The sequence below is a fragment of the Vidua chalybeata genome, chromosome 2 (genome assembly GCF_026979565.1).
Source record: "Vidua chalybeata isolate OUT-0048 chromosome 2, bVidCha1 merged haplotype, whole genome shotgun sequence".
NCBI classification, from domain to species: Eukaryota; Metazoa; Chordata; class Aves; order Passeriformes; family Viduidae; genus Vidua; species Vidua chalybeata.
The window spans coordinates 5,108,178-5,392,031 of NC_071531.1; the positions used below are offsets into that span (position 1 = coordinate 5,108,178).

General features: G+C 45.8%; 7 protein-coding genes across 25 annotated transcripts; 3 read left to right on the forward strand and 4 right to left on the reverse strand.

Annotated features, from left to right (window-relative positions):
• Positions 1–11,808: 11,808 nt before the first annotated feature.
• Positions 11,809–31,908, reverse strand: WDR4 (WD repeat domain 4). The gene is made up of 11 exons (XM_053935851.1): positions 31,787–31,908; positions 30,080–30,142; positions 29,177–29,323; positions 26,727–26,883; positions 26,078–26,190; positions 23,988–24,048; positions 22,856–22,954; positions 17,770–17,834; positions 16,928–17,111; positions 15,960–16,029; positions 11,809–12,956 (listed from the first exon to the last, which is right to left on the reverse strand). Exons 1-11 carry the CDS (start codon positions 31,906–31,908, stop codon positions 12,775–12,777), a joined length of 1,263 nt encoding a protein of 420 aa, XP_053791826.1. The 3' UTR covers positions 11,809–12,774.
• A 48-nt stretch (positions 31,909–31,956) lies between these two features.
• NDUFV3 (NADH:ubiquinone oxidoreductase subunit V3) lies at positions 31,957–40,961 on the forward strand. 4 transcript variants are annotated; one of them, XM_053935210.1, is made up of 5 exons: positions 32,171–32,245; positions 34,636–34,765; positions 35,684–35,830; positions 36,087–37,046; positions 40,674–40,961. In XM_053935210.1, the coding sequence occupies exons 4-5, from the start codon at positions 36,125–36,127 to the stop codon at positions 40,829–40,831; spliced, it is 1,080 nt and encodes a 359-aa protein (XP_053791185.1). In that variant the 5' UTR covers positions 32,171–32,245; positions 34,636–34,765; positions 35,684–35,830; positions 36,087–36,124; the 3' UTR covers positions 40,832–40,961. The 4 variants fall into 4 exon arrangements, with proteins under 4 accessions (XP_053791183.1, XP_053791185.1, XP_053791184.1 ...); XM_053935208.1 differs by lacking the exons at positions 34,636–34,765; positions 35,684–35,830 and adding an exon at positions 31,957–32,074 and having other exon boundaries at positions 32,173–32,245; XM_053935209.1 differs by lacking the exon at positions 35,684–35,830.
• Positions 40,962–57,938: 16,977 nt separating this feature from the next.
• On the forward strand, positions 57,939–98,121 carry PKNOX1 (PBX/knotted 1 homeobox 1). Of its 9 annotated transcripts, none has more exons than XR_008429243.1 (14): positions 57,971–58,023; positions 68,385–68,464; positions 73,315–73,416; positions 75,474–75,601; positions 76,737–76,908; positions 84,469–84,639; positions 85,973–86,072; positions 86,934–87,031; positions 89,093–89,221; positions 90,242–90,318; positions 91,855–92,027; positions 93,005–93,096; positions 94,870–94,991; positions 96,022–98,121. XR_008429243.1 is itself a non-coding variant. In XM_053934858.1 (13 exons), the coding sequence occupies exons 3-13, from the start codon at positions 73,366–73,368 to the stop codon at positions 94,912–94,914; spliced, it is 1,236 nt and encodes a 411-aa protein (XP_053790833.1). In that variant the 5' UTR covers positions 57,971–58,023; positions 68,385–68,464; positions 73,315–73,365; the 3' UTR covers positions 94,915–98,121. The 9 variants fall into 9 exon arrangements, 6 of the variants coding, with proteins under 6 accessions (XP_053790832.1, XP_053790833.1, XP_053790830.1 ...); XR_008429244.1 differs by having other exon boundaries at positions 94,870–94,982; XR_008429242.1 differs by having other exon boundaries at positions 94,870–94,982; positions 96,027–98,121.
• An 11,497-nt stretch (positions 98,122–109,618) lies between these two features.
• Positions 109,619–139,026, reverse strand: LOC128783596 (cystathionine beta-synthase-like). 2 transcript variants are annotated; one of them, XM_053934466.1, is made up of 18 exons: positions 138,285–139,026; positions 137,528–137,682; positions 131,278–131,448; positions 129,189–129,331; positions 126,574–126,680; positions 124,587–124,721; positions 123,459–123,538; positions 122,157–122,288; positions 121,150–121,219; positions 119,554–119,645; positions 118,180–118,305; positions 117,143–117,227; positions 115,480–115,585; positions 114,892–114,963; positions 113,579–113,713; positions 112,924–113,032; positions 112,491–112,575; positions 109,619–110,646 (listed from the first exon to the last, which is right to left on the reverse strand). In XM_053934466.1, exons 3-18 carry the CDS (start codon positions 131,287–131,289, stop codon positions 110,549–110,551), a joined length of 1,587 nt encoding a protein of 528 aa, XP_053790441.1. In that variant the 5' UTR covers positions 131,290–131,448; positions 137,528–137,682; positions 138,285–139,026; the 3' UTR covers positions 109,619–110,548. The 2 variants fall into 2 exon arrangements, with proteins under 2 accessions (XP_053790441.1, XP_053790442.1); XM_053934467.1 differs by lacking the exon at positions 114,892–114,963.
• Positions 139,027–141,388: 2,362 nt separating this feature from the next.
• On the reverse strand, positions 141,389–164,733 carry LOC128783595 (cystathionine beta-synthase-like protein). Its single transcript, XM_053934465.1, has 17 exons — positions 164,620–164,733; positions 158,914–159,044; positions 157,722–157,933; positions 157,386–157,492; positions 156,477–156,611; positions 153,448–153,527; positions 152,863–152,997; positions 152,276–152,345; positions 150,615–150,706; positions 149,653–149,778; positions 148,844–148,928; positions 148,543–148,648; positions 147,739–147,813; positions 146,886–147,020; positions 145,866–145,974; positions 143,262–143,346; positions 141,389–141,949 (listed from the first exon to the last, which is right to left on the reverse strand). The coding sequence occupies exons 2-17, from the start codon at positions 158,953–158,955 to the stop codon at positions 141,840–141,842; spliced, it is 1,704 nt and encodes a 567-aa protein (XP_053790440.1). The 5' UTR covers positions 158,956–159,044; positions 164,620–164,733; the 3' UTR covers positions 141,389–141,839.
• A 7,577-nt stretch (positions 164,734–172,310) lies between these two features.
• Positions 172,311–188,839, reverse strand: U2AF1 (U2 small nuclear RNA auxiliary factor 1). Of its 7 annotated transcripts, none has more exons than XM_053934066.1 (9): positions 188,709–188,779; positions 187,366–187,891; positions 186,231–186,318; positions 182,519–182,585; positions 179,185–179,234; positions 178,510–178,608; positions 177,215–177,348; positions 176,830–176,922; positions 172,311–175,144 (listed from the first exon to the last, which is right to left on the reverse strand). In XM_053934066.1, exons 2-9 carry the CDS (start codon positions 187,533–187,535, stop codon positions 175,006–175,008), a joined length of 840 nt encoding a protein of 279 aa, XP_053790041.1. In that variant the 5' UTR covers positions 187,536–187,891; positions 188,709–188,779; the 3' UTR covers positions 172,311–175,005. The 7 variants fall into 7 exon arrangements, with proteins under 7 accessions (XP_053790041.1, XP_053790042.1, XP_053790044.1 ...); XM_053934067.1 differs by lacking the exon at positions 182,519–182,585 and adding an exon at positions 183,385–183,451; XM_053934069.1 differs by lacking the exons at positions 182,519–182,585; positions 187,366–187,891 and adding an exon at positions 183,385–183,451 and having other exon boundaries at positions 188,709–188,839.
• Positions 188,840–211,632: 22,793 nt separating this feature from the next.
• CRYAA (crystallin alpha A) lies at positions 211,633–214,153 on the forward strand. Its single transcript, XM_053935435.1, has 3 exons — positions 211,633–211,830; positions 212,774–212,896; positions 213,944–214,153. Exons 1-3 carry the CDS (start codon positions 211,642–211,644, stop codon positions 214,151–214,153), a joined length of 522 nt encoding a protein of 173 aa, XP_053791410.1. The 5' UTR covers positions 211,633–211,641.
• The last annotated feature ends 69,701 nt before the right edge of the window (positions 214,154–283,854 follow it).

Here is a 283,854-nt window from a genome sequence, read left to right on the forward strand (position 1 = left end):
AACTCATGGTTGTGGTTGGGATCCCTGCTGCCCTTGGGCCCTGTGGAGAGTGGTGGGCAGCAAAGACATGGATGAGGCACAGGGAGCTGTGCAGGCAGCAGGTTAAGCACCCACCAAACCCTGCTCACAGTGGGAATTTGGTGTTTCCCCAGTGGCAGCTGCCCTCCCACCACTCCCCAGTGCTGCCTGGGGCAACTGGAACCACCGGTGCCTCCAGGACTGGCTGCAGGGAGGTGATTTCTTATGGTGGGGAAGAGCTGAAGAAATTTGTTCCTAAAGTTTATGGAGTCACAAGTCTAAAAAAAAATATGTTCCTAAATGTTCTGGGGTCACAGGTCTAAAACACTGTGTCCTCCTGACAGTTCACCGGGGCGGCGTGTGCGTCATAAAGGACGATTTCATTTCTTCATTTCTTTTCTTCTTCATTTTTCTCCCCCTCACCCAGAACTTTGATCCTCCTCCTCCTCCTCCTCTTGCCTGCTGTGTGTGTTGCCAAGGGCAGCTCTCCAGGGGCAGTGACTCTTCCCAGCTCCTTTGCCTGCAGAGGACACATCACCCATTTTAGGGCTCTTGAGCCAAGGCTGCGTCATCCAGAGCCAGGGAGATCCTGGCTTGTAATGGACAAAAAGCACAGGAATCTGCCCTTTATTTACAGTCTTTAATTTTATCCTCCCAGCTGTGTCATTTCTCCACCCTGCACGGTGATTTACTCCTTGACCTGTGCTTCAGGCTGCCTTTTCCACCCGTGCAGGAAGCATCAGGTGGTGCCTGATGGCTGCACCTTCATAAAACACTGAGCTGGGACAGATCATCCAGATTCATCCACTGGCAACTGCATGCAAAAGGCAGGAAAAAAAGGCATTTCTAAGCCTACATTTTTATTTATGTATTTATCTAACTGTTTCTACTGAGGAGAAAATTGTGAGCACTCAGCAGCTCCCACAGCCTTGAACTGCACTGAATTGTAGACATTCACATGGCTTCACGTAGGTGTTCTACAGATCCAGGCATCCTTTGCATGAAAATACCTAAAATTAAATTGAAAAGGTTACAGGCTGATTAGTATTAAAAGCGTGTACCAATTAGTATGGTACAGCTCTTTCTTTCAAACATGAACTATGCAGGCTAACTCAGTGTGTTTAATACTTTCAATGCTGAGATTAAGTCCATTATTTCCAGTGCAACAACCTTGTAACACCTCTGTATTTATCTCCAGGACGAAGGTCTTTTCTCATCCCAGTCGTTAACATTTAACTGGGGAGACAATAATCACTCTGAAAGACACATTGTACATGGAGAGGGGTTCGATGTCGTGACTTGCAGGAGGAACTCAGAGTTTGCAGAGTGAGAATGGTGTTTGCAGACTGTAAAAGTGAATAACAACCCCTGGGACATTCTTTCGAAAAATAACTGAGTCCTTTGCTTTGCTTCATGGATGGATTTATTACTCCACACTGTGGGGTCAAAATCAAAGCCTATTTGCCAGATCAGGTTTTTAAATTTTATTTTTCAGCCCTGTCTTCTTCAGAGCTCAGCAAAAAGTTCATTTCACCACCCTGAGTCATATCAGAATGTGCCCTCTGAATGTCCATTTACCCAGGGCAGTCTTCCTGAAGCTGCAGGCTGGTGCCTCCAAGGAACTGCCCGGGAAATGAGTTTCTCTGTAAACACACCAGGGCAGATGGAAGTGCCTGGGTGAGCTCTGGGTATGTGGCACATGCTGCCCTTGCTGCCCTGTCCCAGCTGCTGCCATTCCTCTACTGCCTGGGACACAGCCATGGATGCTCTGTGCTGTGGGGCTCCCCCTTCCTTCCTTCCTTGCCCAGAGGAGGAATCACTGCAGGCATTAAGGAGCATCTGCAGCCAAATCCTTTTGCCATTTCCCTCGGTGCACAGCAGGAGTATTTTGATCTGCAGGACAGGGAGCTCATGCTCCAATCTGCACTCCCAGCAAGGCCAGTCCCTTTACAGAGTGACAGGACAAGGGGAAGTGGCTTCAAACCAGAAGAGAGTAGGGTTAGATTAGATATTAGTAATAAATTCTTCCCTGGGAGGGTGGGCAGGCCCTGGCACAGGGTGCCCAGAGCAGCTGTGGCTGCCCCTGGATCCCTGGCAGTGCCCAAGGCCAGGTTGGACACTGGGGCTTGGAGCAACCTGGGGTACTAGAAGGTGTCCTGTCATGGCAGGGGAGTGGAACAAGATGATCTTGAAGGTCCTCTCCAAGCCAAACCATTCTTGGATTCTGTTTTAGGCTCAGGAAGGGCACTGGGGTCCCTCCTGCTGCAGGGGTTCCGTGCAAGGTGCAGCCCCCAGGGCAGCAGAGGCAGGAGCTGAGCCAGAGGGACACAGGACACTGACACCTCTCACCTGGACCTGTTGCAAAGAATAAAACTGAGGGCTGGGCTGGCTTTAGCCAGGAGCAAAGTGCCAGGCACTGCTGCCAAGCACCAGAATAAGGTCACATGGACACCAGTTAAATGTCTCCATGCTGCTGGTGTGCCTCTCAAGTTGCAATACCACCTTTAGCAAAGTAGGTTTGGCAGTTCCATGTGCACACAAATTTGCAGACCAGGCTCATTAGGCAAAATTCCAGTGAGAGATTCATGGATGCAAGAGGCCTAACAGGTGGATTCCTGCCACGTGATGGCTGCAGTGTCTACATCAGGCATGATTTTACCTTCTTCTGCCCAAATACAGGTTCATCAGCTGGCATCAGCTCCAGCCATGTCCCACACTGCCCAAAGCTGAAATCTTTTATCTTCTCCACTATCTCATTTTTTCAGCATTATAGTATTAGCTACTCCAGTCCATTAAGAGCCTCTTTTTAGCCCATCTAAATGTATTCTCATGTAAGGAAAAGCAGCACAGTAACAAGGACATGTATAAGAGCCTGACATTTCTTTTCATGCTGGTACATACTGTTCACAATGTCCCAGAAGAGCATTAATGTCTGTCTTTACACAGGTGAAGGGGACTAATCATTTGAAAGGACTCCCCATCTTTGAGGGCTGTTTCATTATCCCTTCACAAAACACATTGAAATCCTTCACATGACACCCACATCAGTCTCCCCACTCCCAGCTGCACAACCACTGTTCTAAAGAATTGCCAAGGGAGGATCAAAGAAGAAAATTACACGAAATTTTTAGATTGTTTTTTTTTATCCTCAGGGAGTTAGCAGGGTGGAGAGGATAATAGCCACTTTTCTCAGTGATTACGTGGTGCTGGCAGTAAATTTTGCAACTATTAAAAGCTACTGATCACTTCCAACACCTCTGCCAGGAATATGAATCCATAAGAAATGTACATCAGCCACCCAGCCCTGAGTGGTCCCACAGGCAGAGCCGCCAGAAAGACAAACAAGCTCCTAAAACCACAACAGCTGAATGGAGCCGCAGCTACCCTCTCAACACTGAGTTTACCATGAAGTTTTTCCAGTATTTCCTTCCTCCATATCAAGCTGAGATTTACCACTTGGCAATTTTACAATGATCATAGATGTTAGTGAGGGTCTCTGGTGTGAATCATCCCAAGTGGGTTTGGCTCAAGCTGCAACTTTGACCTCAAATCTGAGGCTTAACCTCTCAAATCTAAACACTGCTTCTTCAGGCTAGCTCTAACACTTCCACAGTGCTTATCCACATGGTCCATAAAACTGCCACATTGCACTGGGAGCTTCTCAGTTTAAAATTCATCCATCTTTCTCCAGGGACAGCCACATCCCAGCAGGAGACAGATATCTGCCAGGATAAGATGGGAATGGGTGTCTCCTTTTCCTAGGAGAAGTTAGAGCAGATGCCATTTATTGTAAATGCAGGCAAACCTGGTGGGAAGAAATGCTGATGTCTGACTCCAGAAGGCTGAATTATTTCTTTATTATAACTATATTATAATACATTAATATACTATTTAAAGGAGATACTAAAGCTACAAACCTACTTGCTCTAACTACCTTACCTAACTCACAACTCCTGACCCTGTTCGGGAGAGTCCAGCCACAGGTGGATTGGATTGACCATCAGGCTCAAACAATCCTCACCAGAATCCAATCAAGCAATCACCCCAGGTAAACAATTCTCCAAACACATTCCACATGGGGAAAATCAGGAGCAGAAATAGAAATTTTCTCTTTCTTCCTCTGTGCTCCTCTATGAAAATCCTGAAAGAAAGAAGAACGTCCCAGCGACAGCCATTCATTTCCTTTCCACTTCTAATCCTGCATGTTACTTTCTCTGGAAGAAGGCCTCATACCATGGTAGCCCCAAACTGCTGGGCAGTCTGGAGGTGTGAAGTGAAGCACAGTTTCTGCCTCAAGGAGCTGACCACATAACCCAAAACGGGACATGAATGAATTCCAGGGATGCACTGCATGCCCTAGGGCAGGTCAGCAGATGATGGCAGTGCTGGTGCTGAACGTTCTGCAGGGACAGCAAACTCCTCCTCCCACCTCAATCCTTTTGCAGGCCCTGCTCTGAACCTCTGTGTGATCATCTGAGAGAGAAGTCAGGAAAGTCAACAGCATGCAGAACCCAATCAGTAAAACTCTAATTACATTCCTCCAGAAAGAAGTTGCCAGTGCAAAGCCCTTTGCACTTTTTTTTTTTTTTGGCTGAAGTTTCTTGCTTGGCTTGTGGCAGGGGCAGTGATGGCCACAGCTTGTTTCTCCTGTTGTAGCTCAGGAATGATTTGCTGATTGCACAACTCCTGCCCATGGCAGGGTGTGCAAGGACTGATACAGCTCCTCCACAGACAGAATCCTGCTTGGAAACTCTACAGAGGGGATGTGCTCACTTGCCAGAGGAGTTTGGCTGAAACCTTGGCTCCAGGAAGACTTTCCCTTCCTGCCCTAGATCCCTGTGTTCCCCTGAGCATTCAGCTCCTCTGATGAATTTAAACCAGCATAATTTAGATATGATTTCCTCATGAATTAGTCATTTTATTGTAAGTGGATGAGCTGAGTTGGGAACACCGTGCTCAGCCCAGCTGAGTGCAAAGAACCCATTGAACTCACGGGCACAAAGCAAAGAACACTGGGGCAAGACCAGGCAGCCTCTGCCATCCCAGGAAAGGCTTTTCCTTTACACGGGGTGTACTTTACTCACCACACCGTGATTTCTCTGCAAATCAGTGCCCAGTGCTGCCTGGGGAGCAGGGCAGAATGTCACCACAGGTCACTCTCACTTTACCCCCTCCCGGGTGGGTAAGGGCTGGGTAAAGCAGTGCCTACCACAGGGGTGGTGCAGCCCTGTCTGCTCCAGGAGGAGCTGGCTTTCCTCTGTCAAGGGTAAACATGAGCAGCTGGTGCTCAGTGGGGCTAAATTCCCTTTGTTTGGAGGCCTAGAAGGACTGACTCAGGCAGAGCAGACAGGGCTGGGTGTGTGTGATGTGCTGCAGGTGGGCAGGAGCTTTCCCTGTCCGGCACGGAGCCCACCCGCAGTGAGGAGGGTGTGGGCAGTGGCTGGGCAGGTTCTGGCAGCCGAGTGCTGCAAACCAGGTGTTCCCCAGCTCTGGAGCAAAGCCTGAGGGCAGCTTGGCTTCTCTGGCATCTGCTTCTGCAAATGTCCTCCATGGCTTAGAGCTGGCCAGGTGGGATCAGCTCCCAGCCTCAGTGACACCACCTGTCCCCCCGCCTCCTGCCCAGGGGCAGGAAAACATCACCGAATCACAGAACAGTTTGAGTTGGAAAGGATCTTAAAACTCATTTTAAAAATCCCTGCCATGGACAGGGGCACTTTCCACTATCCCAGGTTGCTCAGAGCCCCATCCAACCTGGCTTTGAACACTTCCAGGGATAGGGCAACCACAGCTGCTCTGGGCAACCTGTGGCAGGGCCTCTCCACCTCACAGTGCCTCACAGGAAAGAATTTCTTCCTAAAACCTAATCTAACCCCTCCCTCTTTCACTTTAAACCCACTATCCATTGCCCAATCACTATATTCCCGTTTAAAAAGTCCTGTAAAAATATGGCTACAGTGAGCTAGGGACACAGCCACACTCCCTCCAGCATGTCCTCGGGCACAGCCAGCTCCCCAGCCTGCCAGCTCCCCCATCTCTTTGTCCTTGCCAGGCTCCCTCCACAGACCTGCTGTTCCCAAGGAAAGCTGGTCAGCAGTGGGAAGGGAGCTCTCTCACTGCCAGCCCGCTCCCCAGGGCAGCAGAAAGGACTGAATGTCCAAGTGGTGAAATACCTTCTCATCCCTGATGTCTCCCAGTCAGGAATAAAGGCAGGCACTCTTGCAGAGCTCTTTGCTTACCAGGTAGTGCCATTTCCTGACCCTTTCTTTATCTCTTGCCACTTTGATGTGATCTGTATTAAAAAAAGAATCCCAGTTGGTTTGGGTTGGAAGGGACCTTAAAGATCATCTCTTCCCCACCCCCTGCCAAAAGCAGGGACACCTTCCATTCCCAGGTAGCTCCAAGCCCTATCCAGACTGGTTTTGGACACTTCCAGGGTTGAGGCATCCATAAATTGTCTGGGCAACCTGTTCCAGTGCCTCAGCACCCTCACAGGGAGGAGTTTCCTCCCTCTATCTGCTCATGCACACAGGGCTCGTGGACCTGCCTGTGCCTGCAGAACAAAGAGGTGGCATCTCCCAGGGAGTGATGAAGGATGAGTGTGGGAAAGAGGAGGCAGCTGTAGCTCCTGGAGAGCCCTGTCAGGACAGCAGCTTCCCCTTCCTCATCACTGAACCTTTTGGTGCAGCCATGCCAGTGACACCTGGAAGCAGGGAGAGCCTGGCACTTGTCACTTGTGTCAGTGTGACACAAGGTGTCAGAAGCCAGGCTGAGGCACAGAGCACAGGTGGGACAGTGAGGGGAGCTGGGCAGAGAGGACACGTCAAAGCACAGGGCAGAGCTGGGTGTAGGGCTCTGATGGCTCCTCTCCACACCTAGCCAGTGAAGAGAGAGCTCTTGCCATGCCTTGTCTCCCCAAAAAGGGGTGCAGCACAAACCCCAGCCACAGAGAGCATCCCTCAACCTCTGTGGGACAATCCAGATGTCAGGGCAGGGTGGCACAGGGCAGGCAAGGAGTGAGACAGGACATGAGAGGCCACAGGGCAAGAAGTGTCCTGGGAACCTCCTAAGAGTCCCAGAAGCTGTGATTATTTCACACATGGATTTATTTCCCTTCTGCTACCTCCACAACGCTGCTGGGTTTCCCAGCAAGCACAACAAACAGCTGACAGGGTGAAAAGAACCTCTTGCTTTTTGATTTAATCAACTTGTTTCCAGTGCCTCCCTGAATATACCCACTGCTTATTTACAGGAAATGAAAATGCAGCAGCAGCTTTTCTGTGCCTGACACATCCAAACAGAGCTGCTACACCTGAGTGCTCTGAGTGTTCAGGGCTCTGCAGCTGCAAAGGTGAAACAGGAGCATTTCCCTTTTTTTATTTTTTTCTTTTTATTGTAGATCGCGCCTGTGCTGAAACAAAACAAGGAGTGGCTGAAACTTCCTCCTGGCTGCACCATGGAGAGGAGAGAAGGGACAGGGCTTGATTTCATATGATTACTTCTGAGCAAAAATTTGAAATCTTATTTAGGTGGCTTTGCACTGAGCAGAGGGATCACTGGGGTCTTTTGTTCTAATTTGCCATGAGGGTTTTGTTTGGTCACTTTGGGGTTTGGAGAGCTTTTTTGGCTTTTAATGAAGGCGGTGGCAAGAGAGGGAAAAGGCTTAAAATTCAATTTTATGATGAAATGACCAAAGTCCCTGGGCCTCTGTATTAAAACAAGCAGGTAAAAGCTGCTCTTCTCCCTAAAGCAACTCTCAGAGATTCCAGGGAAGCTGAGGAGTACCAGTTGATTTATATTGCTCTTACTAGAAGTTGCATGACACAGAACAGTTCTGCCTTGTTTACAAAACAGAATTTCCCAGTAAAGTATTCCAGAAATGCAGTACATGCAAATCTTAGAGACAGTGACTAAATACTACTATCATTATTTCCTTGAAGATAAGAAGCTTTCACTTTCAAGTTGTTGGTTTATTTGCTGAATACTGTTGGCTTTAGAGGAAATGATGAGTTATTACTTCAGGTAAAACTAAATGCACATAGATAATAATATGAATTCTTCCACAGGCCAGGAAACAGGGAAAAAAAAGAGTAATATTGCTTTTAATTTGATATAGCTGCTGTGTCACATTCTGCCCTTCTTGAGCTTTGAAACATTGGAAAGCAAAGGAAGCACTGCTATGTGAAATATTGCAGTGATAAAGGGGAAATGTCAATGGAGACAGCCAAGACATCCAGCATGCAAAAAACTAACCAGAATTTATATGGAATGCTGCCATCTTGACATCATGCTGATGAGAAAATACAGTAACACAGCTCTTATTTAAAAGCACAAAACGCTGGTGGGTTGCAGCACAGCTGGAAAGGCAGTGAATCAAGCTGCAAGCCTGAAAACCTGCACAGATGGAATGCCAAAAATGGAATGCTTTACTTGTGTTTTCATGTTGAATATTGTGTTTCATAACTGCCCCCCCTCCTGCAGTCACTTCAGAAAGGATTAACAGCACAGCTACTTGTTTATACTGTGTATTCTTTAACACAAGGCGTGGAAAACTCCAAAGTGCCAACCTGTGCTGCTCCCTGGACATTTCACAGGACTGAGGTTGTCTCTTCCTCCCACGGAGGCTGAGGAAGTGAGGGCCACGTGCAGTATGCAGTGTAATTCCTTTCCCAAGAACAAATGAAGCTTAAGCCAAAGGGTGATAACAGCAACATACAGCACATGGTGAGGATCTCCCTATTTTGTGTTAGAAAGAAGTTTGGGCCCATGAATAGTTGGGAGTTTTTTGTTTGGTGGGGGGTTCCTTACATATATATATATATATATATATACACACACATATATACACATATACCCATATGTATTTATAGGTTTTTATCCATATACCCATATAGATATATATTTATCCATATACATGTACATTTATCCACATATATTTTATAAATATATATGTATAATATTTATATTATATATGTATATATTGTGTGTATATTGTATATAATGATATATTATATATAAACATATATATATATATATATATATGCACATGTGTATTTATATATATATATATATATATATATATATATAAAAGTAGTCTGACAGTCCAAAATCAGAATTTCCATGCCAGATAAGATTATTAAATTCTCATTTTCCCTATGGGCAACATGCAGAAATACTATGTCCTGCCTGCAGGTGTAAATCTGATAAATCTCAGACAGGTGAGTAACTGTACAAAGCTTTCCATGGAGATCTCGAGCCTTGCTGTTGACAGAACCATGGCTGAGTTAAATTTGCTTCTACCTGTATTTGCTTGATGCTGATTCTCTGGAGTTACTGCCTCCACCCAGCTATAAAGAGTTGTTTGAATTCAAAGTTGAATTAAGCAACCAACAGCACCCAACTCCCATTTGCAATGCACTGACTCTAATAAATTTTCCAAAAGCTGTTCAAAGTCAGGGCTGTAAGTGCTGGTTAGGAGATGAGGGGCAGCCACTCCTCTGGATGTTCAGGTCATGCCCATGGGCGCATCTGCCTGTGCAAACACATCCATTACCTCTATTAATAGAAAAGGAGAGGGGGAAAATAGAATATTGAAAGAAGTATTGTGTGCAGCAGTGGGGGATAACCCGTGCAAATACATTCAAAATCAACATTTAATTCTCTTTCCAGCCTCTACATCCACAGCTATTGACAAATCACATTGTGCTTTCCCTCACCACACTCCAAGTCACCCTTGTGGTCTGCTTTCACACCACATCACCTGGACTGATGGCAGCAGGGACAACCTGTAAGAGTTAAACCCACAGGGTGTTTCCTCCTCAGATCAAAGCACTCCACACAGAATAGTTCAGCAAAGAAAGCTGAGGCAGATTTTGGAGTGCACTGAAATTGGCAGCAACTTTTTATTAGCCTGGAGATAAAGCAACTGTATTGTATTGGGGTTTTTCTTTTTAAAGGAACAGCTTTGCTTACAGATATTTCTGTTTATAGAACAAGCTTGTTTTCAAAGTTTTCTTAAAAATGTAAGGACTGTTCCAAAGCATAGTTCTGGGCTGCATTTGATTAGGGTCCCTTCCTGCTATGACAGATACAAGGTCACTGTTCAACTTCATGCTGCTGAAGGGGGTTTTGGTGAAATCCCAGCAAGAGGAGTAGGAAGGTTATGGTTTGGTTTGAAATACTGAGGAAAAGAAACACCTTTTCCCCTACCTGCATTTTTAAAAGCTCCTTGGATTGCCAGCGCTCTGGAGAGAGGCTGGGGAGTTGCACAATTGCCACAAAAAGCTCCAGTGCAGCGTGGGGTGAACTTATGTGGCCTAGAAATATTCTTGGAATGGTTTGAGGGTTTCCAGTCCTGCTATAAAACTACACCCTCACTGACCCAACTCCCTTTTGCCAGGCACACAGACAGGCCTTGGTTCAAGTTCAGAAAATAAACACAAGTGACATCAGGTTTAACCACTGGAAATAGATAGTTCAAATACCAGGGAGAGGAGTGTTGTCTTCCTCTCTGCAGCAGTGGTATCCACTCCCTTTTAATGATTTGTGTTTTCCAGTTAGACAAGGCAGATGGAAAACATCTAAAAGAAGGATTTAGACCTTCCAGCAAAGCCTCCTTTCTCTGATCACTTTGCACAGAGCCCTTTAAAGCAATGCACAGGCACATGTGGTCTCACAACTGAAGCTCAGGAGCTGCTGTGTGCAGAAAAGGAAACATGAAATGGAATAGGAAAGGAGAACTTGCAGGAAGAAGAACAAAAAGGCCCGAGCCATCTGCCAGATATCACATCTTATGTCACTCCCACACACCGCAATCTGTCATGAGTTCAAGTGTTGGAAGAAAACTTGGGTTTCTTCCAGGAGAGCAGCAGGGTGAGGATCACAGGAGTGCCTGCAGCCAGTGGAGATCACTGTCAAGGTCTATCCTGTGCTGAGGAAAAATATCCCTCAGGAACTGGATTTGCCATGGCAGCCTCTGATCCTTTAGAAGTTTAATATTGACGTACAGGATCTGCAACCAACCACTGGAGGCAGTTAGACCTGTGTCCTCCTCAGATTTCCCTCCAGTGAGAAAATGGGTTGGAAGTGACCCAGTACAGGCTCCTGCTGCAGATTCAAATTGGTTCAAAAATGTTGAAGTTTGCATGGTGTCTGCAAGCTTCATCTTGGGATCATTTCTTTTTCACAGCTAGCAAAAGATCTAGTCAGAACTTTTTCCTCCTGTCCTGTCTGGTTCACAGGCAGTGTGAACACAATCCTGTTTCTGGTGGTATTTCACAGAATCTGCACACTAGCAAACTCCACTCTTAAATAAAAGCTACACTCTTGAGGCTCAGCTTCCTTAAGTGCTTCCCCAACTGCTTTCCCTGGAGCCTCTCTTCAATTAAATGAAGACAAGAACTACCAAGTTTTAAAAGCCAAGCCACCACTCCTACCCAATATCAAAGCACTTCAGATGGCAGCTTCTCACCCTTTCCTGAGACCCAAAAAAAATCGTCATCACCAGTGCTGGCTGTTCCAGGTACAGCCCAGCAGGTTTTCTCCCCACACCTTCCTTCAGAAGACTGAAATTACAGGATTTTCATCCCAGCTTCATCCCACCATGGCATTTAGGTGAACTACCAAGAAATTTGCCTACCTGTTGCTGAGCTCTATTACTGACATTTCAGCATCTTCCATGGGAGAAAGGGAGAAGCTGTCAGCAAACCAAGCAGCTGGGCCCCACATCTGCATTTGAATGCAAAAATTCTACGTGTCCAGACACTCCAGAGAGAGCCACACACAGTGCACAGGTTAATTCTGAGTACTTTTAATGGACTGTACAGATTTCCACAGCTGGTTTTGTGAAGGACATTATATTCCACATGAACATGATACCATCTGGCAGATGAACACATCTTCTGCCCCCTGATGAAGCAAGTGGCTCCATAAGGCTCTTACTGATAACTTCTCAAGAAGATGTATCTCTTGGATAATGAAAATGGAAAAGTTCTTGATGAAAAAAGCAGGATGCACTCCAAATTTTGCTCCCAGGCCTCTGGAATGATTTTCACACACACCAGTAGGATCATATTGCAATGGAAGGAGCTTCCAATAAGACACCACTGACTGACACGTTTTACTTTTACTTTGCAGCATACAAAATTAACTTTTGCACTTCTTCCTACAGAGATATTCCACAAGTAGGAAGTAATGGATTAGAAGCTAGGCAAAATCCCAACCATATGAACCAAAGTTAAAGGATAAAAACAGAGAAGGCAAAGTCTCAGCTAAAACCTCTCATACCCAGCAAGAATTTTTTCTACACTCCCTTTCCCACACCCAGGTACACTAAGTTAGTTACATTAACTAACAGACTTTAAAAAAAAACCTTAAAAAAACCCCAAAAACAACCCAAACCAAAAGTAATAAAAACAAAGTTGCATCCACTTTAATCAGCGTGTCTCCACTTGAAAAAGAAAGCCTGAACACAGTAGGCAAAAAGAACATCCTGTTTCAAGGAAAAGACCATCTCCAATATTCATACAATGTGCATCAGAGATTCACAGGATTGAGCCACTAACACTGTATTCTGCTAGAAAGTTTAGGTATGTTGTAAATGCATTACTTGCTGCAAACAGGATATTGTCATATCAGCCTGCCTGAAAACCTGAATAAAATTTTAAACCAGTCCTTTTGCATAATTCACTTTTTATATAAAAACAGTCCACAGTTGGATCATTTCCTTTCCTCAAGGCAAAGGTCACAAGCTCACAGCAGTCATAGTGATGGCTCTTCAGTCTTCATCTTTTTTTTAGCCTGTCCACTGGAAGCATGCTGCAGATCCTGCCTCTTCTTCTTCTGCTGCTGTAACCTTCCCTCCTTCCTCTGCAGGTACTCGTCCATGTTATCAAAGGAGGCCTTGTACAGGTGGCTGTAGTAGCTCTCTGCACCAACAAAACCTGTAGTTGGGCAAAGCAAGAACACAGGTGTTAATTCCCTCAGCGGTCTCATCAATGGCTTCCTGGACTTTAATTTTAGATAGTGTCATTCCAATTCATTTACTGTGCTCCTCTCCACTGTATCAGCCTTCCAATACCTCAAGGGGCTTCAGGAGAGCTGGAGAAGGATTTTCACAAAGGCATGTAGTGACAGGACAAGGGGGAATGGCCTTAAGCTGAAGGTGGGCAGATTTAGACTAAATATTGGGAAGAAATTCTTGACTGTGAGGGTGGTGAGGCCCTGGCACAGGTTGCCCAGACAAGTTATGGACGTCTCAACCCTGGAAGTCTCCAAGGCCAGGCTGGACAGGGCTTGGAGCAACCTGGAATAGTGGAAGGTGTCCCTGCCCATGGCAGGGAGATGGAATGAGATCATCTCTAATGTCCCTTCCAACCCAAACCACTCTGTGATTAAATATCAACATTTACACTGTGTAAGCCTGATTTGTGTTGGCAAGCACCTGTTCAGCATTCACCAGCCAGGCACAGCCTCCACTTCCAAGCTAAAAAATTCATACAGAGTCAAGCAGCTCACAGTGAAGCAAAGAGAGGCCACAGCTCTCCTCACACTGGACACTTGCAAACTTCAGGGCTTCTGTTTTTCAACTGCTGAAGTTGTTCCCTGAGGCCCAAGCACTACAAAGGGAGTTGCCACCTAACTGTGCTTAGCTGGATTTTCTCCTAGAGTATGAACTTAAAAGAAGGACAAAGGAGCAGACTTCAAACAGTCGTGTTCTATAGCACATAAATTCCCAAGCATTTGTTCCAATGGCTTTGTTACACCTTCTGTGAATTCAGGGTAATACTCCTCACTGCATCCCCAAGACTGTAGGTTTAGATGAGTTTAGCAGGGAACTAACTGCTATCCAAAAATCCCTCATCAGATTGTTTGTGTAGAAAACACAGAATGAGACCAGCTGGCTCAGTCTGTATTTCTAAAAACTTGTTGGAATGGCACTTGACAAAACCAGTTATCTCCAGTTCTCATATTTTCCCACTTACCAAAATTATCTTTAAAGGACAAATGAAGAGAAATCCAGTTCCTGCTAAGGTTTGCTCCTGAAGCTAAGTGTGCTACTCCACAGAAACCCATATACAGTATCCCCCTGTTTCTGGGCAGACAAACAAAGCAAGTTTCCCTTGTGGTACTCAGCAAAGCTCACGCTTTCACTTTCAGGGGTGTTGCACTTGTACAGGCTTCATTGGCCTTTGGCCCTGGGAAAAACTGCATGCTGCCAGTTTGAATAGCCATGCTGCTCTCCACTTGATCAGTCTGCATTAAATCCTTTTCTGGGATCAGTTATAGCACAATGCCAAACTGTTTAGTGCGTACAAGGGGGAATGGCTTCAAACTGAGAGTGGGTTTAGATTCAGTATTAGGAAGAAATTCTCCCCTGTGAGGGTGGTGAGGCACTTTGAACAGTTTGCCCAGAGAGGCTATGGATGCCCCATCCCTGGAAGTGTTGAAGGCCAGGATGGATGAGACTCTGACCAACATGGACTTGTGGAAGGTGTCCCTGCCCACAGCATTCAACTGGGTTGTCTTTAAGGTTGCTTTCAACCCAAACCATCCTAGGATTCTGTGATACTTCCAGATTGACTTTGCATCTTAAATCCTACAGAAACCTCAGACAGGTGAGAAAAGTTTATAAAAGGACAACATGCAGGGACTGGGACTGAATTTCAACAATAACCATCACTTGTTTCAGAAGATATAACTACCTTTAAAGCACTAATTATGCACTGAAATAAGCACTCATCAAGTGAGCCTCCCCTTAGTAATTAACAATAATGAACCCTCTCATGTGAGCCCTGCTCCTTTCCCAGCTGCAGATGAGATGGTGACTGCCATTTCACACTTGTTTGTTCCATGGGCTAATTATGCCCAAAACCTCTTCCCCTGCCTGCTCTCTCTACTTCTCTGTGCTCATTTCCACTCAGACCTCATGCTCCTAATTATCTGCCTGGCTGTAACTATCAAGTCTGCAACATCTCCATGCAAACATCTCCCTTCCAATGGAACACCTGACTTACAAAGACTGCATCACCTTATTTACAATTTAATGACCAACTTAATGACAGCTACATGCTAAACCATCCAGTACCAGATATTAAGGAGACTTTACACCAGACTGAACATTTCTGCAGCTCTTCCATCTTTACATATGGCCACCATGAACAGACCATAAGACTGGTGGGAACTGTACCATGTTTTTTAAGGAAAATTCCAGTCTCCCAGCAAAGTATTCTATGAATGAAGATTCAATACATAATTGAGATTTTAGCACATGCCACAGCCCTTCTCTACCCTGCAGCCACAACCACTGCTATAGTTTGAGCTGGGTGGTTTTTTACAGTACAAAAAATCCTGGAAACATAGGGTGCTTCTGAATGAGGAAACCAGGCATTATTTTTCTGACAGAGACTGGGAGTGGGGCAGGAAGCAAGAAGAAAATGAGCCAGCCAGACACTAAGCAATGTCATATATTGTCCCATCCAGGGTCACACCTTCCAGTCACAGCATGCTCCACATCCTGCCCTGCCAAGGTGACCCAACAGCCCATCTTTACAGCAGAGCTGCTCCATCCTGTCTCCACTGCACCTGTGATAAAGTCTCACACCCAGGCAGGAGACAAGACAAAACACCAGTGTTTGATACCACAGCAGTAAGACAGACTCCAGCAGTTCTGCCAGAGGCTGTTTGGATGCATCCCTGTGATAAGGTGTCTATGGAAAAGGTATAAGGCTGCAATTCAGCTCTAAATACCTACATGGTTCTGTGGTAACAGAGCCCTCAACACACTTCATTATCTGCACTGACTTCCACACCAGACAGAGTGATGGAACTGAGAAAAGACTGACTTCAAGAGCCAGCTGAACTGACCTGAACTCCAATCTTGTTCTAAATCTTATGCTTCAGCTGTAAAAACTGTGTTCCCTAAACCTTTAGGCCAAGTTTCTTACCTTCAAACACTGTCCAGTTGTCTTGAATGTATTTTGACATCTTCTGTAATCCCTTGTCATCAGTTACAGCCTGGGAAAAGAAGGAAGGAAGGCTGCATGCTATTTTGGGATTAAGAGACAATTTCATGTTCCATAGCATGCTGAAAAATGCAACAGCTCTCAGAAGTGTGTAGTGAAACAGAGCAAGTGTAAAACCTCCATGATCTCTTCCAGGCTCCTTTTTTCTAGGACTGGTATTGAAACCAGGCCTGAGATCTCAAGTTCTCCTAGGAAAGCTTTGCCACTTGAACAAAGAAATTGATTCCCACTTACTAATCTGTGAGGAAAATAAATATCCCAGGGAACACATTAGGGTCAAAGAACACACTCAAAAGTTTCATTAAAACCTCTTCACAACCAGATCATAATTAGCTGGGGACTTACAAGGATAACAAATGAGTTTCCAGTTTTTTAATAGGCAATCAAAGAGAACTTGATAGCACATACCCCAAATCTGATTCCCTGTTTTCATTGAAAATAAAAGTAATTCCCTTACTGCTCCCAGGATGCCTTGTCCTGCAAAGGATCCCTCAGAGGCAGGCACAAGGAAAGCTGTGTGGGAAGAATTCCTGAGCAAATCCAAAGGGATTTTGTTGGTTTGTGGTTTTATTTTTTTTTTTTTAATCATCAAGTGTAGCCCACAGAAATCTCAGGCAATGGGTTTAAAGTAGTGAGGGCTGATGAGCACTCTGATCCTGCTGTGCCACATGGCAGCTTTAACTGAGAGCACACATTGGTGTTCACAACAAGCTCTTGACACCTTTGCATCGTACACAGGTGAGAAAAAAAATGAGATGTGTATCTATGGCTTTTACTCCATCTCAAGACAGAGAGAAAGGTGCCTTTTTAGCTTTTATGGAACAGCAAACTCCACTTCTGTTGTGGCCTCAAGATATCATCACCAAACATTTTCAGCACTAAAAAAGTACCTTCCACTGTTCATCACATGCTCTGTACAAAAGAAGAGGAGCTTCCTTGTCTTCCTGCAAAATCCACAGGTCTCCCATTTCCTCAAATGCAATGTCCCAGCCTTTGTGTTTCAGAGAGATTTGCTGTTTGTAAACCAGCTGCTGGGCAGTGGCATCGAGCTGAAAGATGTAGACTGTGGGAATACTTTTGAGAGGAAAAACTTAATTACCATTATTACCAAATCCACCTACAGGCATCACTTGTACAGCAAACTACAGACGCCCACTCCCAAACAGAGCCAAAGCCAAGTGGTTAGAATGAGCACTTCAAATGCTGTTTGCTTACATGATCTGAGTCAGAAGCTGTAAATACCCAAATTGTCAAACAGCTTTTCAAGTGTTATGTGAAAGAAAAAGCAGCCAGTGCTGCCTCCTCTTTAAAGGAAAGGGTAGTAAAGGGAATTTCATAAGGATTACTAAGGACTTTTATGAGGAGTGCTGCATTGTGACACACTGGCCTATAGGGCTGCACTTGAAGGTAAATATGCAGCTGAGCACCAGCCAAAATAAAACATCCCCTAGCTCTTGTACATCCCATCCTCATATTTCCTCCACTGAGGAAAGGCATCACAAACTCTACAAAAATTAACTAAGCCAGGTAACTCTTGCACTCCCCTCTGCACTTAGAGCAAGTCCAGGACACAAAGGCTCCCTGGGAGGCCACAGGCATTCCTGGACACCTGGAGATCCACAGTACCAAGAACTCCAGGCTCAGAGAGAAAGCCAGGACAGCCAACAGGAAAAGCTGCTCATGCCTTTGCAGTAGTTGTGATGATTTTAGGCATTATTCCATCTATTCTTACCTGTCACACAGAATGGCAACATAACCACCTTGGCAGCAGTAGGTTATTCTTGACACCGTGTATTTCTATTAGGAATAGAAAAAAAAAAAACATCCTTGTAAGTTGAGGCCATTTATGGGCAGAAAATTCACATTCCATTTCACTATGAGCCTTTAAAATGTAGCAGCACATATCTTAATTTACAGCAAGTTAAGCAACTTAATTACCTTCTAACTGCAGTCAAGGTTATTTTTGTACCAGTGTTTGCTGTTTTATGAAGTTTTCCACAATTCTCCCTTCCACACTGTCCAGAGATCAAATGTAAAGGTTTGAGTGAACCTACTCTTAGCAGACAAACCAACAGATGAAGGAAAATACACCACCTTCAAACATTCTCTCCTGCAATGCTAATGACAAAAACATTGACATTAAGCCTGCTCAGGCAGAGTATCACTCCAGCAGCCCAGACATTACAAACACGAGCTATTAGCTGCTGTTCTGTTTGTTAAAAAACTAACATAGTGATGCATAGCTAATATCCCTTATATCCCTCCTGTGCTGCCCCTGTTCTAACCTGAGTCTGGTGAAGCCATCCTGTTCCACAGAAAATGTGCTCTGAACAACAAGAAAGGCCTGCCTGAGGCCATTTTCCTCATTTAAAAAAAAAAAAAAAACTAGCAAAAAAACAACACAACAACAAAAAAATCCCACATCACACTCCTAATTTAGAAGTTATACAGTTTTATCTAGGAGAGAAGCAGCACCTTTGCTGCACAAACCATTCTACTTGAAATACAAAACAACTGATTTGAGGCTCCTGGAGTGGGAAGAACTTGGGAGGAGTAGAAAAACTGCAAAATGATGTCCTGGGGTGCTTTTTCAAAACTATTATATAATGTGAACAGCAAAACTGCAACAGCAAAAGGCTGGTTCTCAAGTGTATTTTATAAGCAGTGACAACACCAACACTGCTGATGACTAAAACCTTCCATGTAGAGAAGCAGAGAGTTATTTCCTTTAGGGCAGGGAAAATACATCTTTTTGACACTCTGCTGGCAAAATTCTGATGTACCCTCAAATATTCATTTTTTTAACCTCCACCTCTTTCCCTAACACATCACTGGTGACTGGACAGAACCTCTGGTTCACTAAGTTAGGGTAAATTTGGGAGTTACCTCAGGATTTTACCCTTGCAGCTACCAGCTGATGTATAGGCATTGTCAGGGTGCTTGTTTCACAGTTTTGCAATCCATGTAGGAAAGCAAAACAAGCTGTACAGCTTCCAAAAATTCAAGTCAGCAAGTTTAACACCAGAAGCTAACTATTTTGTCAACAGCACATGATGCAACCACTAAGAGATAAACCAACTGTGGGAAAGAAAATTAATTCATGGTGTAACAGAGCTGAAAACATTTTTTTTTCTCCAGCACATAAGAAAAATTGTGTGATACGGTTTCATAGGGGGAAGCAAGAACAGCATGCACATACTTTTCACTCATCCCAACCACCTGTTTGGGCAGAAGAGGAGCACTTAATAAAAGATATTATCAAAAGGACTGATATGGTTCAGAGCTCCTGGGAACAGATGGAACTGATCTCCTGCTACGCTGAAGAAATATGAAGTTATTAGTCCATATTTAGCACTGGGACCCAGGACCCCTGTTTCACCAAAGATGGTTCCAAGTACCAGGTAGGATGAGTGGGCTGAACCAGAAAGGCTCTGTGTAGCTAATGTGGCTAAATGCTGTTTCTGCAGGATGGAGCCACTTACAACACAGCTTTAGAGTAGAACTGACAGCTCCTATTTACTGTAAGCCATGAGTGGGTTCCTCAGACACTTAAAAGAACAAGCTAAAATAGATATATATACATATAAAAGCTGAAAGCCGTGCTATTTATTTCTAATAACAAAGCTCTGCCTCTCTGCCTGTTGCTTGACAAACATGCAGGGAAGTGCCCACCTACACAGCCAAGTGCTTTGTTTGAGAGACAAAGGCCTCTGTGAACTTCAATTAGGCAGCAGCTCTCTCCCAACCCCACTGGAGGAGGAGGCTGTTTTGATTTAAACCAGGTTTTATTCACAGCTGGAAAGAGACAAGAAAATGCATCTTCTTTCCAAGTTCTTTCCATGTGTGGGTAAGTTAAAAAATCAGCAAAATGAATGCAAGACCCACAGCAGTATCATGGTCAAGGACAGGGCTATGAAATCAGTTAAGGAAGGGCTACAAGAACATTCTGTGACAAACAGATGTTCACTTGATGCTCTCTGAACTCAAGACAGTATTTATATGACACTGTTATCAGCCTGCCAACACCTTAAAATTAACTTTTGATGTCATCTGTGAAAAGAGGTGACCCTATAAAAAATTAATGTACTGGTGCATTGGGGTAGAGTTGTGCAATTCATGTTCTGGACTTTAAACAAGCTTCTGCTGTCAAGAGGATCAGATGAGGTGAAAGCTGTGAAGCAGAAAAATATTTATATAGCACTATGGAATTAAGAGAATTACTCCCATTCTAGTGGGAAAATGAACTGAGGATCTGTAAGCCATCAGCTGAAACCAATGCTACACTGCTCAAAACACTCCTACATTCCCCAAACAGACACATATTCATCATCTGCCAAGCAAAATAAGCCCACATTTCTGTGCTCACATGACCCACCATTACTGATGATTCCATCCTCATTGAGCTTCAAGCTGTGTTTAAAGCTCCAGTGCATTCACACTGGCTGTCAATGGTAAAAATGAAATGTAACAATACAAAAAAAGAAAAAAAAAGAAAAAGCACTTCTATCCCCATCTGATCCCTGGCTGCAGAGTCCTTTGTAGACACTGTGCTTGTTACAAGCTGCAAAGTGCTGGCTCAAGAGATTGTGTCCTTAAATTCAGACCATGAACGTCACTCTACATTGTGGAGATGATCTGTGACATACCTGGATGCACAGCATGACTAAACACTGTCACCAGATGTCACCTCTGGCATTTCTAGCACTATGATGCCAGCAGAACACAAGTCTTTTCACCGCAGAACACCTGTGAGAGTGAGCAGTGTCCAGGATTTCACAGGACAAGTCACAGGCCACCATGTGGCTTCCAACAGCACCACCACACGTGGCAGTGGATGGAAAAACTGCAAGGCACTGCAGGAATAAGGTTTATTACTTAATTACTGTGTTCTATTTATTAACCCAGTTTATAGGCTTTCCCCTTCTGTCTTTGATTACTCACACTGGTGCAAAGAAGCTAAATGGAAACTCCTCAAGCAAAGGGCACCTCCAATTTCTCCTGAGGCTACATCAGCATGAAGAATATCTCATGGAAGGGATTTTATTAGGGGGCAAGGCAAGTATTACTAACCTACATTTAAAAATATTCTAAGAGAGTTGGAATGGTTTTTTAGATCAGTTCCTACCTGCAGCAACACGTTTCTTGACGTTTGTTTACCCAATGCTACATTCAAAGTTTACTATATAGTTCAATATTATTTTTTGATTAACTTGTTTGGAATCAGTGGAATTAGGGTTCAGTGTCAGATCTAGCACTGCTAATTTACTCACAAGCCATCTTAATAATGCCAAGCCAGTCTATGCAACAAATAGTATTTTTAAAATTAATCAAAGAATTCTCCACTTCAGTTAGTTGCTTACTGGTCCTCAGTGATTCCATAAATCTAGAAGGCAAACTGTTTTAAAATAAACCCATTATTCCCTCTAAAACAAATGCTCAAATCCTGCTGCATCCAGAGTATCAGTGGCTACCAGTTAGATGGGCTTGTCACCCAGTCTGTACCTTTTTCACTTTTCAAAAACCCCAAGAACAGCTTTCTCAAAGATTTCAAGCACTGGCATCCAGCTGAAATGAGGCAGAGACCCTGTGAATGTGTGTGAGAGGTGTGTGGCTCAGGTGTGTTTTCAAGAAGACTCCCAAGTCCAAGGAGCAGGTTAAATTGTCCATATGGGTATCACCCTGAATTTCTGCTAACAGGAACCCAAGAGCCCAACCCTTGGCCAAACCCAAGATTTCCATTATGTAAATGGGACAGCTGTGATGAAAGTGGCTCCCCAGCTGCTGGGAGGTGAAGCACAACACACTTCCACCACCAAAACCACAACACAAAGGAGGGAAGGCAGAATTTGCAATTCAATTTCTGCCTGGATATGGATTCTGCAGTGGATTTGCCTCAAGAGCCCTGCATGGCTTCCCAGTCACCTGACAACTGGGAGGCAGCTGAGGTCTGCAGGGAAAGAAGTGCTTTTAGAGATTCACATGAAAAGTCACACACAGCAGGATGGGTGGTGAGGTGAACTCAAATAACCCAGCAGATGAGTAGGTGGTTTAATTCCATGCATGCAGCAGGGACAAGGACAATGCTATTTCACTGCTAATTGGTCTTATGCCACATTAAATGACAGGAAAAAAACAAAACTACATTTCAAGCATTACCAGAATAACTGCTCACATCAAGTGAGCATCTCAAATCCCAGCAGCACCCCAAACTTGTGTGTGTAAGACTGCTGATGTACAGGCTGGAAGCTCAGGAGAGCTCCTGGGGTGCTCAGTTTTTGTGTAGGACTCACACATTTAAATTTTGGACACTGTCCAGCTGCAAGAGAACCTAAAATAACAAGCCCAGCATTTTGACTCCACAAGGCACTACTGCAGGTCACTGGTTAAAAATATTACAAAGCTTCTTTTTGCTCAGGAAAATTGCAACTTTAACACTTGGAATTCTATGCATTTCAAAAAAATGGGTGAATGTTTAGATCTTCACAGTATCACAGGATGTTTTCTGCCTAGGAGACTACAACACCTGTGGTTTTGGAAAAAAATTCAAGTGAAGGTTTTGTTCACTGTGCAGAACATAAATTTGGGAAGAATTAGAAGCAGCTTCTTTTGGTCACTGCTTGGCACATTTTAGAAATTCACAAAAAACACAGGAATGGATCTCAGGGACCGTCTTCCCAAAATCTCAGACTACTGTAACATTTTTTGTAAGTTCTAAACCCAGTGACAGAAGGGAAGCACTTCTAACAAAACGCAACCAACACGTTTGGCAGTGCCAAGGATCAGGAGCACAGCAAAAGCACTGGCACACATGGACATACCTGGTCTGGTTTGGTTGCCTGAGGCCCACAGATGGTACTCAGCTGACAGCAGTGCACTTCTTCTCCACTTTTATACTCCCAAAGTCTCAGAGTGGAGTCCTGGACAGATGGAAGTGGACACAAGTCTATTACTATCAGCACTCAGGCAAAGAGAGGCCACTCCTGGCCTTCAGCTAAACCCTGTTTCACTGAATAGCTCCTCACAGGAGCTGCTAAATAGTCACTTAGTTAAGACCTCAAATTGCAAATAAAGCATTTTAATTAACATAATTTCCCCTTGCATTCTAAATTATTCAATCATGCTAATTTTAATTTTCCTTTTGAAGTGGAAATTGGGTAGCTGGAGGAGGGCATTTCAAGCCTGTCTCAGACAGCACAGTCATGGATGTGCTCAGCATTTTAATGACAATTCTTCCAGGCTGCCCTTCTCTGCCCCAACCAAATTCTCATTTGATTTAGCAACCTCCTGAAGAGAGACTAAACACCTCTCTGGAAAAACAAAGCCAAGAGCATTTACTGAGAGTGAAATACAGCCATGTGCAGCACTAGCATTAGAGCTGCTTCAATAATTAAGAGGGACAAGAGCCTTAGGGAAGTCAGAACAGCAGCTGAAATGAAATGCCAGGAGTTACTGTGATCTTTACATCTTCAGAGGAAACATTATTTGTTTCCTGTGCAGTTTTGGTAGTCTGGGGAACAAAGAATATTGTCTCCCTTCTTTTAGGCCAGCTCCGTCTCTGTAGAGATGTGGCATGGCAGCAGGATGCCATCAGTTCAGGAACAGGGCTGGGGAGGGAAGGGAGGGAACATTCATTTCTACAGTTCTCATCCAAGAAGACAATGTCTGTGCTCCAAAGCAAGAGTTAATGGTAATTTAACCATCCCAAAGATGCCTTTAGCACAGTAAAAGGTTCTTATGTGATCCAGAATGGCTGAACACAAACAGAACCAGGAAAAAGGGGACAGGAGGAGGAAGGAGGCCATGCTGCAAACCATGAGAGATTACTCCAAGTATCCCAAGGAATTTGGCCAAAACACAAGTAAAAATAATAATAATAATAAACCCAAACATACATACAAACAAACAAACCCAATGCTTCCAACACTTTTTGGAAGAAATTGCAATACATACCCCAGAAGCTGACAACAGCAGGTCAGGACAGTTGGGTATTACAAGTATTTTGCTTACAAACCTAAAGGAAAAGCAATCAAAAATTGAACTCTCTTGCTTGACACCCCAGTCTTTAAACACACACAGCAAGAGAAAACAGCAGTTTTGAAGAGAACCTTACAATAAACAAACAGATTTTCCACATCAAGATAATTAGGAGGAAGAAGTAAATGTCACCAGTACTTAGTAAATATGCACTACACAAACTACTGACTTTCTGCTTAATAAAGAACTATGTTTCCCCATTTGCACTCAGGGAATTCTACTGAGCTCCTCCTAGCTGAGAACACTGTCATTTAGATCAAAAAATGCCAATGGAGACAGATTTACTCAGGCAGTACATTCCCCTTTCTCAGTTCATGATGCACATTAAAAACATGAATCAAGAGATCCTTTAAAACACAACCAAGAAGGCTCAGCCTCCAGAGTGCCACATCTCTCCAGACACAGTTGGGAGATCACTTAAAAGCAATCTTTAGAGAATTTTAATGTGGCAGTGCCTACATTCAGCCAGAAGTTCTGTTTTCCAGAAGTTGGTGATCCTGTTTTGTCTTTGGTGAGCAGTGATGACCTGAACTTCTGGGGATCATTATTATCTCAGAGCTCACCAACCTCAAAAACAGTGACCTGAGCAGAACATGACCTGAATGGGACAGTCTTGCCTTTGAAAACAGGCATAGCTTTAAAGCCATAGAGTGAAAAAATAAAAGGAAGAGATTTGGTCACTGTAATACAAACTTCCAGGACAAAGCAGGCACAACAGATCCAGCAAGAATCACCATGAGCCCCACTGAGAGAAGAAAATACAGGACTGTGAAACGAGACAATTATTGCTTTATGTAACCCTTTTTTATTAATTTCTAATTAAATTATTGAAATTTTGAATCCATTTCAATCAATTTACACTGCTTTTTATTCTGCAACCACTAATGAACACCTTGGACACTTCCAGGCGTAGGGCATCCACAACCTCCCTGGGCAACCTGTGCCAGTGCCTCACCACCTTTACAGTAAACAATTTTTTCCTTGTATCTAATCTAAACCTACTCTCTGTAAGTTCAAAGCCATTCCCCCTTGTCCTGTCACTCCAAGCTCTTACAGCTCTCTCCATCTTCCTTGCAGGCTCCCTTACTTGAACATATTTCATACTGCAGTCTCCAGCAGGCTGCAGTCTGGTGTCCAGGCAGGCATGCTCTATCCACCCTGGTGACACAGCCAAGTTTTTTTGTTTTGCCACAGAACCTAGCAAGTCTGAGTTCTGCACTGAGATGACACTAATTTAATTAGCAGATGTTCAAACCTCAAAAGACAGTTCCTAAGACTTCCCTTCCTAAGACTAAGATAGGCTCCATCCTGAGCTAACCATTTTTGCAGCCTCTTTTAAGCAGCATGTAGAGGGAGATGATTCTGCTCCTCTGCTCTGCTGAGGCCCCAGAGGATGTTGTGTCCAGCTCTGGTGTCCTGGCTACAAGAAGGACATGGACCTGTTGGAGCAGGTCAGAGAAGGCCACAAAAACAAGCAGAGGGCAGGAGCACCTCTGCTGTGAGGAAAGGCTGAGAGAACTGGGGGTTGTTCAGCCTGGAGAAGAGAAGGCTCTGGGTCTGCAGCCTCCCAGTTCCTAAAGGGGTCTTATAAAAGAGATGGGGACAGACTTTTTTAGAAGGGCCTGCTGCAATAGGAGGAGGGATAAGGCTTTAAACTCACTGAGACTCAGACTAGATATAAGGAAGAACATTTTCTCAATGAGGTTGGTGAAACACAGATTGTCCAGAGAGGTGGTAGAGCCCAATCCCTGGAAACATTTGAGGCCAGCTGGGACAGGGCTCTGAGCAACCTGATCTTGCTGAACATGTCGCTGCTCATGGCAGGGGGTTGGACTGGATTACTTTAAATATCTCTTTCCACCCCAGGCCATTCCATGATCCTACCACAGACCAAGCTGTTGCTTAATGTGATTTGAGGAGAAAATTTCACCCACAGAGAGTGGATGAAGGTGCTGTGCAGGGAATGGCTGCACACACACAGGGGCTCTGGCACACAAGGCACTCACTCTCTGTGTCCCATGCAGTAGGACACAATACTGTAGGGAGCCTTTGTCAAGCTGACTCTGATCTTCTCATCTCTGTCTGCAGTTAGGATATACTGGTCGTCAGCACTCAGAGCCTGTTGGCAAAGGGAGAGCTTTAGTGTCCAACAGTTGAAATTCTCCTTAACTAAGAAAAAAAAAAATCTCCTCACCCCAAAAGGCACGTACAAACACAAAGCCACTTTTTTCCACCAACAATGGAAGCGTAAATCTTTGTGACAGTAACGTTCTCACTCACTAAGACAAGCAACACTGACTTCCAGGTCCAGTGAAAGCCACTGAGCCCCAACAGCACAGCTGCAAGACCCCTTCCATCTTAAAAAGAAACTTATCACACCAAAGAGCTCAGCTGACATGGCAGAGTGGATGAACTCCCATAGACACTCCGTCACCAAGACTTCTGTGACTGTAACATAAAGATTTTTTCAACACTCATAAGCTTTTTTCCTTACCAAACTCTGCCAACACAAACTCAGTAGGAAGAAATCTGGACCACATTTCATTTACATAATTAAAAAAAAAAATAAAAAGCAAACCACAGATCTGGGATGAGAGCAACAATGAGAGACTCAAGCACAAGCAGGAATGCAGGTTTGTAAATACACACACTTACCACATCCAATAGCAGAGAGACATGACCCAACTCAAGTTTTCCATCTGCTTGAGGTTCTGTTATTGAGTAAGAATAGACATCACCAGACTTATCTGCAACAAAAATCTTATCTTCTGCAGCTGTGATAACCAGGGATGTGCATCTCCTGTTCACAAACCTGAAAGACAAATGGCACAGCTTGAACAGCTCTGGATGGCAGCTTCAGCAAGTCTGAAGTTAACAAGACCAAGAGGCTGGGCAAAAAGTTCTCAGATGCAACATTACTGAAATGGCAGCAATGAGAGGAACACTATGGGGCTGAAATAGCACTTTTGAGTCTAGTAAATGAGTGACTTATGTAATAGCAAACACCTGGGGTGGGGAGAGGACCAGGAGACCATTAAAAGCTGCATGACTGCATTTTGCTTTGGTATTTTCTCAACTGAGCACCTCACCCAGGCAGCATGCCAGGATTCTAATGAAGGCTGGTAGACTTCCTTGCACTCTACATCATAAAAACGTGAGTTAAACACGTAGAAAAGACAAGGAAGGATTTGTCCTATTAGGAGTCCTTTGCAGCAACACTTTTAAAAACTGTGTAGGAACTACTCCAGTTGCCACTCTGTACTGCAAAGGGTAGCCCTTGATGGAGAGCCTTGGAACTCTTTTCTGCTCATATCCCAAGTCACAGAGCCACAGACTCCATGTTCCTTGTCCAGACAAAGCTCTGAACTTGAACTCTGACTTTCCCTCATCATCTGCCATCATCTCATAGCTCCAGCTGCCAGTGTAGCAGGTAACAGCTTTCTTACATCTACTCAGATAAACGTAAGGACCACAGATGCCAGAAAGCACATCCTGTGGGTTAGCACAGGACTGTGGGCACCAAGGATCATAGGAAATGGATATTTATTTTCACCTACTCTGAAATTCAGTGGCCATGTGGAGGCAAGAGGACAATACACTATGCTTCAGGTAGGAAGAGAGAAATTCCCATGACTTTTTAGTGGCTGTTTGAAGGAACACCACAACAACAGGATCACAGGCAACATAGTTCCAAAAAAGGTTACTTTGCCAACCAGAAAGTCCTGCTCCAAGTTCACTGTGATCTTGAGCACAAAGATTCAAAAGTTCCCCTTTGTCTGACACAAGCTGACTACAAAGGCCAGCACTGTGTGACACCTTTACACAGCTTGCCACAAAACACAAACACAAGTCACATAGCTCAAACTTTGGCATTGTTATCCATGCAGAAAGCCTTTTGTCTGTATTCCCAGTTTCCCAGTATGAGGTAATGACATTCCCAAAAAAATCCAGCTGTGGTCCTAGTTAAATTTTCAGCAGAAACTAAAACACCAAACAATTATCCAGTGGTATGTTACAGGCAAGGCACACAAGGCAGGACAGCAGGGAAGGCAGGACACAGAATGAACAGAATTGGGCATTTCTGCTTTTATCACAGAACATCCTGAGTTGGAAGGGACCCGCAAGGATCATTGAGTCCAACTCCTGGCCTAGCACAGGACACCCCAACAATCCCACCATGTGCTTGAGAGCATTGTCCAAACCCTTCCTGAGCTGTGTAAGCCTTGGGGCTGTGACCACTTCTCTGGGGAGCTGTTCCAGTGCTCAACCACTCTGGGTGAAAAACCTTTTCCTAATATCCAACCTAAACCTGCCCTGGCACAGCTTCATGCCATGACAGCTTCCTCACTACAGCAGTGTTTAACCCCAAGGGTCCATCCTGTATTCAACACACAGCTACAGAGACTTGATTTTTTTTTTTTTTTTTTTTTTTGCAACCAGGGTCTCACATTTGTCAGAGACCAACAGAAACAGAGATGTCACATGCTCGGGCACTTTCTCAGGAAGCCCTTCATAATCTGGTTTTTCTACAGAGAATTGTCACAAGCAGCAGCAGAAAACTTGGAACTGGAGGACCTCTGGTGGACAGCTACAGGCTGTTTCCTCAAGAGGAATGTACTGAAGAAAAGCAGCTGCAGCATCTCTAAAGATGGGCTTTTTGAAGTGATCATAACTTTTTTGAAAGTTCACAAACTTCCCAAAACTCCTCAAAATCAGAAGGAACAGAGAATGCACTCACTGAACTGCTCAGCATCAGTCTTACAGGCCCAACCCCAGTGCACCAACAGTGGACAGAGTTTTAGTTCTTAAAGATAAAAAAACACTGGGTTTGGAATAAGGAAAGAGAGTATCCTTCCTTGGACAGTGATATTAAACATCTGCACTCCCATTCTCGGTGAGGGGAAGACCACACATCAATCCTTGACAAATACTCTGAATTCCCAAAAACACTGAATTTGTTTGAGCAAGAGAATTAAAAAAAAAAAAAAAAAAAAAAAAAGGAAGCTAAGTATTAACAAATATCAACATCCCAAATACTCCCATTTTAGAACTCAAAATCCATCAGCCATAACTCCACACCAGCATGCACCATCCTGCTTCCTTACCTGACACTAACACATTCCCAGGAAGGCTTCGTACGGAACAGAATCAGGCGTTTGTTGTCATCTGTCAAGGCAAAATAACCTCCTGATGGGGAGAAGGCAAAAGCCAGGATGTCATCACTTCCTTTATCTGTCCCTTTTCCATCCTGCCTAATAGAGAGAAGGGGACCAACAGTTCACAGCCTGATAGCTACTAAATTCCCTCAGGGAGCTGTTCCCAAACCACCAGGAGCGTGAGGAACAAAGTAAAACTTTAAACACTTTTATTTCTGCTTAAAATGTTGAGCCAACACAGACACTGATGCAAAGAAATAAGCCAAGACAAAGGAAATTGACAGATCTGAGCCTGTTTAGAAAACAAAAGTTTGTGCTGGCACATCTTGAAATAAATTATAAGGTATAAATATATATACAAGGTATAAATATATACATAAATTATAAATTATTTCTCTATGAGGAAACCAGTAAAATGGTTCCTGTTTGGCTACAAGTAAAACAATGTCCAGTGGTTGAATCTAAGCTAAGAAAAATACTTTTTATTGTGTGTGTGCTTTGAATTCTCATGACTTACAGAACAGATCTGGAGAACTTTGTGGATTTTTTGAGTCTTAGATGTCTAACAAAAAATGCAGGACTTTTCCACAAATGTCTTGACTGACAAGAGACAGAATTATTGATTTTGATACTGCTGGGTTTTTTTAGAAAAAAAAGAGAAAAAAGGTGCACAAAAGTGGAATGAAACTCTGGATGAAACAGAAACAAAAAACAGATCCATATATATCCACCAGGGTTAGCAAAACCAACCCTTCACCTGCTCAAGGAGTCATCCTGTGGCTTCCTTTTACTGCCTTCACAGCCACACAAGCTCAGAGATGCACCCTCCAGGAAAAGAGCAGATTTTCTCACCCTTTCTCTCCTAAGGGCTGCTTCTCCGCACTGCTGCAATCGTACACAAAGAGACTCTCATCACTACAAGGGAAAAACAAACCTAAAATTACTGGCACTGAACAACCAGGAGCTTAACTATGGAGAATAGCAACTGTTTTGTGAGATTCTCTTGTTTCAGTTATTGGGCACAACTGCCCCCCCATCTCGAGAACCACCTCTGCCCAAGTGGGCTCCCAGAGTGCTACAGATGTGGCAGAAGCTTAAAATTTTGGAGTGTATGCACACATCAAAAAGGAAATCCTCCCCTGCTGGTGAAGTAACCCTGTATTTTGCATAAGTTTTATTTCTGTCAGACTCAGCAGGTCTGTCAGTAGCATTTACCCAGTCACAGAATCACAGGACTGGGGAGATTGGACGGGACCACTGTGGGTCATCTGGTCAAGGAGGGTCACCCCAGAGCACAGGATTGTGTCCAGACAGTTCTGGAATATCTCTAGAGAGGGAGACTCAACATCCTCTCTGCACAATCAGATCCAGTGCTCGGTCACTGCACAATTAAAATGTTCTTCCTCATGCTCACGTGGGACTTCCAGGGCATCAGTTCTGCCCCTTGCCTCTTGTCCAGTGCTGGGCACCAGGGAGCAGAGCCTGGCCCATGCTCTGACACCTCCCTTGAACACCACACAGAACCTCAGAATCACTCGGGTTGGAGAGGACCTCTGCAAATCACCCAGTGCAACCCCCTGCCCAGGCAAGGTCACCTGCACAGTGACACAGGAACATGCCCAGGTGGCTCTGGAATGTCTCCAGAGAGGGACACTCCACACCCTCCCTGGGCAGCTGTTCCAGAGCTCTGCCACCTCCATGGAAAGAAATTCATCCTTGTGTTGAGGTGGAACTTCTTGTGGTTTATTTTATGGCCATTGCTCCTCATCCTGTCACTGGGCAACAGGAGATGGAAAGAGTCTGGCACCATCCTTTTGGCACCCACCTTGGAGATATTTGTATGCACCTTCCTTATGGACATAAAATAGACCATTATTACATATATGTATATATGTGTGTGTATATATATATAAAAAATAATACTCTACACATTCTAGGCATTTATAGTTTTATGCATAATATGAGACATATACATGTAATACATGTGCTATATACATGTTACATATATACACTACATATACATATGTTTTCCATAAGTTATGTACACATATACACTGTTATATATAAAACATATGTATATATAACATATGTGTATATATATAACATATATATATATGTGTGCCTACATAAATATGTAGTGTGTATACATATACTATATACACTCTACATATACATATACATATACATACATATATATATATATAGAGTGTGTTTATACATAGTGTGTGTGTGTATGTATAAATATATAGTGTGTATATATCGGTATATATTCTCTATGCTATATATAATCCAAATGGGGGAGCACAACCGTGACAGAAAAACCGCCAAGGCTAGAAAGTTTCAAAGTGGGATTTCTGTATCAGAAAACGCTGACAGGGAGCTCGGAAAGGCACCAACCTCAGCAGGGCCGGCGGCTCCCGCACTGCCCCAGCACCTCCCCTCACCCCACACGGGCCCCTGCGAGCCCCCTCAGGGGGGCACCGGGCGGCCTCCGCCGCTCCGGCCCGCCAGGCCCCCCCGCGCCCCGCGGTGTCCCGGCCCCGCACGCCCCGCACTGACCCGCTGTGCCCGGGCCGCGCCGCCAGCAGCCGCCCCCCGCCGCTCGCCACCGCCACGGCCCCGCGCAGCGCCAGCGCCGGCCGGGCCCCGGGGCTGCGCCCGCCGCCATCGCCGCCCGCCATGCGCCCGCGCCGCCACGTGCGCGATGGCGTCACCGCGCCCCGCGCTGACGTCACCCCGCGCCGGCCCCGCCCACCGTGAGGCCGCGGGGGCGCCGTGAGGGCTCCGGGCAAGATGGCGGCGGCGGCCGCGGCGCTGAGGGGCGGCGGGAGGGCGGTGACGCGCGAGGTAAAGGGGCTCCTCCGGGAGATTTCCTGCACCCGCACCCCCTCAGCTGTCGGGGTTTCCTCCCGCTCTGTTAACTCTTTTTGTGTTGTGCCGTGCAGGTGTTGCAGCTGGAGGCGCGGGGGCTTTGCACGAAGCCGGTGGGCACCGGGACGGCGCCGCCGCCGCTAAAGAGTAAGAATGCGGTTTGGTTGTGAGAGGTATCGGGGTGTCAATAAAAGGAATGGGAGAGGAGAGATGGGGAAGTGTCACGCCTCGGAAGAGGCGCTGCATAAGCTGGGGAAAACAAGGACTGAAAGGTCATCGCCATGTCAACGAGGGTTTCTGATAAAATCGTGTAGTAATAAAAGTAAAAGTAAAGGTCTGGTTGTGTGGAATATATTTATAGGTCATTTATATACACGTATATATGTATATAGTTTTATATTTATGAGCTTGTCACGTCTTTCCTGTGTACTTTGACGGTACAGGCTGGATAGTGCAGTGTTAGACTGTTCAACGTGTACGAGGGCCAATGGATTCAAACTGAAAGAAATTAGGGTTAGATCAGATATCAGGACAAAAATGTTTACTGCGAGGGTGGTGAAGCCCTGCCACAGGTTGCCCAGAGCTGTGGATGTCCCATCCCTGTGTTATAGGTAAAAATTGACCCAGCCAATTAAAAAAAAAAAATATTATAAAGATCAAATTCTATCTGAGCCAGCCACAAAGCAAAGGACAGAGCCCAGCCCGGGATCGGCGCTGGGTGAGACACAGGTTCAAGCACTCTAGCAGAGTCTCTCCTGTGCTCCACACCACCCGTCCTGCCCGAGCAGTTTTTATACAGTTTTTATTTTGCTTGAGGCCGGGATTTCGGTGATCAGCCTTTTCTTTCCATTCAAAGTCCCACATATTCATAAAGTCCCTTTTCTGTGCGCCGGGTTGAACAATCCGAGGTCCGGGAAGCGATGTACGTGGATGATGGAGTTACGGGAAGCCGGCACTGAGATGCATCCCCCGGAGATTCCAGCGATTCCACTCCCGGGTACTTGCTGGGACGATCATCGCTTGTTCCTAGATTATCTCAAGAAACGGCCCCTCTCCGAGCGAGCCACTTGCATTCACTTGTAAATGAAGCCTTGTCTACAATGGTTTCCACATAAGAGACAGCCTCCCCCTTTGCCCTGGCTCGCTTGCTTTGTGTCTATATTTAATCATATAAAACTTCTATCCATATATCACTCTATAGGCGCGAATTATGCCTATTGCACATAACACCTGGAAATGTTTTTAATGACGTGCAAAATCTAGCTTTTAACTTCAGACGTTTACCCTTGTCCTTTGAAATGTTTGTGTTATCAGGATTAAAAAATAGAAGGACTTAGAGAAGGACTTCCAAAATCCCACATAGCAGCTCCAGGCAGCAGTGTAAGAAGCTGCCATGGCCCTGTGTGTTAAATTCGGTTATAATGCTTCTTGCCCCATAGATCTGCAAACCTTGGTTTGGATGCTGCCCTGCAGCCCGCATTGAGGAGTATTTGAACCCCTTTTATCCCTGACCAAAGTCAATGTAAATTTCAGAGGCTGATGTCTTGTTTGTGTAAATGGAGGCTCAGTGGTTCAGTGAGGTTTCCTGTCCCAAATTAGAGATCCAGGTGCTGAAACAGGAAAGCTCCATGGAACCATATGAAGAAGCCATCAGACTTGTTGACTGCTGTTGAAAAGATCACTGAAAGAGCAGTTGAAGGCAGACTTCTGCCACCTTCTTAAGTGCCAAAGCAAATAAAAGCCTGGCTGTTCCATTGAGAAAGCCTTCACTGCATAGATTGATTGAACAGCAAGTTGCTTTTTATTATGATTTTTTTTTTTTGCATTAAGTGTGTTTGAGATGCACTTCAGTATCAGTTTCTGGGTTCACTGTCCTGCAGCTCTGATTTGTGTCAGGAGCCCTCTTAGGCCAGCTACTTCCCCTGCAAACACTCCAGGTTAATTCAGATCTGTAGGGTGCAGCTGCCTTTGCCAGATTTTGGCTGGAACAGGATGTGAAGTTTTCCTTGTTTTGATAAAATGGTCGTGTTTACATACAGAGCCAATGATGGGAAATAGACCTGTAATTTCTGCCTGTCACCTCTCTGAGTGTGATCAGCCTTTAAATACATGCTGGGAATTGTGCTGATGTTCCAAGCATCAGGAAGAACACATCTGGGAATGGTGTTTCTGTGACTGATTTGGAGGTGTAGTTCTTTTGGCAAAGTGATGCACGTACGGATTAGCTGGTGCAAAGTTTGAAATACTCTAATTAAAGTGGAGCAGTTGTATTGGATGTTTCAGCTTTTAATCATAAAATCTATCTTTTCCACTTATCCAAACTTAACTGTTTAAAGTATTATTCCAGTAACTAATGGTCATGTTGAATTTTCCCTGCCTTCTTGGTTTCTTAGGATGTTTTAACATTAATACTTCTTCAGGTTTTGCTCAGCTTTCCCTTGTCTATGCTCCCTTTGGCCATTCTTGTGTTAGTTTAACCTCTTCTGTGCCTCTCTGAAGAACTCTTCCATCCTGAGTGACGCTTCCTCACGTGTTAGTTTCTCCAGGCTGCTGTTTGGCTGGGTCAGTCTGTGCAGGGAGTCAGACCTCTTCCAAAGGTGGCTGCCCATCCTCCTGCCTCCCCCTGACATTCCTTCCCATCCTGCACCTTCCATCTGGCAGAGAGAAGTATGTGCTTGAAATTATTCAAAATACTACCTGTAAAATGGATACCTTTTTTTCATTGTATTTTGTTGTGATAAAAACTCTGTGTTTCTTTCTTAAATACTTTGCTTTTATTTTCGTGTGCTTGTCTCTTGTGTGATGTTTTCATTTAGACATTGCTAAAGACTTGCTTCTGTTCAGAAGTAATGGTAATAACTCCTTAAATCATTCAGGGTTTTACCATAAAATACCAGTGAGGGGAAAGGTCCATTTAGTTTATGGGCATATAAAGTAGATCTGGATTTCCAAACTCTGCAGAAAAATCTGCATAATGGAAACCTGTTGAATTCTGCTGCTGGTTGGAAGTGGTGCAACTCGTAATGGAGTTGGCTTTGCTATAGCCAATTTCAGCCATGGTGAATCTTCTTAGTGTGCTCCCAGTCCTCCTTGACATCCTGTTTTCTATAACCACAACAGTATTTGCTGTTGCTCAGCCTCCTGAGGATGATAATAAGCATCCAAGGGATATTATGTATTCCCTGAAATGACCTGAAAATTGCTACCTTCTCCTTCAACTGTTGGTTCCTTGTCTGGAGAGTTTAGCTTAATGCAGGTGTCCACGAGGGAGAAGAAACTGAGAAACAAACGTGAAGCATCAGGAGATCTTCTAAGACCTCTTTAACAAAGAGGTCTCAAACCAGCAATAGGAAATGAAGCCTGGAGGAGATGAGGTCTTGGGGAAATAGTGTTGAGCTCTGGAGGCACACCTCAGCTGGCAGCTCACGTGGGCAGTGAACAAGTAATACTTGGATGGCCTCAAGTATCTCTTACTCTGCTGCTTTTCCTTTTGGGAGTCATCCCTCCCTTCTGCTTCCAGGATAACTCTTGCAAGCAGCTGTGGCTGTGTCTCTTTACTGTGTCTCTGCTTCTGCTTGTTCACAGACCAGCGTTGTCTCTGCAGCAGCGCTTGAAGAGCTTGGCTGACAAGCCATCCTGATGCTCACCTGAGACAGGGAAGTGTCTGCAGAGCTTTCCAGTGCTGCAGAGTTGAAGCACAGGGAAAACCAGCTCTTGGAAGGGTCTGGCAAAGTGAGGAACATAAGGGTTTATCTCTTGAGATTCGGCATCGCAGCAGCAAAAACTGTTACGTGCTAGTAGAACTCCAGCTCCTTTAACTTAAAAAGTCTAAAAAACTTTCTGCTTTGCAATGCCTGTATTTAGCATTGTAATTACTTTCAGTTTATTTTTGTACCAGATTACCTTTTAAAGTTAAAACTGTGTGACTAAGATTAGTAATAGTGATGTCAGATACAATGATGATAATCCTCTTTATGCCGTTTCCTAGATGTAGCGGCACCACAGGGAAGCACCAAGCTGCTTGCCATGAAGGCACCAGTTGAATTTCGTAAAATGTTGTCTTCTAGCTCTCTCCTGCTGTCTGCAGACAAAGGTGAGAGCATTTCTAGTACCACCCTCAAGGAAGCTGCAAAACCTGCTGAAGACACGAGGATGCCCACGTCAAGAAAAACTGAGGTTGCATTTCCTCAGCGAGGAGGAGTTGCTTCCTCCCATGAGGAGGAAAACCTCACCACACCTGCAACAGGAGGAGGCCTGAGGAAAGAGTTAGCTGAGGAACAGACTTCATCTTCATCCAGCTCAGAGTCAGATTCTAGCTCAGATTCAGAGGATGAAAATGCTGATGATTCACAAGTTGCCATTAAAACTAAAGTTGAGTTTCCCAGACGAGGTGCCATCTTTTCTGAGAACATAGCAGTAAAGGCATCAATGCTGGCAAAAGAGAAATTGTCCCAGAAATCCCTCAAAGACTACGGAATTAAGAAGCTGCCACGCAAACCAGAAATTAACGTGTCTCCTGTAAAGCAGGTCAAATTGTCTAAAACATCAGTTAGCCAGGAAACATCAAAATCCAAAGCAAGAGACCCCAAAGTAAAATCCCCTCCAAAAGAACAGAAGTTGGTCTTAGAACCACATGTGGTGAAAAGCCTGGACCTGACCGATGTCGCTCGTAAATTTGATCATGTGGAGGAAAAGTCCTTTGGAACCCAGGTAGCAGCTATTCAGCTGAAAGCCTCAGCAATGACTCAGGAAGACAAAAAGCAGGATCTGCTATCCAGAGGAGAGAAGGAAAAGATGAAGGAGGCACAAGAGTTGGAAGCAAAAGAAGTAACTGCTCCTAAAGTGGAAGAGACTTCTGGAAGCAAAACGTTGGTGATGGGCACCACAGCAAAGGAGGAGACCACGCAGGAAGCAGGAGTCCAGGCTGGAGAAAGCAGCACAATTGAGGGTACAGCTTTAAATTGTTTGAACTGTATTGATTCATCTGGGCTAGGGTTTGACATTTTTAAAGGGTTTCCACATCTTCTCTGATCTTTGTACTGAAGCTGGCAGAGTGGCAGTGACTTTCTGGAAGATAAATTGTTCATTGCTAATTGTTATAAGCTGTCAGTAATACTCAGTCTCCAGCTATGCTGTGAAAGGAAGTGGTTTCATTTCTCTGTATTTACAGTTTCATAAAACAGTTACTTATAAAATGGAAACAAGATTGTTTCCACTGTGAGCAAAATCATGGGTTTTATATGACAACACTTGTTTTCATCTCTTTTCTTGGAAGGATTTGGTAGCTGCCATTCTCATGAGTCAAATTTGGTGCCATCTCATTGTTGCTTAAACCCTGCCGTCTTTCTGGTTTTGTTTTGGGGTTTTTTGGGGTTTTGTTTTGATGGGGGTTTTTTTCAAGTTGTCAATGTTTCAGATTTCAGAAGACTTCGAGAAATCATAGTGTAATGCCAGAAAAAGGCATTGTTGATTCTGAGACTGGAAGGTTGCAACTCATGTGGAAGTAGTGAGTCAGTTTTGTAGAGAGCTGGGGAGGAGACAGTGGTGTGTTTCCAGGAAAGACCACTGTGCATCACCTAATCATCTCCTCAGCTGTGCTTCCCTATCTGACCTACCTTTCTTAGTTACTGCCATCCTGTTAATTGATGGTCCTGCTGATCTCATTTTGTGTATCTCAGTAGCAGATGTCTCTCTGTCTTGATCTGTCGAGATTCTGCTTTTCATCTTAGGCAGTATAAATCTGCCATTCTTGAGACCCCTCTTCTCATTGCTGCTATGAATTAAAGAATTTGCCTGCTTGCAAGTAAAAGCAGCATTAATTGTAAGGTTGCAGGAAAGGCCCTGGGGCCCGAGGGAACAGCAAATTGAATGTGAGCCAGCAACTTGCCCTTGCTGCAAAGGCCACCAAGGGTGACCTGGGAGGAGCAGGCTGAGGGAGCTGCAGCTCCTTCCCTGGTGAGGTGCACTGGGGGTGCAGTGTTCAGTTTGGGGCTCCCCAGTGCAAGGGAGATGTGGGGCTGCTGCACAGAGAGCACCAAAGTGCCACTGAAATGATGGAGGGACTGGAGTATCTCTCCTGTGAAGAAAGGCTGAGAGAGCTGGGACTGTCCAGCCCAGAAAAGAGAGGGTTTAGACAGAACAGCATCAATGTGTGGAAATAACAGGAGGCTTTTCTGTGGTGCACAGTGATGGGACAAGAAGCAGTGGGTACAAACTGAAACACAGGGTTTTGCCTGAACATCAGTAAATACTTTTTTTACTGTGAGTGATAGAGCACTGCACAAGTTGCACAGAGAGGTGGTGGGGTCTCCATCCTTGGAGACACTCAAAAGCTGTCTGGATGGGGCCCTGGGCCTCCTGCTGTAGCTGACCCTGCCTGAGCATTTGGGGTTGCACCAGCTGACCTACAGAGGTGTCTTCCAACCTCAGCCATTCTGTGACTCTGAAGGGCCTGACCAGGTTAAGGGACACAATAATTGCATTTGTATGTCAGCTTCCAGGAGATGGTGCTGAGTAAAAGGCCTGCCTTCTCTTTGAGGGGTCAGTTGGCTCATAATTTCGTCTGTTTCCTTACCTTCTTCCTTGATGACAGCTCAGATGACTGCAGGTGGCATTCTGTGCTGGACTCGATCTTGGAGGTCTTTTCCAACCTAAATAATTCTGCAGTTTAAAAACCAAAATGCAGAACTGTTTGCAAATGATAATTTGATTTGCAGTCAACAGCATAAGCTTTCTTTTAAAAATAACAAAAATTTGGTAAGAGCTCTTTGTTTTTATCTACAGATGATGCTTTTCTCACCATTCATCCACAGTGGAGTTCTAGATGCTCAAACATTATTTTTTTCTGTTGTCTCCAGATGTATCTTGTTCTCTCTTCCTTCTTTTAGAACAGCCACTGCTTTTCCTTGTTCAACATTCACAGCTGACTGTACCACCTGTAATTCCTACTTCTGTCCTGCCCCTGTGCCCTTAAGTCTGCAAACTCTGTGGCAGCCACACAAAAGATGTGAAAAGAATTTTTCTCAATGCAAACCTGGATGTTCAGGTGATGTCATCCCTTTGTAGAGCAGTCAGCAAAAACTGCTGCCTTGAACTGCTGAGTGAGGAGCAAAGTTGTAGCTGGGAACTCAGAAATAGGCCTGTGATTCATTTCAGAAGAGCATCCCAAGAAGTGCTTGCTTTTTAAGAAATAAAGCAGAGATGAAGGATGAAGTGTGGGGAGGATGAACTCGGGAATCAATTTTTCCTTTGAGAAGCCAAGTGCAGTGTATTTGGGCAGGAAGAACAAGGCTCCATCTGCTTCCCTTCCTGCACATCTGTCTCTGAATTTGGAATAACTGGCTCTTGCAGGTTGAGCAACTCTTGCCTCCCCTTGCCTGTTCTTGGGGCTCTTTGCAGCAAAGAGCATCATCTGCCTTTTCTCTCTGGATCTCATCTCCTGTGAGCTGTGTCAGGAGAACTGAGCAGTAGGCACAGGGATATTTCCTGTCATGTTTTGCTGAAGCCATGACTTAATACCTTGAGTTTTACAAGCAAGCCTTGCTAAATGCTGCGGATATTTCTCTTAATCTGATAGCTTCACGCTGCAGTAATTATGTCATAATTAAAGGGAAGTCCTGGTGTTCAGTTCCTTGTGTTTTTATTGTAGATGGACCTGTTAAAATAAGGGCTTAATACAGTCTAACCTGAACCACCACATACAAATTTCTATGACAAAGCTTTTCACTACACTTTGTGTCTTCTTCTGTCGTTAAAACTCTGGGTATACAAGAATAAATTAATATTAGGAGTAAAGTTTTATTTCTTGCAATTTGCTTGGTTGTAAAATCAGCCTGTAACAGGAACCTTTTATGTAAATGATACTGCCTAGATTTGCATAATATTCTAAAAGCATAAGAATTAATGTTGGCTTTAACAGGAAGTAAGGAGTTCTAAATAACTTTATTGGGTTATTCTTTTTTGAAGGAGAGCTAATACAAAGGTTAGAAGATTATATTTACAAGAAAAGAAATTTACATCAAAGGCTCTTGATAGATTACTGTTTGGTATAACCACATTTGAAATTAAATGGTGGAGATCTTGCTAATTCCATTGTTTCTCCCCATGGCAAAAATTCAATCTGTAGAGTAGTTCTGAGAGCTGTATCTCGTGGTCTGACTGGATGATACATCATTTGTGCTGCTCCTTTGCCCCTCCTGCTTTGCTAAGAATGTCACCTACTGTTCTGGCTGGAATGAAAACCAAGGCAATATGAGAAAGCCAGGAAATGCAGACATATGCCTTCCAGAGATAAATGGAATGTTCTGCCCTGTCCACCCCCAGCATTAGGTGGTGGTTTGGGTTTAAAACCTGTGCTGTACGAGATGCCTTGTGCTGATCCTTGTTCCCCACTGCATGTGCTGTCAGACAAGGCACCAGCTGGACTTCTCCTTTTGTTAAAGTTGCTGACTTTTTCTTCTTTCAAATGTTGAGTGGATGAGGGATCTGACAATTTATGAAGGCTCACTCAGTGCTTAAAAACATTGTCCTGTGGTGTGGCATCCTCATAGTCACCAGCTGCTGTTTGTTTTCACAGAGACAGCTCAGCCTGCTCCAGAGGAGTTTGATAATTCCACCTACAAGAACCTGCAGCACCACGAGTATCACACTTTCACCTTTCACGATTATATCGCTGTCCTCGCAAAGTACAGGCAGCCTCAGCCATCCTCTGGAAGGCCATCACCAAGGCACTGAGAGAGCCACACTTACAACAAACACCCAAGCAGGATGGTGAAATGTTCTCTTTAGCACTGTTGCTTCATCTGTGTAATTGAAATCAGATAATAAACAATAAAGGCATAATAACTTGGGCTTTTGAACAGTTCTTCCTGGCTGTTGGAGTCCCTCACTTCTTGACTTTTATGAGTGAACTGCAAATGAATCATCACTGAATAAAAATATCTTTTCTACCTCTCCATATATATTATTTGGTGATAATGTAAAAAAGTCCTGACTTTTCGGTGTCTCCAAACTTTAGATACTGACCATTCTTACAGGACTATGTCAAAGAATCCCGTGGTATCCAACTCCTGTGGAGTTGAATTTGGTGGTGGTGTCACTGCACTGCAGTGGGCTGTGCTCCTTGCACACAAATGTGTTCCCAGCTCTGAAGAGGTAATGTTTACTCTGGATTTGGGAGTTAAAATCATTGGCTGGGAGCAGCACAAGAAGTGTTTGTCTCCTGTGGCAATAGTGAATGTTTTGTGTTACTGGAGGAATGCAAGTTTATGTAATGTGATTGAAACATCTCAAAACCTCTGCTCTTGTAAAGGGAGAACAGAATACACAACTTTATTTAGTCATCTGTTGGGACTGCCAAAATTCAGGTTCTGCAGTAATTGAAATAATTTTAAATGTAAGAGAATCTCAGTGGGCAGCTCCTAATAGACTTTTACTGTGTTGATTAAACTTTGAGGAAAAAACCTATTTCTATGGATAGAAACACCTGAACGAATATTTTCAAATGTGATGAAAATACCATAAGGGTGAAAACAGCTCCTGGTACTAATTGTTGGGAGTATGTTTAATTTCCCACTTCTTTTTTTTCCCCCCACTAAAAGATAAAATTGCTGTCCAGCCACAGTCTTGCTCTGCAGAAAATGTGAGCCATGAGGCACTTCTCAATACACGTTATCAGCAGTTACAGTTGGTCTCAGTAAATTTTGTATTTCCATCCTATTAGTAACAGTCTTCTGCCTTCTGGGAAAATCGCCTTGATGGCCGCCAGCTGTTGTGGGTTTAGTTCCATTTTGGCTTCTTGTTCATTTTGGGCTTTTTTGGAGTTAATTGGCCTTTAAGCAGTTCTTGCAATAACTCCAGCATTTTCCATCACCTGTCTGTATTCTTTCAAGCAACAGACCAGGCAAGATCAAAGGGAAAACAGAGTCAGCTTTAGGAGTCTATCTGGATATTGGATGTGAATCCCTGGGTGCAATTAGCAGAGCAGATATTTTATACTGTAACTTGGCAAAAATGTGGTAAGAAGGATCAAGAGGCCTACATCAATTTGCTGTGTAGAATTTTAAGTCAGAAACCCCTGGCAAGCAATTTTATTGTGCTGTAAAAAATAAAGAGCATGTTAGTGACTCCAACTGAAATTTAGAAATCTGTTAATGTATAAATCCACGTGCTGAGGAATAAAGAGCAGAAAGTCACTTGGAGACACCAATGGTCCCATGTACTCTGTACTTGTAAAAGGGAGAGAAATTTGCTGCTAACATTAAAAACATGAAAGAATCAGGGTCTTCCTTTGTGAAGGGCCCACAGGAGGCCCCAGTAATGCTGCTGTGATTTGTTATTACCTGAGACTCCACGTGGTAACCTGAGCCCCAGAGCTCAGAGCTGCACTGGTGCTGAACTGTGCTCTGAGCTGCTCTGGGATTGCAGAAGGAGGCTGCAAATTGTCAGACTCTACACAGTAAAAGTGAAATGTGTATTTACTCAGCCTGCCCACAGTAGCTGTCACTGTTGGCTGTTGGGAGTCAGACTTGCTCACCTCATGCCCTTTTTTATTTCTCAGGAGGGTTGGTGTTCTAAACAGGGACTGGATCAGCCCAGGAGGAGTGGGTTGAGGTACAAATGGATCTTGCTTTCAGTCAACTCCCACCCTCTGCTCAGCTACATTTCTAACTAAGGCGATTCTAATCTGGTTTTGGGATGGGCATTTTGCTACCCTTGTTTCATGATCACAGCAAAAATTAATGGTGGGTGCCTTTTCTATCCATGTAACCCTGCCTTGGTGTCTTCTGGTGATCTTTCTGCACCTCTAAAATGAAGCTGAAAGTCAAAAAACCTCATAACTCTTGTGGTGCATGTCTTAGGTTTGCCCTGCTCAGTGAACCACTCTGCCCTGGGAAGGCAGATTATGCAAGGAAGGCACCAAGAATTTTTTCCCATTGTTGTGTTTTCTGGATTTCAATGAAAAAGGCTTCAAGTTTTTGTCCTTGGGTATTATCAGATGTTGCTGTGCTTGAGTCATATGCTAGCATTTAAATTTCAAGCAGGATGTGACACAATATGCTCAAATTCTGTAACATTAGTAACTTTGTCTTGCTGTGCTAGGCACTTGTCAGATAAGTCAGGGATCTTGTTTGGAAGAATGTATAATCCAGGATGCTAACATAATTCCTGGAAAACCTCAAATGTGAAAGAAATTAAGTCTCAGTCACTGTGAAAACCAGCTGTTCAAGCCCAGCACAGACTTCAGAAGTGTGAGAGTACAAGAAAATCTGGAAATTGGAATTGACTTTCCTCTCATTGAAAAGACGAAGCAACCATTTTCCTTGTCAAAGGGGATGACTTTTAAACTTTTTTTCTTTTTTAAGCGCAGCAAACTGCTAACTAAATTACTTTTCATCATTTTCTCACACTCTGGATCTTTCAAAGTAACTGGGAAGCCAGCAGGTTCTGGACAGCCATTGGAAACCCACTAATCTAAGGTCCAGCAGTGGTACTACAAACACAGCCTGTGGTATTACAGCTTTAGGTATTACAAGTTCAAGAGGTTTTTGCTCCTTCTGGGGCATCCTGTGTCTTCCAGTCATGATGAGAACTGAAAGCTCTAAGGATCTCTTAAAGTATTCTTTCAGATTGGGAAATGAGTTTTTTCACTGGGTGCACTGACAGATCTTCCACAGTACATCCCCAGTGTTCGACAACCAGAACACATCCACTGAGCCCTAAAAACCTGCCCCAGGTCTTTTCTCTCACCACAAGAGATGCCACTGCTTGTCTGTTCCAAACAGTTTGAATTCCTGGTGGGTCCAGTCAGTGGCTGATGTGCAGTGAGTGAGCAGAAAACACACTCCCAGTATCCTGTGTAGCGTCATAACATCAGGATTGTGCAAACTGAGCTTGGAAATCCTGAGATGATCGGTTCTCTGCTCTGCAGCAGCTGCAATTAGATCAGCTTCTCCTGGACCTTGTCCAGCTGAGTTCTGAATACACTCAAGGATGGAGATCCTGCAGGCTCTCTGGCATTTGGACACTCCTGGGATTTAAAAGACAAACAAAAAGCCTTTACCTGTTGTCTAATTGGAATTTTTTTTTTTGTCTCCTGATGCTGATCCTTACTCCACATTTCTGACAAGCCTGGCTTTGTCTTTTCTGCACCCTCCAAGGAGGTGATTAAAGGCAGGAATCCCCCTTATTGTCCCTTCAGACCAGGTTACTTCTGTAACACCTGAGTGATTGACTCCATAACCAGAGATCCTCTCAGCTCTGAGTAACATCAATTAAACTCTTAGGATTTTAAATAAAATATCCCACCAAGTTTCCAGATCATCCTTCTCCTCTCATGTGGCTCTTTTTAATGGAATTGTAAATACTTTTTTCTATGATTCCACAGTTTCAGTGCTTAGATATTAGCCTCAGTGTTCAGTTCTGGATCACTCCTAATACAATCTACAAATATTTTTGAGCTCCTTTTTTTTTTTTTTTTTTTTTTTTTTTTTTTGCCTACACACATTCAACTACACTTGGAAATTCATACCCACCTCTGGAAGTCTTGGATATGTGGCAGTTTTGCGGTAGAATGTATCAATGCATAGTTAGAGACATAAGTTTAAGTACATGTATTTATAATGAAATATCCCAAAAACTTTGGCTCAGTGTGTGGAGTCAGTTTCAAAATTTGTTTTGGTCTCTCCTGGCCCCTTTACAAACTTTTACTGCGAAATAGATTGACAGGAACATGTTTCTGTAAATCCCTTGCATCACAGAATACAGCCTATATGCATTTTAACTTCTACCACTCACAGAGCCCAGGCCACATGTCTTTGTTAAAATCAACACCTAAAATTCTCAGTAGGCTTGTTTTTGTTACTCCAGTCTGAAATGTGGTTCAAATGGCAGTACCCTTTCCCAAACAGACACTTCCTAAAGCAGTAATGTAAAAAATGAGCTAATGTAGATTATTTATGCTTGCTGTTTGGTTATCGTTGGTTATTTTGCTTTGTTTTCTGTTTCTGTCTCATGTCTGTCCATGATAATGAGGTGCTCTTGCTATTCCACTTGGCCATGGGGGTACAACTGGTTTCTAAAATGTGTGACAGCATCTCTCTGGCAGGGGAGAGGGAACGTGCAAGCCATGACACACCTTGTGCTACACAAATGTTCATGTTGTGCCTCAAAGAAGGGAGCAAGAGTTACTCTTCCCTGGAGACTTGGAAGTGGACTGGAGAGCACCAACCCTCCACGCTTCCACTGCTCATTTCCAGGTGCTCCTTTTCCAAAAGGCATCTTCCATGCTTTTTTAATTTAGCTTAAAATCATGCCAGACAAGGCCATTCTGAACTGCATGGATGTTTCCCAAACTCTCCTAGGGTATTCCTAAAAGTGAGCTGTATCCTATAGTTTGAGGACTGGGAGAAATGTGAGGGGAGCTGGAAAGAAACTCAAAATACAGAAGGAAAATGCAGGAACTGAGAGCAAGGAATGGTCCTTATGACTCAGGTGTTGGACTGGATCATTTGTGAGACCGCTGGCTGCCTGGCAAGTTGCATAATTCCTTAGGTTCTCAGCCTTATTTTATAGATGAGGAGTTAGTGGTCCCAGCTTTCTCTTTGTATATCACATCTATTTAGTGAGCAACCCAGAATAAAAACGAGTAAAACATGGGAAACATTTTTTCCTTACAACTTCTGTCTTGGGGGCGCACATCGTTTAAGAGCTCTGAGCTAGCTGAGGTTCTCCCAGGAGATGCAGTGCTTATTAACAGCGTGACAAAAATACACTTCAGATAGGCTGGGCAGAAATGCCAGAGATTTTGAAACTGCATTCAGGCAATGGCAAGGCCGTTGAGATACAAAAAAAGCTTTACAACTGTTCCAAATACTTACTAGTGGAAGACTGTTAACAGACAGGAAAAAATGGGGAGGTGTCCAAAACCAGCAATCCACCCTGGTGAGAAATCCAGCTGCTGGGAAGTGGAATGGTGCTGGAATTCATACCAGGTTGTTGTCTCTGGACACCAGTCAATGGACTCCATCTTTTATATCACCCTCCCATTAGCCATAAGAAATCGGTGTTTTTCAACTCCTTCTCTCTTGGCAGCTGGATGTGGAGAAGGAGCTTTTTCTCTCAAGTCCTTGCTGAAGAACCATTTCAAAGCTGTTGAATTTTGGAGTTCAGGGAAAGAACTTACTCTGCCCCACTTCTCCCTCTTGAAGGTCACCATTGGACTGAGAAAAATCGACCAGTCTACCCTTCCTGCAGCCACTCAGCTCCTGCTGTTTGTGTTTTACTGCTGGGCCCAGAGCTGCTTATCTTCAGTCTTCCTCCCCTCTGAATAACTTCAGTATTTATCTCTAGAATCAATGGCTGCTTTCTTCTGCACAGTCTTGGAAAACCAGCATCTTTAAAGATCTCCAAAAGGACACCCCATTCCTCCCCCCTCTGCTTCCATCGCTGCAAATTTGAGATGACTATAAAAAAAGAGAACCAAAGAAAGAACTAATTGGGGGTTCTTTTCCTTGGTGTTGGCTGCACTTTTACGATTGTGTTTTTTGAGATTTTCCACGTAGCCTCAAGGAATGGGGAAGCTGTTTATTTGGATGTTAGGATTCCAGGTAACAGCTACAAGATTCCAGCTGCTGCTCGGGCCTGAGGCTCCGCCATCCTCACCGATTTATGTGCGCTGATGTTTAGAGATTTGGCAGCACTTCAAGCGAGCGGGTGAAAACAACGTGTTTATTCTAAGCTTTGCTCTTGCCCTTTGACTTGACAGCGGCTGTGCAAGTGGCCTGGCTGCTCCAGCCCCGCTCCTCCGGAGCATGGGAAAAGCAGGAGCAGCAGCAGGGAGACAGCTGGCTGGCTGCTGACTTAGAAAGGCATCATTGCGTCACCTCACGCTGGGTAAGTTATCTTTGCCATCAGAAGGGCCAGGATTTTCCCTTTTTTTTTTCCTTTTTTAAAAATTTTGTGGGAGGTAGGTGTTCCGCAAATTGATGGCAGGGATTTGGTCACATTGAGTAAAGTGTCCCATCCATCAGAGGCAAAGTGGGTTTTCATCCTCGAAATGTAATGCTTTTCTAACCCTTAAAAAAAAAGAACTTTTCTGGACTCCCTTTGAATCCACTTTAAATGAATGGTTTGTAAACTTATTAGGATTTTAGGATATTAGGACCTTTCTCATATTTAATGTGCGGATTGTCTGAATGGAAACATTAAAGCCAACACAAGCAATAAAGATGGATTGCCAGTAAAATAAACAGTTTGGCCTCTGACTGCACAGAGGAAGCAGATCAAGTCAAGAAAACATTTCCTAAAAGTCACTTTTCTAACTGTAAGGCAATTCTAATGGCTGATTCTTACTTAAACCTACACTGTTCTCCAGTTTATTAATCCACACATTTAACTTGGTGTGAAAGTGGAAGTTAATTGACATTCTGCTTCCAAAGCAATCCTGGTGTTATGATAGGCACCAAACTGCCACGTGAAATACAGATTAAAAGTGAATGGGAAGCAGTAGGGGTGCATTTCTGAGAATCCAAAGAGTTTGCAAATGATACAAATGAACAAACATGAAATCACATAGACATGCATATGGATTGCTAGGAAAATTCTGGTTCTGGATGAACCTCATGGAGAATTTATGGTAACTTTTGTCATGCCAGACTTTTGCCTTGTCTCTTTAAAACTCTTATGGTGAAACTCAGGGAGAGGTAAGTCTTGCCCAGTTTGCTTTTAGTGCTGTAAAGTGTACACATGTAGAGGACTCAGTGGTAGGGAATCACATATGGGGCTCCATTCCTGAGGTCACCCTGCCGGTGAGTGTATTTTACACCTCTTTGTGTGGAGCAGGCTCAGCAGGTTGCACGAGGAATGTGGTGTCCTGGAGGGCTGACTTCATAATTTGTGGCTGTGGATATATTTCCTTCATGAAACCACATTTATGTTTCTTTATTGTCATCATAATTTTAAAGGATTTTAACTACTTGCAACTCCAGCTTCTTTTTCCATAAGCCTTGCTCCTCTGTCTTTGCTATTCTGATTTTTTAGATTTCAAATGGCTTGGCTGCGGTGTTGAGGATCAGGTTGCTGGCTGGAGACATCTGGATGGGTCTGAGATCTGTGCATATCATAATCAGATCTCTTCACTACACATTTTGAGTCCATGTTCTCATTCTTCCTCTGCATTTCTCATTGTTTTGTATCCTCTCCATTTGTATGCGGTCTCATGCAATTACATAAAAATGGTTTCCTTATGCATGGTATGAGTTTTTATAGCTTTGCATTCACTTTCTTTCTTTCTTTCCATCATTTCATGGTTAAATAGGTAGAAAAGTTAGGTAATATGTGCACAGGGACTGCTCCACCAGACTGGAGCTCTGAGTATCTCTGTTACCAAGTGCTGCAGCCAAAGAAGTTTACAGCATGCAGAGGGAAAAGGTTATTGTTAGTGTAACTGAATAAGTATTAGGGTTAATATATAATGTATAGGTCTATGTAATGGATAGTTTTTATTCATCATAAAATGTTCAAATGACTTGCAGATGTCTGACTGCTGCAGCTGTTGCAGACCTTGTAATGGCATTAGGCTCTGACTCAGAGAGCAGCTCCTTTGCCAAGAGATTCTGGCAGTGGCTGCAGCTGTGATATTCCCATTGAAAAAAAGGACTGTCAGCAGTGGAGGTGATGATACAAAACGGAACGGGAGGATGAGAAAGGGGCAAGGCTGGCTCTAGGTATGACAGCAAAATGGAGGTTCTGAAAGCTTCCATTTTTCCATGTTTAACTGCCTTGGTAGCATCCTACCACTGCACTGACCAGGGAAGCAGCTGGAATTTATAGTCACCACAGATTCTGGCTACATGCAGCTTGTGTTACACTAACTGGGGGAAAAAAACCACAAAACACCAAACCATTGATAATGTAAAACTTTGTTCCCAAGTTTTCAAAAAGAAAGAATGTCCCTAAAAGCAGACAGGATTGAATCTCACTGTGCAAAGGCAGTCTGTTGCACAAAGTGTGCAGCACGGGAGCTCAGCTGCTTGCTGCCTGTGGAGACTGTGGAGTCAGGCAATGTCTTCCTTGGCAGCCAAAGGAATGCCAGCATCCTGAAAAAGCATTGAGGAAAAAAAAAAATCTGCTAAGTGTCTCATGATTGTTTCCCTGTGTCTGTAAAGAAAATAATGAAGACTGATATGCAAAGTAGGCACACGTTTTATATGTGGGATGTTGTACTGAGACAAACACGCTGGGTTTGAAACAGCTTTCTGATTCCTGTGTGACTGGAAAAGCAAAAGCATGACCATTTTTAGAAGAGAATTGGAGAAGGCAGTGCAAAACAAAAGCACAATTTTGACTGGGTTTGGTGATAATTGTCAGAAAGTAGAACTGAGGGAAGCAAACCCTGGAGGCAGCTGAATTATAAATCCCTGAAATGGGAAGGGCGCAGAACAAGAGTCACCTCTCAATGAAGGGTGGATTTCATTGCTGCCTTTTCTGTTAATTTAAACTACTTATGGAGAGCAGGGTTTAGTCATGAAATGGCCTGCAGTGCTGGCCCTGCTCTATGAACCTGCAAAGCCAGAAGCAGTATTGTTTCTGGCACCTTTTGAAGAGTCTCTGCTGATTCCAGTGTAGTCTCTCTGCCCATGATCAATGCTGTATTTATGACAGTAAAACTATCAAAATATGCTTTTTTTGTGGGTGACCTAATTGTGGCTTTACAATACCTGAAGGGACCCTACAAGAGAGCTAGAGAGGGATTTTTTACAAGGGTGTGGAGTGACCCGACAAGGGGGAATGGCTTCACACTGACAGAGAGTATGTTTAGACTGGATATTAGGAAGAAAATCTCCCCTGTGAGGGTGATGAGGCCCTGGCACAGGTTGCCCAGAGAAGCTGTGGATGCCCCATCTCTGGAAGTGTTCAAGACCAGATTCAGTGGAGCTCTGAGCAACCTGGTCTAATGGAGGCTATCCCTGTCCATGGCAGGGGAGTGAAACAAGAGGACCTTTGAGGTCCCTTCCAACCCACACCATTCTGGGATTCTTTGTTTCTTCGAAAATATACAGATTATTAGAAAAGAGATGCAGTCTACATGAACTTCACTTACTAGAGAGATTTAAAAAAGAAAAATCTTACTGCTGTGACTTATTTCTTACATGAGTAAAAGGGAATGAGTTGCTATCAGCTCTCTTCTCCAGGGCTGCATTGGCTATTGCGTGGAGCTGTGAGCTGGCACCCTAAGAATCCCACCATGTCCCTGAGAGCATTGTCCAAAGGCTTCTTGAGCTCTGTCAGGCTTGGGGCTGTGACCACTGCCCAGAGGAGCTCTTTCCAGTGCCCAGCCACTCTCTGGGTGAAAAGCTTTTTTCCTGATATCCAACCTAAACGTCCCCCTACAGAGCATTGTTCCATTGTTTTCTGTGCTGGTCAATGAGTAAATATGATGTGTGATGAGGAGGAATCCCAGTGCTGGGTGGGCACAGCCCCTGTCCCAGGAGGCCCTACAGCCTCCTACAGGCTGTGGTCTGTGGGGTTTCATGTACTCCTTCTATTGAAGGAGGCTTAAGTCTCTCTGCACCTGCTCTGGGAAATAAACAGGATGCTGCAAACTGAAAAGGGCTGAAAAGTCACTGCCCAGTTTGGTGGTCCATGGAGGAGGTGGGTCTGTAGCTGCAGGCATTGCAGAGCTTTGGGAGAATGCCATGCACAGAGCATCTCTGTGCTGCCCATCCCCAGCCCAGGGCTGAATGGGCCAGCCTTCCTCAGAGGAAGAAGCAGAGCTTAGCAGGGATGCAAGCCTGGATCCCAGATGCAGCACTGCCTTGCTGGCAGAGCATTCATTCTCAAGCCAATTTGCCTCCCAGCCCACCAGCTAACCTGGGCACAGCGTGAGGCTGGTATTTCTTCTGCTGCTTCCAGATCCAAAGCTATTTCATGCACAGCCAGTGCGGGGATCTCTGTACCTTACTGCTCTGCAAGGTGTTGACACAGCCTTTCTTTCCTAGAATGTTTTCTTATCAGTAAATCTTAGAAAAAACTGTCTAGAAAGTCCCTTGTATCTCCTCTTTCTTGTGAGGAAAGGCTGACTTGGGTAATCTGACTCCAGGAGAGACTTACTGGCAGGCAAAAGGACATTATTGCATTGCAATCTGTTAAATAATAGGAATAAAGGAATTAATGGAGGCGAAGTCTGCCAGTGGCCATTGAATATGATGGTCTGATTGCAACTTTTGATTCAGAAAGGTGCAGCTGTACCGGGGGAGGTTCAGGTCGGACATCAGGAAGAATTTCTTCTAGGAAAGGGCTGCCAAGCAGTGCAAGGGGCTGCCCAGGGAGGTGTTGGAGTCCCCATCCCTGGGGGTGTTCAAGAAACATCTGGATGCGGCACTCAGTGCTTTGCTCTGGCTGACAAGAGGGAGATCCATAAAGGTGGAACCTGATGATCGTGGAGGTCTTTTTCAACCTAAATGCATGTGTTGTCCCTGGACCCAGATGACAGCAGCCCCTTGTGTTGAGGAAGAGCCTGAAAGCATTGCTGGGAATGCTGCCCCAAACATAACCCACCAGCTGATCCAGAGCCTGGTCCAGAGGCCTGGCTGCTCCTGGCTTCAGCCAGATGTGGCGGTAGGAATGTGTGTCACCTCTGGGATGTCAGTGTGGATGTGGGCCTGGAGGAGATGGTGCAAGTGCTGCACTGTGGACCATCAGAGATGGGCTTGGTTACCTTCACCCCAGGGGTGGGGGTGCGTGGTAGTTTCCACAAATCCCACCTTGGCAGAGACGAGAAGGGGAATGTTTGTGGAAGGCTTCTGCCCTTGGCATTTCCTATTTGCTTTTAGCTTGCAGACGTCTGTGTGGGGCTCAGCTTTGCTTCTGCTTTGTGCTGGGAGCTCAGGTGCCTGGCTAGACAGTTGCATTAGGCAGCAAAGCACCTAATCCTCACTGAAGGCCACCTAATCCTCTCAGCTTAATGGCCTTCTGCTCCTTCAGATAGTCCCTTCTTTATTCCTTCCCTATTTGCTCAGCAATCGGATTCTTTCCTCTTCCATCTCCAAAAGAGCCGGCTCTGCTGGCTGGCCATTCTCATTCCTGGTTACCAACACCTCTCAGTCCTTCAGAGCTCCAAAATGCAGAGACCCATAAAAGCAGCTGGAAGTAAATGAGTAATGGAGAGGGAAGTCACGTCTCTACGGACTGAAGAAAGTGTTCTGTAGAGCAGTGTTTGAGAACCTTTCATTAGTGCTTCCTGGTAATTTTTTCTGCATTTCACTTTGCTGAATCCAAATCCTGCTCAAGCCGGTGGGAATTGTTCCACCAACTTCTGCGAGAGTTGGATCTAACCCCTGGTCTGAAAAGTAAAACTAGTCTCACTGGTTTTCTTTTATTTCAGTTGGTTTCACTTTCTGCTTCTCAGCTCCCAGAATAACATGAATGCATTCATAGTCCTCCATGGTGACATTCATACAAAATATTCTCTTTTTATGTTTTTTGTAAAATAAAATGCGTATCAGCAATTCCACCTCTGTCCTTCTGACTCTGTTTTTCAACCCTGCTTTTCTGGCCCCTTCTTCCCTCCTGACCTTCTACACAGAGGTAAATAAAGTTTTTTTTTTTTTACATATAGCACATTTTGGAAGAAACTTTGAACAGTAAAATACCCTCAAAGCTTTCAGCATTGTTAAAAACAGACAGTTTGCCCTCAGAAAATAACCTGTTTGTAGTATCTCAAGTGGAAAAAAAGATATGCTGGGTTGTGAAAGACTTTTGTTCCATCACCATGAAACTCCTTGCACAGTTCCCAGGGCAAGACATGACACACAGAGAGGTGACAGTGGATTTCTACATCGCAGCTCAATCTTCAGCTTTTAAGTGGAAGCTGTGCTTTTATTCCTAAAATAGCCGTTTGTTCCAATTAACATCTTTCTGGTAGCAGAAAGGGAGCAATGAGTAGAGTATGGTGCTACAGAACACAGAGAAGGGAACATTATCTTACAGAGCTCTGGGGGGTTGTCCTCCAGATCGCCCAAAATTCTTTCCAAGTAACGTGTTAAAATATTGGTAATGCAGTGACTCAACCATATAAACAGATGGAGTGAGTAGTGTGCAGCCAGTGATTCAGCTAATGTACAGCTCTGGAAAATTCAAATTTGATTTAATATGAGGAGAAATATTGAATAAGACATTTCTAATTTTTCCTTTTGTTTAAGGAGGCTGTAAGTAGGTTGGTTTTGCAACTGAACAGAGTAGAAAAACATAAGCCCATAACAGCTGATTCAAAGGATGGCATCCTTGGTCCCTGCACAGAAACTCCTTGCAGTAGTGCTGCACTGCAGTGCCAGCTCTTGGTCTGAGCCCAAGTCCTGCTGTGGGACACGAGCTCCTAATTTCTCCAGAGGGAGTGTTCCCAGCCGAGTTACGCACATCTCCATGATCTAGTTCAAGCAATAGCATTTATTTAGACTGAGTTAACTCATTAATTTCGGCTTTAAGATCTTAAAAGCTGTATCCACTATAAAGTAAATCACACGTTTTTTCCAGGCTCCTCCTATACCACGTAAAGTTGTGGCTGCAGATGTGAATGTGCTGTGCCTGCAAACAGGGCACACCAAGGCTGCTCTTGGGAACGCTCTCCAAACAGCCAGAGGACATCTAAGCTGTTGACATGTCTTACTACATCCTTTTTATTCCCTTGGAATGACGAAAGGAGAAACTGGTTTTCTGCAGAGGCCTCCCATTGCCACAAGATCAACACTTAAAAACTCACCTGATTTTTATGGAAATCTGGGGGAAACCCTGTTCTCTTTAGATTATTCCAGTCTTATCACTGCAATTACAGGCTTTATTCCACAAGTTATGCGTACAGATTACTGACACCTGCATGGAAGCCCATCTCTTCACCTCTATGTAAATGTTGCCTTTGAAAGCTTAATTATGAAAGAGTTACCACGTACACAGTCGAGAGGCACGAGAAGTGATCTGAACAGGTTAAATGCAGGTGGATGTTATGTTTTGCACACAGTTGTAATAGTCATAATGTGGTAATTGCTGATGGATGTCAGAGTAAGCTTAATTCCTCTAGCAGTTGTATGTAGGATAGAGTTTTGCCCCTCCAATGCACTTACACAATCCTACTGTGCTTAAATAGATACTGAAAGTGTATTTAAGACAAGAGATTTGGGGAAGTGCTTGTCTCATTTGATGAGGCAGGATCTCAACAGCTCAATGTGTGCAATTATTTGTGCCAGCTGTGAGGAGTGCTCTTATATACTAGGGACTGTTCTGAGTAGTCAGGTAAGGTCCTGACCCCACAAACCTATCTGGGCATGCTTTAAATGATGAGCTGTACTTAATAATTTTATTTAATATGTACAATGTGAGAAAGGTAACAGAAGTTAGACAATATGAGTGTTCTGTTATTTGAATATTGTCAAACCCCATTTCTATGCATTTGTAATTTGGTATTACAAAGTATATTCACCATTTCATTCACCCTGGCATGTGGCTTTTGCTTTTTTAGAAAGAAAAGCAGCCCTCTTGCCACTGCATTGAAGCGAGTGCTCCCATACCAATGGGAACTCTGAGCACAAAACCTCATCAGCTGTGCAATAATCCCTGTAAGATTTGTAGTATGGAGAGTTTCCTCAGGAGTGCTGTCTTCCATCCTATGGATTGGATCCTTGTTCTTTTGCAGAACTAAGGGACAACACTTTGTTTGGAAAATCAGAAACAGAAAGAAAAGGCACCTGTCCTTTCTCTTTCTGTTTCTTTTTGTTGAGATTTTTTGTTGTTTGCCTTTGGACCACTCATCTCAGTTACTTCTTCATTCTTTTTCCCCTGCTGCTCCTGTTTTCCAAGTTGCCAGCTTCTCTCAAGGGTCCTGTAATTTTTAGAGCTTTTCTTAAATCTTCATCTCCTGGAGCCATTTCAGGTGTGATATTTTAAAAATTAAGCTTAACCTTTAAAAATTAAGCCTGCAGAAGCTGTATCAGAGATGACTGAAGACAAATTGAAAAGCAGGGACCTCTTGACAGTGAGATCAGAGCTTTCAATGAGCTAGAAGTCACAAGTTTGATTAGGAATGATTTTTAGGTTACTTTCTTGTGGGAATGCAGTTTATATGGTCATGTCATGTAGGCAGAGGTATATCTGAGGGTGTATCCATGTTTTTAATAATGTTTGGATCTGGCTTACTCCAGACAGGATTAAAGCTGACAGAATAATTTAGTTCCTGTGGCTTTCATGAAAATAAGTTGTGGAGCAGGGAGGATGTATCATGTTCTCCCCAGATCATGGAAAATCTGCAGCGGGAACTTTTGGGCAACAGCATGCACTGACTAAAGAGAAATCTTAAATAAATCACGAGTTTGGAAGAGATTTCCAAGTTAAAACTTGCACATTACACTCTAAGGTTAACAAACCATGAGGCACAGATGTGGAGCAAACCAGGCTTTCTTCATTCTGATAACAAGCTTTAAGTTTGAGGGAGTTAAAACATCCACTGAAATCACAAAAAGAGTAAGAGGCTGAGGAGAGTAATGGATGGAGTAACTTTAACTACAAAGGCGACCAAAATATGGGATTACTGGGGTGAGGGGGTAACAGCAGATGAGGAATTTCTACACCTGTTGTGCATGAGGGGGGAGCTCAGGAATAGAAAGTGGCAGACAGGAAGGGAAGGAAAAGCAAAGGGAAGAAGGAGGAGAAAAGAAAATTCAAGTTGGGAAAGGCATCAAGAAAGGCTTTGAAGATCACTGGGAGGAGAGATTAAACAGAAACTAAATTAGTTTTAATTTAATCTGTTCGTTCTCAGAAGAAATCAGTGAACTCCCATCCAAAGAAGTGCAGGCGAGGCAGAAGGAGAACAAAGGGGTTGCAGGGAGAATCAAATTTGAAGAAGAGGCAGGTCTGGACATGGGGAGCAGTTAATTTTAAGCACTGTTTAGTGAATGTGTCACTAATGAATGTGTCAGGGATAATGAGAGCTGAAACTTGTGGTAGAAGCAGCCATCCTGGCCACAGGAACTGTATGAGAGGTGTTGTTACACAGCACAGGAGCGGAAACAGAGAAAGAGGCAAACTAAGAGTTGGTTGTTTGGGGTTTTTTTTTTTTTCCTAATCTTGTTTAAATAAATTATTCCCATTAACACTGAGCCATGATTTACCCATCTGAGAGTTCTGGATTAGCACAGCTCAGTTCTACCTTCTCTGCTTGGGGCAGAAGTTCCCTCTCTGCTCACAAGCCCAATGTCCACGTGGTTCTGACTGTGCAGGGGGAAATGGCTGGAAAAGGAACTCCTGAGAAGGCTCCGGGCGGTCTGGCGAGGGGATGGAGCAACTGTTTTGTCAGTGGACAAATGGTGGCAGTGTGGACAGGGTGACAAGATTCCTGAAGCAACTGTGTTGGCTGAGCAGGGTCTTGACACAGCAGTGACGCGCAGAGGACTGAGGGCACACCTGGCATGCAGGAACATTTAAGTAGCTGCTTCTATTGCCAAACTATTAGCCAGATCTTTAAAAAGTGGCCTGGCCCGGGAAAGTGTTATGTAAAACAAAAAAACCAAACCAAACCAAACCAAAAACAACAACAACAACAACAAAAAAATAGCTGACTTGCTACTGTTAAACCAGGGAGAGACATGGAACATGAAAAAATGCAGGGTATTCCCAGTTTACCGCGTATAGGACAATCAAGTAGATTCCCAGTGGTGGCTTCGCAGAGGGACCTGAACTGCTTTGGGTTTAAACTGAGCTTCCTAAATTGAGATTTGCTTTTTATGTGTCGCTTTCTTCCTCCTCTGGCAAACCTCTGCTCTCAAAGCCAGCGAGGTGATGTGGGGATGATCTTTCAGAAGTCTTGAGAATGAGAACAAGGTGAAAACGACAGATCCATCACCTGTGACATGCACGACTCAAAGGCATTCCAGCCCTTTTGCACAGCAGAGTCTCTTTTTAAATATCCCAACAGGAAAACGGCCATAGGGCACCCGCCTGAAGCCACATTCCTGACACTTTCCTATCCCTTACATAGGAATGGTTTGGGAAAAGGGGGAATATTTAACAGCGGTAACTCTTGGGGGAAGAAGCTGTGACAGCACTGGTTCCCCCCAAGCGGAGTTTCAGTACAAAAAAAACCCCACGTGTGGTCAGTATGTTTATTTCAGGCCACGGCAGTACCCGAGCAGCGCCTGATCCGCGGGCAGGATCCTGAGGGGCGGCGCAGGTCCGCCCTCACTCCGATCCCGCAGTTCGGGGGTTTCGGGAGAACAGGGGGGCGCAGCTTTGGGGCTGCGAGGGTCACAAGGATCAGCCGGGCAGTTTCACCCCACGCAGGCCGGAGGAGAAGTTCCTTGGACAGCCTGTGAGGAGCCTCCAGCGCGGCTCCCGCACTCGGGGCTCCCCGGGGCGACCCCCGCCCGCCCTGCGCGGCTCCCGGGGACACCTCACAGGGCGCGGGGGCTCGCAGCTCCCACAGCCGAGGCAAGGGACTCTCCCGAGCCCGGGGAGCAGCGCCCTGAGGCGACCCAAGGGCGAGCATCAAGCGCTGCCCGAGGGAACGCGGCACGGACCCGCCACAGCGGCCGCAGCCTCTCCCCTCGTGGCGGAGCCACTTGGTACCTCCCTCTTCCCCCCACCCCCAGCAATGGTTTCATCCCCCCGCCTCACACACAGCGAGGGGCGTGGCCTCACCCTCACTGCTTCCCCCGCCCTCCTCATCCATATTCATGAGAGAGAGACGGGCGGCCCCAATGCGGAGGGGCGGTGCACCCAAGCCCCGCCCCAGGGCGATGAATATTGATGAGGCGCGCCGTGGCGTCGGGGGCGGCGCGGGCGGCGATTGGCCGGGCGCGGCGGCGCGCGGTGACGCGCGCGGCGGCGGTGCGGGTCCCGATTGCTGCAGCCGCTTGTCAGTGTGACGAAGATTGGCACCCGAGGTAAGCGCTGTCACTCAAACCCCGCTCCAGCCCCGCCGTCCATCACGGCGCGCCCGCCGCCCGGGCACGGCCGCACCGGGGAAGCGGCAGAGCGGCTGGGGAAGGGGCGAGCGGGGCGGCGGCGGCGGCGAGCGGAGAAAGGGGCACCCGCGCTCCGCCGCCGCTCGCACGGACCGGGGGGTTTAAGGGGCGGTGGCGGGCGCGGGGAGGAGAAGGAGGGGAAAAGCGGGGAGGGGTGTGGGGAGTGGGGGGGGGGGAGCGAAGCGAGGAAGGTTCTGGAACGGCCGCCGTGCGCCCGTTGTGTCCCGGCGGGGGCGCGCGCGGGGAGGGGACGCGGGAGCGCGCGCGGGTCCGCGCGGAGGAGGAGGAGGAGGAAGAGGAGGAGGAAGGAGATGGGGGCGATGGGATGGGGGGGGGAAGGAAGGAGGGAGGGAGAGGAGGCGACGCGATGCTTAAAGGGGCAGCGCCGTGCTGGCCGCTCCTCGGAGGCGGCGGGGGGGGAAACGGGGGGCGCTCCGGGGTTCCGGGGCCGCACCGCGGGCGCGCACGGCCGCGGCAGCTGCGCCCCGCTCTCCTCCTCTCCCTCCTGGGCTCCCTCTGCCCCTCCACACCTGCCCTGCCCCGGGGGCGCAGCAGGAAGGGGAGGCGGAGATGTGCCCCGCTCTGGGGGATGCTCCTCCCGCGTTCATAGAAAGCGGAGCCCGGCCGGGCCGGCGTGCGCAGAGCCGGCCTGGGTTTCTCCCTCGTTTCTGGCTCCTTTTCGGTGTGACCCCCGTGGTCTCCCGGCTGGGTTGTGAGCAGACACCTTCCCGACAGCCAGGCCGAGGGTTGCCGGGTGTTTACGCGGCCGCAATTAGGAGCTGAGACTTGACACTGCCCAGAGGCCCTGCTGGGGATGTGTAAACAATAATAAATCAAGCGCTGGTTTTATCCCCAACTATTGCCTCAGTGAGCCACATGTCCCGGGTCTCATGGAGCACTCCGTGGCTTTCCTTCGCTCCCACCACGCCGGAGTTGGTCAATTAACAATATCACAGTATAAGTAGTTAACACGTTCGTGTGATAATTCTCTGTATAGCTTATTGCTATTTAAAAAAAAATCAATTTATTAAATATTTTCTTTAGTTTTAAATGGTGATATGTAGTGTAATTTTAGAGACGGGTCACAGTATTCGCTTATTTTTTTTATCTGCTGCTGCTGCTGCTGAAGTTTTTAGTCCCTTTTTGTAGTTTTGTCTGAGTAAATGACTGATGTGGTTTAGGGAGGGAGAATCCCAGAATGGTTTGAGTTGGAAAGGACCTAAAAGTTCATCTTGTTCCAGCCCCCTGCCATCGGCAGGGACACCTTCCACTATCCCAGGTTTCTCCAAGCCCCAGTGTCCAACCTGGCTTTGGACACTTCTAGGGATGGGGCAGTAAATAATTTATTCCTAATGCAAGACACTATATCTGCTATAAAACCCTTAAAAGTGAATGAGTTGCTGGTTTGTTGGATTTTTTTTTCCACTTGAGTGCTGCCCAGGCAAGATTTTTTTTTTTTTTTGTCCTTGCCCCTCTTTGGAATAGGTTGTGTGCATTCCATTAAACTGATCCCAGGAATAGGGAACATGGGCATTATGTTCTAGATGTTGGAAAACACTTGGACCAAAATCCTGTGGAGAAGAGCTAGAGGCTGTAGGTCACTCTCAAAGTACGCTAAATATCTCATTTAATTTTTTTTTAACTTAAAGAACCCTTTCTTAGTTTTTTACAAAAAAAATGCACATTTAGTTAGTTCCTAATTTTATTCTCGAGCATTCTCTTGCACAAAATTTCACTAGTGTAGATTGTTTGATGAGGAGAATTGTAACAGCTGTGGCTTAGGGGATCCACACACCCTGCTGTTCTCCGTACTGTGCACGCACTCACAGGTTGTTCCCTGTCCTCTGTGGGATATAATCTGTTTATGGGCTGCCTGTGCTGTGGGGTTCCATCCCTTTAGCTGTATTTGTATGTGGGGTAGAAGTGAGATGGCTTCTGCAGCTGGATGGAGCCCTGGTCAGTCCCTGTTAGCTGCACGTGTGAATTTTATGGATTACACTGAACCAGGAAACAAGATGTTGTGATCGTATCAGAAATCCATCTTTATGTGTATTTCCAGACTCTGTCATTGCTACAGTATCAAGCAACAGCGAGTGCATTTTCTGTCAAGTAAAATTGCAGATTTATCCTTTTCTGAGTCTGTGTGTAATCACATATAGAATCATTACATTCAACTTTTCAAACATTTCAGACGGAAAAAAAATCCCCCAAACATTTCACATAATCTATTCAAAATAATTTGAATTATTTTTCTCGTGAATGTTCTATCTTCAGTTTATTTTATGAACTATGCAGTATATTTTTTTTTGACTGTCACCACTTGATACATTTTCTTGTCATCTCATAATTAAAGTATCCACAGGAAAACTTCAGTGTAGGTTTTACTGTGTTTTCTTTATATAATCTCCAGTTCAGAGGTGAAAGGCAGAGCTCAGTGTGCTGCAGTCACAGGGCAAAAAGGGAAAGTCACAGGGTAAAGTAGGGGTTGGTGTGCTGCACTGAGATCTTGGAGGTTTTTATTTCAGATCATTTCTCATTGATCTCCCCAGTGGATTTTGGCCATGCTTTTTTTTTTTTTTTAATCCATGCTTATGTGTTTTGCTGGGCTGAAATTTTTTCTTGTTACCATTTCCCATGTGCTGATAGAAAACTCAAGAATTCTTCACATTTTGAGTACATTGTTGTTGTTAGGGTTAGTGGGGATTTTGTTTTCTATTTGGAAATTTCACTTTGGCATGTAAAAAGTCAAGCTGGTATTAAGTACTTACAGCTTTGATTTGTACTCTTAATACAATTTGTAATATTTGGGTTAAATAAAAATAACGTTTTAAAGCTAAGTCCTTGCAGTCTTCCATGATGGGACTGAAAGGGGTTTAGAATGAATGAAATATAAATTTAATTTATTTTAAATGCTTTAGTCTTATAAAATGGTTAATCTTCTGGAAGCTGTAATTTCTTCTTCAGAATTTTGCTTTCCAACTGTATTTTTCTGTGCTGTAAATGCAGTGCTCTCATAAAGCCCTAATAATTCTGATTGCTACCACAGCAAGTTTGGGAATGTTCAGGAGCAATTCGGTTTCCTGGAAAAGAGTAACTCTTTGGTGAAATTAAAGCCTGTATTAGTGGCTGAGGGTGAATGATCACAGAGCCACCACTGTGGCACTGGAACTGCCTGTTCTAATGGCCATGTTAATGTCCTGAGTGGAGCAGTCCAAATTGTATTTCAGAATATTATGTCGTGGTCTGGCAGCCAAATGTTGCCTCTGCAAAACTGGCACATATGTGAAAGCTTACAGTAAAGCAGATTAATATTTTTATTTTGGTCTAAGTAAGACCAAATGCAATTTTTTTGTGTGTGAAATTAAAAATGTTGCAAATGTTACTTCTCTTGCAGCAGCTGGTTACTTCACTTCTCACTTGGTTCAAAGAGTCTGTAGGTTTAAAAATGAGAAGTCTCAGAGGGGTTTATTTTGCCACAGCTCAGTGCTGTACAAAATGTAAAACAACTTACTGCTCTTCTAAGCAAGAGGATTCCAAGAGCAAGGAGAAAAAGCTGCTGATGGAGTTCTTTCATTTGCTTACTTGATGCCAGATGTTGCCCAAATCTTTTACCCAGACTATTTTAGATCTCCCCTGGGTAACTGATCAGTGAAATATTCACACTTGTAGCAGGTTCTTCACTTTGTTCACTGAGGTGGTTTCATGCCAGAACTGTGGAACACGGGATTCATCAGGTAGATCAGAGGTGGGGTGGAAAATAAAATAATGGCACCACGGATCTGGAAATGCCAATTTTGTTACTATGGAGCTGTGGCACATTTTTATGAAGTTGCTGAGGGGCAGTAACTTGGCTCCCTTGCCAGCAAAGAGGGGATCCCATGTCATGTATGGCACTGGGAGGCAAACATTGGTGCTGGAAAGGGAAATAAAACTCAGATCTTGTTCTGGCATGGTTGGTTCTCATCCTTCACAGGAACACATTGTTTGGGGTTTGATGTGGCAGCTGCTCCAGGCTGTGGTGTTCTCATTTTTTAGTACCTAGGTGTACAAAAGAGGTATTTGCTGTTAAACCTGAGGGCTGTTTGAGTACACAGAGAGTCAAAAGGTGGTTTTTGAAAATGGGAGCTGAGTGTGATGATCACAGACTGTCCCTCTCCCTGCTGTGCCCAGGGATCTGCAGCTCTCTTCTGCAGCTGATGGGAAATTCAGGCAAAAAGTAGAATATGGCAGCTTACTTCTGGTGTACTGAAAGAGTGATCCATTTCTTTTAAACCTCCAAATTCCAATTTTTATTTTATTGGTGAGGTTTTGGAATTGCCTGTGTTTTTTCTTGAGGGCAGAAGAAGCTAGGAAGTGTGGCTATACTTCACATCCTGCTTGGCTTTTTTATGAGTTACACAGCAAACAAAGCAAAGGGAAAAGGATATTATCATACTTGCTGAAAAATAAAGTCCAAGCCTTTTATTTTCCAAGGAAACAGAGGCAATTAGATAACAGAAAATGGATCTTTACATGTTTTTGACCTGCCTAGAGAACAGGGGAATTAAAATGTGTGTGCCTTGTTGTGTGGTTTTGTAACTAAAGAACTTCTGGGTCAGTCTGTGATCACTTAATTTATGTTTTCTAGCCCATTTTTATGTGGTCTAGACCATGATAGTAGCAATACTAGAAGGAAGATTACCTGTTTATCTTTTATTATTATGGTTATTTGGAGGTGTTGATTTCAGTAGCTTAATTCTTAGTCGTACTGAAATTTGCCACGATGAATATGTTTGAGCAGGGTTATTCTGCCAACTTAAAAATGACTCAGCATCTTAAGAATGATTCTAAGAGACAGTAAATGGGTAAGTTTAGTCCTAAATAGTCTTTCTTTACCCCAGAACACTTAGGCAGGAGTCATGACTCCTGGAAGGATGGAGACTTGTGTTTGGGAGAGGTGGGAAGCAAGAGTGGAGCAGGAAAGGGAAGAGCTTTTATTTCATCCTCATTTTAAAAAGAAAATAACAATTCATTTTAAGACCTAAACTTAGCAAACAAAGTTAGTTTTTCAGGTTTGACCAAATGTTGGAGTCAGAACAGGGAAGATTCTGGAAAAGTTAGTGATGGATTGGAATTGGATTTCACAGAGGGTTGGAAGGCCAGGATTTTGTGTCACTTTCAGGTTTTTTGGCTAGTCCAAGTTAATGCTTGATTCATTAATGGGGTTGTTATTCCAGAAATCATAAAATATATAAAAATGAAATAATTGATAAGGGAACATCTTGATCTTGATGAATTGTTTAAACGCCAAAAATGTGTAGAGGGCATTTTCTTACCCATTCAACATCCAAAGCACATTTAAAATGCATTTATTATTTAAATAAAACTCCTAGTCACCCTTCAACTGTACTTCAATAGCATCAGGAATTCACCCTTTCATAGAATAATTGGAAACTTTTATGGTTTTATAATAAAAATGTTGGAAAACATAACATATGCTTACACAAACTGCTCACATTGTAAAGTATTCAATAGCAATAAAGGCAGAGAGACTGGTGGTTGTTTTGCATCTTCCTTATGAAACCACAAAATATAAACACAAAACAAGATTCATTTCAGTCATAGTTTATTGGTTGCTGATGCAAATCATGATTAAAATAGGATTTCCTGTTGCTTTGGTTTAATTTGCCTGGAAGGAGATGGTTCTATGAGTGTCTCCAAAAGTAAGAAATTTGGGATGTGCTTGTGTGGATATTCTAAAAGCTTCAGTGGCAGAGGGATGGATTTGTGTCCAGGACATAAGCAACCCCCTTTATCCATGTGGGCAATGCCAGAAAAATGGTGAGGGTGGTGGAGTTCTCACCTTTTTTTTTTTTTTTTTTTTTTTCTGTTTGTTGAGTTGTTTATGTCTTTTTTTTTTTTTATTGAAATTTGGTTTGAAAGGTTAACTAAATATCAGTAAGCAGGAGTTGTACAGGATCAGTTCCAGCTGTGGAAGTGCTGATACACATCCTCTGGGATGTAAGGAGGGTTTGGAGTCTTTCCAATGCCACCCTCTTGCCACGAGAGCAGCAGGGCAGATGTGACACCATCTTCCTGATTTTTGAGTCCAACAAGTTATGAAATCACGTTGGGTAAAAAATGAGGGCAAAAAAATCCTTCTCTGTCCTGTAACAATAAATGTGTGTGAGGATTCATGGTGTGTGTGTGAGGATTCTTGTTCTGGACCCATAAAGTCCTTCTGTTTGTAGTGTTAAGAATACAGAAAAAAAAGGAATCTTCATTTATTATGTGAGTGTTGGTGGTGGATGAGGGAGTGATGGGAAATACTTTTGCTCCCTCATACCCTAATCCCTGAAGAGTCTTGGAACAATTAAAGAGGGAGGTTTCCTCTCCCCCAAGTTTCGTTTTTCTCTTGCCAAAATTGCTGTTTAGTCCTCTAAATTCCTTACTATTACTTTATGGTGCTAATAAAGCCAGGTCAAATTACAGTGTGAATTGGGTAGGAGAAATGAGATGCTGCAGGAAGTTCCTTGAATTTGAGGATCTTTCCATAGTCAGAAGAATGAGGATTCTATTTCACAGACTGTAGGAGAGCAACCTGAGGATTTCCTTCCAGAATTCCAAGAGCTACCTGGGGGCTGGATACCTGGCATACATGATCTTATGATTTTCTGACTTTAGAAACATTCATTTCTGAACGAAGGATTGGATAGAATTCCTCCTCTTTCTCATCTTTGTTAAGAAGGACTGTGGTAAATTGGTGATGACATGGAATCAGGAATGTGACCCATGATTTTGCACCATTCCCTAGAAATATGCTGGTGTACACACCAAGGATGTGTGCAGAAGCAGGAGCTGGAGTTCTTCACAAGACCAAGATTTCCCTCAGTTTATTTCTGTTGTTGTGCCTGGAGGAATTGCTATGATCTATGCATCCTTAATATTCATTTATCAGTTAACAGCATATGCAATTTTAGCTTACAAAGCGGCACATTTATATATATATTTTTTTTTTTTTAATTTGGTACTTGCAAATAGGAGAATTTATAGAATTAAATGTACTAAAAGCAGAGTTTAAACAAAGATTGAGTTGCTAAAGGAGCACAAATCTGGTAATGAGATGGTTTGTTGTTGGTCATGCTGTGTGACAGTGTGTGGTGGTGCTTGGGAGGTGGCCTGTGGTATGAATACTTTGTATGGATTGTTAAGATCTGAGATGGAGGGATATGAAAAGAGGATGCTAGGAAAGATTAATGGGACAGCAAAGCAGTAGATACACTGTTGGAGAGGCCTTGCTGAATAAAGTCACTATTACATAGCATCTATGTTCAAAATCCTACATGTAAAGAAAGGTTGATGGTAGCTTGGAGTGTAGCCTGTAATTCTGCAGAAATTCAGCTTTAGTTGTGGATTTTAATTTAATTTTAATTTTCCATTTCTTAAAAGTATAATTGGCATTCATTTTTTAATGTAATCTCATATTCATCAAGATTAACATATAAATAACTCTATTGCACCACCAAACAATAAAGGGAACAAAGTGACACAAAATAAATCTCATTTTACTGCAGCCCAAAATTGGTTTTGTGGCTTTTTAGGGCTTGACTCCCAGGGCAATTGACAGCATAGCTATTGTAAAGTAACAGAGTGACTGTATCTGTGTGATGGAACTCCCTGAGGCTGGTATTATGTTCCTGAACAGGAACATTGTCTTTCTTAAAAGTATAATATTCTAAATAATGACTGTACTTTTTAAGTACATGAGACAGAGGAAATGGAAGCCACCTTGGTGCTGAATGAGGAGAACATCCTCATTGAGCACAGTTTTAATAAACTTGTCTGTATCAACTTCATATTGATTTGTTTGTCTTAATTTCTGTGAATGACTCTGCGTGGGCAGGTCAGGACTGCAGCAAAGGTGGAATGGATCCTGGATGTTGGCATGTGCTCTACTTACTGCTTCATTATTTGAATCAATTATTACCATCATTATTTGAATCTATAAAAATACATGGATCTTTATGTCTGCTTGTATTTCTTCATGTGAATGTACTCACAGGTCTTTGCTTCCTGCTATCTGAAATGCAGAATGAGAGGATGACTCAAACGAGGGCTCTTCAGAGCTTGAATGAACAAGTTTCTGTTTTACTTTGTAGTTAAAGCCTCAGTGCTGATTCACTTTCTGAGAGACAAAGCAAGTTGCCCTTTGTTTTGGTTTCATAGTTAGGTATTTTTATTATGATGGCATTACTTTAAAGCTTGTCTGCCAGAGGAATTAAAGAAAAACAAAAACTGGCAATAGCAAGTCCAGGTTAAGACTCCACAGTACCTTGGTGTTGTCTCCACCCTGTAACAGGTGTATCTGCTCCCTCTTCTTGCCCCCACTGAAATGTGCAAGAAGACATCATCATCTGCAAGCTCAGATCTCTCTTGTCTGATATGTTTTAGGGTTTAGCAGTATTAAATGTTGTCCAGTGTCTCTTTGAAGAGGGCAATATCACTGCAACATCCTCTGGCTTCTTCTCAGCCACATCCTTCCCTCTGCAGCATCTTTCACTCAGGCCTGCATTTCTTTAGCACCTCTTTGTTCCTGCCCTCGATATCTCATAAAGTGCCTAGGAAATTGCTGTTTCCAGAGTTTCAGCTGAAGGCTTTGCAGGCAAGAGCTACTTCTCCATACACTGAATATTGGACCAACCAGATCTGGCAGCAGTGGCCCCACCAGTTCCTAGCTGCAGTTATTTCTGAGTGCAGGAGCAGGATTTTCAGGTTTGCAGTAGTCCTCCTTATGTCTGAGACAAGGAATGGATAATTCATCTATTTATCTATCCTGATTTATCTGTCAGTGGCCTCTGTTCTGAAGATGCCGTGAATAGTGAGAAGTCTTTTATTTGAAAGTAGCCCAGTAAATTGAAGTGAGAATGAGTACCAAAATTCATGGCATGTGAAGAAGGGAGTAAGAGGGTTACACTGTCCTCAGAATTGAATTAAGAAGCTGTAAAAATGAGAGAAGCCCATTTTCTGAAGACATAGATCTTTGACAGTTTAAGGAAAGGTGGTAAGAACTTTTAACGTGTCATCTGCTCCTTGAACCTTCAGGACCAGGTGTATCACTTTGGGCTGAAAGTCCTTCTTGCTCAGTGTTCAGTCTCTAGCCAGTGGCCGAAATTTAAGCTGCCTTAAAACTTCTCAGATACCTTCCCTGCTCTGTTTAGAACCAGGTTTCATGAACCAGAGAAGGCATCTAGATTGAGTGGCCCTTCACATTTTGTTTTTCTGTGAACTTGTCTGAAAACCATCACGTCTTGGAAAACAGCAGCACGTGCATAAATTTTAATTAAAGACCAATTCAAAGATCAATTTCGTGTTGCTTTCAAAAATGTTGGAGTTACTTTCTCCCTAGTTCTTACTGTGAACTTTATCTGTGTGGGAAACAGAGATAATCAGATTCAAGATCTCAGCTGTGTTTTAGCCATCATTTAATTTCTGGTGGCCTCTGTGCAACCTTAGTGTCTAGAATGTCTCCTGAGATGGTTTTTAATGCTTTTCAGCAGTTATGTTTTCTAAGTATATTTTCACAATCTTTGCTACTTTGCTTTCACAATCCTTACTACTTTTTAAAAGTAGCTTCACTGTATCAAATGGGTGCTATTAAAGTAATTTTAAGTGGTAATTTTTTGAAAGCTTTTTAAAATGGCCAAATAATACTGCAGGAAAACCTGTCTTCACAGAACACAGGATCCTAACCATGGCCCATTTCTAGCATCTGCTTTGATTTTATCATGGATTGTATTCAAATTATTATGGAAGGAGATTTAAATAGGAGGGAAAAAAATCTCTCACCTTTCTTGATTTCATGCTTAATTTTCACAACAGTGGTGAGTTACTCCTATTTGCATTTCATGGTTTTATTTTTGAGATGTGTCTTTCCTAGTCTTGGCAGACAGACACCGAGCCAAGGCGTAAAATAAGAAGGTTGAACAGTGAGGGAGTTATTATCCAAATGGAGCCTTCTGTTGGAGGTGTCAGCAGAGACAAAGGTGAATGTAGAGAATGAATGGAATAAGATGACAGAAAGATCAAATAATGGGATAAGAAGTTCAAGCGTGGGATAATGGGTGTGATTAGAGATTATTAACAGTGCAAAGATTTGCAAAACGTGCAAAAAATTCCTGTCTGTTCATTAACACTTGATGAGGGAACCACATAGTAAAACAATTAAAAAAAAACATATTGAGTCTTAGAATGTGTGTTCTAAGGTGTTATTTTCTTCTGTCTATTTCTCTGTTGGTTTTTAGGTTTCTGTCTTCCACCTTGTACATAAGTGGGATCTCTGTGCTGGAACAAGATCATGTCTTCAACTCATTGAAGGAAAGGGGTGAGCAGCTTTCTCATGGCCAATATTTTATCTTCTTCAGAAAAAAGCGTGCCCTGGAAATAAATATCCTGTATTGCGTTGAAAAGGAAGCCAGTTCTAGTTGCTTTTCATGTGTCAAAGAGAGTTGACTTTTGTTTCTTTTTAACTTGCTGTGTGAATGTAAGGATCTAATGTTACAGAGCAAGTGCCAAGACTAAACTTAAATAAGAATGAACAAAGAGCCATGCCGAATCTGCCAGTCATGCATTTCTCTCTGAAGGACTTCAAAGAAACATGTATGAGGGAAAATTAGAAGGAATGATTACTTGTTAACAAGTTTGTTGGGTAGTTCCTTCACAACCCTAAGAGGGTTGGTGGTTAGGTCGTAGCCTGAAGCATAACTATTTATATCTCTTACAAACATCTGTTGTAGCTTGTATATGTTAAAAATGATACCACTGATCTCCAGCAGCTCACTTGTACCTCTGTTAACGTTACTGGGTGGTCCCTGTGCCCTTAATTATGGAGGAGTAAGTGGAACAAGCGAGCGGAGTGATGAATGTTAAGTGATCACTTTGTGTGTATGTTTCAGCTCACGTTTAATCTCTTCTCTTACATACTCAACTTGCACAAACTCTCCACATTTCTAATTATGATTATCCCTCTTCATTTAGCTTCCTTTCTGCCTTACATTTTCACTTCATATCTCCTTTTTTTTTTTTTCCCTTTGCTTTGTAGACCAAGATCTTTCATGAATTCCCTTTCACCACAGGTATCAGTGGAGTTTCTGATTGCAGGTCATGCATCAGCTTCCAGTTACATGACCTTAAGTTTTTCCTTGGGTTTTCTACACACTTTGCTTTCAAAATAAATAGAATGAGTTAGTTCTGTTCTGTGTGAAGCAGACCAGCGGGTTATTTTTGTTATTTGTAAGAGTTATAGGTAAAAATTGACCGAGCCAAATTTAAAAAAAAAAAAAAAAAATTATAAAGATCAAATTCTATCTGAGCCAGCCACAAAGCAAAGGACAGAGCCCAGCCCGGGATCGGCGCTGGGTGAGACACAGGTTCAAGCACTCTAGCAGAGTCTCTCCTGTGCTCCACACCACCCGTCCTGCCCGAGCAGTTTTTATACAATTTTTATTTTGCTTGAGGCCGGGATTTCGGTGATCAGCCTTTTTTTTCCATTCAAAGTCCCACATATTCATAAAGTCCCTTTTCTGTGCGCCGGGTTGAACAATCCGAGGTCCGGGAAGCGATGTACGTGGATGATGGAGTTACGGGAAGCCGGCACTGAGATGCATCCCCCGGAGATTCCAGCGATTCCACTCCCGGGTACTTGCTGGGACGATCATCGCTTGTTCCTAGATTATCTCAAGAAACGGCCCCTCTCCGAGCGAGCCACTTGCATTCACTTGTAAATGAAGCCTTGTCTACAATGGTTTCCACATAAGAGACAGCCTCCCCCTTTGCCCTGGCTCGCTTGCTTTGTGTCTATATTTAATCATATAAAACTCCTATCCATATATCACTCTATAGGCGCGAATTATGCCTATTGCACATAACATATATATATTTGAATATAACACAAACACACAGTTTTCCCTCTACTCTCGATTTCTGTCACAGAGAATAACTGGCATTTTGAAAGCTAAGATGCCCAGAAGTCATATATTCTAGGGTTCACCTCAGATACCCAAATACTCTGTGTCCTGAGGTAGAGTGTGCTGGTTGGAGATGGTCTGTGAGCTGAGAATGGACACAAACGAGCCAGAAATGACCACACGAGTAGGTCAGCCAAGAGCAGGGGTTGTTCGAGTGCACTGCGACTGCTTCAGACCAAGTCAGCTGCTTTCCATCACAGCCACCTTCGGCAGGGAGAGGCCTGAACCAGCGTGGCTGACTCGGTGTAAAAAGGATCAGAAACCATCCACGTGTTGTGTGAGCTCGGTGGAGGAGCTGTGGCAGTAATTAGCCGTGGCAATGATAAACATCTGGGAGCGATAGCAGCCCCATCGCTGTCTGCAGCCCGAGCATCTGCTGGGGCTGTGCCTGCTAACGAGCCCCGGGTGCTGCATCCCAAATGAGGGCATAAAACCCGAATCTGTAAATACCTTCTCAGTTACTTTTCTTAAAGTTTAACACAGTTTGTTTCTTGCCTCTACTGAGTAATGAGCAAATGTTTCTTTTCAGTGAAGAGAAGTAATTCCTCAGTTAATTGCCTCAATTTAAGTGTGTGATTAGCTCAATTTGTTCTTCTTGATTTGCAGTGGTTGTCTTCACTAAATCTCATCAGTTCCTATCTTGCCTAATAGCTTAATCTTTTTCTACTGTAATTATAAGTCAGAGGGGAAGCTCTTGTGGGAAATAAAGGATATACTCATGTAGATTTCCTTCCAGTCATCCCCCTGGGAGAAAATATGGCCAAAGTCCTTCTAGGTGCAATAATCTATGGATCTAGCTCAAAGCTGTGCACCTCCTTTCTTCTTTTGTGTGGCACAAGGGCCTTCCAGATGTGGAACGTCTCTTCATTATGGAAATCTGGAAGGAGGAGTTAGTCCAGCTTGCCTTGTTCTCCAAAAATTCTTGCCATGTCCTACTGTCTTTACCAATTTACATGTATTATCACTGTGGCCTCCCTCTCCAGGTTTTTCTTCGTGCCACAAGTATGATCTTACGTCCCTGTGAACTCTTAAGACTTTCTTCCTCTTCTACAACTGTTTTACTTTAATTTTCTCATTTTTGCCTAAGAATTTCATCTTTCTCCCACAGTTAAACAATTTCTTTAGCAGTGTTTTCTGTGGGACTTAGATTTAAAATAATCATTAAATTGTGTTTGCTCTGTTGATCGTTTCAACTGTTCTGCTTTTATTTTGAGGGTAGTCTGGTCCATGCTTTGGATGTCACAGTCATAAATTAAATGTATGCCTTTTGAGAAGGAAGAAAAGCAGCATTTTCTATGTGCCTGTTCACTCCATCAATACAGACAAGCACTTGTGTCAGCTGCCACTTATGGGAGAAAATAAATGGTTAAACATCAAACAAATGCTTACAGGGCTGATGCTTCAGAATGTGTTCCCTTAAAGTATTTTGAGAGGTATCTCACTTATTGTGGCAAATGCTGATTTAACTTTTAACACTAAATTATTTGTAACTGTAAAAAAAAATGTAACATCTGAAGTACTTTTATCAGTGAGTGCACTTCGGTTGTTCCCTTTATTTTTAATTTTAATGTTTTTGGAGTTTCAAAGAAAGAATACTGATGTTCAGTTAAAACAGATATTACCTGGTTTGTAGAGGAAGCCATGCTTACATCATCTTAGTGAACTTCTCTGGTCTTTGAAGCTGTTTTAAAAAAGATTTTAAAAATTGCACTCATACTTAGGAATTACACTGAGTGAATTTGATGCAAAGTAAGGCTTGAGGTTTCTCCTGAGGAGTTTGGTTTGTCTCTGTGCCTGAAACTGTTGTCAAAGAAGGGAACATTGAAATTTGTCCTGTGTTTGCAAAATGAAACACTCACTTGAGACTGTTATAATCTGTAGGGGAAAATATCCAGAAATGTAAAAATTTCTCTTAAAATTGTCATATGCACTAGTAGTATGCAATAAGGGAAAGACTTAAAAATAGTTGAAGAATTTGTAGTGATTGAACACATTGCAAAAAAAAAAAAAATATTCTGTTTCAGATCTTAAAGTGGTGAAAATTAAAACTTAGTTCTTCAGTACTGGCATAAGTGAAAAAGAGCAGAAAGTTTGGAATTATTACCTGGATGTAATGTTTTTCAACACATGAGCTCTGACTTCTTTTTTAATATGGATTTTTTTAATAGTAGCTAAACATTAGAACTTCTATGTGTCAAGGAAAATTGTCTTCTGTGTTAATAGTTACTGGTAATAGCTTAATGAGTTACATGATTTCAGTTGTAATGGCTGCAGATCTGACAAGAAAATGAAATGTGAAGTAATAATTTGTTGGGTACACTCTATCTGGTGGTGGTGCTTTGCTAATTTATTTTTTTTTAATTATGGTATGTCTTAATTTAAAAATATTTAACTCATCTGGGCACCAAACTCCAGCTAATGCCTAGAGATAATAACATGATGCATTTACTTGTGTTTAAATCCTATTGTAATTAATATTTCCCAAAGTATCAAATGTCTCTGAAATCAAGACTTCTGAATTCCTAGGTCCCTTTGAAACTTTATAATCACGTGGGCCCAATTGTTTAAAAATTGTTAGATATTGTTCCCTTCTTTGTTGAACCTTAAATGACTTGGATGGCAAATTCCTGATGTCAGAAGTGATTTGAGGCTTGGTCTCTGAAAGTAGTTTCAGCCCTACTTTAGAATCTGGGATTCACACCCAAAAGTGAACAGGGAATTCCTTAACAGTTTGCATTTGGTTCATCATTTTTTTAACTATTATTATTTCAGTTACAGTGATGCTCAGTGGGTTGGGAGCCTTTTCAAAACACAGAAACACAAACCTGCCTGTTTCTAGATTTCATTAGAAATCTAGGTAGTATTAGTTCTATTAGCATTAGAATTCTAATGTAGTATTACCTTAGAATGTCAGTTAACTAGTGCAGAAATGAATGTTCACTTGAGCTTGTGAGTATTAAAAAACCTCAGCCTCTTACTAAAAAATTTACTTTAAAATATAAAGAGACAATGAACTTTTTGCTTATAAAACCTGTTATATTTCCAAACTGAATTTATTTGTTGTTTGAATTTGGATGTGTCCGATGTTATCAATAAACTCTCTGAGAGATGTGCATAAATCTGAATTTCTACCTTTATTTTTTCTTCACCCTTTAGAACTGGATTCTAAGTGGGCACTTTTTTAACTAACTATTTTTTTTCTTTAAAGAATATTTGTTCATGCTTATGATGATTTGACACACTTAATGTCTTAATAACCATGATGGCAACACAGACATTAAGTATAGACAACTATCAAGATGGACAACAGGTAGGTGTGTTTTCATTTCTCTAGGAACTAAATACACTTAGGAAGAGAGGAAAAAAAAAAATAGTGACTTTGTCCTTAGTGCCTTCTTTGGCATTGTTTAAGCTGGAATAATGAAACATAGTCATGTATATCTGGTCATCTGGTTTCTTTTTTGGACGACATGCTGTGTAGTTTTACACTTTAAATTGCTAAATTAAAATGCTGTTAACTGGAGGCAAGTGGTGAGGTGGCCTCTCTGTGTCAGCCCTAAGCAATAACTACAAGTACTTCTGTCAGCAGATGGCAACAATGGGGAGCAGTCAGAAAAAAACCAGCAACTTTCCACATCTCCTATAAAATGCTCATCTGAATGCAGTCAGATTTTTGATTTTTAGTTTTATTGTTTGTTTCTTTTATTGCAGTTGTAATTTCTTTCTCTCCTCTCACCTACTTTACATATTTGACTTTATTCCTCCAGCAAATACAAACCATCCTGTGGCAGCGAAAGTAAAATATGGTTTTTTCTAAAGAACAGATTGGTAGAGAGCTTTCTCTTCCTATTTGTTGTGTATTTCAAGTTCTTAGTGTCCAAGGTAGACAGGTAATTTGGGTGCCTGCTGTTTTTCTAGTTTGGAAATGGCCCACAGAAAAAAAACTTGAATTTTTAAGTGAGCTGTTTCCTCCTCCTAGGGCAATAGAACCCTAACTGAACACACTCCCTCCCTTCAAACTCTGCAGATGTATGGCCAACATTTATAATCACTTGTCTGAGTCATCCCCTTCTAATTTGCTCCTCCTTCCTGTCATTAGCCAAGAAATTAGTCCATTAATTACTTTTTTTTAAAGCATTCTGGCTTAAAAATCATCTCTGCTTGCTGATGGAGCTCTCTGCATGGCAGGCTGCTCTGTTGGGTGGGAGATGCTGAATTTTCTCAGTTTCTGATTTTTCTAGGAGATGGCTTGGCCCCAATAGGTAATAAAGCACAAACCTTTTGCTTATCCCAGACTGTTAAGAACAGTATAATTTTTTCTGCTGCTGTTATGTGGAAATAAATTAAATTCTGTTAAAATCAGGTTCTCTAATAGTTTCTGGAGGCCTTCATCTCTGCAGCTGTCAGTTCTAGCTGCCTGGAGATCCCTAGAACAGTGTCTGTCCTCTACCTGAGACAAAAGAGAATTAAGAGAAAAGATGGCAGTGGTTTCATGTCTTGGTGCAGATGTTCAAATGGGAGAAAACCAAAGAGTTTGGGCTGAGGGGTGGAAACTGTGACTTCGATAGTTCAGGTACCTGGAAGACCTTGTAGTCCAAAAGATATTTAGCTGGAGGTGATGGAAAAAACACTTGGAACACCTTCAAAGCACCCCAAAGTGTACCCAGCCTCCTAAAGCAATTTAGGAGGTGCTCAGGTGAAGCTGTGGCTCTGTGCTGCTTTTCCATGGTATAAATGTGGGTTAAATGGATGTGTAGAAGGAGTTACTGCTGTTCTCCTGTAGTTTGACAGCCCTACAATACTTGGTTCTTGCCATGTGTAAAAAGGAGTGCTAAAGATCATGGGAGGTTATGCTCCTATAATTGAAGGACTGGAGTCACACTGAATATTTCAGATCTTTTTAAGCAAATGTGCATTTTATGGACAGAAAAATCTATAAGATCCTTTTCTTCAGTATTCTTATACAATGCACAGTAAAAAATAAAAAAGAAATTTTAAGAGCATAAACTTTTCTTTACATTGATTTCATCCTAAAGGATTTTTATGCAGACATTCCCATGAACTTTTTGGAGCAATGTACTCTAGGCTATTCCAAAAACAGCCACTTCAGAGACAAAATGCTTCAACAATTTACTAATATCTCTCATTCCCATTTTAAAGCCAAATGCTAAAACTTGGAAATGACCTTTATCCATCAAAAAGTGTCAGGGATTAAAAGAGGGGTTTTGTTGCTGCTACAACTTCTTGTGTCACTGCCAAGTCACACCAACCTTCTGGCAATCTAGGAGCCCTTTGCACTGCTCTTTCCTTAGAACAGCATCCTTATTTTACGTCAGGGCTACAGATTTACTCTTTTTTTTCCTACAGATGCAAGTGGTAACAGAGTTAAAAACTGAACAAGATCCCAGCTGCTCTGAAACTGATGCCGAAGGGGTGAGTCCTGCCCCCGTAGAATCTCAGACTCCAATGGATGCAGACAAGCAGGCCATTTACAGGTAGTGATGGACTCCTGTTCTGTCTTTTGAAGGGTGAAGGATAGGCTAGAGGATTTGGGGGTTTTTAATAAATAAATAATAAGTAGCTTAAAATCAGGTGGTCTCTTTGTTGTCTCCATAGTTTGTAGGGGAAGAATGAGACCAAATAGGCTTCGCTGTCAGTCATCAGCCAAGGAAAAACCTCCTGAGCTTGTGAGATTTTTCAATTTCAGCAGTTTTAAAGGGTGGTTGCCAAATTTAGAAAGCTGCTTTAGCCTTTAAACTGTGGTCACTATTTGTCATATTGTAGTTTTTATCTTTAATACAAGTTTTTACTTTTATTGTAATTAGGTCAATCTTTACTCCTTTTTCTTTAGGGATAACAATCTATTCCTCAGTAATTAGCTCAAAATGGATTAAATATTGATGTATGAGCACACTAATTTGAGATTTTTCAGTGAAAAGTGCTGTGCTAAGCAGTATGCTCAGTTTTCATGGGGTTAAGTGTTCTTTCACCTTAACTACTTTATAAAGACAGAATTATTACTGGTTTTCAGGTTAAAAAAAAAAAAACAACCACCAAAACAGGAAAAAGCCAAACAAAACAGCAAAAAAACCTCAACCTGAGGCAGAAAGATGTATCCATTCATTTACAGACTTGTGCTAACAAAATCTTCTCCTTAGAGCATGATTTCACAGGAGACCTCTGAGCACAGCCTGAATATTCTTCTCAATTTTTTAAAGTTATTTCATGATATATAAGTATGGCCCACATTGAAGAATAAATTATTTTATCAGGCTTCATTTAAATCTGCATTCATCCTCTTTGTAAATCCTAAATCTCATTCTAGTGCACTGTATGAATCTGTCTCAGTGACACTCAATTACAGTGAATTAAAACGTCAGAGCTTTTTTACTTGTGATTGTTCTCTTTAATTAAATATATACATATTTTACTGCTGTATTTGCCTCCAGAGTGGGGTAAATCAAAATGAAAATAAGCTTTTATCTTATTTTGCTCTAGCCAATGCTGTTATATGCAGTCTCTTCCAGAACTTGCCATACTCACATGAGTGACTGTCAGCTTTTCTGAGCTAGATGTCTTAATTTTCACATAAGTGAAAATACTCATGTATTTAAACTTTTGTTTTTCTAGGCACCCTCTATTTCCCTTGTTAGCACTATTATTTGAAAAATGTGAAGAATCTACACAAGGCTCAGAAGGCACAACTTCTGCCAGTTTTGATGTAGATATTGAAAACTTCGTAAGGAAGCAGGAGAAAGAAGGAAAACCTTTTTTCTGTGAAGATCCAGAAACTGATAATTTGGTAAGTATTAGCTGTTTCTTTCATTTCTGAAATAACCATGACATGTGCAGCTTCTTCCTAATTTCTGATCTCAACTGGTCCTTGTAGTTTCTCCTCACATTTTTCTGCCTGTGAGAGATTCTTCTTTATGCTAATGGTTAAAAATATTTTTACAGATTTCTTCTGACCCCCTTTTCCCTTTTATCTGTAAATTTACACTGGGCTCTTCACAGTTGTTTCCTATTCTCAGCTGGCATGAGTGTATTGGAGACAAACAGAAACAAATACTTTCCATAACAAATTGACTCTGCAAATTAATTTTAGAGTGTTTGGTGTTTAACATATTTATCAAAAGCACGTAATTGATGTAAATTTTTTCCAATTTTATTTAAATCATGCTTCACCTAGTTAATGTGAGGGAAGAGCTGTTATAGAATGATCTTAGAAAGTCTTTAGCATATATAATTTTTTCTTTCATGTCATTAGCTCCTTTAGGCTTTCTTAAGGTCATTCCTGTGATGAAGCTGTGATTTCCCTATTTTGAATATACCTGCCTTCAATATTTTACTCAAAAATTATAGTTAGTTCTGTTCTGCATGAAGCTGGTCTGCTGACTTGTTAAGCCTCAGGTTATTTTCTTCATTTGTAACTCTCTGAATCCAACACAAAATCACTGTTTTTCCTTATCTCTCTAATCAAATTTCTTTTCAGAAGAACATCTGAAGTCTAATAGCTGGAATGTAGTAGCTGTGGCTCAGTGGATGATGAAAGAGTAGTGCTTGTGCTTTATCTTGACTTTTGGGACCTCTTACAATGTTCTCATAGACAAACTGACAGGACAAGGATGAGATAAATGAGCAGCGAGGTGTACTGAAAAATGGGTGAACCCCTGGGCTCAAGGGATTCTGGTCAGCAGCATGAAGTCCAGTTGAGGGCTACCCAAAAGTGCTGTTCTCCAGGGACTGATTGTGAAACAGAACTGTTTTAACATCCCCGTTGGTGATGGGCTGGTGGGGCAGGCTGAGCCCTCAGCAGGTTTGCAGGTGTTGCAAAATTGGGAGGAGGGGCTGATGCACACATGGCTCTGCCACCATTCAGAGATACTTCATTGCTTTTGGAGAAGCAGAAAAATGGGAACCTCATGGAATTCAGCAAAGGGAAATGCCAAGTCCTAATAGGGGAAAAAGACAGACTGACTCATCAGGACAAGAGGAATTGGGCATGAACTTAGCAAGGAATGGGTGTGAAACACAGGAGGTTCCATTAAACCTTTTTACTGTGAGGGTGATTGAATACTGCAGGCTGCCCAGAGAGTTGTGGAGTCTCCATCCTTGGAGACAGTCAAACTCAGCTGGACATGACCCTGAGGAATTTGCCCTACCTGACTGACCTTGCTTTGAGCAGGAGGGTTGGATTAAACCGTCTCCAGAGGTCCCTTCCAACCTCAGCTATTCTGTGGCTTCTGTGAGCCTCCAAAGATTGGTTTCCCAAAGATCCTGCTTGCCTTGGCCTGTTCCCTGTGCTTTTAAACACTCTCTCAGATCCAGCTTGCTTTGGTTGTAGCTGGGTCTAGTGTATTCAAATAGTTCTTCCTGTCACTGACCTGTTTGTGGTTTCAGTTTGTGGTTCTAGTGACAAAGTCTCTTGGTTTATGTGGTGTTCCCTTTTGCTGATGGGCTGCACAAATCTGGCTGGTTTTGCTTGAGGTGGGTGAGAAATTAGTTGTTTATGTCCTGGATTCCATGGCTGCTGAGGTCACTAGTGGCTTAAACTGGAACCACATTGCAAAATCAAAGATCCTTGGCATTGGACTCCTGTCCTGTGGTCATACTGTTAGCTGTGACTTTCTGTTACTGGATACCAAATGAAACCTGAGTGCAGCTTGTCCTCTGCCTGTCCTGGAGGCTGGGAGCTCTGAACAGCTGACGTTCTGACAGGCTCTTCATTTGGTGTGGGGCAGTGAGCACAAGCTTCTCTTAAGTTGTGAACTGCATGGCTTTCAGTCTCTTTTCAGCTTGAAATATTGGTGCTTGCCACAGGGAAGGCTGTAGATAGGCATTTTTTTCTGCCTCCTGTCACTTAAATATATTTTTATAGAGATTAAAAAGTCTCTGTTTAGTAGCAAGAAACACTATGGTGCATCTTTGTTCCATCTTCTACTCATGCTGTCCTTCCCTTTTTAACTCCAATGTTAATTCAACCATTCATGTGAAAGGAGAAGCTGTTAAGACTGATAATTAGACTGGGCTGGAAGGGTGGAGCAGAGTCAAATAAGTTGTAAATGTTTGCTCAGTAGGATCAAGTCGGGGCCAGAGCTAAATGGAGATGAACTGAGCATCACAACACTAAAGAGCCAAATTCAAATCCTATCTGAGAGTCACAGGCCTGTTACAGTAAGGAAATTGGTCAGCTGTTTCATTTTCTTCCTTTTCCCTCTTTGAGATGTGGCATGTAGAACTCAGCCAGACTGCAGTTTCTGTGACAGAGCTTCAACTGACAGCTCCAAAGCAGCAGAATATAATTCCATGCTCTATGCTGCCTGTGGGCTAATTAAGTAGATAACAGAAATTACGAAGGGTCACAGATAGTGATTGTAGGGTCACTTACAGTCCTGGCATTGTTCCACATTGTGCACTCACTTGAAGCGCCTTGAATACTCCACAAGAGGAGTTTGGAGTTCATCCAGAGGACCACAGAATGTTAATCTGGGTGGCACAGGCATTAGATCAGTCTGACCAGAAAGGAAGTTCATTAAGAGCAGTGGATGCTTGTTCCAATTTGAGTAGCTCTTACTAAGCTATGGTCTAGATTATCTTGTTACTTTGGTATTATAATTCCCATTCTGAATTAATTGGTGGCTTCCTGCTTTAGTATTAAAAAGGATTTCGGCATTGGAAAATGTGGGTAGTATCCACTTGAAACTTAATTTTAAGGATACCCATAAATTGCTAAATTGCCTGTAAACCAGCTTTCAAACCTTGTTACTATCTAGATGGAGGGATTCTGGTCTAGGGATTCTGTTCTTCCCAGTTAAGCTCACCAATAACATCAGTTGGTGATCTTGAATCAGCAGGGCAAAGGATCATAGTCAATCCAGGAGAATTGTTACCAGACCTTTTTAACTTCTGCAGGGTCTTCCCCAGGTCTGGGTGCAATCCTGGGCCATGTGCTCTGGGATGAACCTGTGATTCATCCTGCAGATCTCCTGTTTTCAAATCCTGTGGGAAGGAAGTGGAAGCTGAAGGTTGTGCTCATGTTCTTACTAGTCTGAAAATGTGCTTTTCTAGAGCTTTGACTTCCTCTATATCTTCTTGGAATGTTACTTGCATCCCCTTAGTCCTCTTACCAAGCATCAGTGTCAGAAGATGTGTGTTTTGTGTGTTTGCTGTCAATAACCAGATATTGGTGGTCTGTGTTGCTGCTTTTTGGAAGTGTGCTCAGTTTATCCACATAATTTGGAGTATCATCTGTTGGAGCTCCACTCACTTTTCCCCTTACCCTTTGCTATCCTTGCCCCATTTTTACAGATAAAACAGATCCTGGAATGAACCAAGGCACCAACTGCTCTTTGTTCTCCCTTAGTCTCCTTTTGTGCATAGGGCATCCACAGACTCCTCCATGTCTAAGAAGTTGATCAGCATGGGTGCTTGCAGAGAGTTTTTTAAGACCTTTCACAGATTATTTTATGTTTGAAGACATTCATCGCTTAACACTTTTTTGTTGCTCACTGCTAACCCAGACACTGCAGAAATACCACGTTGCCTCAGGGTGGTTCCTGCCTCTCATGTTGCTTCTGTTCAGAGTAAACTCTTCCCACACATGGGTGGATTTTTTAATTTCTCCACATTCAGAGGACCATAGGATGGTTTGGGCTGGACTACAAGCTCAGGAGGTTTGTAGTCCAACTTCCTGCACATAGTAGGGTCAGCTGTGAAGTCAGAGCAGGTTACTTATGGCTTTGTCAAGTCTAGACACAATACAAAACAAGGGGTGTTAAATATACTCTCCCTTTTGTATTTGAACAGGACACTGCCTTTTTTGAAGACCCCCCGAGTTTTTTGTTTCATTTGGGGTAAGGATTTTTGGTTCAGTACCCTCTTCTCAATTCTCTTGAATTCTTAGTTGTGTCTGGAATCTGAGTTGTCATGGTGAAGCCAGCTGGTGTCATTTGAATATTGACTGACCAAGCCTTTCTGAAAAGTATTTTTGCTGTTTTAATGTGCAGAACTGTTCCATAAACCTCTAGTTACACCTTTTCTAGCTATGTCTCATAGCTGAGGACTCAAAATAGATTAGTGAGGTTATCAAAACAAAACAAATGAAAACAAAATAGCTTTTCTCCCTGAGTTTGTGTTCTTCCACTGAAAATCTAAATTGCTGCAGGAGGATTTGGGTCAGGGAGGTAGGTAAGCTGAGAATGTATATATTTTATTTGGGTTTTTTGCAAATGAAGACTCATTTGAGTGAGATTATATGTCAGTATATGGCGATTCTTTCATGTATGTTGCCCACATGTGCAGTTGATGTGCTCTGAAATCCATAAAAAACTGTGGCTCTGTGTTTTACATCAGCACAGCTGAGCTGGGGATCACGACTGAGGCAGTTTGTGCTGTGTCTGTGCCTTTGCACCACGGGCTTGAGGCACAACCTAGAACATATTTAGGCTAAAGATAGCCTAAATTTCTTCAATTTGGAGACATATTTATATATGAATAGGCTCCTGATAGCAAGAACTGAAGTTTTTCAATAACTTTTCTTTCTCTAATAGTTTACCATTATCTTTCTTTACAGCAATTTCAACAATAGTGGAATGTGTTCCTGCTCATGGCAGGGGTTGGAACAGGATGATCTTTAGGGTCCCTTCCAACCCAAACCATTCTAGGATTGTGTGAATATACACAAATCTCATTGTTACTTTATCTTCATGCATTTCTCTGAAGTGATACTCCAGTTTTATTGCTACAGCTGAAAAGACTGAATCAGTTACAAAATGTCATTTTTCTGTGGCATATTCTGTGCAGTAGAACTGAATTAAATATTACTGCTGCTGTGACCTGTCTGAAAACACTTCTTTGTATTACCTTTGTCCGACTTGAGTTATTTTATCAGGAGTTCTTGATTTTTGTAGCTTTAAGGGAAAAGTGAACTTCTGCTGACAATAAGTTTGGTCCACCTGTACTGCAAGAGAACAGCACCCATATGGCCACAATTAATGTAGCTGTAAATGAATTAATAAGTCCTGGTGACAGGCATGGCATATTTACAAAGTTTTGTTTTCCTCCTAACCACAGCAGCACAGCTTCTTGTAGGAGTAGTGTCATGGAGAGGGGCCCTGCAGAAACCTGGGTAGTGTTACTGAGTCTGGGTTTGTGGTTAACTTTGACTTTAATTCAATTTTCACCTCAAGCATCAACCATCAATTTTAAACTAAGTATAAGCTGAAGAAAGGACTTTCATTTTTCCTCCAAGCACATGCTGATAAATAAACAGTACAAATTTGGATAATGTTTAAAAAAACCCAACTCTCTTGACTGAGCAAAAATAAACTAATCTCTATTATGGTCAAATATTATGTGTCCAAAAGCATATTTTGTTACCTCAGTTTTAGCTGAATGTTTAAAACACTCACTAATATGATGTGCAATTTGTTGATTAGTCACACATAAAGAATTTTCTATTTTAAGCTTTTTTGTCTCTGAAACAGAGAGAGAATTTCTTGAAAAACAGATGACCTTTGTTTTGTGTTAAAATGTAGTTATATTTGCATGCTTTAACTTTATTGTGTTTAAAGGTGCTTAAGCACAGTTTAAACAGCAACCTGGGCTGGGTGAGAAAATCACTGGTTTGTGTCTCAGTGCTGGGTCACTGCACTCGGTGTTTCAAAGGCCTTCAGTGTCATAGGTCAAAAGAGTTACCAGATATTAATTTGGGTCAACTCCCTCAAATCTACAGCTCAGGTGTTTCTGCAGCTGTTTTTTGTAAGATGTAATTTTTTTTTCTTTTTATCCCTGAGAAGAAATAATTTTTTTAATAATTTAATTTCTTAATTTTTTTTTTTCATCTTGTTTATTTTAACACACAGTTGTCTACACCAAGTGAGTGTCCTAGAACCTTTTGTTGAAAAAACAGGGAAAATATCTGTCTCAATGAAAGCTAAAATGTCATGATGGAGAGGAGAGGGCACTCAAAAGTTTTCCTGCCTTGATCTCCTTTGGGTGACTTGAGCAAAGGCATCTTCAGCTCCCAGTTGGCTTCTTGAGTTGGAAGTAATAGATAGATTAGTTTGGAGGGTCTAATTTCTGTTCACTGGATTCAGTGCTCTGCCCAGGTAAATAACCCCTCATACAGAACAGATTTTTCCAAATAATTGTAAAGTCAAGCTCTGCACTATGCTTCAAAATTGCAGCTGTTCAGTTTCATGAAACTGAAGGATATTTGTCTCAGAGATCCAGCACAGCACAGAAACGTTGGGGGGTGGCATGTTGTATAAAAAATAATTACTTTGCTGGTGTGTTGTGTACATATTTGAATGTCCTGGATTTCCTGCTGCTGTTAGACCATCTGGATTTGGTTTTAGATTCTGATCTTCTGCCATGACCCTTACAATCACCTAAGCTATTTTTATGCAGTATGTAATACCGTTGGTTATCCAGGCTTACAGTGTTTTTCTCACAGTGAGCATGACAAGTATTCTCCTCACATACGCATCTCCTGTACTTGGATTTTAGCTTATATGTGGATTTTTTAGGAATTTCGGTTTAGTGCTTTGTATTTAACATTTTGCATTTCAGATTCAGTCTCCTCACCTGATAGCTCTTAGAAGATTTTACCTGAGAGCTGTATGTCAATTCATCTTTGACATACAATCAATTGTATGTCAATTCATCTTTGACATACAACCACAGAGGAACTTAAAAGCTGTAGCACTGAAGAACTGTTTAATTACTTTAAGCTTTGTGGAACAGTGTGACTAAATTTGGGACCTCTTTATTCTAATTTTATTGAAAAATAAAAGCTTTCATCCTCTCTAGCAATCTGTGGAACAAACTGATGCTTAATCACAGGAGTGTCTTCTTTCTCACTGTATCTCAAACCCTTCTGGTTTCCTTGTGTCAGGGTGTAGTGGAGCTGAACGTGGTGTTTCTGATTTATAGAGCTCCAGAGAAGTGTTGCTGGCCAAGCCTGTCCCAGCCCTGCTTTCCAGATCATTTCTGTGGATGGGATTGCTTTCCATCACTTCCAGTCTTGTGTGGTCTGTGACCCAGAGTTGTACAGGGGGGTTAAAGACCACATGGACATCCAGGCTCATCCTGTGCCCTGTGACACCTGAGCTGCTCTGTCTTCCTGAAGTGTCACACGTGACAAAGATCACTTTGTTGTCCTGTTCTGTTTCCCCTGTGTGGCAGTTTCCTTGTGTTCCTTTCACATTCCAGGATTTAGCAATTAGTACCTCTGCTTTAATTGGGTTTAATCTAATTCTTTGTTACTGGGAAGCAGTGTTTGCTTAAATCTCACATTAAATATTTTTTTTTAAAGAACAGTTACTTTGTTTCTGATTTTTTTTCCAATTCTCTCCCTCAGATGGTAAAAGCAATCCAAGTTCTGCGTATCCATCTGCTGGAGCTAGAAAAGGTTAATGAACTCTGCAAGGATTTCTGTAGTCGTTACATTGCCTGCCTGAAGACAAAAATGAACAGTGAAACTCTATTAAGTGGAGAGCCTGGAAGTCCTTATTCACCTGTGCAATCTCAGGTGTGTTTGAATACTGTTCAGTGGAATTTTGCTTAGATTTCCTTACGAAGTTACAGCTACACTATCCATTTGCAAACAGAATTTCTGCAGTTTCCTGTATTCTCTCAAATCAGTTATTTAGAGTAGAAAATGTTTTATTTTTTTCTTTGTTTGTTTTTTTGGGTTTTTTTTTTTTTTCCTTTTTGGTGCCACTGCCTGATGGACAAATCTATTGAAATGTGCCAGAGCACAGAGTCAATTTTTTTATTGACTGTCTTTCTTTTATGATTTTCTCAGTTCAGCAAGTAGAGATATTCAGAATAGCCTGGATTTGCTATTTGGTTGGAAGGAGGTTAGGAAACAGAATAAACAAGAAAAATTTTGCTTGTTAAGGCCTCTTTAGTCTGCCTCCTTCATTAAAACATCGAGATGACTGATACATTTTACACACAATCTGTATTCGGGAATAAACAGACAATATCTGATGGATTAAAGTTGCAATATTGCATTTTCTGTATTAAATGGATCACAATTAATAGGTTATGGTTGATGGTTTTGCTGTCAGAGGCTGCAGAGTGAGCCCTGCCACCCCAGAACCCACTTGATCCTGTGTCTTAGGGCATTGCCCTTCTCTGAATTACTCATGTGTCTAATGCTCTGTATTAAAAACAGCCCCAATTACTTTTAAACTTCACTTTCTGGACTCCTTATATAGGTTTTGATGTTTGGAAGTGTGGAAAGGAGATTCTATAATCAGGCAAAACCAGCTTTTAAAATATTTTTTCTGTATATGTCTTACAGTTTTCTGTAAATACATGAGGGACCCAATTTGCATTTGCTATCAAAAGAGATTATTGATACATACTAAGGAAACGTATAAGAGTTTGCATGTTCAAGAGCTGTCTTGAGCAGAAAAGAATATATTGAATATTTAATACATTATGTTCAAATTGAAGGAATTGAAGTAATAACTAAAATTCTAAAGCTTTGATGCTTGTAATAAGAGCATCAAGGGTCATTTCATTTGTCCTTTTTCCCTCTTGCCTTTGGAAACTGTTTCTTATTCTTTATATACCTAGAACTAAAATGTCTCAAAATCGTTTCACATCTTTTCTAGCAGTTGCTTTCATGAGGGTTTTCAAAGGTAATGGCTGGTGATAATGAGGAAGTTAATGTAGGTAATGATGAACCCCTAATGAAGTATCTTTCTCTTTGAAGGTAATCCTGTGATTAAACTCCAAACGTATTTTAGGGCCTAAAACAAATTACAAAAATACACAAGCGTGCTTGATCTCCTTATGTGAAAAAAAAAAGGTTAAAAAAATGTAAGCAACTAATTGTTTTATTTTCCTAGCAAATTCCAAGTGCCATTGCAGGCACACTCAGTCCCCAAGGGATCGTGGTGCCAGCATCAGCATTGCAGCAGGGAAATGTAACTATGGCAACAGTAGCAGGTATGACACACTAAAAACAACTGGCACCTTGCTCTTCATCTTGGTTTCCTTTATGGTTGTTACAAAAACTACACAAATATTTGAAAAAGTGTGCTTTAATATCTGAAAAGTTGTTGTGGTACAGTCAAGTGCTTTACTGGTTTATGAATGTTTGTTTAATTTATGTGTTTTCCAAGTATGTCTATGGGAGTGGCAGTTACATATATAATATTAAGAAATCTTAATGTGCAACACTACATTTGTTAAATTTTCATAGACTGTGGTGTTTTACTTTCTTTTTTTCCCTTTCAAAAGAAGAATTCTATTTGACAAAAGCATGCATTATCTAAACTCTTGCACTTGTTGGCTGCCTCATGCTCCTTGGAGTTTGGAACCACACCTACAAGTCTGTAAAATTCTTGATGTCCTTGTTATATGGAAATCACATTTGAGATGAAGTGTTTAGTCTTGCCTCTCAGCAAGGTTTTAAATCAAACCCAGCTGCCCTAAGAACTGGCCACACTGAGGTGTGATTTTGGTGTTGTGACCTTCATTGGTTGAAGACTTAGCTCAGTTAAAACAACATGAGGAACTGTTTTATAGCCTGATAATCATGGCATTTTCCTTTGAAAATAGATTTAAATACAGGGAAAATAGAATCTAGCCTAAAATACAGGGAAATAGAATCAAATTTTGTACAGTTTTTTGTGACTGGATGAAGATTTTAGTGTAACAAAGAGCACATCTTGCATGCTGACTAGAAAAGAGTAATTGATATTTTATCAAAAGTCTTGTATGGTGTGCAGTGCTGGTATGCTTAAAGAGAGCAATACTTGAAGGGTTTTTTCTTCCCCATAATCTGTGTTTCTCTTTTGCTTCAAGGGGGGACAGTGTATCAGCCAGTCACTGTGGTCACTCCACAAGGACAAGTGGTGACACAGGCACTGTCACCTGGGACTATTCGGATCCAGAACTCTCAGGTTTGTTCCATAAGCTCCACAGAATGATGTTCTGGTTGGAAATACATCTCAGTGGGTTTAGGAGTTTTGATTTAAATTTGACACACTGGCAGAACGAGCTCTGTGTACACACAGAGTAATTAATTGTAAATTGGTGCAGCCACTGCTGTGGGAGGTACAGCAGTCTTGTATGATATGTCATAAGGTCCCCCTTGGCACAAGAGCTCATCAGAGTTCCTATCTTTTAATTGTCTTCCTTTACTGATGCCAGAAGAGTTATAGGTACGTGAAATTAAAAAAAAAACAAACCACAAACTAAAAAAAAAAACAAAAAAAAACCTGTAAACCCAATCAACAACAACAAAACAAACAACAACAAAAAAAAACCCAAAAAAAAACCCCAAAAAATAATAATTAAAAAACCCCCACACCTATACAAAACCAAAAACCCCTCTGAATTAAATTAATCCTTTTTCAATTATTATAACTTTTCTAATAATTGAATTTTGTTTATGGCTGGATAGATTTGATGTATTACATTAAGGTACCACACTGCTATTGTGAGAAATTTTACTTTTTATTACAATGGCAACCAATAGTACTGTGAAACTATGTATTTCAGAGTTTATCTATTCTGAGAAGCATTTTTCTATAAAGCCTTCAAAAGATTTAGTTGAGACTCTGGGAGATCCTCAATTTTGTCTCCTTATACCCTAAAATATAAGGGCCAGCACTCTTCTGTAGGAGGCTCTTAAGAGTTGGATCTGAAGAGTTCAAAGAAACAAGTAAAGGAAAAGAAACATGAAAATTAGACCATCTTCTGGTCTAACCTTGCTAGCTTTCTCTGGAAGTGGTAAACCAAATCTTCCTGGAATCTGGATTTAATTAGAAATGTGAATGAGGAGCTCCCATCTCCACAGCAGAAAATCTGTTGGTAATCACTGACTCACTGGTTTCTTTTCCCCCTTATTCTGGCCTTCCAAACAAAAAAAGTATGCACAGTGTTCTTTGAATTGGCAGGAGCATATCTGTACTCAGCCATGTTCCCCCCTAGAACACAGACAGCTCTGTCCTCACACACCTCTCAGAATGAAATGTGTTAAGTTTCTCTCCTGGACTGAAGGGATTTTGAAAAATAGGGGTTTTTTTTACCTTTTATGAAAAAAAAAAGAATACTGAGAGGAAAATGCCTCTAGCCTATAAATAAAAAAGAACTTGACCTTCTGTACACATCTTTGACTACTTTTGATATTAGTTGGAGTCTCCAAACCCACCTATGCAAAGGTCACTAATTGAAAACCTTTCTTCAGTGTCTTCTTTTCCAGTGTTTCAGAATGCTGTGGAGGTAGGGAAAAACACTGTAGAAAAGCTATTAAAAGTTCATTATAAAGCCTCCATATGCAAGCAGGTTATTTAGAATGTAAGACATTACTTTGGAAATTAAAATGTGCTCCAAAGATATATTTGTAGTAATTTGATAGCCTAAACCTTGCTTAAAACTAATTTCCTACATATTGATTGGCTTAAGAAATTGCTCCAATTTGTCTGGAAAACCTGATTTAGAATTATTTTGGTTACAATTGTCTGAAATAGAATCTTATATGACAGCACATAAATTGTGCTGTTTCTTTCTATTTCTGCTTAAGCATTTAAGAATGTATTCCCAAACGTTCAGATAACCAATGTGCAAATGATTTTGATGAATCCATAGGAAGTGAAAAACAAAGAGAAAGAAATAGGAATATTTAGGAAGTAGTATGAATATTGTAAAGTGAATTATAGGTTCTGCTATATGGATCTTAATGCTCTTTGATAATGTAATGCATTTATTTAGCAGGACCTTTAGCATCTTTGTTTGCAATTGCAGCATAATAATAAATTTTACTTTATCCTTCATTTAAATCTTAAATCAGTAATATTTTACAGCTTCCATAGTTGTTTATGTTTGCACACAGTGAGTATATTCAAGACATTCAAGCCTAATTTCCTTTCATTCCTTCTATAAATGAGCTGCTCATTTATTGATACAGAACTGCCATGACTATGTTAACTGCTTTATTTCTCCTAAAATTAAATGTGCAGCTCCAGTTGCAATTAAACCAAGATCTAGGCATCTTGCATCAAGATGATGGCTCATCAAAAAATAAGAGAGGAGTTCTTCCCAAGCACGCTACAAATGTGATGAGATCTTGGCTTTTTCAGCACATAGGGGTAAGGACTGAGCATGGTCACTTTTTAATGTAGCTCTTTTGTGTGGTCTCTTACAATTTTTCTTCATAAACAAGGTGAATTTATTCTGTTGTGAGTTATGGAATCTCAGTTCAGCTTTCCCTGGAGTCATTTGGAGTAGTTCCACACTCTAATGCTGGTTGACTTTTATTAATATTTTAATAAATATGTTATATTTGTACTGCACAGTCTCAATAAGTGCTGTTACAAGGAGCCTTTCTTCATTTCACTGTGTTGAGAACTTAATGCTCTCTTCACCCTGGTTCATGGCACATGGAAAAGTAATTCCACCTATATTTTGCAGTGTTTTAGGGGTATTTTTGACCAAGGAAAATCTCACATTTTCTGTCTTTATTTTCTTTCCAATCCTTCTGATGTGTACCAAGCGTGTCACTATCTGCTTGTGCTTCCAGTTTTCTTCCCTTTGCATGAATACTTTGAAAGGATAAATGGCTCTCAAGCTATTACAATGTTGAGTTGATTGATATTTTGCCTTTTACAACTGGTTTGCAGCAGAGAACTGATCCAGGGAAGCTGCATGTGCACTTCTTGTGTTACGTGCCCTGTCCTCATCTGCTTAGAGCAGCTTTATTTAACTCCAGTGCTCCTTTATTTAACTGAGTGCTCCTCAGTTCTCTCATATGACACTGCCCTGGCCAGCAGAACTAATCAGAGCTGCTCACATGCTGTGCTGCCCAGGGATCATGCTCTTTAATAAAGACTGTCAGCCATGAGAAGCTTTTTCTTCTGAATTACATAGCAGCAGCTTCATGGTGCAACAGACACTCTCAAGGATAAAATCAGTTTTTGTGTAGTAAAGCACTCTTTGTTGAATTATTTTCATCTATAAAAGTTTGTGAGGTTTCTAAGGTCTGTGTTTTCATGAGTCAGGTGGCCTTAATCCACCCTTTTTAATCAGATGTAATAAAGGAGTTCTTATTTTTGATGAGGAGATGAAAAACAAGCTTATGCCTTTTTCGTTTGCTTTTCTGGCCTCTGTAGCATCCATATCCAACAGAGGATGAGAAGAAGCAGATTGCAGCACAAACAAATCTGACACTACTCCAGGTTAATAATTGGTAAGAGCAAATCCCTTAACTTAATATCTGTCCTTGCCTCCATGTGCTTACAGCTCAGAAATAGTGATAACTTGGACATCTGGAGTTGAACTTAAATATTCTACATATGTTACAAAACATGTACAGAAATACAAGAGCTATGCACTGGCACACAAGCACGTTGTTTTTATAAAGTATAATAATACTCCTGTCATTTAAATTATATAAGGAGTCCAGAAAACATTGCAGCATTAAGAATTGTGTTGTGTTCCAGTGCTGAGAGAGATGGAAGTAATCTCATCTCTCTTCTGCAAGTAAAGAAGTTGAAATTGAAAGGCATTTAGTGGCCTGGTGGCTGCAGATGTTTAAGAAGTTACTGTTAACAGATTCTGTTCTTGTATCAAAGGATGCTCTCCTGAGCAGTGATGTTGGAATGGAGAGGCAGTTCCTCAGCTACACCAGTTCAGGGTTCAGCAGGTTTTGTCATGTCTTATCTTCCCTGGAGGTGTAAGATAAGACACCTGCCCTGCAGAAGAGAGGAGGGAAGGTGCTGCCACATGTCCTATTCGCCTTGTGGCATCAGCTCCTAAAATTGCTGCAGCAAAGTCCCACTGGGATCTGCCTCAGATTTCAAAGATGGCACTGGCTGTGAGGCTGTGGAGGGGTCTGGGGGGGAAGTAGTCAGGATAGTGACAGAACACTGGTTCCAAAAGTGGAACAGGGTGACTGTGCCTGTGTGACACGTGGCCATGGAGCTCTGTGCTGGGATCTGACTGCTGTCTTTGCAGAGCATTGCATTACAGCTTAGGAACCTGCCAGCTGCACCTTATTTCCTCCCATTGCAGGTAAACTTGGGACCTGGATGTGTTTTGTGATATTTAGAAATGATGTCTTCAGTCACAACTCCCTGCCATAGCTCACTATGTTGAAGTTGATTCAGTTTAAGTATTTTCTTGTTCACTGGCAGAAAAGGGAAGGGCAGCAATTAGCATGCTAAAGTAAGCAAGTGAAATTCAGAGAACTAAAAGGAATCAGGACACATCTGACAAATGTGTTTGCTGTCATCTCCTGGGTGAGGAGCCAGCCCTTGGAAAGCCAGGGAGCCTGTAAAATAAGTAATGCAGAAGCTTAAGGGAGTAAATGAAACCAGACCAAACAAAGCAGGTTAGGCAGGGGCTAGACTTTAGGTGAACCCTAATGAGAGGAGTATCAGCTTCCTGAGCTGGGCTGTCAGCAGGTTTTCTGGTGCTTAGTTTTTAATAAGATCCTGAAGTGTACATCTGTTGTGCTGTCTGGAGAATTTTTCCTTCTGAGGTGGGGGAAAAATGCTGTTAGCTGCAAAATGATAGAAGTGCTTTCTTAGCTAGTTTGCCAAAATTGAAGGATGCTGGTGTTCTAGGAGTGGTTCTACACTTTAAAAAGAATGTGAAGCCCAGCTGATAGAAGTTTTCATATTCCTAATTTTTTTTTTCCTGCTGCATACTTTGTGAATGTGAGAGAGAGGCAGAATTTACAGCCAACTGGTCCTAAGTTCACCCTGCCCTCAATTGTATTTAGGTTTATCAACGCTAGAAGGCGAATTCTTCAGCCAATGCTGGATTCCAGTTGTTCTGAAACTCCAAAAACAAAGAAGAAAACAGCCCAGAACCGACCGGTCCAGAGGTTCTGGCCTGACTCCCTTGCCTCAGGAGTTGCTCAGCAGCAATCGAATGAGCTCACGATGTCAGATGGTGAGGAGAGCTGCCTCTGAACATGGATAATAAAGTTAATTCCTCTCTGACAGGGAAAGGGAGGGTTTGATGACTGTGGTGGGAGGGAAACTTCTGGATATTTCATTATAAACGTGGTTTTAATCTGGGAAAGAATAACAGAAATGTGTCGCTTTTTTCCTCTCTTTAACAGTTTTCTGTGGTTTAAGCAAGGGTATTGTATTGCAATTCATGTTGAGAAACTTGCTTTTGTTTCCAAAGTTATGAAATGACAGAATAAAAGATGTAAAACTGAGATGTACAGCTGAGTTCTCTCTGTGTGCACGTCAGGAGGGTCCTGTTGGATGAGCAGCACTCAGCTTCAGCTTCATGGCTGAGCAGCTGCAATTCCACATCTGCCTCACGTGCTTCCAACTGAACAGTGAAAGGCAGGAAAATGTCATAGAGCCTCCACAGACTTTGACTGAAGTAACTTCTTCAGTGTCAGATCACACAAAAAGATTTAATTTAAGAAAGCTAAATAACTGCTTTAATGCCAGGATCATCCTTTCTGTCCTGCTGCTTGGTGCTTTATTCTTTCCAGTTTGTAACAAATTTTCCTTCAGCCTCTGTTGGATCTGACAACTTTATCCATTGAAGTTAACTTGAATCTGAACACTCCCCTTTTTCTGCAATGAATTAAGCTGGAATACTTTGCAGAAATGGCCTTGTGATGACTTGATTGGAGAACTGCTATAGTGTGTGTCCATAAGACAGATTTTAAGATTCACAACACAAAGTTTAAGGTTCCTGACCAACCTAATTCTGGCATTTCCTGGCATGTAAGTATTTGACAGCCTATGTATCTTCTATTCTAATGTAGTTCCTTAAGTTTCTGTGGTGGGTAACTATTGATTGGAAACAACTGTTCTGGGGTAACTGTTGATTAGAAAAAAGCTCCGTTACGTATAAGCAGAAGGCAAGAAAGGTGCTGAAGTGCTGTGGTTGTGCTCCTGCAGGTGCTGTTGTGACCATCACAGCTCCAGTGAACATGAATGTAGACAGTCTGCAGTCCTTGTCCTCAGATGGTGCCACCCTGGCCGTGCAGCAGGTGATGATGGCAGGGCAGAGCGAGGACGAGTCTGTGGACAGCGGCGAGGACGATGGGGGAGACCTCTCGACAGCAAATATCAGTGGGCTGGTCTTGGATAACAGCGACTCTCTGCAGTAGGAAGCCAGAGAGCCTGGAGAAAAACACTTAGGAAAAAGAATGGACTGACTGACTGACTTTTTATAGTTTGCACAGCAAACATTTTACACAAGTTTTATTTCTAATATGTTTTATATGTAGATATAGAAGGGTGCACTTTTTTGTATTTCATAGTAAGCTTAAAGAGTGTTTTTGCAGGTGCAGCAACTTCTTTCAAATGTGGTTTTTTTTTGTTTGTTTGTTTGTTTTCCTTTCCTTATTTCAGAAAATGATATCTAGTAATATAAAGAACCACATAAGCACCCCTTTGTTCTCTGAATTGGAAGTGCTGCAGTTTCTGATGAATTATGCAGTTTCAATTAGTGCTGTTGTTTAACACAGCTTTCGATGAGCAGGTGATGTAAATTTAAAGCATGTGACACTAGTGTGTGAAACTTGATTATTGAGTTAGATGCATATATTTGAAAGATGCTTCTGCACCTTAAAAACTGCTAGTCTGAGGTGGACAGCAACACACATAAAAAGAAACTGTTGATGTGTGATTCAGTAGAGAATGTATGGCAATTTAAATAAGTTTAGTTTCTCTCATAGTCCGTGAGCCTGTTTATCATTTGCTATAAAAACTCCTATTTTTACCTTGCTGGGGTTATTGGATAAAAAAAAAATATTTTTATAAATTCACTAGAAATTGGGATGACAACTGTATTAAGCAGGAGGAAAAAAAAAATTTCCAGAGGGGAAAAATAAATGTTTAGTATTCCTATTTGGAAGGTCTGAAAATTGACCCAATTTAATAAACAAGCCTACAGTAGCATTCTATGATTCTCAGCTATCCCACAGTGATATACTATATTTGATAATAGCATAAGAAGGGCCCACTGTTTGATGGGATTTTGATATTGTCAAACATTGATTTATATTACGTGTAAACTAATATTCAAATTGCATAATTCTGTATCTAGACTTGTATCTGAAAATATTTGCTAAATGAGTATTCAGGTAAGTAAGTTCAAATACCCACAACTTTTCCAATTATTAGAGAAATTTAACACTTTATAGTTTGTACAACTGAATCTAAAAAAAACGAAAAGTTGCCTACTATACAGTCATGAATTCTGCTATTTTATTGCATTTGAAATATTTTCCCCTAATACAAAAAAATATAACATGGATTTATATCAAATTTCTTCAGATCTGAAGTTTACTTACCAGAATATACAGCAGGCTTTGTTAGAGTAGGAAATCCTTGTGTGTCATTTAAAAAACAGAGAGCTGGTGATAAAAACAGCTGGGTTTTGGTTTGGTTTTGTTTTGGGATGTTTTATTTTTGTTGTGGTAACAGTTAATTTCTTTCATTTTCCCCAAGTTTGAAGTCTGTGATTGTCTCTCCATGAGCACTTGCTTTTGGAATTTTGTATTTCCCGTTGTTGAGTGCAAATAAGAGACTCAAGAGCCTCATGGTGTGATCAACACCCTCTTTTGTCCCTGTCCATTTGTCACAGTGTTGGCTTAGATCAAAGCCAGAATTTCCTTCTGATTTTGACCAAATCTGAGTGTGTTTCTAACGTGACAGGGAGAAAGGTGGTCACCTTTAGAATCTTCAGACACTGTATTTGAACAAAGCCCTTTGGCAGATGCAAATATTTAATTGAATACTTAATTTCTGCTTCTCAGAACACTCAGGCACTTGCTGAGGTCCCCTTGATTTCAGGAGGATGAAGGAATGTGCTGCTGGACATGCTGAAGTGGCTGGAAGCTGGTCATGGCAGATTGTCTTCCAAGGCAAGGTTGAGTTGGTAGGAAGAAAAGCTTCAGGAAGAAATATCAGTGCCATACACACATGGAGAATAACAGGCGTTTGCAGTGACTGGGAGGTTTTTTGTTTTTTTTTTTTTTTTAATGGTTTTTACTCAACACAAGAGCTGTTTCTGCTCTGGCTCTCACTGAGTCCTGGCTGAGGATCTTCCTTAGTTCAAGTGCTGTCATGATCTGCTCCACTGGACTGGTGATTTCTAAGAATTTGTTTTCTTCTGACTTCTCTGCTTTGCCACTGATGTGCCATGTATGTTAAACAGCACAGTAAATGAATAATGAAAGATGAATTAGGAAGGCTTTGACATAGCATGGCTATCTCAAAGGCTGCTGTCAAATCCAGTTTGTCCCCAAAACACTTTAAAAGACAAAGCATGTACAAATCCTGCTCCTTTGGAAGCATTCAGCCTACTGCCCCCACAAAAAATAGTTCAGATTACTGGAACTCAGATTCTGTATTTTTGTTTTTAATTGTTTTTAACTCCAAGAGTGCTTCATTACCCCCACCGTTTCCATTTAGTAATTCAATAGCAGGTTACATTTGTTGGTTTGTTTGGGGTTTTTATTGGAAACAACCAGGCCTCAGGGTTTGCAAACTTCTGAAAGTTTATTTTTCAGAAAGAAGCCATTTTCTATTTAGCTTTTTTTTTTTTTAATTATTACTCCCCCCACCTTACATGCAGCAGAAGTTCTGTTCTTCCAAAACATGACCTTGTCTTCAGCTACTTTATCAGTTCCTGGAGACTGAAGTTGACAGAGTTTACCGTGAAAGTGGAATATGGAATAGTTTCAGTGTCAGATTAGAAACATTAAAAAAATACAAGGACTTGAATTCCTAAAACTGAAAAGGCTTCACCAGTGTAAAAGTAGCGCTTAACATGTGAAACTCAAATATTTTCTTTCAATTCAGTGAGAATTCTGTAGTGGGTGTGAACTGCAGGGAAGTGCTTGTTCTTTTCATGATTTAAAAGAAGAAGAAACAAATGGAGTATTTTTTTTTTTTTTCCTGTGTAGGAAAGATTGCTGGTTCCAGCAAAGCATCACCATTGAGAAAAGGTACATGTTTACATTAGTCAAAAAGTCTTTACAGGGGACCTGACTTCAAGTCTGTGTATAATTCCCCCTGCCCCCAATTAAAGTCATATTCATATGCAATAGAACTAAATTGGTTTTTGAATCAATGTGATTCTTCTGCAAATACGATTATTGAAACTTTTTTTTTTTTCACTCTAACCAAAAACAGGGTTCTCAGTCCAATTTTTTCAATATTCCTGGAACAAGCAAGGCAATTTTCTGTTATGTTTTTTTTTAACTTTGGAAGCATTGCAGTTCAGTAAATCAATTCCAAAACGATCAGGATAAGTTTCTGAATGACTGTTACAAAGAAATAATCACATCAGAAAATACTCAGAATCAACCCTGGCTCTGCAGAAGTTTTTCTCCATCTGGATTTTGTGTCACAGTGGAGTCCTGCTGACCTCAGGGAAGCTCCAGAGATCCATGTCAGGCTGCATTTACCTTTTCCTCGTTCCTGATCTCTGTCAAGAATCTCTTGGAGAGCCCTCCAGCTCTACCTTGCCTGCACACCTGGGTCTTCTTCCAGTGGAAACCTGGGAATGCATGAAGGGCTTGGCAGGGCAGGATTTCATGGCAACCTGGGGTGCAAGGAATTTTTTTTTTTTGATGTTCAAAATGCACAGTGAGGAATTGCAATTCCCACAGTGAGGAATTGCAGTTCCCAGTTCCTGTGCTTCCAAAGTAGCTTTAGGTTTATGGATATTGGAGTGGAACAGGAGCACACGTGGCTCAAGCCCCAGCTCCTGGCCTGAGGTTGGCTCAGCTGGTCAGAGAGAGGTGCCAGTGACACCCAGGGCACAGCTCTGATCCCCTGTGGGCCATTCCCTGGGGAGCTGGACTCATTGTGGGTCCCTTCCACCTCAAAGTATTCTGTGAAAGAATACATGGATTTGTTTCTGGAAGAATCACAAGTCCAGCTTCCTGACTTTAGGAACTTGGCAGCCCATGGGATAAAACAAAGCCTTTCCAAGGGATGATAGTTGCACTTAAACAAAAATCCAGAGCGCCCTGGTGTTTTGAAAAATTGGAACACATGCATTTAATTGTAATTAAAGTTGATTTAACATTTTCTAAAGTTCAGTTGTCTTGGGAGAAAAAAAATGAGTAAGTATTTGTCTATGCAAGACACAAATGTCAAAAATGTGTGAATTACCCATCTTTAGGTACTGTATTGTTATTGTCTTTCTGACTTCTGTTCCTTTGATAAGTCTCTTCAAACTTTCAGCCTTACATTTGGCTTAGAGTTGAAAAGGCAAAATGTAGCTTTGAAATCCTGTTGAAAATGTAACTAACCTTCGTTCCCTCATGAAAATCTCGCATGTCAAACAATTAAGTGAAATGTTTTGGTTTCCTAATAATAAATTCAAACTCTCACCACCTCCTGCAAACAGCATATCCATGAACGTGCACGTTTAACTGTGGTGTGCAAACCACCCAGCCATCAGCTGGATGCACTTCGCTCCTCGCTCTGGGGCAGAGCTGAGGACAAGAGCAGGTTCATTTTGCCAAACTCAAACTCAGCGTGGATTCCTTCACCCCCTCCCCTGCCCTTGGCCTGCTAAACTCCTTTGGGTTGTTTAATTTTCAAGTCCTACAGTAACCTGATGGCCCAGTGCAAAATGCAGTGAAATTGGCACCGATGTGCTTTTCAGTCATTGTCCAAATCAGGTAATTTGTTCATTCCTGACACCTGGAAATACAACATCCGTTCCTTTCCTGTGACTTAGTTCTTTAGGACCTGCTGAGTGATCACAGTTGGTTTTGCCAGAGAAAAGCAAGGTGTGAGAAGGCAGGGAAATGCCTTCCCAACATTGTAGACACCCATAAAGCCTCATAGTTGGTGTTAATAAAACCCAGTGTTTCAGGTCTTGACAGAAGCTGCCCATAACCTGCCCAAGGATTAGCAGCACTGGGTCTGTACAATCGACAATCTTTAAAATGTGAACCCTGTAACTTTTCTTTCCTCGGTTGTTAAGGGATTTTGAAGCAATTGCTCTATCAAGGGATGAAATTAAAAATGAGAATATGCTTCATGGATGATTTATTTTTACACTGCTGCTCTCTGTGAACGGAAAAAGCACATTTTGGAAGCAAAGCATTTACATTGCTTTAACAGTATTGTTTGGCTGAAAGACAAATACGTTTTCAGGAAATCTTGAGCATATTTAACCCATTCTTGGCCAGGGAAAGTCCTTGGCCTTTGTATTTGTTTGGGGTTTCTTGTTTATGCAAATGAAGAAAAATGTTTACTAGTTCTTACCAGTGTGGGGATTTTTATTACACTTTTGTAATGTAGGATCAGCTTGGATGAATGAAAGAATTAGCAGGTAAATAGTCCGCAATGTTTGTGACTTTGGGTGGGGTTTTTTTGTTGTTGTTTCAAAATTATTAATTAAAATGGCATGGACATCAAACTTCAAGTAATGGTTCCAAGCATATATGGTAGTGACTTACTTGAAAATACTTCCTCTCTGCAAATCCCATGTGTTAACTTGTTTAGCCAGCTTGTAATACATTTCTAAAATTACCATGTTCTACCAAATCAGAAATCTTCAGGAAATGAGCAGCTCCTTTATTACAAGATTCTTCTCAACTAAGAATCTCAAACTCATTTCATATCCAGCGAGTCCTGCTCAGCAGAGATTAAATCAGATGTGGGTACTCTTGGATTTACTTCTGAGTGCTGGAGCATTTTCTATTCCTGCTGTCTGTTCCCCAGCATCTGGCATGGTGACACCCACGAGTGCCTGCAGAAGGGAAGAGAGCAGATTTTGGATCACGTTTTGTGGTTAGAGGGTTAATCTGTGGATAGATGAGTAGTTTGTATTCTAGACAAAGGAGTATTTATCATTTCCTTGTCTGGCATTAGAAGAGTGTCTGAGAGTAGTGCCAATAACTCCTGGTGATATAACTGGAAATAATTTTAACTCCACTGCTGCCAGGGAACAATTTTTTTGTTAATCTGAGACGAATAAACAACCTGACAAACAAAAAAAAATCCCCCACCTGTAAAGTACGAAGGGAATGGCTTCAGACTGAGAGAGTAGGGTTAGATTAGATACTAGAAAAGATTCTTCCCTGTAGGGGTGGTGGGGCCCTGGCACAGGGTGCCCAGAGAAGCTGTGGCTGTCCCTGAATCCCTGGAAGTGGCCAAGGCCAGGTTGGACAGGGCTTGGAGCAACCTGGGATAGTGGAAGGATTCCCTGCCCATGGCAGGGAAGTTGGAATTGGATTATCTTTAAGGTCCATTCCAACCCAAACCATTCTGTGATTATATGATTATATCAACTAAATTAGGTCCCATATGGAGTATTTTCAGTTGGATGGTTTCAAATTCCCTTGGGAGATAAATCACCTCTTCAAGAAGCCATTACGGGAATCAGAAGTAAATAGTTGCAAATAACTGGTGAGCTGGTTTGCTTTTGTGGAACTCAGTTTACAAAGTCCTTTAGTCTGCAACTTAGGGCTGCTCCTAAATAACTCTTCGTAAAAGGCAGAGCAATATCCTCAAAGCTAAAAAAAAAGGGAAAATAAACTACACAGTGTGAAATGAGGATTCTGCAAAAACAACCCAACAACATGGCTGGGACACATATTAGGTATTTATTTATTCACATATAAATTCATGCAAGTTCAGAGTGTGTGAGATATGTGGGGTTACATCTGTCATGTCTTTAAGCTCAAAATGAAAAATCACCATTTAGATACCCTCCTAAAATCTGAATGCAGTGTGACCTGTGCAGGTGAAGTTTGGTTTGTCTTCCTCATGCAACTGAGCTGTGATCTAGTAGTTGTGAAGAAATCAGGGAAAAATCTGGGTATTACCTTCTCTGTTGGACTTTGGTGTCACCACTGGCACAAAACAGGAGCTGAGGCCCTTGGACCTACTCCTGAAAATTATTCCTTGCACATTTTTCATTAACTTGATCCTGAATCCTAAATATGAACTGATGCATACACACTAAATGTGACTGTGGTAATAAAAATTAATTTCGATAATTTTTTGCTAAGATCCAAGAATTTTTCAAGTTAGATTTTTAGAAGTCTTGAAGAAATATGCAGATCATATTGAGCAGGGATTGTCCCTCTGTGCTGGGCACTGCTGAGGCCACACCTCGAGGGCTGTGTCCAGTTTTGGTCCCCTCAGTGCAGGAGAGCCCTGGAGGGGCTGGAGCGTGTCCAGGGCAGGGAGCTGGGAAGGGGCTGGAGAATTCCTGAGGGAGCTGGGAAGGGGCTGAGCCTGGAGAAAAGGAGGCTCAGGGGGGACCTTGTGGCTCTGCACAGCTCCTGCCAGGAGGGGACAGCCAGGGGGGTCGGGCTCTGCTCCAGGGAACAGGGACAGGAGGAGAGGGAACGGCCTCAGGCTGGGCCAGGGCAGGCTCAGCTTGGCCAGCAGCAGGAATTTCCCCATGGAAAGGCTGCTCAGGCCTTGGCAGGGGCTGCCCAGGGAGCTTTGCAGTGCCCATCCCTGCAGGTGTCCCCTGGAGGTGGCACTCAGAGCTCTGGGCTGGGGACAAGGTGCACATCAGGCACAGCTTGGACTCAATCTCAGAGGATTTTTCCAACCTTAATGGTCCTGTGATTAAGTAACCAGTGATTGACTTTTCATCTTGAGGGCTGTGGGTGTCTCTCCTCCTCCAACATCTCACTATGAGCTACAAACTATGGACACTTCATTTCTTAACATTCATCAAATTCTGATTCCTCACATTTCTGCACAGCTCAGTTCATGGCCCTCTTTGGTCTTCAAGGTTTAGACTCCTTGCTTTCAGCAGAGACTGGCACACAGAAAAGACAAGGGGACTTATTGATATGTGCAATTACAATAATTACAAATTCAATTACTGTGCAGGTACTGACTTTTCTAAGATACTTAGCAGAATAGATGGTTCCATGGGCACAATCCCAATTAAGGCCAGGAAGGCGAGAGAATATTTCTGTTGCCTTTTTTTTTAAATACACAAAAGGACTATTTTGCACAGCTGATCCTGATTAAGTTTCTTAACTCTGTACTGTAGCTGGATCGAGACCTGAAAGCTCTTAAAAATTTTAAGCATCATCATCAAATGAAATTCAAAATGGCAAAATTCCAAAGATTTTGAGGAACTGGGTTGGCATTTGTTAGGTAATGCCTATGTTGCTCTCCCAGCTTTCCAGATGCTGGCTGGAAACAATGTTCCTGACTCACTTGTACACATAGGGACACTTTCAGCAGCTCCAGAAACAATAATTTTCCTCTAAGATCCTCCATTCTGCTTTTAAACAACTGGTTTTGCATTCTTCTCTTTTTTTCTTTTGCTTCCTCTTTCCTTTCTTTGGAAACTGGCAACAATTAATCTTTGATTACATACCCTGGACTTTTTTCATGTCTCTTGAACTTCTGAACTGTGAATAGCCATGAATAATGACTCTGCAAATCACTCCAGGATTCAAAGCCAGCTGCTGGAAAAAGCCCAACAGCCTTGGAGAGCTGAGCTGCGGGTGCTGCTATGGATGCAGTATCAGAATGATTTTTTTTTAAAAAAGCTGATTTTAGTGTAGATGCACAATGTTGAAGCTAAATCATAGAACAGAATCAATTAAGTTGAAAAGACCTCCAAGATCATTGAGCCCAACCTTTCACCAATCCCCAGCCCAGAGCATTCCCTATTAAATCATAAAAACACAAATACACTTGTGTGTGTCTCTCCCATCCTTGTGCCATTTGCTGGTTAATAAATGCACTGCGCCTTTGGTGTGTCAGGGCAGCTTAAAGTTTTCTATAATGAACACATTCAAAAGTGTCAAATGTTACCTCTCTCCCTTCCCCCGGGTTTTAAAGAAAAACTCTTTCCAGGGGGATGTGCTCAGTCCCTTACCAACACTGTGTTCTCAGTTAATTAGGGGGTCCTCTAGGAAACCTCTGTTCTCATCCTGACAAGAAATCACCAGTGCAGAACCTGCCATGGATCAAGATTTCTGATCACTTAAGAGCATAATAACTAGGAAAAAAACAAATGGCAAGCAGCCAGCCCCCCACACCTGGGCTCTGCAAATGTAGTCTGGGTGCTAAAGCTGTTTGGTGAACCACACCTGAGGAATTCACTTCTGGCAGGCTGCTGGAAAAGGTAGAAGGACTTGGGCAAACACTTCAACTTCTTGACATAGTTGTGCCCAAAGGAAGCCTCCTGATGGGCTTTCATTAATGAAGATTTTAATGTTTTACAGCCTCATGAGGCAGGAACTGAGAGAGCTCATAAAAGGACTGAGGGCTAAAGCATGGTTGTATTTAAATCAATCATTTTATGATTAAAATTATGAAGAAAGGCCCTGTCCCTTCCACAACTAACTAAACATCAGTAATGATCCTTTACAAACCCTCAAAACCTGATTGCTCTACGTGCAAAGTGAGTTCTTTTTAGGAGCTGCAAATTTCAGCTTTGGTTTCAGTTCTCAGGGCTCATTTAGGGATGCACAGGAGTTTGTGTGTTGCTTTGTTCTTGAGAAATATTTACAGTCCTTCCCTGCTAACACTGCCTGGCTGTGATGCAAAGTGACAGTGACCATGTGGAGTAGCCACAAAACTATACCCCTGCCCAGACTGGGGAAAATCTGACCTGGAAAAATACAAATAATACCAGCAGTACTGTGTGCAAATTGCAGAGAAGCACATGGGTGATTAATACTGGAGCATCCAGGACAGCACCCATTCAAACAAAGCATGCTAACCCCAGGCCATTAAATTCAAGTGAATAAATTCTGACGACAGAGCATTGTGAGTTTTTAATCTTTTCCCTGTGCGTGTGCTGTTCGTGGTAAAAGTAAAATAATGCAGCCACTGCTCTCAAAGTGATGAAATGCAGACAGAGAATCTGGAGACAGAAGGTATTTCACATCAGAGGTGGGGGCAGAGCAAAGAAACTCTGCACCACCTCCAAGGAGCAGCTTGCAAAGGAGCCGACAGGGACCTTTTTGCAGAGATATTTGAACAATAACTCTTTCATTGTTCCCGTGCTGACACTGGGTAGAGAGGACAAACCCAATATTATGCAGGGGCTGCCCATCTGTCGGTCATTCCCCCCTGCTCCAAGGTTATCAGTCACACAAAGCAGGGAGCCCTGAGACAGATAAGATGTGTGACAAAGGATAAACAACCCCAGCAGCCCACCACCCAGGCAGTGAGGAGCCTTTCCAAATCCCTCATGACTCCCTCTGGATAATCCCTGTGCTTGCAAAACCCATCACTGCCCTTGCAAACTCGTCCCGACCTCCTTAAATTCTTGGCAGAGGCAAAAGAGAGCCAACCCCAGGGAGTCAAACACCCTCACCTTGCAAGGGCATACAGGATGGGGTTCCTTCAGCAATTTGTAAATACCTGGACAGCAGGTAATTAGAAACCTGTATTGGGAAGAATTCCTTGTGCTGCTGGCTGACACGGTGGCATGGGATGTCTGGTGTCTGTCTGGAAGGTGAACAATGAGCTTTAAAAGTGTTGTCAGGTCAAACCCCCTTCCCTGCAACAGAAACATGCAGCAGCTGTCCTGTGAGGAAAAGCTGAGAGAATTGGGATTGTTCAGCCCAGAGAAGAGAAGGGGTGACCTCCTTGTGGCCTTCCAGTACCTGAAGGGGCCTACAAAAAACATGGAGAGAAAGAATTTCCAAGCGTCTGGCATGACAGGACAAGGGGGAATGGCTTCAAACTGAAAGAAGAGAAATTTAGGTTAGATATAGGAAAAAAAATTCTTCACTATGAGGGTGGTGAACTGGAACAGGGTGCCCAGAGAAGCTGTGGCTGCTCCATCTCTGGAAGTGCCCAAGGCCAGGCTGGATGGAGCTCGGAGGAACCTGGGACAGTGAGAGGTGTCCCTGCCCATGGCAGGGGAGTTGGAACTGGATAATCCTTAAGTCCCTTCCCCAGTGGACGGAGACTCCTGCTGCATCCCAAAAACCAAATTCACCTGCTTCCTCCAACCTTTTCCTGACCTTCCATCTGAATCTCATGTGCTGACTGGGTTTTTTTGCAGTCAAACAGCATCAGAGCAGGAGAGAAAGAAATTAAAATAATCCAGGGGACCCATTTAATGTGTACCAGCAGCTGAGGTGGTTGGAGAGAGCCTTGTGTGGCCCAAGTACCACTGGCTAACACAAGAGGAAAGAGAATGTGTGTCCTTATCAGTAAAGTCTTCAAAAGTTCATTGGTAACAATTATTTTATTAAATCCTTAAACAATTAACATTGTTAATAACACAGCCTGATGAAGCTGTGGGTTTTATATATAGATATATATTTTATGTGTGTGTATTTATGTATGTCAAAGCATTCAGAAGATGCAGTATTCTGTATCCTGTGTCTGTATCCAGAGGACACCGTCACTGACACATTTTGGGGCATTCCTACTGAACTGGGACTGCCAATGGGGTCAGTCCTGCATAGGATCAACGTGGCTGTGAAGGACTGAGCCTTGAGTGCCACCATCCTCATGTGAGCTGAGGCTTTGCTCCGGAGGATGGAGACAGGAGAGGGGTTTGCCTCCTAAGAACACAGAGCTGTGCTAACCCACCTCCTCCTCCCACCTCATGAAAAGATTGGAGAAGGAAGAGACTGGAGAGAAGGTGTCAGCCAGCCTTCTGATCTTGGTCCCACCACTTGGAACCCGATGGAATTACAGGAAGAAAAAACCTGGCTCCTGGGAGAAAGTTCATCCAGTGAGTTTAATACAAACAGCCTATATAAACACAAACACATACAAAAGCAGAATCATCTTCCAAATAAATAAATAGCTGCTCCAGTTACATGCTAGCAGCACTCAGTTTACCCCTGTGGAACAAACCTCACAAGCAAGCAAGCAAGCTCACCCCCTAGAGACACGTTGCCCTGGCCTACAGATGATGGAGAACGTGGCATCTCCCCCTCTCCGAGTCCTCAGGGACCCTTCGAAGCCTCTCAGCGAGGATGCCCCACGGGGCAGGAACCTTTCTGCTGCCCTGCCCTGAGCCAGCAGGGAGGAGAGCTTCAGTGCTCGCTGCCAGGCGCTCTGCACTGCAGCTCCCCGCCCTGGGCCGGGCACCTGCAGGTTTGGGAGCCGCGCCGGGTGACGCTGCCGGCGGGCACCGCCATCCCCTCCGCGTCGTAGCAAACACAGCGGGGACAGCCATCGGCCACCGGGCTGCCCAGGGCGCGGCAGGAGGGCTCGGGGCGGGGGCAGCGCGGGGCACAGGCGATGTCCCCGCCGGGCTGGCAGGTGCACAGCTTGCGAGCGAAGTCGATGTAGAAGGAGCGGCCGGCGGGGACGCGGCCGCCGGCGAAGCCTTGCATCTCGCAGTCGCTCTCCAGGTAGGGCGGGCAGGCGCAGGGCGGGGGGCACGGGGGGCAGCAGCCGGCGGCCCTGGGGGTGGCTGTCCCCTGCGGGTCCCCCTCGGGGCACGGCGGGCAGGCGCTGGGCTCGCAGGTGGGTTTTGGGGCCGCGCCGCGGAGCAGGAGGCAGGCGAGCGCCAGGCGAAGGGCGCCGGTGAGGGCCATGATTCTGGGGGGAAAAAAGGGGAAATGGGAGCAGGTGTCACACTGGGCGTGGGCACGTGGAAGGCCCCGGCTCTGGGCTGGCCCCTCCGGCGTTTAAAGCCGAGGGGATGCAGCCCCATCTCCTTGAGGAGCCCGTGGCTGGAGGTTGGATCGCCCACAGCTGCCTGGTGCCAGAAACCAGAATCGGCCAGAACCAGAACCAGACAGAAACCTGGTCCTAAACCAGAATCTCTCATCCCCAAAACCCCATCCTGGCTCGCCCACTGTGTCCTCCATCCCCGGGGTTCAGACAGGTGGGCACTGGAGAGCAAAGCCCACACTGCAGCACTCCCTGAGCTTTGGCATGCTTGCCCTGACTAGCAAATGGGACTTGTTCACCCTCATGTTGGTGGTAATAATTTACATTTAAATGACTAATTAATTGTTCCTGGAAGGCCTGGATAGAAGAAGGACTCAAAGAAGCACTGTCTGCTTTGGTGGCTTGTCCTGTGGCTACTCCAGGCTGCTCCAGGCACCAGGTCTGGGTGTCAGTCTGTCCTGCTGTGCCACTCACCATCTGCCTTTTTCAGCCACCTCATTCCTCCAAAGGAAGCCAAGGAGGTCATTCCATCTCTATTTCAACTGGAAGAACCTTTTTTTCCTTAAGGAAGATGTTTCTGATGTTGGTTATTTCTGTGGGACTCAGCTCTTTGTCTTCTCCATTTCTTTGGTGAGCTTGTTTTCAGAGTCAGTCAGTCCTGGCATGAAATTCCCTCCCTGTGCCTGTTCCCTCCTCCTTCTCCACTCACACCTTGGATGCACAGCACCTGGCAGCCCATGCTGAATCCTGCTCCTGTTTAAAGGCTGAGGACTTTTTTTTTTTTTTTTTTTTTTTTTTTTTTTTTTTTTTTTTTTTCCCAGCTTTTCAAGACCCGTGTTTCCTTTAAGTGCATTTTTGGATCCCTTCCCTCTGTCTGAGTGCCCTTATGTCCTGGTGTATTAAATACACCTTCCTCCTTCCTGCACTGGGTCCTTCCAGCTCTGGTCTCTTCTCCCATTGCCACCTTTGATTACATTTGTATCATCACCACTTGATAGCCCAAATTTCCTGCTCTTGCAGGCATGCAACTACTCGCAGTTATTTCTTAACAGCTCCTTAAACTAAAAAACGTTTGCAAGTTGCATAACCATAAAGAAAACAACTTGAAAGCACAGACCCTGTCTGTTATCAATTAAAAAAAAAAAAAAAAAAAAAAGACTTTGAAGCTTTTCTGGTTTTAAAGCAAAACTAGCAAAACTTTTTTGCTAGTTTAAGTTACTTGGGCCTGCTTTATCTTTGCTGGAGTTGTTCTGCCCCTTCCTTTCATTCACACATTTTAATCTAGTGGTTATTTTACTGCCATTCCCAGAGGACTGGCACAGAACCCAGACACGCTCCCCATGGAAAAGCTGCTGCTGGAGAGGCTCTCCCTTCCCCAAGCCAAGAGCTCCCTCCTGGCTGCCCCAGCTCCAGCCACCCCACACAGACAGAGCAGGACGCCACCACCAAACATCACTAAGCCGTGTGAGAAGGTTTCTCACACCCCAACCTCACCAGTCCCATCCATTGCCAAAACATCTGACCCCACCCGGCAGCGAAATTGGGCACCTTCAACAGAGCCGATTTCCAGCAAAACCCCGCCACGCGTTTGTCACTGAGCAGCATCACCGCCTCCTGCTATTCCCCAGGGAAATGTTCATCCTCCCGCTCACTTCTGGGGCTGCAGGCTGGCCCTGCCCCGTTCCCGGTCCCCGTGGTTCCCGGTTACCTGCAGGGTGGCCGGGCAGGTGGGACGGGCGCTGGGATGCGCTGCAAGACCTTGGAAGGCGGCCCCGCTGTTGCCCCAGAGCCGGCCGGCACCTCTATTTATGTGGCTGCACGGTGGAGCCCTGGCGGGGCGAAAGGGGAGGCGGGGAAGCCTCCAAGGTGCTGGGCAGGGCCAGCGAGATGCTTATCTTGCTCCTGGTGCTGGTTCCGTCTGAGCTCAGGCTAACCCGGCGTGTCCGGCATCTGCAGCTCTGTCCTGGCTCCCCACGCCCCTCTGGGCAAACTTCAGCAGCGTTTCTGAAGCATCAGCAGCCCCCCCGTGCTTCACAGACTGCTGGGGACAGGGATACCGGGGTCCACAGGGAGAGCAAAATGAGTTAAAAGCTCTAGGAAGGCAGCAGAGCTGAAATGCAGCCAGCTCTGGGGTGATGCACCTCAAAATGCAGGAGCCAGTGGTGGGCATGGACCTTCTCAGAGCACACACCTCCTCAGGACAGGGCAGCCCTCCCGTGCCACACGCTTGACATGCAGCTTTTAGAGCACTTGGGGTTTCTTTTCCTCTGGATTGAGCTGCAGGGAGCCAAGGCCGTGGATCTCAGCAGAGAAGGGATGCACAGCAGGAGTTTCATGTGCCCTGACCTGCACGGGCGGCCTGAGCTTCTCCCCCCTGGGCCATTTGGTCCCTGCTGTGGAAATGTCTTGCCCTGATGTACTCATGAGCGCACTGAAAATGTGCCCCCAGCCTTGCAGAACAGAGGGATGAAGAGCAGAGGCGTCTTGGGGCAGATGGGACTGGAAAGCAGTGAGGGTTTTGGGAGCACACACCCGTTCACCCTTTGGAGCAGGAGGGGTTGGGAGAAGAGCACGGGTGGACCTGCAGGTTGAGGGAGCACTGGAGCTGGACACTGCACTCAGGACAGTGGGCTGGGATGCTGCCTGGCCTTCATCCACCTCCTGCTTCCCTCTCATGGCTCCTGAAGCCTGGAAACCCCCATCCCTCTGGTCCAGAACTCCCGTACCCCACAGAGCTCAAGAGCACCGAGCTGTGCCAAGCTGGGCAGCTGCGTCTCACTGGAGATGTAAAATATTGACAGGGTCTCAGTGGTAGGGGAAAGAAAAGGAACTCAAAGGACCATTTACCCAGAGGGGGTCATCACTGTCAGAGGACAGGCCCAGGGATGTGTGAAGGAACAGAGGGTGGAGGGAGGGACATTTAGACACGCTGCTCGTGCCACTGATGCTGTATGGGCACATGTTTATAGGTCCTGCAGGGATTTCTGCAGACAACAAATGAAAACTCCTCCCTTGCCTCCTGAGGCCTTTTCCACGCCAGAGACACGGTGGGCAGGATGGCACAGCCAGTCCCTCTCACTCCTAACCCAGCACTCTGGGCTGGTGGTGGGGCTGTGCCCTGTGGGACACCTTCAGGGTCACGGCCTGGCAAACATCAGGAGACACAACACCAACAGCCCTGGGCAGGGCAGTGCCACTGCTGGATGTGCCTGCACAGAGCAGCCCCCAGGGACAGGGGAAGGGGCCCTGTGAGCACCTTGGTGAGCCTGGCTCCAGCCCAGGTGGAGCAATCCTGGAATATCTGGAGCTCACACCCAACTTTATTAGCTCCCACACTCATAGTTAACATACAGAAGAAGTTGTAAATATTCGAGGTTAATACTCAGCAGTTCCTTCACCTTTGCTGGAGTGCATCTGCCTGTCCTGCAGCCTGTCTGCAGCTGGCTGCCCTGCAGCCCTGCAGTGCTGCTGCTGCTCTGCTGCTGCTGCTGGAAGCACTGGGCTTTGGGTTAATCCATAACAGCCAGGCTGGTCCAGATTCAGACTCAGTTCTGGGCTTCATGGAGTTATGGGGCACTTTCAGACTTACTCATGTGAGTTTGGAATACACGCATGGACTAACATGCTTCACTTTGCAACAGAATTGTTAAAATAAACACGATACGGTGAGGATTGAGCTAATCAGTTTCTGTTTTTCTGGACAAATATGGTTTTTGCTCAAGCAAAAACTCTCAGAAAATCTGATAATCGCTCGTGTCACCCAGGAAACAACAGACAGCAGAGACACTTTTCCTAAATGTAAATACTTCAGTGTTCTATAATTTAATAAAAATCTCCTACAATCTAGATTAGATTGAGAATTTTAAGTAGCCACTTAGCAGCAGAAGAAGGAGAAGGCTTCCAAAATGGAATGGTAGAACTGGGATTGTGGGGGTGGAGTTTGAATAGAAGTGTGCAATATCACAGGGTGGAAAACACAGAGTTTAATGGTTTAGAATACAGTAATATATATAAAGCAAGATGGAGGTTTTAGGGTGGAGGCTGGTCCTTCTTCTTCACCTCCTTCTCTATGGATTTGGGTGGTTTTGTGTAATTGGATAAAAAAAATCCCAATTCTGGGCACAGGTGGTTGGTTATTGGGTTAAAAGTAAAAATAATTAAGGTGTCATTTCTTAATTGGACAGTTTATCCTTAAAAGGCCTCGTACAGAGAGAGACGGGGCTGCATTTTTAGTGTGTTAGAGTGGAGTGCTGCAGAACTCAGGGTCTGTGAGACTGTAACATGGATAAGAATTAATAAACATCTGAGTCCAAACAAGAAATACCATCTCATACATTTAATCCCGACCCTGGCAAAAAGAAGTTAAGCCTCCACACTCTCCTGCTGCCTTCTTGGAGGCAAACATCCCCAGGGGTGAGGAGGAATGGCTCCTGGGGGTGCCTCAGCCCTGCCTGGCGTGGGCAGAGAGGGGCAGAAGGGTGCAGCAGTGCCGTGACTTGCCCCCAGCCCTGCTGCTCTTGTGGCAGAAAAGGGCTCTGGTCCCCAGGGATCAGCAAAACCCTCAGCAGCTGCAACACAGGCAGTGCACAGGTACCTGCAGCTGGCAAACTCACCAAAGCTCCTCCTGCTAAAATCTGGGCAGGAACAACCATCCCCTTTCCATCCACATTCCATGCCCAGCCCTGGGAAACTCCATGTGAGCACACATGGCTGTTAAACACAATTTCTTCAGTAATACTGTGGGTGGCATTTGGCAGACAAATACAATACATCACAATTTTCTCCTAAGCATTTTGAGAAACCATTGGCTGGATTGGGCCAGAGGCTCCCTTGGCCAGGTGGTTTGGGCTCAGGGGCACACCTGGACCTGCTGGAGCAGCTGCTCTGCTACTTCTTGTCATTCCTGCTGACAAAGGTGAGGAGGTCCATGGCTGTGACCACACCAAACACCGTCTGCTTCATGGAGGAGCTGCCATTTCCACTGACTGGAAGCACAGAAAATTCCAGCTTAGTGGCAAAAAAAAAAAAAAAAAGAACACCACCACCTCCACCATCCCCCTCACCACCTTCCAGCTGTGCAGAGGCTGCTGCGCATTTATTAAAAGAAAACCCTAACAGGGACAGCGTCTGTCTGAGCTCTACCTCCACAGAAATGATGATGGAGCCTCAGTCAGGTTACTGTGATCACACCAGAGAGGTTTTTTGCTGCAAATAACCCACCTTTCCCAGAGCAGGAAACTTAATTTCCCAGTTGTTTTTAGCCAACCTCTGTTCCAGTCCTGCTCCTATCACCACAGAACTTTTCAGAGCAAACTAATGAGACTCTCTAAAAGCAGCAGTTAGGCACTTTTCTAATCTGTTCTCATAACATCCTACACCACCATTAATGAAACAGCACTTCAATAATTGTTTTAACTGTCTGATAAATGTTTTCTTAAATAAAAATAATACTAGCCACCAGAGCCCAAACACAAGATAAAATGCAAGCTCCAAAGGTGTGGGAAGAAACTAATAAATAAGGGGGTAACTGTGACAGCATTAAAACAGCAGCTCTGGAAAAGCAAGTGGGTGTTATTTGAAAATCAGAGCAAGTGGTGCTGCAGACAGCTGGCTGATATTTTCTGATGGGTGCCATTTAATTTGCTGATACCATTAAATTTATATTAAAATGTGATACAATAGAGATATTCCTTATTTTATGACAACATAGCTGAGAAAGGAAATTCTGCCTGGCATTAATTTTGGTGACTGAATTGGAAACGTGCATCAAAGGCAGTTTTGAGTGTCAGATTTTTGTTTGCAACCTGTTGTGGGAACATGGATGGACTCGCAAGCTTCAGAGCTGATGGGGCTCTGGGGGAGCAGGCCCTGGGGAGGGAAGCTTTGGGATGTTTGGGCACGGTGGGTTTTGGAGGCCCTGCGTTGAGCAGGCAGCTGGCAGTGTCACCCACTGCTCACCTGAGGGATGCTTTGCATGCTCAGTGTGTAATCCCATCAAATCAGCATAATTACACCCTTCAGCTCTAATTCACAAGACCTAAACGTGGCTCTTCTGACTGCTTTTCGCGTTGCTCACTTTTCCCAGCCAAGGTCAAATCTGTACTCCTTTTGGTGTAATTGAACTGGAAAGGTGTGCCAGGTCAGATGTGCTGAGTAGCACCTGCCACCACACCTTTTTTGGGTCAGAGGAGGCACAAGGGGTGATCCCTGCTGCCACTGATGTGTCAGCAATCCTGATGCTGCTGTGGTGCTGCTGCAGGTGACTCTGCTGGGTTGGCTTGCTACACCAAGGGGAAGGTGGCTGTGCAGTGGATTGAGAATAAAACCAATAAAACCTGCTTTAATGGTGCTCCCAGACTGGCACAGCATCCCTACACCCAGCCATGGCCCAGGTAAGGCTCACCCACAGCTGCCCCAGGCTACACACCAGTGCCCCTGATGACCCGTGCCACAGGGCTTGCTCATGGCCCAGCCCAATTTTTCTCAGCTTTCTCAGCTTAGGTGCCTGAATTCCACACAGGCTTTGCCTAATGTGGCCAAATGCTCCTTCTGACCTTGCCCCTGGGCTACAGGAGTCTACAGAGATCCCTAATTTCCCCCTTGCTAGCTTTGCCCCTCTCCCCTCATCTCTGTGGCGTCAGAAGGAGACATGGGTGAGGAGTGGGCAGTTCCAGGGCTTTGCAGAGCAGAAACCCCTCGTGGTGCAGAGGCTCAGGGGCTGCACAGGAGCAGCAGATGCACTGACACCTGCCACAATCAGCCTGGGAATTGCCCTTTCCCCTCTCACACACTTGTGCCAAGCCTGTGGGGAGTTTCTGCAGATACCTACACTGCATTTGCTCGTGTACAACGATAGCAAAGTGGTCGTTCTCCAGGATGCAGGAAAGCTTCCCAAGGCTGTCCTCCAGGCCGATCTAAACAGGACAAAATGTAACTTTTAATGTTTTACTTCACCTGACAATGGCTGAGATCTGATTTTGGAGGGTGCTGATTCCCCAGCTGGATGAACTCCCCTGTCAGTGCTTGGCTCCTGGTGTGAAAAGCTCCCATTTCTGAGCCCTGCTGGTTCAGCAGAGCCTTTACAGGTGCTTGTCCTTACTCTCATCTCCAAGATGTCACCATGGCCCTCCCTACTCTTCTCTGCCTTCTCACTGACCTCTTCTCCCAGCTCCTCTCCCACACCCCAGGGTGCTGGTGGTGCACCTCTCCCTCTCTCCCTGTCCCCAGATAGAGACTGACACCATCCCCAGCCTCAGGGGTACCTTGGAGAACTGGTCGTAGGTGACCTTGGTGACAGGGTCTGAGAACTCCACGTTTCCAGCCAGCACAGAGCTCAGGGTGTTGCTGAGGGTCACCATCCCCAAAATAAGCCTGTAAGGGAACAGGGAGTTTTCCAGAAGGTCAGACCTGAGGTAGAACACACATTTTATGTAGGGATTGCTCTGCTCTGGTTGAAGTCAGTGACTAAACTGTTGCTGCAGTCAGTGGGAGGCACCAGGTTTCTCCTCTCTTGAGCAGAACAAGGAAGTCTTTGTCCTCACCAAGCTGTTGGTTTCACAGTAGTTAAAATCTGCTGTTGCAGTCCAGGACTCAGCAGCTGGGAGAAGAAAAACCTGTGGGCTCTCCAGCTGCTTATTTGTGTGGGTTTCCCTCCAGCTCTCACTCCCCTGGGCTCCCCTTGCCTGTGCACTGATCCAGCATCTTCTGGTTTGGTGGGTACTGGATTGGGCTTTAACTGGATCTTTTACAGGAGTTCTATTGATGAATCTTCACAAGGAGGCAGATGATCTTTTTAACATTATGCATCAAAGTCCAACACAAGATCCCCAGCTCTGAATGAGTAAATGGGACTTTAGCTTCATCATGACTGATTTTTCTGTACGAATGCCCATCTCTGCAGTGAGCAGAAATAGTTACCCTGACTCAGCAACAACAGGAGCTTGGTCATATCCCTTCTCCTGGAGGATCTCAATTGCCTTTTCACAGCTGACTTCTGGGAGGAGAATGAGAGGGGCCGAGAGATTCAGTTTCTGCACCTTGATGTTCCACCACCTGTTGAAAGACAAATGGCAGCGCTGAGCTGTGACTGCTGCACAGCTGTGGCCTTCAGCAGGAGGGCAAGGCCAGAGGAGATGAGGGATAGTCTGTCTGCCTGAAAAGCCAGCCCCACTCCTACACCCAAAGCAGAAATGCCACCACGGCCAGGTCTTGTTCAAGCCAAGCTTTCCCTACGCCCAGTGTTCATGCAACTCCAGAGGCAGGGATGAGACCGGCAGCTGGCAAGGTGCTGAGCTGTCCTGAGTCCAAGGAAACTATTGAGGGCTTCACTTCAAGCTCATAAATAGGTGACCTACCAGTTTTACTCCTTTGTTCTGTATCCTTGGTCCTCACAAGGCAGCATTTGCAGCTCCTGCAGGAGAGAGCCCCGCAGAGATGCTCGTGTGACTTATGAGGGACAAGCTGAGTTTGTTTGTGGGGGAACACAAGCAGCTCCCAGACATCTCAGCCCTGAGTCCTTGCAGAAAAGGCAGGGCAATGCTGGAGCCTAGAAGGACCAAGAGCAACTCTAACCAGACACAAGAGGCCTTGCATATATGTTAAGATTTTAGGAAATATTTTACAATAACTTTTGGTAAAGGAGAAGGCGACATCGGTAATACCTGCTGTCTTTAGGGTGAGAACAAGAGCTTTTCTAAACAAATTCCATTTGCCCAGCCACACATCAGCTGGCATCAGCAGTTTGCCTGTGACTCCCTGAGGGGACTCTTTCCCCATGGTGTCCAAGGGACAGCAGAGTTGGGACATCTTTTCTGGCCAGCAGCTCTGGAAGGTGAAAATTTCCTGTCCCCTGCCTGAAGAGAGCTGCAGAGATGTTTGAAAGGGGGCCTTGCTACAACAGGGACCCACCTCCCCAGCAGCCTGATGGTCCTTTGAACATCAGATGTGCAGTAGAGAGAGGTTTTCAGAGGGTTTAGGTGGCCTGGGCTGCCACGTGGGAGTGGATCAGCTACTTTGGGACAGAAATGGTTCCTTTATAGACTTTGATTGGAGAGCTGAGAGAGAACCACCCAAAAGAGAGGAGCTGACATTACAGCCTCCCCAGAGAGGGGTGGTCTTTACTTTGTTTTTCCTAAACACTAAAAGGGAACATTTTCCTTTCAAGATAATGACTTCCAGACTCAGAAAGCTGATTCCCTTAACACAGTTTATCCCAGCAGAAGTTGTCTTACCAAGGCTTGTGCTCCTGGGCGTCATTTAGGAACCCATTTTTTATCATCCACTTATCATTCACAAATTTGGACCTAGAAATCACCAACAAAGAGCAAGTCTGTGAGGCTTCCAGAAGAAGTCGTGCTTTGTTTCGTGCACCAGACCACAGCACTGCCCCCGGGGCTCTCATGATTTTTGCAGCTGGCTGCTCTCAGCCCCTTTTAAGGTCAGCAGGAGCATCGGGTGCTCAGTAACTCTTCGAAGCACGCCAGCTATTTGCCTTCCTAACTTTAGGCATGCACGCTCAGAAAGTGTAGCTTGGCTGAGTCCTGCTCCGTGCAGTGAGTCAGTGACGAGAGGAAATAAACCCCAAGTGTCCCAACACCCATCCCATGGTGACTGCCACGGGGATGTGCTCTTTCTCCCTGCTGTTTATTTTGCTTTTTTCCTGTGATCTGCCTGAGCTGGCTCAGTCCATGTGCCTTGCTATCAGATTTATTGGGGCAGTTCTCCAGAACCCCAAGCACTTGGGCTCAGCTCCTGTCACAGAAGGCCATGGGAGCTCCCACCCTGATGCTGGGAAGCAGTGGAGGAAGCAGGACACTCACATGTAGTTCCGGACGGAGTCGGGCAGGATGACAACGCAGCGCTGACCTTCCTTCAAGTCCTTGGCAGCTCTCACAGCCACGGACATGGCACTGCCCGAGCTGCCCCCTGCATGGGCACCAAGGAGAGGGAGACAAGTGTCAGGGCTGCCCAGGACCACTGTCCTGGGCTGGGGAGCACAGGCTGCCCCAGATAATGGTGCAGAGGTGGCACCTCCTGGCATGGTGGCTTGGGACACTGGGATGGGAGGACAATCAATCCCAAAGCCTTGTAGGCTTTAGGGCCAGGCAGAGGTAGGGACTCATGGGATGTGTTCATATGGTGGCTCTTGGGCTTTTGAGGCAGCATGGAAGTCACCTCATGGACTTCATGAACCACTTCTTGTGGGGACTCTGTGGGCAGACCAAGGCCTGAAAGGTCCCATTTAGGGACATTCAGAACATACCACACCCTCTCTTCGCATGGGCAGAAGACCACGCCAGTTCTAGAGCTTCTGGCTGACATACTTGGCACCCAAAGATTGGCTTTAAATGCACTGTAAAGACTGAAAAAACCCCATAAACATTACATTCATGCTTGGAATACCAGGCCAACATGATGGGAAGGCTTGAATGCTCCCCGTGTCTGTGTGCACGCATGTGGTGTGCTGCACGTAGGGAAAGCAGGTCCCTGCTTTACAGAGGCAATTCTTCCACCACCAGTCTGAGTACTGGAAGTCAAACACATTCCACTATCTGTGTGCCCATTACACACTGCATTCAAGGCAGCACGTATTTTACAGCAGGTTAATTATCCCTAGGTCACATTTTTCAAACAAACGAGGAACGGCCCTGAAAAATGCAGTTCAGGGAACACGAAGCTGTTCGCAAATTATGGTTGAGTTCAAACAAGTGGTTTCTGTTGAAACACAGTGACTCCATGCCTGCTAGGTTAAATCAACATTTAAGTGTTTCATTACATATATATAGCCTGATCTTTTCCAAAACTCCCTGAATATGAGTGCTCAGGGCTTTTATCAGCTGTAACTACGAGCCTATGTAGTGTCTGGTCCTGGATGCAAACCTGTGTCTGTTTGCTTGGTGTCAGGGAAGGCTGAAAACAAGGCTGATGCTCTGTGGAGGCTCTTAGGGTACAGGCAGAGTCTTTGTGAGGGCACCTGTTCATTTTGGGAAGCCAGTGGGATCACTTACAGCTTGTTGGCACAGGGAGGAATACTCAGTAAGAACATCTCACACTTTCTTTACTTTCAGACCTTCCTGGTCCAAACCTGGCACCTCTGGTGTGGCAGTGACACCGAGCACGGCCTCGCAGAGCTGTTGGCACAGCCCACCTGTCCTGCCCCGAGCCCCACTAATCCTCCCTTCAGCCTGTGTAACTCTACACTGCCTGAAGATCCAGTTCCACTGCAAAAGTGCTCCAGTAAGGAGAGAATTATTACTTCTATAATTACTGTGGCTGATGAGTCAGACCCCAGAGCAGACTGAGGGACACACCTCTGGAGTCTGCAGTGACCTCTGCACAGCCCGAGGCTCAGCCTTTCAGCTCTGCTGATCCAGCAGACACAAAATGCAGAGGGCACCTACTCTGGGACGTTTTGGTCCCAAAAAGATGAGGTTCAGAAGGTTTGTTAAGAGAAAAAAACTGCTGTGGCTGCACTGTGCTTACCACACAATAACCCCTCCTCTCTGATCAACCTGCGGGACATGAGGAACGAGTCTCTGTCGTTGCTTTTGTACCACTGATCGACCACCTGGAAGGAAAGCAAGGAGGATGAGTCTTGGCAATGTCATTTCAGGCTGCCCTGACCCTCTGAGGCACACCATGGTGCTGATGCCCACATCATCTGAGCTCTGAGCTGCCTTCCACACTTGTTGAAAGCATTTGTCAGAACATCCATGGTCTGGAGTTCTTGCTTGCAGACACCCACACCTTTCCAGCCAGCACCCTTTCCTTGCAGAGTTAGGGATGTCTGACAGGTCCAGAGTTAGGATGTGGAGGAGTATTTATGATGTCCCAGGCCAGGGTACATTAATGGTTGAGATTTTGCCAAAATGAGATCCAGCTACAAGAATCAGTCTGGATTATTAAGGTGACAGCTCTACAGCCATGTGCTGACAGCAGGGATGTAGTTAACACCTAGAAACAGAAAGAATCTGTGGTTTGAGGCTGTGAGGGACCTTTCTAGAATGAGGCCAGGGCAACACAGGCAGCCTGTGTTAGGGATTTAATGCCCTGTGGCAGCTGATACACTGAGAGGGAACTTGACAACAAAGAGCTACAAGGTTCATGATCTGCTATCTTACAGGGCTTGGATCTTGTCATCCAGCCTGTGCATGGTGCAGGATTTCTGCTCTCTGTGTGTGGTGCCTGAGGCAGAGAAGGTTCAGGAAAGAGCAGTGGGATGAGGAGCAGCACAGACATCTGTGTGATCACAGCCAAAGGGGCACACCTAAGCAATGGTGAGGCTGAGCAGAGGACACTCACACTGTGTTATATGCCTGCTTTTCACCTCTATCTGCCTTCTTCTTGTGGGTCAGTTATAATCAGAGTTACTCAGAAAGTAACTGGGTGTCCCAATCCCCCCACAACAGCTTGTTCTGCACTGGGAAGATACACCAGGGCCAGCACACCTCTGGCCTTGGCAGCAGGCTGGATGCCAAGCCAGAGAGCAGGCAGAGGCCCCTCTTCACAGGGTTACTCACGGATCTGTCGAGGACAGTGGGGATGAAGTCGTGCCCAATGCCCTCCACCTCGATGGTTGTGGTGTTGGTCTTGTTCATCTCACTGGGCAGAGCGACGATGGAGCCGTCGGGGTCCACGCCAATGATCTTGGAGAGAAAGACATTTTGTCAAACCAAAATGGGAATTCAGAAACAGCCATACACAAAACTCAAAGGAAAAGTTACCCCCTCCCTTATCAGCAGTGTTTCCTTCCCCTGATATTCATTAATATTCCTAATCACTGGCAGCATGGAGAGCTTCCAGGATAAAAAGGTGCTGTTTTTCACTGTCTTTTTAAATAGATCCTAGGTAGTCTTCAGCTGTTGCAGAAGTGACTGGTGATAACTGAATGTTATCACTCTCAAGGTGTTTGTCACCCCTTTGGCAGAACCTACCACTTCCAAAGCCCAACCCTTAGGGCAGTGCCAGAGCTCCTTAATCTGCTCTAGGTGAAGCCAGCCACTGAGCTCCAACCTGTGGAAACTCGTGGATACAGACATCCTTTCTGGATCTAGCTGTGCTGGCTGATGGTGACACCTCCCTGGTTATTTACAGCTTTGAGTCTGGGCTGAGGTGCCTCCCTCAGCACACAGCTTAAGAAGGGATGGTGACACTGTTCCACACGCAGCTGCATGCTGCCAGGGAGGCAACCTCACGTCCCAGTCCTCCAGTGGTGGGTCCACACCTCTCTGGTGGATCAGGGATCACTCACACACTGACCAGACCAGTGTGTGCATGCCTCCAGTCTGCCTCGAAGCACGAGCTCTGCAGGATGAGCATTGTGAGTGATGTTAACCCTAAAGCACAAGAGGGTTTTGCAGTGGCAGAGGAGAAGCCATTGCAAGACTGTGCCCCCAGAGTGTCCTGCACAGGGCAAGGCATGAGGCAGGGGGAGATTTTACTGGGGCTGTGGAAACTTTGGTCTCCAAGGCACTTGGATGGGTCTAGATCAGCCTAAACATCAAATTGATTCCAACAAAAGCCACCGTTGCTGTGAACAAATAGGTGCAGACAACAACTACTCCCTCAGGTGAGCCGTGGGGTTAGGCAGGAAATGACATGCAGGGACAGGACAAGGGGGAATGGCTCTGAACTGAAGGAGGGTAGATTTATATTGGATAATAGGAAGAAATTCCTTATTGTAAGGGTGGTGAGGCCCTGGCACAGATTGCCCAGAGAAGTTGTGGGTGCCTCATCCCTGCAATTGTTCCAGGCCAGCTCTGAGCAACCTGGTCTGGTGGAAGGTGTCCCTGCCGATGGCAGGAGGGTGGAATGGGACAGCCCCTAATGTCCCTTCCAACCCAAACCATTCTGTGATTCCATGAAAACCCTGGCAGTCCTGCCTCCAGCCTTACCTTGCACTCTGGGCACTTCTCCTTCAGCTTCCTGGCAACACCAGTGATGGTTCCTCCTGTGCCAGACCCAATCACCACCATGTGGACCTTGCCTGCAGATGAGAGGGGAGAGAGGTTTGCAAGGGCTCAGCACAGCCCCCAGCACGATCTCCCCTTGATTCAGAGCCCTGTGCAGATACAAAGCCTGTGTCCACCAGAACCCCACATGAGGACAGATCAGGCAGAGGCCGTGCTGGTGGCCAAAGCCTGGTCCTGTGCAGAAGCTCAGATGAGCTTGCAGGATCTGAGCACAGCCTCACTGCAGGGAGCTGAAGGTGACCTCCAGACCTCCCACTGCAGCTCTCCATGATTTCTGCATCTTTGGCATCTACTGAACAGAGGGAACATCATGAAGATGTGTCAGGGCAGGTTTAGGTTGGATATTAGGGAAAGGTTCTTCCCCAGAGGGTGGCTGGGGCACTGAACAGGCTCCCCAGGGCAGTGGTCACAGCACCAAGCCTGCCAGAGCTCAAGGAGTGTTTGGACAATGCTCTCAGGCACATAGTGTGACTTTTCAGGTGTCCTGTGCAGGACCAGAAGCTGGATTTTGAGGATCCTTGTGGGTCCTCTCCATCTCAGGATGTTCTGTGATTCTGTGGCTTAAGGGGGAGGGAATATCTCAGCACACCCTTTCAAACCACAGCATATCAAAGCAAATCACACACGTGAATATCACTAACAGGCACAACTTTTCAGCCTGTGTTGGCATCCACAGTGGAGGGAGGGCTGAGCTCTGCCCTGGCATCTGCCTCTGTCAGATGCTGCCCCACTGGCATTGCTGAAATTATACAGATTTAGGACTGGTAGGAGCAGAACTGAAGTCTGGCCTTCAAAACCTGATGCTGTAGCTGCATTGGGAAAGAGGGATCTGCAACCCTGGCAGCCAGCTGGAGCAAACCCTAACTCTGTAGTGGAGGGAAGGCTGGGACTCTTGCTCCTGTTGATACCTGACTGCTTTACTGCTCTGATAACTGCTCTCCAGTTAAAATCCTCAAGTCCTGGTCACGTTTTACAGTGCTCCCAGAACTGGCAATAAATGTCACTTCTATCTGCACAAACATGGACTGGGAGGATAGCCCTTTATCCTCGCTCAGCCCTCACTTCCAGTGTCACTAGTTTGTGAGGTTTCAGTCAGTTTTGATTTGCAAATGAGAGTGCTGGATCAGATGCAGCCTTGCCATGCCCTGGTGGATTTATATTCCCCTCCAAGGCTTCGTGGGATCTCTTGTGTTCCCAGCTGGCCGGTCACTGTGGCCAACAAGAGACATGTTCTTCCTCCTTTAGGTACAACCTGAGTTTCTTAAGCCTCTGGTCTCCTCCCCCAGGCTTTTGCAACGGGAGGGGACAGCTGGGAAGCCCTGCAGGCTGAGGTGTATCTGGAGTGGATTAGGAGAGGTTGCTACACCCTGTGTGTCAGTGTTATTAAGATAATACTGCCCGCCCCTAGAGAGGCCCTTTGGGCTGTTTCTAGACATTCAGGTCAATAAGTGATGTAAATTAAGCCTCTCAGAGAGGGTTACAGCCCTCTGCACGCAGAGGCAGCAGCACAGACGGTACCTTCACACTGCTCCAGGATCTCCTCGGCCGTGGTGTCGTAATGAGCCAGGGGGTTGCTCGGATTTCGGTACTGTTTATTCCAGCAGAGAACAGCAGGAGTTACCATGTGAAGAGCAGGTCAAATACCAAACCAGCAATAGCTCCTGACAGAGCTGTACCCAAAGCATGCAGCTGCCCCCTCCTCTCCCTGCCGAGGGGGAAACTGCCACCCCACCAGGACAGGTCACAGGTATTCCTCCTGTTTGTCCCTTTGGGGCAGATTTCCAAGCCCACTTGGGGTTTTTCTACACTGGAAGGTTAAGTGTGCCCACAAACACTCACTCTCCAGTTCTTGGTGCTCATTAGGTGTGGGGATGGTTCAGAGACTGGGAACTGTGGGCTGGAGAAGCTGTCCTGATCATCAGTCAGCTCTCATGCACAGAGGGATTTTGCAGCACTGATATTTGTGCACACCACGTTCACACCCATGGACCAAAAACGAGCTGAAAAGCTCATTCAGTCTCTGAACTACTTTTTTCTCAGAAGGAAGGAGCTTGTCTGACTTTCCTGCACTCCAGGGGCTCCTCACTCAGGGGTCAGACCAAGTGCCCTCCTGTCCAAGACCCAGCACTGCAGGAACCTCTGACAGGAGTCACCAGGGTTTGCCCTTTACAGCATGAGGTTTATTTTTGAGGCACAATAGAGGCTGCTAACTAGGCTTTAAAAATGGGTTTTTTTTCAGGTCAAAGTTAAATCTGAAGAAATTTGAGGAGTCTTTGAATTGTGCAAGGAAACCCAGCCTCGCCCACATCCAGGCTTTGGCAGAAGTGCTGCAGGTTTGGAAGTGTCCCTTATTTTGTTTCTGTCCCCCTGTGCTTTGCAGAGGAGTGATTAAGTTTCAAATGCCATAAAACACTGACGAAATCTGCCTCTGGTGCCAGTTCAAATGGAGCCCCCAAACAGAGGCACACTTGGAGAACACCCTATAAACTCTCTTGGGAAAGAGTCAGTGGAGGGACGGCCTTTACCTGGTCCAGGATGTGAGAGTTTGGGATTTCACTTTGCAGCTTCCAGGCAATACGGATGTTGGACTCGGGGGCATCAAAGCGGGTGCACGGCGTCCTCACGATTTCAGCACCCAGTGCCTTCAGAATATCGACCTTTGGGAGGGAAAAGAGGAGCTGCAGCACAACTGATCCCACACAGGGATGGTAACCTGAACCTGCGGGCTCAGGGCAGTGCCAGATTCCAGAGCAGCTTTGCACGCAGGAGACGTTTATCATGTGGAGATACAATGTCCAATTCTGGACTCTGCTATCTCTGACATGCTCCTAGCACCCCAGGGCCTCCTGCCTGAAGCTGGCACATGGATTCGAGCCTGGCCTCTTGCCCTGTCCTACTTGGAGGGCAGGCTGGGGACAGGGTGGAGGGAGGTGACAATGTGCTGCTCCTTGGTGCCAGAGGAAAAGGGCAGAGGGAACTGGACAGGGAACAGTGTCTCCTGTGTGCTGGGACTGGAGCCCCAGCATGCAAGGGGGTGATCAAAAAGCTGGTTTTGCCCTAAGTCCCTTCTCTCACCAAAGACAGGGAAGGAACAATCAGCCCTAGGGTGTCTCCTCTGGGAGATCTGGCTGTCAGTGGGACAGGGGAGTGTTGGGACACCTGGAGATGCAGCCCACAGCAGCTGGAGGTGGCATCTGATCCAGACGGAGCTTGAGTGAGATGTGGGTTGAATTGAGGGTGACACTTTGGAGAAGGGCTCACTCTTGAGCCAGGTCAGGGTGCATGTCTGGCTTCACTGGCATGAGTTCAGCTGAGTGGTCTGTGAGGCTCTTGGCTCATCAGTGAGGGATTTCTGCCATCTCCAGGGTGGTGTATTCACCTGACCATCAGCTCTCATGCAAGTGACTTGAGACACCACCCTGAGAAAGCAGCTCTAAGTATCTCCAGGTGAAAGAAAACCATAAATACACAGTGAGGCCAAGTGACCTGTCAGCTGTCAGAGGGGAAGTGAGCAGGACTGGCAGGATAGCCCTGGCACCTGCCTGCCTCTCCTGCTGAGCTTCACATGCAGCAGATCCTGCTCTGTTTCTCTGCAGCCATACACTGTGTCTGGCTCTCCCACCACCCCAGCTGCACTTCTGACACCAGACCATCATAGGATACTTTTTTTTTCCCTCAAGAGGCAATGTTCTGAATAGCAGCTGTGGCAGTGGGTGTGCAAGGCTCATTTGCCTTTAAAGGAGAGGGCTCCAGGGAGGGAGAGGCAGAGAGAGAGAGAGGAAGGAGATGTTCACCAGCTGTGGGGTAAAACCATACAGAGCTCTGACCTTCTCCAAGCTCATTTTCTCTGGCAAGACGATGATGCAGCGGTAACCCTTCAATGCAGCCACCAGTGCCAGCCCAATTCCTGCGTGGTGGGGAGCAAAGGGAATTGGTTGACAACAGCATTTGGCACTTCCTACATTCCTCCTCCTCCTGGATGGAACCATGAAATGGTCACTGACAAGCCACAGGTGAGGGCATCCTCCATGAGCCTCCTGGGATGTGCTGGGAGCACCAGGGAGTGTGGGAGGATGTCCTGACAGGCAAGTGGAGCTGCAGCATCGCTCCTGCTCCCAGGGGTGGCACTGAGAGAATGGCAGGGCTGGGGAGAGCTTTTCTCCCCTCACTGAGGCTCAGGCATCTTCCTGTGCTTTTGGAAACACAGGAGAGAAGTGATTTTGCTTCAGGAGTGCCTTCCCCTCCCCCTCAAGCACTGTCAGTTGTGGGGGACAGACACACAGGACTCTGCACGTCACTCCAAGGCCAGCAGGCGAAGGGCACCTCTGCTCTGGTTTCACTGGGGTGATGGATGGAGCCAGCTGCTCCCAGCTAGAGCAGGAAGGTGAGGCAGCAGGAAGGAGCAGCATGTCCCTGCCAGGGGCTGCAGGGAGCCCAGTGCCATTCCAGCTGCCCCAGGCAGGCAGGGAGCCAGTGTGATCCACGTGGGACACAGCTCTGGGGGAGCACAGATCCCCTTGGCTCCATGTCTGGAGGTGGCTGGGGTGACACAATGTGGTGGGGTGACAAGTGACAGCAACAAGGGCAAAAATCACAGGAATTCTCTTCCAATGCATCAGGGGAATGGTCTCTGGGAATCCCTGACAATTCAAAAGCTTCCCAGCCTGAAAACACCCAGAGCTGCCCCAGCCCCTGATGCTGTCTGCCTTGCCACAAGGAGACCTTCCAGGCACACCTGTGCAGCTGTGAGATCCTCGCAGGACCCTCAGGAATTTCAGCAAGGAGGCACCTCACCATCCCAGGAAGCCCATGGCCACCAGGAGGGGAGCTGAGGGGAACATGGAGCCAGAGCCCCACCTTGTAACTCCAAGTGCAAGAGCTCCTCAAATCCCTGCTGCTCAGAAATTCCACCCTGCCCAGTTTCCAGGCAGAGGGAGCATCCCTGCCCTTCCCACCTGTGTTTCCTGAAGTGGGTTCAATCAGGGTGTCTCCTGGTTTGATAATCCCAGCTCTCTCTGCGTCCTCCACCATCCTGAGGCCGATGCGGTCCTTCACGCTGCCCCCTGCGTTGAAGTACTCACATTTTGCCACTGGAAAGGGAAAGGAAGGGGAGACTCCATCAGGCACCAGCTCCTTGCTCCTCCAAGCCTCACTGGAGTTTTGGGACACCTATTCCTCCTCTGCAGGACTGTCCTTTGCTCAGGAGAATGCATCCACTGCCTGCTTTTCTGGGATTATCCATCAGCACAGAGTCCTTTTTTCCCCCATGTTTCCTCCACCCTGCATGGGTTTGAAGTCAACCTGGACAGCCCAGGATGGGTTTAAAATCAGCTGGACACGGTCATTGCAATGTGGGAGGTCCCACACTGGTACAACACTCCTTAAGGACTCTTCTGTGGGCAAGGCTTAGCAGCAAGGTCTATCCTGGGGCACTGAGGTTTTTAATAGATATCTAAAAAGATCCCCTTTTCAGGGGTGATCTGTAGTCCTGACCAAGGTGCCATAAAAAATCTCAAACAACAGAAAGAACATTTTCAAGTGTCAGGCCAAATTACAGTTTCTTTCACTGAGCTAGCAACAAACCAAGTAACTTTCCAAAGCACGTTCAGATTGCAAGGCACAGCTCAGTCCTCACTGGGGCCTCCACACCACAGGATTCTTCTTACCAAGCCTTTGATGTACATCTGCAACTGGACTGGTGCTACTGAACTCTGTTTTATGAACAACAGGGAGAAATGGGGATTTCCAGGGGTGTTTTACTTCAGCCTGGCAGAGACAGCAACCTGAGACTGAGAAATCAGCCCTGTACCTGAGCAGCCTGAACGGGAAAGGAAATCTTGTGCTCATCATTACATTTTATAATGCAAAGTGCCACAACTCCAGCTGCACAAGGATCCCTGGGGGCACAGAAAACACCAGGTGATCCCATCCAGCTGTAGCTGCTTCCTTGAGGCAGCTGTGCTGCAGGCATTCCTGTGTTTGCTGGGGAGGGGCTCTGTGCTGACACATGGCTCAGACAGGACCGTGGAGCTGCTCTCCTGTTCTGCTCTCCTTCCCCTCCTGTGCCAGGGGAGGGAGACACCATCCCAGAAAATGGGATCTGCCCGCCTTTCCTGGCACCTAAAAGCACCAGCCAGACATCCTCCAAGGGACAGGCTGCTCCAGAGCTGCACCAGGCACTGCACATCTGTCCTCCCACCTCCACCAGCTCTCTCCCATGGTCTCCTGGTGTCCCCTCAGCTCTCACTGTGGGCAGGGTGAGGCAGTGCAGTGTGGAGGTCGCAGGGTTGGTGGCCCAAGGATCCCAGATGCTGAGAAGGGGTCAGGTGGGAAAGCCCAGCGTGCTCCCCGTGTCCGTGTGCTCAGTGCCTGCCCTGAGGGTTCCCAGCTGCCACACAGCTCTGCAAGGCTCTGCTGTGCCATTGCATTAAGGATGAGTGCTCAGCAAGTCTCTCCTTGCCCAGCTGTGTGACACCCATGGCACTCTCTGCCTCTCAGAATCTGCCTTTCTGCCCAATTTGGATCAAATTAATTATTAGGGTTAGGAGTTATAGGAAAGGAGACTGAAAAGTCCACATGCACAGATCTGACTTTGTCATCCTGGTGATTGTAGGGGACCAGCCTAAAGCAAAGTCTTACATGAGACAGCAGCAGCTAACATCTCCTTAGGGAGAGGGCTTAGATCCAACCCCAAATTTAGGCCAGCTCTGCTCTGCGCTTATGCTGCTGTTATCTGGCAGGAGAAATGACTCACTACCATTGCCCCCCTGCTCATTGCTGCTTGAAACCTCCTGTTTGCCCCAAGAAATTACTGCCTAATAAGCAGGAGAGCCCTCCCCATCTATGTTCCTCTCACAGAGCCTCTTCTGAAGCCCCCCTCCAGCACCACCCCTCACCCTCACCTCGTGGCATGCAAAAACCTGGTGAGAAGGGGACACTCACAGAGCTCACACTTGAGCCCATAGGACTTCCCAATCTTGTTGATTTGGACCATTGGGGTGCAGCCAATTTTCTTGAGGATATTGGGCAAGATCTTCTTTTCTTCTGTCCTGAAATAATGCAGGGAAAAAAGAAAAGTCAAATCAAAGCTATTGTTGTGCAACATGAGTCAAGAGAAAATCTGAGTGAGGTTTCAGCAACTTTATCAAGGCCACCAAAAGACACCCCAACTCCAAGAGAAAAAGTCCCCATCAACAATTAGTGGCACCAGGAGTTAGTTACAGTTCTCCATCATGAGTTATTAGGTCAGAGAAGCCCAAACCTCAGAGGGTTCTGGCAGATGTTTTGCAAACAGTTAAACCCAGCTCTGTGATCAGTGAAATCCAGCTGCCCGGATTGGCCAGTCGCTGTCAGACTCCAACAGAAGCCAAGAACCACAGCAACTGCAACCTGAAAAAGACCTGTTTGCCCAAGACACCTTGCCAGGGAACTCACAACACCCTTGAGCTCTTTCACAGATTGATGAGAGCAGTGTTTATTTGGGCCACATCCTGGTCACAAGCCAAGGACATCACTTTGCCAAGGGGTGACAACCCCCCGTTCCCTCACTGCTCAGCTCTGCTTTGCACAGCTCTCACCTCCCATCATCCCTGCACCCCTGGAATTGTCCTGTCCCTGTCACAGCCAGGCAGGTGGCTGTGTGCTGGCAGGAAGCCCCAGTGGTGCAGGGGTGACACGCTGGGTTACTCAGGGACCTCACACCCCTCCCTCCAGGTTCTGCAAGTGGGATATGAACACCTCTTGTCCTGCAGGAGTACAGGGTTTAGTGAAGGTCTTTACTACCAAGAGGTTCCAGCCTCCCTGCATCTCTAGCCCAGAAATTATGGGATGTGCTGTTACCTCTCCCTCTGTGGGAAGAGTTTGCAGAGACACCTCAGGCTCCACTGAGTGCTGCCAAATGTGAGGCAATACCACAATAAAAGAGCTTCCCCCACAGCTGCAGCCATTGCCCATCTGCTCCAAAAGCCACTGAAATGCTCGGGGATTTCCATGGGGCTGAGCCATGGCTCCTTCAGGTAAAGTTTCACTGGAGCCTGGCTCTCTTGAGAGTGACCTGAGTTACTGCATTACACATCTGGATTGCATCCTGCAGATGTTGGTATCAGTTCAGGACAGCAGACAAGGATGGTTTTCCCCTAAGATTCCAGCTTTTAGTCATGGCTTGCTATTCCTTGAGATGTCCAGGGAAAAACCAGTCCTGGCAAAGCAAAGGATTCCCTCTGAGGTTATGCTGGGTCAGAACCAGATTGAGGGATGTCAGAACTAGCCTACATCTCTATCTCTCAAGAAAATTTAAATATTTAATATTCTTAATTAAAATAAAATCTTGTTTACTCCTTCTGCTTCTACCCCAAAACTCAATCAGATTTCACCTGGGAATTTCAGGAAGTCCAGAGACTTTTGCTCCATTGGCTGCCATCTGTGGTTTACCCAGAGCAGGGAAACCAAACCACCTCTCCCTCCACACACTGCTGCAGAGGTGTGAGGTGTCCCAGTGTATTTTCAGCTCCTGCCCCTGTGTGCAGCACTGTGTGGGCCCCCACAGCCAGACTCCATTCCCAGAGCAGTGTTTGATGCCCAGGGTTGAGGAATGTCTCTCCTTCTCCTGTCTGGGGGTGGGATGGGCCCAGCCACTGGCACCACCATGGCACCCTGATGCTAAATGGTTAAAAAAAAAAAAAAGAATTTTATCCTGCTCAGAATGATAATTGAGGAAAAAAAAAAACCTTTTTGACTGAAAAGAGCTGATTCTATGCTCAGGCACCAGCTGCAGGGGCTGCGCTGAGCGAGTGCCTGGATGCACAGCTTGCTGGATCAGCTCCAGGGCTCTGCATTCCATTCCTCCCTCCTTCATGGGCCAGACTCAGAGGCTGCTCTGGGCTACCCACATACTGGTGGCTGTGCCCTGGCCTTGTCCTGCCTGCCCTGTGGTCAGGCATGACCATGCAGAGCAGTGCTGCACCTCCATGGCCTCCAGTTCCTGGAGCTGAATTCCAGGAGTTTTACTCCACTTGCTGGAGTGGAGTTTCACATCTCTGCACTGCAGGGACGTGTCTGCAGTTCCTCTGACATTTATGGGACAGCCTTATCTTTAGTAGCTTGTCTGTGTCTGGTTTGCAGGGTCATTAAAGCACCTCTTGTCAAGACTAGTCTGGGCCCTCACGTCACCCTGGGAGGGAACCTGCTGCTGTGAGGGCAAGAACAGCTCAGAGTAAGCACTTTTCTCTGCACTGTGGCCATTTGCTACTGATATAAAAGCCCAGGCCGTGGTAATCCATTTCTGTGAAGGGCTCTCAGCCATCTAAAATAAGATGCCCCAAACAAGCAGATGCTCTGGAAAACACAGAGCCCAGACTTGAGCCAGCCACATCCTTCTGTGAAAAAGGGAGTGAAAAAGATCTTCATACTAAGCTGCTTTTTCCATTTGTAAAATAAACCATCATTAACACAACAGCTGGCTTCTGGCCACGACCATCCTGGTGTAACAAGAGAGCTTCACCTCCAGGAAAAGGTGCTGAACTGCACCCTGAAGTAATCAGCACAGAGGAATTACTTACAAGGGAACACAGGAGTGTGGAGACTTGCTGGCAGGCGTTGTGGCTGTCCATGTGCACTTACTGGGCAAGTTGGGAAGGGTCCACGTGCTGTCCTGACTTCCTGCACCCCTGCCATTCACCAGGGGGCACTTCTTACTCAGCTCCTGTGGGGTGGAAATAGAGGTCACATAGACATCTGGGAGAAAAATAGTTGCTGAAGGGGAAAAAATGGCATTTGGGTGTGAAGGCAGGGTGGCCAGGCTGCTTGGAGCATCCTGCTGGCATTTCAGCCACATGGATCTAGGTGGGTAAGGAGGTTGTAGGGATGGAAGGAGGTTGGAAGGAGATGAACAGATGAAAGGGGAGTGTCAGTCCCTTCTCCCAGGGAGCAAGTGGTGTGACAAGAAGAAACGGACTCAAGTTGCCCCAGGGGAGTTTATACATTAGAAAAACAATTGGATTAAACATTAGGAAAAGATGTCATGAAAGGGTTGTAAAGCATTTGAATGGAATTCCCAGTGAAGTGGTGTAGTCACCATCCCTGGAAGTGTTCAAAACTCCTATGGATATGGCACTTGAGGACACAGACTCAGGGTGAACATGGTGGTGTGGCTTCATGATTGGACCTGATGATCACAACAGCCTTTTCCAACCTTAGAAATTGCACGATTCCATGACAAAACTGTTCTTCTGGAGTGGTGTGCTAGACCCCATATCTCATCTGGGCATCCTCTCCGGTACATCTTCTTCCCCATCTCAAAACCATTGCCTCCACTAGAAAATTTTATGCTCTTAATTTAATTATTTGGTCAAGAACAGTTTTTTTCACCCTAGCAGTGAAGAACCTGCAGGTAAATCCATCCAGCAATAATTGGAGAATGCTTTTATGGTGATGGTGGGACTTAGAGGTCACCTCTGCTCTGGCATCCAAGTGTATTAAAATTGAGAAAAAAGAACCAACAAAAATAAAACAGCAAAGGGCAGCAAAGGTGCTCAGGGGTACTAAGCAACTCCCACAGTAAAGCAGCTTAAAGAGAGGAGGATTCATCAGGCTGGAAATGAGACAAGAGGCTGGTGCTGAGAGCAGGCTGTAAATCCTGGGGGAGTTGAAGGTGCATCAAATAATGAGCAATAAATAATAAGGCAGAATGGAATCATCAGGAACAACTACAAAGACAGAGCAGATAAAAAATTGGAATGAGAAAAGGGTTAAATAAGTTAGAAAAGGTTGAGTTCAGTAGCAGATTTTAAGCACACAAGCCCTAATGGCATCAGTGCTCTGTAGGAAGGCAATTTTCTGTGCTGTTCTCTCTGTATTGCTGGTGCATATACAGACAAAAGGAAGAGTCTGGGCTTAAAATTTATTTTCAGCATCTGCTACTGAACAATAGCAGAAACAAGGGTTACATGCAGGTTTGGTGTGACCTCTCTGCTGTGATCCTCTCTGCAATCCATCCACCACTCGTCTATGCTAAGGAAACAAACCACATGGAGAAAACCCACATGAGTTTTGGTATCTGTATGTTCCTTTTCTGGCTTGTTCACAGAATGAATTTACCTTAATTCAACCATTACTGAATAAAGGGACCTTGAAACTCCATAGGGTCACGGATGGAGACTTGTGTCTCAGACTGATGATGAAAGCTGCTTTGTCTGCCCTGTCTCCCTACACCTCTGTGGTGGTGCATTTTGCAATTAGAGCAAATCTAACCCTTCCTTACCTTTGCTGCAGCAGAAATGGTCAAAGACACAATACTGGACATTCCTTCTGCATTTAACTTTAGACTGAGAACAGAGACAACATTTTGCCATCTCACAGAACCAAACCAGTGACTCAAAGAATAAACATCCCATTTCTAAACACAGAGAACTGCCTGCAGTAGGGCCGGACCTGCTGCCACATGGAGGGGCCATGGGAAATCCAGTTTAGTTTAGCTGGGGAGCTTCATCTCCCCCACAGGCCATGAAGCCACAGCCCTGTGTCCCCTCAGTCCCTGAGCTCCCTGCCAGTAGCTGTGGCTCACAGTGGCCAGCACGCGCTTGTAGCTAAGTCCTGATTATCTGAATTCTTTGTGGCTTGACATATGAACCCATGGGCAGCCTTAATTACCATTTCTGCCATCCTCCTCCTGCTTGCCTGCTCCTTTCACCCTCCTGGTGGGAGTTTTTCTTTGCAGCAGCGTGGCAGGACAGCCCGAGGTCCGTGCCTTGATTCCCTGGTGGTTTCCACGCTGGCCAGGAGGATGGGGCTGGGGTTTGGTCCCTGAGGGCTGGGCTGTCCCTGGAACACAGAAACACACCCCACTGTTACTCCAGCAACACCAGAGGGATGGAACAGGCCATGGTGTGTGGCTGAACCTTCTCCTTATCCAGAGGCTCCACAGCATCTCTGAAGATGGAGGTCAACAACCTCCTGCTGCAATCTGGCTCCACAACTAAAGCAGACAGTGAACTCTGGTCCAGCCCCACACCAGGCCCTCAGCCACCTTTTCTTCTCCAGAGACACCACCCCCAGCCTCAGAAAGCAGCAGGAAACCACGAGGGTGCAGGGCAGTCACTCCAAAATGCCTTGGATCTTGCAGCCAACAAAAGCTTTCCCAGCAAACTTTGCTTCCCAGTGCTCTTCCCCACCACTGCTGCTCATTGACAGGGATTAAAGGGGAAAAAATGGTTCATTTCCTTGCAAGCCAGGATTTATGCTGGCCTTGAGTATATCTCCCAAAGCAAACCTGTGTTTACCTATCTAATTAGCTGGGAAGGAGCAAAAGTCACCTGTGGGTAAAGAAGAGATAATCCACAGAGTATCAGAGGTGGCCAGCACGCTTTCACAACTGAGCTCACCAGTTACCACCCAAAATGCTGGCTGTTAGAATTCTAGATATTGAGAATTTTAGAAGTTTTGTGTTGAAAGACACAGACTCTCAAGAGAACACTACATTTAACCTGAAGCCATAGAGAAAACTTCCAAAATTGAATAGTAGCACTAAGACTATGAGTGTGTATTTTGAATAAGTATGTAATATCACATAGTAGAAAACTTGGAGTTCAAAGTTTTAGAATACAGTAATATATAACACTAAGATAGAAGCTTTAAAGCAGTAGCTAATCCTTCATCTTCACCTTCTTCTTCGTAAGTTTAAGTAGTATTTTGTAATTAGACGAAAAAGTCCGCATTGCAAGACATAAGTAATTAGTTATTAGACTAAAAGCAAAAATAATTGGTGTCATTTCTTAATTAGACAGTTTTTCCTTAAGAGACCTTGTAGAGGTAGATACAGAACCATTTTGTAGCTTTCTAGTGAATACTATAGAACTCACAACTTATAAGACTATAATATAAATAAAAAATAATAAACATCTAAGCACAAAAAAAAAAAAAAAAAAGATAAAAAATCAACAACTGGCAAAATAGATTTTGTGAGGATTTTTCCTCCTTTTTCCTGGTGATGCCCATCTCTACCATAATCGTGGTGGGGTGGAAAGGGACAAGGCAGGAGGGTGAAATCATTGGGGCTGCAGGGCCTCACCACAGCCCCCTCTCCCCTCCAGCCCTGGATCAGGAGGGCTTCATGGAAGGAAGAGCATTACTGGCTCCCACCTTCTAAAATGAGGTTGCATTCTCCTCACTGTGCTCAGTTTCCCTGACACCTGATATAAAAATAAGTCAAGAATGGGGTTTTCATTTGTTCTCTCACCCAAAGTGAATGCAGACATATTTTCTAGACACCCAGGGAACAAAGAAGCAAGGGCTGGCCTTTGACTAGTCAACATCTACATTCCTCTCTGCTGGAGAGTGCCTCTTGTGTCTCCTCAAGGGCTGGGTAATTCCTGGTGCTGCAGGAATGGCATGAATGTCCTCCTTCTATTACAAAACACTCTCAAATCACTGCATTTCTGTGATCAGAGTCTGGATTCACATTTACATTAATATGTGTCAAAATCCCCATAGTGGCTCTGAAGGTAACTTTGAAAACTGCCTGAAGTGTGGAACCCCCAAAATGAGACAGCAGATGGCCTGAAATGGCACCAAAGGATGGGAAGAATCTGGGACTGCTGGAGGCCTTAACACAGCACTGGTTGAGCTGGTCCCTTGCTGCCAGCCTCAGTGACATCCATCAGCACAGGCTGGGTGGGGGGTGAGGAGAAAGGACAGCCATGGACTGCAGCCAGGGATGGCAGAGAGGAGCAATGTCCAGTGCAAACATCTCCCCACACTGCCTCCAGTGCAGTTTTAGATCACAAAGTGAAGACAAATCCTCTCTGGATTACCAAAACTCTTACCTGGGTCCCAATACTCCTCCCAGTCCCTGGCTGAAGGCTCAGGTGTGATCTGGTCAGCCACCAAATATACCTGAGCCACTGAAGTGTCCACACAGCCCCGTTACTTGCTGCTGAATAGAGAATCTTGAGAGGGCACAAGACTGGGCAAAGGATAAATGGAAATCTCCACAGGAACTGGGAAGCAGGCCAAGAGACCAGGAATGATAACCCCCAGCTGCTGCCAATTAATGAAAATCTATGACAAGGAACACAGGCTAATGTTTGCAGAGCACTCTGCAGATAGGAGATTGCAGTTATCAGGTTATCAGACTGCTCTGATAACTTCAAGGGGAAGAAAATCAAGATGCTCATTAAGTAAAGTGAGGGAAAACCTAGATGAAGTCAGCAAGGCAGAAAGAGGGACATGCAAGCTCGCTCCATTAGAAGCAAAATGCCTTTTTCTTGCCTTATTCTAAAGAAATAGCATCGCTGCCATTGAGCAAGACAAATGTAGCATCAATTTCACAGAATGATGGAGTGACCCAGACTGGAAGGGACCTCGAGAGGTCCCAGTCCAGCCTCCTGCTCAAAACTGGGGCACACTAAATTCAGCCCAAGCTGCTCAGGGCTTTGCCCTCCTTAGATCTTGAAAACCTCCAAGGATGGAGTTGTACAAGCTCTCCAGAAGACCCTCTCCACCACCCCACTGACCTCGTAGTGTGAAGCCAAATCCTCCCTGCTTGCCTGATTCATTCAGGACTTACTGAAGGCGCAGCTACTCCCCAGGTGAGAATCAGCCTTTGCACAGGATGGGGAGCAGGGGCTGCCAAATTCCAAACCTCCCCACGACACTGAGGGTCCCCATTTCCCAGGGAGGGAACAGATGAGCCACTACTCACCCCTGCAGCCCGTCAGCCAAGTGTCTGAGCTGAGCCTCAGCCCCAGTTAATATGTGCTGGTGGCAGGGGACACGATTGGGTCCTGCCCCACACCTCGCTGTGCCCAGCACCTGATTGCTCTGCGAGGGGAGGTGACTGGGGTATAAAAGAGAAGATAAGCAATGTATTGTTTGTTTTAATACGTACTTATCTTCAGGAGCGCTCTGAACCCTTCCCCCAGCAGTTTGGTGCTGGTTGTAGAATTTCGTTGCTGTTTTCGTTTCGTGTCTTGTGCTGGAACTTAAACCCAGCTCATCTGTGTCAGCGTGGGCCTTGCTGAATCAGGCAGAAGTGGTGACAGAAATGACACATTGTGCTGAGGTGCTGTCTGGTGGGGACTCTCTGTGTCCTCTGGGATCCCGGGGTTAGTCTCTGCACCACCTCCAGCCCTAAAACCCCTGTCTCCTGCTTCTCATGCATCTGCTTTACCATTACAGCAGCTGAGAGCACTGAACAGCTTCTGCTCCACGATTCCCAAACACCAGCTCCTGGGGATCAGGAAATTACATGGATGCAGATTTTGCTTGAAGAGGAAGAGCCCCTGAGAACTTCAGTCCCTCTTTTCCCCACTCCTCCCCAGAGCCAGGGCAGCACACAGAGCTGCCTGGTCCGTGCTGGGGCCATGCTCCTCCAGAATACAGTGGTGAAGGAAACTTCACCACTGCTGACATGATCAGGCAAGAATAAGGCTTGTCAGAATGCTTATTTTGGAATTAAACCTTTGAAGACAAGACTGGTGTAGGTATTAGCACAGGGATGACTTTATCTTTGGTCTTTTTGCAATAAATGAACTCTCTGGAAAATATTGCCAGAGGTAATCCATCACAGAAAACTCTTGGGGGCTATCTGATGTGACAGAGTACATGCAGCTCTCCTGTGAAGAGTGTGCAAATAACCCCAACCCCAGCAAGAATTATGTTTTCTGGGCATTGTAGTTACAGAATAACCCAGCCACCCCTTCCTGGTTGTCTCCTGCAGCAGTGTGTGCTCAAAAATAAGATTCTTCCCTTCAGTGGCCAAACTGCAAGAAATGGGGATCTTTTCAACCTGCAAGGAAACAAGATTTAGATGGGTATTGGAGGGACAGAAGACAATTTTGAAATAAAATGCTTCCTGTAAAGAAATACATTTTTTAATTAAATACTTTCTTGGAAAAAAAAAAGAAGAAAAAAAAAAGGTCTAAGTTTGATGACTTTAAAAGAAAAAAAGTCCCCTTTTTGGAGGGCAAGGTTAAAGCTGTTCACTGCATCTGGCCAGAATGCTCAGGCTTAGTTGCTGGCTGGGTTTAAACAACAATATTTTCCCACCACCATCCCCAGAGCTGCTTTTCACTTGGGCTCTTCAGCAGCACCAGCCCTACAGTCACACACACATTTTTTTTTTTTTTTTTTTTGAGGCCAGCAGGTATTTTGAGGTGGTTTTTTTTGCTTTGCCTGTGCCTGGGTTAGGAGCAGAGGAGGAGCTGGGCTGGGGTCTGCACTGCAATCTTTGCCATGCTCCCACCCACACAGGAACACCAGGTATTTCACAGCCTGTACACATCAGAAAATCTCATTTTACCTTGCTCTTCTGCAGTGCTGCTGTTACTAAGTTTAAAAAACACAAGCCAGCACAGGGCACAAGTGCTCATTCCCCAGCAGGCTTGCACTGCCCCATCCTTTACCTGAAGAGCTGCCTTGAAGCATTTAACCTGCAGGATTCCACTGGCTAAACATCAGCACTCCCAGGCTGGGAAGCAACAACTGGAGAGAGCAATTTGGAGAGCCAAAAAAATGGGGGGAGGCAGCTGAGAACACTGGGATGACTCTGGGCTTTCATGACAGGGTGTGACACAAAACTCCATGCCCAGGGAAAAGGGACTCTGCTGTTAAAACACCATCCAAACGACTCCTTGCAGAGGGAGTATTACAGTTCTCACCTCATCTTACTGTGAGGGTGGGGAGACCCTGGCACAGCCCAGAGCAGCTGTGGCTGCCCCTGGATCCCTGGACACTGGGGCTTGGAGCAGCCTGGGAGAGTGGAAGGTGTCCCTGCCATGGCAGGGGGTGGAATGAAATGAGCTTTAAATCCTTTCCAACCCAAACCATCCCCCCTTGTGGGGATGTAGCACTCAGGTTTTACTTTTGGGCACTTGGGAGGAAAGACCTGTACTGACCACAGTCACCCCCACCACTGATTTTTTTTTTTTCCCCTAGAAGAGACAACCTGGTTTTAAAATGTTCCTGAGTTTGCTGTACCAAGAGGGAAGAAATCCACGTTTTCCCTCCCACGTAATTTAATATTCAAAATGGCTTTATCAAAGCAGTTGAAACTCCACATCAGGGCTTGAGAAGATGACAGGAGAAGGATTTGCAATGTTTTGGGAGGGCTTAGCAAGTAATTCAGGGCAGAACAGGCTTTCCTTGGTTCTTGACTTATTTTTGGCCAGCAGAGAGAAAACATCTTGCTGTGAGGGCATGAGGTTAAAACTGCTTCTGGTTGAGCTGAATTGGCCTGTGAGTTGGAGCACTAGTGATGGTACCTGCTATCTGAATAATGTGGGTCATCTGGGAAAAAGGGAGGCCGTCACTTGCTGTTAAAAGTATTTTTTTTACCTGTTCAACACACATGGTGTAGAAGATTTACTGCAGTGCAAAATGATGGCAGCTGAAAGACGATTCCAGCTGTCCCAGGCCAAGGCAGGAATAGGTTAGAAAAGTTACATTTTTGTTACTGCCTTGGAGCAGCTGATCACACCCACCTGTTTCAGGAGAGGTCACCATTTGCTTGTACTGATACCTTAGGATTTTAGCTTTTATATTTTTCATATATTTGTAATCCTGTAATTTTTTTTGTGTATAGCTCCAAACTCCAAATACAGTGCTAGCTACTGTCTTCACATTTTGGTCAGACAACACAGTTCCTCTCTAGTTCTGGGGATCAAGGACACCTCACTGTCTCTGGGCCTGAGAAATGTAAACAAAAGTGAGGTGAGGGGGTGTAAATTTGGGGTAAATGACTTCATTACCTGAAGCTGTAATTGGAAAATTAACCCCAATGTGCAAATGGACCAAACTTATAAAAGTGTGAAAACCCATATCCATTTTGGGTGTAGCCCCTGGGAGGGCTTTGTCTGCCCAAAATGCACCTGAAAGCCCTTCAATAAATATAACTGCTGTTTACCTTAATTTTTTCTGGCCTTTGTTTTTAGGTAGCCCCAAAAAGGCATTGGTACAACCCATGGAGTGTTCAGTACATCTGAGGAGCTTCCTTTGATGCTGCAGCTGCTGCTGGAGGCTCCAGAGACATCCAGGGAAGAGCAGAGCTGCTGGCAATCCCTGGAAGGAACACAAGGCATGAGCAGCTCCCAGCACACCGCGTGTCCCACCCTTCACTGTCAGACCTGCTCTGCTTCTCCCATGGGGCAGATCAGCTCATTCCTGGGTCCTGCTGCATCCAAAAGGGTCTCACTGTGAATCACTGCCTGCCCTCCGGCTTCCCCAGGGACCTGCAGTGCCTGTGGCTGGCAGTGCAGGGCCAGGTGGTGCCCACAGAGCCCTTGCCCTCTCTTTGGGCACACAAACCCAGCTGGTTGCCACTGGAGGAGGCAGTGACCTCCCCAAGCCTGGGATCTGGCAGGTCTGAGAGAAACTATGGCATGTTTTTAGCTCCTGAAAGAGCAGTGAAACCTGCGGTGTGAACAGCACTTGGCTTTTCCTCTAAGCAGAGGTGGATTTTTCCATAGGACAGGGTGGTGGCAGGTGAGCTGGGTGCTCTCAGTGCCCTGGAGTCAGGTGCTGTGGGCTCTGCCCTCACCCGCCATCCTCCAGCACGTGACAAAAGCTAGCAGCACTTCCATCAGCAACACGAGCCTGGCTTGGTGGTTGTGCTTTTTTTTTTTTTTCTACCCCAAAGGGAATTTATTGCTTTCACAAGGCACCTTCCTGGACTGAAGTCCTCCCTTTATCTGCAGAGCCAGCGCAGCTGATTGTACCCAGTAATTTTCCTGCTGGTGACCCCGGAGGAGGGGCAGCTCCCCAGCTGGGGACAGCTCGGTCCCAGGGCTGTCATTAGGCTGTGACTCAGCTGTCAGGAGCTCCTGCAAAAACGGCGTTTGGGCAGGGCCCTGCTCCCAGCTCCGGCCTGGGGCTGCCGAGGTGCTGAGGAGCCCCTCAGTGGCTGCCCTGGCTGGAAGCAGAGGCCTGCTCTGCCCTGGCTGGAAGCAGAGGCCTGCTCTAGAGCCTGCTGCACCTCACCAGGCATTCCTGAACCTGTCCAGCTCCGTGCTCAGCCTCCTGCAAGGTGGAACTTGATCCCTCACACTTCCTGCAGCTCTCTGTGCTTGGGGCAGCCTTTGGCCTTTTGCTGCAATGGTCTCTCCACGCACTGCAGGGATGCTGGCCCGCTGCCCTCAGGCTGGGACATCAGGATCCCTTCTTCCCCCTCTGAGGGGGCTGCCAAAAGGGAAAGCAGGGATCTGCACTCGTTGCCAGCAATAGCAGCATTTCAGGTGTCACATGAGAAGGATGTGCAAGATGAAGTCACCCCGTGCTGCTGGACTGGGGCAAGAAGATGAAGCTGAGGACAGAGCACTGTGTGTGGGGGGAGGCACCTGAACACCCGTCAGGAGAGCGAGGAGCTCATGCTGGCAGGACTGGCCTCCCTCTGGAGACATGGAAAGAACTGCAGAGCCTCACACTGACAGCCAGGGGTCTTCTGCACAAATTTCTTACAGTCTAACACACCCACAAGCTTGAACTGGCATTAAAAAAAACAACCCAGAGCCATTCTGCAATCAAACAGCTTTTATTGAACTCTTTGTATTGTACATTTCTGAACATCTGTGCAATAAATACAGCTCATAGTGGTGATTTCTCCCAGCTCCTTGAAGCATAAGAAGTCTTCCCTTTCCCTTAGTTGACACTATACAGTAAGAAAAGCTGTTGGATGACAGGGGCAATGTCAGGAAACTTCTGACAGTGAGCCTTGTGTGAGATTTATGGCAAACAGAAGTTTTCAGAAATGAGCATGGTGGGCAGATGAGATTGGTCTGGCTGCTTAGAGGAACCCCTGCTAGCCAGAGTTCTGGAGTCAGCCACAGCTTGTACAAGAAATGGGAAATAACACTCGACATGACAACGAGAAAATGAACCTTAAGTCATTGCCTGGTAACTGCTTGCAAAATATTGTACATACTTTACTGAATAGCTGTCTTCAGGTGAGAAAATAAAAGGTATTTTTGCGGAGCCAACATTAAGACTGATAATCTCCTACGGTGACAAACAAATACAGCATAAATTGTTGATAAAAATATCCATGTGCAAAACAGTTTTCAGGTTTAGTCAGTGCTTGCAAAAGCAGCAAAGGTAAACAGAAGATGCAGGCACTCACTTCAGAAAAAAAATATAGCTCTGTTCAGGCTCTGGCTTTCAATTTCAGGTAAAAGACTGAACAAACTGCAGTGTCTTGGTCTTCAGAGCATTTGAAACAAAGATTAGCCCAGCTTTAATCAGCCCTACCACAACTAACCAGGACCAGGCCAGCAATGAGGTTCTGAGACATGCAAGAAAGCATCACATTTAGAAGTTTTTGCAGGGGAACTTCAGCCCTGCTGGATTCCCTGTCCCCTTCTCTTTGCTGCCTTCATCCTTGCCACGGGAAAGAGCTCTGGAAAGTTTTTCAGTTGTGCAGCAACTCCATTTATTTACCCAGTTCCTCTGGTCTCAACCATGTGGATAAGAAAAGCCTTCTCCTCCCTGTGCCAGTGCAGAGCAGGAGACAGCTCGTGTTCTTAGCAAACCCCAGGGGAGCAGCTGAATTTATTGGGATTCTTTGGATTACTTGGGATTAGACTCCTATCCCATGTTCCCCACCATTTCTAACCACCCCCTGTGCCTCAGTCCACAATACTGCCAGTTTTCACAGCACTACAGGGATTCATGTATGAACAGTGAACCACAAAAACAGATTCAAATCTCTACACTTCTTTATAACTGACTAATTTGCTGCCCCACCTTTAACTCCCATCTTGTGCCGCTCTGAAAAGCAGCTTTGGGAACCTCCTTCTACCATTTTCATATTTCTTGCTGAATTCAGTTAGGTCAGGACATGGAGCTTTGACAAGGGAAAATAACAAACCTCAGCTACTCAAGCACGTCCCTCCCTGCTGCTGTCAGCAAAGGTCAGATGGAAAATGGGGAAAAAAACCCATCAGATAAAAGCCAGTAAAGTTTTAGCAGTAATGCTAAAACCTAGCAGCAGTAACAACTACAATGGCACAAAGAAATTCATCACTCTTTAGAAACTTTCAGTTACTACTGAAGTTGTAAATTTTTAGATTTACAGTAGTTTTTTTTTTTTTTTCCCAGAGCCTAGGGAAAAATTGTCTTAAATCTTAAAGAAGTGTGTGAATTTAATGGCCAACCACAGTCTAAGGTAAGGATGGGTCACTTGCCTTCAGCAACAGCCCTAATCTGAAGGAGTAGCCAATGCAGGGCTTTTCTCCTAGAATGAGGCACTACAGGGTAAGAGTACCTGAACAAGACTTGGAGGAGTTCACAGCTCCTGACAGCTTATCTTTGGCCCTCCTGAAACAGGCACAAAAAAGGCATTCTGAGATAAATGAGAGGGTGAGGAGGGAAGAGGAAGGCAACAGATGAAACAGCGTAATTTAAAAAAATCTTTGGGCAAGATGCTTGATCTTACCTTTTAAATCTTCCCTTACTTGTGCTTATTTATCAGGACACCATTGGGAAAAAAAAATAGGTCTGTCGTGGCAGGGGAAGCTGGTGCACTGTGTAAAACAGTGTCACTGGTTGATGTTTGTCACTTCACTGCCATGCTTCTAACTCAAACCAGCTTTTCCTCAGAGCAGAGCAAGTATCAGCTTCAGCCCTGAGGATTTTTTCTTGTTTTACAATGATGCCACCTAAAGGGAAACCCTCCTTTCTTCTCCCCATGCCCCAGTCCCAATTTTGTCTCCACACAAGTATTATCTAACTTAAATAGGGAGGGGGGAGAAAAATCCAGAACTTTTCAGAGCTCTCTTGGGCCTCTTCTTCAGTAACTCTTTATTTCAACACATTTTATTATTCTGAAACAACATTTTGGAAAGCCAGCCTTTGGAAAGCCAGACATAACAAGTAAGGAACAAACCAGTTAATTCAGGCAGCATTTTTTACACATACATATATGTGTATATATATATATATATAGGTAAAAAAATAAATTGTCTTGATAAGAAATATTGCTTAGCCTGATTAAGAAACAAGTCCCAGAAGCTGGGCAATACAGCAAGACACATTGGCTGGATAGCTGACACCAGGATAGCTAACTGCTTATTTTCAGAATTAAAAAACAAAACAAAACAACCCAAAACCAAACAAAAAAAAAAAGCACAAAAAACCCCAAAAAACCCTATTCTACTTAAGACATAAACCTGATTCTTTGTTAGAGATTGCAGAATGTTGAGGAGGCTCCACGTTGCTGCTTGGCTCTAGTTGGATTTCCTCTCGCGCTCCCGTGCGGTCACGAAGTTCAAGAGGTCGATGGCTGTCACGATGCCAAACACCATCTGCCGCTTGCTGGAGGAGCCATCCGAGTGATCTGCACGGAAAAAATGGGAGTTCTGGCTCCAGGAGCCACAAACACAACCCTTTCTCCTTGGTTTTAGTGGCAGTGTTTGTAAAATCAGGGGCTGAGCCATCCCAGCTCCATGAGCCTGGAGCTGTTGGGTGATCCTGGCACACACACAGGGGGGACACAAAAGGCACCTTGGCCAAGAGTCACAGAGCAAGTGACAAGGATTTTCAGCTCAGAAAAGCTCCTCATCAAAAGGAACACTGAAACTTTATGGAAGGAAAGATAAGGATCCAGTGGATTTATTTTTCTTGACACAAAAATTCCAACCAGGCCCTCTTGTTATGAAGTGTATTTTCCTCAAACATAATTGCATGAAACAGCTGCAAGTGGCATTACCCCACTGGAACCAGGGGCCACTTGAATGGCCCAATGGAACCACATTTTGAGGAGGAAATGTGACACAACCATCTTCCTCCATCCCTGTCAACCACAGAATAAAAATCACAATACCCCATTTATATCCAAAAAACGTGCTAACTATTTAGTCTTTGCTGCTTTGAGAGCACAGGTTCAAGTAATTTTCTCATTGTGAGCCTAAGCCTTGACCTGGGAACCAAGTGACCACATGACCTCTGGCCCTTTATCAATGGTCTATATTCCAGTTCCTAAAGTCTGCCTGTATTGAGATGTTTAGTCTACTTCTATTCTCAGTTTTTTCAGTCAGCTGGACTGTCCTGAGCTTTTTTTTTTACTCAAAATCTGTTCCACTGCAAGCTTCCAGTGAGATTCCAGGTTTATAAATGGTCAGCTCAGAGCCAAGAGCACATCCTTATGGAGATTATCAGGAACAGCCCCAAATTTGATGGCTTTTCTCTTTCCAGTTATAATTGAGAATCTAAAGATAAATTTATCTGGCACAACTTAATGTTGTTTTGAGTCTCATTTCTCAGTGTTTTTAACTTTGCAAAGTTGTCTACTATTAGGAAGATTAAACAGGACAAAATATTATTCACATATAAGAGTGATATACCTCAGATTTGAAGATTTATTGAGTCTTACTAATCCTAGGATGGTTTGGGTTGGAAGGGACCTTAAAATCATCTTGTTCCACCCTTGCCACAGGCAGGGGCACCTTCCACTACGCCAGGTTGCTCCAAGCCATGTCCAGCCTGGCCTTGAACACCTCCAGAGATGGAAATTAGGCTCAGTAGCACAAATTTAGACACAGAATGAGGATTTTGCTTCTTCACAGCTCACTTCACACATTCACACTCTCACTTGCTTCTTGTTACCACTCAAAGATTTGCTCTCACCGGGTGCAGTACTTTGTACTCACATTGAATTTGTTCATGAACCACCAGAGCAAAGTGGTCTATTTCCAGGATGTGAGAGAGTTTCCCCAAGTTGTCTTTCAGGTTAATCTGAGGAGAGAGTTACAGAACTTGAATAAAACAGTCCTTTCTATGTTTAGCAGTCAATAATCCCCATACACTTTGTACAGAACTAAAATCAATACATCAGCATTTGTGTACTGCTCCCACCAACAAATCAAGTCCAACTTAAAAGATCAGTTTTCTTTGTTTCTAATTTCCAAAAAACCACTAAGCACTAGATGAAGTTATTCCTTCTGGTTCTGTAAACATAATGAATTTAATGAAGATCTGAAAAGTGCTAATAATCAAAGAAGGTCAAGTATTTCATGTGTCTCAACAAAAGAAGTGACCATAAAAGAGTTTATATTTGGTGATTTTATTCTAAAAAGATTGAAAAAGTGAACAAATCAGGCTGCAAATCATTGTGGAAGTGAATATGATCTGCAAAGGTAGAAGAGCCCAAAGAAGCCAAAAATCAAAATCAAGGGTGAAAGATTGCCAGCTAACACAGGATTCAGGTGCAAATCAAGGAACAGAGATTTAATAATTCATTTTCTTTGTGAAGCTCAACTTTACAAAGACTGAACAAGAAAGCACCCTGTGTCAACTCTGAAAAAAACAGATATTTCCAAAACACTTCAGCAATCACTTGCTGCAATCATTTTAAAAAATGCCTAAAACTGTTCAAACATGAGTTAACAGATGAAGCAGCAGCTCCATTAACCAGGTGAACTCTCCCCAGCACCCACCATCTGACATCCTTTTATTAAGGGAATCCACAGCAAAGAAGAGTCTTGCACTGCAGATTCAAAAAGCCTCTCTGTGAGAAATAAATGACACAGCAAGAACAGTTGGGCTGCACTGGAACACAGAGCTCTGTCACCATACTGGGAGTCAGAGGATTCCAGCAGCCTGTGTATAAGAGACCTGCTATAGTCCAGACTGAGGAATCAATCCTTAAATTTGGGGGCCAGGAAAGGAAGGAGGTGAGAAATCTGCCACATGGAGTCACCCATCAGTCCCAAATCTGCCTTCAGGGAGTGGGCAGGCTACAGATTACCAGGACAAGCAGCCCCTTGGGTGCCCCACTGGGACAACCATGAAGGCATAAACATGCCTAGAGATGCTCAGTGGAAACTTAACAGAACCCCCACAGAGTTTTCACCTGCTTGTTCAAGGTCCTTAAACATTTGCCCACGGGTTTTCCCACATTTAGGCTTTGTTTTTAAGCTTACTAGGTCTCTAGGCAGTGAGTACTACACTACACATGACTGGGAACCCAAACCACTGGAACTAACATCTGATTCTACAGGGATGGCTCCTCCCTCCACTAGCACTTGTTTGGGTTGGCAAATTATCCTGTGACTGGTGTTTCAAATCTCCAGAGCACAACTGTAACTTCAAAAAAGCTCTAAGCCTTCTGCTTCCATTCTAAGAGATTATCATAAAGTAATTGAGGTGATCCTACCAAAGCAGGCTGCCCATGTTATAAAATCACAGAATGGTTTGGGGTGGAAGGGACTTTAAGGATCATCCAGTTCTCTGCCATGGGCAGGGACACCTCCCACTATCCCAGGTTGCTCAGAGCTCCATCCAGCCTGGCCTTGAACACTTCCAGGGATGGGAAATCCACCACCTCTCTGAGCAACCTAAAAAAGCCAAAAGACCCATCTTTCCAAAATGTACTTTTGCCCTGGTTTGCAGGTTAAGCCTCTTATTTGATGCAGGCTGTGGTATCCAATGTATCAGAAGTGATTTTGGTGACACAGATGATTCATTTTCCCAATTTCACTCATAAACAAGCCAAACTCATAGTCAAGCCAAATCAGCTTGACTAAAATGGCAAGAAAAGCAAAATCCACAATACTTCTGAGGTTATGTGCATTCCACCATGTTTCTCCATTAACCCATCAATTCAAATGGAAAATAACCATTTTTATTTATCATGTCAGCAGTACCACAGCTTGTGTCACTCCCCTTCCAGCCTCCACCAAGAAAATACCAGAAATAAAGGGAAAAGAAATGGTTAAGCTGTTCTTTACTAAAGAAGCCCTCAAGCTGCCCATGGCAAAGAGCCACAATCTCAGAAGTGCAGAGAATTGGCTGATGCAGCCAACACCAGAGCAGCCCCAGAAACCATCCCACATCACCAGCCCCAGAAACTCTTGAGGTGCCCAGGTGAGGGAGAACATGAACTAGGCAGTTGTGTTACGCACCACATTTCCCCATGATGCTGGATTATCTGTCTGGGGAGGAAAAAATAAATTTACATTTGTCCATAAAGAACCAGCACCCTTAGGTGGCTCACAGGTTGAACAGAAGGATTAAGCACACTTCCAGAACACAGCACTCAATCCAGTGTGGACACTGTACAGTGGGACAGTGTTGGAACTTAAATCCTGGTGAAAACTAAGCAAAGCATCCCACATTTTTAAAGGAAAATTCTGTGCTCAGTAACAGCTGCTGGCATGGCCCCAGGTGAACCTCACCCAGCCTATGCAGTGTTAGCACACCTACTCCAGTACTTGCAACCAGAGAACCAGGAGCTGCAGTATACACCTGCCTACCTGTTGAAATTGCTTGTAGATTACTTTTCTGACTTCATCAGAAGGCTTAACTTTTCCAACAAGCAGTGAAGAAAGCATGTTACCCAGGGTAACCATGCCCAGAATCACCCTGGAGAAGGAGAGACAAAATAGGGATAAAAAACACAAAAGGCTCAGGTGTTCCTGTAGAAAAAAAAGCATCCACTCTCAGCTAGCTTGGAGGAGTCAGTTCAGCTACTTCAGGGTAATAATGCAGCATTATTGATGGTACACTTGGATTCTGTGTGGCTGCAGGAGACAGAGTACAGCTCTCAGAGGTTCTGGGGACTCACACACCAGGCAGGAGGTCCTTCTGAGCACCAGGACCTTTTTATCTCTGCTCCTTGCAACTGGAGAGAGCTACCTGCAATCTCAGAGAGCTTTTGGAAAGCACAAACTGCTTCATTTTTTTCACCATCTGCTCTGCTCTTTTGAAAGGTGTGACAGCCAGAGACAAGCTCACCCCAGTCTGGCTCATTTCCCTTCTCCCTGTGAGGATCCCTCAGGTCAGCACAACTGAGCAACTCCTCAGTACTCAGCCTGTCTGCAGGAGGGCTGAAGGGTGATAAGGCACATTCCAGCTTGCTGGGGACACCTGGTTTCTGGGGGTCACTGCAGCACTGCACTGTAACACAGTGTGCTGAAGAAAGCTCTCATAGACACAGGCATGTTTGGGGTTGGTTGTTTTAAACAGGAATTTTTGCTTTCTTTAAGTTTAGCTGGTATTATTAAAAGAAAATAAATTATCCTGCAGAGACACAATGAGTAAGTATATCATAATAATAATTAGAATCATGTGAAGGGCAGATGAAAACACAAAGCCCGGCATTGGTGTGTTCAAGGCAACATTTCTGAACTGCGTTAACAAACGAAAAAGGATGGGTGAAAAGACACCCTTTATTTCCCCCTTCCAGTATTTCCAGCAAGCATTTAAAAGACATCCCTGAGGACCTGGTGAGGGAAGTGATACAAATGGATGAAGAGTGATATATGTGGACATACCCAGATTCATCAACAACTGGTACCTGGTCGAATCCCTTCTCCCGGAGAATTTCCACAGTCTTTGCACAGGTAACAGTTGGAAGCACAGTCAGGGGGGCAGAGAGGCTCAGTTCCTGAATACTGATGTTCCACCACCTGGGGATGGAGTGAAAAACAAACCCATGCAAACAGAAAACCCATGCAAACAGAACCAGCCCTTCGTGCACAGGGGCCTCCAGCACCACAAGAATGACAAAAGGCTGCAAGGCAGAGTCAGGATTCAGCCAGAGTCAATAAAGCTTCAGGGCTCTCAGGGGTTATTCCCAACATCAGAAAGTCTCTGAATTGTGAGAAGGCTTGAAAATCAAACCCTTTTCCTCATTTCGTCTGCTTTCTACAATTACAGATAGTCAGTGGAAAGCACTGAACCTCCCAGTTTCATTATTTATCTCTCACACAGAAAATTTTGCACTCCTACTCAAAGACCTATCTGTATTTGCAGTCATTACAGGCAACAATTGAGGGAAGATTCCCTTCTAGCTATGTAGACTTGCAGTGCTTTGCACTCAAGAACTCTGATTTTGGAAGGATTCTTTGCATATTTTCTTTTTTTAATTCCAAATATAACACTTTTCATTAGAAAAAAAAAAGTCATTAAGTACCAAATTTTCTTCTGCTGCCATACAACTCAAGAAAGGATGTGAACCAATTAAAGTAGATTTGATTAATAGCTGCAATTATACATCAAGACAATAGCATGGAAGATCAGCTAAATCAAAGGAGAAGTGTGAATTGAAATGAGCTTTAAATTAGCAGCTGCCATAAACTCGATTGAATAGACTGCTGGAAATCCAAATGGATCTGACTGGCTTACCAGGGTTTGTTGCCAAGGTCTTCTTCTTTCATGAACCCTTTCTGAATCATCCATTTGTCACTCAAGAACTTGGACCTGCAGAGCACCAGGAAGTGAAAAGCTCATTAGCAGGGGTTGAACATCTGACAACAAACAGAGACAACTGTTCACAGCTCACTGCCACCAACAGATAAAGTGTAAGTGGAAATAGGACATCATTTGCCATCCACCCTTAGCAGCCAGGGATATGGAGAAGAAATACTCATGGGGACAAAAAGGAGTCCCACAGGAAACAAAGCTCCAACTGCATCAGCCCCTTGCAATATCACAGAGACACAGCCTGGAATGGAGATGTGTCTTGTCTGCAGCTGCTGTTTGTCCAATATTGAGCTGGATGCAACATGGGTGAGGAAACTTGGCTAAAAATACCATGTTTTGGGCTATGTTTCAATGTGATTGGAGAAAAACTTCTCAGCACAGCTCAAAGCCCTGATGTTTCCACCTGCAAACCCACCCTGAGTGTGGCTGCTGCAGGACTGCTGGATCCTGCTGTGGGCACAGGAACCCTTCCAGGAATGGTCCCCCACAAATAACACAGTGAAAGCAAGGTCTTTGCTGTGAGAAATGCTAACCAGTGATGATTATCTACTGAAATCAGAGTTCAGATTTAAAGGGGAAAAGATCCTTCCTGCTCCATGCCAGACCCCTTTTAGACAGCTCAGAACTTGTGCCCCAAAGACATTCTTTGCTGGGATAACTGGGTGTTGTGAGGTCTGAGGGACTCCCTGACCTCTCTCCCAGAGAGAAAAGCAGCAGGACACTCACATGTAGTTCCTGATGGAGTCAGGGCAGATGACAACACAGCGCTGACCCTCCTTCAGCTCCTTGGCCGCCTTCACAGCCACAGACATGGCACTGCCCGAGCTGCCCCCTGCCAGAACACACAGCAGGGCCAACACTGTCAAACCACCGCATGAAAGCCATCAAAAGGGAGGAGGAGAGAGAACAGAGGAGCCCAGAGCGAGGAAATCAAGATCTGAAGTGGAAGGAGGTCTCTGATCTGCACAAGGCTTCAGCCTCCCACAGACTGCTCAGAGAAAGGCAGAGCGTTCCTGCCTGCTCTTACCACACAGCAGCCCCTCCTCGCGGATCATCATCCGTGCCAAGGCAAATGACTCCTCATCATTGCTCTTGTACCACTGGTCCACTGTCTGGGGAGGGGCAGGAGACAGAAACAAGGCTCTGTTTAACTGAGGAGGGACAGGGGAGCTACACAACCAGTGTGAATTCAGCTCTGGCTCTTTGAGGGAGCAGCTGCCCTACTGAGCCAGGGGTTTCCATCCTCCTCCAAATGCCAAGTGGGGTTTTTTTGCCAAGGTAAGATGATCACATCAGCACAAAAGGATCCTTGCTGGAACTCTTCTGTGAGAGCAGGCTGCTGTGAGTCAGCCTCAGACAGCACCAGTTTCCTCCCCTCTTGGAAGGCTTCCCAGGGACACAGGCTCTGCTCAGGACAGTCTTAACCACTTTGTCCAGGAGGGGCTGGGATGCTCTGCTGGAAGGTTTGGTTTTGTTGTTTTGTGGGTTTTTTTGTGATTGGTAAGTTGGTGTTCTTTGTTGTGTGTCTGTTTAATTGTTACTGTGTTTCATGACTGATTTTTTTGGGGTGTGTTTTGGGTTTTTTTTAAGCATAAAAGTGTGTGTTGCAGGAAAATGTTATCACAGCATTTTGACCTGGCATTGCAAAACTAATGTGGCCAGTTCAGAAGCCTTTCAAGGGCTGTTTATGCTGATGGAAGGAACAGGAATAGTTCTGTCTGCTAACCCTTCCATTTCAGCTCAAAGAAATACTTCCCCAAATTTTCCTCTGCCTTTAACCTCAGTCCTGCATCCCAGCAGAGGGCAAAGGGCAGTAAACCAAGCAGTGAGACTTACAGATCTATCCAACACTGTGGGGACAAAATCATATCCAATTCCTTCCACTTCATACATTGTCTTGTCAGTCTTGTTCAGTTCTTCTGGTTCAGCAAGGATGGAGCCTTCAGGATCCACACCTATAATCTGGAGAAGCAGTTTCCACTCAGGCCACCAAGACACAGCTTTGGAGAGTACAGCCCCTGTGAGCACTGGCCTTGTCACAGCTGCTGGTGGCACACAGCCAACCTGCTCTCCTGTTCATTTCCTCGTGGCAACATTCACCTCCCCTGGGAGCAAAAGGCTTTGCTGCTTCTGGCCCCCTTGGAAACCCATCCTACCTTCTCAGAGTGATGCCACCACTTGTTCTACACATGGGTTTTGCTCGGTTTAAACAGAAAACAGGGTTTCCCTGAGACAAGGCTGTGCTCATTCACATGCCAGGCATCATTACAGACAACTCATTTTGTGCCAAGTGCAAGCAGATCAGTTTTATTTTCTTTACCACTCCCTGCCTGTGTAGGAAAATTCTCAAGATTGAAGCAGGATCCTGAGTTCTGTGAGGAAATCTCACACATCACACAGGAAAACACACAGGCTGGTGTGTGCAGAGACAATTCCACTGGGCAAAACCTTAGCAGCTCCAGAGCAGCTGGGAAAGGCACAGCCAGGGAGGAAACCCAAGGCTGCAGAGCACAGCAGAAGAAGAAACTTCCAGAGAAGGAAGTTTCCCAGGCACCCCACAGAGGGATCTGAGGGTCAGCGTTCATCTGCTGAGCCAAACCTGAACTCTGGTCACCAGTGGGACCAGAGCACAATGATTTCAAACACTGAAATCCTCTCTGCAGCCAGACCTACATTTTAACTGAGAATCCCCAAGAGCTTCCCACAGAGAGCCAGGGCAGGCTTACCAGGAGTGGGATGTGCCAAGGGAAGCAGTTTGAGGAGACACTAAACACAAAAGCAGTGTGCTTCTCACTTACTTTGCACCCTGGACACTTCTCCTTCAGCTTCCTGGAGATGCCAGTGATGGTACCTCCTGTGCCAGCCGTGGCCACCACCATGTCCACCTTTCCTGTTTAAGGGAGTGGGAGAGAAGTGTGAAATCTCCAGCAGAAGGACGGCTTGAGAGCCCACTTACACCTAAGGATGAACTTTCCTCAACAAAAAGGCACAAAGCAGCTGAAAAGGGCAGGGTAGGACTCTCTGCTTCCCAGGAGCTGTGCCTTGAAACTACATTGCTCAATCATCATTTTTTCCAACAAGGGTTTTGAAATGTCCACCCAGATGCCTGGCAAGGCACCAATCTGTGGCACTTTGGACACAGCTGCATGTGGCCCACAGAGCTGATAGCTGCAGCTTTCCTGTTCCTGTGTCTGCTGAAACAGACAAGTCATTCTCTAAGTTAAACTGAGCAGCTCATTATGTTTGTTAATTAACTGAGTGAGTGCCAAGAGCATGGGACAGGCATCCCTGGAGAGAAATGTTAACACAACTGCTCCCTCATTTTCATGTGAAAAAGACTGTTTTGGTCACTAGCACTCAGAGTGAGTGTGGATATGATAGTTCATCCCTGTGTCACCACCTACAGCTTCTCTGGTGCATCCACATGACAGCTTTCAGCTTTATTAATTAAAAAAAAAAAAAAGGGATTTTTAAAAGATCACCAATTCACACACAAAATCAATTGCTTAGCAGCCAAGAGAATAACACCCCACCAAGCAGGGGTAACTGAACAATGCCTGGGCTGTAAGGGGAAGTAAACAGAAACAAGAAGCCTAAATCTGGAACTCATCTGGACTCTCAGTTTGTGGGATGGCAGCTTGTAAAAGTATACTCAGTTTAACTCAAAGTTTGTCACAGAAAGACAAGGCAAATCCTCTGAACAGCCAGAGTTTTAGGAAGGAGGGGAACCTTCCACGGGGTCTTCACCTTTATGTGAATGAATTTAATTGCTGATTTTCTTATCAGAAGGTCCAGTCAGAAACTGCACTGTTTAATAAGGCAGGCCTGGAGCCTTCTTATGACTCCCTTCTGTGCCCTATGGAAATGCCCACGTGGCTGCAGCATCACAGGGAATGTCTCCAGCAGCTCTCAAACCAGCTCCTGAGCTGAGGAATGAGCCCAGCTGAAGCTCTGCTGCCCCAGCTCAGCCCCTTCTGGGGCTCAGCTGCCCAGAGCCAGCACTGGGGAGAGCCCTGCAGAGCCAGAGGGTCCTGCTGGTGACAGCTGTGACACAGAGCAGCTTGTGCTCCTGAGGACTCCTAAATGAAGATGCTTCCAGTGTATTGGAGTATTTGCTCTGGGAATGCTAAAACCTCTATTTCTTTATTTGTGATCAAAGACTGACTCTATTCCATAGCAGTCTACCTATGGGGATTTTTTTTAAAGTAACTTAAACATCACTACTTTCTCCACCTGCTCACAGGGCAGAGAAGTCTAAAAACCAAAGAATTCTTCTTTAATGGAAAAAAAATCATTACTATGACTACTGAAATAACTCTCTAACAACACACAGCATGTGTATGGGGTTTGCTTTATCAAAATCCATGCTATTCTCATCTGAGGGCTCATTCTCCAAGCACATAAGAACAAGGCACTACCAGGAGCTCTTGGAAGGGGTTTAGCAGTAGAGCAGACCTACCATCACACTGCTGCAGGATCTCCTCAGCCGTGGTGTCGTAGTGGGTCAGGGGGTTGCTGGCATTGCGGTACTAAATAGAAAGGCAGATCAGCCATAAAACAGATCAGAAGTACAAAAACCACATTTTGAGTGAGTTCAAAAACATTTCAAACAATCCTCAAACCTCACAACACCTAAACATACTCTCTGCAGAACGCTTCATTGTGTTTTATCTGGAACTAGGCCTCCTAAGTGACCTAATTTAAGCGCAGTCCTAAGGTGCCAGCACCCTCCCATGCCAAAATCAGTCCTGTCTGTGGGACAGCACTCCTAGCAATGTGACCCCCGTGTCCATTCTTCCTCACAGGATTGCCAGCTCAGTGGAAATAGACACCCTAAGTATTGTAGCTCTGGCAAACACCAGCTCATTGCTGCTCTCTAGTGACTGTAAAAACCTCCTTTCCTACAATGTGGTGACTGCTCAGCCCCAGCTCCAGATTTGGGGCATCTTCTCCTCCAGACACACGTGAGAGTGTTGAACAGACAACCCAGAACACCACAGAGCCTCCTCCATGCTACACCTGCACCTCTGACACCTTGGCTCTCACCTGGTCCAGGATGTGTGCATTGGGGATTTCATTCTTCAACCTCCAGGCCACTCCCACGTGAGATTCAGGAGAATCAAATCTGGCTGTGGTTGGGGTCCTCACAATCTCAGCACCCAGAGCTCTCAGGACATCCACCTGCAGCAAATAAAGGTGGTCACAAAACCCCAAAATACCCTCAACAGGCTCCCTTCACGCTCAGCCCCAAGGCCAGAATATTTGCAGGATATTCAAAGCTTCAGCACTGTCTTCCTTCACCATCTGCTCAGCAAGGAACAGCTCACCTGGGGCACAGGTAACCACTTCAATGTGCCAGGCAAACCTCAGGTTGTCTTGACATCTGTATTTAAAACAATTATGGGAGTTTTCAAAGTGGCAGTGCTGTGAGGATGGGTCTTCAAGACATTTTCTATCCATGGCCAGCCAGCCTGGATTTCTCTGGGCACTGGCAACAGCACCTCAGCAGAGTTTTCCCCGGCCAAGAGCCTGCACCTTTGTTTCTGAAGCCCCAGCACTGATCTGCAGCAGGAGCTCTGCGAGTGCAAACATGTTTATCTTTAAATTCTTGAAAACAGAGGCAGCTCTGACCTTCTCCATGCTCATTTTCTCTGGCATGACGATGATGCAGCGGTAACCCTTCACTGCCGCCGCCAAGGCCAGCCCGATCCCTGCAAGCAAGCAGAGGCAAGCAGAGCACTCAGTGAGCAGCAGCAGCAGAGCACAAAACCCACAGTGCCAGCTTTGGCATGCCCTGGCTTTCATCACATTTCCACCAGAGTGTCTCCAGAGGGGTGGCAAAGGGAATGTTTCTGCCTGTCGGGTTTACAGGTGCTGATCCTTGTTTGAGGTTCACAGCCCAGAGGAAGTTTAGCCAAGGGTGGGGGAACCTGGCATGTGCAAATTGCTGGCTTTACTACATGCACATCACCTTCCTCCTGTCTCACCCACTTCATTTTTCCAGCATTAATTTGGGAAAGGAATGTGCTTTAAGCTGGAAGAGATGAGAGGAATCACTTGGATTCTGCCAAAAGGTCTGTAGAGCCTCTATTGACTCACTTCTGCATAAATCCCTATTTGCAATGTGTTGAAACTAAGTCCTGTCTAAAAAGAAATTATTTAGATGCTGTTGGTGATTGAGGTTTTAATACACTCTGTCAGCTTGCTACCCCAGTGAAGCACCCTGGCTGTGGAGACAGACATCTCATTTCTACTCTGAAAATCTCTACCTCCTGCCTGGTCACCTGAAGGGCTGAGCTCAGAAGTGCTGTCCCTGTGGAAGACAGGCTTACACCTGCTGTCAGATCACCTCTCTGCTGGACAGGCTGAGCTGATCAGGTTGCCTGAGAGGTGTGAGAGGTCAGGCTGCAGCTCCCCTGCTCCTCTGGGCACCTGCACATGGAGCTCACCCTACACAGAAACTGCTTGTTCAAAGGTGGCTCTGGTTTTGTGTGGATTGCATAGGGGAGGAAAAAAAAAAAACCACCCTAATAATCTTTAACTCTTCCTGTAAGAGAAGCATACCTCACACCTAAAACAACTCAAGTAGTGTTTGATATATTGGGAAGGGAAAGTTTTCTCAGTATATTATATATAAATATGGGTGCCCAAATACACAAATAAATAAGACAGCAGCAGCTTCATTAAAGCCAAAGGCTGAAGAGAAGTCATCCAGATCTTCCTTATGGTCTGTGATGAAGAAAAGATTTTGAGACCTGAACTCTAATACTTTGTACTTTCTACCACTGACCTGGAAATGCAGCAAACATAAAAACAGGACTATGGGTGAGGGAGAACTGGGATGCAGAGAGGATAAAAATATAACACATTAGCTCTCACATTCAACATACTCACTAGCTCTGAGCAGTAGAGAGCAAAAACCAATTCTCTCAGGTTACTGTGTGCCCTGGTCTTTGCTCTTATGTGACAAAAAAAAAAAATCAGCTTTCTGAAGTAATTGTCCTGTATCTCTCTCAGTTCTGCCTTTTTGGATTCTGTGCAAGTAGAATCATTTATCAGGTACTGACCCAGAGAGAGGGATGTCACAGTAAGACCTTGGATCCTGGAGGAATGCAACACACAAGGATATTTTCCACTCCAGGCCATTGTTCAGGCAGGAGGCACAGCCACACTCACTAAGGCTTCAGCTGCCCTGAATGCCCCCAGAATCCCCTGATCCCCCCCCAGAACAGCTGAGCCAACAGCAACAGATGTGACTTCCCAGTTTTCTGCTGCAGGCTGGGGAGCTGGTCACAGATCAGCTCATCCCCTCCAGTCACATCAGAACAAAATCTGCCTGCTCTGTGCCTGTCAGAAAGCAGCAGTGGGTGGAAGTCCAGAGAAGAGTTTAGGAGCAGGACCAGACCTGAGCACAGCAGGCAGGAGGGCAGCTTGTAGCTCACCCCACAAACCTCCTCAGAGGAGGCAGTGTTTAGATATTTAACTATTTCTATTTAACAGTATTATGCATTTAATATTTGACTCCAGGGGGAATATTCCAGGTGTGTTTGACTCTCCATGAGTAGAGCAGCTTAACACAATTACAACAGCTTTGACACAGGAGCCCAGAGTTAACTCCAGACTGATCATCAGTGCTCTGCCCTGGCCCCTGCCCTAGGGGGAATGTTCCTTCCTCCAGCCCTCCAAGAAGGAAATGTGGACCCAGGTGGAATCTGCTGACAACCCAGGCGTGCAGGGGCTCTGTCAGGCAGTGCTGTAAGGATGCAGCTCATCTCCCATCTCCCCTGCACCAGCATGGAAAGGGCTGCTCCTCAAACCTGACAGAGGAACCATGGGACTTCCCCAACAGAAAGAAGGGGAAGATCCAGAGTCACACTGATGCCTCAGGTTTCAGCTTTTATATTTTCACATTCTGTGCTGCTTTAGCGTGTACTTCTGAGCTTCACATTAGGGGATGGTGAGCTCTCTTCACAGAGCAGGGAGACAAAACAATTCCTTCTCCAGCTGGGGACCAAGGACAAATTATCCAAATCTCAGGCCCAAGAGCACAAACAGCGTGGGCTGGAGAGAGAAAAACAAGCAGGATGGGACTGCATGGGCTAAAGCTGGAATGGGACAATGAACTGCAAGGTGCAAATGGAGCAGAGCTGATCCCAGTGAGAGCCCCCGGGAGCGCTCGTGCATTTTGGGACCATTTTGGTTCCTCTTGGGTGCAGGCCTGGCTGGGCCCTTGTGCTGCCCAAGGTGGATCCATGGAGGCCTTTTCATAAATCCCTACTTTATTCTCTAGCTCTGTCCAGCCTCTGCTCTAGGTCAGCTTTCACAAGGCATCAACACCAGTCTTATGGGTGCTTTTTTCCCAATAATTTCAGTCAGACTTGAATTCCTAAAGACCCTTGTGAGTCTGGCCTAGCACTTCCTTTCTGTTAAAGCAAAGAGGCTCTGCAATTTAGCAGAACACCTTCCCATCTGCTCTGGTCAGCACAGGGCACTGCAGAATTGTTCCATGTGTGAGGTGGAAGAGGCACTGCTCCCTGCACCACGCAGGCAGGAAGAGATTCCCTTTCCTCCCCGCACAGGCTGTGACCTCAAACCTGCCTCTTCCAGGAAAACCACCACAGCATTTCCCCCACACTTTCCTCAGTCTCTCCATGCCCTACCTGTGTTCCCAGAGGTTGGCTCTATGATGGTGTCCCCAGGCTTCAGGATCCCAGCCTTCTCAGCATCCTCCACCATCCTGATGCTGATGCGGTCCTTCACGCTGCCCCCGGCGTTGAAGTACTCACACTTGGCCACTGCAAACACACAACCAGCAGGGCTGCAAGGGATTGCAGAGCTCATCCAGCTCCACCCCCTGTCCTGACCAGAGACACCTTCCACCAGAACAGGTTGCTCCAAGCCTCATCCAATCTGGCTTTAAAACCTGGTCTTGCCCCTTTCCCCTGGCCTTCTTTGCCCCTTCCCCTTTCCTGGTAAGTTCTCCAGCCAAAAAAGTTCTGATCAAACTGAAGTTTCTCCCCATGCTCAGCCTGCACTTTCACTCCAGAACTCCCAGCATTAATCCCTTCATCCCATTTCAGGACTCTGAGATCAGAGTCAGTATGTACAGAATGGCTGGGTTTAAAAACCCAACCAACCCAAAAAAAAAAAAAAAAAAAAAAAAAAAAAAACCAACAAAAAATCACTGACAGTTTCACCCCTTTAATCATTTTCAGTGATCTTTAGTGATAACTGCAGGGCTGCCTTTTGCACTCACTGATGAATACTCTGAGTAGGAGAAGCAGTCAAAAACTTCACACAACTTCTTTAAATTTAAAAAATTACGTTCTACTAAGAACATTTAGCATTTTCTACAGAAATGGAAAAGCTGCAGGAATTGTTCTCATGAAGTACAAACCCAAAGATGTTTTAGATGACCAGATCCTAAACCCAGAAAATTTGCCAAGGAAAACCAGGAATTTTTCCTCACCATTTCCTGCCAATAACCTGTGGCCAGGTTATATGACACTACTAACCCCATCTACCCAAGTTTGTGAAACAGTCTTTGTAGTTTGCCTGCAGCAACTCACAGAGTTCACACTTGAGCCCAAAGTGCTTCCCAATCTTGTTGATCCGCACCAAAGGTGTGTTGCCAACTTTATTCAGGATGTTTGGCAGGATCTTCAGAGGCTCTGGCCTGGTACAAACACAAACAAAGTCAGTGTATTCACAGAAGGGTCACACAACAACCACACAGCACTTACTGCTTTTTATTTCTCCTCCTTTATCAGGCTGGTTATTTCAGCTGTTTTAGTTCAAAGGAATATCCACTGGATACAAACTTACAACATCAAGTCCTTGATCCAAAACATGGATTAATCAGACCTGGATTCCTGCTGAAAATCAGCAAATAAGGTAACACTTACAGGGTGACATGATGATGGGGGGAGGCAGAGAGGGGCTTCCCAAGCTTCCAGGTGCATTTGCTGGGTGTATCAGGGCGCATCCACTGCCTCTCCTTCTCATTAGCCTTGCAGTTCTCAGTCTCCACCCCACCAGGGACTAAATATTTGACAGGTGCATGAGGGCATGAGTTTGTATCTGGCTTCTTCTGGGAAGGAAGAGTAAGGATTTCATTCTTGGGGGAGGGAAAAAGAAGACAAAAGAAAAAAAAGAAAAAAAAATGAGTTGATGTTTCCATGGTGCTGTGAGGATGGGGAAGTGTTTCAGCATCATCTTGATTTGCCAAATCCTTATCACCAACATGAGAACCTGCACTGCAAGTTTGGGAGCAAAAGCTCACCACAGTGCTCTACACAAAGATAATTTAAACACACATGTGCTCACTGTAACCAGCCTCCACAGACACACAAAAAATCAGGACTATTCTCATGGGAGACACCTCTCCCACACCAAAAGCTCTCAGAAATCAAAACCTCCCCATTCCAAGCAGACTGGAATACAGTAAGACTGCTTGGTGACTAATTAGAAAACTGTGCCAGAAGACTCTGCATGGCTGAGTGGTCACAGAGAACTCTTCCAGAAAGGTTTCACCAGCACCTTCCTCCACAGCAGCTCAGAGCCCCATCCAACCTGGCTTTGAAACCTCTTGGTCTTGGCCTTTCCCTGGAAAGTTCTCCAGCCACAGAGCTTCTGGTAAAAATGGAAGTTTCTCCCCTTGTTCAGCCTGCATTTCCACTCCAGTATTCCCTTCAGGGTTTTTTTGGTTTTTTTTATTATTAATCCCTTGAAAGGGGTTGGGAGGGGGGGGAATCCAGAACTTTTCAGAGCTCTCTTGGGCCTCTGCTTCAGTAACTCTTTATTTCAACACATTTTATGATTCTGAAACAACATTTTGGAAAGCCAGCCTTCAGACATAACGAGTAAGGAACAAACCAGTTAATTTAGGCAGTGTTTTTTACAAATACATATATAGAGGTAAATAAACAAATTGTCTTGATAAGAAATATTGCTTAGCCTGATTAAGAAACAAGTCCCAGAAGCTGGGCAATACAAGACACATTGGCTGGACAGCTGACACCAGGACAGATAACTGCTCTCCCAAATCCTGGTGATGGAAAGATGGGCAAACAATATTCCCCAAAAAGCTGTGAGTACCTTAGAGGCAGGAACAGGCCTTTCTGATACAAACTTCTCCATGGTTTTTTGTGGGGGTGGTGGCAGAGAAAACAGGATTTTCTTCAGGAGAACGACTGCTGTGGGTCACAAGATTGGAATCCTCTTCAAAGCTGCAGATCATACAAGTTAGAAGAAAAAAAAAAGAAACCAAACTATCAGGAAACTCTGTCACAGGGGCAAAACACACATCTTTTTCATAGGGAAAAAAAAGAAGCTGCAAAACAAAGTGAAGATGACTTCTATAAACAGGATTAAAAATAAATCATGCAGCAGAGGTATTGTGCAGGATTGATGGAGGGTGCCCTGACCCTGTCCCTCCTGCATTTACTTAATCTTCCCTCTGCCCTGTCTTCCACAGTAAGCACAAAACATCTTTTATCAGACCTTCTGCAACTCCAGGAGCTTGAAAGCCACAAAAAGTAATAGGAAATACTTCAGTTCACAGGAAATACAGTCCTAGAGAGACAAAGGGTGAAAGGGCTTCATGGTGCTGTCTCCAGAAGAACCTGTACACAACTATGGAAAAAGGCTTTATCCAGGAACAGAGGCCTCTCCACCCTCAAGGAGAGCAAAATCTCACAAGTTCCTACCCAAAATCAATTAGTGTTGCATGCACAGCTACAGTGATGCTGCATAAAACACACACAGCAAACACTTCATGCTTCTAGCAGCTCTTAGCTCCAGAAATTAGTAAACACAAAACAAAGTTCATTTCTCCTACCAGTTGTTCACAGAGCCTGGCTGCTTCCTATCAATTAAAGACAAAAATCTGGCTGAAATCTTGGAAAGCATGAGGGTTTTTTCTCCCCTAATGTTTGTTTTCTTCATCACTGTTTTGCAGGAAGGTTCAGCTCTTTCCATTACTGAATTGTGTTGGAAAGGGTCCCTGGCCTCATCCTCCTGGTAGATGCACACAAAACACATATTTAAGATCTCACAGAGTTGATGGTCTGGTGAGAAAACTGGAAAAAATCTGGATTACAGCATCAGTGACCTTTAGTATTTGATCCTGCAAGTTAACACGGGCCACTAACCACTGCTGCCTCAGGCACTCCAATGCCCTTCCTGCAGGCTGGCTGGAAGAAAATGCCCAAAGCATTTAAACTGCTCTACTCTAGGAAAAAAAAAAAAAACCTCTGATAAGATCAGCTTTCCAGACTAAGACTTGCATTCTTTTTCCTTCAAGACAAAAAGATTTCCATGCCACCAAAAATATACAATTCTATTTCATCAGTTAATGCATGCCCAAGAGCCAAGAAGGATTATAACCTGTCATAGATTGCCTATAACCTGTCATAGATGGACTATAACCTGTCATAGGCTACTGACCAGGGTTACAATGAGAGACACCAGTCTAAAAAAGCAAAGATCCCATAAATACACAAAATCTAGCACCAACCTGTCTTTGCTACCAGAAATCAGCTTACTTCCAGTTCCAGAGCAAAACCCAGCCCTCATTTCTCTTTCTAGGATATATTCTGGTTCACAGTCCAGAGTATCAGTGTTTTTTTTTTTTTTTGGGTAAAGGAGGAGTTTCAAGGTTTCCTATGAGGCACATGCTCCCTCAGACAGCTGGCATGAAACACTAGACACAGACAGTGACTGCCTGTGCCACAGGTAACACTGACAATATTGACAAAGCCCAGCTAAAAAGGGGGCCTTGCTGCCAAAGCATCAAATCATTTCAAAATACACCAGAAAAGCAGCAAGGGTTTAGGAACAGGAAAGTGAAAATTTTGTTCCGCTTCCAAGTTATCATAAAATAAGAGCACAAAACCTTTAAAAGCTTTAAGACACCACCAGCTCTCAGTGTCTTTCAAGGGTGTCCAAAATCTGAGATGAAAGAGGGAGAAATTCATTGCAGTAAAAAAAAAAAAAAAAATTAAGAGGTTTACAGGATTTGTTCTTTGTATTGATGGCAGGAAAGAAATTAATGTAGCTCTCAAAAAGCTGCCTTTTGGTGGATTCCCTCTGGACTGGGCAAGGCAATAGCACCTCATTTCTTTTATTATAAGGCAAAAATTTAGTAATTTACTAACAGCAACTCTCATTACTTATTGAATAGCAGAAGCTGAGAAAAAGCTGTATTTATTGCCCTCAAATAAGCTGTGAGATTCTCTCATATTTTCATAATGGCAATACTTGGTGTTTGATCAAAGCTTCAATAATGGGGGCTTCAACTGAACAAAAACAAGAAGAGAGACAAAAAGCTAAAAATCCTGTCACCAAACACTAGCCTTAAGCAACATAATTAATTGCTTGCAGCCCTAGGTGACACAACCTCAGCAAAATGGGGTCAGACGTGGTCAAGGACATCCAAATCCCCACCCTGATCCTCCCTACAGGCCCAAAACAACATTTTTTTCTGGGGAAGCAGGACAGGAGGATGGCAACTCTGCTCCTGTAGCTGCAGCTGAACACTGTCAGCTGAGGCCAAGGGAGATAAGCTGCAGGAAGAGCTGCCCATCTTCAGGGAAAAAAATTCTGTCAGCCTGAATTTAATTTTCCTGTAAAGGGGAACACTCCCATAACTAGCTGGGGGTGTGGGTAGAGTCTAACTAGAAAAGCCTGAGTAGCTTCTGCCCTTGTATCTGCAGATCACATAAGGCAAAAAAAAAAAAAAATAATTAGTCAGAAAGAGAATTTACAAAGCCACTTAAATCTAAGTCACAAAGGGGAGTGGGACAGAGTGATGAGACCCAGAAAGTCTCATGGGCAAGGCTCACACCCCTGCATCCATCTCCACAGGGAAAGTATTTCTCAGCTCCTAGAGAACAGGACTGAGGGCCAGTGAGTGAAATCCTGAGCTGAGCTCAGAGCACAGATGAGTCCGGAGCTGCAGTTTCCATGGCTGTGCACAGTGTGTGGTACCAGCACTAATGCACTGCACTATTTAACCATGCCCTGTGCAGCAGCCAAATTAACTGAGGCTGGCCTGGAGCACAGAGGAAGCTGTCTAACAGGCAGCTGCAAGAGCTGAATCAGAGGGAGATGGCCCCAGGGGGGACTGCTCAGGCAGGGATGGCATACAGAATTCCATTCTGCTGCAGCCTGAGAAAGGGAAACTTGATGATGCTAAGCAGGTACAAATGAACCAGTGCAGAACAGTTGTTCTGCTCAGCCTGAGCAGCACAGGGTCTTACAGAGCTGTAGGAACTTTGCAGGTAAGCAGATGCAGCAGTACCCACCCAGCCTTTGGAAACACCATAGCTGGAACAGGTTATGGAGAAAGTCAAACATTTGGGTTTTTCTGTGAGTGTGTCTGTGCCCTTGCTACTTCCTCAGGAGCAGCCATCCCTCCTGTGCCAGGAGATATCAAGTGACCTGAAGTAACAGGGGAATGAATTAACATATGGCTCTAGGAAGAGATCCTTCAAGAATCCAAAGCCTTATTTCCATTTTCTCCCACAGAGCAGGTGAGCACATGCACGTCCTCTTGATGATCACTCTTTAAAAGCCAAGCTGGCACACTCATAACTTTCTGAAAGGAAAGGGGCAGTTCTTTAATGCCCTCACCTCTGTAAACTTGCAAAGATTAAACTCTGGCAGCAAAGCAACTTCCACTGCTGTGGCAATTGTTATTCTAGAAATCAGCCAGGGAGAACAGGGGAGTGTTCAGTTTGCTGTGCCCCCAGAGAAGGGAAGCTGTGCCTGCAGCCCTCACACAGGTATCTGACAGCTCCATTTCCTGAGTTCACTCCAACCCTGCCTGGACTCACGTGATAACTCTTCTGAGTGAAGACTGATGTCTTCAGGAGCACAGCAGCATTAGAGAAAAGTCTGGAGAATGCTTTATCTGTGTTTTTACCTGTTGCAGTCAGAAGCTTTCAGTATTTCTTTCCCTGCTTCTAGTTCCCCCTCCTGAGCACACAGAGATGGACCAACACTGCAGCAGAGCTCTTGATCTGCCCAGCTCACCAAGCTCAGGGAGAGGAGGATTCCAGGCAGGGTGACAGATGCTCAGAGATTAAACAAGTTGCCCAGCAGGACAAAAGGAGGGAGCTGCTCTCAGTTTTTGACCAGGTCTTTAAGCCAGGCAGAAGCACAGCAGTCCTTCCCCAGCATCTTGGTGCCTCCTGCAAGGCCTTCAGGAGTTCTGCTAGCCCAGGGAGCTCTGATAAAGGCTGGCAGAGAGCGGGGCAGGAAGGCAGCTTTTAGCTGATGCGTGTTTTGTGGGAAAGACCAGCTGCCATCACTCTGGCTGCACCTGTGGAGCTTTTAGCAGGATCCCCAGAGCAGCCAGGAGCACGGCACTGCTGTGGGCCTGGTCCTGTGTTCACATGCAGGCCACAGGCCAGTAGCCAGGGGCCAGCCCATGCTAGCCACCCTGGCAGGCTGCCATGCTGCCAGTGCCAGCTTGGTGATGTCCCTGAGCCTGCAGGACATGGGTCACTCCTGCCCCTGGCTGCCAGCACCCTCGTTTGATGCAGGCTCTGGCTTCAGGGAAGCTGGGTAACTCACACAGAGGGTATGGCAGGGAACCGAGGGCCACCAGCTGGTATGGAAAAGGATGCCGAGTGCAAATGCCCCAGTACTGGGCCTGCCCTGGCACCTAAACCACACTTCATCAGTGGTGATCTAACCAGAGAAGAGAAGCAGCAGGTTCTGAGCAGGTCCCAGCTTTCCAGGAAATGCCTTTTCTCTCCCACATGAGATCCCCACGTTTCCCTTCCCCTGCCTCCACGCTCTGTGTTTTTCCGCCTTTCCACAGCGCAAGCGTTGCAGAACACGGAGCTCTCACACCTCAAATCAGCAAACAGACTCCTGGCAAGGGTGAACAGAGTGAGCAACTCTGCTGGAACAGGGCCCAGCACTCCAAAACCTCCGTGGTCAAAGGCTCTGGGATTACAGAGATACACAGCGGACTAGACACTCCACCAGGAACAGAACAATCACTTGTCTTTCAAGTTGTGGCTGGTTCAAGACACCGGGAGCTTTATTAACATGGCTACTGAGCAGCTCCCTCAGGTCCTAGCCAAGTTCAGATCCCTCCCAATTGGGGAGGGGTAATATATGAAATCAAATGTAAAAAATCAGCTTCATGGTCCAGTGCATCAGCCAGACCTGCCACAGAAACCTTGCAGGAGAACCTCATTGTTCACCCAAGAGAACAATGGGCAGCGAGCCAAGACCCGCTGGAGAGCCGGTGCCAAACCCCGAGAGAGACCCAAAAGGCTCAAAGTCATCTTGTGAACCTGCAGGATCAGCAGAGAGCCCAGCTCTGCTCCGGGCTCACAGGAGGCGCTCCCAGGCACCCTCCGGCCCGTCCTGGGCACCCGCAGTGGAGCCAGCAGCTCCGGGGCTCCCCTCATCCGCAGCTGCCTCTCACCTTCCTTGCAAAACCAAAAGAGAAGCCCAGCACAGAATCACAGAACGGGTCAGGCTGGAAGGGATCATAGTTCGGCATCTGGTCCAAACTCCCTGCGCCAGCAGAGCCATCCCGGAGCACATGGCACGGGATCGCATCCAGACGGTTCTGGAATATCCTCACCCAGGGAGCCTCCACAGCCGCTGCGGGCAATCCGCTCCGGCCCGCAGCCCTCCATCCCCCATCCCCTCTGGGGTGTGGGGCACGGCCACCCCCAGCTCTCACCCCCCCACATCCCGCTCCCGCGGATGATGCAACCTGCGGCCATCGGGATGCGGCGGCCCCCGCCCAACCCTCCGCTACGGCCGCCACCTCACCCGCGCGATCCGGACGCTGCCCAGGACACCTCCGCTGTGGGGACGCTGGGGATGGTGCCGGTGATGATGATGATGAGGAGGAGGATGAAGGCGCGGAGGATGCGCGGCGTTTAAGGCGAGCCCGCGAGCCGCGGCCCCGCCCCCCGCGCGCCCCGCCCCGGCCCCGCCCCGGCCGCGCCCCGGAGGGGCGGGAGCGGCGCGGCGAGCGCTGATTGGTCAGCGCGGGGGCGTTGGCGACTCCGAGCCAGCCAATGGCAGCGCGGTGCGCGGGGCCGGAGCGCCCGGGGATGTCCGGCGATGTCCGACAATGTCCGATGGTGTCCGGCAATGTCCGATGGTGTCCGGAAGTGTCCGACAATGTCCGGCAATGTCCGATGGTGTCCGGCAATGTCCGGCAATGTCCGGCGGTGTCCGACAATGTCGGACAATGTCTGGTGGTGTCCGGCGGTGTCCGGCAATGTCCAGCAATGTCCGGCAGTGTCCGGCAATGTCCAGCGATGTCCGGCCGGATCGCTGAGGGAAAGCCGGGGGGAACACCCAGGGTTTACCCACAGGGCCTCCAGAGACTGTGTCCAGTTCTGGTCGCCTCAGTTCAGGGAGGACATTCGGGTGACAGAGCGTGTCCAGAGAAGGGCAGCGGAGCTGCTGAAGAGTCTGGAGCACGAGTCCTGTGAGGAGCGGCTGAGGGAGATGGGGGTGTTTAGCCTGGAGAAGAGGAGGCTCAGGGATGATCTCTACAGCTCCCTGGCAGGTTGTAGCCAGGTGAGTCAGCCTCTTCTCCCAGGCAAACAGCAACAGGACAAGAGAAAACGGCCTCGAGCTGCACCAGGGGAGGTTTAGGTTGGACATTAGGAAGAGGCTCTTCACAGAACAGGTGGTTGGACATTGGAATGGGGTGCTGAGGGCGTGGTGGAGTCACTGTCCCTGAAGAGACTGGATGTGTCACTCAGTGCTGTGGTGTAGTTCACATGGTGGAGATCACTCAAAGGCTGGACTCGATCTCAGAGGTGTTTTCCAACCTAATTGATCCTGTGACCCTGGAGAAAGGGCTCGGCCAGGGCACCTTTGAAGGTGTTTTTTACTCGTGTCCCCAAGGGTTAGGGCCATAGTGGGGACACAGATGTGGCTGCCAGTGGCTCCCGAGCACAGCCTGTGGTAGTGGCTGCTTGTCTGGTTTGGGGGGGAATTCCGACTGCATCTGAGGGGTCTGTGAGGGGCTTCATGCTGGGGCAGCAGTCGTGCTCCCCCTAAAAAGGCCTTGGGGTTGCAGGCATTGCCCAGGCATCTCAGCTTGCCCAGGCCAGCAACAGGGGACAGAGGTGCAGGTAGCCCTAGAAATGCCCATCTCACCCGGCAGGGAGCCTGGTGAATCATGGAATGGTTTGGGTTGGAAGGGACCTTAATGACCATCATGTTCCAACCCCCTGTCATGGGCAGGGACACCTCCCACTAGACCAGGTTGATCGGAGCCACATCCAGCTTGGTCTTACAGGGATCCTGTGCCAGATCCTCACCACCTTCACAGTAAAGACTTTCTTCCTAACACGTATTGAAACCCCACCTTCCTTCAGCCCAAGGCCATCCTGAGAATGTGACCATGAGTTACTCACCTGGGAAGCAGCTCAGTGTCACAACAGCTGCATCCTCACTGTTGTGAACAGGGCTTGATGGTGTAGAACACAGCGTGCAGGTGAATTTAATGCACTCCATGCAAATTATCTCACAGTAATTCTTAAAAAGTTACCCTAGATTATTCTGAAAGTAAAAAAACAAACAAACAAACAAACCCACAGAAATCCTTGCATGAAAGCAGAAGATACTGAGAGAAGGTCCTCAAGAATGCAGCCTGTTGGTTTGGAAAGTCCAAGCAGCAGTTTCTTCTTTATCTATAAAAAGTACCAATACAGAGAAAAGCAGTTCAAGGTAGTTTATTTTAGGACATGAAATTCACCCTGAAGTGTTCCATGTGTTTCAGGCCATTGAAGGAGTTGAGACAGCTGTATGTCTCCATCTGCACATGGTATATGGTATATAGAGCTATTTGGGGAATATTGCATGCTGTAGAAATAGGAAAAATAAGAAATAGGATGTTTTAATCAAGTGGTAAAAGTGACAGAAAAAACTTTCCAACTGGATGTGACTGGTCTAAAGCTGAGGGACCAGTTTCAGCACTAAAATGTCAAGGGTCTGTCTCTCTGGTAAGAAAATGGACCATGATTAGAATGTGGGGTGAAATTTATGAAAAAAAAATCAGGAAAAACACTGAGCAATTAAAAACAAATCAAGAGAAGAGCCAGATATTGTATATTTGCCATAAATAGAGACACTGAAGCAGCTGTATCATTACATTGTTAAAAATTCACAATTTGCAGAGAAACGGCCACATCAATGTCAAATTACAGAATCAGAGTCACAGAAAATTCTGAGTTTAGGGGATCCACAAGGATCATCAAAATACAATTTCTGATTGAAATGACACTGTTTTTTTCCTACCCTCTATATTCTAATTTTACTACAGAAGAGTTTACTAGAAAATAGTGTTCTTAAATGGAACAATTATTTACTCTAAATCGTAGTTTGCTTAGTTAATTACATCTGAAATATGCTCTAAAGTGACATTTGCACACGTTACCATTAGCCCCGCTGGTAAAACATCAGTTGGAAAAACATGAGGAATAAGATTGTGGCTGGCATCTGGTGCAGGTAAATTATGGGATGGCACAAGAGCGATGCAGAGGGTGAAAATGGTGATGTTAAGGAGGCCTGGCCCTAGATTTGGGTCTCAGAGAACCACGAGGTGCCAGGGCACACGTGAGGTGAAGCTATGCAAAAATCCATCAGTATTTGGAACAGGAGGAGTGCAAGCACTGACAAACTGCAGTCGTAGCCAAGGAGGGATATCCATACCTTTCATGCCTTTCAGGAGGGACTGGAGAAGAGGCCCTGAGTCAGCTGTTCTGCCTGAGGAAGTGCCAGCCTTGCAGCAACCACGGCAGCTTCAGGCAGATGGGTGTCGAGGTGTGGAACTGCCAGCACAGATGGATGTGCCAGACCCTGAGAGATGTGAGACAGACACCTCAGAGGAAACTTGTAAGACCAAGTGACAGCGCCAAGTGTGTTGGAAACTATCTGAACATAATGTGTGGGGCAAATTAGAGGGATTTGTAATTGCAGCACAGCTCTGTACTCAAGATCCAATTTCCTTCACCAAGGCAGCAGCCAGGTGAAGAATGGTTTGGGTTGGAAGGGACCTTAAAGAAAGTCTTAGTTCCAACCTCCCTTCCACATGCAGGGACACCTTCCACTATCCCAGGTTGCTCAGAGCCCCAAACAGACTGACCTTGAACACTTCCAGGCATGGGGCAGCCACAGCTTCTCTGGGCAACCTGTACCAGGACCTCATCACCCTCACAGGGAAGAATTTCTTCCAAATATTTAATCTAATCCTGCCCTCTTCCAGCTTAAGGCCATTCCCAATTGTCCTGTCACTACATGCTCTTCTGGAAAGTCTGTCTCCACTACAAGGGACTTTTGGTGTATATAATAAACTGATTTAAAAGATCTCCACAGCAATATCAACCCACACTGTGCCATTGGCATTAAAGCCATTAAAATCAATCTTGGTGTCTGGGAATGAATACACACCACTAATTTGCTCCATTAGGGCTTAGCCCAATCAGTGGGACACAGATTACTCCTCATCCCAGCCTTGAGAATAATTCCCATAAATCAGCACCAATTTCATAAGGAGAGCCACTTAATCCATTTCCTGAGATCTGGCAGTGATTGGGTTTCTTTCTCTCACAAGGGACAAGAGGAGCTGCAGTGAGGGTTGGTGTAAAAGCAAAATTATGATCTGATCAGCCTAGCAGTGAAGTGACACCAGCTGGAATATTAACACAGAAATAAACAGCTTCTTTAGGAATGGCAAGCAGAGAATGATGTTTCTTGTATCAGTGAAGAGTAGACATGCTGTAGACTGAAAGGTCAAGAAGAGGAACCCCTTGGAGAAGCACAGTCAGTAATCAAAGAGAGAGGGAGAAAAGGGTAAATGCTGTTGTGGTAAGATCACTGAAAGAGGTGATCAGGTGGAGGAGGCTTTTTGTGAGCAGCGACTAAATCACCAAAAGAACCAATGGAGCTTTGGTGGTACCCAGAGCCCTTTTGGGAACGGAGAGCATAAGCCTATTGCACAAGTTCATGGAAATGTTTTTATGTAAAGGGAGGAAAACACAGCCCAAAAAGAATCACTCATTTTTACTGCATGAGATAAGCCACAATTTGGACAGAATCATATTTCAAAATTATCTTTGGCAGACTGGAGAAATCAGAAGACAAAGTAAAATAGGAAGGTGGCTGATAAGGGCAAGTGCTAAATTTTGCAGCCAGGCAGGAGGAATAATCTGCTTGAGTGTCCATTACCTGGACAGGAATTGTGTGGAGTGGCAGGGATGACTACAGTGCCAGGCAGGCTCAATGTGAGTCAACAAGGCCCTGCTGTTGTGTAAAAAGCAAACATCATACAGGGTTAAGCAAACAGGGATCCAGCCTGCAGGACACATGGCACGCCCAGCACCCATGTGCCATGGGGAGGTACCTTGTCCCACCTGGAATGACGTGGCCCATGTGCGACATGGCCTGGGGAGCAGAAGTTGTAGAGAGAAATACCAGCCAGGAGTAAGGAGCTGTCACAGAAGAGAAAACAGACTGTCAGAAACCTTGCTCAAATCAGCTGCAAGTACTACAAGGAGAAATAATATGATTTGCTGCTTGCTCTGCACTGCAGGTCTATTCTCTTTGCTGAAGATGAGGTGTAACAGTGAGGTGTAACAGCTGCCACCACACATGTGCTTGAGAATCCCAGGGTTGTCCAAAAGACCAAAGGCTGGCCTCCTTGGAGACTGAGCAAGGAAGGCAATTAAATGCCACTGTGTTGTGGTCATGAAAGGGTAAAATACAACAAATTAAACCCTTGCAGAGTGAAAAAAATAGCCCAGACATTAACAAGACTGTTACTTGGTGAGATTTTGGTGAGACTTTGGAATTTCCCTCATCCATCTCCAGTCCAGCACTGCAATAATTAAGGATGCATACAATCCCCAAGGCAGTAAGGGCTGGCTGCTCACTCTCCACTGGTGCTTTGTCTAGAAACCAGTTCTTCATGTCCTGCCTAGAGTCCCTTTATCAACTCCTCTCTGCAGGACTTTTTTTCCTGTAACACAAGAGCAAACATTTTGCACGTTCACTGAAGAGGAAGGAAAAAGGATGATGGAAGATGCAGGACTGTTTTGATCCGTGAGGTTCTTTCTCATTTCTCTCTAGGCTGGGAGCAGTATTAGCTCTCAAGGAAAATGGGTGGTAGAGAAGGGAGGAGCAGTCGCTCCTGTGGCTCTCCCCACAGCCCCCAGGCCCAGGAGCAGGCTGGTGCAGAGCCTGCAGTGGGAGCAGCTCCCTCCGTCCCTCCCTCCGCCTGGCCAGAATCCCAGACAGCTCCAGGAAGACAGTGAGAAGGATCTGAAACGCATCCAATATTCAACTGAATAGGTAGCAAGACTTGAAATGAAGCCAGGTGCTGGCAAAGGCACAGCAAGCCTCAGCCTGGCAGACTAAAGGCTTTTCCCTGAAAAACAAGGAGGCAGGGAGACTCCTTTGCTCCCTGCTGTCTTTCTCCCCACTTTGTCTCGCTGCTCAACCAGAGCAGAAACTATTTTTTTTTCTTCCAGACTTAACTACACGTGCAGTCATGGAAGTGCAGAGCTAGAAGAGCCCTACAGTGCTTGGGAAAACAGTGTTCTGCAGACCTTTGTCATTAACACAGGGTTTGTCCCAAAGGAACACCTGGATCACAGTAAGTTATCTTTTCCTAGGGGGAACAGCTCGAAGAATGCTGTTAGGGCACTTGGATCAAAGGGGCAGCCACACACACAAGCTGCTGCCCACTCCTCACTCACATCCCACCATTTCATCAATTGTCCTGCAAAAACAATCTTGTTGGAAAGCAAACACCCAAACAACACAAATTATGCAAAAGTACCGACCCCATACTTATCAGAGCACCAAGAAGTTGGCGCTTGCATCTGAACAGTCAGAGATAATTGGAGATAAGCACACCCTGCCCCCTCCTGCCTTTGATACCTCAAACGAGCCGCTGGCCACCGGAGCCAGGCTGCTGGCAGCCGACCTGGGCTCTTGGCTGCCACCGTTCCACCCGATCCCACACATCCAATTTACAGTTGAAACTTGAGATCAGTTGAATTCACGCCACTCCTGGCAGAAACCATCAGCAGGGAAACAGGGACCTTCTAGAGCAGTTCCGCTGCTGAAGAACCACAGGGCTGCAGAGCGGGACTGTGCTGTCCTCTCGCTCGTGGCTCTTCTTGCTAAGGTTATAATTTTGTATAAAATGAAACATGAAAGGTTAACAGAGGATCAGAGGTTTTTGGTTGATGAGCACATTGCTGATGAGGAGCTGCCTACATAGCTGAGGAGATTGGCTGAATTTTTCACACAAGTGGATTTAACACAATGAAAAGCACAAAAAATTAAAAACAATTCGGGGCACTCTTACCACTGACAGTGCCACATGGGTTGCCCAGAAAAGCCGTGCACTCCCTGCCTCTGGAAGTGTTCAAGACCAGGCTGGAAGGGGCTCTGAGCAACCTGCTCTAGTGGAAAGTGGCACTCCCATGGCAGGAGGGTTGGAACATGATGGTCATTAAGGTCCCTTCCAAATAAAATTATTCTATGCTTTGTAAAAAACCAACTAACTGGATGAATTCAGGAATACTTTTGGATGGCTTTAGAAAGTACCAGGTATCAATTCAACATGAAGATAAATTAATTTATTCTACAGACATCTGGGTGTAATTTTTTTTTTTAATTGAAATCAATTTGCTCCAGGGTAAGACTGTACAGTAACACAGCTCAGCTTCAGCCTTGTAATAAGTGATAACTGCAGCTAAATAATGCAGATGCTACATAAATGCAGATAAATATTCTCTCCTGTGACAGCCTTGCCACTCAGCAATTAGTTCCTTGCCAGCTAACAAGAAAACACCAACTCAGTTCTGCTTTTCAGCTATAACTTTTCCTGACCAGGACTGTTTTTAGGAAATCTTCAGTACAGCAGTGTCTGGAGAATGAAATTATTTACCCACAGCCTCCCCAGCTACCATGAAAGCAGTTTCACTTTTAATGTATCAAAGACAATTTAAGGTGCTGATGTACAATCGTTAACACCCAAAACTTTGCAGCCTGGATGGTGCAACACCAGGAGAAATCATCTATAAAATGTCATGACTCCCTTTGATTACCTATTTTTTCAAATTGAACACATTCCTTCTGTTAAAATGACCTTTCTTGTCCTCTGCAGACCACCACAACAGAAATTTACAGGTTCTTCCTAACCTTAACAACCTAACCAAAAGCTTTATCAATTAAAAGGACCCAAACCAACCCCCCCAACTCCTAACCCCAAGTTGCACTCTTAAAATTCAACTTGATCATGTAAATATGGAGAGGCTGGGGTTATTTTAGCTGAAGATATGCTTCACCAGCTCTGAAAAACAGAAGGCAAAGAATTGCTCAAAAAATAGCTTAAGATATAAGAATATGAAACTTTAGTCTATGTCCTCACTAGATATTTAGAGAGCAGCATCCAGTCTAAAGGAAAGGGATAATTTTTGGTCAGATCCTTATAAAAAAAAAGGCTTTATTTTGAACAAGTTTTCTCCATTTGGTTTTACAGTCTCAACATACATCATATTCATGGACAAGCAGCATTTTCACAGAATAAGAGCCAAATACAAAGAGAAAGCCACTTGGGATTAACAGTTTCAACCTAATTGACTCAGACTTCAGAAAATCCTGTATGCTGTCACTTATTTGAGGTAAAGGAATTCCATAAATTAAGATCCACTGTTCAACAGAAGAGTCAACAATGAAATATTTGAGAAGTAAGAACCTTGGGGAGGAGGGGAAAAAAGCAAATCTTAAAAGACATTGTGGGTAACAAGAGAAGGGGGAGGTAGGATTTCCACTTGGTTTGTACTGGTGAATGAACACTTGGGTCTATCAGGTGTAAATGTTTAAGCAAATTGGTGCAGTTTAAATCTCAAATTTGATGAATTTTACTGGTAGCACAGACTCAAAAGGAGAACCTAACAAGATATGTCATGAGCTTAGTTTATTTCCTGAATGCTGTCACTAGGCACCCATTAGAGTATCCATTAAAATCCACTGCTTTCAGTGCCCATTCCAACATATTCCAGTTACTTGGGGAATTTTTGGGCAGCTGTGCAATCAGATCACAAAATTATACATTTGGTAGAATTCTAGAATGCTTTCTTCAGTAAAATTGTATTAGGGGAGACAGAAAAATCCACTTTCCACTGTTCATGCAAAAATATACCTGCAGTGAAACAGGATTTAGATAAACAGATTAAAGCCATTAGAGGGACACATTTGTACTTGTTTCAAACTAACTTTATAGAACAACTAACTTATAAACTAGCTTTGTAGAGCAAATCTTAAACCTTTTAAATACTATCCACATCGTATTAGATACTGTTTAAAAACCAAAAACTATCGTCACCTTTTGTAGCTTGAGATTTAAATTAGCTCACCAATAATCCTGAATCTCACTTAAGAGAAATATGGAACTGGATTAATATCCTGTAAACTCTAAGAACTAAATTATCAATGTGAAATTCCTAATGCCCAGCAGAAATACATTTCAGCTCAGTCATTTAATGCCAGGCACTGCTCAATTTCTTCCAGTAAAGCATCATTTCATTTATGTACTTACAACAAAACATCATGTGGAGATGGGCTTCACTGCTTGAGTGATATTTCTTCAAAAAGGGTCCTGGCACACCAAATTCCAAAGTCTGGTTAGCCAAACCATCCAGTGAGAACAAAAAAAAATTCAAATTGAACTGGTGCAAGAATTTAGTTTAAGAAGCAAAGCAGATTAATTTAAAAAAGCTCATTTTTGGATAAGATTTTGTTTTCCCAGTTCCAGTAAGAAAAATGGTTTTATATTTAAGAGGCAGAAAGAAGCTGGTTTGTTAATCATCTGACTATGTGATGCATCCATACCCTATTTCCATTTTTTTTAAAAGAATCACCAAGGATCAGATTTATCATTTAGCAAGTTATCTGGCTCAGAACCAAGGAAGTTGTAGCAATTTCTCTCCCCCACTGGAAAGCTGTGTTTTATTGCGTAGCTTTGTGTACATACAGTTCTATTTTGCAGAAATATGATCAATGACCAAAACTTCTTGCAATTCAAGCTCAAAAATAAAAAGTATTTGTGAAGGAACTGCCATCTGTCCATTAGCTTTCATCACACTCCAGACCATCAGAAAGGTGGAAGATTTAATTTCCACTAGCATCCAGTTAGTTTTCTATGACCTTGAATGCTAACAAAATTATTTTTATTAAATGACAGGTGAGAGAGGCATAGATTAGAAAAAAAAAAATTTTGTTAAGAAATTTGATCCTTGCATTCAGGACCTTGCATGTCCTTCAATAGCACTTCTCTATTATGTTGCATGGAGCATAATTTTGGTGGTTTTTTTTTCACAAAACCCTCACCTGCCTATTATGAATCATTGCAATAAAAATATTATCTTTTTCCACACTGCACTAGGCAACTTTCTTTCCAGCTAAAGAAAGGAATTTAGTCAAGAATTATAAAAACCTGAACTATGAACTCTGGCACAGCCAGGAGCAGCCACTCAACTATGCCAGAGTGCTTAGAAAATAGGCAGCCAGGAGTAGCAACTCAACTACTCCAGAGTGCTTAGAAAATAGGCTTTAGATTTTACACCAAGAAATTGGATTTATTGTAAATGCCACAGTCACATTGATAGAGCACAGACTTCTGGTAACAAACAAACATACATTTTTGTAACTAAGCGTTTCTACTCAGTAAATAAATGCATTTCGCACAGCCTTCCTCTTAAATGTGCCTAAACTAACCTAAATAAGCAGACAGCATAGCAGAAAAGGGAAACTTATGTAACTGTTTCTTAAGCAGTATATTATTTTTACTATGTATATAATATTTTATATTATATACACACACATTTTCATCAACAGTTCAAATTATACCCGAATAAAATTAAAAAAAACCCCAAACCAAAACTGGCGCTCCTCCAATACATTTACCACCTTTCCCTCAGGCAGACTTATCCAGGTATTTGTCAAGATAGAGGAATGACAGTTAAAAAGACTCCCCCCACAAGAAACAAGTTACACAAAGAATACTGTATCACTACAAATTTTTTATTCAGAAGCCCATCTTTAAAAAAAATGTCATTATGAACTTGTTTGGTCAAACTACAACACTTTCTAGCAGACATACAGTAAAAATGGCATGGCTCAGAATCGACCGGATCGTTCACGATCTCTTGACCGCCTCCTGTCGCGCTCGCGGCCTCCTCCTCCTCCTCCTCCACCTCCACGACCGCGATCTCTGGATCTAGACCGGCGCTCACGGGACCTCGACCTGGATCGGTGCCTTCAAAGAAAGTTGGGACATTTTATTGTTTCATCCCAGGCAGCGATTTACTCGCAGTACCACACAGCGGAATTAAGAATGGGAGTGATGAGGGAGATGAAAGGCAGCGTGTCATTAGGAGGATTGATTAATTGGCACTTGAGCTGCAAAGCCCAATAATGTATTTACAAACTGCCCAAAGTTCATACTGGGGAGTCAGCACAAACAGGTACGAGAATTGGCTGCTCCCTGCAGTCACCTCTTACAATGGATGTGCCAACCCTAAGGAAAGGCACAGTTACACAGCTGTTATTTAAAGCAGGAGTAGGGGACACCTGCTTTGGCAGACAGGAATAGCTCTTAGCAACACACACCAAAAGCCTACAGCTGCTTCTAAGTCCACTCATATTAAATCAATTGCATTAATTAGCAATTACAACACAGTTCTCTGTTGTTGCTCCCTCTACATGATTTCTACCCCTCCAGGACCCAAGCACTGGCAAATCATCTTCCCTGCCTCTTAGGCTGTGATAAATTCAGGAAGGAGCTGTCACAGCTACATGTGACATTCACCAATCAGCATTACTGAATCTGAGAGTTCCAAATTTGTAACAGTGACCAAAAGGTTAATATAAAAACACACTTGGTCTTTTTCATAAAGCATTCAAATAGCTGAAAAATTTACTTAGCCACAAATACGTGTGGCTAAGCAACACGATCTATGGTTTTCAAAGTTAAATTTATCCTCACAGATTCTGAAACACTGCCAATTAGAGATGTTTATAGGAAAAACATATTCACAATCCCAGGCTCCTTCTGTGATTGTCAGAAATCTACAAAAATCATATTCTATATAAAAGCAATATAAAAAATTTTATATGCCTATCTCAAATACCAAGGTCTTAAATGCAAGCAGATTGAATCCAGTTCCAAGTGAATCATCATAGTAACAGCAGTGGTAAAAGCCTTTCTGCAAGATACCTCACTAAATAAATAATTTAATACATAATAAAATGTCTTTATAAATTTTTTTTTTTTACCATTTAGTGAAATTACCTCTCCTTTCTCCTGCTGGGAATTCCTATCAAGGGACACACTGTGAAGCTAAAAGCGAGCTCCATACAGTGACTGGGCTGATATTAACACTAAGAAATAAATATAGGCTACAACATTTCACCATTAACAGTTAAAGGCAAATAAGGCTGGGTCCTGAGTATAATCTATAGATATACTTGATTGCACATAATGCTGAATGCTGCCAATCTGATGCTGCCAAAATGCCCATTGGCCAAGTAGCCTGCATCTAACAAGGGCCACAAGCAATACATTTAGAAGAAAACAAAACAGAAGAAGCACAAAGCAAATTCTACCGAGTAATGTCCATCTGTATGCTTTACAGTCTGGAGATCTGAACAGGTAGGGCCTATGTACTCAGTAACTCGGTGACTCTTCTCCTTGAACGCTGCCTGCCACACCAACCTTCAGAATCCAAAGCATTGCAGAGCAAGAAGCACTGTATTTTTAGAGCCCTTCTCCTTTGTTTGAAACCGGCCCCTTTCCAGTTTGACTTGATGCCCTTTGGCATGTGCCAGAAGTGAGTCAGAAAAAACAAGAGGACTTGGCATAGGTTTAAAGATTTGCCTTCAGATTTTTCAGGAACTGATCCTTATATTACTTGTTTTAGCAGTGTTTAAAAACAAACTTACTTTTTACGCCGCCGCCCATACAACTCGCGCCTTAGCTCTCGAGAAATGGGCTTCAAATGCATAAAGTTGCAGAAACCTCCTCGTGTACACTCTCTGAAACAAAATTCAAGAGACACAGTTAGAATTCCCAGCTCTACACTATCTGCTAAGACCTCTAATATTAAACACAGTAAATTACAAGCATCATTTACTGACACTGCTGCACTCCTAGGAGAAAATCCCCAAAAGATGACAGAAGTCAAGAGGTTCACTGCAGATCCTCCACACTACTGGTACCTGCAGGTTTTCTTCATGCACTCAGCTACGTAAAATCCACACCCAAGCACCCTCCCTGCTGTGCAAACACCTCCCAGGCTGTTGAGGCAAGAGGAAGGCCCTGCTTTACCCCATCTCGTATTGACGGCAGCAGGCCTCTCTGAAGTCAGTCACAGGTGAGAGCTCGGCATGGATGGGCTGCCCGTTAAACCAGCGATTGTTCAGGTCGATCACGGCCTTCTCTGCATCTTCTTCACGGCGGAACTGAAAGCAAAATCAACCTTTTCAGAGAAGCAACAGCAGTAAAGATTCCTATCCAATCAATTGTGTGATATCTGAGGCTCAGCGTTCTAGTAATGAAATTAGAAGCTACTTCAGATTTCTTGGACAGTCCATCAAATCAAGGGGAAATAATACCAGCTTTTCATTAGCTGGGACTCAAGGGCTAATCAAAACATTGATTTTCCTCTTCATTATGATCTGTTTGGTCTTTCAAGTGGGAAAGTTAGTCAATAGAAGACACTGTGTTTTCTTAGTACAGCTTTAAACCAAGAGACTGCTTATAAATACTTTCTGGAGCACCTATATTCCTGATGTAATGCATTTTTCCAAACATTTAAAAGAAATTTATATAAAAACTGGAGCTTGCATTCATTCAAATGAGAATTTACAAAAATCAGATCCTGTTTTACAATTAATGTAAAACTTAAATTTGAAATGCCTTTTTACAGCTATATTTTTTTAAAACCTTTTTTTTCTGATTATGACCTACACAGTCAAGAATTTCAGGTGTGAAAATACTTTCCAGCTGAGGGTATGTATAGCCAAAATATTCAAAGGAACTCTCTCATACCTCCCCCACACTGTGAATGCACAGTAAAATTTCTGCAGGTGACAACTTTTTACTCATTATTCAAGAGATACCAATGACTTTTTTAGAAGTTAAACCTAAGTGCTCCAGTTTGCACCTTGAACCACCCAGCTACTGCCAAATCTAACTTGGTCAGAGATATTGTGTTTAACTGGGAAGTTAGAAAAATGATGCACCTGTGGCATATAAAACCTCTCTCACACTGATGTGCTTGAAGGGCAGCATGATGCTAAGACAGATCCCAAATTAACCCTGCCAAACTAAACAGTCCAGTAGTGGTGACTGTTTATAACTATGTAAAAGGAAAAAAAAAGGTTAATCTTTCTGAAAATTACATGGATTTTGACTATCAAGAAAGCTTCTCAAAATCCATTAAAATTTCTTTTGGATTCTTTTAACATTTTTACTCTACTTTAAATTGTGAAGTTGAAGAGTAGCTTATATTCTGAAGAGCTTTCCTAGCAAGATGAAATCTACAATCACACAGTAGCTTTTAAAATTCTAAATCAATAAACACCACCCCTCCTGACTGCATGAACATCTCTTCATCCTACCTTTACGTATACATTTCCAACTAAATGATCTCCAAGGTTATCACAAACGTTCATCTCCTCAACTTCGCCGTATTTCTCCTCCATTTCTGTGAAGACCTCCTAAACACAAAACAACCCAGCAGAAGTTTGCACAACATTACTTGTAAGTACAGAAATACTAACTCTAAATAAGTATAAAAAAGATCTTCCTTGGAAAAAAGCAAGACCACTTTATTATTTTTTTTTTTTCACATCTTTGGGTTTAAAATGAGTACTTTCTTGGCCATCTATAAGCACAGCACTACCAAGATACAATAAAAACCTATGGAAAACACGCACAAAATTTACAGAATACACAGGATGCACTGAAAACACAACACAGAAACCCTGATACTAGCTTCAGCTACTTTGTTTCTATACAAATAATTAAGAATACTTTAAATTTCTAAAAAGGGAGACTGTACAATCAATATGCTACATCACTTAAGCTGCTGATGTTAAACAAAGCCTATTTCAAGCCATCCAATTAAGGTCAAACTAACCAATGGTTACCCCAGGAAATATTGATATAAAGTTTTATATGAACACCTGAGGAAATAAGTGTTTTTTTCCTGAACCTAATTGTGCAATGCACTACATCCATTTAACTTATCTGTGGTGACAAACCCAGGGACACTGCAATGCACCTTTACATACCTCAAAGAACTCATCATAATGTTCCTGCATCTCAACATCGCTCACAGCACCTGCAAAAGTCAAACAGTCAGATCGATTAGAGCCTGCCAATAAGGAAGAGGAGATTTTGATCAAACTACAAAACAATCTAGAGAGGCCGTCTGGAGCATGAGAGACATCAAAATAGCATAGAGCTAACTAACAGGAATATTGCAAAATAAGGATGTGTGAAGAGCTTTGAGTCCCCAAAGTATCTGTCAAAATACTACATTGGTATGATCAAATCAAAGCAAATTTTAATCAGAGCCAAAGTCGTATGCCACAAATTTAGAGGGGAAAAGAATTACTCTGAAATATCCCTTAAAATTTAATGTATAGTCCCACTCTCTAACTACCAATAATTTTACCTAAACAGAAGGCAAGTGCTTTGTTACAGTTCCATACCTTAAAATATTACTAAAATTTAGTATTCCTCTTCCTAAAGGCAGAAATTTATGTCTGCTTCTCCAGCATACCTACTTGAATTTGAGAGCTCACAATGTAAAATAGCCCAGAATTTGTTTTTTAATTTGGTGAAAATAGTCATTGAAATGACACACTTTTCTCAGTGCCCTCAACGCTTTGCAATGAGAGAGAGCCATTTTCTAGTTCAAGTTTGAGTGTCACTTCATTTTTCTGTAGTCCTGCAGAACACCTTTCAGTGCAAGACAAGCCAGTCTTATATTCCAGTTATGATTATTTTCATGCTACAAGCTGGACTTCAAAAATGAGTGCTGCTTGCCTGCTGCTACAAAAGCCAACATAAGAGTGGCTTATTTTTCAAAGCATTAGAAGTATAAAAATGAGTTTCATTTATTTCTTCCAGTCTACAGCACTTTAAACAAGCTGTATACATTAAAGCCATTAGATTAGCTCTTCAGCAGTTAAGTGGTTTATTAAGATCAAGCGGAGCAGTTTTACAACAAACCCTGCATTTTATGCTAGAAAAATATGCTACTGTTTAAAATTACAAACCAGACTGGTTTAGTTAATGAATGTGAAAGACAAGAAACTGAGCCAATAAAGCTGAGTTTATTCATTTTCAGGCTGCTATGAAAAAAAATTTGGCTAGTATTACCACTTGGACAAACTTTATGTTTTTCTTCAAAGGCTCGAATATAAACCAGCCACACTCTCTGGAACTGCAGTTCCTGTTCTTCCACCCAGCTCACCTCCACAAGAGGCTAAGGGGCATTTGGTTTATAGTTTAGGCTAACAATTTTTCTGCATTTGAGATATGTTTGCTTTTAAGAAATTTCTTATCCCCCACAGTTATAGCAAATTAAGGAATATCAAACATTAAACCAGTAATTCTAGGCAGTTTAATACTTAACTATATTCCCAAGGTTCTGCCAACATCACTGATAACAGCTTACTAACACCTAAGGATTTTTTTGTTTTGTTTTTAAAGGTATCAGACAGGGGCTCTGGGAGCCTCAGTGGAATTAACTACTTTTTACCAGATGGACACGTGCTAAAAACTTTTTTTTGTCAAATTACGAAATCACAGGCAACAGTTAGTTAATGACTACTTCAATGACCTTCTTCTAAAGTGGGAAGTATACATATGCACAGGCTTTACAAACATCCATATTCCAGGGCTACTGGTATCTGAACCATGAGAAGCCCAATTACTAATTAAAATACTCAGGAAAACTATTACTGTTCCAAACTAAGGTTAATCCTCTACGACGGCAGTAGAAAGGAAGACAGTTAAGCAACAATGACAAGGCATTAAATAGCTACCCAAGTTATCCATTTAAAATACATGCAATACTTAAGTAGGGACAAATATCAAAAACCAAGGAGCCAGGAGTTTCAGCAAACCTACTGCTTGCAGAGCTCCAGCTCCACCCCAGGAGGTACAGTCAGGCTCTGGCACACAGCTACTTGCTTGTCACAACAAACTAGAGTTGGATACCAGCATTTACAACACTGGAGGATCTGTGCAGGACTCTTGCAGCTGTAAATCTAAACAGCTCCACAGACCAAACTGCTGTAACTCTGTGCAAATTAGTTACCAGCGCATTGAGAGCTCAGGGAGAGAGTGGAAACTCCCAACTGGAAATGTTTTGGTCTACTGAAACACTGTTAACTACTAAGCATCTGCAAGGAGAGAGCCTACAAACCAATGGAACTGGTCCAGCATCTAGACAAAATGACACAGCTCATTTACATGTCCAGCTTGATTGTGTGACAAAAACACAAATTACACAATAGAGCCATTATTCCTTTTAGAAGCAAGAGAGACAGTGTTGACTTTTAAGTTAGTGGCCGATTCACAAAGCACTTCTAATTAAATGCTGGTAACTAATCTGAACTAGTCTATAAACCAACAGTAAAAAAAAAAAAAAAAAAAAAGAATAGCCAAACAAAGCTTTATTACCACACAGTAAATACTCACTTCAACAAGAAAGATTAGTTAGAAAAGAACACCGACCCTTTTTTGGTTCTAAAACTTTTTTTTTTTTTAAATCTTTTTTTAATATCAATTATTCAATTACAATGATAAATCAGTTAATCGCCGATCAACAATCCTGGGCGTTAATTGCTGCCAGTCTCACAGGAGGTGTGTTTGCTTATGCCCATTTGTATCTCAGGAGGAGTCATTAAATTACTTCATGACCATACCCAAATGCCTTCCCCTCCTCAAAAGTACTTTACTTGTCTTAGGTAAATATGCCAAATGACAATAGAATTTGAATTTTCAAAGTATGGAAATAATTTTAAGCATGCACCCATCCACAAAGGACAGCTGCCAGAAGGGGTTAGTCAGTGATGGTGTGTTCTTCCAAAGTGCACTCCCTAAATGGAAGCTGCATTAACCTAGGACAAATTTATTCATGCAGTCTGAAAAGTTTCAGTTCAAGTTCTCTTAACATTTACAGAGCAGGACATTTGTTCTGGATGAAGTCAATGTGTCACTGTCCTGCTCTTTTCGACAGTGGAACCTAACGGATAGCACAAAACATACAGAAAACCATTCCTAGGATGCAGGCAACTGGCAGGGAGAGAGGTGATAGGAAGAAAGCAGTGCAACCAACACTGCTTCACAGGGGAAGTACAATTTTAACCCTTTTTGATTTAATAGTTGGTATTCAGATTCCCCCATAGTTTTGGGAGTAGGGAGGAAGGTAGTGGGACAAAAAAATTTGGGTTCTTTTTGTTCGGGTTTTTTTTTGTGTTTGTTTTGAACACATGTAACGAAACGTGGTCAGTTTGATCTGTTAAACTAAAATGGCAGACCAGTTTAAGTCGACACTGAGCTCTGACAATCAAGCCCAGGGAACCAGTGAAGGAACTTGTATGAACTTACAGCGCAAACCGTCAGCAGACTGGGAAGAGTTTTGAGGGTTACGGTAAATGTTCAAGAGGGCAATGGTCTGAAATACAAAACGCAACAACTTTATATTATGGAAAATAATTTTAACAAGAAACTGGTTTCCTTTAGGGTCGCTTTAGTCGAGTCTGTGCTGAAAAGAGAGGTGGTTATTCTCTCCCAAGCAGGAGAACTTGCACTTAGCTGGTGACCTTTCTATATCAACCTAACACTGTAAAGTAATAGAGATCTCATGATACTCCATTATTGTATTCTTAATTTCACTCCATTCACCAAAATTATTATAGAGGGGTTTTGCATGATTTCAGACAGCTCTGAAAATAGGTGGTATCCAAATGCAGCAGTCACTTACAAGCATAATAATTTTCGTTTGGTATTACTGAATGGCTTCTTAGTAGCAAAATCCCAGGAAAGGAAGCAATACAATAATTAGAGCATAACATGAAATCTCCATTTCCTAAAAAAGTTAAGATGAAAGAAAACCCATTTTTGGGACTTACCGTACATATATACCTATTTTTTTTTTTTGGTGTTAAATCAAGAATTTGAGAAATGTCTGCAGTTTAACCCTTTCAGAAGAATGCAGTGTTACTAAGTAACCAAGTTCCACTTTGTAACACAAAAGGGAATCTGCATCAAGTCCAATTTGTGCAGCCCTTTCTGCACTCAGAATTGCACACATTCCACAAATTCTTGATCTGTGCGCAAGAAGAGTTCCGTCACTTGTCCTGTTTGCAACAGCTTTATGTCAGCAGCTCAGAAGCCAACATTATTTTATCATAATTAGGAGTGGGCTCTTTAACACCATTCTTTAAAAAAATTTCTCCAACTGTGGGACTTACAGTGTGAGCCGTCAGCCGTCTGTGCACTGTTTTGGGGGTTACGATAGATGTTTTGAATCAAGATGGTCTGCGGGGAAAAAAAATAAAAAGGGGAATTCTACTGGCTGCTGTGCATATAATAGACAATTGCAAAGAGACAACTTGTTTGCAAACAGCTAAAAGTCATATTTTATCCTTTAAGACTTCCTTTTGTATTTGAAGAGTATCTTCCAAAATTGCATCCAGACCATCATATTATGAAAACAGTTTTAATTAACCACCAAGAAAGAGCTGTGTTTGTCTCAAGAGCTAGCCTCAAAATGGGAGGTGTGAGGCCCAGTAACCTAAAATGTCACATGAGGTATTCTGGAGATGCCTAAACTTTTGAGACCAGATTCACTACTGCAAGTCTAGGGGGAAAAAAAATAAGTGTTATGTGCACAGCATGTAATACATAATGCCACAGTGTCCAAAATGCTACACCAGACCATAAGGCCTTTAGGCAACTGCTACATCTCCTTTTGTGCATCAGGGTTTTCTTGGTGGAATTTCTGTTTAAATAATATAATAGCATCATAGGTTCACATGTTTCCGATCCTTCAAATAAGGACAATATCCTTTTAGCCCTTCTGCTTTTTACTTGAAGAATTAGCCCAGGCAGACTTGAAACCTTACATTTGTACCGTTCTTCTTAAAATCAAGTTGTCTGAAAAAACAAACCATGTTTAAGTTAGTAAACTAATATTACAAAAAAATTCCAAACGTCCATATCACTGTAAGCAGCTCAAAAATTGAGATTTGATTACTTAAAATACAAGCTCAATGTTAGTCAGTATGAATGGCAATCCCCAAGTAACTTTAGCTTAGACAATATTATTATTAGTCACAGTAAGAATTCAGAGCTTAAAGAAGGACCAGCAATTTCACACCTACAAATGCTACCCATTTAACATGTAAAAAAAAATACAACTGTAACATCACATTTAAAATCACACACTTGTTTTATTATAGGTCCAGCCATACCAACCAAAGCTTTGTGCTTCCGTGGCCCAGGTTTCAATTACCTACGCTTTAGCCTACAACTGGAGAGTGCCAGAAACAGGCATCTCGTTAGGGTGTTTCTGCTGATTGGGGGTAATTTGATCACCCTGGATTGTGTGACCTTTCCTAACACAGCTCTTCTGTAAAGTAGCTGCACCAGCAAGAGCTGCACAAGGTTAAAACATTGTGCTGGTAACTTCCCATTAGCAGGATCTCCATTTTCTATCACAGCTGATTGTCAACCTGCACACAAATAAAGATTTCTGCAGACCCCACCCAGAGCCAGGGTCCTGGGAGATGGCACAGCACGTACGAGGCTGTGCAGTCCCAGACATCCCTGGATGAATGGGATGTGCCCTGCTGACCCACTTCAGCTGGCATTGCTAACCAGAGCCTAAAGCAAAGCTAAAGGCTGCTCTGACAGAAAGCTGTACTTGCACACAAACTTTTATTGGTTTAAAAAAAAAAAAAAAAAAAAAAAGTAAGGGTCCTGGGGGTTTTTTGTTAGGATTTTGCGTTTTTTTGAATTTAAAAGACAACTACTGTGTCTGCTTTTTTCATAGTCAGTGATCTAAATTTAGGTCTCTAAATAACCAACTGCACTTCAACTTGTGCTCCATGTAGATCAGCAACATGGGGTAGCTTTGAAAATGAACAATACTCTTTTGAACAACAATATCTGCATTAAAAATGTTTAAAATCCCAGAAGCAAAGAAGTGTTTTGTGTTGCTTAAGTACCAGAAGTCTCTATACACCAGTAACCTTAACATTCTCCCCTAGAAGTCTCCCTGCCCACTCAGTTTAACTTGATGATCATAGCTCTGAACCTGTCACATGGATAGTACTCCCCTCTTTAATTTCTCCCCAAACCAGCATCAGCCCACATTTCTCATCAACTCTGCTCCTAAGCAGATTAAATGAACTTGCAGAAGACTCTGCTGTTATGTGAACTTTTTCTCTGTAGATTTAAAACCACTGCAGTTGAAACTGCTGTAGTTAAAAATGCAGTAACTTTCAAAGGCACTATTGCTCATGTACAAAATTTCCAAATAAATTCATCTGTGTGCCTTGACAATCAGCATTGATAGAAAGAGGGAAAACACACATTTCTCCAGGAATGTAATTTGTGAATATTGTACAGCTCATAAAAGTAATAATGAAAACCCTGTCACTCCCTGCACCTTTTCAAATTTATTTTTCTTTCTGGCAGACATGCAGTCACACATCATGCCTCTTAACAATATTCACCAAGCCAAAGATTAAACAATCTGTCATGCTAATTGACAATTCACCCTCAGCAACCAGGCAAATTGTTTTCAATAAACCATTTCTTTCACATTCAAAGGAAGTATGCAAATCACTCTTGAAACTTAAGAGCCTGGGTCAGAGAGCAAACATAATGACAGATGAGTCACTTTTATCCATTATTTAGTTTTCTTCTATTATATGCAAAAAGACTGAAGTTCCCACCTTTGGGACAGGTGGAATGAGCTGCCTTTGTCTGTAATTTAAGAACTCTGGGATGGTTTAAGTGCCTGAACACCACTGAGAAGGCACACTCACCTGAAAGTTAGCACTGGTTGGTCTCTACTACAGGCAAGCTTACAACAGCATCGCTTCCTGCAGCCATTAAGGGTGACAGGAGATAATTAGAAATGCTGGGAGAAGTAAATGGAATACCCCAAAAAAAAGCAAAGACCCAGATAAACTGGGACTAAAACTGAACTAATTAATCTGGAGCTTGGTAATTATTCACTTGTATCTGAGAATCTATGTTTTAAAGAAGCCAGAATATACTTCCACAAGAGAAAAAAGGGGAAACAAACCTGGCTAAATGTTGGTTTGTTGTGCAACCGAGAACATCTGTCTCCATGGCGACAAGCTCCAATTTTGAAATAAAATGAGCAGTTGACTCTGCAAGAAAAAAATGAATAAGGTAGTTACACACTGGCACAGAAAACATTAATTTGCAAAAAAGCCTATGCCCTAAATGTCTTTATCTTGATGTGGATAAGTAACACAGAAAAAAAAAACCCCACATCAAAACTGTACAGGAAAGCATTCCAACAAACCTGTCCATATTAATTGGTTTTACCCCTAATTTACAGCCAGTATCTGAGCAATCTCCCCCAAAGTGGTTTCACGATTCCACCACACAGAAGTGATCTGTTTTACTCTTCTGCTTCTCCGTTCTTGTCTTTACATCAGTTTCAGTGCGTGATGGGATGGAAAGTAACGAGAAAAACGGTCTGAAAATTGACACTGGGAGCTCTGTGGCTGAGATGATGCAGCCCCGGGTCCAGGCAATAAAATCTGCTTTAAAACTGACACAGTTCCACCTCTCTCATGTTTTATAAAGCACCTGTTTAAGTTATACTCTAAGGGTTACTCAGGCTGCTACCAACACAGTATCCAAAATAATTCAGGGAAGAGAAAATCATGTTACAGAAAGAATACACATAAGCAAAATAAATCCATTTAGTTAAGCCATTTCCATGAATATAATGAATGATTTTAAGAGTAAGCTGCTTTTTGTTTTAAACCACAAGCTTTTCTTGAATGATCCATCTCAGGACACCTTGATAATGATCTGGGTTTAGAAATGCTACTGAAAACTCCCACAAAAAGGTGTAATTCACATAGAATGATGAAAGAAAACCACAAGGAGTTTAGTTACCTTGACAGGGAAATGCAAAATTCTGAAGGGCAAGAAAACTATTATGGGCTATATATGGGTAAATTAAATACTAGAATTCTCCTGGAAGAAAAAATATTATTCCCATAATTAACACCAATTATTTTCCACAATCCTGTGTAACCAACATCAACTCATGGAGGGGAGAATTATTAAACTACTAAAGCACATCTGATCTCTAGCAAAGCATTCTACTGTAAAATTGCAACATGCTCACTCTTCATTATGTTTTTGAAAACAAACACTTAGCATGATAAAATACTTACTGTCTTTTCTGAACTCTAACCTGAAACAAAAAGAAATACCTAACTACAAAATTTCCAATAGTGCCTCCAACTTCAGCACCTTCTGGAAGGTTCCGTCTGCTTTTTTTAACAGAAAACAAGAGCTGCACAGGAATTTCATGCCTGATTAAAACTCTGAAACTGTAATGCATTAAATTCCTATGTATCTCCTTTGTGTGAAAGGATGCTACAGTAACAGAGCTCAAAAGAGAGGCTGCCGACACTGCTTTCCTGGAATGGCAGCACTACAGAGCAGAGCAGAAGCCCCACGGCCAGGGGCTGACAAGAGTAATTTAGTCCAGCAGCACATCGATGCCCCCTTTTCATTTTTACGAGTGGAAAAACACGCCGGTTTGGTCAGGCCGATGGTGACCAAATTTTCGTTAGGAGGGTTTTGTGTGTGTGCTTCCAACAACCAGAGAAACTAGAGGCGTTCCCGGACGCGTGGAAGGCTGCAGGCAGAAGCCTGTAGGATCAGGATGCAGCAGTCGGGGAAATCCTCCGCACCCTGGGGAGGGGGGAGAAATAACCAGTCGCTGTCCTTGCAGCAGAGCGGGAGCTCTCAGGCTGCTGCGAGGCTCAGGGACACGAACAAAAGGGGAACAGGAGGAGGAGGAGGAGGCGCTTTCTGGCAGGAGGCGGCGGGAAGCTCCGGCACCCAGCGGCCCCGACAGGAAGGCGCAGCCGCGGGGGGAAGGGCGGAGGGAGGACGGGGGAGGGCGGCAGCGCGCCACGAGGCGCGGCACACCCTCATGGCGGCCAGGGGAGGGGAGGGGAGGGGAGGGAGAGGAGGAAGAGAAGGAGGAGGAAGAAGTGTGTGGGGGGGGAGTGCCCGAGAACGGCCCCGGCCCGGGGGGGGGGGGAGGGGGGGGAAGCGCGCGGGCGGGGCCGCCGGGCGCGCGCGCGGGAACGCGCGAGACCCACGCGCCGCCGGGCGCGCGCGCGCGCGCCTGGGACGGGAGGGGGGGGGGGAGGGGGAGGGGAAGGGCCTGAGGGAGGCGATGGCGGGGGGAGGGGAGCGCGGCCGCCTCTCGCTTCCCTCTTCCCGCCGCGTTCCAGCGGGATGGGAAAGGCGGGGGACGTGGTCCCGGGCGGCGCCCCCGAGGCGGGAGTGGAAGAAATGGGCGAAACGGGCCGGGGGTCCCCCCGCAGGGAAGGAGGGGCAGGGAGAAGGGAAGCAGGGCTGACCGCCGCGATCGGAACAGGCCGCGTCCGCGCGCAACCCGCTACGGGCCTCCGGCCTCCCCTCGAGCTTTCCCCCCTCCCTCCCGGGGGTACCGCAGCCGCGGGAGCGGCGCGGGGAGCGGGGGAATGGGGCCACTCACTTGTCCTTCTCGGTGCCGAAGATGGAGGCCAGGTACTCCGCCATCTCCCACCGCCCGCCCGCCCGCCGGACCGCCCCGGCGCCGCCGCCGCGTCACAGCGACCGCGCCGGAAACGCTGCGCTGAGGGAAGGGGGGGCCTGGCAGAGGAGGCGGGGTCCGCGCCCCGCGCGGGGTCGCCGCGCCGCGCGCGCAGGGGCGGCGGGGCGGGGCCGGGGGCGGAAGCTGCAGGCCGCGGGTTCGAGTCCCGCCCCCGGCAGGGCCTGAGCGCGCCGGGCTGTTCGGGAGGTCGTGGCTTCCAAGTGTTGGAATAAAAGGATTCGCTCAGAGACCGTGGGGTGTGTGTGTGTCTGTCTGTGTCAGTCTCTGTCTGTCTGTGTACGTTCAGAAGGGGTTTAAATTAAAAAAATGTAAAACGTGCTTTTGAGTTAAAAGCAGATTGGAGACTAGAACCAAATTATTTCTGATCGTTGTTTTGGGAGGTTTCATGGAATTACAGGCTGAAAGCCGCAAGTCTGAACCCAGTGAGCTGAAATTTTTGCAATGGAGCAGCAATGCACGTGGAAGGTTCCAATACTGTACATCACTGAAAACCACATGAGGAAATAAACTTAACTGCTTCTGCTGATGCAGAAAACAAGACTGAGCGCACAGTGTGAGACAAGTAAAATTCATCTCAGATGTTTTGCAGTTCCCTGAAGCAGTAACAACTACACTCCACAGAGCTCACAGCTCCAGTTGGACCGTTCACAGAATCATGGAATGGTTTGTCCACCAGCCATGGGCAAGGACACCTTCCACTGTTAGGAACGAGACGCTTGACTCAGCCAATATATCAAGCAGCAATTCCATTTATTAATTAATATGGTAACATGAGCAAAGACAGCGCTGGGTACAGTGGTGGGGGTTTTTCCCTCTGCACACCAGTTGTTGGGCTTGCTGCTATTTATCAATCATATTCATGCATATTCATAATCTTTTCTTAGTTTCTATGTGAGCTTTCGACAGTTTCCATTTCTACCTTTAACATCACAATTCTATACTCTAGAATAATAAATCTATGATGGTGATGTTTGGTTCCTTTCCAATTTCTATACCCTTCTGTGTATGTCCCAGGATGTGTGTCCAGATCGTGGGGTCCAACTTCTATTTTCTGGGGTCATTAATCTATGGTAGTGATGTCCAGCTTCCCCTTTCAAAGTCACTAATCAGCAATCTTGATGTCCATCTTTTTTCTCTAGGAGCTTGAGATAGGGTCCCTTCCCTTTTTGTTTAAATCCTTTATACATTCTAAAGCTAGAGTTTAAAATCTTTTGTACTAAGCAACATTCTAAGGTTATAATTCAAAAGTCCTTATTACGAACCAGCTTAAGACTTATACATTCTAGAACTGCAGTTTAATATCCTTAATACTAAGCAACATTCTAAAGTTATAATTTTAAAGTTCTTATGACAGGACCAGCTTAAGACTTATAATTGTTATTTCCAAACAAAAGATTGGTTCAAAAGCCTTCTTTCAGTTTGTTTATTAGAACAAACTTTCCTTGGTTGTTTATTAGAACTCATCTTTATAGCTGTCCCATGGCCATGTTCCACACATTTCATAACCACAACTACACAGGTTGCCTTTATTTACCTGACACGAAACACAACTTTGTATTTCACACCACTATCCCAGGTTCCACTCCAAGCCCCATCCAACCTGACACCTCCTGCAATTCCTGATTTGGTTTCAGGTCAGGGACAGTCTCCTAACACTGCTCCGTGTCCTGCCATGTTCTTTCTGTGCTCTTTAGGGATCTAAAGCTCACCTGCTCCTTCCAGCAAACTTGCACTGATCTTTGCTCCAATGTTTTTGTTACAGCCTTCAGCTGAAATATGTCAAAATAACATTTTTCCTGGGGAGTCAAGACACGATTTCAATATTCGAAGCACTGTGCTGGCTTGTGTGGTGGTGTGAGTCAGGGGAAGGGATCTCTGCCTGGCATGGTAACAGCAGCCAGTCTTCTTCCATGTTTCTTATTTTTTTTAATACCTATCTATAAATCTCAGGTTAGTGATTTACTGCAGGTTACTCCCTGCCCCAAATTGCTCAGATCCGTTGGGTTAAATGCTGCCACAGCCCCTCCTCTGTTTTGCTCTGCCTCCTTAAGGCAGGCTGTCATCACTGGCTATCAACCCAGGACACAACGGTGACACCCAGATCTGGTTTGGAGATAAAAGGGCTGAGAGGAAAAATTAGGACGGAAGTAGCTGGTTTTAAGAGAAGAGGAAAGGCAGAAAAAAAAACCCTAATTGTGAAGCAAAAGAAGGCAGTGCTTGGATACAGAAAAAAAGATTAAAACAAACACAGAAACTCATCCAGGGGGTCAGTACATGAAGTACTTAAAGCATTCACTGGCAAATAACACTTTCTTGTTGCCAGTGCCCAGAATTGTGTGCTGAAGAGGTACCTGGAGTTCCAGGCCAGTGCACAGGACTTGGTTTCTCAGGTTAAAGGGATTTTGCTAACAGTGCATATGCAGGGATAATTACTGACCCACAGCCAGCAAGCCCTTTGAACAATTTTGCCAGCGCTCTGCTTGACACCTCCTGGAACAAGGCACAGCTGTGAGGAAAGAGAACCAATTTAAGATGTAATGTCAAAAAATGAATCTGAGAAGGCAGCCTGTGTACATGAGAACAGAGCTGTAGCTGGTAACCTCATGTAATCTCCTTGCATGCCTATACTTCACTCATCACCATGGTTATATAAGCAGATCTTTGATCAGATCCTCAATTATAGCAACCCCAGGAGAGGCTGCACAGCACAGCAGAGAGAATGGTGAGGTCTTTGGAGCTGTAGCTTCCCTGTGGGTCTGGGGGAGGACTGGCTGTGGCTTTGTTTCATCTCTTGGGGCAACACTGGTGTGAAGGACTGTGCCACCAAGCTCAGGGGACAGACCCTGTGTGAAGCCCTCGGCTGAGCCCTGACCCTCTCAGTGCTGTGACTGCTCTGATGCTGTGGCTGAGGTGCATGGGACCAGCCTGGCACCAGGAGCAGTCCCTGGGCTTGGATGAGTGGCAGGGAAGAGGAGATGCTGAGTCAGAGCCTTGGAGAGGCAGCAGTGCAGACACTGCAGAGCGTGGCTGAGGGATTTGTGTGTCTTAGGGAAGCTTTTCCTTGGAGAGGCTTTGAGATCCAGCCCCTGATTAGGAACACTGCTGATTTATTATCTGTTGCTGTTAGGGACAGCTTTACAATTGTAAACCAGGAAAATTAATAAAGTTGCAGGGCTTTTAAGTTCAACACAATATTTGGTGTGATTAGAACTTTCATCCAGCAAGCTGCTGTGCAGTCTGGAGTCAAGGCCATCATTATGGCAGTCACTGTTTGTAAAAAGCCCTCTCTCCTTACAAGCTAGACAAAAATGCCATCCTCCCCCCTTTACAGAGGAGACAGAGAGAGCAGGTGATTTTCCTAACATCAATGTGGACAGGAGGTGAGCAGAATCAGGGTAAGAATTTAGGGATATGGTTCAGAGGGAGGGTTCACCAGGCTGCACAAGCAGTCTCCTTGCTCACACACGAGGCAGCAGGACCTCTTAGCTGGCAGTGTGTGAGGGTGGAGTGCCCTGGCAGGGGACAGAAAGAGGAATATTCTGCACTCAGTGGTGAGCACTGGTGTGTTTGTGACCTCCTTCATGACTCAGTGCACAAATAACATCTGGTGCCCACAGCTGCAGCTTCACTTCTGGCTCCTCCAGAACCACTTCTTGATTTTTATACGTATTTTTTTACCCCATTGTTAACACTCTCCTTATCTGGGTGCAAATCACTTGTTTTCTCCCTGTTCTGCCCCCCATAGCCCTCCAGCCCCCCTTGCTAGGCAGGAATTCCAGGTTTTGTTCAGGATATGTGCTAGCCTGGCCCAGAAGAGAAGATATCAGTGGGAACTGTAGTGATACCAGCCTGGCAGGAAAGCTCTAAAACCATGTAGGTGTTTTTTCAAGGTGAACCCCATCCCTTGGCCTCTCTCTGTGCTCATCCCTGTGCTTTCCCCAAATGTGGGCAATTGGGCAGTGTCACTGTGCTGTGGCCATGGGGGATGGCATCCCTATTCACCACAAAAAGAAGAAAAACCCCTTTTCCTCTGCTTTCAGTGAGTGTAATCCTGGCTCTCCTGTCTCAAACCTCCTCTCCCAGCCTTCTGAAGTGCTGCCCAGGGCTGTCCCACCTCCAAACTCCAAGGGCCAAAAGGATTCTCTGGAAAATAAGCAAAGTCCATCTCGTGAGCAAACCCAGCTGCTCCTTTGAGGGAAATTCCTCTCTGGGCTGTCCTGGGCAGTTTGGATGAAGCATTTCGTGGGAGCAGCTGATGTCTTTTGACCTTTCTGAGTACTCTTTGAAAAATTCTCCAGGTATTGCTTGCTTGCTGCCCTCTGGTACTTTGAGGAACAAGAGGGCACCAGGGCAGTGAAAGGAGAGAGTTTTGTGGAAATCTCTTATTACATCCCTCCTCCAATGACTTGTCCAGTGCCCTTGAGCCCATACAAGCTCTTTGCACAGTGTGGTAGTTTGAAATAGCCTGGTTTTTTGGTGAGGAGGAAAAAGGGTCAGAGTAGATGATTTTTGTGAGTGCACTGGCATTTGGCCAGCAGTCAACCCACTGCCCACAGGAGGAAAGCACCTTGCAGATCTGCTATGCCCATCCCCTAATTTTGTTAGTTTTCAGCCTGTCTTCATTTGGTTGTGGTTTCCTGGTACAGCAGGACCTTGGCTCACATGGGCTCAGCCCAGGTTCAAGGGGCAGGTTTCCCTCCACCCTTCCCAGATCTTATTTTGTTCCATCTCCCACACCTGCCTGGCCACATCGTGAGCGCCTTGAACTGGCTCAAATGGCCAAGTTAATAAGCTGAATCATTTTATCTTGCAATCAGGACAGGGAAATGAGGCTGCACTGCACAGATGGGAGCACACGGCGGGAGGAGGGAGGGAAACCAGGAAGGATGGGGTAGAAAGAGAAAGAAAGAAGGTTTCTCCCTTTCTATAGCAGACAAGTTGTTCAGCTCAAGCCTGTCATGGGACTGTACCCTCACAGTGGAGCTTTTTTATCAGCAGATATTAAATCTAAAAATAGCAGGTGTTTCTACCAGAGAACCAGACCAGAGATATCAGAGAAAGTTGTTGTAGGAGGGGCAAAAACCTCCTGCACATTCCCTTTGCTGTCTGCAGTTGAACTCTGCTCATAGCTCCACATTCACACACACACAAAAAAAAAAAAAAAATTAAAAAAAAATATCTTGCTAGACTTATATTTACAGAAAATATATATATATTTACAGAAATATATTTACAGAAAATATATTTACAGAAATATATTTACAGAAAATTCTTTGTTTAGCCAAAGAGCCCAGTTGTAACAGAAAGCCTGCAGAAAGGCAAGGCACAATACACCCACAGCAGGCTCACAGCTGCTTGCCCGGGTCAGACAAAACCTCCCCAAATCCCCTGGGAGCTGTCCTGGCCAGGCGAGGGGAAGAAGTGCAGGTCGAGGGGCTGTGGCTCAGGTACTCCATGCGGGCTCTAAAGCTTTTCTGCAGCGCTCTGCCTGTGGTTTAGCAAAGAAGCAGCCTGAGGTGTGTGCAGGACCGCTCCTGACGGCAGAGGTGCTGCTTTCCGTGACCCCCACACGAAATAATCGCCGGCTCCGGGGGGCGCTGGGGATGCTCGTGGGGAAGCCGCACTTCCAGGGGAAATGCAGTTTTCCATTGCCTTTCCTGGGGCTCCCTCCGGTGGCATCGGCTGGAAGGGCTCAGAGCCCGCAGCGCTGCCAGCCCTAGGCAGGAGCTGAGCTGGGCATCATCCAGGGCGGCGATTCCCACCAGGACCCTGCTGAGGGCGTGGGGCGCTCGGGATGGGCACTGAGGGGACAGCAGAGCCCAGAGCAGGGCTGTGAGTGCCCCCTGTGCTCCAGAAACAGGAGATTTGCTGTGAGTGCCCCCTGTGCTCCAGAAACAGGAGATTTGCTGTGAGTGCCCCCTGTGCTCCAGAAGCAGGAGATTTGCTGTGAGTGCCCCCTGTGCTCCAGAAGCAGGAGATTTGCTGTGAGTGCCCCCTGTGCTCCAGAAGCAGGAGATTTGCTGTGAGTGACCCCTGTGCTCCAGAAGCAGGAGATTTGCTTCACTGGGATGGTTCCTGCAGCTGCTGCTGCCCTGTCCCCACCAGGAGCCCTCTGAGCAGCAGGGACACACGGAATATACGTCCCACAAGGAATTTTATGCCTCCATCTCTCTTGCTGGCATGTGAAGCAAGGTGCCAAGGGTTGTGCTGCCTGCACTCACCTCAGTACAGAGGTGCTGGGTGATGCCAGGGGGGCCTGCTGTGTCCTCTTGGAGCTGTGGGGATCCTGGGGGAACAGAAGATACTTGTGAGGGGACCCAGGTGTGGGATTCACTTAGGGGCAGGAGGAAGGGATAACTTGGGAAAAGCTGCTGGCATGTCAACCCTTAGAAAAGTGTTACCAGACCAGCCTGAGTTGTGAGGTGACATCTCCTGGTGCAGAGAGAGAAGCAGGATGGTTACAGCCAGGCCCTGAGAGGGGATGGAAATCTTCTCAGGAGCTCACAGGGTGAAAGCAGGATCCCCTTGCTTTGTGTGGAATGCCTAAGAAAGGCTGTGGTGTGTGAGCTCTGCTCTCCTGGCTCCCAGCAGCATCCTGTGACAGCCAGCAGCCCCTCTGGGAGCCAGAGAGCTCCATGGAGACTGCTTGGAACCCCTCCTGCTTCCCCAGGGAACCAGGGCTAGGCAAGGAGACTGTAGAACAAAATCTCTGGGGTTTTGTTCAGCTGCCAGGGCTTCCCTCTGCCCTGCACAGCTGCACTGCCCGGGTATCTGTGCTATGGTGTGCTCATCCTGCCTTCACACAAACCATTCCCAACGTGAGCAGGGGGTGGGAGCCAGTCCTGCTCAGACTGCCCCTGTGATGTGAGCACACAGATGTACAACAGGCAAACCTGCACGTGGGGCTGTGTTTGTGGCCTCAGTTACCACAGGTGAAGGGGCAGAGGAGGAGTTACACCTGCAAAAGCGATGGCAGTGGAAGCCTGCCAGCAAACAGGTTCAGAGGGACAGCCTGAGGTGAAGCCTGAGCCCAAACTCTCATTTCTCCACTGCCAGCATCACCCCTCAGAGCCAGGTAAGCTGCTGATGACCTGAGCTGAAGCCAGGCTCTGCTCTCTGCACCTCACAGGTGCCTTGGAAAATTTTATCCGAAGTCAAGCTGCTAATTTTCAGAGCTCTAATCCTGTGAAAATATTATTTCCAATGATGCCTTGCAGGATGGCTGATGCAGATCTAATCGATGTGTTTAGTCAGCCCTGTGAAAGCACAGGCATCAAAGCTGCTGGCTCTGACGCAGCTCCTGAGCTGTGGTGCCTCCTGTGAATTCTTCCCATTGTTGTTTTAGCTCTTCATTTCAGGGCAGTCACTGCAACAACAGACTTTGCTGTCACCTGACCAAGGAAGCAATGAGGTTCAGGAAAAAAAAAAAAAAAAAGCTCAGTGTTGTTGCTAAGCTATATGCTCTTAAAGCATTTCCCAGGAGCTTAGCAAGAAGTAAATGTTCACAACACCCAGCAGAACAGTGTTTTTGCAGAGCAGGGCCTAAGATCAATAGTATTTACAGCACCGTTTTTAGCACTGTGAAGCAGCTCTAGCTGAAGAAACACCAGCTCAGGAAGTAACACTTGGGGTGTAAATCTGTTACAGGAAACCCACGCAGCGCTGGGTGGCTGTTGAAATGTCCTTTGGGTGTTGCACCACCTGGGTCCTGGGAAGGATCTGCTGTACTCTGGATTAGCAAAAGACAAAAGGAGTTTCCCAGGAGCCCACTTGTGGGGTTAGATTTCAGAGCAGGGCAATACTGAATGCTGGAGTAATACTAGACAGCCATTTTCCCACAAGATTAAACTCTGTTTAAAACAACCACAAGCAAGAGCACTAGTTCCTGTTAACTTGGTTGGTATGAGAGAGCTGGAAGGTGACAGTGTCACGAAGAAGGAACCTGAACTGTGCTAGAAGGCAGCTGAAGACACAGCTGGCATGAGGCTACTCAGCCATATAGCCCAAATTAAACTGTGCATTCATTAATGCTGCTGCAATGTTTTTTACCACTGCACCTGGAAGAGCTTTCCTGCAGCCCCTGGCACTCGTTGGGCTCAGGTGTGCACTGCTGATTTCAGTTCTCTGGCCCGTTTTGCCTCTTGCTGTACTGGATGGCCAAAAGCCTCCCCGTGGACCCTGCACAGGAGCCCAGGCAGCTGCTGGCTCTGGGCTGGCAGCTGCCAAGGGACCTGGGGGTCCCTCACCTCAGCTGCCCACACCTCTCCCCCCCAGCTCCCTGGCTGCAGACACTTTCCAGGCTGATCCCAGAGAGATTCCAAAGGGAGGCCAGGATCAGCCAGGAGACTTTAGAATCCTGGTGCTGCAATCTCAGTGAGCTGATCTCACAGGTCCCAGTGAGTTTTCCAGGTCTCATCTACCCCAAAAAGGGCTTGAATTTTATTTCATTACTGTCCTTAACAAAACAAGAGATGAAAGTGCTGAAGATGCAGTTGGATGGAGGGAGCCTGCAGCAAGGGGCTCCCAGGATCCACCTGATTCCTTGCCTCTGCCTGGGATCTCTCCATGGGCCTGACATTCCTCTAGGGAAGAGGTTGTTAACCAGAGGCTGAAAGTGGCTGGCTGTACCCTCACCTGACACTGAATATTAGACATTATTAAAAAAAATTAATCAGTTGTTGGCCCAATGTGAGTTTGCTGGCCCCAAGTTGGACAACTCCCTGGGGGCTCCCCTGGCAGGGGAGACCCTCCTGGAGCAGTTCTGTGTCAGGAACGAGAGACACACAGGACTTTTTTGGTCTTCAGCTTCTGTTTATTGTTATCTTATCAAAACTTCAGCACACTGTCTGCACCAGACTCTGCGTGCAGGAAAAACAGCACAAAAATGGCCAACAATCTCGTGTTGCAAGGCCTTTTAAGTCTAATCAAAACCTAAGCTACCCAATTAAGAAGTGACACCTAAATTATTTCCCTTTCTAACCCAATAACTGACCCCTAAAGACCCGCAATGAGGATTTTTCTACCCAATTACAAGATACCACCTAAACCCAAGAAGAAAGAGGAAGAAGAAGAAAGAAGAAAGGAACTTCTGAAATCTAACACCCTATATCCTCCATCTTGAACCCATCTATAAATACTAAAAATCCTAAAACCTGAATTTCTCACCCATGTGACATACTACACTACTCTCTACAATCCTTACAATCTATTTCACACTTTTGTGGTTTTTAGTTTACTTTGAGGCTTAGGAAGTTTTCTCCATGAATGAAGGTCAAAGTCAGTGCTCCCCTGGGGGTCAGGACACCCCAGAGCAGACAGAGAAATATTCCCGGTGCCCTGGGTTTCCACAGCCCAAGAAGTACGTGCATTAACTTTTTTGTTTTTGAAGGTTTTGAAAGCCCAGTGTAAAAGAAGCTCTTTTGAAGAAAGTGGCATCTGTGGTGTGTAACCAGGTTGTTCACCAGCTTGAAGTGGATCTTGATTGGACACAGCCAGGGAGCTGTGGGCAGTGGCTCCATGTCCAGCTGCAGGTCTGGGATGAGGGGTGTCCCTCAGGGCTCTGCCTTGGCCCCGGGGCTCTTGCATGGCTTCCCCCATGACACAGAGAGCGGATCCAGCTCACCCTCAGCACGTTTGCAGGGAAGCTGAGAGGGGCAGGTGTCACTATGGAAGGACAGGGCCATGCAGAGGGACCCGAGCAAGCTTGGGAAGTGAAACCACAAGAACCTCACAAGGTTCAACAAGGCCAAGTGCTGCACCTGGGTCAGGGCAACTCCAGACATGAGCACAGACTGGAAGAACTTACTGAGAGTAGCCCTGCAGAGAAGGACTTGGGGATGCTGCTGGACATGTGCTGGCCACGTGCACTGGCAACCCAGAAACCCCCCATGTCCTGGGCTGCAAAAAAGGGGAGGTGTCCATCAGGCCAAGGGAGGTGATTCTCCCACTCTACTCTGCCCTCATGAGACCCCCCTGCAGTGCTGGATCTAAATTTGGGGTCCTCAGCAAAAGAAAGTCCCATTGGAGCAGATCCAGAGGAGGCCACAAAGATAATGCAGGGTCAGGAGTACCTCTGCTGTAGAGACAGCCTGACAGAGCTGGGCTTGTTCAACCTGGACAAGGTTCTGGGAGACCTTATTGTGGCCTTTCAGTATTTAGAGTAAGTTCATAAAAAAGAGAGAGTCTGATTTTGTATATGAGCAGACAGTGATAGGAAAAGGTTTTAAACTAAAAGAGGAGAGATTGAGATTAGATATTGAGAAGAAATTCTTTATGTGAGGGTGGTGAGGCCCTGGCACAGGTTGCCCAAAGAAGCTGTGTCTGCCCCATCCTTTAAAGTGGTTAAGGCCAAGTGTTCAGGCTGGATGGGGCTTTGAGCAAACTGGTCTAGTGGAAGGTCTCTCTGCCTACAGCAGGGAGTTGGAACAAGAGGATCTTTAAGGTCCCTTCCAACCCAAACCATTCTGTAATTCTGTGAATGTGGGAATCACCTCCACGAGGTGAAGAGGGATTGCTGGTCTGCCTCGGTGGCAGTCATTAAACCCAACCACTTCCATCTCTGCAGTGGCAGAGCAGCAGCACATGCCCATCCCAACCCTTTTCTGAGCAGGCTCTCTGTGCCCTTTGTCTCCCTCAACAAATGGGCAGCTGCAGTGAGCAGCCTAAGGCAAGATCCATGGCACTTTAGTCAGTATGCCAATGCCTACAAAACAGCCTGCTTGGTTTTTCCCCCCATATAAACTGCTTTCCTAAGCAGTTGTCTTCACTGGAATGCCATGGGAATTTTGCTGTGTTTCTAGACCAGAAGTGGTCCTAAAATCACAGCTGCAAAAAATGTCCTGTTAGCAGTGCTTGGGTATTGAGCAGGTATATCAATGCAGGCTCACTACAGGTGCTGTCTAATTGCACATTCTATTAAATAGCTGGATTAACAAGGTCAAATCCTACAGGCTGTCATTCCTCACTCTGTTTTGATGTGGTAGATAGTGTGTGTCAGGTCCTGAGCACTCCTACATCCAGCTAAAGGTCAGGAAAGAAAAACTTGCTGCTCTGTTCATTTTTCCTGGTGATTCCCCTTCCCTAGTCTATCCCTGTGGCCAGTGGAGCACAGAGTGCCATCTGCAGCACAGATCCAGCTGGGAGGTGTGTGTGTGTGCCACTTTTGGCTAGGGGAGCCCTTGGTGCAAAGGTCAGAGCATGCCACAAGTGGGAGAACAGGAGGCTCCCTGGCTGTGGATGCAGCAGGCTGAGGAGGGCTCAGGCTGTACCTTTCAGCTCTGGATTCTCTACAATGACTTTTAGGATGAGGCTTTGCTTTGCAGCTGGACTTCCCATTGCAGCTGGAACGGTTTAGGGAATGAGCTTAGGCTGAGAAGTCATCCTGCAGGGGCACGTCAAAGCCTATGCTTGCCTCCAAAAGGTGCTGCTCTGGGAGATAACCTAAAGAGGTGTCAAACAAGGCAGCGGCACACGTGAAACCTCAGCTCTTTCCTTTGCACCTCCTTTTGTTTGGATGATAACGCAATTTCCCCACCTCTTCCCTATTTGTGCCAGGTTTGGCCCATTTCCTGGGGGCTGCTTGGGAAAATCTAATTGTCTATGGACCGAAAGGAGCTGGGAGAGGAGCACCTTGAAAATCAGATGTGATTTAAGGGTAAGAACGAGGCACCCATGTTTGTCCCTTATGTAGGGAATAACAGACAGCTAACAGAGCAAGTCTGGGATGGATGAGATTCCTGATTAATTCAGGTCATCTTGGCAGCAGTTTGGGTATTGGTGCTTTTCAGAGGTTTGGAAAAGCCCTTTGCAGTGCCTGGGAATGGTAAAAACGACCCTGCAGAGCCCCTTCCAGAGCCATGCGGATTTGCAGACCCTGGAGCATATTTTGCCTGAGTGCTTTCACAGAATCACAGAATAATGAGGTTGGAAGAGACCTCTAAGATCATCAAGTCCAACCTATGCCCTAACACCTCAACTAGACTATAGCACCAAGTGCCACGTCCAGTCTTTTTTTAAACACATCCAGAGATGGTGATTCTACGACCTCCCTGGGAAGACAATTCCAGTACTTTATTATTCTTCTGGTGAAAAATTTCTTCCTAATATCCAACCTGTACCTTCCCTGACGTAGCTTGAGACTGTGTCCTCTTGTTCTGTCAGTTGCTGCTTTGTAAAGGAAAAGCCAACTGTGCAGTGTGGCAACCTCTGGGAATGGATGTTAAATGGATGTAGAGCATATTGTGATCTCAACTGAAGGCTGCACTTTACATCTGATATGCTGTGAACACACTGGAAAAACTGCCAGTGCTACAGTTTATGGGGATAAAAAGCCCTTGCCAGCCACTGTAAGCCATGGAGCAGCCATGTCCAAACCCTTGGAATAACATTCACTGGAGAAGGGACACGTCCCTCCTGCTGGGTGTTGTCAGGAAAATTAATCCACAAACATCAGAGATTTATGTCCAAAAAGGAGACAGAGGAGTCCTTTTACTTTATTCAAATAAAGGAGAGGCCATGGGGCATTCCTCTTGGGTTTCTCAAATTTTTGGAGGATGCAGCTTCCTTTTTATCCTGATTTCCTGGCTGCATTTCCTTTCTCTCTTTCCCCATTGGCTGAGGTGTTTGAGAGGTACAAACTTCCCAATATGCCTGATACCAAAGATTTCCCTCTAATGTATAACCCTCCCTTTTAATTTTTTAATAGTTATGGAATTTAGGGGTTTTCCCCATTGTTTCTTTCATTTTTCAATATCCAGTTTCATTTATCAGCAAACCTGAAGTTTATTTGTAAAAGCAAATATCTTCTTCCATTTATCAATCAGTGGAATCCTTCCCATTGTTTCTTTTATCTCTCAGTGCTAGTTTTACCTACCAGGAGACCCACAGCTTGTTTGTAAAGACAAGATCCATCATTCCTCTCAGTGTGAAGACATTTATCACATGTCCTTACAAGGGCTGCACTTCTACTCACATGGCCTGGTATTCTCAGGTTCTGGGAATTCCAGAGTTCTGGGAATTCCAGAGGGACAGATGCAGTTTTTGGGAAGGCTGTCCTTATTTTCTTAAAGATACATGCCAATCTTTTTTGATGTTTTATTGATCACAGCAGGTATTCTCTTGGCTGATTTTTTATTTCTTCAACCAAAGTGGATCTTTGAAGGTCAAGATAACCCATCCCCCTGGATCAGGGCTTGCAAATAAAGTGCCACAGCTGCAGCAGTGCACAGTGGCTGATGGACTGGCTCCTTCACAGTTGCAGCCTCTTGAAACTCTTGTCTTCAGAAAAGAAAAAAAAAAAAAAAAAAAAAGAACCTCCCAAATTCCAGAAGAAGGTGGTGCATGAGAAGAGAAACAGAGTGCACGGGGACTGCCTAGTTTAGTGGTGTGGGTTGGAAGAGCAGGAGGAAGGGTGCTGTGTGTCAGAGCGAGTTGTGAGACTCTCAGGAATACTTTTCCCCTAGGGAAAAGTCCCTTTGCCCTCTGTGGATGCTTTATTTACACACCTTTTGAGTAGGCCCAGTACTACAGCCAGTGTGGTCATGCCTGGATCCCCTTTTCCCCTTTCCAGGGTAAGCAGCACCAAAGTGTGACTGTGTCCTTGCAGGTAAGGAATGTCTCCTTCCACCTGGGAAGCAGTGCCCACCCTCGAGAGGAGCAGAGCTGATGGAGCCCCCAGGACCAAGTTTTGTTACCACAGGGATGATTTAATGTCTGCCCTCCTTCTCTTATCCCTCTTATGCTTGGGTCAGCCCTGGGGCAGGAGCCAGCTTCCAACACAGGATGGGCACAACAGGGACATAAAAGCAGTGAAATCATGCCCTTCAGAGAATGGTGGCCTGCTTTTAACTGGATTGGGAAGAGCAGACAGCTCTTTAGAAGCACCAACTCTTTTAGGAATCCTGGAACAGGTCTGTAAAGCAACACAGACCCAGAGGAAGGCTGAACAGCACTGACAGGTTTTAATCACTCCACAGCACAGGTTTCCTAGTGAATAAAACTAGAGAGTCAGAGTGAGAGCAGGACAAGGCTTTGGAGGTAGAAAGGAAGGTTGAACACACACGAACAAAGCAAAAGCAGTGGATATCACTGAAGGAGAGTTACCTCTCAGATCTCTCTGTGTGGCTGTAGAACATTCCTCCTGTTGTACTCTAGGTGGAGAAAGAACACCAAGCCTTGGGCAACAGACTGCAGTTTCATTTGCTCATCTGCCTGAAAGCTATGAGAAGGCTCCAGAACCATTCTCCACAGCTGATCATAAAGTGCATTATTTAAACCTTTATAACTGAGAGCACCCTCTTTGGGTCACTGAAAAGCCCCTCTGTGATCTACAGGTCACTGTGTCGGCCTAGGGAGTGAGAAATGTTATTCAAATACTTTTATGTTTGCATGCTGCAAATTTAGATTTGGGACCTTGCATTTAAAAATGATTGTTCTGAGTTTCCCTCTGTTATTGCAACTCCACTCCACTGCACCACTTTTCCCAGAACTAACATACAAATTCTTTTATTTCTTTCACTCAGCAGCTGCAGCAGGGATTTTTCTGTTTGCTTGTTCTCCCTCACTGTATTTGGTCCCCCAGCTATGACCTTTTGACAAAATTCATACAACATCTGGGAAGGGAAAAAAAAAAAAAAAAGAAAGTGAAAAGAGGGGTTGTTTCAGACTGCAGATGCTGTGACAATCTTTATCTTTTAACCTTAATTATACACAGCAGAGCCATGGCCATTGGTGTAGCGTCAGCAGCACCAGTGATCCCATCTGCTGTGCCTGAGCACAGCACTTTGCTGAGGGTTCAAGTCTGGGAAATGTGATGCTCTCCAGTCTGATTATCCCTTAGTCTGCGTCTGCTCCCCCCCCGGAGCGTGCTCCAGTCTGGCCCGTGTGCTCTGTTTGCCTCACAAGCTCTTCCAGAGACGTCAGGGGGGATTTTGTGACTCTTTCCCGTGCTCTGGGGATGCGAAGCAGCCACGGAGCTGCGGTGAGCAGCAGCTGAGGAGCCCTGCTGGGGTCAGGCTGGGCGCAGTGACGCACGAGAGCCGGGCTCGGCGTTTTGCTCGCCGCTCTGCCGCGCTAATCTTTCCTCCAGTAACCTCCACCACCTCCTGCTAATGCTCATCCTCACATGAGTGCACACAAATCCAGCAAGGGGATTTGGGAGCAGCTTAGACAAATGGTTCATTAGGGTCTTTTCTCTGCCAGGGGATTTTTTTTTTTCCCCCTGAGGTTCCCATCACCGAGCTACTGTAAAAATAAATTCTCCAATTCACCAGACAGCTGCCACCCTAACAGACTTGTCTGGCATCCAGGCCTGAGGGACAGGGATCGTTATCCCATCAAGAGATGGCTTTTTTTTTTTTTTTCTCTCAGGCTGCTGCATGAACAGAGTGGGTCCCTGTGAGCCAGATAAAAGCTGTGATTGTTTTGTGTTTCTCCTCAGCACGGGGAGATTTGCAGATCCTGTTGTGCTGCTCAGGTACTTCTGAACCTGGTGGAGGTTCAGAGAAAGTCACTCCTGTGAGGGGACGTGCTCCCTGGAGCAGTCTCTGGATGTTCAGTGGTGTTCAGTCACTGTAGGTTTTCTAGTTTAAAGAGCCTAATTATACAGGTAGCCTTGTACACACAGAAGCTGGTGGAGAATCGAGTTAGTTTCAGTGTCTGTAGTACCAGCAAGTGTCTCAATACCTCCCACTCTCCAGCCTGAGTCAATAACAAGCCTTGCCTGTCCAAACCCCCTTTATCAGTGTCCCTGTTAGATCTGATACTGCCTTCTTGCCCTGTCCACCATCTCTGCAAGCCAATCTGCACTGACAGACAGCTCAACTCCCAGTCCCCCATTGCACCTGAGCACTAAACAACTCCTGCAGCATCACCTGCGATCAGGCAGGTTTTGGAGCTTTCCTGGATGGCTTAATGATTCATGCAATGCTGTCTGCAGTCAATGTTTAGTGCTTCCCCTCCAAGCCCTGCTCAGACAGAGAGAGGCAGACTCAAACCAGGACTGGGTTGTTCACTGCACCATCACCAAGCGGCTACAGGGTTTGCAGAATGCCTTTTACAGAGCTGCTTGTCCTGATCAGACCACTCTCCTTCCATGGTATCTTCTCTTCCAGTCTTCTTTCCTCCAGACCTCCTCCTCCTCCTCCTGCCTCTCCTTCCCCACTACATTAGCACCACTTCCCCCACACTAGGAGATAAAGCCACTTTTCTTTCTGGCTACTCACTCTTCTTCCTGGCTACCCACTCTTCCCTGTATTCCATACTTTCCCAGTGCAAAGGCTGGGTATCAGTGCTTTGGAGAAGAAAATTCTATATGATCACCCTGCAATGGGCTCTGTAGGATGATCTGCTCAGTGCAGGATGCTGATGTGAACTATGAAGCAATAATCCACGTGTAAAAAGTCATGAACACTGGAAGAAAAAGAAAATTACTCTATGGATTCAAAGTTATTGTGAGTTGTGTTTTATTTTTGGAGAGGTCTCTATGTGAAGAGATATTTTATTTATTTATTTTTTTATTTATTTAATTTTTTGAGGATCACACCAAACCAAGAATGGACCTAATTTCTCCTTTCTTCTGAAAAATAGCCAATTTTTAATTCCTCAAGATGTTTCCTCATTTGCCATAATTATTTGCTTTAGACAAGTAAACATCACATCACAAAACAACCCTATGTCCTCAAACTCTCTTGCCTGAAAATAAAAATGGGTCTAATTTCCAGAGCCAAGGGAATATTTTATACAGCAGGACACGGGACCATGGAAAGCTCAGGGAGATGAGATCTGGCTGCAAAGCAGGGGAACTCTCAGCAGCAAGCTCTGTGGAGTTGCAAGCGAGGTGCTTTTATTTAAAGAAAGGACCAGGGGAGTGAAAAGGGCTGAAATTGTACCTCTGCCAAGTCGGTTTACAGGATGATACTCACCTGAGATCTACAGATGGGGAGAAGCATCACTGCTAAGCAGCTGTAAACTTCCAAATCTGCTCCTGTCCCCGTTCTCCTGCTCTCTGGGTGTGTGTGGGATGCTCTCTCCACATCTCCCCCTCTCTGGGAGCTGCTGCAGGCTGGGAAGCAAAGAGCATCCCTCATTCCCTATGTAAATCCATTGATGAAAACATAAAATGCATTGTGCTGCTAAAACTTGCTGAGCTTGTTTGACTAAGTGCCAAGGATTAGCAGCACGTAAATTCACCATTGATTTGACAACAATGATATTATGTGCCCTAAACACTGATGGGATTTGTTCAGTGTTTAGGATGTGGGCTCTGATGTGGAAAAAAGGGATTGCTAGTAATTTTTTAAGCCTCTTTGGCTGCACCAAGGCAGACTGTTGATATTATATAAATTCTTTAGATAAAATAAATATCAGTCTTGGGATAAGTAGAGTGGATGTTTAACTGTTCCAGTGTACAGCTGAATTGTAAAGCTGACTGTGGATTGCTGTAAACTGTAAAATGAAAATTGCCCCATCCTTCTAAAAAGGGCAAAAAGGAGATGTTGGAGTAGAAAAAGAATCACAAAGGGCAGCAATAAAACAGATGATTTTGCCTTAAAAGTGGTACCACAACCAAACTAACAGTACATGCTTAACAACTGCCAACTATTTCACAATAGTTTCTAACCTGTTTTTAACAAGGTGAAGATTTCTTTGTCGGTAGAAAACTAAAAATGTCCCCTCCACGACTTGTCCCCGCTGTGATTGTTCCCTCCCTGGCTCTGGTGTTCAGCAATTTTGCAAAAGCAAAGTGGGACAAAAGCATTGTCAGCATGAGTGGGGACCACCTGGGACAAAATTTGGGGTACAGGGCTGACCAGTCATTGGGCAGGAGCTGCAGAGGCGAGGGAAGGGAGGGTTGTGGTGGTTTGCACCAGGACAAGCCTAGCTAAGAGTCTGGAGGGCAGGGGCTGCTCACCTGCTCCCAGCTGGGCAGCTCAGGGCTGTTTGAGAGGCACGGGATTTTGCAGGGTTCTCTAGGTGTATGCTGGTCTCTCTTTAAAATGAAAGCAAGCCCATATTGGTGGCGGTTTTTTGTTTGTTTGTTTGTTTTTTTCAAAGGTGCTCAGCATGTCGTGACCCTCCTACTAACCGGCTTCTTTTTTTGCTGTGAACTATCCCCCAAGAGTTGTTTTCAAGTGTTCTTTGCTTTTAATAAGAATCACTAATTAATCTAATTTTTTTAAAAAATACCACCTGCCATTTCTCATGCCAGGCCTGCTATTGCATTGCCCTGCAGCCCCAACCCCAGATAAGCATCGTGCAAACTGCACTGATAACTTCCCATCCCTTAGAAACTTTAGCAAGTTATCACCAACATTCAGAACTCATCAGGATCACTGCTTTCCTGCTTTCCGTGGTGTCTGGTGGGGAGGGAAATGAGTCTCACTGCTGTTATAATCACCTGCTCCTTCCTCCATCAGCATCCCGGGTCTGCCATGGTGAAAAGGTTTGAAGCTCCTGGCCATGAGGAACAGGAAATAAGTCTTATAAAGAAAAGGCTCTTCCCTTAAAAAGAAAGAAAGAAATGCTCTGTGATCATTTCTAGGAAAAGCTTTTAGTAAGTGCTTAGCAGCCAGAACTGATAACCAGGAGTGAGCCTGCCTTTTGTGCTTGACTGCTTGCATTCTGACTTCTATGACTTCATACTGACTTCTTGCATCCTTTCCAAAGCTTGATCTATGCAGATTAAAAAAAACATGGTCTTTTGTTTCTTTTCCCCACTCACCAGCTTTCTTATACACGTTACGTGGTATTTTCCACCACAGCAAGAGTGGCAGGAAAAAAGCTTGCAAAAAAATCACATAATTATTTACTCTAGCTTCGTGTCCTTCTCACGATCTTGTTTTTGTAACTCATAGATTTCTATGAAGTGGAAACAGTCTGACTGGCATGCTGCAACAATTGTATCATTAAATATTGCCAGAGATTGCTCAGTCCTTTGTATTGTCACTAACAGCTGACATCTAAACACAGAGGACCTTTTAAATGAATATAGTTGTATTTTGGGGGTAGATATGTGTATTTGAAAGAAAAAGCACTGGGATGCATTCCTGTTTTCCATGAGAACTATCTGAAGAGTTGCATCCTCTGTAGGGTGACAGGGTACACTCGAGCAGAAATGCAGATCAGAGCAGAGTCTGTCTTTCTTGGCTCTCCTGGGGCTGCAACAAACCAGCTGGGAACAGGAACCCCCGTTCTGTCAGCACTTCAGAATCTCCTTCAAACCCTCCACAATCACTGCTGACCAGGCACTATGCCTGACCAGTGACTGCTCCATTTCAATATTTGCTTTTTTCTTCACCCTGGGCTTGCACAGAGCTTGGCAAGGGGGTTGGAGACAGCCCTGGGCTTGCTTGGAAATGGGGAGGTGGGAGTCAGTCATGCAGACAAACTGAGAGCAGCTAAACACAAGCAAGGGCTGTGATTGCTGATGGCAGCTTTACTCAGGAACGTGGTCTGGGATTTCTTCAGTTCGTCCTGGGCAATATCCTTTACTAAATGTCTCACTCACATGCTGGCAATTACACATCATGGTTTAGGAAGGGATTATTTCAAAGGTAAGCTGGACAGCAGAACATTCTGGAGGACTTTCTCCGTTTGACTCACATTCTAAACTTGCAATGAATCTTTGGGAAAAAAAACTGCCTTTGATGCATTGCTCTTGGATGTGCTCATGACCATATGCATTAATTTTCTTCCATTCAATTTCTGCCGACAAATCTCACTGCAGTTGCTCAGCAGGTGATAATGATGCTCAAATGTTGCGTGTCTTGTGAGGTCTGGTCTGCTGAACTGATGCAAAATGATCACTTTCTCTTCTCATACCAAATTCCCACTGGATGGGATTCATCTCAGCAGCTCTGCTTGTCCAGCAGGAGATTGGAATTAGAATTGCCTCCTCAGCTCCCTCCTGAGACACAGATACTGCTGAAAGGGGTCTCATTTCACCTTTCCTGCCCTCCCACATGATGATGTGATCTGGAGGCATCTGTCCCTCCACTGACTGGACAGGCAGCATGGACAACTCATCTGAACAGGACACAGAAGTTTTAGACCACTGGAAGTCACATGTGATGCATCTCAGGAGATTGGTTTTTTCCCCAGAGACATACAGGCAATGTGAAGTCTGCATTGGGAAAAAAAAAAAAAAACCTGTAAATGAAATTTACATTTCAGTGAAATATTTTTTGCCCACAAAAGACAAAAATGTCTGTCCAAGACATATGGATATGATTAATTCTAGGGAAAGCCATGAAAATGTAGGTCCAGAAGAAAGTAAAGACATAAAACCACAAAGTTGGCTGATGCTTTTCACTTATTTGAGTGTGTGGTGATGTATATAAATTCAGATAAAACTCAGTTGAAGACATATTTCTCATTTTTCTTTAAGGAGCCAATTCCTTTCACCTCTCTGAAAATACAGAGGGCTCTGGTTACCTGTATGTTGCCCACTGGCACAGGTTGCCCAGAGAAGCTGTGGCTGCCCCATCCCTGGAAGTGTTCAAGGCCTGGTTGGATTTGGCTTAGAGCAGCCTGGGCTCCCTCCTTCCTCCTGGCCTCAGTAATCCAAGGAATAATCTGGGAACAGGCTGGAGTTCAGAGCTGAAGGGTTTGGCAGTTTTGTGAGGACTGAAGGATGCCCAGAGAGGATCCTGCCAATGTGTGCGTTGCTCCCTGTGCTCCCACCATCGTCCCTGATTTGGGAAACACAAAGAGGATGTTCCCAACACACTTTAGGGATGCCATTCACCCCTCACCCCCTCACCTGGGGCCCAAAAGGTCTGCCAGCCCCCCAGATTTCTTTCACTTTCTGTGTAAGCACAGTTCTCACAGTTCCTCTACCAGCCACATAAATAACTTGCTTTGTGTGTTCCAGTGAGTGCTTTGGGATATGAACTTGTTCCTGTCTCTCCTCTCATTTTTCCTCTTATCCTGCACATCAGGTGATGCATTCTACACCAGGTCACTGCTGCCAGTTGGATAAATTCAGGTTAGTAGGTCTCTGGAACTGGCTGGCTGAGGAGAGATTTTTTTTCACTGCCAGGACAAATCTCACAGAGTTCTTGAAGAAAAATCTTGGTAGGGCTTTATGACTTGTTTGCTTCCCCTTAATTCCTCAAACAAAATGACAGATTTGGTACAATGGGAGTGAATGAGGGGTTAGGTCTCTCTTTTGTGGTTTTTCCCTCCATGGCTTGAGGAGTGATTGATCTCTTTTTGACAGCTGATTTTGGAAAATCTTTCATGCCTGAGAGCCAAGGCCGGACCATGGGGCCTTTTCCTGCTGGAGCTATGTAAGGTGGAACCTAAACTCTTGTCTGTCTTCTTAGCAGTCTTTACTGTGGTTTGGGGTGTTTTTCTGCTCAAGTTTTTGCTTTTCGTGAAGGAAAAACCAGGATCTTCTGGTTCCTACAATTCCTCCAAGGCCAAGGATTTTCCAAGGGCACATGGTGCCTGGATGCCAGGTGATTCCCAGCTGAATATCACTCAGTGATAGAAAAGCCTCAGTGCTTTTCTCAGTTTAGCTCCTCTGGTCTGGAATGATCTGGTTTCTCCCAAAGAGGGCAGGATCTCAGCCACCCTTGATTTCTTTATTCCCTGACAATGTGAGAGGATGATTCAGCCCCTCATATCTGAAGTGCCCTCTCTTTTTCTTTCATTCTCTGCTGACTGCAAAAGATGCTGAGATGCACAAGACTCCCAGCACGGGTGCTTCTGCTGCTCAGAGGCTCCTGGAACGCAATCCCTGCGTCTCTGGATGTGATGGAAATGGGGTTTCAGCTGTGGCCACAGCCTGTGAGCCCTGCTGTGGAGCTGGAGCCTGGCTGCCCTCTCAGTGCCCAGCCACCTCAGCTCTCTGGCAGAGCCTGCGGCTCCAGCGGCGGGCACGGTGCCCATTGCCCGGCAGCCCAGGGTGCCAGCTGACCCTTAAAGGAGGCTTTAAGTGAAACAGAAATGAAAAACAGCTGTAACCAGAAATGCATGTTAAGCAGGATCTGTGCTATGGCACCATGAGATAAATGGATCTCCCCCATCACTCCTAAATCAAAACAAAGACACTCTCAAGAGCAGCTTTGGGACTGATGTTACGGTTGGAGACCAAGCTTATTTTTCTTTATTTCTTTTGCCAAAGTATTTTTTGTTGAAAGTTTTTGTTTTATCAGACAAAAAATGATGCTCTGCATCATTTGTTAGTCCTGCTTCACTGCCAGTCCTGCCATGATCCCTGTGTCAGGGGCGTCAGGCCTCTCTCGAGTGGCAGAGGCACTTTGTAGCGTGTTACAAAAATGTTTCCCGTTCTTCAACCTGAATCTGACCCTTTTTCCTTGCTTGTAAGAAAACAATTTTATTTATTTGCAAGAAATATTGAGTTTCTACTTCAAGAAGGGGCAGCAAAGAAGCAAATTAATGAAACCCAGGGTCAGGTCACAAAGACCCATGGAGCAGATCTCTTTCACAAGCATCTTTGAGATGCCCACCGGGGTGTCCTGCTCGGCCTGCTTGATTCCACAGGGGACATGCCAGCACCCCTGGGCACCCTGTGCCTCGCAGCCTGCTGCCTGGCATCATCCCTCCAGGACATCTGGCACCGATTCCAACCAGACTGTCATTTCCAGGTCAGTCTCCGCATTTCTGCTGACCACGTTGCCTCCATCATGAGATCATGTCTTTCCAGAGGAATCCTGCTAATGCCTTCATTCTGCCAGGCCGGTATATATAGGGGGAGCTTCCCTGGGGCTGCAGTCCAGCCAAGGCCTCGCCGTCTCCCCAGCAGCGGCGCTGCCCCTTCCGCTCTCCCCTTGCAGCCACAGGTCTCAGCAGCAGCAGCAGCAGCAGCAGCATGGACATTACCATCCAGCACCCCTGGTTCAAGCGTGCTCTGGGACCCCTCATTCCAAGCCGTTTGTTCGACCAGTTTTTTGGAGAGGGTCTCCTTGAGTATGACCTCCTGCCTTTGTTCTCGTCCACTATCAGCCCCTACTACAGGCAGTCCCTGTTCCGCAGCGTGCTGGAGTCGGGCATTTCAGAGGTAAGGGCTCTTTGATTTCCTCTCCTTTCCTTCCTCTCCCTCCTTACGCCTCCAGCTGCTCCTCTCCACCCACATCTCACACTGCTGTAGCCCCATGTGAGGGGACGAGGAAGGCTCTGAGCCCACTGCCAGGCATAGCCACCCAGCCCTTCTGGGGCACAAAGGGACACCCTCGCTGGGGACAAAGCTTCCCTTCGAGAAACAGGAACCATTTTAGCTCCCTTGGAGGGTTGTTTCCAACTCAAGAAGGCTGCTTTTGTTGCTCTGTGCCCACCACCTGTGGAGTGAAGAAGAGCAAGGCTGCTTCCAGAGTAAGTGCCTGTGAGGGCAGCTTGCCATGGGAGAGGACCCTGGCAAGTGGGAGCTTTCTCCACCTTCTTCTCCTCCTTGGGAGCTCGGTGGTTTTAGCAATCCCTCACTGAAGGACCCCAGAGCAATTTTCTGAAGGGAACTGTAGGGGAATGCGTAGCTGTGGGGACCGTGATCTGAAATTCAGGTACAGGTGCTTTCTGTAGCCCTCTCTTACTGCTTTCCTCCTAGAGCTATGACCACAACGAAACCATAAATCGCTGAAAGGACAAAACACGTGCTACCAGAGAGTCTTACACTGGTTTCCATCCCCTCTCTGTGCCTGGTCCATCTGGCAGGTCACTGAGTGCTAAAAGGTCCCTGGCTCAAGAATAGCAACAAGGAGTAACACCTCTCCCCAGAGCAGTAGCCAAGGTGCAGACACCAGCCATGGCCTCCTGGTGACCCTGACACCTTCCACAACCTCTCAATGTCTCTGGGTCCCCACAATGGGAAGAAGACCCCTGCTGAGACCCATAGTCACAGAAGGACAAAGTGCCACACCACCCCTTTTTTGGCTTTTAGTCTGTGGTGATGTTGGCGCTGTCCCCACACCCAGAGCTGGGGCCTCACTGTGTGACAATGCTCGTTTCAGGTGAGGTCTGATCGGGACAAGTTCACAATCATGCTGGATGTAAAACACTTTTCTCCTGAAGACTTGAGTGTGAAGATTATTGATGACTTTGTGGAAATCCATGGCAAGCACAGTGAAAGGCAGGTAAGTGAAGTGACGGTGATGGTGGAGCAGCTGGGGAGTCCAGCTCTCTTTTCCTTCTTTCCAACAGTTCTCAGCTGAAGGAAAAAAAAGAGAATATATCAGAAGAAGGAGTTAATTATGAATTGTCATTATTGGCATGGCCTGTTTCCATAGAGCCCCCACCTGATATCTGACAATAACAAGCTTATCCACCCCTCTTTTGTTTATTTTCAATCATCATCTTCCATAACCATCAGATGACCGTGTCCATTGTTCACTAACAACACTGGGCCAGACGCAGAACATCATCTGGCACTGCTGAAGCATGGCTGAGTTTTCATAAGCCAGAACCCTTAGTGAAAACAGAGTTTTTATATGCCAATCTGGGAGAGAAAAGCAAGAGCAAACAAAACAAAACAAAACCAACCAAGTGCCTCAGGCTTGGAAACTTTTAACACGGATGTCATGGAAATATCTGTGGGGGTCGAAAAGTGAATTATACCAGCAGGGGTTTAATTCTTCTGATACACATTTTTGGCTAGACAAAGCTCTAGCCTGGAAACAGTATGTATTTTTAAATATAGTTATTATTTTCATGGCCAATTTTAAAAAAATAATTGCATTTCTCATTCTTTTGGCCAAAAAAAGAAGGGGGCCAGGATTGTATATTTTGGCTGACACAGCATTGCAGCCTAGTAAATAAATACATGGGCGCACACGTCCACCTTGCTTTTACCTTCCCAGGCCTCCAGACTTTGTCTCCAAGCATCCTTTGAAATCAGAGGTCTAAATCAAATCCCAACCTGGCATCAAACCTATGGCCAAAATCGCTCCCTGCTGCTGTGCTCAGCTCTTGCAGCTTCAGAGGTGTCAGGGGGGACACCTGCCCCTACAAACCTGCAAAATTAAACCCAGCAGCGGTGTGCCCAGCGGTGCTGGCAGTGCAGTGTCACGACAAGCCAGGGTGACTGTGGATCTCCTGCTCCGAGGGAGCCGGACAAAGGGAGGCACGGCGCAGTGCCGGGGAGTTTCTGACGCGCCTTCCCCCCTTTCCCCACTGCCTCTCAGGACGACCACGGCTACATCTCCCGGGAATTCCACCGCCGGTACCGCCTGCCCGCCAACGTGGACCAGGCTGCCATCACCTGCTCGCTGTCCAACGATGGCATGCTGACCTTCTCGGGCCCCAAGGTCCCCTCCAACATGGACGCCGGCCACAGCGAGAGGCCCATCCCCGTGTCCCGGGAGGAGAAGCCCACCTCCGCGCCCTCCTCCTAAGCCCGCCGGCCACCGCGCTGGGCAGGCTGCCACCACCTGCAGGCCTCACTCCCAGAGCCTTTGCGTAGATATCAGTGAATATCTAGAGGGGTTTCTTCTGTTGGTTCCTCCCCCACTTTGTTTCCTCTTTTTTTTTTTTTTTTTTTTTTTTTTCTTTTATTTTTGTTTTCCCCCTCTTCCCTTGGATGGAACGAGGGGCTGGGTGAGCGGCTGGTGGACTTGGAAGCTTAAACCTCGTGGGGATGGCATGGATGGCAATGCTGCCATGCTGCTGTACTTGCTGAAAGGGTCTTCGTCCGGTGCTGTAGCCCATATCCACCATCAGGTAGGAAGGAGAGCACGAGTAACACTGGCTGCTGGTGCACCCAGCCTTGAGGCAAGGCTTGGGACAGGGGAAAAGCCCTGCAGAATTGCTGTACCCCGCTCAGAGTTAAACTGGTTACTCTCAAACAGCAGCAGAGCCAAGCCCCACACTCAAGGCCCCGCGTCCGTGTGACGACACTGCCATGAGTTCCTTGCAACCACAGGAGAAATAATAACAATAATAATAATTACCAACAATATCTCACCTTCGGGGGGTTGCAACGTGTGGGGTTTTTTTTTTTTTTTTTTTTTCAGCAAAGTGCTTAAGTGTCTCTGTTCACACCTCTGCCCTGTCATTTCCCTTCGGGACAACTGACAGGAGGGCAAGCACGTCTTTCCACTGTCTTTGTAGGCCCTCGGAGGGGAGAGAGGGGGGCTCACCACTGTGCAGAGGCTTCTCCTCCCCAGCCAGCTCTCCCCAGCCTGTGCGTGACACGCCGTCTCCCTTGCTCTCTCCTGTAACTCTAGGGTAGCTCCACCTCTCCCACTGGTATCTGGCGCTCAAGCTGAGAACGTGGTCAGTGGCGGTCAATAAAGTGATATAGGAAACATGCAACCGGCGTTGGGGGTTTCATTTGTTCCTTTGTAAGGCTCTTGAAGGTCAGTGTGGTGCCCAGCACCACTTGGAGGATGTGCTTTCCACTGCTGGAAGTACTTTTTGTGAGGATGGCTCGCTCTTTCTTTCGTGTTCCCGTTATCCCTCGTGCAAACAAAACCAAAAGGATCAGAGAAAGAACGAAATTCAGCAGCCTGACCAGCACACCATTCCTTCAGGCCATTGGGTCAGTACAAACAGCAGTTCAAACCTCATGCCCATGGAAGCACGTGACAGATTTAATCTGAAATTAATGGTTAAAGTTGTTTGATGGCAGGGTGGGTGGGGTGGAGGTACAAGCTCTCCCTGCAGTTGCCACGCATGAAATCCACAGCTCCAGTGTACGTGAATACCCAAGACTAAAGGTTTCAGCGCTCATGCTCTGCTCAAATAGCTTTCCACACAGATGGATATCCAGGGTGTTCAGGAAAGGCCCCCACATCCCCATAATTTACCACATGGGTATAATAATCTCAGAGTTTTTGCTCTGCCAAAAAGCTGAGCCCACCAACCTCCTCCTCTTTGATGCTGATTAGCTGTGAAAAACAGAGGAAATAAATGCAGTTGTTTGTTGGTTGGTTTTATTTCTCCTCAGTGCGTGGGCTTAGATATTAATATGAGCCATAAACACAGAAGCGCTGAGACTATTTAAATTTAAAAGCCACTTGCTTCTGCCATATCTAGGCCAAAACTCAGGGAGGGCTGGAAGTTAAGGAGCAGAGGCACCACCTCTTATCCTGACAAAGTGAGTGTGCCCCAGGGCTCATCCCAGTCCCCTGCCTGCATCCCCTGAGGGATCATTACTGGGACCAGCATCACAGCACCTGTGGCAGAGGCTGGGAGTGGGACAAGGCTGCAGGAGGGGGGAAAGTGCTGCAGACGCAGGAGAAAGCAAAGGAGGGAGATTACTGTCTGGTAATTAGAAAGCAATAAATCCCCTCAGCGACTGACACTCTTTAAAAGCAAATTTTAACTGAGATTAATTACTGGGCAATCTCAGGGCTTTCTACCACAAATTGTGCAGCCCGTTGTGTTTGCATCTCCGGGGGAAAGGCGTGAATGAGTGCACTTTGGGAAAGGGCAATTTCATTCCAGGAGGGAGCTGTAGCTGCAGGCAGGGAAAGGGCATTTTAACTGAAGCTGCCTCGTTTCTTTGCCTGGTGCTAACAGGTCCTCAGCCTCTGCTGCTTTCCCTTCAGATGCATCTTTTGCCAGAGCCTCGGTGCCTCCCTGCCATGTGCTGACATCTCTCTCCTTCCTGACAGAAACCCAGCAAAGCCAGCAGGAAAAAAAAAAAAAATCGAATCCCAGACATTTTGACCCCCATTCAAACCTCTCAGAGGTGTAAAAGTAGGGAAACAGATTTTGAGCGTGATCTGTGTGCAGATGTTAGCTGCAGGTGCCTGAGCAGCCTGTGTGTCTGTCAGGGCCATGAAATGACACTTGAGCCGTTTGTGGGTCCCTGTTCATGCCTGGCTGGCAGAAAGTGAGAGTTTTGATAGGAAATGATGACAGGAAATCAGGGCAGGTTTGAGGCAAGCCAGGAGCTCAGGATCCATGCTGCCCCTCACTTTTGGGGACACCAGACCAGGACTGTCTCCCCGCTATGAGAAGGGATGATTTTAAAGCCTTTTGCAATCCATAAGCTAATTAAAACCATAAGCAGCTCTGAAAGCCTCTGTGCAAGGACACTGGGGTGTCTGGTGGTGTTTTGTGTCCCCAAACCCAGAGCCCCTCTGACCCCAAAAGGCTCATCCACTTGCAGAACAGCTTGAGCACTGCCACTAATGCCTGTGTGTCATGCAAAATATTTCAATTTTTTCACCCAGAAGTCTTCCCAGTTACATCTGTCCAGGATACTCCTCCTCTTCTGTGCAAAAATTCTTTTTTCCTTTTGCTGAGATTAATTTTCATTTAAAAAAAATCTTGTTATTCATAAACGATGGTGGTTTCAGGAAGGAGCTCTTCACCACAACTTTCTTTGCAAATTCACCTATTAATAATGTGCTGATAACACTCTTTAAGGATTAACAAAATTTCTTGGAGGCTTTTTGGTTGTGAATTAGTCGATAGTTTTATGATGGAGGGAAAGGCAGCAAAGGACCCTGCCCACAGGGAACTTCCAAAGTGTCTGGGCAGTTTGTGAAGCGTGGCCATTAACCAGGAGCTGCTGCTCAGGGTGACTATTCATCCTTTTTGCAGTGTGTTTTTATTACCTACCCTCCATTTCCACCCAGACCTGTAATCTCGCTTCCCTACAGCAAAGCAGAAATGACTTCAGCTTCTCCTCCAGAGGAATTATCAGAGGGATCTCAGGAGGATGCAGCAGATGGTGCTCCAGGGACATGCAGCCTCCTCCAAGTAATTCCCCTTCTTCCCACAGGTCCCAGTGACTCAGTGGGGGTGGCAGTGACGTGGGGGACAGCAGCAGCTCCTGGTGCTGTACCTGCCCCCTCCCCTCCTTGGCACTGCCCTGCTTGGGCAGGGTACCTCTGCCAGGGTCCTGTTTCCTCCAAGAAAAATCCAGGAGCAATCCTGGCAGGATCCAACCTGCGGGCCACCAGCCAGGAAGCTGTCCCTGAGCATTTGGGCCAGAGCTCCTGGCTTGTCACCCTCCTTGGCAGGGGGATAAGGAGGATTCTCCTCGTCCTGCTCACCCAGAGCTCACCCAGCCCTCTCTGCAAGGGAGCGGGCAGTTAAGGGATGCTGCATCCTCCCCACGCTGATCCTTTAGTTCTGGAATGTTGTCCCCTGGCTCCTGGCAGAAGGACAGCCCTGGAGACAGGGAGGGATTGCCTGGCAAAGCCGTGTCCCCACGGGGTGGCAGCCTTGCCTGTGCTCTGGCACTCCCAAGGGCTCCCTTCTCACCAGGTTTCAACACCTCCCCACGGAGATGGGACCCAGGGCACAAGGCAAGCAGGCACAAGGACCCAACCAGAGTTGCACAACTCTGGCATTTCTTGCTTTCTGATTGATTTACAAGCTAGCCAGTGCTGCATAAAAACTGGGAGTAGCTTGAAAGTTTACCACCATTTTTCACTCAAAGCAAATTCTGCTGCATGCAATCTTTGTAACCCCTCATCTCCTTGGCATCATCACCCGAATTTGGGCTCTGCCACACAGGTCTCTAAATCTGGAATTAAAATAGCAGTAGCTGCATCTGTAAGTAAAAAAAAAAAAAAAAAAAAAAAAAAAAAAAGCGCTCCAAACACATTAACCCCCCCCCCCGCCCAGTATTCTCTCAAAAAAAAAAACACTGGGCACATCTCTGCAGTTTATTGCAGTGTTGGGCACGTAAATCTGGGAGGTGCAGCCAGAGGAGAATGTAAATGATGTGGGCTGTGCCCCCCCTAACTTGGATTTTGTCCCTCTGGTGTGACCTCTTGTCAGGACAGGCTTGGAAAGCCACCAGGGGAGCAGGTGCCTGCTGTGTCCCTCATGTCCTAGCTCCTGATCTGCTGTGGGGCTTTTCCCAGGGGAAATGCAGTCAGGGCCCATCCAGAACCCACAGAGCAGGGCTGGAGCCTGGCTACATGGCTGGTGCTTCACTTGCAATTAACTGGCCCTTTTAATGAAAAATGTGCGCTTGGGACAGGCACAGATGTTCGTGGCATTTCTGAGAGAGCAGCACAAGTGGAATAAAAATGAAATCTCAGCCAGGGAGGCTGAGGCAAGATGATGGAGTGACGCAAGCTGACCAAAGCTCAGGAGACTTGTCTCTGCCTCAGAGTTCATCCTCCAGCTGACTTGCAGAGATCTACCACGCATCATAGGGACCCTGAACTCCTCTGAGAGAGAAAATTGTCTGTCTGCTTGGGGAAGGTGAGACCCAGCTGCCCCGGGGTGTGGGCAGAACTGATCCACAAGGCCCTGGAGCCTCCTCGAAGCATTCACTGCTTCCAGAGTGGGCTGTGATGTCTCACTGGAGCTGTTTTGGGGTGGCTGAGGGTCACTCTGTGCCAGGCTCCGGAGGTGGGGAGGCAGTACTTGGGGTGGGTTCAGCAGACGAGGGGCTCATGGACAGTGTGGCATTGCCTGGCGTGGGCTGGTGTGTCCCAGGGGAAACAGCAGCTCAGCTGGCAGTCAGGAGAAAGGGAATTTCCATGATTTGCTCGTGGTGCTTTCTCTGCTAAAATTCCATAGCTGCTTGATCATGTCATTACCCTCGGATCAGGAGGAAAGGAGCATTGCTTAATTCAGAGCCTGCTCTGCCTTCAGGCCACCAGTGAGACATGCACACTTGTGTATTTCAGTGTACACAGGACCCGTAGCATCCAACACAGCATTTGCTCACGAACAGCTTTATTTCCTCGGCACCTTGTGCGCTGTGCTCGGAGATGCCGCACGCGAGGATTTTTACATACTCATCCGAGAATTCCCGCGTTATTCCAAAGAACCACCTCTGGTCTCGCGTCCCGGTCCCTTCCCGATGCTTTCCTGCCGGCAGGACCCAGGACCGGCTCCGCTCCGCTCCCGGGAGGTGGCAGCAGCCCCTCGCCGGTGGGACCGAGCATCCTCCGGCTTGGAAGGGAGCGCACGATGGGAAGGTCACACTCGGAATTTGCCAGCACCTCCTGTACGTTCCTCCAGAGGATGCTGAGCTTCCTTTTTCCCTTTTCCTTGTTTCTCCCCACCTCCCCTACCCCCAACAATAATCATTTCGGTTTTCTTTTCTCTCTTTTCTCTGACAAGGTGCTCAGAGGGAGCAGAGCAGCACCACTGTCCGCACTGTCTCCGTTTTCCACCCACTCAGGCTGATGTCAACCCCTCGCTGCAGGGTTTAATGCATTGCTCTCTGCCTTCCACACTGCTTATTTCAACAACTTTTTGTTTCCCATTTTTTCCATCTGCTGGGGAAATCTGAGAGCCAAAGCCTGGCTCCCACCTCTGATGCCCTTTTCCTCCCTGCTGAGCCATGCTGGACATGGGACATGAAGGATCACCCTGCCACTGAGTCACCAGAGTGGAAACAAAAGGGAGCCCAGGGGAATAGGCCCCTCACAGTGTTCTGCAGGCCACTGAGGGTCAAAGAGGTCCCTTTTATTCCCCCCTTGTCCCTTGCATGAGCCCAGGACACTCTGCTGAGTCTTGCAGGAACAACATTTGGCTCCGATGATGTTGATATTGAGATAACTCAGAGCTCAGAGCTGGGCTGTAAAGGCCTTTGAAAGTCTGCTTCATAGTTCTCAGTGCTGACTAAGGAAGGTCTGGGGTTTAATTTCCTGCTATGTTTTTGTTGTTATTGTTTGTTTTTACTCAAAGGGAACTATTTGGCATTCTAGCCTTGTCTCCACTGGTTTTGCTGGAAGGTTCCTTGGGCTTTTCGGAGGATTTGCATGTTGAACTCTCTCACACTGTAAACAAAGCGTGTCAAATCCCTCCCAAGGATGCTGATTTTCCAAAGCATTCTTTAAGGTCCTGACCTTTCTTCTCCAATAATTTATGAACTACTTCCAAACCCTCCACAAAACTGTAATGCAAACAGCCTGACTCATTTCTGTGCTCCAGCAGGCCATAGGGCTAAGAACAGCTATACATAGCTTTGTTTCAGACTCTGGATATGTCATTATCTCCCCCCCCGTGAGGTTCACGACACCAGGATCTATGACCCTGTCCATGGGGCTGCAACCAGGAAGCCCAACAGGCTCCTTCAGCCCCTGTAGCAATTTGGCTTCCCCTGAGATGATTTCTGCTGCTCATTGATTTTCAACCTGTCAGCTCAAAGTCTCACCTGAATTTAATGCAAAACAGATACCCTGCCACATCAACACAGGGAAAATGGAATATGGTGAACTTAATTAGCAGTGGCAGGGTGGTTCAGCAGAGTCTGGGAAAGGATTTTGTAGAGGAGAGCAATTGTTCACAAGTTTTTGCTGGGCTGTAGATTCTCTAGCAGCACACACCAGAGCTGACTTGCTGGCTTTTCTCTTCCAGGCACTACTAATGCCCTGTCATTTTATCTCCCTATCATTTCAGCCTAATAAAAAGGGCAGCACAGAGTAAGAGAGGCGTAGACTGCGATGCATGGAAGGCTCAAATAAGACATAGTATCAATGGGTGAGCTGGAGAAGGTGGCTATAACAGTATTTCCATCTCCCTTGGAAAAAAGCAGCCCAGCCACACTCCACCTCTCCTGGGGGGCTGGGGGGGCTGGCAGATAACTCAGAGATAAAGTCTCCAGCTAAAGTATTATGTACATTTCAACTCCTTTATGCTTCAGTAACACACAAAAAAAAAATCCAAACCAAAACACAGATTAGACAGTATATATGTATTTTTCTTATTTGATAAGATGAAGTGCAGGAGCCACTGCAGCACCTGAAATGCTTGTAAATACTCTCCAGTGGAGTGCAGCAGAATTCAGCTGTGGTCACTGTGCAGCTGGACTGTCCTGCCCTCCCTCCCACCAACTGATGCTCAGAGTCAGCCACTGAGGGGGGCTGAGCTGGCATTTCAGCTTCTCATTCACATTTTTTCACATTCAAATTGCAGGAGGTTGTCTCACTGTGTGACTACCATGTTTGGGTCATTAACCAAGCAGCTGAAAATTCATTAATTAAACCAAGAGATTAAAAATCTCCCTCCAAAAAAAAACCAAACCAAAACAAACAAAAAAAAAACCCAAACAAAAAAACCCCAAAACAAACAAACAAAAAACACAAAAAAAAAAAAAAGAAAAAAAAGAAAAACAACCAACCAAAAAAGTAATTAAAATAAGACAGAAGAGTCAGACAGAATTTTACCTGCATGTTTGGAGTAAGACAGCATAAATGGAAGGAAAAACTCACACCCACAGCACTTGTGATTTCATTTGCTCAGACTTTTCACTGCCAGCCATTGCAGGAGGGGTTTGCAGCAGGGGTAACGTGGTGACAGGAATCACTGAGGTGAGCAGTCACTGTGCCAAAAAAACCCTCTCCCTGTGACCACCACAGCACTGGGGTCAGAGAGGGGTTCCTCGCCACAGAATGAAGTCCCCCAATAAATCAGATGTGAACTCAAGTTTCTCAGGCCTCTGAGGTGAAGTGCTCCCCTTACCTTGGAGCAGAAGCAGACACCGAGGTCTCTGGCATGTTTTGCTGCAGCTGCAGTGTCTCAGGACACAGCCAGGTCAAAGGGTCGTAGTCAGAGGGAATGTTTTTCAGTATATCCACTAGCACAGCTGGAAAAATCAGAGGAGATTTTGAGCTCTGAAGCCAATCTGCGAGTCAGTGAGGACTTTGAGAGATGAGCCTTGACTGTGGCTGTTATGGTGGGTTTGACATCACCCCCTTCCACTGCTGTGGCTTGGTCTGCAGGGGAGGGCAGTGGCAGCAGATACATTTCCCAGACCTTTTGCCAAAGTTTTCCTGCTTGATGCCTGTGCTGCAGCCCTTCCATGAGTCCACAGGTGATGTCAGCACTCATGTGTCTGCCAGTGAATGGGAGCAGAGCTGGGAGACCATGCAACAGCAGCAGAAATCTGGTTTAACCTCTTGTCTGATTAGTTCACTTCTCTGATAAACCTTAAAGAAAGAGAAGATGGAAGTCTGGACATTACAGAGGGGTAAAGAGGTGGGTAGGATACAGTTAAACTGTTATTACTTCTTGTTATAAGATAAGCATGAAAATTTGGTATAATTCTTTATGTTAATAAAATGCAATGTAAAGATACAGAATACAGAAACCTGGCAGGAAACTCTTCTAGACCATGGGATTACTTTAAGGCTGGATGCTGTGGGTGCAAAAGCTGCTTGGGTGGCTCTGGGCAGATGGATTACATGAGCTCAGGTGGCTGCACAGGCAGGGTTGGGACAGGGAGAGGGAATTATTGAGCCCCTTGATAATGGAGACCAAAGTTTAAGTGTGGCAAGATTTAAGAAGAGGAGGTACATGAGGAAGGAACATTTGCAAGAGCAAGGACAAGGGGAACGGCTTCAAACTGAGAGTGAGTAGGTTCAGATCAGATATTAAGAAGAAATTCTTCCCTGTGAGGGTGGTGAGGCCCTGGCACGGGGTGCCAAGAGCAGCTGTGGCTGCCCCATCCCTGGCTGTGCCCAAGGCCAGGTTGGATAGGGCCTGGAGCAGCCTGGGACAGTGGAAGGGGTCCCTGCCCATGGGAGGGGGGTGGAATGAGATGTTCTTTAAGTTCCCTTCCAAACCATCCCAGGATTCTGTGATAAGCAACCACAGGATATCAGCACTGACATCAGCTGGGAACACTCAAGGGCTGAGTGCCAGGATCTGTGTCTGGAGGAGGCTTTTGTGGTATTTTGGGCCTGGTGGGTGGGTGCCCTGGGAAAAAGTGTGGGCGCTCTTACTCTCATTAGGACTCTTTGGCAGCATCTGCTCACAGAGGATGGACAAACTTCAGACATGTCCTGCTGTGGAGAAAAATCTCCTGGGGAAAGTCCCTGTAGCTAGAAAGCCAAAGACTCCTTGGGAAAGCCCCAGGCTATCCCCAGCACGAGGTGGTGGAGAAGAGGCCTCAAGGGAGGAGATGAAGTTGTGCACAGGTGGAAACCCCTCTGCCCACCCCAAAGGGAGGGCCCAGGGGCTGGCTTTGGGCTGGGGGCACAGTGACACTACCTGGGGCATCTCCAGGGTATTAGCTGGGCTCCTGCAGGGAGAACATGAAGAGAGGGAACAACAGCTACTTTTTTTGTTGGCTGCTTGGATTTTGTTATATGTGCTCCACAGCAAAGCACCAACTTTCCCCGCTCCAGAGAAACTCAGAGCTTTTTTTACTGGGTTCCCTTTGAATCCATCTCTCTTCTGGGCAGTGTCTTCCCCCTAAAGCCACTGCCTTTTGATCCATCCACCAGTCCCTGGCAGTGCCCCACATCCAAACTGACTCCAGCTCTCACTCTGTGTCACCTCCCTCCTGCAGCCAGCTCCCAGCTGCCTCCAGCAGCTCGCTCCTGCTCACCTGTGGGACTCATTCCTGATGTTGCAGCCCCGGGGCAGCTGCACAGCCAGGTGAATTTGGCAGAGCCACTTCTGAGCTGGGAGGGCAGGCAGTGAGCAGACACATCTGGTGTGTGCAAAGGAGGGTGCTGATCTCTGTGCTGTGCACGTGCAGTGGGAATGCCAAAGAAGTAACAGAATCACAGACTCACAGCATGGTTTGGGTTGCAAAGCACCCTAAAGATCATCTATTTCCAAGCAAGGGCCTGACTGCTGACATTAATTATGCTGTCACTTCACCCTTGGTGGTATGGACACGGTGACACCACCACGCCAGGAGCACTGTGGGGACAGCAGGCACCAACAATTCAGCTGAGCCTTGCAAAATGCCAGAACCTCTACGCAGAGTTTCCCCTTTCCATCTAAAATCACAGCTGAAAATAACCCTCCCTTCCAAAGGATGGCCCTGTTTGAGCCCTTGGTGTGCCCACAGTGCATGACAAGGGGGTTATTTATTGCCAGCCTGCTGAAAATAGGATTTTACAAGGAGAGGGAGGGTGACAAAGCCTATTCCCAGCAAGCTGGGACATTTGGACACCTGTTACTGAGCTAACCAGTGCACTCACATGCATCAGAGATGTATGGAGTTATCAAGTTATCTGCAACACTTCAGAGCCCACAAATTTCCAGCTGGCTGTTGTCCAGGGCTCCCCTTGGACCCTGCCTGCACATTTATTTTGCTTGCAGTTGGATCTGGCTTGGCAACAGAACTCCCCCAGCAGTTACACGAGTTTCCCCTTCACTATTTTAAGAATCAAAGCCCCAGGCAAAAACCAGAAGGCTGCACACCAGTGGGATAGGTAAGGTGGAGGCTGCTGAGCTGCTGACCTGCCCTACTGGTGCACTTGGGAATGCCAGTGGGGAAGGGACTGCCTGCTCCACCCCATCCAGTCCCCTCCTGCCACGAACAGCAACTTGAAAGCCTGTCCTGCCCAGCACGGCTCACAGAACATTTTCTTCCCAAGCCTCAGTGCACTCTAGAATGCAAAGCACTTCCTGACCTTGAGCCAACTTAGATCAATAGGGTGAAAGATCAAAAGACCCAAACTCTGCTGCTGGGGCGGGGTGGGGGCTGCAGGTCAGCTCAAGGGCCTTGCCAGCATCCCAGCTGGAGAGGGATGCCTGGAGATGAAAATGCAGGGAGCAGTCTGCAGAGGAATAATCCTGCTTTCAGCTTGCTCATGCTTTTAGGAAGTTTGTAGGAAGTGTGGGGGGGCTCAAACTGGCATGCAATGAGCAGGCAAGAAAGGATTTGGGATCAGGTTGTGAATGGCAAGCCCCACCATCCATGCATTTCCCACCCCTATTAATTACTCTTCTCCGGGCTGCAAGGATGGGATTCAGCTCTCCTAAATCCAGAGGCCTAGGGCAGGCATCTCACTCTGAGCTCGCTGTCCTTTTCTCCCTGGGCAGGCAGTGGAAAGGAGTAGCTGCTCCATGGGCACACTCCAGCTAACCCACTCTTATCTCCACCAGGAAGGAGGTGTTGCTACCAGGATGGGCTCTGTCCTTGGGCCAGGGAGCTCAGGAGGGGATAATTCATCTATATCTGAGTGGATAAATCTTATCCAAAGCACCCACCTGGTGCTCAGGAACACCTGAGTTCAGCAGACCTGCTGGATGACTTTGCTCCTCATCTGAGTGCCTTGAAATGCCTTCCTTGTGGAATGAGGCTCTCCCTCTTGGTAGCATCCTGGAGCTCAGATGAGAGGGGTGCACAAGCACAGACTCATGCAGAGCCCACTGGTGGTGGCAGAGGAAGTTGTGACAGAAGTGTGAGGATTGGTAAGAAAGGAGAATAAATGGGAATATTGGTATGTTAAACTCCCAAAAGAGTAACTGGCAGGAGGGGGACAGGAGGGATGGCAGTTGTTGGTGGCACCTGGACTGGCAGGTCTTAGAGAAGCACAGCCAGGGACAGCTCCTCAGAACACCCAGAGCAGGGACAGAGAACCCAGGGGACAAAACTCTGATGACTCACGGGGAGGCGTGGCTGGAAGGAGAGACTCATCAGAGCCTGATGAGTGAAAAACATCTCTGAGCCTGGACAGTGTCACTCAGGAGACTTGGTGAGGGCTGGGCAGTCAGTGCTCCTGGACCTCTGTGTATAGTAAAAAATGCGGCGAAACCCAGATGGGGGAAGAGATGATGATGTCTGGCTCCAGATCAGGAGGCTGAAGGATAGCTTTATTAAAACTATACTATATTACATTAATATACTATTTAAAGAAAGACTATCCTATTCTACACACTTACTTCTTACTTACCTCTCTAACTCACTCAAACTCGTGACTCTGCTGAGAGCCCGAGCCACAGCTGGATCCATTGGTCACTGACCCCAAACAACCTTCACCAGAATCCAACCCAGCAATCACTGCAGGTGAACAATCTCCACACCACATCCCACACAGGGAAAACAAAAGAGCAGAGAAAAAGATTTTTTTTTTCTCCTCTCTGTGCTTCTCCAAGAAATCCTGAGAGACAGAATTGTGTCTCTCTCTCCAGAGAATGTGAATGTCACACTCTGTGCCAGGATGAGGAATCATGGCCAGACCAGGTGGGTATGAACTCCTCAGTGTTTAGGGTTATGTGACTGACAGTATGAGGGAGTGACTTTCATTTTGTTTAAAAATAAATCGCTCTTCTCCTCTTATCAGGTCAGGCATTGACCTTTATTGCATTTTTATTCATACTGCAGCATTGTTTCCTATAGCAGAGAAACAAGTCTTGACTTGGAAATGGGCTTGGACACAGTCTCTGGTCCTGGAAGGGTCTTAAGGCACCCTGGTGGATTTGTACTTCCAGTGCCTCTGTGGTGTTAAGCTCCATCACAGTCTAAGGTTACCCTGAATTTCCAAGTGAAAGGCATTGGCTCAGGTTTGCTTGAGACTTGGCCTTGGCTTGTCTGACAGGTCTGTGAATGCCTAAAACCCTTCAGCTTGGGCTCACTTGTTTTACAGGCTCCTGACGAAGTACAAGAAATTCGCTGCTGCCCTGATCACGGACTACTCTGAGCTGGAAGGGAACCACAGGAATCATCACAGCCAGCTCCTGGCCCTGCATGGGACAGCTCCAGGAATCCCCCCCAGTGCCTGAGAGTGTTTTTCAAACATGTGCACAGCCAGCTATGCCAGTGCAGTGTTGGCAAGGGTGGATCTGGAGCCCTTGGGCCACTGTGCAGCCCCTTGGTCTGTGATTCCCATCCCTATGGAGAGCCTGACTCTGGGCTTCTGCTTTTTCCTTGCATCTATTTTTCCTTGGAAGCTTAAAACAGAGATTCCCATAGGAAAGGTGCCTTCCCTCTTTGGTCTGAGGCTGGCTCAGCATTTTCTGAGTGACAGCCTGGAGACAAACTCCTGGGAAGCAAGGCAGAGCAAGGGGGCAGTGTGGGTTGGATTGCCAGGGTCTTTGCACACTGGGATAAACCAGCCAATGGAATGTAATGTGTATTCCAAGGCTGGATTTTGTACTTCAGTGTCTGTTAAAACCCTGCCCTGTTCAGCTGCACACCTTTATCAGTGTTGCCATATTTCAGACATCCTTCTCCATGTGGGGTTATATAGGACCTCCAAATTTCTCGGTATCCCCCAAGAATTTCTTAATTTTTTAACACACATATGCTTTAGAAATAGAGAAAAGGGTCAAACTCAGACCAGCTGAACCAATGAGGCATTCAGCTAAACACAGCCTTTTGGTGCAAAGGCCAGGCACAGGGATGGTTCTGCAAAAATCTTACCAAACACGAATTGAAAAGAGTGGAAGTAGTTTGCAGACTTTTGTTCTTGATTTTTCACTTTTTGTGGTTTAACTCCAGCTGGCAAATAAGCCCAATGGAGCCCCACACAACCCCACACCAGCCACTGTGATGAAAATTAACTCTACCCCAGCCAAAACCAGCACATCACCTCACCTGCCACATGGTGCAAGGATCAAAGGCTTTTGACACATCCCAGCCATTCCTGGAGACAGGCTTGAAAGGAGATTCATCTTGCTTCTTCAAAGCCTGAAAGCCAGAGGGATATTTGATCAGGGCTGTATTCTGCCAAGCTCCAGAGGGAGGCAGGTGGATGCTTTGGCTCTCTTGCAGATGTGGGGGAGCACTGTGGGTTTGTACTTCCCACAGAGGCCAGCGAGACCTCTGCAGATGCTGCTTTAATTCCCTCAAATGGCTTTGGCAGACTTGTGGTCAAATGGCTTAAAAAGAGGGGCCACCCAGAAATGGGGCAGGATGCCATCCCTGGGGCAGCCTGAACGTGGCAAAGAACCAAGAGACAAGTGGGAAAGAGAAACGTGGGTTAGACTGGCAGCTTTAGAGGAGACCAGAGGCACAGCGTGGACTTTGCTGTGTTTGCACACACAGGGGAAGGATCTGTATCAGTATTAAACAGGAATTGCTGCTCTGACGAGACTGTGGAGGAGTGAGCCTGCATACTCTAACAGGCTTGGAAGGTTTATTCCAAGTCTTGCAGATGTGGGACTGTTGACACAAACCTAGAATTGGTACCTCTTTTGAAACATTACCATTATGAGAAGACTCATTAGGGATAATATTCTCATTTCCTTTCTGGCAGCAAGTCTGCCAGCTAAAATAGACTGTAGGATGCTTTTCACTGATAGGGGAAGGTATATCCCTGCATTTTAATTTAAAAGGATAAAATATCTTCTTTTTTTTTTTTTTTTAAAGCAACACAAGTAATTTTTCTGCATTGTGGCTGTAGAGTAGGCAGGATTTTAATTATTGAGTTTCCACAGGGGAGCCTTAGGTCTTGGTGGGAGTCTCCCAGTGGACAGGCTGAAGGTTTTGTTTCTGCTTTGAGCTGTGCTCTGCAGGATTCCCCAGGTTTCAGGTCTAGTTACTAACCCTGAGGTGCCTTACAAAGGATTATAAAAGTTCAGTAACCCCGAGGTGAGACTCACATGAGTCTAGGCCGAGTTTAAGAAATCTCTCTGGTTCTTAGGAAGGCCCCTTGGGTCCAGAGCTTTGTGACTGAGGCAGTGAAACGTGAGAGCTGTGCCAAGCCCCAGTGCCCATTGCCTGTGCTTTGTGCAGCTTTGAAAATGAGGATTGAAATCAATCATCTGAAAATGAGGATGTTTCCTTCTCCACGGTGTAACCCAGCTTTGCCAAGGGGATTTTGGAGAGACTTTAGAGGACTAAAGCTTCTCCCTTGGCCAGCAATCCCTTGTGCCTGGCTTGGGCCCAGCACAGCTCTTTTTTGTCCCAGTTAGAAAATGGTCTTGCCCTGAGGGCAGAGATGTTTCCATCTCTCCTCACTGCTGCAGTGCCCTGAGAGCACACATAATGAGATAACATTGTGTTCACAGTAAAAAATGCCCCTAATTCCTGGTACTGCAAATCTGTGACAACTGACCAGCCAGCCTGTGCTCCTGGGGAAAGAAAAACAGCCCTGACCCTGGCTCGGGGGCACGAGCCCAGCTCCTGTCACTAGCCCAGCTCCTGTCACAAGCCATTGGGAGCTGGCAGCAGATGCTGCTCTTGAACTGCACATCCACAGGGGGACCAGGGTGTTTCCATCCCTGGCCACCCAGGTCTGGCACTGCAAAGCCCTGCCAGAGCATCCACAGGTGGTTTTGCCTGTTGAATGCTGCCTCCTTCTTTGGAAGGGCTCAGTACACGGCCACGGGTCAGTGCTGAGCAAAGCACGTGGCTGCTGCTTTGTGTTTGACACAGGTCACTTAATCCAGGTGTTCACGGGCACAAATATAACGTGGGAGAGCCTGGAGACTCCTCTGGCTCAGGGTCATGGGCAAGGTCAGCTCAGTGAAGGTCAGTGAGTTTCGGCAGACTAAAATCAGGGCTTGTCTTTTCTCTGAAGGAGGGCAGAAGTTAGAGCCAGACAATTTTTGGAGAAGCCAGGCAGCCCCTGCTCTGTTTCCTCTTGCTCCCACTCTGCTGGGTGACAGTGTCTGGCTGGGGCAACCTGGAAATAAACATTTCCAGTTTCAAAGCACCTGTGCTCAGAAACATTCAGGCAGCTTATTCCCCGCCGAAATCAGGGCAGGCAAAAAAAAAAAAAAAGTGCATTTGGGGTTTCTAAGTGAAATACTGGGCACCTCAACCCACCCTAAGCATGTGTATGACTTCCAGTGGAGGCTGGCAGCTCCCAGTATTGAGCCAAGGATGGGCCACACGCTGCTGTGGCCATGTGCTGTGGAGTCTCAGTTGGGCTGGGGGCTGATGTGCTGTGGAGTGGGGCCAGAATGCCAGGGCCCAGCACTCTGACACGGTTCCTGCCTGCCCTTTGCTGAGACAAAACTCTCCAGGCAACATTTGGGCAGATAGAGGTAAAAGTCTTTAGGATTTAAAGAGAGTTAGAGATTCCTTTTGATTGTGCTCCTGCCCATGATCCTCTTATTTGTTTAGAGAAGGGATTTGAAACAAATGAAGGTTCCTGCTTTGCTTCAACTGTCTGACACATCCCGTCCTCTCTCCTCCTCCCCAGAGAGCCCTGCTGGCCCTCCTGCACTGTGCTGGGCTGTGGCCTCCTTCCCAGCTGCACTTTTGACTTGGGCCACAGCTTGCTGGAAGCCTTTCTAAGGATTCCCATGAATAATAAATCAGAACAACAGAATCAGACCAAAAATTAATCGTTTTTCCATCTGTTGAAAGTAAAAAAAAAAAAAAACCTCCCCAGCACCCTCTTTCATTAATCAGTCTGTTTTCTATCTGCTTTTGACCCTCACCTGCTTTATTTAAGAATAAAATACAGGCAACTGTTTTGATTATCTATTGTTGAGAAACTATTAATTCAAGGAAATGTCTGCAGTGGAAGGAAATTTAAGTCAAGGAGGATTTAACCTTGGAACAGTCCTGGGAGCAGTGGGAGTGTCTTCAGGGCTGTGACACCCTGGTCCAGCACGCCCCAGGAGGCAGCAGGAAGGGAAGGAGTTGTCCATGAAATACTCAGTTATTTCTGCTCTCCAGAGCCAGAAACTCCATGGGAAAAGGTCCCTTCCCAGCTGATTTGGGGTTGTTGCTCTGTCCCAAAAGAGAACAGGGAGATGAGAGTGATCCCCTGCTCCACACCTTTATACAGGGAGGGAGCATTTTCTGACTTAGATGTCTTATCCCAGAGGGTGTCTGAAAACAGCCAATTCCTCAGATTTTCTCTGCTAATGCTGCTATATGGTGCAATCCACGTGCAGATCCTGATGGCAAACACTACAGTGTAAGGTGGGATCCACATCCAGGGTTTGATCCACCTGGAATCACAGAGGCCATTTGGGCAGCTGAGTCAGATGTCCCCACCATCATCAGTTGTCAGGAATACCTAAATCACACAACAGAGCCTCCTTCAGGAGTCATTTCTGTGTCTTGATGGAGACCCTTTCCTCCCCAAACCCAGAGTCCTACATCTGTAACTCCTGGGGTGACAACAGGCAGACAGGAGATCTCCTCGAGTGCTTTCTCAACTCATAGCCCAGCTTAGTTGGAATAAAATGCTAATAGTAATAGTAAAAAGCAATGGCAATAGCAATAGTAACAGTATAAATAACTATAAAAAACAACAAACATAATAGGGATGAAAATATAATAGAGATGAAAATGTAATAGAGATGACAGGGAAAATCAAATTCTTTGTCCTGAGAAATGCAGTTTCCACCTACAGCAATCTAAAGTCTTGCTTCTGGAAAACTTCTGCAATGCCTCTCTTGCTCCAAGCATTCCAGTGCCAGCAGGAGCCAAGCAGGAAAAGCGAGAAGGCAAAGCAGGAGCAGATGTGACAGCAAAGACTGAAGTGATTTTAATTTGGCCAGACAGCCCTGCCATCCCTGCCTGCCCAAAGGACACTCCTGCTAATGGGATGGGTGGCAGGTCCTGACCCCGGGCCCTCAGCCAGGGAAGCTGCACACATCCCTCCCCTGGGAGAGATCCACATCCACCCCAGAGCATGGATCACTCACCTGTGGGGCTGAGCAGCTCAGAGGGGAGGAGGAATGAGGAAAGGGGGGCACAAGGAGGGATCGGGTGCTCCCAGGCTGGAGGAAGATGAGGAACAACCTCGTGCCACGGTGACCTGTACAGGCTGAGCCTGGTGGAACCTCCCCACACTGACTGCCAGAGCAGAGCAGGACTGAACTCCACGTGCTGGAGACTCCTGCAAGACCTCTGTGGTGCAGATCAGGGTTTTAAGGGGGTAAATGTCTGTGGGGCCCAGGAGAAACATGGACTGCAGGTGCCAAAACTCCCAGCCTTATTCTGGGTCTGGCCCTATTGATGTGCGTGCTTTGCTCAGCACCAAAGGCAGGCAGGGACAGGGACAGGGACAGGGACAGGGACAGGGACAGGGACAGGGACCCTCCATTTCTCTACAAACATCACTCTTGAGCATGGCCATAGAGGAAAATCACAGAATCACAGAATCAATGAGGCTGGAAAAGACCTCTGAGATAAAGTCCAACCTTTGACTGAACACCACCTTATCAACCAGACCATGGCACTGAGTGCCACATCCAGTCATTCCTTGAGCACAGAGATGTTCAGGCTGAGTTGAGGGACAGGTACCCTCTGTTCAAAGGCTTTCAGAAAAAGCAAATACCACAGACTTGCTCCTAGCCCATATTACATGCTCAGGTTCCCTCCTTCTCCCCCTTCCAGCTATATTTAGTCTGAGCAGCAGACATGGAAAGACACTCCAGACAAATCCTTGTGCAATCCACAAATCTCTACCTGGGCTGATTGCTCAAGTTGCCTTATTAGCATCACACCTGCTTTAAGCACCAAGGCTACCAAATTAGATGGAAAAAACATGCAAATGCTGTGTAGCTCTCTGGTAAATTAGCATGCTTCCTGCACAGAGATGGAGATGCTTGGAGTGGGGAGAAGTAGTAATGTCTTCGTTTGGTTAATTATCAAAGCAATTATGTCAAATTAGGAGAAGGGATAACTTAAAAAAAAAAAGCACAAGTATCAATGCTGTCATATTGACTGGCTGCTGTAAAGGTGGCACAAAGAGCAGCTCCTCTGTATGGCCACAGGTGTCCATGAGGAGGTTTTGCCATCTAATCACCATTTTAAAAATTGTTATTTGATTGAAAGTTCCCAAGATTATTTGCCTTTTTTTTTTTTTTCCTCTTTAAGATAAAGTCACAGTGTTTTAGAAGGAGCCCAATGGGGAGAAAGGAAACAGCAACTTTTGAGCAGTTGCCATATCAGCAAAACCCACTTGCTGCAGCAGTGGGGTCTCCTGCTCCTCTTTCCCAAACAAATGGCTCAGCCAGCCCCATTGGTTTTCCCACCCCTCTGGGAGCAACAACCTTCAGCTCTTCTGTTTCATGGAGCATCTCTGCCGTCCTCAATGGCCCCTAGATCTACGGGTCCATTTTCTCCTCGTGTTTGTACCGTCAAAGCATTGAAAGCTTCCATACCTTTCCTCCCAGGAAACCACAGGAGTTACCTCAAACCATCTGATAGCTTTTTAAAATAAATGCAGACATGTAGTTCTGCTAGAAACCAAGAGCTGGAGGGTCCTGGCAGTGCCCTCTGTTATTTTTGGGGCATCCCAGAGGGCTCCTGCCTGGGAAGTGGCTGGGCTGCCTTGCCCTGTGTGCTCCCCACAGTTCCTGCTGTAGTGCTGGGAATGGCCCCTCCTGCCCAATCCACCAGGAATGGGAGGGTGAGTTGGTGCCTTGAGAAGGCTGAGCTAGAGCAGAGGCTGGACAGAGTTAAAGAATAAAGTAGGGATTTATTAGGAGGCCTCAATGGATGCACCTTGGGCAGCACCAGAGCCCAGCCAGGGCTGCACCCAAGAGGAACCAAAATGGTCCCAAAATCCACGAGCGCTCCTGGGGGCTCTCACTGTGATCAGCTCTGCTCCATTTGCACCTTGCAGTTCATTGTCCCATTCCAGCTTTAGCCCATGCACTCCCATCCTGCTTGTTTTTCTCTCTCCAGCCCACGTTGTTTGTGCTCTTGGGCCTGAGGTTTGGATCATTTGTCCTTGGTGCCCAGCTGGAGAAAGAATTGTTTTGTCTCCCTGCTCTATGATGAGAGCTCACCATCCCCTAATATGAAGCCCAGACCCACACACTAAAGCAGCACAGAATCTGAAAAATATACAAGCTGAAACCTGAGGCATCAGAGTGTGCAAGGAGCAGCCAGCATCACCCCTCGAAGAAAAACTCCCTGAGTACCCAGACCATGAGGAATACACGTGTCTGACACCTGGGACCAGGCTTATGGACCTGCTGCTCCCTGCAAGAAAAGGTTTGTCCTCTGGAAGTGGGCAGCAGGGCCAAAAGAGCTGCTCACTTCGAAATGCCAGCCCGTGTGCTCCCTCTGTTCGGGATGAAATGCTCTGACTTCTGTCCCTGAGGAATATTGCAGGCAGCTGTCTGAAAGCGCTCCCCTTCCTTCGGGATGGCCTCAATTTTCATGCCTGCTTGCTGGAGTCTTAAAAGCTTGTTTTCAGTCGGGTTTGCTTGCAAAGCTCAATTAGCACTTTGCACGCATTTGATCAGGTGCTAATTTAACTCAGGGGACGATTTACCTTCCAAAATATATGCTAATAGTTCTCTTCAAGAAAAAAAAAAAAAAGAAGAAGAAGAAAAAAACAAAAAGAAAAAAAAGCTGGGGGGAGCGGGGGGGAGGGATGACGAGACAGGATAGAGAGAAAGCAGCAGATAAATTATTTTTAACTGGATCAAAATGATGACATTCCTTTTCCAACTCATCCCTGGCTGAGTCATGCAAATCATCCCGAATGTGAGGATGTGCAGCAAGGACAGCAACAAGCCGGGGGAAAGCAGGGCTGGAGGAGCACTCAGGGGTCTGCACCATCCCTGGCTAGCTGCCCTGACCTGCCCTGCCCTGCCCTGCCCTGGCAGAGTCCTGCCACTCCCAAACCCTTCCTGTCTCACTGCATCACCTGACCCCAAATTATGGGATTTCTATCTATTCCCTCTAACTGAGGGCATTCAGTGGATGTACAAACTGTTGCACGGGGTCAATAATATGTCCTTAATCTGGACAAGTGTGGCATAAAAGCATTTCTTCCAGCAGCCTTGCCAGGGAGCTGTTGTAACAGCACCACAACCTCACCTTTTTCTCAAATGGCACTTTTTTTTTTTTTTATTTTTTTTTTTTTTTTTTTTTTTTTACAAAAGCTCTGATCAAGGGTCAGCAATTAGTTGTTGAATCTCTGGTATCCACCTAACACATGGAGGGGTTTATTTCTCACAGGCCTGGTGTACCTGGGAAAATAAAATCTGGTTCAGGAAAAAAAAAAAAAGGTTCTTGGAAGCTCCCCAAAATCTGAGGAGTGTGAACATCACTGGTCACTTCCAGGAGCTTTTGTAACTCACATTGCCTGGCACAGCTGAGCCCTGGATTTGTAGAAGCTCCATAAAAGAGTCAAGGTCTTTTTTTCCACCCTCATTTTATATATCTTAGGCTGCAGCAATTCCATCACTGCCTCAGATTGTTATTCAACAACTGAAAAATTTCCCTGCCAGAGATATTCCCCAGTCCAGCAACATATTTCACATCACTTTTTGGTTTATGCAGGATTTAAAAAGCAAGTTTATGAGCATGGAGACTGAGCCTAGCAGATCCCCTGCCATTTTCCCCTCCAGAAACTCTCCTTTACCCTGCAGAAAGCAACCAGTTTACTCTGGGCAGGGGAGGAGGGGGTGGTTCAGTAAAAACTGCCAGGATATCGCTGGAACACAGGACAAAAGGGCAACAGGATCTACATAACTCTTCCCCAGAACAGCAAAAATGCTTTCATTCCTGTGGTCCAGGGCCAGGGGGGATGCCAGCAATTATCTGATCCTGCTCTTAATGTTAATGAGCCAAAGAGAGAGCATCAGGCACCATCCCAGCTCTTTGGTTGTTAACATTAAAGTCACTTTACTCAAAGTTGCCAATGGGTCTGTGTTTCTGCTGGGCTGTGGGCTGGGAAGATAAGCTCAAGATTAGAAATTTAATGGTTTTTTTTTTTCCTTTTGATTTTAATTTGCTATAGCTCAAGCATTGGTGGCTACCTAATTTCCTTGAGAACAGTCTCTAGGCCAAGGCAGGGTTGTCCAGAGGCACAGCCATGGAGAGCCTGAGATGCAGAGTGGTGCATCAGGACCCTGCAACTGGGGAGATGTTGGTGGAGGTGCAGGGAGCATCCCAGGATCCCTGAGTCCTGCTGGACAGCAGCAAGTGTGGTGGGGCCAGGTCACCTCTGGCTGGGTGAAGCCTTTGGAAGCTGTGGGACTCAGTCTGGGCTGGAATCCCCCTGCAGCTGCCATTTCAGAGGGCAGCAGTGGAGAAGTGTTTTCATTTACCCACCCCACAAATGCATTCATTTACATGCCTTACCTATCCTTCCTACCCAAAACCGTTTCCACTTATTTTTCTTTACCCTGTTCAAATTGCTTTTGCACCGTGTCTAATGCCCCACAGGTCCCTTCAATTCACAACTGCTGTTATTTAGTGAAATGTTTTCCCTAGGTCAACAGACTTTCATTTCAGGGTAGATAATCCTCGGTATATCCCCTGCGGGAGGTCGGGCTCTGCTCTGCAGCTGAGAGGCTCTTTGTCAGGGTAATAAACTGAAAGCAGGATTTAGAAGAAATTACCTAGAAATTGAGTCCTTTGCTGCAGCTTTCTATTCCTCCTTTGAGTCATGTTTTCCTAAGGGCTTTTCAAAAAGAGGGATCAAGAATATGTATTATCTTTGCAGAACGGCAGAAAGGCAGCAGACAGATTAGTCTGGCAGGGAAGGGCACACATGCAAAGGCCACTACAAAGACAAAAAAAAAAAAAAAAAGTCTCTACCCTTAAGTAAAGATGAAAAAAAGATGTGTTTGGAGTTTATTGTCTTTCATATGAAAGCATGCACTTAAAAGCATTGTTGGTTTTTCTGGATTTTAATTCCTACATGGCTTTCCTGACAAAATGAAGTTATCTAACATAGCCTCCTTAGCAAAATATGATTAATTACACACAGGTGTGTTTTATATTTAAATACATTTTATGTGTGTAATGAATGTGATAAATATTAATTATATTAATATGTAAAATACTATTACCTTGCTTAGATTATAACACCAGTGGATCTGAATGTCCTTCCTAAGAGGCCCTCCTTGGATTGGTAGTACTGACCTCCAGTTTTTGTGGTGCTTTTTTGTTTCAAAGGCCTTTCAAGCAATGGCAAAGTGTCTGATTTCCATCTCCCCTATTTGCACTCTCTTAAAAAATAAATTTTCCTGGTTTCTCTTTCCCCTCTACACCGTTCTGGCACTCTCTAGTATCTGGTAATTTCTTACACAGAGAGAGCAAACCCAATTCTTAGGCAAAATATAACCACTCATCAGTGCCATTTCAGCTTGTAAAAATCTCCGTGAATAAAGGAAGCTTTTCCCTGGCAGTCAATACAGGAATGCTGAGGCCCTGCAAAAACCAACAACCTTTGGCACTTGCAGGTTTGGCTGCTTCCTGTCATCTGAGCCCAGGACACAACATCCTTCTGAAAACCCCAGCACTGCAAAGATTTTAAGACCCTGCATTGTGGACACTGATTAGCATTTATTAACGGATTAATGGGAGCATTTTTACAAGCTCTGAGGGCCATCACCGTTTTGTGTGTCAGAGGCACAGAGGTGAAGGGAACTCCTGGGTCACTGAATTCGTGTCCCTGCTGTGGCAGCCAGGTCCCACAAGCCCATACATAAATGTACCACACTGCAGCCCAGAGATGCTGGTGGGGGGCAAGAGGAGGGGAGGGTCTTGCTGCTTCTCTTGCATTTTGGAAATTTCCAAAATTTCCAAAACCTTCTCAGTCTTCAAAACTAACTTCTAGCCTATGTGTTTTTCTGATTTTCTGAATTCATTTCAGAAGATCCTTTTTTTTTTCCCTTGTGTTCAGTGTGAAGGTGTAGAAGAGGTTATCAGACTCTCAGGTCTTTTAGTCTTGTCCATTAAGGACCAGAAAGCCACAGAATCACAGAATGTTAAGGCATTGGAATGAACCTTAGAGATCATCTCATCATCTCATCCCAACCCCCTGCCATGGGCAGGGACACCTCCCACTGTCCCAGGTTGGCCAAGGCCCCATCCAACCTGGCTTTGAACACCTCCAGGGATGAGGAAACCTCATGGTGAGGGCCTCACCATGATCTCAGTAGAGAATTTCTTCCTAATATCTAAAACTAATCTTCTTTTTCTTTCAATCTGTACCCATTCCCCCATCCTGTCACTACAGTTCCTGACAAAGAGTCCTTCTCCAGCTTCCCTGTAAGCCCCTTCAGACTCTGGAAGGTGCTCTGAGGTCTCCACACAACCTTCTCTTCTTCTGGCTGAACAGCCACAACTTTCCCAGGCTGTCTTCAAAGGGGAGGTGCTCCAGTCCTCTTCTCAATGTTGTGGCCTCCTCTGGACTTGTTCCAACAATTCCACATCTGTTGTAGATGTCGGCGAACCCAATGGGAAGAATGATGATGTCTAACTCCATTTCAGAAGGCTGAATGATTTCTTTATTATAATTATGTTATAATACATTAATATGCTATATAAAAGAGGATACTAAATATTGCATGCTACTTTCTCTAACTATCATATCTCACTAACTCACCTTCCTCTAATGGAAATTGCCATTTTGGATGGGCCCTAAAATATCTGAAGTAAGTTAATTCTGCGAAACACAGAGCTCAGCTTGATGACTTTCAGCCAACCCATGTATCTCCCTCCCTTACTTGTAATTATTTTTTATACTTGTAATTATTTTTTCCTGGAGCAATTACCTAGAGCCTTTGTGCATCTTAGATCAGTTTAATTCACCTCTGATTTCCCCTTTCTTGTCCCTGTCTTTGATCTACAAATTCCCCAACCATCTGATGCTGTTTTTGGGGGTCTCACCTCACCAGGGTGCCAATGTGCTACTCTGACACGGAGTGGCAAATGTGACACTGTGCTCTTGACATGCCATCAATTAACACACACACCCCAGAGCATTTTTTAATGCTAAATATAATTTCCCAGAAGTCAGGGAACACAAGCTGAAATAACAAATTTATGGTTCATGCTCACCGTCCGATTTGTCTTCCTGTCAGCCTCGCCCCTGCCAGCATCATCTGAAGATAATTCTCCATTTTGGTGAGAATTAATCTGTGAATAGAAAGGGAGGAGAGGACCAGGATTGGAGTCTGTTGACAGACTCAGTGACAACACAGGCAGTGATTTGTTACCTGTTATCACAACGAGAAAGTCAATGCAAAGCAGGGGAAAGTCAAATGTTGTGAGGCTGCCTGTATGTTTCTCAGTCAGAGCCAAACTCTTCACCTTTGATATTTCCCCTGGGGCTGTTTGAGTGCTGGTGCCCACTCTGAGCAGTGCCAAGGGGTGCCAAGATGTGAGTTTGGGCACAGGGGAAGTGAGTGGGCAGGAGAGGGGTTGCACTCTGCACTTTTTATGTAAAAGGAACATTGCCATCCACTAAATAAGGAGATTATGCAAGGAAAAGATTGCTACTACTGAAACAAGTTTAATCAAATCCCCTCAAAAATTCATGGGATAGTCAAGAAAACTGTGACTGACTGGCCTGAGCACAGACACCTTGCTGTCCTTGGCTGGTTAAAGTGGGGAGGGGAGCAGCAAATTGGCTGGAGCTTCTTTAAAGTTTGGTGTTGCCCATTCCACCCTTGTGCCAGCAGTGCCGTGAGCTCCAAATGAGTGTCTGGAGCCGTGCTGGGGTGATCACCTCCCTTCTTGCAAAGACATTGCCAAGGAGCACCCCATGGCTTCCTCCCCAGCTCCCAGAGGGATTCCATGAGCAAAGAAAACGCTCATGAAATCCCAGAAGGACTTTGGCCTTGTCTGGATCAAACCTGCAGGAGCTTCCCTGCTCTGTTTGGGAAGCTGGACTGGCAGAGAGGGTAACAGCAGGTTTTACCAGCAGCTTTCACCAGCAGCTTTCACCTGGTGCTGGATGTTCCCATTGAACACACTCCCCTGCATAGTTTTAATTTCCACTGAGCATTGTGCAGCTCCTCCCTGCCCTGCTCCTGAGGAAGATGAATGCTCCTTGCTCCTGCTTTTGAGAAGAGCATCTCCCTGTGTCCCTCCTGCAGAGCAGTGAAAACGAACTGCAGGGAAGTTTTACTGTTTTAATTTTTTTTTTTTTAATGGAGCAATTTTTCCAATCCTACCTCCTGCAAAGCCAGTAGACTTCGTCATCCTGGGCTCCAGATGTGCAGGGCTCACTGGGAGACAGCAGCTGTCATACAAGTGCTGTAAAATGAATTATCCTCTACAGCAGCCTCTGACATCTTTGGTCCTCCCAAGGCCAGGAGTGAATGCTTGCTCCTTGTCCTGACATTTCCCCTTCGAGCAGTGCAGAGCTCCCAGGTCACAGCTGCTGCTGCAACACAGGGTGAAGCCATGCTGAAGGCACTGATAAAATTCCCACAGATCATGGTGCAGACCTCGATTACACCCAGGAGTTTCATTTATCCCTGCTGTTTATCCTATGAGCCTTGTCCTTTTGCATATGCATATGCACACATCCAGGCACACATGGCTTAAAATGGGGTTCTTTTAATGCCCGTTGATTTTATAACAAAAAAGGTTGACTCCAGATCAATAATCTTTGATTTTGGAGTTCCCAGGTAGTTTTGCTGGGGTGTGGCATTCCCACCTTCCACCTGAAATGCTGATACAGGAGTTTTTGCTAATAGTTCTGACAACAGGCTGCAGGCAGAAACCTTTTCTTTGCTCTCAGCCTGATAAATTAGGGAGAAACTGTGTCTCCATGAGCAGAAAATGAACAGCAAAAATGAATTTTTGCCTCGCTGGGACATGCAGAAAGCTCACATCTTCACTTCACCTCGGGTGTGGCTCTTATTAAAAAACGTGGTGCACACGGTGAGCAGGGTGCCAGTGGCCACGGTGGGCATGAGATACACAGTTCCCTTGACTAAATACACACAAGTAGATAAAGTTTGGCCATAAAACACCTCCTGACCCTCAGGCTCTGTGCACAGAGCATGCAGAGAGCTCTGAAACAGCTGCCTGCAGCCAGCAGCCACGATGCACCCATGCCAGCAAGCATCCATCACATGTGGCTGTCCTTGAGGTGACACAGGACAGGGGGTGTTAATGCTGCAGCCGAGGTGTTTCAACAGATAGTGTTACACGGGTTTCATGCCTCCCTCTTGGCTTATCATCAAAAAAGCAGCACTTGTTTTGTGCCTGACTGCTGGAAGTCCCCAGAGGATAAATGCAGTCCCACAGCCAGGCAGGGAAAAGCCTTGCCCAGCCCTGGGAGGAAAAAAGTAAAACCTTTTCCCAAACCTCCCCCTTCAAGCCCAGGGGGATTGAAGCATCTCTGCCTCCTCTGGCCAGCTGTGCTAGGGGACACTAAGGAGTGACTTCAAGCTCAAGTGGAAGAGGTGGGGTGTGAGGCTTGGAAATACTTCTTTCAAATGAGTTTTCTTTGGGGTGATGATATCATGAAATAAATCAGGAGGGAGCATGTCATCCTTGAATCACTGTGGAGCCCACCTGTGACATGACTCATGGCCTTGGTGACTTATTTAGGATGACTGAACCTCATGAGAGTCCTGTGATTAAGCAGCCACCAGCACTTGTGAAGTGCCTTGACTTGTCAGGGCCCCAAATATAGAAGGTTTTGGTCAGACTGGAGCAATGTTTTGATGAATAAAGATTTCCAGGGGAGCCCACATTTGCCAACAGCAGGAAGAACTGTGATTTTTTAAAGTGATGCTCCCAGCCCAAATTTGGCTAAGAAGGAAGATATAATCTAGGGACTTTGGGCATGAATGCTAATGCAAACGCCCTCACCATCTGCTTCGCTTGCACAAACACACAAACACACTCAGTTTATAAAAATCCAATTCTCCCCTGTTGCTTTTTCAAGCCGCCCACCCCACTCCAACAGGAGCAGTGGAGTGGAGCTGTCCCAAACACCTGGATCCCATCCCAGGAGTGCTGTGGCGGGCACACAGTGCCTTCTTGTCTCACCCCACACAGGAGAAACCACAGTTCTACAGAGAGGGCTGTGAGGTGACACCACCTGTGTGCCCATCCCTGCCTGACCTCAGGTTCCACAGCCCTGCTTTGAGCCCTGGCCATCGGGGTTGATCTGGGGCCGCCTCCTCCAGCCACACGCTGGGGAGGGAGATTAAGATGCGCTTCACACACACTCCAGCGTGACTGCAGAGAGCAATGTCCTTTAGCAAATGGTAAATAATTGACACTTTACTCTGCTGGCAGCCAGCACCCCCGTCGGCAGCTGGGTTTGTCATTTTGCATCCCCTCAGTGACTCTAATTTCAAATTTACAGTAACATATGCACAGAGAGCTGCTGGCCTTCCCCCAGCATCACGGATGCTTATTCCCTGCTGCCCTGTGCTGTGATGGGTGAGGAGTGAGTGACATCTCTGCCTCTGCCACAGATCTTCTCTTGGCCTCCTGTGGTGGGAGAACAGAGCCTTTTTGTTCCTTCCCCTCTGGTTTGTTTTTTTTTTTTTTTTTTTTTTATGATATGATTATTATTTAGGCTGGGCAGCTGGGGACCAGGGTATTTCCAGTACACTTACTTTGCTGTATGTCTCCCATTAGTGTCAATGACAAATGCACGGCTAAAACTGACCAGATCCTGCTGAAGATTCACCCCCTGGGTTAGCGCTTTAGAGAGATGAGATTTCTCCTCCCCCTTTCAGAGCCTTTGCTGCAGTCATTCTGTGGAGAGAAAATTGGAAGTCCCTGCGCAAGAGGAAGAGTGACTCGGTTGGGAAATGGAAATCTGCATCAGGGATGGGTCATGGAGGGACAGGCAGAGTGGGAAGAGTGGAGCCTGAACTTCCCCCTCCAGCCTCACTCTCCCATGTTAAGCCATAGAACATCTGCTCATACCCAGAGATCCTTTTTCTGTGGCAGTGTTAAAACAAGACTGGCAGAAGACTTTTTTATTTTAAACCTCATTTGCTACATAAAATCTGCCTGAAAGACAAGCAGAACATTTATCAGCCCTTTCCTTCTGACAACTCACCAGTTTCATGGAGGGTTTTGGGTCACCTGGGAGAGGAGGCCTGGGGGAGGATGGGGGTTGTGTCCCCACGCTGTTACCTGGCACAGTGTTGGTGATGCTGCCGCGGAGCTGCGCAGGATGGATGGGGCCACCTGGGCAGTGTTTCTGCCACTCTCTCCTTGAAGATGGTCACACCCTGGGAGCTCTCTCTCCTCCAGCACGCTCTGCTGGAGGAGTTATTTGCCCCTCTGACACTGGCCATAAATTTCAAGGCCAGAAGGAGTCTTTACAGTCGGCCAGCCTGACCCCTGATAGAACACGGAGCGTGATTTGTGCATCAAGCCCAGGACTTGCTCTGGAGATCTAATAAATCACTGGGAGAGGCGGTCAGTCCTGATTTTAAAGGCTGCAAGCCATTGTGCCATGTCCCTGGGCAGGCTATTGAAGTGGTTAATTATGCCAGTGGAGTAAATGCCTGCCTTTATCCCCAGTCTGAGCCGCCCTGCCTCTGCACACACGCAGCCGTGACATCGTGTCGTGCCTCCCCGACGGATCCACTGGGCACAGCTCTTCCCAGGGGCAGGGGTTGTCAGCCACGGTCACATCACCTCCTGAGCTTCCCTCTGACAAGCCAAACAAACCACTTTAGCCTGGTTAGCCAGCTCGCTTCAGAGAGGCCGCTACATGGAGGTTTTCCCCTCTTGTGTCAGGTGGTCGTGCAGGTCCAAGTCCAATGTAAGGTGGAAGAGGGGTCAGGAGTCCACACTCTCAGGTGGGTGCCCAAGCCCACCTAGAATCACCTGTGGGTGGAAGGCACTCCCCATGGATGGGAAAGAAACAACCCCTGTGTTTAACTTCCTGGCCCAGGCAGAGAAGGAAGAGCAGAGAGCAGTGTTTATCAAATCACAGCTGGGAGGGCAGGGAGTGAATGTGAAAAGGATGAGAGACCCTCTGCCAGGTCAGTGTTGCCCAAAGCTTCATGAGCCAAGTGACCCCAGTCCTGTCAGAAGGGATGGGGTTCCTGCCCCAGAGGTGGGAGCTTGGGGCCCAGGAAAGGTCTGATGTATTCTAGGGTTTTCTGGAGTGTGTCCAGAGAAGGGCAAAGGAGCTGGGGAAGGGTCTTAAGCACAAGTCTGATGAGGAGCAGCTGAGGGAGCTGGGGGTGTTCAGTCTGGAGAAAAAGAGGCTCAAGGGGGATCTTCTCACTCTCTACAACTCCCTGAAAGGAGGTTTTGGGAAGGTGGGAGTCGGCCTCTTCTCCCAGGTAACAAGAAAAACGATGAAAGGAAACAGCCTCAAGCACCAGAGGAGGTTTAGTCTGGTATTAGGAAAAATTTCTTCACCAAAAAGACATTAAAAGCATTAAAAGCACAAAAATGTTAAAACAGGCTGCCCAGGAATGTGGTAGAATCACCAGCCCTGGAAGTGTTCAAAACCAGTGGAGATGTGGCACTTAGGGACACGTTTTAGTGGTGACCTTGGCAGTGCTGGGTTAACAGTTGAACCTGATCATCTTAAAGGTCATTTCCAGCCTGTGGTGCAAGCAAGAGGCCGGCCCCAAGACCCACATCCCTCTGGACACACAGCACCGTGCTTCACACCTGCCCAGCTCAGCCAGAGGAGATCCTCACTGGCTTGGTTAGGAAAGACAAGTATCTGCTAAGGAAAGCAGGAGCCTCCCCTGAAATGGAAAAAATATAGACCACCTCCCTCCAAATTGTTATAAATTTGAAATTGAGGGGGGGTTTCAGGCAAAAATATGGGAGCAGGAATAACAGTTCTTTATTAGGGAAGAAAATAAAAGGATAAAGTAAACAATGCAGCAAACCAAAACAACACTGACAGAGTCAGAATACAACCTGACACCCTGTTGGACAGGATGTTGGCAGCAGTCCAATTGGAATTGTGGCTGCAGTCTTCCTGGAATGTCAGGTGTGGTTCTGTTGGAGCAGGGATCCTGTAGAAAGGGGTAGTCTTCCTCTGAAGATGCCGTGGAAGACACAGCTGTTCTTCTGGGAAATCCAGTGCAGAAAAAGCTGTGCTGGTGTTCCAGAAACCCAAGATTATATCCAGGTAGGAATGCTTGGCTCCTCCCTCTGGGCGGAGCATCTCCCAATGGGATGTTCTAGTTCTTATCAGTCACACAGTGACATTCAATAGCCCATTATCAGCAGATGTCTCCCCTGAGAGAAGACTGATAGTGGAAGAGATAAGGAAAACTGCCCACTTAACAGAAGACAACTGCCATACACAAACAGAATACATCTTGCCTTGCAATCTGGGACACTCACCCATCTCCTGGGACAGCCACCCCATGTGGGCAAATCCTTCTGCCAGGGGAAGAGAGGAGCAGCTCCCAAGGCAGGTGCTGCCTCCTGCAGCCAGGCTTGGCGAGGCCAGGGCTTGGTCACATGGAGTTCTTTCAGAACATCTCTCATTTCCTGGGCTGGGATCGAGGGCTCTGATTTTCTTTTGTTTGGCAGAGGATGAACCATTGAAGGGTTCATTACCTCAGGCTGCCAGATTGGTCTGCAAGGAGCCAGAGGAGGCTGCCCTGCACTGGGGAGGGCAGGAGGTTGTTCAAAATCCATTCATAAAAATATACAACAATTAAAAAATAGTATAACCAAACTTAAAAAAGAGAGTAAATCTTAATTAGATAATATATTCAATTAATTTAACCTTACATCAACATAGAACTTTAAAAAATAAATACATATATACTAATTAGTATCATAATCCTTTTAACATTTGTACCACATCTACTTCAGTGTATCCAACAAACAATAAACAAAACTATTAAAAAAGTGTTTTTAGTTCAAACAGGAGGGGGAGATGTTGGAATCCAGGGCACAGGGAATATTTCCCTGCCTGTCCTGAGAAATCCTGATCCCCGGGAGAACACTGCTTTTAACCGTTGTCCATGGAGAAAGCTTCCAAGACTTTGAGATGAATTGGAATCTACGAGTGTGTGAAATAGATAGTAGTGTAGTTTATCACAGGGTGAAAAACTTAAGAGTTTTGGGTTTTTATTTTGGAGGTAGATAGAAGACAAGAAGAGGTGAACTTCAGTGGAGGATTCTCACAGGACCAGTGCTTTAAAAGCAATCCAGAGGTTAGAGCAAGCTGGTTGCTAGATTTTCAAATCCTCAAACCTTCCTCTCTTGAGGGAAAGAAACAATTTTCTCTAAAAGGGTCAAAGACAGTGGAATTAGTCTGCATCTTTTCACTGGAGGCCATTGCATCTTCCCAGCTGGCACAGGATGGAGTGCTGTAGGTACTTTGATGTCCAGCAGCTGATCCTTTGGCACCTGGATTTCAGGTTTCATGCTAGACAGAGGGTCTGTGAAGTTCTCCTGCTTATTTTTCCTACGTTCCAGCCTGACTGACCTCCTGCAGGAGTCAAAATTATTTCCAGGGTGGGTACATCTTACAGCACTGGGCTGTCTTCTCAGCAAGCACCCCTCAAGGCATGAGACTTGGTAGGAAAAGGGAAGGATCAGCGAGGAATTTAAGCAGGTGCACGTGCTCCCATGCCACCAATCTGCTGTTAACTCCAGAGTACCTGAGGTGGGAGAGAAATACAACAGACAACAGGTGATCATTCCTGTAATTCCAGGTGTTAATTCCTGTAATTACTCTCCAATTACTCTCTTCTTTCTGATGGTCCTGTTGTCACTGTCAGAACAAAACCAAAACCCACATGTTTGTGAAAGGATGGATAAAGCTCTCTGAGAGCCAGTCTACAGCACAGAAGTCAAACTGCTATTCTGAGTGCAACCACAAGTACCAGAATTTCCCCTCTGCAAGTTCCCAACGTCCCCTCATGTTGGTCTTCCTGATCTACTGTACAGGTCAGAAGACCATCAGAAGACCCTTGGGAAGGTGATGGTCAGGAGGGAACAGAGGGAGCTGTTCTAACAGTGCAGTGCATGTGAAGGGCAGTGTCCTCCTTGGCCTAAGCCACCCTCGAGACACTGCCACAGGTGAGGCTGAAGGATGCTCTGTCCCCTCTTGGTGGAGACACCTGCTAGAGGTGTCACCAACATCCTCTAGAGATGTCATTCCCTGTGCCGTGGGCACCCTGTGCCACGACACAAACCTCTTTATGATCCTTTTGTCACATCAACCCTCTTTTCAGGTGTCTGTTTCCCTTTCCTGGACACATTTCTGTCATGCCAGATACACCAATGGCATAAAACACAGCCTCAGAAACTGCCCTTGTTGTTCTCTGATTTACCTTGAGCCCAGCATGCTCCAAAAACCCAGTCCTGGGCATAGCAAAGATGCACCAAGGCTCTTGAGATGCTCCCCTTGCTATGGATCTGCCTGGACCCTGCAGCCAGCAATGATCCCGAGAGGTCACCACCCTTTGCCTTGGCCCTCCAAACTCATGCACATGGCTGGACCTTCTGGTTAGGAATTTTGGTCATTTTGATTAAAAAGGATGTGGCAGAAACATTCATGGTTCTGCAGAAGCAGCTGGTATCTTGGTAAATTCTTATTATGTCTGTAACTAATGAGTTGGATTAAAAAGACAGGCTGGTTTGGGGCTTTCTAGTCCTTTCTAGAGGTCCCTTGAAGCCTGTGGGACAGCTGGCACAGCTTAAGAGCTGTGTCTGTGCTGATATTGCCTCTTTAGGAGCACAGCAGGAATTGGCATTGCCCTTCAAAGGAGGCACTTGGATGCAGGGGCTTTGTCTGTCTTGGCTTCCTTCACTTGCCTTGCCCTGGGGACTCTAAATTCTCAGGTCATGAATGGGCCTTTCCAAACACAAGTCTGAAATAATCCATACCTTGTTTATTTGCCCCAAAGCAGTGGCCATGATTCATCTGCAGATTTCATACCACTGTCTAGCTGGATGGCCCCGTTCTACTGATTTCTGCAGCTCTGCTTGCAGATAACAAGTTTAAAATCATGGGACTGGACAGGATCTCCTGGGTTATTGTGTCTCATCTTCCTCTGTCACCCACAGTCATGTTATGCAACTGCTTTCATAGGCTTGCGAATCTGCAGCTTAAAATTAGGCAGAACTTTGCTCCTAGGATTCCTTCAGGAAAGCCTTTGCAGAATTTCATTCCTCCAGCAGTCATTAATGCTGTCATTCCTTGTCTAAACATAGTCAGGAATGGTTTAGAGGCATTTGCTCAGCGGCCAGCATTATCCTCCAGCTTAAATCACTCATCTCTCTTTTTAGTTGACATGTTGGAAAAAGAAAAGTGGTTATGGAGAGTGGCCACATCCCCACAGAGCCCCTCAAGCTGCAGGGAGCTGCCAGGGTCCATCTCAGGGCACAGGGCCAAGGCCTGAGCTGGCACGAGGAGATGTCCCCAGCAGCTCAGGCACAGTCCCAAGGTCTCAGTGAGTCCTCATCCCCTGGCTCTGCTCTCTCCAGGCCCTTCTGGAAACGCTGATTCCGTTTGCATTCTCCTTCCCCCGTGGCTCCCAGCCATCTCATGCCTGAGTGATCTATCTCTGCTCCTTTGTGGATAAGCTGCCAGCATGTAGCAGAAATTCTTGTTCATAGTGTCCAAGTACACGGCGGTGCGTTTTTTACTGCTAAATTACATCCCATTTGTCTCAGTCTCACCCTTAAGGGCACCCAGCTCCTCCTGCGCAATATTCCAGCCCTTATCAGCACCAGCAGTGACTCCCAGCTTCACGTCATTCCTGCCTTCTCTGCTAGGGTCATTTAAAGAAAATAAGGATTAAGATAGCATCCAAGACAGCTCCTCGACAAATTCCACCAGGAGCTCACTGCCAAATTTCAATTCCCCTTTCAGCGTGGCCTATTTTCTACCCATTGGCTGGTTCTTGACCCAGACTAAATCTCTTTCAGGGCATCTCATCTTAATGAGCACATTCCTGCTTGGCAACAAGGAATCAGGCAGACCTGGTCTCCCCTGGGTCCTGACTCCAGCAAGTCATGCACAGGCTGCAGCCGGGAAACCCATCCCGTCCTTTGTTCCATTCCTCCTGTGTTTCTCCATCCTCCCTGCAGAGCTGCTCCCAGCACCTCTCTCCTTCCTACTGCATTCCCCAGTCCCTTCGCCTTCCCTGCTCCCAGCTACCACATCAGCTCTTCCCCCATTCCTTTCCACAGCCCTTGCCTTGGTGGCTTCATCAGCAGCTGTCAGCCTTGCAGTTACAAATGATGGTCCTTCCTGCACACCAGGCTGGAGATATCCTTGTCCCCTAGACTCGATGTTCTCTTTATCCCATAAATCCCAGGCACTTGCTCCCATTTTCCTTTGCCCCTGCTGTTGCCAGTAGCTGCTGCTGACAAAAAGTGCCTGCTGGGTTGACAAAGTATTTCTTTCATGCTGGGCTGATGCACAAAGTACCTGAGCTAAGCCACATATTTTTGTGTATTCTTCTTGCCAGGTTCTTCTTTTCTTTACTGCCCTCCCTTTTGCTCTCTGTTGGTCCCCTCTGCATTTTTAATATTACCACTGTTAAAGTTTTATAAGCTCAGGCTGGCATTTTTATGGGTGTAATATCCTTACAGTTCAGGATGTTTTTGAAATATTATATTTATTTTTTCTCAGCACTCAAAATTCCTTCAGTTGGCACAACAGAGGTGATTTTAAAACTTTAAGCAAGGTTAAAAATCTGCCTTTTTGCTCCTCCCTACTTTGGAGCTCCGAAGCCCTTCTATGGCAGAGTGTGGTTGTGTATCTGAGTGCAAAGAAGGCAGGGAAACAGAGAAAAGCAATAGATAATTCATATTGTTGGAAAATGAACTCTGTGCCATCCATTTCATCTGTTTTGGCCCTCATGAACATGTTTGGGAGTTACTCAGAGCCAGCTGCTCTCTCTGGTTATGCTGAGAGACCAGTCTCTTCAAGCTCTGAGCTGGATAAAGTGTCACCTGCAGCTTGGGAAAAATCAACCACACCACGTGTGGTGCACAAACTCTGCAGCAAAAGAGGTGGGTGCTGGCAGGGATGGGTGGATGTGGGGTCATAAAGGTTCAGGCTTCAGGCTCCATTTTCCCTCATAAAAAAATGCCCCCAGGCCACTTGACTGAGGGAAAAATGGAGTGTGATCTCTCAAAAAACCCCATCTTTTGGGTTGTCATCACATTGCCCCCAAGAGGAGTCTGATAAAAAAAAAAAAAGGAAAAAAAAAAGAAAATAAAATAAAAGAAAAAGAAACACTGGTGAAGATGTTTGCTGTTATGGATTCCATCTTCTAACACATATTTCCTCAGCAGAGCAGATCATACATCAGCCATCTGCATGCACCAGACCCCGGGCAGGGATGGGAATTGTGGGCTGCATGGGAACACCCCTGAGGTGCACAAGGAGTGACATCAGAGACAGTAAATAAATGGCAGTCTTTTTAAACCTGTTTTTGAAGGAAGCAGTTCCAGTGCCTTTTCAGCACACCTGTGTTCACTCACTGAATAAACCCTTTCTTTGCTGTTGAGCCGGCTCAAATCCCGAGCCCTAAAGGGCCCCCACACATTGTGAAAGTCCATTTTTCTTGTCCTGAACCATTTCCAGCCTGCCTGAGGTGCTCAGCTTTGAAATAATTTCAACAGTTATTTCTTTCTAGAACGCTAGCACAGCTTCTTAAAGCACCTTACCAGTAATTACCAGGTTAGCTGGCAGCAAATCTGGGTGATGGGTGGTGCTGCTCCAGAAAACGAGACACAGGGAGCTCCACGAGCAGCACAAGGTCATGCAGAAGGACTGCAGCAGAGCAGCACTTCCCCCAGCACTAATTCTGAGCCTTTTCCTAGTCAATATAACAAAGTGCAATCAGCCACTGCCTGACCATGTACCTCTGGGCAGATTTAGGTACCCTGAGGATTGGCTGACGCTCCTGCAGAGCACCAGCTCTCCTCCTCTTTGTGGTTCTGCACGCTCCTGGCAGCAGGTGAGTTGAGACTAAGTAGAAAAGATTATTCAGTTATAAAGAGGGGGAAGACAATTACTTTAACTTCCAGCTTTCAGTCGTGCCTGCTTCAGTTTCACCCCAGGGAATTACCTCAGCTATTAAACCTTAACTCAGCCGCCACATGGCAACACGACACAAACCTCCCCCACTGCCTTCATGTGAATACACCTTCAGAACCTCTTCCACAGCCCAAGCCAGTGTTGTTTGCTTCCATGCAACACCAGCAAAGCTACTTTTTAATTAGCATTGTTCTGTGACTTGATCTACCTCAGAGAGATGTTTGCTGCACGTACATCAACAGGAGCCAACTACTGTGGATGGGCAGACAGCAAGAGGCCTCATGTTGGCCAGGAATCCAACCAGACCAGGGCTTGGCACATGATTATGTGCTCTCTGAACAGGCAGAACATCCCTCTGGACTGGCATGGTTGTGGTGGGACTGAGGGCAGGGCCATGACCCCACAGCCACATCTCCCTCCAGCCGTACCTGCTTGTGGACAGGGAATGGTGCTGCCCTCAGGGGATTCTCCTTGTCCCCCTGCAGATTGCAGGTTTACAGGAGTGCGGGGCAGAGATGCAAGGAGGAGTCTGCTTCTCCACAGCCACAGATCTGGTGAGGACAGCTTGCTTTTGATTTGGTTCACCTGGAGTGCTCCATGTCCCTCTTGGTGCTTTGACCGCCAAAATCACTGAGGACACGGAGGAGCCAGGGCTTCCCAGGGCCTGTTCATCCCTTGAGCTTGTGACAGCCACCTCCAGGCTCATCAGGATTCCTCTCAGACTCACAGCTGTGGTTTGAACTATCATTGCTTTCCAGGGCTTTCCTCACCCTCCCAGGGCACCTCTTGATTTCGCCTGAGGGAAAAATGCACATTTCATCGGGAGAAACATTTGATGAGTAGCTCCATTCATTTTCAGGGAATTAGCAGTGGTTAAACCAATCATCAGACAAGCAGGCATGGATTTAAAGCCTACAGGGATACATTTACAACAGCCAGGAGTCCATAAACACAGCTACAGCTTCCCTGCATATGGTGATAGTAACGTGGTTTGTGCATGGGACTTGGTGGAAGGTGGCTGCTTGTTACACTTCACCACAGACAATGCTTGTGCAAAAGCTTTTTGCCTCCTAAGCAGCTGGAAAAAGAGGGTGAAATGTTTCCAGGCTGTCCTGGGCTGGCTGTCCAGCCTGAGATCTCATTGCCAGAGATACCCAGTGACCACATCCCACTTGTGAGTACAATTCACAGCTGGCAGAGGAGATGCTCTGGCTGTGCCAGCAGGCTCACTTTTAGCACACGTGTCCCACCTCAGACATCTGGGTGCCTCTTGGTGCTGGTGTCCAGTCACTGGGTGGACCAATGCAGCCTCTATGTCCCCACCAGTGACAGCAAGACCAGCACCCTTCTGACAGTGACCAGCGCCAGCAGCACAGATCTGCTGCTTTCCTTACGTCCAGCCCCTTTCCTTTCCAGAGGAAACCGAGGCAGGAGATTCTGCTCTGTGGCTGTAATTGCCTTCCAGCTTGGCAGAGGATGAGACACGATCTGATTTCCTCTTTATCTGACTCCAGACGGGGTTCTTCAGTTGCACGGGCTTGGATGGGAAAGCGCCGTGGCGCATCTGCAGCCCAGCAGTGGCACAGGGGGAGGGTCAGGTGTGGGGCTGGGGTCATGGCAGGGCTGCAGAGCTTGGCACGGCCCCGTGAGGACCAGGGCATGAGGTGTGCCTTGCTTCTGGCTGTGGGGGTGGCACAGAGTGGGGACACCCCTGCTTTGGAGCCTGGTGCTGGAGGAGCTCACGGCCAAGGACTCCCCCTCTGCTCAGGTCCCCCCGCCTGCCCCACAAGAAGCACTGGGGGGCCCTCCTGGCCCACCACCAAGCCTGAAGAACACAGGGCAAGGCTGGAAAAATAACTTTTCCCTCCTCCAGGCCTGAGCAGGTGAATGGGATTGTTGCTGGCTTACCCCAAGGGTCAAACCCTGAATCCCTGCCCCTAGATGTGCTCCCGGGGCTTTCACTGGGGCTTTGCTCCAGTTCTCCTCACGCTTGAGATCTCATGGCTTCCAGCCAGGAGCACAGCCTGAGGCAGCACTCAGCATCCCCAAAATCATGCAGCCAGCTGCAGGCAAGAGACCTGTGCCTGATGGCTCTGGCTCCTTATGCAAGCTCCTGGCCAGAGAACTTTCCTCCTTTTTGGAGCAGGATGGTGCTCTGAGGAACAGCTCTGCTTATCTAACACAGGACTGAGGCAGGACAGCCTGTGGTCTGGCCAGGCCTCAGCTGCCCTTGGGAACCTCGTGGGGATCCTGCCAGGGGCTGAGAAATGCCAACAAAAGGATGTCAAGCGCCAGCAGTTGCCTCCAGGTTTGTTTATCCCTCCGATTCTTACAGAGGCACGCAAAGAGTTCACACGCAATCCGCACGGAGCGCTCTTTATAAAAACAAATAAAAGGGCCCTTGCTGTTCACAACCAGCTTCCCTCCAGGTCTATTTTAGCCCTTTGCCTGAGCAGCAGCTCCTTCAGAATCGGGGGCTCTGCCGATGGGAGTTGCTTCTGTCCCTCAGCAGGCGCCTCAGTAATTTTCCCCAGCCGGTTACGTCAGCGGAGCCCTGCACCAGCAGCTCCCCGATTATGCAATCTCCCCTCCCAGAGACACTCAGGGATGGTCTTTTCAACCTTTATTCACCACAGGGAGAGCTGCAATAAAAGCTTTGCTGATAAAGCCCAGCGATATATCGATAAAAGAAAAGCCTGACATCGGCTGGAGATGGTATTTGTGGGAAACTGAAAGGAGAAACAAAGGAGTGGGCTGCAGCCTATTTGGGCACAGAGGAATCTGCAGCAGTGCTGCCTCTTGAAAAGACAGTCACACTTTTCTAGTTCATCCAGGCAAAAGCAGGGACAATGATTTCTTTTTCCTGGGGTTTCAGATTATTAGTCAAATGCTTTGCAGTCATGGGTTTTCCGTGACTGAGCCACCTCTGTGCTCCCACTGAGGCACCCTAGAGCTTGCTCACAGATGGTGCAGGAATCCCTGAATTACAAGGCAGGAGCCTTCAGCTTATTTTATTTAAATCCCCATCCCCCACTCCTTTTTTTTTTTTTTTTCCCCATGGCTGTGCAGTTTTATATTTGTAGAAGAACTCTAGAAGGGGGAAGATGTAAGCAATTTTCTTCACCAGGGCCTTCTAAAAATGTTTTTATTCACTCAGCTCCAACATCTCCTTAGTTGTCCAAGCATGTTCTTCATCCCATGGAATGGTTTGGGTTGGAAGGGGCCTTCAAAGTTCAAGTCCAACTCCCCTGCCATGAGCAGGGACACCTTTCACTAGATGATGGGGAATCCACAACTTCTCTGGGTAGCCTGTATCCAGGGGACAGAAAAGCAGGGGAATGGGGTAATGTCACTGCCTGGATCTCCAGTCAAAAAAATTCCACCTTTGACCTTCCTGCCTTGCTGCCTGTCAAGTCTTCCCTCCTGGTCTTTGGGCAGCACTGAAAAAAGACCTGTGCCTGCCAGCAGGGATGCTCCTACAGACCCCTACTAGTGTGGGGTGGGTCAGAACCCTGCCCTGTCACAGTGTTAATGGGGGCAATGTGATGCCCTCTCCTCTTTCCTCCTCATCCCATCATGGGTGGCAATGGAGCAGGGGACTGATACTTAAAAAATTGTGCAGTGGGAGAATTTTTGCTGCAGCAAGACCAGTTCAGAATGAATTGGCTCATACAGTGTGATTCTGTTGACTGTTCAACTCCAGATCAGGCACTAAGTCTGACTATAAAGAGAAATAATTGACTGACTGGCTTTTCTTGGGACAGTAACTATAGACACTCACTCCTGTCAGACACAGGTGCAGCACGTGTTTGTCTGACCAGAGCAGAATGTGTCAGTCAGTACAGCAAAGTTTACAGGAGGTGCTCAGTGCAAAATGCCACGTGCCAGTGTTTCCCCGTGGATAGCAGGATTGCTGAGGTAATGCTGGGAAAAGAAAATAAAAAGTCACTTATCATCTCTAGCTGTGAGCGTCATAGAGGAATAAATGTCAATAGCCGTATAATTGAGCTCAAGAGGTTCCTGTTAGCCACGGTGATCTTGTTGGAGGGATGTGGAGCTGAGTCACACAGATTAAACTGGTCCACATTTTTCAAAGCATTTATAGGTCCTGAAACCCTGCAGTCCTGGGCTGAAAGGAATCAACAGCAGATTTGTGCTCCATTGGACAAATATTTCAGCCCAAGGAAAAAATCCAAGCACCTTTGTGACATTTTAAAGAAAACCACTTACTGTTTGGACATTTAAAATTCCCCAACATCCCTGAAAAGGATGAAGAAGAGAAAGATAAAGATAGAATCAAAGAACTGCAAAGCATTTATTGGAAACAGAATTAATCCTTTCAGTGACTCAAAGTGGTCAGGGTTTCTCATTTGCCAAACACAGAAGGGAGTCCTTTGCATCCATCTGCAATGATATTGTCTTTTCCTTCCTTGGCTCAGCCAGCAAAGTCCAGCAGAAACACAGCCTGGGAGTGTGTGCCCTGAGAGGAGAACTTGGAATTAGCAGCACTCTGCCAGTAAATGCTGGGAAATCTCAAAACTGGAATATTTTGAATGTCTTATCTGAACTCAGTGCATGGTGGGAGAAGAAGATGCAGGGAAAGGGTGAGATGTGCTACAAAGTTTGAGAATTCCATGTGCACAGTCAAGCAGAATGAAATGCCCCCTGAGGAGCCCTGAGAAGCTGTGCAGGTTAAGGCACAGAATCGTGGAATTACAGAACGTGTCAGGCTGGAAGGGACCACAGTGGGCCATCCCTGTCCCAGGGAGCAGCGTTCTCAGGAAGACTGAGGGTGATCAGGTCCCATCCTGGCCCCAAGCAGTTTTCCACTTCTGCCACACACTCCCACGTTTTGAGCCCTCTCAACTACTCAGTGTCAAAAGCATCAAGCACTAAACAGCTTTTGAGGCAGCACATTCCCACGCAGCCCTGTGAAATATTTAATATTAGGATGCTGTATTTGGGACAGGCAGCATTTCTGACAAAGGGGACGTGGTGAAACAGCTCTTTTTTGTCTCACCAAGCAATCTGTCTGCAAGGAGGATGGGCAGGTACAAAGCAATGAAAGGGATCTTTATGTCCTTTGAACGTGTAAGAAACTCCTTGAATTAATAACTAGCACTTACATCTAGAGGCAGACCCATGTTATTAGGAAGATTAACAGTAGCCAAGCACTTTTCTTTAAATGTGGAGCTGCAATGAGCTCCCTTGGCACGGGCCTTGTTACAGAGGATGTTTCAAATCCATCAGGGGCTGAAGGGAGCATAATTCAAACCTGAAAGTGTAAGATAAACCCACCCAGCTCCTGATGACCCTTCCTTGGCTGTAGTGCCCCATGACCTTGCAGCACATCATGGATGCAGACATGAAAGGACTTTTGGGGACTTTTGCATCGTGCTGCTGCTGACTGCTTCAATCCACAAACAGCTCAATCCTGCTCACACTGGGACCTGCAATACGCCCCAGCTGGAGCATTAAATATGAGCTCCAATGTAAATTTCCCCAAATACAGGCTCGATGCTGACTTGGGAGTCCCTTTTGGTCTCCTGTCTAATGAGGACTCTGCTTAGTAATGCAATTAGCACACAGGCTCGGTGGTTAACAAACCTGCTTACAGAGCTGCCAGCGAGTGCTCTCCAGCGGGGGAGGCCGGGGGGACACGCACAGCTGCCACCTCTGTGGTGCCAAGGTCCCCCTGCTCGGGCCATTTCAGCTCTCCAAAGCCACCAAGTCCCTTCCCTGTCCCACGTGGAGTGTTTCCACCGCATCGGCCCTGACGCGTGTCCTTCGCAGAGCAGCAGGAGGAGGAGGAGGGCTGGGTTTGGCTCTGCCACCGCGGCCGCGTTCAGGCACAGGGTGTCCCCCGTGTGCCGCAGCCGCTCGTGTGTGACACGGGGACCCGGGGCTTCACACGTGGCTGCTCCGCGGCGTTTCCAGCCGCCCTTCTAATCAGCGCTAATTCAATTTTCGGCTTTGCTGCCTGATCCTTTCATGCCGCCTCCTGAGCCGCTTTGTGCCGACGTCTGCTGATGTCAGCAGCTGCGGGACGGGCAGGGAGGGATGGGCTGCCGGGGGCACTGCGGGGTCGCCTCCACCCTGGCGTTTGCTTGGTGGCACTCGCCGGGATGCGCAGGCTCCCCGGGATGCTCTGGAATGACGAGAGGGGTGTTGCAAGTGGATTCTGCGCAGCCAGACCTTAGGCGAGGGATTAAAATTTTGCGCCAGTGGTATGAGGAGCTGTCTACCGTGCTCCGAGGAGAAGATTAGTGAGCTCAAGCTCAGCGTGAAATTCAGGACGAAAATCTTATCACACGCCAAAAAAGAAAAAAAAAAAAAAAAAAAAAAAAAAAAAAAGCCTCGTGCCCTAATCCTCCTGGAAGAGGCTGAATAACAAGCAGCACAGCCTGACAGCCTGAAGGGGCCCTGCTTGGCTGTCTCCAGGTCGTGGAGAGCACAAAGCCGGCTAATCACCCCTTTCTCAGCCGTCACCACTGAGCTGGCGCGTTCTGATCCAGCGCTTGCCCATGTCAGTGGAAGCCTGATCCCAGTGGCTGCGGGCCGGGCACCTACAGCCGTGCGTGTCCTTTCCGCCACTCCCCGTCCTCCTCCCGCCTTGTCTGAGCCCCCAGGGGGCGATCAGGTTGGGGGAAAGCCGGGCAAACCGGGCAGAGGGGAGCGATAAACCCTTGGCAGCCTGGCCTTGAGCGGACTCGGGATCAAAGTGAGCGCCGGGAAGCTCAAGGACGCAGCTCGGTGCTGCCGAACCTTGGCATTCTCCTTGTGCTGCCTCACACCCCTGCCAGGGCTTGGCAAGTGCACGGCTCCTGCTCTGGGCATGGCCGTTCTCCTCCCCTCACCCTGCCCAAGGGAATTTCAGGGATCCCCAAGTCCTGGGATAGGACAGGAGTCCCAGGTAAAGCAGGAGCATAAATTGGTTAAGTAATTAATTTGTTCCCTCAGACACAAAATGCCAAAGGCATGCACCTGGAAACAAGCAGCCCTTCTGCTCTTTTGTGTGGCACGTGAATCCAGAGCCAGTGTCACACATCTTCAGGCCCCAGAGGTCGGGGGTTTCATGTGGCACCAGGTGACTGCCACAGTGGCTACAGTGGCTACTGTTTTTCAGTGGGCACTGCAGTGCTCTTGGACTCCCAGTCCCAGCTTTGCTGGCAAAGCCAGAACGTGCTGCCTCCCCCAGCCACAGTCATCTCCTCTCTCTCTGAGGGTCTGTTACTCACAGGTGAACCCACCCATCTCTCCACGCAATGCCATCACCCCCCCTGCTGAGGCTTGACTTGTACAAACTGCTTCTTCTGTCGCCAGTCAGCAGTGGCCAAGTGTCAGGGCAATGCAGTAGGACAGGGACAGGAGATTTCTGTGCCCCACACGTGCACACAAATGCACTCCCAAGCATCCCGTGCTGGCTCAGGACAGCAGCAGGTCAGCTGTCACTGCTTAAGGCCACAGACACGCCCAGACCTTCACAAAGCTGCTTGCTTCTGGTGACGACAGCACAAGGCAACTGGCCTTAGAAATTATTTTTAAAAAATTAGGGAAAAAAAGGTCGGAACAATTCATAGAGCAAAGAGGTTGTGAGTAACCTCCCCAAAGCTGGGAAGAGGGGACTCGTGTTGCTCTCACCTGTGAGTTCGCCCTTCAGCCCTGCCCCGGTGCTGCCACCAGAGGCAGGAGTGACACACCGCGACACCCTTCGGGAGGGGAACGTGATCCCAGAGATGTCCCTGCCTTTTTGCGTTGATCCCGGGGTTTGCCGGAGGGCTAGACGTGCTTTGCCCTCCCCTGCACGGAGGAGAGGGGCAGACACATTGGTGTCTAAGAAGCAACTTTGCTTCTGTGTGCAGTGAGGGGTGATAAAAGCATTTTCAATCAAGAGGTGTGAGGTAACACAGAGGAAAAAAAAAATCTCTGTGAAAGAAACTTCATGGGCAGCACAGAAAGAGAAATTACCATCAGGATCCCTTTGAGTTGCCACGCACCCACAGGTGACACTTAACATTTACATCTGCATTGCTTAATTAGCATGTTAATTAGTGTCCATCGCCCTTCAGGCTGTGGGCAGTGTAATATGGAGCAGAGATCCATGGAACTCTGATCCATCACTGCTCCTGTGCCACTGACAGGCTGGGAGCTGCCTCGCTGCTTGGTGAGGGATATCTTTGCTGCAGCTGCATGTTTTGGTAAATCTGCATGTTTGGGAGAGCAGATTCAGGGGGTTGCTCCAAGGAAATTATCTTACATCTATGAAGGATACAACGTAAGGAAAAAAAAATCCTCATTTCTTTTCAAGATTCATTTTGGGTATTAGGAGATTCTACTGAGAAAGTTCAGAGCCAAGAGGAAAAAAATTCTAACAGCTGCCTTTCTGCAGATGTGCCAAAGACAGCAATAGCAAGAGCCAAATGTTAGATCTATACACCACCTTAACAGATTGGCTTTTCTGCCTCCAGCTTTTTGCCCTGATCCTGCTCCTACAGACATGCAGGGAAGCTTTTAAACCAGGAAGACCCTTGAAGTCTGTCAAAACTGCTTGTAAACCCCAGTTTAGGCTAAAACTCAGCAACAAAACACACAGGACTCAACAATTTTTCCACTGCAACCAAACCTCAGTAGCCTTGCTGGACTCAATCTTCGCCTCATAAATTTAACAGGAATGCTGCAGTTGAATCCAGGGCCCATAGGCTAAGCCTCAGCAATTAATGCTCACTGATTTATTCACATACATATTCACCACCAGGATACAGAACCCTCTGCAGACACTATGCAAATAATGTATACTAATAAATGCAACTGCCTTACTCCAATTTACAGCATAATATTCATATAGACTTTCTGTAGTCTGTTAGCATATAGTTATTAATGGCCAGAAAAAAGGGCTGCAGCTGTATACAAACAAACATTTACCTTTGTAGGAAACCAGCAGCAACAATCCACAAAAAAAGTGCTGTTTCCTGAAAGAAAACCTGCAGGGAGCATATTTTGTGTGCCAGTACAGAACGTCTGATCTTGAAATATGTAATTATCTGGGGAAACCACCTCATTATTATGATGATGATTATTTGGTTTTGCATGTCTGAACTTTTTTTTTAGAGGAATTTTTTTTTTCATGAGAAATCCGACCTGAAAGCCAATAGGGCTGTATCTCTTCTGATATCCCAGCTTTTTCTGGAGTGTCCAAGAGCTGCAGTCCCATGTGTCCACAACCAGGTAAGCACTCGTCCCCAGCAAGGTGAGATGCTGCCCTAGATTTTTTGGCATAAGTTGTTATTTCTCACTCTCTGTTAAGCCTGCTGGACAAACCAGACAGTGTCACTGCTCCCTGGAGACTGTGAAATCCCTTGGAAATGTACATTTATGGGACTGAGGTATGGACAGTCCTTATAAAACAGCCCACTGACACTGCACTGCCAGACCCCCTCATCCACCAGCATCACCAAGGGGCAAGGAAAGGAGAGCAGAAGTGGTTGGAAAGCATCATTTTCTCTAGGAGGGTTAAGAAAATTCCTAAGGACTGAGGTGCACCAGTACTAGGACATGTGATCTGGCTGATTTCTGCTAAGTTCGTTTCCCTTCTCTCGTTTGACACCAAACCAGAAAGCCAAATGTTTTGCAGCGTTATTTATTTGGGCTCTACTGTAAAATGCAGAATGGCAGGACATCTCCTGCCATTCAAAATATCTGGACCAGATCTTTTGCAGTTCAGCACCCCCAGGAACACGTGGCCTGAGGAGCTGATTCCTCATTCACAGCTCCTTCTGGATTTTTAACCCAGTGGGCAGTCAGGTTGGTCCAGCATGGTTTACCCTTCTTCAGTCCATGCTGGCTGTTCCCAGCTGCTCTCTTCTCCCTCCTGTGTCCACAAACATGCTCCAAGGGAACTCACACAATGATTTTCCTAGGGATGACCTGAGGCTGGCCAGGCTGCAGTGTCCCAGATTGTCCTTGGGCCCTTTTCTGGAAGGGAGCACCATGTTTGCTTTTCTCCAGTTGCAGGGGTATCCCCTGATCCCCACAACCTTTCAAGCATTATGAGAGCATCCCTGTGAAGAAAACAGCCACCTCCCTTGGCACCCTTAAGTCCCACTTGCAGGATGTTCCCTCAGACAAACCCTGACCTGATCCTCACCCACTGCTGATTGTTCCCCTCCCCATTCAGCTGGTCCCTAAGAGGTCTGGGTGACCTTGTTGGTGAAGACTGAGGAAGATAAGGCCATGAATGCCTCTGCCTTACCTGTCACTAAATCACCTGATGCAATTGGATGTGCCCCAGTGTGGGAACCCAGGGCAAGGAGGATATCTCCCTGTCTGCCCTGGGGTGCTCTGACTCCCAGGAAAACACTGACTTTGACCCTCATTCATGGAGAAGGCCTCCTAAGCTTCAAAGCAAACTAGAGACCACAAAAGTGTGAAATAGATTGTAGAGATTGTAGAGAGTAGTTTAGTATGTCACATGGGTGAGAAATTAAGGTTTTAGGATTTTTAGCATGTTGTAGATGGGTACAAGATGGAGGATGCAGGGTGTTGTCTCGAGTTCCTTTCTTCTTCCTTCTTCTTCCTTCTTCTTGAGTTTAGGTGGTATCTTGTAATTGGGTAGAAAAATCCTCATTGTGGGTCTTTAGGGGTCAGTTATTGGGTTAGAAAGGGAAATAATCTAGGTGTCACTTCTTAATTGGGTAGTTTAGTTTTTGATCAGACTTAAAAGGCCTTGTAGCAAGAGATTGTTGGCCATTTTTGTGCTGTTTTCCTGCATGCAAGGCCTGGGTGCAGACAGTGTGCTGAAGTCTTGATAAGATAACAATAAAACAAGAACCTGAAGACCGGAAAAGTCCTGTGTGTCTGCTTTTCCTGACAAAGAACTGCTTCAAGGGGGTTTCACCCTGCCAGGGGAGCCCTCAGGGAGTTGCCCAGCCTGGGGCCCACAAACTCACACCCCAGTTTTCCTTATTCAGCCTTTTACTTCTAAGGTTGGGGTAGAAGCTCCTCGTGATGCGTTTGACAAGTGTCACCTTTAGATGGGTTTTGCCTTTCCTAGCACTGCCCTACACAGCTGGGCAGTGTTCCTAAATCCCTTCTTCACAGATTTGCTTTAAACCTCCTGTTACTGCCTTTTCTCATGAGAGGCCAGTGGTGAGTTCCCAGCCCTTCAGTGATCCACAGCCACAGTTCCACTGCACACAGGGTGGATGCAACAGCTGCCTTCAAATGGAAGAGAGGGAGAGATGCGTAACTTGCATAAATCAGCTTCTAAATTAAATTGTAGCCTCATAAAGTACAACTCCAGCACACAGTTAACTTTTACAGCCTGGTGAAACCCAGCCAGGAAGCAAGCCAAGAATGGCATGTGAAAAGGGCACTGGGGGAGATGCAGCAAGATTTTCATTCTGTGTGCCTGGTGCTGCTCCTCTGCCCACGGCTGAAGGCTGAGATCTCTGACAGGGAGCAGTGCAAGATGAGATGTAAAGGTGCGTTTGCAGCTGATTTACAGTAACAGGAAAAAAGCACATCACATCCAGGCCAAGATGTTGACTCTGCCTGCCCTGCAGAGCCTCTTTGGCTATATAATTACACATCAAATATCATGTTCATTCAGATCCTGCTGGGTCAATAGTCTGCAGCCTCCCTCTGCAGCTTCACTCCTACTCCTGAGCCTAAAATCAGCTGGTCAGTGCTTCTCCTGTGACCTGCAGCACTGAAGGGTCCCAAAGGAGGATCACAGAAAGGGCATAACAGCCAGGAGGCAAGAGGATGACCAGCATCCAGGGAGAAAAATCCATTTGCTAAAACATTCTATTAAAAAAAACACAAGCTCAGACCCAAAACACCAAGGAAAAGCAAGCGCTGACCCTTTTCCCTCACCCCTGAGCAGTGAACTTTCAGATCCTCCAGACTCTTCTCCAGCAGGCAGCTTCTCTGTCAGCACACACACAGCACAGCTTCTGCTACAGCGAGGAAAAATCTCCCAGGTGATTTTATAATGTAGAGGAGTCTGAGTTTAGGACCTTTTTTCTGTTGCCCTTTGTTCTGCAAGCAGGTTACTTGTGGGAATAAGCCTGGTTGAGTGAAGGGGCAGGAGCACCTGCTAAAGCAGCTCTGTGTAAATGGTGTTCCTGTGCTCGCTGGCTGGGAGGAAGTTTCTGCACCAAAGTTTTTTTTTTTTACCTCCAAGTGAAATGATACAGCTTTGGAAAGGACACGTGGAACGTGACATAGTCTAGCAAGGAAGGTGAGCCCAGGTGTGCAGGGAGAGGCACCAATGAGGGGTTGGAATAACATGGGAAGCCACGGGTAAAATCCCAATCTGCTCTTTAAACCAGCATGTCAGGTGAACCACAACTTTTTTAACATCCAGGAGGGTTCCTCTAAGAGGAAGTGAAGTCATTTCATGTGGAATTCCCAAAAGCCCCACATTGGAGCTGCTCCAGGCCTTGAGAAGCAAGTGTAGAGCTGAAGGATCTGCCTGGAGCCTGCAGGGGAGGCAGCTGGGGAAGAGCTCACTGCAAACTGAGGCATGCAAGAGACTTTCCCAGTTCAACATTAACCTTGAATTTTGGCTCCAGCCCTCCATGGGGGCACATCAGCAGGTTTAGACAGGTACCCAAGGGTCCTCTCTGGACACAGTCCTGGTTTAGCAATGAGCCCCAGAGCAGTCTGGCACTGGGGAGGATTTGCCAAGCCCCTGTAGCTTGGCTTGGCACAGAGGCAAGGGGAGGTGAAGCTGACAGGCCCTGCCACTGGCACTGGTCTGGTCACCACAGTGGTTTCACTACACATTCAACAAAAATCCCTGTTAATCCTCATGCAAACAGTCTCCAAGGTACAGCCCATCCCCACACTGTAACACTCCACCCCAGTTTGTACCAGGACCACATTCGACAGAGCCATGTTATGGAAGGCCTGGAAGTCAAGCCAACCAGACAAAACCAAAACCAAACAAAAAACACCCTCCCCCCCCCAAACCACCCCCCCCCAAAAAAAAAACAAAAAAAACCCCACCAACAACCACAAAAACAAAAACAAAAACAAAAACAAAACAAAAAACCCAAACCAAACCAAACTAAACAAAAGAAAAAAACACACCCAAAAACAAACAAACAAACAAAACAAAAAAAAACCCAACAACAACAACAACAAAAAAAAAAACAAAACCAAACAACCAAAACTGGCAAAAGAAAGTGTTATCACTCCTCTGATTTGGCTTGCAGTGTGCCCTGCCAGTGGGGTGTCCCCTCACAGAGCAGGAGGGAGCACTGGGGCACTTGGGGCTGGAGTGGTGAGTGTGCTTCTGACATCCCCACTGAATGCTTTGCCTTGCAAGTCCCCAGCCACGGGGTTTAAAGTGGCCAGCTGCTCTTCCATTAGAGGTGATAAAGCAGGAGATGGAACGATCCCAGCCTGTCTGTCGGGGCCCAGGGCAGGTTTGCCAAGCCGGCAGCAAGAGCCAAGCCTCTCTTCCTTGCATGCTGCCTTCTCCTTGGGACAAGAGGAGCATTTCTGGGAGCCAGGGAAACCACCAGGGCTTTGGGGGCTCTCTGCAGCCGTGGACCCCTCACTGGCACCATTCTGGCCACAGAAAACTGCGTGTTCATGGTCACCATTTACAGCAACGTAGTATTTTAGAAATACCTTTCTTTTCACGTATGACTTGCAGAGTAGCATTCTGGTTTGGAGGGCAATGGGGCAGCATCCCTTTGGTGTCTGGTTCTTACTTTTCCTCCAGCAGTGTCACCCAATCCTGCTCACAACATGGCTCGGGAGAGATTATGTGACAGCGGACGTCATCGCTGCTCGCAAGTGCACGCTCTGCTTTGTGCTCATTCCCCTCCTCTTTTTTTTTTTCCCTGCCAAGTTATCCTAAGAGAGGCAGTTTCTGACTGGTGATGTGAAATGTTACCTTTATCACTTCTCCACAGCACCAGCAATATTATGGGTTGTCAGTCTAAAAAAAGCAGCTTTGTTTGACTGCGCAGAGCAGGCGCTGCACCAGCGGCGCAGAACCCGCCACATCAGCATCCAGAGGTGAAAGGGCCCCATTAGGTGCTCCACGAAGGTGTCACACCTTGCTCTTGACGACTCTTGCACGTCTGAGCCCATTCAGATGTCAAATGTATAAATATAGAGCCACGTAAAAGGCAGTGCTGCTCAGCAAAGACCCACATGCACACCTCCCTCCCTCCCCCCCCAAGGATGTGAGCAGAAGAGTGGAGGGAGATTGCTCAGTGCTGAAACATCGCCAGTGACGCAGATCTCTAAGTGGGTCAGATGGAAAAGTGATGTTAATGAGTTTACGTGTGAAGTTTGGGGAAAAAAAAACCATCCAGTGATGAAGGTGAAGACAAAGCCAAGGGTTTTTTGGTGTGCTGGGTGAGTGAGCAAGAAGGTACGAGCCTTCCTCCTCTCCCTCCAACAGGGGCTTTTTTAATTTCTTCACTACAGATATGAAACAGATGGGGGGAAAGGGAGAACAGGCCCAGCTGGGGATTATTTAAAAGCGGCAACAAGTAAAATGTTTCCATAATGAAATTTGATTCTTGCAGAGAGCATGTGTGCAGTGGCTCTTGACTATCCCAGGGCAACCAGCCGAGCGCACGGTGCTCCTGTAATCTCCACACGAAGCTTCCCTTTGCTGAGATGCCATGGCAGAGAGGTGCACAATTCAAGGAGCGCCACAGAAGGCGTATCTGGATTTATGGCTGCCATATTTCAGGGCTGTGTGAGAGGTGCTTGCAGTTTCAAACGACTTCTCTGCAAAATGAAGCAAACCAAAGGCACTGGTGTTAGTGTTCCCATCTGTCATCTTAAAAAGAAAGAGCTACTGCCCGGCCGTCTTCTTTTCAGCAAGAGGCCACACTGAGTGTTGTCAAAAGCAATCATTTTCCCTGCTAAAACTTTCCTTTGGGCTACAACGTTTCTGTGTGAAGCATACGGGAGAGGATAAAATAAACTGAGTAGCAATAAAGAGTCACAGAATCAGAACCATGGACATCATCTAGTCCATCCCCATTCTTCCCTGAAAACAGGGATACTGCCAGCATGAGGTCAGCTCAGGAATGGTAACTTCAGTCTTTAAACCTTCAAGGAGACTCTACTGCTTCTGGGCAACTTGTTTGACTAAGTCACCACATACAGAAATGGGCCAACCTGTTTGCAGGACCACAGTGGTGTTCTTTTTTCTCTTTTTCTGGACTGAGGCAGAGGTGATGCCATGGGCAGTGAGGTGCTGTGGGAAGTGTCAGGCTTATCAGGTTTTGAGAGCCATGGAGCTGAGTTATCCCCAGGGTGAAGGGAAGCCAGATGCCTTCAGGGTCTGGTCAAGCAGCCTGGTCTCTGTTTTAGCTCTGCTCTCTGGCTGTTCCCCGTCTCCACAGCCTGAGCAGCTGGGCTGAGCTGTGCACAGGTACCAAGGGTGATGTCCAGGGTCAGAAACTGCAAGACCCTGGACTGAGCTGACCCAGCTTTGAGGGAGCAGGAGGCAGGACAAATGTACAGGTCTTGAGGTTACTGAGTGGGAATTCCCAGCTCTGCAGAGGGAGGAATGGGCAGCATCATTCCCAATGGACAGCCCTGACATAAACGGAAAGGGACAAAAAAGAGGAGGGGTGGAGGCAATGCTAACAGCAGCCTGACATCAACCCAAGACCCAAACCCTGCTCCCAAGGAGAAGCACATCCCCTCAAGAAGAGGATTTCATCAGAGAAGGCCTGTACCAGAACCATCACTGCTGTGCTGCCTGTCCTCCCCAGCCTGGACACAGCACTCAAAGCACTGCCAAGTCCCAGATATATCTCTGTGACTGCAGAGTCCCCCTGGGCTGTCCCAGGCAGCTCCAAAGGCTTTGCTGCTGCACTTTCCCAGCTGGACATCCCTCAGGCTTAGCTGAACCCCACTCATGCACACCCACAGGTCGCTGGGGTCGGTGTAGATGTAACCCATCTGTCACTGTGCTGCCTCGAGGTTTTTGCCATGCTGTGGGCATACACAAGCACTTCCTGGGGGTGGGGAAGAGCTGCTTAGGGAGCCTGAAATAAGCCTCCAGTTTTGTAAGCCCTGCAGTGCCATCAGAAAAGCAAATGAAATCAGCACCTTTCTGAAGGGGGGAATGCTGACTCACCTGCTGGCTGCTTCCCTGCAGACTACCTACAGCAGCTTCTTTCTGCTCTTTGTACGTGCTTTGGGTCCTCTTCTCCTCTGTCTGCAGGTACATGAGCACATCACCCTTTTCCACAGCACTCCTGCACAAGCCCTGTGTGCTCCTCAGCTCCAGGGCTGGAGCTGCTTCTCCTAACTGCTCTCTCTGCACCCCTTGTAACACACAGCAGGGCCTCTTGTGTTCCCAGTGCCATCATTTCAGGGGAGCTAAGGAGGAAGAGCACTTTTTGTGTTAAGCTTGGACCGCTGGAGTCTCACAGACCCACAGTCAAAGGTGGTCACTCTCCAGTCTCAGAGTGAAACACCACGTGAGACTCTCAGAGAGCCATTTCCAGTGATGCCTCTGAGGGATAAAGCCATCAGTTGACTAGGAAAAAAAATTCACAGTTAAATTTCAAGAGACCTTTGGGAACACACACTCTTAAGCAGCACTGGTGGCAGGTGCCCCAGTAAGAAGCTCATTATGTCCAATAAATTACTCCCTGAAAAGCTCCCCGAGCTCTTATTATCTCTGGAGTGATACCCAGAAGTGGTCTAATCTCTTGTAGAGCTTACAGAGGGATTCAGCTCTTTGTTTCAGTTTAATTACCTTTCAGAAAAGAAAATTCCTATCAGAAGCCCGGGAAAAAATAGAGGGTAAATACTCAATGCAAGTGATGTAAAATTAGGGTGAAATCCTGTCACACCATGGTTTGCATTAGGAGATCTCTAGGTCTGTCTGAAATCAGGGGAAAATTCTTTATCTCACCTTCCAGGGAAAGACCCCCCTGCAGCAGACACTTCAGCTGGATTAAAATTGTAACTAAGAGCATTTTCTGAGGAAGGAGAATAAATAGCTTTGTAAATGTATGTGCCTTACACCTGGAATCTCATTGACTTTGAATTAGCCATGCATTTGCAGGCCCTTTTGGTCTGACACTCTTTGTGTGAGATTATTTATTTTATTTCTATTTCTATTTCTAAGAAGCTTTGTGTAATAAGTTGTTAAGCTTAAGACAGTTTAAACTAATATTTGATTGTGGAAATGAGTAGTATCCCTGAATAAGGTTAAAAGTGGGTGCTTATAAAATTAAAAATTGTTCCTGTTCTGCTTTGGCAGATTAGACCTGTGAAACTATAATAGGATTTACCTCTCTCTCTGTCTCCCTCAGGTTTTAGCTTTTCCCAGAGACAGGTGACAGACAGCACACTCAGCCTCATGTCCCAAGACTGGAACATCCCTGAGCATCACAGCAAGGAGCAGGGAGCTGTTGGGGGCACCTCAGCCTGCCTGGATGTACCTACTGAAGTCGAATAACCATTTCCAAATGGTTGAGGGTGAGCCATGACGTAAGTGAAAACTTGGGTGGGGCATTGAGAGACTGTATTTTTGAGAGCCAAAGCCCTGGCTGAGAGCAGAGGAGTGATTTGTTGCCCTGAGCATGATTACCTGCTCTCCTCGGGACTAGAAGCTGCCCAGTGAGTGCTGCTGCAGAAGAGAGCCACTGCTCCTGCTCTGGAGTGAGTCCATGGGAGGCCAAGATGATCAGAAGGATGGAGCACCTCTCCTGTGTGGAAAGGCTCTCCTGTGTGGAGAAAATTGGGACTGTTCAGCCTGGAAAAGAGAAGCCTTTGCGGTGACCTAATTGCAGCCTTCCAGCACCTGATGGAGCCGATAAGAAAGATGGAGAGAGACTATTTAGAAGAGCCCGGAGTGACAGGACAAGAGCGAATGGCTTCAAATTGAAAGAGAGTAGGGTTAGATTAGATGTTGGGAAGAAATTGTTCCCTGTGAGGGTAGTGAGGCTCTGGCACAGGCTGTGCAGAGAAGCTGTAGGTCCCTATTTCAGCACTGTATCAAGGCAAAACAAGCTCTTTTCAGAGAAATGAGTTCAGGTGTTTATTTTGTGAGATGACAGCATTTAGAGTTCAAACTGAGTGGTGCAGAGCTTTGATAGACTCTCTACAGTGTTATTTGCTTGCCTAGGACTACTCAGTGGAAATAACCTCAGATTCTCAGCACTGCCCTGAACATGTTTTTTTCCAAAGAGAATCAGTACAGCAAACGTGACTCCCCATTTCCAAAGCCCCCACAGTGGGGAGTGAGAGGGCTTGCAGACTGTCTGTCTTCTTGAAGCACCTTCCCCTCTAAAACACCTCCTGGTGCCTGCTGATGTCACTGTGCTCTCAGGGACAGCTTCCCAAGCAGGGTGGCAGGACACAAGCAGTGTGACGTGGAGCCCAGAGCGAGGTCTGTGTGCCCGTGGGTGACTGCCCTGCTCTCAGCTCAGCTGGCCTGGGGGCTCAGAGCCCATGGCAGGGACTAGTGCAGGAGAACAATTTGGCTGTGCAAGTCCTGAGCAGCTTGTTTGTATAGCAGATTTTATCATTGTGCAATTCCTTTGAAGTCTGTAGAATGGGACAGCTGATGCAATCTCTCCTAATTAGCAGCTCCAGAGGGAATGGCCAGCATTAAAGTCTCCAGGTAATGCTCTGATTTCTGTCTCCTCCCCAGCTTGCTGATTATTGAGATTCAGTGGAAAGGTCTGAAGGTATTAAAGAAACTGCTGCTCCTGGCTCCTTACCCTGCCAGGCAGATATTTCAGATATTTCTCTGGATGCCAAGGGACAAGCAGGGCTACCTGATGATGCACTCTGGGCACTGCCAGGCCTTGCCACAGCTCCACTTTTGGTACATGCCACCCATGATAACCAACACCTCCTGAAGCTCAGGGAGGGTTAAAAGGAAGTCTGACCCCAGAAATTCTTCCTTCAGAAAGCAGTGACCTACAGTGAATAACACCAATGGAAAGACGTGCAGGCAACGTCAAGAGAAATGTGATATAAAAAAATTATGACAGCTGAGAAGGGTCCAGAACAGGCAAGTGCTGAAGATGTTAAAGCAAACAGGATCGTTTCAGGCACACAGGAAGCACGAAGCTTGGCAGAGGGTTGTTGTTGAGCTACTGGTCTGTAAACGAGCTGTCTGGGCTATTTAAAAGGCTAAGGACACTGCAGAGGAGGTTTGGAGAAGTATTTGCATGACAAGTATGACGCACGTTGATTCAAGTATATGGCTTTCAGATGAAAAGGGATGAAGCTTCATCAGGAATTGAGGTGCCAAAAGAAGGGAACTGGCCCAAACTAATATATTAAATAACAAGTTGCAAGTATCCAAACTTTTAAAATAGCCCCAGAGGAACTGGATACTATACTATATCTATAAATTGTACCTATGAAAAAACAATGGTTAAGTTTTTTGCAAAGGGATAAAGAAATGCAATAGCTAAACTGGAAATATACAATATTTCCTTAAAAAACATTATTTTATTAGAGAACCAAAAAAAAACTAACAACAAAAAAATCTTGCACTCATCTGTAGAAAAAATGCCAGTGTGAGTACACACCATAGGGAATCTTACTGCAGGTTCAGGAAACTGAGTGAAAGGGTAATTAAAATATAGTTATTAACAGCACATATTCATTCAGCATAAATCATAGAATCACAGAATGGTTTAGGTTGGAAGGGACCTCAAAGATCATTTAGTTCCAGCTTCTCCCCCATGGGCAACTTCTCCCTTCCACCAGACCAGGTTGCTCCAAGCCCTTTCCAACCTGGCCCTGAACACTCATAGGGATGGGGCAGCCACAACTCCTCTGGACAATATTTTCCAGTGCTTCACCACCCTCATGATAAAGAATTTCTTCCCAATATCCAGTCCAAACCTATTCTGTTTCAATTTGAAACCATTCCCCCTTGTCCTGTCACTCCATGCCCTTGTGAAAAGTCTCTCTCCATGAACATGCAGAGCTTCAGTAACTCTGGATTCTCCCACCAGATGAGCCACGAGTAGCTAACGTGACAATGCCAAGCTGAATTTTAGGAAGCCTCTGGCTGAGATCCCAAGGAGAAGACTTTGGTACACCAAGATTTTGGCAGGTGAAGAGTGTGACAACAATACAGACCAGAACCAGAGCGATGTGATGCTACATGTGGCAAAAACAAGAAATTTAATGGAATCACCAGTATGGAGAGGCACTGACATCTGAGGAGGAGGCAGAGGAAATCCATGGATCCAGATGGCCAGTACAAAAATATATCCATCCCAAAATATTAGAAAATCAGGCACTTGACATTACCTGCCTGGCAGTCAGGCTTTCAGACCTGTGTGCACAAGAAGGGACCACAAGGCTGGAAAACAGCTGAGGCTGGATTAATAGGGAAATTAACCCAGACAATAATTGATCTGTTAGCTTAACCTCACAAGTATGACAGGCATTTGACTAATTTTGAAGGGAGGAATAATGCAAGACGTGGAGTTTAATAGAAAATAGTATCAAATGCAACAGGGAGGTTACCAAAAATAAATCTGACCTGTCTAATGCAAAGTATTTTTTGTAAAAATTGCTGAGGTTACAGACAAGAAAATGCCATGGATCTCATCTATCTGGCCCCCTCCCCAATAATAAGTGGAGGAGTGGATTGCTAGGAATTAAGAGGGCTAAGGGTAGGTCAAGGATGAGATGCCTACAGATGGTTCTGAAAGTCTCCCTGTCAGCAATTGTAGCTTTTAAACTTCAAACAAAGACCCAGACACACCCATATCCTCATTTTGGGGAAAACTGGATGTGCTGCTTTGCATCTGGCTGTGTGGTCACCCATCTCCTGTGGGCTGACATCCTGTCACATCCCCCCTGTGGCACTGGGGACCTCCCTGGCCACGTGGTCCCATCTCACGCAGCTTTCAGCCTGCAGGAGGTTCTGCTTCACAGACATCACATTATCCCTGGGAAGGAAAACACCCAATGGCTAATTAAAATTTCCTACCGATGACTAAACCCACAACGACCCCTCTCCAGTTATTCCAATGGTTATTAATTAATCTCACCATTACCATGGCAGAGCTTCAGCCGCAGCCTTTTCACCAGATGGTCGCAAGCCGCAGCCTTTGCTCCACCACCGAGGGGAAGGGTGAGCTCCTGGAAAACCCACTCCATGCCAGTGGCTGGGCTTGGCAGGAGGATGCCAGGCTGAGCTCAGCAGTGCCAGCAGCCAGGCTGAGAAATCAGGTTGGCACCAAGCAGACCAGCATCACTTCGTGCCTGGCCAGGCGCTTCCTCTGACGTCCTCTCCTCTCCCTGTGCCCACGAGCAGCAGCCATCGCTCCACTCTGCCTTGGGACTGATTATTTCTCTCTCTCTCTCGGGCCCCATCCATTAATGACGCACATTGATTCAAATGCTGTTGCTTTTTACTTCTCACCCTCTCTCTCTTTTTCCCCCCCTATTCCCACTATTTTTGTGACGCATGAAGTCAAGGTTGTCGTTATTCTATATTTGCATGGATTAAGCTGCCGTCATCATCTATTAGCTTCTAAGTGATAAGAGCCCACATGCAGGCTCCCTCGTTATGTATGCTGCCTCTGCCCGCCGTCCCTGATTACTTCTGGCCCAAATTCCAGTTCCAGGAGCCAAATGTCTGTCTCAGGCAGAAATGCCTCAAAAATGATTTTTTAAGATGTCCTTTTCAGAAAAGGAGATTTGTTTTCTTCCACATTTGCCTGTCTTGGCTGCCTTGGCTGCCTCTTTCTATGCTACCAAACTATTCAAGGCTTCTCTCAATTTTTCATTATTCCTTTCTGGGCCAGGAAAATAGTTCTACTTGAGGTGAAACAACCTGATCTACCTGTTGATCTCCTTTTATTTGCATGCCTAACATGTCAGATACCTTGGGGGGGGGGTGGGTGCTTCTAAGGTCTTCTACAGTAATTAATCTCCTAACTTCCCAATTAAAAATACTTCCTGTTTTTTAGTCTTCTTGTAGATTTAAAATACGATTAAAAAAAAAACCCAACCCAAACCAAACCAAACCAACAAAACAAAACAAAAAAAAACAAAACAAACAAACAAACAAACAAACAAAAACAAAACCAAACAAAACCAAACAAAAAAACCCTAAGCAAACAAAAAAATCACCAAAAAACCAGACTGTCCTGGAAGAGGAGTTAGAGAGATGGAGATGATTGGTAGAAGAGGTCCATTAGGCCTGTGTGTGGCTGGAGAAGGCTTGAAAGGTGCAAATTTCCTGCCTCCTCAGCAGCCCTGAGGTGGAGCTGCCTGGTGTGCTGGAGCTCCTGCAGGGAGTTTGCAAGAGCTCAGTATCGAGCAGGGGCTGCAAGTGGTTTTCTCATCAAGCCCTGGTCTGCTGTTGCTTCCATTTATGGGTATTTCATGCAACTAAATGATGGCTTTGAGCTGATGATAAAACAGCTTTTCTCTTTCCTTGCTGCCTGTGCAAGCCAGTTAACCAATTCCAGTGAATTCCAGTCAACGCCATATGGACCTGGAGGAAAACAGCAAGTGCCACGCAGCAAAAGGCCAAGGGCAGCCACAAAAAAAGGGGGGAATATCTCCTTTTTTCTCTCTGAGTTTGATGTCTGCACACAACTGTGCCTTTCTTTTCTGTCCTGCTGTGCCCTGGGCTGTCTCAGACCCTTGGGGCAAAACTCACCAGTGGGGAGGTCCAAGGAGCACAAAACAGCCCCAAGAGCCACAAACAGGGTGTGACATCTGCTGCCCGAGGGGTTCTCTACCGATCTCATTGGGGTGTAGGGCTGGGACTTCATTTTCCAGCCTGGGGGTGGGAAGGAGGATAAAAAACACGTTCACATGTAGTGCCTCACTTTGCTAAACCTGGAGGGGAGGGGTGGCTGGAGACCATGACCACGGTGTTCTGCCTGGATCTTGCCATGTATTTTGTTTTCAGAATGAATGGATCCTCACTGGAAAAAAAAAAAAGGGGGCGTTTTAGGTCAAATGAAACTCTTTTTCAAATTTGAACTGAAGAAGCGCAGACTTTCTCTGCTAAAACAATCCAGAGGGGAAAAACAAAATCAGAGCTAAAAAACCTCAGAGCATTGTTGGGTACTTTCAAAATTTTAAACATCTGACTTTTCATTTTCCAGCCATGTTTTATTGATCAAATGTGATTAAACCATGACTTGAAGGTTACTAAGACATAAATAAAAACCATAAAACAGCTTCTCCAACAGAAGTCTCTTTCTTTGCCTGAGAAAGTGGGAGAAGGCAGCTCAATCCCCGTCACGGCTGGCGACTTAGGTGAGAGACAAAGAGGTTTTCTCTGCTTTTTGGGGTGTCAGGCAGGCACAGGTAGGCTCACCCTGCCAACATCCTCAGCTTTCGTCTCTCTGTTTGTGCTTCAGCTGCTGTGCTGTTGTTTCCACAGCTTTCTGACCAGGTCAGTGTGCACTGTCTGTATGGACATCCCTGCCAAGGCAGGAAGAACGTGCTTCTTCCCCCAGTTCCCACAGCACTGCTTCTGTCATTTGCAAAAATATCTGTACCCCACAGGAACAAAATCCCTGAGGAAAGGGCAGATGGACTCAGGCAATGCAGGATAATGAGGTCTCTGTGTCAGGGAAAGCAGAATGGAAATTACTTTGGAGCGTTTTGGGATCTCTGCGCTGGTGACATTGCAAAACCAAGGGACTGAAAGGGCACCAGGATTGACGGATGGTGAGGAAACGGGGATGGAGGGAAAGCATCCAAGGTTTCAACTGCAGAAAGCACGAGGCTGTGCAGGATATTTTTCACTGGCATCCCTGGAAAACACTTGTCCTTTGAAGCAGCTCCTTGTGTGAGGAGTGCCTCAGAGCTTGCCTCCACTCTGTCCCCGTGCAGCCCTGTCCCTCCCTGCGGGAGGCTGGGGGACAATCAGTGGCTGTCACTTCCAATGCCACTCGAGGAGCAGCTAATGGAAATCTGCTTGGCACGGAGGGAGCACTACAGGACCCAATCTCCATGTCTGGCCTGCTGCAGCAATGACATGTATTTTGTCATATTGAAGTGGTACAAATGGCTCAGAGCGTTGCTAAGAGTTTCTCCTGTGCAATTAATGACATCAAGCAGCCAAATCCCTGCATTCTGAGGGCAGGCAGCCACGTGGGATGGAGAGAACTGCTGAGGCACCAAAGAAGCACAGCGTAGGTCTCTCTGATCCTCCTCATAACGTGCAAAAATACTGGAAAGCCAGCCTCCAAAAGAGCAATGGGTGACACCAAGCATCCTCCCAGCTCCCACATTTTCCTTGTGAGTTAATTCCTGTTCCTTTCACATGCCTTGCCTTAGTGACATGACTTGTCACTAAGTCATGACAAGTGATCCTTGTCATCACTTAGGATGAGTTTGTCCTAACAAAGGACACAAACTCATCTCGTTTTGAGACAGTATTTTTTCAGCATCTCCTTGAAAAGCCTCCCTCTCATTTGTCTCTCCACAAGAGGGGGGTGAAAGGGAAGATATCTGTGACTGGATCCACAGCTTTGAATCAAAATAATTTGCCAGATGTCCAGGACAACAGCAGAGAGCTGGCTGGACAGGTTAAAACTGGCAGGACCTAACGACAGTTAAACATACACTCAAATCCAGAGTATAAATTCTCTTTTAAAACTCTAGGAAAACAGCTTTAAATGTATTTGACATCTTTTTGGAAACTCCTTATATCTGGAGAGAAGCAAATGCCTGAAAAGCATTTGCTAATTGCACATACTCACTTGCATTCTGGGGCCTGAAAGCTTCCTGGAAGTTAAAAAAAGTAGATGGCAAAAAAACCTGGAATATACTAGCCAGACTCACATCAGTTCCTTGTATGTTGAGTTCAGTGACACCAAGAACTTTGCCTCTTACTGCAAAACTGTCTTCTGCTTCTAAGGCCTAGAAATTGGTGCCCTATGCAGGCAGGAAGGAAAATACTGCAGCCTGTGATGCTGCCTCAGTTCCTTTCCAGCTGAGCATGGTCCAGGTGGGAAGGAGAGAGAGAGGAATGGGGGAGAGGGGCTGCAAGGACTCCCTTGCCATCTCTGCTGCATCAAATGCCAGGTTTAAATGCTGAAGATTAACAAGAGCAGGAGAGCTTTTGCATGTTGGGCAACTGTCTAGGGGAAGCAGTGTACTGCTCTGCACTTCTGCAGAGGATGAGGACAGGGGGCAATTAGATCATGGCTTATCAGAAGTAAAAGTCAGTTTCCAGATAAGCAGAGTGTAACATGTGGATTAAAGTTGTCAGTTAATTAAAGAGGCCGGGTTTAAGCCACAGATAGGACTGCATTTAGTGAAATAATGCTAAAAGAGTGCTGCTCTGTGGAGTCAGAGGAGGATAGTGTAGTGCAGGGTGTAGAGATGCTGGTTAATACCAAAATTAATTAAAAACACAATGTCTGAAGGGCTCCAGGCCAGGCTTCAAGCCTGTGGAGTGTGGAGCAGACACTGAGGAGCAGACCTCTAATGCAAGGGCAGATCTTCTTCCCATTCGGGCATTGATCCACAAGCTGTGGATGCCCCATCCCTGGAGGTGTTCAAGGCCAGGCTGGATGGGGCTTTGAACAAGTGGGAGATGCCCCTGCCCATGGCAGAGGACTGGAACTGGGTGATCTCTAAGGTTCTTCCAACCCAAACCATTCTATGAACCTCTGAACTAACACAGACCTGAGAGCTTGCCATGGCATCTTCTCAAAGCCTAGAGAAAGTGGTGGATTGGCAGGCCTTCCAAGAGGAGCTAACATGTTTTACTCACAGTCTAATTGTCCTCTATCTCTTTTTAACAAGCAGGAAATGTCTGCCTTGACAGCTCTGGGGCAGAGCTGGCAGCACTCCTGGCTGGTGGGAGCAGCAAACCTCCAGGGTGGGCAGCCACCACGTGCCCCATCTCCATTCTCCAAGAAAGGCTGACAGCAGTATTTCATCCAGCTGGGGCAGAAAGAAACCCTTGGGGAGCCCTGCTTTGCAGCCTCAGTTCACACATCAGAGACATTCAGCCTTTTGTTATGATTTTGCATTTTTTAAATGAGAGGCCTGTGAGAGGCTCACCAAAAAAAGACAGATGCCACTTTGAAGAGCTCCCATTTGAAGCCAGGATCTCCTGACTCATCCTCACACATTGTACCTAGGAGCACTTTAATCCTTGCAGCACTTCTTGCACAAAAGCAGCATCTTCCTCAGGTGTTCCACCCCATGTTTCCACAGGCAGGCAGCGCAATTCACTTTAAAGTGAATAAATAAAAATGGATTCCCAATTCTTGCTGCTCCTAGATGGCAGTGGACAATCCAAAATGAGGTTAAGTTTGCTTCCAGCTTTCTCTTATGGCAGATTTCTCACAGCAGGGCCACAGCTCAGGCAAAGGACCAGGCACAGCAGTGCCCTCCAGGATGAGTCACGCCAGCCCTGGCTCTAAAGGAGGTGGAACTCTGCTGGATGTAAAAGAAGAGGTTGTAAACTTCAGAGCATGAGAGTGGAGGATTTAAATCAGGGTCAAGTCAGAGAACATTCACCTTCCTTTCAATTAGATCATGAAAGCCTCAAGCACCCTGCCAAGCCTCCCTCAGCTTGCTGCCCTTATTCTTCTCCAGGAATGAGAGCTCTTCCAAGCTGTCCTGCAGCCCATGGAGCAATACACTGCCTCTGGGGCTGGATGATAGGGAAAAGCCAAAGCAGAATAACTAATGTCAAAAATTGTTTATTTTGACGCTAAGTATCAAAGACTAACTTAAATTGGAAGGGACCTCTGAAGGGCATCTGGTCCCATCCCCAGCTCAGAGCAAAGAGAACTTCTCAGTTAGATTGGGTTGCTCAGGGCGTTGTGCTCGTTGTTTGGGGCTGTCTCCAAGGATGAAGATTTCCCAGCCTTTTTGGACAGCCTCTCCCTGTGCAGAACCAATCTCATGTAAAGCTCCCTGGAGTTTTCCCTCGTGTGTCTTGTGCCTGTTGTCCCTCGCTGTTGTGGACATTCAGAAAGGACTTGTATTATATATACTATTAACACAACTAAATATTATAATTAGAAATATTATCAAAGAAGTACAAACCTGTCACTATATTTTTATGATACCAACAAAATATCACTGAAACAACAGCAAATAAAAATACCAATATTGATTTTTATCAATAAAATGCTGTTTGATGGGGTAGGAAATGGACGCTAAACTTTTCCACTTGACATCCCTGTCATTTAATGTGGGTTTTTTTGTTTCCTTTTTTTGTTCATTCAATTACATCTCTGTTGCAAACTGAGAGCTTGTGAGGAGATTCAAAGGCCAACCAGGGGAAGAAAGCACTGGTGGTGAATTATACTGTGGTGGAGAGATTATTGATTTATGAGGCCCTTTTGAAATATTAATCAATCATGACAATCTCTTTCTCCTTCAGTTAGACACTATAATTCTTATTCAAAAACAAGAGGAAGCTAGGAATTACAAAATCCTGGCATCTTCAAGGTTAGAAGAGACCTGCAAGATCATCCAGTGCCACCATCACCACAGCACATCACCATCGTGACCCTGACATTGTGTCCCCAGGTGTCACACCCATCCCCATGGTGGGGCACAGGGCAGGGCATGTTGTGTGTCACCGTGGGCAGTGCTTGTGGGGCACGACAGGAACCCGGCCCTTGTGCAAGCAGGATGTGTGTGGGGTGTGCAGGGCACCTCTGGGGGTGTGCAGGGCACCACTCCATGTCCAGCTGCAGGTCTGGGATGAGGGGTGTCCCTCAGGGCTCTGCCTTGGCCCCGGGGCTCTCACATGGCTTCCCCCATGACACAGAGAGCGGATCCAGCTCACCCTCAGCACGTTTGCAGGGAAGCTGAGAGGGGCAGGTGTCACTATGGAAGGACAGGGCCATGCAGAGGGACCCGAGCAAGCTTGGGAAGTGAAACCACAAGAACCTCACAAGGTTCAACAAAGCCAGGTGCTGCACCTGGGCCAGGGCAGTCCCAGAGACACTGAATCACAGGGAATCATCAAGGTTGGAAGACACCTTCAAGATCATCCAGCCCCACTGTCAGCACAGCACCACCATAATCAACCCTAAACCATGTCCCCAAGTTCCACATCCAGATGCTGCTTGAGCACTTCCAAGGACAGTGGCTCCACCAACTCTCTGGGCAACTTATTCTAATGCCTATAACCACTCTTTAAGTGATCCCCCCCCCCCCAATATCTAATCTGAAGCACAGAACTTCACAAAAATTAATTTTCAAGAAAAGGGAAGACCTGGAAAAGATGGAAAGGGAGTTTTCCCCTCAGCTCCCAAGCATTACTACTACAGGTTGGGTCTCCCACCTCCTCACAGGAGGAAATGGGCAGATTAAGTCAGCATGAGCACAGACAAAAGGTCTGGGAACACTCTCCTGTGAGGGTTAACAGAGATTTTTCTTGCTTACTATTTGCTGCATGCACTCATTCTTTCAATGGACTGTGTTCATTAATATTGTGCAGTGTCACAATTAGAAAACAGTAAGAGGAAGCAGGAGAAGGAACAGACGGTATTTACAGAGATTTCAGCCTCCCAGGGAGGCCATCAAACAGCCAAAAAAGAAACAGTCCATGTAAAGAAAGGTAAAATATTCCCATGAATGGCTACGAGAGGGGTAAGAAGCAAATAACTACCTTTTAAGTCTAATTACTGCAATAAAGAAGAGGGAAAATGAAGAAATGGAGGTCAAACTGCATTTGCTTTTCCAGTCACAGACACACACACACACAAAAAAAAAATCATTTGGAGTTATTGTAAAATGCTTCACTGCATCCAAAATAGGACATTTCATTTGTTGAATGATGTCACTCTTTTTAACTCCTTAAAAGGTGGTCTGTTTTGAGGCAAAAATAAATTCACAGAAGATTCTTCAAATGATAGTTTCCAACATGTTTATTCTCCACAAAAAGCAATTCTAATCTCTGCTCAACAGAGGCCTGGGTAGTGGGGTAAAGACTATGATTTTATGGGTATTTAACACAACCAGTTTTTAACACTCTACATGAAGTGGCCAAAACCAGGGCTAATGCAGGAAGGGAGAACATTGAGAACATTGTAGGTCATGGCTGACAGCCATGAAGTCACAAGGCTCATTTCCAAGCATTCACTGAGCTCTAGCAGGTCCCTGGAGCATGCACAGGGAAACTTAATGTGAAATTAATAATACTGAAAGATTTATTCAGAGACAGAGCAAGGAGAGGAAATGCTTGTGTCACTGTGCATGTTCTGTATGGCTGAGCATGCCAGAGACTCCTTGCAGTCCAAGTTTTATCTTGATAGATACCTAAAATGTACAAGAGCTAAACTTAGCCTTCTCCATGTGGTATGGAAATACAGGAAATTCAGGTTTGGTGGATTAGTATGGAGCAAAAAAATACTGCAGTGAAACAGTACCTTGGGGCTGGGGCCCTCAGGGATAGAGGTAGTTGGAAGATGTAAGGGATGAGAAAATAAACCACTTTTGTTTTTGTTTTCTGTTACAAAGGGAGAAAAACAGTTGGAAATTGTGAATGTTATTGTATGTTGATAAGATTCACAAAGGAGAGCCAGACACAGCCAGTGGTTTTTTTTTATGAGGGCCCCTGTCTTTTTCCCAGCTCTTTGTCTGGTGGACTTGCATTAGGTTGTCTGACATGTCTCATGTTTTCCTGGCATGCTTCAGATTTGAATTCAGACTGTCAGACTCAGCTGGCACCAGGCAGAAGTTTGGAAACCACGGGGGTGCAGGGAACCTGCCCCAAGAAGCCAGGCTCCCTGGGCACAGCAGCAAGAGAAGGACCTGCAAAGAAAAATAAGCAAGTGTTTAGGGCAAAAAGGGCAGTTTTACCCAAGGCATGCTCCAGCAGAATGAGGGCAGCCAGCCAGCTCCAGGGGCTTCCACCCACCCCATTTGGAGAGGAGGGACTGTCCCCCACATCAGGGACTTGATTTCCCTTTGCACCTTTTCTGTGCAGTCCCATCCCCATCCCCATCCCCATCCCCATCCCCATCTTCATCCCCATCCCCATCCCCATCCCCATCTCCATCCCCATGCCCATCCCCATCCCCATCTCCATCCCCATCCCCATCCCCATCCCCATGCCCATCCCCATCCCCATCCCCATCCCCATCCCATCCCCATCTCCATCCCCATCCCCATCCCCATCTCCATCCCCATCCCCATCCCCATCCCCTCCCTCACAAAAGCTGAGGCTCACCTGGGAATTCCCCACTCCAGACCCCCCAGGAGCCCAGGGACAGCCTGGATCACCCTGTGCCCCATCCAGGGCCCCCTCCTCCTTCTGGCCCTGCTGTTTTGTAAACACCAACTTCAGCAGCTGCTTTTGCACTGCTCTTCAAACCAGTGTGGCCTTGGCAGGAAAGAAGACACTGCTGGTTCATCTATCCAGAAACACTCTGGCACTCCACACTTGCTGGTATGGTTAAAACAGCAGCTGCTGCTCCTTCACAGTTACTTCACCAGTGTAAAAGTGCTTGCAGCAAACACAGCTCATTTCCACTTGGGCAAGAATAACCTCCCAGCAGGCAGCAGCTTCCCTTACACCCGTGGTGTTTGGGGTTCCTCTGAGATGGTGAACCCTGCAGAAAGCCCACCTGGAGAAAGGGAGGGTGGTCCCACTGCGGAGGACAGGGAGTTGTCAGGGCAATGAGGTACCCCTCATGCAGATCTGTGCCCAACTCCAGCACGCAAAACCTCTTGGGGAAGATCCCAGCGTGCAGAGAGGGCTCATCATTGCAGTTTGTCACGATGATTTCAGAAAACACACTCATCCCATAGAGGAAGGTGCATAAAAGTGGCAGAGCCTGCAGAGCTGACACTTCCCTGTCAAGGGAAGCTGCTCTTGCCCACCTGGTTCAGGGCAAGCAGCTCACCTCCCTGCCAGCACAGTGTGACCAGGATGGCACCCAGGAGGATGCACTTGCTCTCTGCCTGCTCCCAACCCAGTGAAGTTTTCCCTGCAGAGTTAACCAGGATTTATAAATTTCCCGATAGACAAATTGCTTTGGGAAGCTGAGCTTGGTAATTGGCTGGTGGTGACTAATCCCTGCCTGATTACAGAGTAGCAGTTCCACAGGTATGAATCAGAACCTGCAATTGTCAGCCCTCCCCCAAAACAGGGGCTCTTTCTTTCCTGGTTTGATACAGTTGAGCCATTGTGCAGCAGTGACAGTTCACTCCTCACACTCGCCAAAGGGAAATATAATTACAGTGCATTCAGGGGAAGGAGAAAAGGATCAATATACAGAAAAAGAAATAATTATATACAAATGCACAACCCCTGCGAAGAGAGACGTTTCTGAAATCTCAGGGAGGAGGGGAAGAATGGGCTATTTCAATTTCATACCTCTGTCTGATATTGGTATTCTACAAATGTGTTTCTCTCCTGGAGCAAAACTGTCTCTAGAAGCCCCCGAAAAGAGAATGCTTTTCCCCTGATCCAGAGATCCACAAAGGAACATGAAGCCACCTTGGTTTTCAGAGCACCTTCCTCTCCTCCACAGGACAGTTTCAGCTTCTTCCCTATTCCAGGCACTGTGCCAAAAAGGCTGAGGGTGCCAAGTCAACATTTCCTCAAAAGCATTTCTCTATTTTCTGAAGCTGAGCTTGCAAACCGTGGGCTCTTGCTTCCTGTGGGGGCTCCTGGGCAGGGGAAGGGCAGCCCCCATCAGTGATCCCTCAGAGTGGCTTGGTTTGCCATCCAGGGAACCCAAATCCTCACCTGGTCACATTGGACACTGACGGGCAAAGCTGAGCATCTGCCTGCCTGGGGTGGGGGGTTCAGAGGGAAGGAAAGAGCAGCAAAAGCCACCCCTCACCCAGCCAGCTCCTGCCTCCACTTTGGGAAGTGGGAGGCAATTAGAAGAGGTCACAGCATGGCATTTTGGGATGTTTTCCCCGTGGAAAGGGAGTAGGACTACTCATTGCCATCCCATTTCCCATTAGATACAGAGAAAGGGATCTTTAAAGAAGTCTAACCTATGAGTAGGTAGAGATGGATATTTGAGTGCTAAACCAGACTTCTTTCAGGACTTCTGCAAATGCACAGAGAAGAGAGAAGGGAGAGCATTTTAGGAACACTTTGCCATTCAGATATTAACTGCAGATGCTAACTAAAATGAGTGTGTCAGCTTCATTTTTATTTAAACACACAAACTGTTCTCCACTTGGAAGAAATAAGGCCTGTGCATAATCTCGTCTGCAGATCTTTGTGCTTGCCATCCTAGAACTGCCACCCTGGGATTACCATCCAGGAGCACTGCGAGAGCTAATGAAATTTTAATCCCCCAGTACTGAGCGCAGTATGTACACAACGAATGTTTGCACACACACACACAGCTCTTTGTCACCCCAAAGCAGCAGCACTCACCTCCTACAGACACACGTCTGTGTTAGTCAGGGCTGTGACTTCCTGCTCCAGGCCATTAGAGTGTGTCCATACTCCAGATCCCAGCCCTGTGACTCCTTTGTTAATTGACAGGCTCAGGCGCTTGGTCACACTCAGCCTCATGTGCTGTCAATAACTGCTGCTTTGTCATGCAGCGCTAATATTCCTACCAAAATCCATATGCAGTTCCTCTCTCTGTCACAGGGATCAACCCCACAACTGGCATTTCAATAATTCCCCCACAGACAGGCAAGAGGAGAATTTTATAGCTGAGCTTAAACAATCTTTTTCTTCATGGAAATTATTTCTTTGTACAAGTGGGTTCCTTCTTCCTATAATTAGGGCCTTTGTACTTTTTTTTTTCTCATGTGTGGATATCTGAATTATGAGCTTTAAACCTACATTTCGTATCTTAAAATAAACAACCTGTTCTTCAAAACACCTCAGTCCTGAGGAACTTCTGTTGAAGCAGAGG

What these genes read in the sequence shown, in the direction of transcription:
- WDR4 (XM_053935851.1), bottom strand. Translation starts at nt 31,908, where the DNA reads ATGGCGGGCGGCGATGGCGGCGGGCGCAGCCCCGGGGCCCGGCCGGCG. An exon ending in TCTCTCTGCTATTGGATGTG is followed by an intron (nt 26,191 to 26,726) that starts GTAAGTGTGTGT and finishes CTTTGCCAACAG; the next exon opens with GCTCTGAGTGCTGACGACCA. An exon ending in CAACTGGACAGTGTTTGAAG is followed by an intron (nt 12,957 to 15,959) that starts GTAAGAAACTTG and finishes GCCCAACTACAG; the next exon opens with GTTTTGTTGGTGCAGAGAGC.
- NDUFV3 (XM_053935208.1), top strand. Translation starts at nt 32,021, where the DNA reads ATGGCGGCGGCGGCCGCGGCGCTGAGGGGCGGCGGGAGGGCGGTGACG. An exon ending in GGCGCCGCCGCCGCTAAAGA is followed by an intron (nt 32,246 to 36,086) that starts GTAAGAATGCGG and finishes GCCGTTTCCTAG; the next exon opens with ATGTAGCGGCACCACAGGGA. An exon ending in AGAAAGCAGCACAATTGAGG is followed by an intron (nt 37,047 to 40,673) that starts GTACAGCTTTAA and finishes TTGTTTTCACAG; the next exon opens with AGACAGCTCAGCCTGCTCCA.
- PKNOX1 (XM_053934857.1), top strand. Translation starts at nt 73,366, where the DNA reads ATGATGGCAACACAGACATTAAGTATAGACAACTATCAAGATGGACAA. An exon ending in GACAAGCAGGCCATTTACAG is followed by an intron (nt 75,602 to 76,736) that starts GTAGTGATGGAC and finishes TTGTTTTTCTAG; the next exon opens with GCACCCTCTATTTCCCTTGT. An exon ending in ATCCAGAAACTGATAATTTG is followed by an intron (nt 76,909 to 84,468) that starts GTAAGTATTAGC and finishes TCTCTCCCTCAG; the next exon opens with ATGGTAAAAGCAATCCAAGT.
- LOC128783596 (XM_053934466.1), bottom strand. An exon ending in CCACACTCCTGTGTTCCCTT is followed by an intron (nt 126,681 to 129,188) that starts GTAAGTAATTCC and finishes GCATTATTTCAG; the next exon opens with GACAGAAGAAAAGAAGATCT. An exon ending in AGAAAATGAGCTTGGAGAAG is followed by an intron (nt 122,289 to 123,458) that starts GTCAGAGCTCTG and finishes TCCCTCCCAAAG; the next exon opens with GTCGATATTCTGAAGGCACT.
- LOC128783595 (XM_053934465.1), bottom strand. Translation starts at nt 158,955, where the DNA reads ATGGAGAAGTTTGTATCAGAAAGGCCTGTTCCTGCCTCTAAG. An exon ending in CCCCATCATCATGTCACCCT is followed by an intron (nt 157,493 to 157,721) that starts GTAAGTGTTACC and finishes TGTTTGTACCAG; the next exon opens with GCCAGAGCCTCTGAAGATCC. An exon ending in AGAAGTGTCCAGGGTGCAAA is followed by an intron (nt 149,779 to 150,614) that starts GTAAGTGAGAAG and finishes CTGCTTCTCCAG; the next exon opens with ATTATAGGTGTGGATCCTGA.
- U2AF1 (XM_053934066.1), bottom strand. Translation starts at nt 187,535, where the DNA reads ATGCATTACAGTTTCAGAGTTTTAATCAGGCATGAAATTCCTGTGCAG. An exon ending in GTCTGCTGACGGTTTGCGCT is followed by an intron (nt 179,235 to 182,518) that starts GTAAGTTCATAC and finishes TGACTTTTGCAG; the next exon opens with GTGCTGTGAGCGATGTTGAG. An exon ending in TGCCGTCAATACGAGATGGG is followed by an intron (nt 176,923 to 177,214) that starts GTAAAGCAGGGC and finishes ATTTTGTTTCAG; the next exon opens with AGAGTGTACACGAGGAGGTT.
- CRYAA (XM_053935435.1), top strand. Translation starts at nt 211,642, where the DNA reads ATGGACATTACCATCCAGCACCCCTGGTTCAAGCGTGCTCTGGGACCC. An exon ending in TGGAGTCGGGCATTTCAGAG is followed by an intron (nt 211,831 to 212,773) that starts GTAAGGGCTCTT and finishes TGCTCGTTTCAG; the next exon opens with GTGAGGTCTGATCGGGACAA. An exon ending in GCAAGCACAGTGAAAGGCAG is followed by an intron (nt 212,897 to 213,943) that starts GTAAGTGAAGTG and finishes ACTGCCTCTCAG; the next exon opens with GACGACCACGGCTACATCTC.